At 40.5% G+C, this 260,871-nt stretch overlaps 3 protein-coding genes across 18 annotated transcripts; 1 reads left to right on the top strand and 2 right to left on the bottom strand.

Annotated features, from left to right (window-relative positions):
* Positions 1-22,182: 22,182 nt before the first annotated feature.
* UCHL1 (ubiquitin C-terminal hydrolase L1) lies at positions 22,183-27,163 on the bottom strand. Its single transcript, XM_063401202.1, has 9 exons — positions 26,922-27,163; positions 26,807-26,818; positions 26,162-26,290; positions 25,172-25,322; positions 23,873-23,958; positions 23,745-23,792; positions 23,298-23,367; positions 22,910-22,968; positions 22,183-22,608 (listed from the first exon to the last, which is right to left on the bottom strand). The coding sequence occupies exons 1-9, from the start codon at positions 26,952-26,954 to the stop codon at positions 22,522-22,524; spliced, it is 675 nt and encodes a 224-aa protein (XP_063257272.1). The 5' UTR covers positions 26,955-27,163; the 3' UTR covers positions 22,183-22,521.
* Positions 27,164-40,167: 13,004 nt separating this feature from the next.
* On the top strand, positions 40,168-217,111 carry APBB2 (amyloid beta precursor protein binding family B member 2). 16 transcript variants are annotated; one of them, XM_063401831.1, is made up of 17 exons: positions 40,169-40,298; positions 107,676-107,768; positions 115,793-115,902; positions 125,546-125,614; positions 129,072-129,872; positions 152,824-153,029; positions 157,808-157,870; positions 158,303-158,388; positions 158,500-158,560; positions 172,564-172,710; positions 176,967-177,094; positions 208,259-208,373; positions 210,673-210,760; positions 211,636-211,719; positions 212,214-212,329; positions 213,072-213,251; positions 213,869-217,111. In XM_063401831.1, the coding sequence occupies exons 4-17, from the start codon at positions 125,596-125,598 to the stop codon at positions 214,034-214,036; spliced, it is 2,262 nt and encodes a 753-aa protein (XP_063257901.1). In that variant the 5' UTR covers positions 40,169-40,298; positions 107,676-107,768; positions 115,793-115,902; positions 125,546-125,595; the 3' UTR covers positions 214,037-217,111. The 16 variants fall into 16 exon arrangements, with proteins under 16 accessions (XP_063257894.1, XP_063257901.1, XP_063257898.1 ...); XM_063401828.1 differs by having other exon boundaries at positions 152,821-153,029; XM_063401823.1 differs by lacking the exon at positions 125,546-125,614 and adding an exon at positions 64,432-64,504 and having other exon boundaries at positions 40,213-40,298; positions 152,821-153,029.
* A 1,799-nt stretch (positions 217,112-218,910) lies between these two features.
* NSUN7 (NOP2/Sun RNA methyltransferase family member 7) lies at positions 218,911-239,840 on the bottom strand. The gene is given in 13 exon segments (XM_063401839.1): positions 218,911-222,379; positions 224,438-224,539; positions 224,541-224,556; positions 227,750-227,867; positions 228,380-228,481; positions 229,032-229,175; positions 229,785-229,995; positions 231,682-231,865; positions 233,109-233,261; positions 234,407-234,537; positions 235,874-235,932; positions 236,469-236,828; positions 239,702-239,840. Coding segments are annotated over 12 exon segments (1,998 nt in total). The 5' UTR covers positions 236,782-236,828; positions 239,702-239,840; the 3' UTR covers positions 218,911-221,914.
* Between the last annotated feature and the right edge of the window lie 21,031 nt (positions 239,841-260,871).

Here is a 260,871-nt window from a genome sequence, read left to right as displayed (position 1 = left end):
CTAAGGCTAAGCACAGAAGTTTCTAGAAACAGAAGGAATTTTTTTTCACCAGGTTTTTTAAAAGACAAAGCCTAAAAATCTCTCATGGCTGTTCAAACGATGGGCCAAAGTGACTTGCTTATATTTATGCAAGCATAGAAGGGTATCTGCGTGCTGGAAACGCAGGTTTGTGCACCTTAGCCCCTACTACCAAGGCTTTTTTGAAGGGGGTCATACCTGGCCACTTCTTCAGCTTGAGATAGGTGTCAACAAGTTTTGACAAGAAGCTATCTCTAGGATTTTCAACATGCCCTTAGTTTGGGCCTTATTTCCCCTCAGTTCAATGGCTGGGATTTTGAGTCTTGTTTATTTTGATAGTGAACAAAAATCACCAACTCTTAAAATATAAATATACCTACCACAAAAGTGCATATATTTAATTGTTTCCATTCTAGGAATTTGTCTTTATTGTTCGCTACCTTTTTTTTGGTCTTTGTTTATTGCTTCAAGTATGCTGGAGTAACAAAGGGCCTAAAAACAGGATATAAGGTTTATAGGGATTTTTCTGAGAACTGCAACTAGACAAAAACTAGATGAATAGGTAATCTAATCTCAAATATTTAAAGATAAATAATAAGTGTATTTTGAAATACTTATGCTAACAATCTATTTTCTGATTCTTGTGATATTTAAATAACATTGATGTTTATCAGACAACAATTAGATTAATTCTCCTGGGGCAGTGAGAGACTAACAATTTAAAATAATTATCCTACCTTTTTTTTTATTACTGTGCAATATCAAATGCATGATTTTCCTGTCTGGTGATCTCAACATCACCTCTTGGAGAACTAGAAGAGCTGGATTGGGCTGGGGTAAGCATCATAGGACAGAGAGCAGCATTCCAGACAAAGACCACCACCCCAGACCTTGTCTAGAAGTGAGGGGTGGACATTCCTTTCCCATTTATGCAGTCAATTTTCATGGATCATTAAAGAAAATGTGCTCTGATGCACATTTCTATTTATACGCTTACAGTCAAGCAGACACAAGTTTTTAAGTTTATTAAATCCTCACAGAGGCACATGGATATAGTTAGTGCAGTCTTTGAAGTGCTCTGTCATGTATTTGGGAGCGTAAAAGACACTCTGACTGGCAGTAGGAATATGGCCACTTCTTTTCTAATCCTAATCCTGAACCAGTTTCTCACGCGGTCAAGTACAAGGCAGCATCCCTACCTCCCTGTTCCCATGGAAACACACTTCTAGCACCAGCCCAGCTTGCTTTTTTTTTTTTTTTTTTTTTTTTTTAAATCACCATCTGCCTGGGGACTTGCAGGGCTTGCTCTAAGCCCTTTGAATACCACTCACAGGTTTTTCAATGATCCTCTTTTCCGTATTATAACCACCCTGGCAACTGCATAAGACAGAATATGAAAACTAGAATGTTAGAAACTCCAGCAAGGTTTTCCCAAGGTCACTCAGTTGCTCCTAACCAGAAACATTGCTCGAAACTTAGTGGTGGAATTTGTAGCAGCAAAAAAAAAAAAAAGAGTTTTTTTCTTGAAGTTCTTCTCAAAATTCTCTCATTTAAAAGCAAGTGCTTCAGTTTACCTGCTTCTTTTTCCTTTCCAGAAAAAAAAATTCAAGGCAGCACTTCAACAATCCTTATCAACACACTCATATCTGTATGTATTAGACAGGGCCCGCAGCCTGCGGGGTTGCAGGTATCAGTGTCAAACTGCATATCTTTGTCCAGGTTCAGTTGCCCTCCCCAAAAGCAGACTGTGCCTATGCATAAATAAAGTAACTGTAGAAAAATGCATAATATAGTGTAATAGGAGAAAGCAGAAACAAAGAAAGAGGGTCTTCCCTGATTTGCAGGAATCTTTTTGCTGCTGTGCACAAATGGAAAAATAGAGGCTTTGAGGAAAATACCATTTTAGGTATTCAGCTTATATTAATTGATTTGGTTTTCTACCTTGTTTAGTTTTCTCTGCTGGGAAGAGGAACTCTCCAGTTTCTTTTTGTCTTCAACTAGCATCTAAAATTAAGGCTCTTGAGTAGCAGGAGCAGAGGTTTAAAAAGGCTTGACTGCTGTTATGGCAGGCCTGATCTTATCCCATGGCTGCAATGAACAGCTTACTTCAAGGAAGCTGTGTCCTGAACAGCTTCTGCCACTATGATCTGTCTCCCTGAATGAACAAGCCTGGTGCTCAGGACCAAGTTCTCAGCAAAACTACTCCTAGATGGCATCTTTGTGTACTTGCTACTCTTTCTGGTTGTATTAGCTTGACAACAAACCTTTTTCTTCAAAGCCAATCTGTCACAAATGCTTCCAGCAACATGCGTAACCTCCATTTGAAAAACATTTCTTTTACCTAAAAGCATGGCACAGAGAACAAATGGGTAAAACACCCAAGGATCATATAATTCTATTATATTTTACCTTGCTCATTAATCTTTTCTTTGTGAGCTTTTACTAATGTGCCTTAAACCAGCAAGGCCCCTGGGCTGTTTAAGAAAGGAGGTTATCCTGCTGGCATCAGGGTTTTTCTGCCTCCTTCTCTCCTTCACAATCTGCCACTCTGAGCTGAAATTCTCTGAGCAGTACTTCTTTTTTCTCCAGACCATAATGGTGATGATACTTTGGGATGTTGCACAATCCTAGGCCAGATCTCAGAGAAATCTGAGCTGAACTATAAGCATGTTCTGGCTAAGTATCTTCCCTGTTGTTTGCTCAAGGACTTCTGTACATTTCTTTGGTTTGCTTGTCTTTTTCGTGCCCTTAAGAAGTCACTGAATATCATGCTAAGAACTTGAGGTTGTATGGTTTTTATTGTAAAAATTCTGCTTGGAATGCTTTCATTTTCTAAAGCATAAGCCAGGGGTAGGCAGACCCAGCACAGCTCTGTTTAACCTCCAGATCATTTCAGAGCTGGAGTGTCTGAACTGCACTCTGGGCCTCACACTGTGGCTGGGGGAGCTGGACAGCTCTAGCATAAAGATGTTGCTATTAATGCTTCTCAACAGGTATTAACTTTGACAGAGAGTATCTGGAGATTTTTTTTTTTACTGACTTTACTGCCTTTAGTGACAAAGGTTGTGCATTTTCACAGCCTGTCCTGTATGGAAGGGTGAGTTAAGAGGTGAGCTGAGTGAGCAGATGAGAAGAGCCCTTAAAGCAGCATCTATCAAAGCAGAGGAGGGTGGTGGAGAAGATGGCTATCAGGAGTTTAGGATTCTCTTCCTTGATAAAATTCAATTCAGAGACAGTTCTACTCTCAATGACATGCAAGCTGTCTTGGAGAGAAGGCTGGTAATAATATCCACTTGGAAGCAAGACATAGAAAATCCCTGCTTTTGAAAAATGGCTCTTTAAAATGAGCTTTCGTTATTTTTAATTCTCATGAAAAATCAATGAATCTGTGACCATGAGAACATGTTGATTTTTTCCAACCACTCAGACAAAATGTTGTGACTTTACTTTTTATTTAATCAGGGCATCTGCTGTGGTATATTTGCAGTGTTCAGCATTTGGCTGACAGCATCTGTTTGTTTATCCCAGCCATGCTGTCTTCTATCACAGTCACTTTCTCTCTGGTACCACTCACTCAGCAACATATTGTCAGGCTTGGCACTGATGTTCTGTGTCATTCTGGGAATTACAGGAGTAGATGGATCGTCTGAATTTGCTCTTTCCTGGGAGAAAAGCAGGATTATCCCTTCTCACACTGACCTGGAAGAAGGTGAAGCCCTTTTGTGAAGCAGTTTTTCTCTATTTTTGACTTCTGTATTGGTTTTTGAAAGCTAGTACAGCCAATTTTCAGTCTTTGCATTTAATTAATTTTTTAGATTTTAAAAGCTGTTGAAAATCCACGATTGAATATACCACATGTTGCTATTTAATGAGCTATAAGCCTAATGAATCAGAGTGCAGGTGATTCAAAATGAGAGCTCATAGGCATAAATGCATGTAAATATTCAATGTCATTTACAAGCTGTAATTTTGAGGGGGTTCACCATCCTCTCTCTTCCCTGCCTAGGAAATCCCTGATCAATATCTCTTTGTTTTAAATGCTGCTGTGCCTTTAGTTTGAGGTTTTCCTTCCTGGCCTTCCTTTCTGGCTTTGAGACTGGCTTCTGCCTCTCCTGGAGGCCTCCAGATCCCAGGCTGATAGTTCTGCTAATGGCACAAAGCCTGGCTTAGCTTCTCCTTTCATCCACAGCCATGGTCAATTCTCCTACTCACCCAAACAATCATTTCCTTCCTTCTTTTTATTGTTCTCATCAAGACCTGCCTTTCCTCTGGTATAGGAAATTCCTATATCCAGCCTCCTCTTTAACAAGCATCTTTTTTGCCCTCCATGAGCCTGCTTTCTTATGTCTCAGCTTGCCATAATCTTATGTCTTTCACCTCCAGTACATATCTCATGTACTTCTCACTTCCTCTAGTTCATGTGTAATATTGGATGGAAAATGCAACACATAAAAACCATGAAAAGCACTGGGAAAGAAAAGCAGAGAGAAGGCCTGTGAAAGGAGAAAGATCACAAATAAGTGAGAACAAGTTACACAAGGTTCAAAAGACATAAACTGGGTTGACAAGTGAGCAGTAATATAAAAAAGAAGTGGAGGAGTGGTGAAAGGGAAGTGAAGAAATCCAAAATAAATAGGTACCAAGGAAAAGGGAGGAATAAATCTGAGCACAGAACCAGTGGACTTGTCAGAGTATCCTTTCATTCTGCATTCATAGCTACCATGCATTGCAAAAATCCAATATTTTCTAGAACTTATCATAAAACACAGGCCAGATTACAAGAGCAAAATGTCCACATGCCCAGACCAGCAATTGAAAGGGTACTCTGAGGAATGTGTGGCTCTTCCACCCTGCTCTCTGCTCCCAGAGCTGCACAGCTCTACCCCCTTGACAGGTCAAGCCTGGAAAGGGATGTGGCAGGACAATGGGTCTTTCACAAGCTGTTATCAAGGATTTTTTTAGCCCATTAAAACAAAAGTGCATTGATGGGGAGCGGATGCTCATAGGTTTGTGTACCTGCCAATATGACATCCTGTTTCTTTAATGTAAAGACAACAAACAGCCTTCACTGCTCTGCTGAACTGGAAGTGGCACAGAACCTCAAAACAGGATTTCTCCTCCAGTATTCTTTCAATTTTGACTGCTTTTCAGCTACTTTCTTAAAATCTGCTTCATTCAAGATCAGAAGTGGAAGGGAGTGTGTCCTTCCAAACACAGTCTGGTCCAGAGCAGGACTCCCCACTTCCAGGATGTATCTGCATTAACCTTCCAGCTGATTTTGCACACTGCTGATTTGAATGCAGCATCTTCCCCTGCTGCCACACACCCATTATACATATTACCTACTCCCTTTTACCATCCAAAGTAAATTGGCAAGCACATGGAGCTACTCAAAATTTTCTCAATGAGAAACATGGTTAGAGGGGTTTTAGTATCCTCAGAGAGATGTTCCTCAACACATCTTTCTTAGTGCCACCACCAAGGAAAGGGGTCTTTTAAGTCAGCTAACATGCTCAGAGAGCACATGCCAGCTTAAAGTTCCATCAGTGCAACCGAGTCTGACTAGGCTCAGTCAGTCAAGGAAAGACAAGGAGCCAGAGCAGGTGGTTAGAATAGCTATTTGCTAGGTAGCTGCTTGTGAAAGTTTGAGAAATGTGGGAAAATCCACATCACATTCAGCCTTTAATTTTAGCAGTGACTTGCATCATCCAGAAAGCCTGGTGAATAATATCTTCCCTCTCCTTTTCTTAGTAAATATTTCTGTGGAGAAGATCAAAAGGGAAAACCTGTACCTGAAATTAACACCAGGCTTTATCCAAATTTGTTTGGAGTTTAGCTGGTTCACAGCAAATCGAAATATTCATTTACTCAAGATAAAGAAATAGGCAAAAAGAAGTGGAAAACGGAAAGGGAGGAGAGAAGCAGGGTCAGAATACAACAAAAGTAATAAAAGTCTTGCCTCCATGTAGGACAACAATATATCTTGTTTAGCAACAGTATGGTGTGGGAGAATGGATTGTAAGAGAATAGAGATGGTGCTGCAGGCAACCTCCCCCCGATGTGCTGCAGCTGTACCAATTACCAAATTACTCTGTGATCTCCTCTGTCATAACAATCCTTGCAGAACAAGGTACTCCTCAAAGCCTTTGAAGGTGCTTTTGTACCACAAGTACCATTTCTGGGATAGATGGCATCTGCTGTGCTATCACAGGCATGGATGGTCACATATTCATATGTACAGCCAAAAAGTATTATGAGTATGGCCCTTAAAATAGCACAATGTGGGGGTGTGGTGTTTGTTTAAAGTAATTTTCATCACTTTCTTCTTTCTTTTATTTATTTCTTCTTTCTTTCTTTTATTATTACTTCTGTAAGTATGTCTTTCTGTTCAGCCAGGAAAATGGCCTCAAGTTTTTCCCTAATTTGGAGGCCCCAATGCTTTTCTATGGGCCTCCACAAGAAGCCTAAAAGTCAGGAAAATCTCAAGTGATTACTCAAGGGAACAGAAGGTACTTTCTGATAATCCACATTACTGAAATGGTTGCTGATACCTGTTGACTCTTATTCTTAGGCACTTTTTGGCTTCTGGTGGGACTGTCTATCACAGGAGTTCCTGATCTAGCCAGAAGGAAGGACAGACAATCCATAGGTTGCAGAACTGTCATAGTTCTGGCTTCTCCAAGCTACATTTTTTTCATTAATCATTGCTTTTTAAAAGAGCCATATTTACTGAGCATTTTTTCTTCTTGAAATATAGTACTCGTATGTACCCTCTTTGCTCCATTCACTTCAGGGTTGGACTTGATGTTCCTTGTGGATCCCTTTCAACTCAGGATATTCTGTGATCTGTGACTGTGCTGATGAACCATGTCCAGGAAACTGGATAGGGATTTTGGGAAGACATTAAAGGAGTTAGATGCTCAAATCTCAAAAATTAATGGGGTCAAGCCCCTCATTACGATCTAATTAAAGAATTCCAGTCCTAAGACACTGGTGACCCCATGTTTGCAGAGCATGCTAGTAGGTGAGCAGAAGGTCACAATGAGGGTGTATCTCTAAGTGACTGGAGTGCTACTGCTAAGGAAACATTTTAGAAGTCATGGCTGAAAGTTCAGGTCAGCACAGGGAACATTAGAGTAATTAATCATTTGGCAGACTTCAGAATCAAGGTTTTCTAAGGGACAAGGGACCTCCAGTTAACTTTGGACAGTGTGCAGGGTGATGTTTCTCTGAGAATTAGTACTTTAATCAGGTTTCTGTGCTGAATTAAAATATGCCAAATTTGTGTCTATGAACTACTTCCAGACTTTTCAGTCAAGCTTCCTTGCAAATGTTTCTCTTTATAGACCACTTTGCAATCACAGCATAGCAAAGACTGTTGTGCAGGAAGAGATGATCAGCCTCTGGAGCCCTGTGTGAGACTGGCCAGCATCTTACATACCTCAGTGAAAATGGGAAATCGTGAGTCTGTCAGGAATAAAGACTCAAGCCTTGTTTACAATCAAGACCTACCTGTGGGATCTTTATCCCCTTGTGTAAGGGAAGCCATGCAAGTGGTTCTGCAGAATGGGAGATTTTCCAGCCATACAGAGGAACTGGGCTATCAGCTGTGGGAACTCTTGTAACATGAAACTAATTCTACTTTGAGGTGACCACTGTCAGCATAGCACTCAAGTTTTCATGATCTAAACCTAGAAGGAGGGAGACACATCTGCAAGGAAAACGGAGTCTCGTGTGTGGAGTGTATGACATCTCAGAGGAACAATGGTTCTTCAAGGCACGTAGTGTGTCAATCTGTGGGTATGTCCCAGCATCATCAGGTGGCTATAGTCTTCCCTTCCTACAGCAGTTAATTTCTCCAGTTTCTGAAATGCTGTGAAAAATTTTGAGTACAGAGGACTGAAATTGGCCTAATAGGAGAAGTCAGCTGGAAACCATCATAGGGTGCATAATCACATGCTGGAGGTGCTGTGCAGAAGAGTAAGAGCTGTACATATGCTCTGTTAAACCTGCCACTTCTCGGGGCTGCTGTGTTGCAAGGACTGGGATGGCTCTTATTTTCTGAGGACTTGAAAGTGCTGAGACCTCCAGGAGCAATGCAGGGGAGGGAATATGCTGTGAAGAAACTCTAGCCCTGGAGCAGGTGAGGGAGGGAGAGAATCTGTTTTTCTGTAGGTAGATATAGACCTCTGTTGTTTTTTTACTAATTCTGCTACACTCCCCTTGTGATCTTGGCAAGAGCACAGACTTTCTGGACACATTTGTATTTCTCAGTGCTTGTAACTGTGAGGCCCACAGAAGAGAGGTGTGAGGTTTCTGCACCCTATCCCAGAGAGGAGGCTGGACAGAGGGAAGATTGCATCCCAACTTCTGGGATCAATTTCTTATCTCCTTCTAAAACTTCTGGTCTTTCATGCATAAATTGAAACGACTTAATTGAAACACTCTGCATTTAAAACTTCTGATAATACAAAGAGCCATCCCCTGACTCATCTCTTCTTACAGAAACACTGTGCAGAAACACAGAAGTATGGGGGGAGATGTTTACATCAACAGATATCCTCAGTTTATAACACAGTGAATGATTATGAAACTTAGGACTGACTTTCCAAACCTGTTTTAGTGATTGTAACCCAGTTAACACATCCTTTACAGAAAACATGCACAAAAATAAGGAAATGAATGCTTAAACACATAATAAATCTCTTGCTCTCCACCAAATAAATACACTGTGCATATCGGATATAAACCATGGCCTATTTCTTCATTACTGTAATCATTAATCTGTCTTGGATACCGTATACATTCTACTATCTGTTTGTTTGATTTTGAAAAATACTACTGTAAAATTCCAAAAGATAAAGGTAGAGTTTTTATCATAGATATTTACAAGTTATTATTCTGGCTGATAAAAGCAGGAGAACTGTCAGAAAGGAAGTTATATAATGACAATTCACTCTGAAATTATGTATGCCACTGCAGTTGCATCTGAGATTGAAAATGCAACTTTATTTCACTTTTATAACATATATATGAGGATATTGAAAAAGGAACATAAATTTTTGGGGACTGTAATTGAAAGAGTTATGCAGAAATATTTCTTTCATTAGAGTTTAAAAATAAATGGTGTGAATGTGTAACTGCTTGTTACTTTTCTTTCAGTGATGCAGTGGTTGTTGGTGCTGTGGTAGCTCTGAAGTTGTAACACTTAGAAAGGCCACTTTGCTGTAACATGAGCTCCACATCCAGAGGAAAAAGCCAGGCTGCTGGACTGTCCCTGTGGATTTCATGAAGTGTTTTGGCTCTGACTTGAGGTAATTTGTTGATACTCCTGTAAATTTGATGAACAAATCTTTCTATAGAGGTTGTTCTCATTCAATGATATTTTTAGAAATGTTCTGTGGTTGCAAACAGAGTTGGTGTATTTGACCTGGTTTTAGTGACAATGATGTTTGCTACCTACCCATGAGCACTAAGGATGCTGACTGTGTCATTTGTTCAAGGCAGTGTTGAGACAGAAGAAGTTATGTGCAAAGAGAAGGATATTGGAGGGAATTGCATGTGACTTGTCACGTGTGAGCAGTTGTTTTTAGTTCTCTCCTGCTCATATTGATAATCATTTCCACATTAATTGCTTCAAATGTCTTACAATGCGTTTGAATTTATGTCCACTCTGGAAAAAATCAGAAGTTATGTTTCAACCAGGACCATCTGATTTACTCTGGATATTTAAAGTTTGTGAGTGCAAAAGCAATTGGAGAAATTCACAGAAGAAAAATCTGTCAAACACCACTATATGTTTAATCTCCTTTTACATTCTACCCCAAGTTCATGTTACTGACCATTCACAGGTCCTGAACAAGGATGCTTTTTGATCAGATCTGTAAAATGCTCTAATGCTCTTGAGGCTAGAAATCACACTCGTGATCTGAGATGCATCTCCATGTTACTGATGGTTTTGAGGGGGTTTTTTTCACCCTCAGTGTGCTTTTTGAGATGGCATAATGCTGATAGCATCAGAAAAATTTTGTGCGGGGAAAACAAGGCATTCGGTAGGTTACAACGCCATCTATGGAAAGAACACAGCATCAGCTTACAAACTGAGGTCTTGCTTCCTTTAAAAAACCTTATTTTGTGCCTTCAGTAACCAGGTCCCTGTTTTAACCATCAGGTGGGACTAAACATTAAATCCAACAGGAAACTCTGAGCACTTCACTCAGTCTTTAGGCACTACTAAAATCCTCAGAAAACTTGTTCAGCTTTCCTGCCTAGTTCCTGCCCTTAGGCCATATTTCTACCCGAGTTGTCACAGTTTTGCATTTATTTTTTTCCAGAGGGTCTCCATCTCCTGGTAACACAGAATTGCTTGGTGATCTGAGTTAAGGTCAGGGCACTCTTAAACTCAGCCTTCTTGCCAAGTGAGCAGGCTAGTAAAGTGCTTAGGTGAGGCTTTGCACAGAACAGAATTGACAGAAGTCTTGTAATTCTCAGAGTGCACATCTGTTAGCACCTAATGGGAAAGGCTCTGATGGACTGTCAAGGATCTGTCTCCAGCCTCCTGTTTTTTCTGCATCTGATGCTTCTGCATTTTCCTGTATCTGATGTATTTTAGGAGCTGTATACCACCAGCAGACTATTACCTTCCACAACAAATTGTACAAGTCTCTGAAATACATTTTGCATAAAGAAAGTTGATATACATTAAGGCAACGAGAGATGATGCCCTCTTGATAAGAAGTTAGAAACTGGTGTGAAAGAGTCAGAGTCAAATTGTTATTCCAGTGACTATTCATTGCTTTCAAATGGGGGACCACTGCAAGAGGAGAGAACCATTCACCATAATGTGCCAGATAGCTTAGTAGCTAAACCTAGTTGAACATAGAGTGATTCAGTGTGGTTTTTGGCAGCAGAGCAGAAGAAAACACCTAGCCAGAGAAGTGACATAACCCAGGACAACCTGTCATGTCTGGTTCTCTCATTTAAAAAGGAACCTAACAGTAGGAGACTATTCACTCTAAGAGTATTAAGCAGGGATAAATATCTCCTTCTTGCCATCACAATGTGTTTAATTCTTTTAGGAGAAAAACTGTGTCTAGACTTGGTATTCCCATCACCTGGTTTAAGCAATGCCCTCCTCTGTAGGTTTACAGCTCTGTGCTCCCCAGCCATAAGCCCCTTGTGCTTCCCATAGGTTTTATAAAGGATCATGCTGCCTAACTGAAGGCTGAGATTTCCTTGAGTGACAGAATGTGTGGGAGCAGGGCTTTGCTTGTGCAGTTTGCTCAAGAAGAGTGGTGGCAGAGCAGGCTGTTGAATGTAAGACTGGTGACCTGGTCTGACCACCCTACCCTTCGGCTTTTTTCCAGCACTCATCCACAGTACTGTGGCTTGTCAGTGAGCATCCTCATTGCTTTGGACAATAAAGGCTTTCTTGCCTCTTGTAGGTCTGTAGATTTTCGTTAGGTGAGTAAAGAAAACTCAGAATCTAAGCAGTATGATGTGCCATCCCTGGGCACTTTGCCACCAGCTTCAGCTGGCTTAGGACTTGGGTTTATGACCCTGAAGGAACTGGATAAATTGTTCTTAAGCTAAATGAAAGGAATGATTAACTCCAGTTTCTTGTTACTGTCTTCTTGCCCAAACTTGCTTCATTCAAACCCTGAATCTGGAGGACATAAAACTGGAAAAAAGAGCTTCCCTGTGCAATTTAATTTCTTGTGCCTATTTACATCAATGTGGTTCCATTTTCAACACTGGCAAAAATCTACTTGCAAAACAACTCTGAGAAAATGAAAACAAAAAACCACAAACCAAAAATTAACAGACATTTTCAAAAGAAAGTTTTAAGTCTTTCACTACTGAAAGCTACTCTTTACCTTTATTTGGTATTCATGGAAAAGACTGTTTTATGTTTTCAAAAGCTGTAGACATAAGTTTGAGGAAAATACTTTGAATGGGCAGGGAGAATCAAAATTTGTCTTCCAGCAGGACTTATGCTAATTACCTTAGACCCAGGGGGATAAAAAACCCTGTTAAACCCAAAATCTGACTAGCTGAGATAAGAGTCTATATGCTGTCATTCCAGAAACACAGACCTGTAGCTCTTTCAACACTGACATATTTTCCTTTGATTATCATCTCAGTGAATACTTTCTTTTTCTAAATGTCCATCAGGCTGTAGAAAGTAGTTGATACTCAACAAGAATATCAACATGACAATATCATTGAGACAAGAGTTCTGTGGAGTCTCTTGAGCAGAGGTATTTTTTGCACAATCGAGAGAAACTGTCACTCTTTGAGATACGGTGGGAATAGAGAGGGTATTTTAGTACAGAGACCTTTCTGGGAAACATCCCCTCACCAGTGTGTGCCAGTTAAACTCCAGTGTAGTTAATGTTTTGTGGTTCCTTTGAAGAAATGCAGACCTGGACTGCTTCTGTGCATCTGTTGTGTCTCACCCTGAAGGCTTCCCAGACTAGCACACTTAGAGATGTACTAAAACAAACACATCTGGGCCTCAAGATGGAAGTGAAACTCGTTACCAATTCAAGTTCAAAATCTGTATCTTAGAATATAGTACATTTCTACATTAAAAGACCACTCCAGACCCTAAGCATTTTTTCAGATTATCTACAGTTCTAAATTAACTATGAAATGAGAGGCCTGGCCTTCTGTATGTGGGCTGCAGTTTTATGCCTGAATATCATGAGCATGCACAGGCTCTAGTTTGGGAAGCCTTATTCTAGTATTCCATTCTAATACTTTCTATGTCCTTTCTTTTTTTAACACAGAAAGGTTGACTATAATTCCCTACAAGAAATGGCATGAGTTTCGGGGCAATTTTCCTACACTATAGGTAATTTTTTTTTTTTCACACCCTACAAAGTATATGCGTATCAGTATTTGCAGAAGTTTTTTCTAGCTAGTTATCTCATATATGCTGGACAGAGCTTTAAGGGTACCACCGTGTACCCTTTTGTTTTGTTATAGATCTCACTGTCCATGCTTTATCTTCAAGCAAAATGTATATGGATTTATTTTGCCCCAGATAAGAATAAATATAAATAAATAAACAAGTGTTGAAAAACCTTTCTAGTGCTTGCATCTGTGATTCCCTCCCAAAACAAAAGTCATTCTGAAAGCTTTACTGAAAGCTTGCTTTGAAAGTGAGTATTTTTGCAGACTGCTGACTGCAGTACTACATTTGCTAAAGAGATGCAGTCACACAATGGTTTGCTTCTGTATTATCTAGGTCATGGGCCAGAATTCTCCTGGGTGCTAACACTTTCCATTAAGCTGAATCTGTTGGTGCACAGTGCAGCTATTTTAGTTTTTAAAGCTGGTCCTAAATGGGAATGCTGAGTGGCCTGCCTCGTTTAACTGGTTTTGGTTCCATGTAGAGTCAAGGGGTGAAGTCCTTCCCCTGAGGCCTGGCCACTTATTCTGCCATGGCCAAGCACTAACCAAGCATTGAAGTTCCCTAATTTATGCTCCCCACCCCACACATTCACCACTGTTGTTTGTACGGTGATCCCTGAAGGGGTTGCAATCATCCATAAAGAAAAGTAGTTCAACAAAAACCAGCTGAAGCTGGTCTCTTTGCACAAGTTTTAGGTAGCAAGAGCCTAATTTAAATCCTAGAAATGCAAACCCTAGAATTTAAAACCTATTGTATTCCGGAAGTCAGTGTACAATAAACTTCCCCTAAATTCAATGTAGTAGTTGTTCTTATTTTTGTTCCTAATCCTCTTCCTCTTACATGTGAATATGCTTGTGAGCAGTAGCTCTATCTCAAGTATTTTAAAGCATTACCATACAGCATGTATTAGCTGCATTTAGGTTTTATGATTTCTTATTTAGCCTTAAAGTTTCAAATAATTCTCTATATTATTATGGTCCATGATATTTTTATGATATATACCATGATGATCCATGTTGGATTATGCATTTTTTACACAATGTGCATTAAATCTCTTATGTGCATAAGAGAAAATAATGAAGCTGTGTCCAGTCAGTGGTTTGTTTAGGACAGCACAAGAAAATCTAAACGGTGTGATGGATTCTGGCCCTCATTGCTGCTAGATCTGCTCTTTTCTCTGGAGAGAGCCTTTTCTTTCACCAGTTGGTCCATATTGTATGTGAGGTTATTGCACAGATATAATAAGTATACCTTGACCTGACTGCTGAAATACTGGAATGACAAATATTGAGATCTTGCCATAGACATGAAAAATATTGTGGGACTGGATAAAGCATATGCAAGTTGTTATTCTTTTATTTCTTAAGAAGCTTTATAGAGCTTATTTCTTAAGAAGCTTTCCAGCAGCATTCTTATGAAGAAAACAAAACAAAACCCAAAGAGAAGGAAGTTGCTCTGTTGGTGGTCACTGCTGGTGAAAAGTCCAAAAACCTTCTGTCTGAGAATGAAGGCAGAGACAGCCACACAGGTCTGCTAATACTGTTCTTCTAATACACACAAATATTATCTATTATACTACAGTGTGCAAATATGCTAAAAATGCATACATTATTTATACAAACTCGTTACTGCTGTGGTAAAAATTATTTGGGAAAGAAGTTGAACTTGTGAATGCTTACACTTCAGACTATAACTGCATTGTTGAGATTCACATTTTCTGCCTTGTTATAATTTATAAACATTGGATTTAGTCAGAGTAAGTCTTGTTACAGTTTAACTGTAATTTCCTGTGCTAAATGGAGTCAGATGAGTGAGGAAATGAAATCTTGGAAAAGTTTAATCATTCCAAGGAAAGTTGTCCCACTCGATGTAGTAGAATTAGTGTAATTTTGTAACAAGGATGGGCAGTTTGTTAATTCCCTGTCCAGTCCAGAGTGAAAAATACCAAGTGAAGGGCTTCTGCTTGAAAGCCAATGGAGTTTTGCCCTCCTCATGCGATGAGTTCAGGCTCTGAGTCTAAACAGATGTGGAAACATCATCAAGTGCCAGACTAAGGAAATCACTTCAGCCTATACATAAATTCAGTCATGTGCTAGAGCCTAACTAAAGGCTTGATTTCAGTTGAGGTTATAGACTAGCCATGAGCTGAGGCACTCTGTAAAATCAGACCTCAAGTGCTACACAGTACTTGGAAATAAATTCACCTCTTGCCGCGTAGGAGCTGAATTTAGTGAATGTATTTGAGCAGGGAACTTTTCCATGCCTCATCAAATCTAATGAACCAAATGACATTCTCTGACATGCATGTATCAAATGAGTAAAGAACAAAGCCAATGTTGCTGTGGAGCTAATGTTTCAAATTTTTGAGCAGCAGTATTTCTTTTCCTTTGATTGCACTCACAGGAACTTAAGGGCAGTTGTGGATTTTGTTTTGAAAAGCTTCAGCTAAGGGTAAAAAAACCCCACTTACAAATTGTTTGAGACTGGCAGGAGAAATATTTCAAGCTTTGAAAATCAAAGAGATTTTAAGCTAATTTCTTCCTACTGTTTTTTTAGTCTGTCAGTGAGTGTATGGTTCTCGGCCTGCAATATAGCAAGCATATTCCCTGCAGGAAAGACAGGCAGCAGTCCCAGGCTCTCCTGGGACCATCCCCTACTGAAAGCCTCAGGAGTAACACTCATGAGCTACACACATCCACACTACAGCTGAGGATTAAAGTCTGTCACCTGACTGACATGGATCCCTGCAGCAGCTGTGGCAGACAGACCACAGAAATGAAACAACTTTTGTAAAACATGTTGAACAAGATCCCTGGCTGCTTAACCAGCAGTTTCTCATTGCCCTGAAACATTGTGTTTTCACAAAGAGCAACAATTTTCCTAAATCCTCACAGCCCAGTCAAGGGCCATGAGCATGCATCAGACTGATTCAAACCAAACAGGATTTTACCATCTTTGGTAAAAGATTTGAATGTTTTACAGGAAAGTTTGTTGTCACTGCTGCTGGTACTGATAATTTCTAAAACGCAGCAGGGATTACTCTATGACTTTTTCTCAGACGGTCATGAAAATTGAAATCGTATTTAGGGAAGACCACATTCATAACAGCACTGGTCTGCCTCAAAAACCTGTAACAGATGCTTTCTGAAGTTGGAAAAAATCAGCCAGTCAGCCCCTTTTCTCATGTTGTTCAGTAAGAGTTGATCCTGAGAAATGTGTTGTTCATTGACATGACTTGACCTTCAGTGCCATTGCTCAGTGAAAGAAGGAATGGTTGGTAAAGTCATACAAAGTATCAAGCTAGCCAAGTAATTATATCCTTTTCTGAACCATCTTGGTCACTTCTTCAAACCATCAGGAATATGGCCACAGCCTTGCCACCTGACTCTTCAGTATGTCAGAAAGCCTGAATACTGCAACTACTCGTATAATCACCTGCAATTTAGATTTATGCGTAATCATCAACTCCCCATTGCTGCTAAACATTTGTGTGGAATGGGAAGGGAAAAAAGAAGGAGAAAGTAGTATTTCTTGAATGTTGAGTTGCAATGCAAGTCTACTGGAAAAATATCTTCAGGCATTATAAGGGGACCACGGGGACTATAAATCAATACAGACCTCTTTTGCAGACAGACATGAGTTCACCTGATTGTTCTCCAAGTCAGTCAAGCTGAGGTTAGTCTAACACTCAGCTTTAGCTAATAGGTCTAGCTAAGAGGGAGGGTGTATTAATTCAGGCCCAAAGCCAAAGCAGAGTAAATATAAGAATTCTCTCTGAAAAAAAAAAAAAAGAAAAAAAAAAGTTTAGGGAATCTATGTCTCCATTCCTTACTTGCAAAGTGGGGATAGTTAAGCTGCACTTCTCCCAATCTCAACACACTAAGAGTAGAAGCTCTTCTGCTAAAATGTTAACATGCATACATATGAAGATTTTAAAAGAAAATGCAACTCAGTCTGGCAACAGTGCTGTAAGTAATAATACCTCTTAGTATGATATTGAGTGTTCCTAAGCAATGGAATTGACTGTCATGTTTTTTATGGTACGCTGCTGGAAATGCTAAACTAGCTGAAATACCTTTGCCTAGCCTGGTTTCCTCCAACATCATGCAGATATCACTTTTTGTATCTTGCTGCAGGCCTTGCAATATCATCTAAACACGTCTGAAGTTCATCTAAGCAAAAAGTACAGAAGTTTCAAATCAGTTCTACGTAGCTCATTATTTGTTCACTCAGCTTCATCTAGCACTACATTTTTGATGCACAATTATTTGAGGCATTGGGAAACTTCACTGAAAAGTCTTAGGGTACTGCTGGAAAAATGACAATTGAAAAATGTCCAGGAATTCTCTCATTTTTCCATTTTCCCCATCACTCACTGCTCCTTTTCCCCCTAGGGTACCCCTAGGGATGTTACACGCATCCTCGTGAAGGACTCCTCATACCTCAATTCACTGACTGTGGAAGTGCTCCCTCCAGTCCTTCTCTGGCCACTGTGTTCCCCAGCTCTCTGTGAATTGACAGCCCTCCCACCAGTAACAAAACCTGCACCTCCCCCTAGATGCATTCGCTGCTGTTCCTGCAGCCATTCTTGTCCTGCAAACCCAGACTGAGAAGAAAACCAGCAGTCAGCAGCCTCAGCCTCCAGCTGCTCCAGCAGGGAACAACTCCCCCACGCAAAGCACAGCGAGGAGTCTCAGGATTAGCTCCCTGTCAGGGTGCACAGCACTCAGTTCCTGAGGCTGGAGCAACACTGAGCACTGCTCTCATTTTTCACACTGTAATAGGTAACCTCAGGCAGCTTAACAGAAGCTGGTTGTTAAATTCCAGTCCCTAACACACATGCAAGGATGGAGATGCTCCCATTTCTCTGAAAACTTGTTCCAATATATTACTTTCCCATGGAGAACTACTCTTCTCGTTTCCAAATGTCCTGAATTGAACCTTCCAAGATGCAATTTGGGTTCCTGCCCTTTGATAGACCATCTCCTACTACCAGGAAAAAATACGGCTTTCTCATCTTTGCAATTGCCCTTGATGTAGTTGTAAGCTACAATTAGACCTTGCCTTAGTCTCCTTCATGCCAGACTATACACACCCAGCTCCACCAGTCTCTCCTCACAGGCACATGCTCCCTGCCTCTGGAGCCTGCTGCTGTACCCTCTCCAGATTCCTCCACGTCCTTTTTGGACTGGATGGGGGACCCAGAACTGAACCACTGTTCCAGGTGCAACCTGACCAATGCCAGGGAGTAATGGATAATAACTTCCCTCCACCTCCTGGTCTTGTTCCTCTCAATATAATTCCCACCACAGTATGTGATTTGCCTTGCAGGAAGAGCACTCAACACACGGGTTTATATTCAACTTGGCACCTGCCAGAACCCCCAGGATGCAGCAGGGCTGAAACTCAGCCCATCACCTCCCAGCCAAGGGGTGGCTCCAGCCAGGTGCCAAGCTCTGCACCTCACCATGTTGAACTCTATGAGGTTTCTTCTAACCCATCCTCTCATCTTTGAGGTCCCTTGGCTTCAAAGCATTTGGAATGTCAACCAGTCCCTGTAACCTAATATCATCCTGTACAATATGTAAAAAAGTACAAAATGCAAGCGATATTTTTGGTCACAAGGGAACTTTAATGTTGTTACATTGCTTCTGGCTGCATTTTTCTCAATTTGTGTTTGTTCTCATTTAGTCCACAGTTGCACTGAGCTGAAGTCTTGTCATCAGCCTCTTCTTTGCTGCTGGCAGCATCAGGAGAGGGATCCTGTGACTACAAGGTTTATTGCCAGTCTCGTTTGCTCCCAATGCCCACCACGGGCCCTGCTGTCTTTGCATTAATGGCAGAGGATATGAGTGTGCCTAGTTCTTTTTTCAGCTCCTTCTCCATCTTAAATATCTAAGATTGATAAACTGGTCTGTGTGTCAGAAGCTGGATGCCATTGGAGTTAGTCCCAGACTTTCCTTACCTTCCCAAAAAAGAATTCTATTTAGTATGGAAATAGTAGTTTATATATTATGAATATATACTGCATAGCAGTATATACTGGACAAAAGTTGTGCATCAGCTGCAAGTAAACTGGAGATCTAAGCCAGACTATTCACATGTGTGAGAGGCTTTGCATGTTGCATTATGTCTAACTTTTGATTAAGACAAAGATGGGCTATTTGGTTCTGAAGTCAGAAGTGTGCTTAGGCATGTGAATGATCCCACTGAGAGCAATAGGACTAGCTGTGGGCTTAAAAATTAAGATAGCATCTGTATCCATTCTGTCATTGGTCCCAAATCAGACTTGTTGCTCTAAGTTTCCCAATGCTGCCATCTACAGAGTAAGCTGACCACAGCTTTTAACAGGCAGGCAAGAAAATGGTTACAAAAATGATCGATCACTCAGAGTCAACCCTGGCAGAGCTCTAAATTAGCAATGTGCAGGTCTAAACAGATAAGCCTAAAATCCTACCTGAGACTCTATTTCTCAAATATTTCCAAGGATAATTCTATATATTAATTGTTGAATGTCCACCTCTCAAAGACAGCACAAAAATGGCAGGAACCTGTTAATTCAAATTAATTTGCTCAATAGACTCCTCTATCTGGAAGAGCAGCAGTCACTGGTTTCTTCAGAGTGGACATAAACAGGCTTTGCAAGCTCCTGCCTTTCTCAACATTTTTCACAGGGAAAATTCAGGAGTAAATTTAGGAAAAATATGAAGGGCTTTAGACGAGAAGTAGGGAGGGATAGAAAGGATCAAAAGAGATAATTTACTTAAGAAGAACCCACAGGAAATCAAGGAAAAACAATAGTTCCAAATGGAACTACAGATGTAAGAACAAAGAGGAGAAAAAAGGAGGGACAAGAAATGACCCTCACTTCAGATAGATGTGCCCAAGAAAAAATACTGAATTATAAGAGCATATTCTCATGAAAAGTGTTTTGATATATAGCACTATAAAAAACAACTCTTGTCCCAAACATTTCTGCCAAAATGTGAAATAACAGGCAAAGATTAAAATTTAAAAATTGCCAAGTAGGTAAATAAGCTAGAAAACATGCAAAAGAAAAAGAATTTATTTTGAGATTATACATGCCTGATATGGCTTTAAAACATCTTTGTGGTTTTCTTTTTATGGCTTATTCAATAGAATTTTAGCTTGTCAAATACACACTTCTATGCATTGTGACTTTTTTCTGAATGCAGTAACACATTTGGAACAGCTGCACTGCAATATTGCAACATCTTCCATCTATTCAGCTTACAGATCACCAGGCACAGTGTGAGATCTCTATCCCAGCTCCCAAGATCTTTGCCATCCCCAATAAGTCATCTTCTTTCCAAAACCCCAGGTGTTTTCAAGTAAAGCCTGTTTGCTAAGCCCTTGTCATTGTTTCTGCAGGGGACAACAGCCTTGCTTGTGATGTTATGTATAAGTAGATAGATAACATTAATTCTTCACTTTTTCTCTTTATTTCCATCCTTTGAAACTATACCTGGGACCAGAATGTGAGAAAATAAGCAAAGTCTGGCACAAACAACCCCTTCCTTGTTTTTTCATGAAGCCTAAATTACCAAGATGTTGCCTTTTGGTAGATTCTTAACTCAGAAGCTTAAGCAGAATCAAAAAAAAATTGTGAAATAACTTCAGTAGCACTGTTTGTACCACTAATTAAAACAAAAAGTAAAATATAATATTGGACTGCTGCAATCACTATAAAATATGCAGTATAAAGCATACAGTATCTCAAAGGTATTTTCAGGTTTCTTCAGCATTGACTCTACACAGGCACAGTCACAGCACGTGCCCTCAGTAATTGCCCTAAGGCAAGGAGAGGGTCCTCTGCAGCACTAAAGCTCACTGCCCCAGGTAAGGCAAACAGCTCACTTGGTACTTGGTGCTCCTCCTCCTGTAGCTGGTTTTTACTGCTCCTTGCACTCTGCTGTGCTCATGCCCGTTGCATTTCCTCTCCTGACAGTAGTGTTGCTAGGCAGCCTGAGCCCCAGGCATGGCTCCAAGCCTGCACTGGAGCAGCAGGCTGCAGCAGAGATGCCCCAGGAGGCCTCTCCCCCCACGCTATGACAACTTTCACTAACAGGCAGGAGATGATGCTGGTGGAGAGGACATGACACATAACAGACCTTCTCTTAGCAATAGTTTTCATCTCCCTGCTAACAAAAAATGAAGGCACTGATGCTTAGAATTGGAGTGCCCTGAGGTTTAGCAAATCCTTAGACTTCAAATTAAAATGTGTTGCAACCCTTTGCCAGCTTCAGCCATCAGGTAATTACAAGACCAGTAACAAGGCCCAATACAAAACAACTTCAGCCCACACAGAGCTTTAATAAAGCTTGAATTTACCCTTCAAAAAAGCCCTGAAGCCAGAACAGCTTGCAGCACACCCAGAGCACCAGTGACCATCTAGGACTGTTACCCAGCACTGCATAAAATGGTTGCCAGGGACAGACTAGGACTGCATTAAAGATCCAAGTTCAAGGGTGTTTAAACCCTGCCTACAGCTACCTCGAGTATCAGCAGGGAGCTGCAATAGCAGCAAACAGGAACTAGACTCAGGTAAAAATAGTTTCCACAGATCATGGTTCATGCCAAAGAACATGTATTACAGATTAAATCTCTTTCCCTTGAATCCAAAATGTCATCCTGCTATTAGAAATTCATGTAGTGTGGGTTTCTCCTTTTTAGGTCATTTTGGATGGGACAGATAAGAACAGCCTCTTTAATGGTCTTCTTAACAGGACCCCAAATTAGTAAGCACACACAGCCTAGGATTATGTTCTGCCTCAGCCAGCAGGGTTGATTTAGCTACAGGTAGGAAAACATCTGCTCTAATACTGTCTCCTATAAGGAAACATAACATCAACTCAGTGGGTATTCTGTGGCTTGTAGCACTACTACAGACTACATTAGAGTGACATTTGAATGTTAATTTATCATACCTTACCCCTCCAAAATAAATGGGTTCGGGGTAGAAGACGGCAGCTTATGAGTTTCAGACTGGACATTAGGAAAAGCCTTACTAGAAGGGTAGTGGGGCCTGCAGCAGAGCAACATGTTACACAGACTGGTGTCTCTCCATCCTTGAAAGCCTTCAAGTCACTAAAAAGAGCAACTGCCCTGCTGCCCTGAGGTTAACCTTTTGCTCAGAGGAGAGCTTTGAAGGTCATTTGAAAAGAAGGCTTAGAGAGGATGCCGCACAACTCCTTTTGGAGAAAATTAGTCATCACTTTAGTCCATTTAGTCTTCCAGCAGAACATTTTATTCTCATTAAGGACAAGGAAATATCAACCAACAACTCAAGAAACATAACACAGGTCAAACAAGCCCTGTTAAGCATTTTCTACTTAACATGTGAAAAACGAGTCTAAAGATATCTGATGTGTCCAAACTGTTCACATTAAAACTTGAGCTCATCCTTCAGCATAAGCTCAGCTGATGTTGCTTCTGTGTATAGCAAAAGGTGGAAATAATTTAAGTTACCAGAACAGCTGTGTTAACAAGTACTGAAGCACTGGGATTTAAACTGCATTTACTGGTGTGCTATTAAACTGCTTTCCTTGCATCTCTTCAGTGTCTTAGGCAGACTTGCAGAAAGCCACAGCAGAAAAACGAACTTCTCCTTTTTCACGTTCTGTAAATTGTCTGCAGATCTTAGCAGAATCCTTGGGGATGAAAAAATACAGCTGCTTAGACTAACCACATACACTTCTGTAGAGAAGAAGTCTTTGCAGTTCCTCTCTGAGTCCCACCAACTAAGTTACATAATCTTATAGCACCAGCTAATAAATACACAGAACAAGTACCTAACTCTTAGGGACAATACCTTTAGTAGTCACAAACTTAGCAGATCTCAGCACAGACTTGTACAGCAAGTAGGTACAACCACTATACACCCCATGCAGACTTCTCACCTTTTTATAAGCTTTGTTTTCAGGGGAACAAACAGCAAGGGAGAAGACTTACCTTCAACAGTAAGTCATCCGAGCTTGTGCCATGGTTTACAGGAAATGGCATACGGCCATCTGTGAAAGAAATTCTTCTGAATTAGCAGAACTGAGCATAGTGGACCCAAACAAGTACACATATGATGATACTTGGGAAGTCAGAACAAATTGTCAATAGTCTGAGTAAGAGGGAAACGGTGTTAGCTACATCAGTGACAACATGCTTTAGGCCTTTAATGTACCCCATCGTCAGTTAAAATCTTCAGATGAAGACACAAATTGTGTTTTGGCTCTGAGAGCCTGAGAAAACAGTTTAATTAGCACAAAGTATCTTGCTTGAGCCCCAACACACATGCTGTGTATTGTGAAGTAGGCCAAGTCCAACTACAGAGTTCGTGGGACCTTACCCAGTTCATACAGGTGTCCATCCACGTTGACAAACAGGATGAAATGGAAGTTCACACTGTTGTCCTCAACCTTAGGAGACACCATCAGATATATTTGTTAGACTGAAGCTAGTACTGCAAACCCAATTTTGTGACTACAGAACAGAGGAAAGAGATTTCCTCTTGCTGAAAGCAAGAGAAAGATTGCTTTCAACAAGAAAGCAAATGACCGGAAAGTTCAATTGAAGAGGTCTGTGGCAAGACTCTCACGAGGTCAAGCACCAGAAATCCTAATGTAAAATGATATTTTACAACTGGGTCTTGATCCAAATTTTCAATTCATGTTTGAGGAAGAAATCCTGAACCTTCCCCATGAACTGTAACAGCTATCTGACAGATAAAAAATAGGTGTTGCTCTACCACCTTCATTAAACACTTTTCCCAAGATTTTACACATTTGCATCTTACCCGACATTGTCCTTCTTGAGCAACAGAATTGTGGACTTCTTGTATAGCCTTAAGAGAAAGCAGGCACAGGTTACTACATCTTTAAGTGCTGATAACTGTCATATACTTTATTATATAAGTTCATATACCTTATTATTTGCCAAATGCTTAGCTCTTTCTTCAGGAGACAAATCAGCTGTTTCATCAAGAAACTTCTTCAGGGCAGACCCCTCCTCTGCACAAGATGATCAAACATTTTATTCAGTATAGGTAAAGCATCAGTCACAGTTTAGATGCAGCCCACAGTAATCAATGCTTTTTGCACCAACTACAAGTCATTGCATTCAGCCTGTATCTATCTCCAACATAAGCACATAATAACTACCACTTAACATAAGCTATGTATCCACAAGATGTTACTACATCAAACTACATCTACACAAACAATCAGAGTTGTTTGAGGGAAGAGTGCTTCAGTGTACTCTGGATGTTTGTTTTGAAAATCATTCTCAAATGGGATTTAGCTTTTCTGATTTCCCCACTGCACATTTGGCAGAAATTCAACAAAGGTACCAGCTGTAAGGACACAACTCATAGAATATGGGTAGATGAAATTGTCTCACTGCCTTCAATTGAAGGCAGCACTTGCTTATGACAGGCTTGCTTTGGTTTTCCAGAACATAAACTAGTAGTGCAGTACTAAGATTCACTGAGGTCTAGCACATAAAAGATGTGCTGCATCATTGCTTCACTCTTTGAGTACGTTATTTTCGTGAATCCTTTTTAAGAAGAACAAAGCAAAAAAAACTATGCTTAAATGCTCACTGACTTCCATATTTTCCTTTGTATAAAAAGGAATCACACACCACAGAAAGGGTCCAAGTTGTCTTAGAATAATGGTAGTTGTATTTTGCAGATCTAGTCGCTGAACAACAAAAGAATCTTTTTCTATAGTAAAGAAACCATCAAAACTATTACCTTGGTAGGAAAAGTCTCCTTACAAACCCTTATCTATACAACTTCTCCAGCAAAAAGAAAACTTGTTTTAGACTGATTTACAGGCTACTCTGAGCACATCGATTTACATTAGACATATGTAGATTGAAGAATTCCATCTCATCTACTGATATTAAGCTTAACATCAATTACTTCTGAACAGAATACTTCCTAATTACAAACAGACTTTGGTCAGTCCTGCTAAGTGCCCTTTTCCTCTTGCATTGCTTACTAGGACAATATCTCTGCAGCTAGCAGACAGGAGTCAAAGCACATTCCCTTCTGTGTTTCAGGCAGCCCACATGCCCCTCTCCAAGAGCTGAAACAGGGTCTTAAGTACAGCCTTAACTTGGCTTGCATGAAAGCCCCACCTGTCTCCCAATAGCCCATACCCATTCAATCTGCTGTCAAAAAAAATGGAAATTCAAGCACTTCAGAACATTAATACTCACCAAGTTTCAATTTGTCTTTGTTATTAGCAACTGCATGTATCAGACCAATTGTCCCACAGGAGTTACTGACAGTCTGCTTCAGGAAATACACTTTGGAACTGATCTCCTGGTCCTTTATTTTCTCAGTCTGTTGCTTCCTGAAGTTCTCATGCTGTAAACACATAACTGTTTTAGGCATTTCATCACAGACCTATCTTTGTATTGTGCAAACACTGGACAAGTTAGTTGCTGTGCAGGGGAATAAGTATCAAGACTAAACGAAGATTTACTCAGAAAGTCATCTTTGTGGCACCAGTAAAGCACATGTCTGAACTGGATTCAGGCCAACACTTAATGGACTACCAGTATGATTCAGTCATATCCAAAGGCACTGTTCTTAGGTTCTCCATCTGTGCCATACACTGGAAATAGCTTGGGGTGGGAAATAATGGATAGGCTCTTTTATATCCTCTCCCAACAAGACTACTCAGCATGTGTCAACAATAGGCCTTCGGACCTTTAGAACTATTTGCCTTCATGAGCCCCTCCCCATCACAGCAATGTATAAACAACTGTAAAATTGCTATTGGAGGGTTATAATCCTTAATTTTAAGAACTTGTTAGTTAAACTTGATTTCAAAGCCCGTCTCCTTGTTGACTTCCTTAGCATCAAGTGGACTGAATATATTAATATATATTAAAGATATAATGTAGGCCTCTCCAGATCCAATGATTCAGCATGGTAATGGAATTGCGGTTCCTCACACTAAAGATTGCTCATGTTTTTTCCCCCTCACTCTGATATACAAAGCCAAGTCTCACAGGAACACTGGGATGGAACGAGAGCCCATGTTTGGTTGCTCAGTTCAGTTTAGGCTATTTGGAGGCTAGGACCAAGCAAACACAGTGCCAGTGCCAAGCCCCATCCACGCCCAACCATCTGAAGCTTGGGTGGATGACAGCCACCCTCCAGACAGCGGCCAGCGCTCCCCTGGGGGAGCGGACACCCACCTGCTCGGTGAGCGGGAACAGCAGGAGCAGCGCGCAGGCCGGGGTCGGCACGGCGCGCAGCGCTTCATCCTCGAAGCCCAGCACGTCCACGAAGCGCCAGCCAGGACCCACCCCGAGGCGGGACAGCACCTGCACGGGGCACAGAGAGCGGGTGGCCCGGCCGCGACACGCCCGTCCCCGCGGGGCGCTGCCGCCCCAGCCGCGCCGCGCCCGGTGACACAGCACAACGCGCGGCCCGGCCGCGCCATCTGCCGGCCACGCCCGCCCCGCGGCCCCGGCCCAACGCCGCTCCGCAGGTGCGGCCGCGCCCCGGCGGGGCCGGATGCCGAGGGATGGAGGGAGGCACCGCTCCGGGCCCCGGCCGAGCGGGACGCGAGGGATGGAGGGAGGGAGGCACCGCTACGCGCCCCGCCGGCGGGACGGGATGCGAAGGACGGAGGCATGGAGGGAGGCACCGCTGCGTGCCCCGGCGGGACGGGTCGCCGGGGAACGGAGGGAGGCGCCGCTCCGCAGGTGCGGCCGCGCCCCGCGCAGCGGTACCGCCACCGCGGCCGGCGCTCCCCGGCAGGGCTGGATGCCGAGGGATGGAGGGGGAAGGGGCGGCGCCCTCCCGCCCGCGGCGGTGCTCCGGCGGCGGCAACTCACTTTGTTCAGCATCTGGAAGACAATGCGGGGAGGGGAACGCGTGAGTGCCGGTGAGAGACGGCGTCCCACCGCCCGCCCCGCAGCCCCAGCCCTGTCCCTGCCGCCCCTCGAGCACCTCGGGGTTGATCTCCATCGGCTGCCAGGCCATGGCTGCAGGGCGGCGGGAGCCGGGAAGAAGGCAGGCTGTGCCCCACGCACGACAATGTCCCCCGCGGCACCTCCGCTGGCGACGCTGAGGCGCGGAGCCGCCCACCCGGCTCTTATATAGGGGCGGGCTGGCCCACTCCGCGCGGCGGCGGGGGGAGAGGGAGGAGCAGGGCCCGGCCGAAGCGCGGGGGGGCGCGGGCGGAAGGGCCGCGGTGCGGGGCCGCTGCCGGGGGTGCCCGGGGGTCGGGTCGCGCCGCCTCCGCGGGAGCGGGGTGCGGCCGGGGCCAGGGGGACCCCGGGCCCCTGAGGTTGGCGTGGAGAAAGTGATGGAAGCGGGCCGGCAGCGTGCCAAGCGGCTGGCATCACCCAGGGCAACAGGTTCCTTCTCCACCATCAGCCCAGCCCCTGAGCTCCGTGCATGCCGAAAGCCCATGTCTACATTTATGTGCCCGACCGCTCCTAAGCATCAGACCCTGTTCTCTGTGTGTTGCGTAAAGTATACAATGGTTTTGATACTCAACAAAATCATTAAACACTTATTTTTAAATTTCCAGTACGATAAATCCGACATGAAAATCTCCTGTGTGCTGATTGCATCTCTGCATTTGGACCAACCCCTGAACCAGTCCAGTGAAGCTGGTTAAAAAATAGCGGGCTTTTTATCTTTTATTCATGACCTGACAGTTTCTGCGCACAATGTCTTTGGACTAGAACGTCTGAACAAGGAAACAAAACCAACCTGCTCAAAATACTAGAAATCACGTGGACTCCCAACAGCTTTTCAGATTTTACTGGTAAACAGCCTGATGGGAGCCTTGTGCACAAGCGAGATGCTTCACAGTTGTCTTTCAAACAATGCAAATACTGAACAAAAGAGTCAGCTGAATGTCTGCAGTCTGTTTGGTTTGATGACTTTCTTCCTTTGGTTTTTCACTGTGTTTTGGGATGATTTGGGCCCCAGCACAGCAAAATTTCTAAGTCTCTGCCTGATTTCAAGCACATTTAAATTAACTTTAGATCTATTGCACCGTAATTTAGTGGGGAATCATTCACATCAGGTGGTTGCACACATGCGTTTTTGAACTGAGACCTGTTCATCAACATTACTCGGTTTACAATGAGTTCCTTGGGAAAAAAGCCTAGAGTGAATCTTTGAAATATGGCCATAAAAAGTTCAAGATGCAGTCTCACACTAGTTCTAACTAAAACAAGACTTAGTGAAGAAAAAACAGGATAGCAAGGCAGGCTTTGTATTTTGTGGCCAAAGCTGGGATGTTTCCAGACAGGATAAAGCCTTGAGCAACCTTGTCTGATCTTTTAGCTGATCATGCCTTCAGAAGGAGGCTGGTCTAGAGATACCTTGAGAACCCTTCCTGAAGTAACCCATGATCTTGTGCTTTAGTCTACCACAGTAAAGGGAAGAGCAGTACACACTGTTCAAAACCAAACATTTCTGGGGAGGACGGGGAAAATTTCACAGTAAATGACAGTATCATTTATTTCTGCTTTTCCCCCCCTTTACTGTAGCTGAAAACAGTCTTTGATGCCTATAAGCAAGCTAAATTGGCCCAAAATATTAATTCTATGTATGGTATCTTTGAATATCTTTCCTTTTATGATGACCATTTAATGCACTGTAAGATGCAAGGATATCAAAGCAACTTGAATGAACAAGTCCAGTGCTAATAATCCCTGACAGATATGTAGGAGAGTCTGCATGCAGCTCTTCCGAGAGGATAGCAAAACGCTCATCTTGCAGCCTACTAAAGAGAAGGCTAAAAACGGCAAGAAAATCTTATTTCTGAATTGTGCAGCAGAAAATGGTGGTTATAACTCCAGCCTGCCTCAGCAATGGCAGTGCTTCGATCCCTAGGTTAGTCATCCCTGGGGTGGCTCCTGTGTCTAGGCTGTTGAGAGAGACTGCAAACAGTTGAGCAAGCATCATTTCAGGCTCTACATGCCATGTACAGCATGCAGGAAGTGATAGCAGAACTGTTTCTATGGAAGAATCTGTCAAATCTATCAATACACTACTTTTAAAATAAACAATAAATATAGCAATATCAAACTTCTAAAACTGCTACTGATGCATAAAGATGCCTGTCTCCAGCAAGTCACATAAGAAGTGCTATGCCATATGCAGTCCCCATCCACCTCATTGCAAAGATGAAGTCTCTGGACAATCTTTCTTCAGAGCAGAAGACAGATGTGCATAATTTAATCCAATTCATTGCCATTACTGCAATAAAATAAATATTCACCTGGAAAAGTGACTGGACATACTTGTGAACTTTATGCACTGTCCAAATGTAATAATAGTACTTGTGGTATTCAACACTGTTCACAGTGTTAAGGTTTTGCTCAGATGTCTAATCTAGAAAGTGTGGACAGATGAATCTTTGCTACATATATGATCTTTTGGCAGATTGTTTTCTCTTAGATATAGAACTTGGTGTCAGTATTTACCTTTTCACTATATTTTTTCAATATATTTCACTATATTTTCACTATAGTTGAAGGTTTATATAAGAAGTAGACTTATAATTAAGGCCAGCTGATGAATTCAGAGAATCTCCAAACAAAAGTACCTATAACAAGTAGGGAAGTGAAGGAGGCAAAGCTGGCCTTAGACAATGAAGAGCTGCCAAAATGGAAGCTGAGGCTGTACACTGTTCTTTGGAAAATAATTATCCTATTGTCTTGCCAAAATCCAAGCCGGGAGGCAGCCCAAGTCCAAATCTTCTGCAGTATCCTCACCTGCCTAGTGAACATCTCAGACCTGTGCTTTTCTTCATTTTCTTATAATGACTCACTTCCCAAAAGAAAGTTTCCAGATCCATTCCTGGAAACCTTAATTCCCTACTCCCTACCTTCAAAACAAACAATTATTGTCCACAGCTGGCTGCCAAGGGCAGCAGGATGCAGGTACATGGTTGTGCAGGTGCTGGAGCCCCAGAACTTACTACATGTCGCCATTCTCCTGGTAACTGTACATTTGCATTTACCCTACAGTGAGTAGGAGGTGTTTGAGATAACTGGGCTGACTTACTGTAAGTACCTCTGCTGGCTTGGGGTAAATCCTGCCTGAGGATCCTGCAGTCAGCCCAGTGTTCCCATAGCAGTGTGCTTGAGTGGGATTGATTTACACACAAATGCAGCATCCTTGCATGTGGACAGAGCAATGTTGATGCAGTGCCATGCTCCCTTTGGCATGCCTCCTGCTGTGACAGTGTCCCTGATGCTGGAAACTTTGTGGGTCTCAACCTTTGCTCTAATGACAGCTCTGAAGCTGTAGCCCAGAGAGAGGTGTGGAGAGAACAAATTTGTCCCTGGAATGGCCAAAATGCAGCATTATGACAGGTGCTGTACAGAAAACTAATTTCATACCAGCCAGAACCTGTACACTGTGTCCCAAGGTATCAAATGTAAAATATATCTGCCACTGCAGGGACAGTGGGTGTCAGGGGTCTGTGTATAACATCCCCCCTTCTCTTCTGGTAAACTGTCTGTAGCACAGCAGCAATTCCTGCATGAGAGTGCCCCAGCCTTTAATTAGCAGATCAGAGAGATCAATAGGCCAAGCAATTGAGTGCTTTTATAGAGGGCCTGGGTCCATGGAAGATTTGAGCAGGAAGGCAGACATCTGTTTGTTTCTGAATTTCATCCAGGTTAATTGAAATACTTATGTGATGAGTCTTGGTGACTGCAGCCCAGCATGTGGGGAAGTCCAGTCACTACTCAGCATCTGGCTGTCAACTGCTGCTCTCCAGGTCCATGGGCCAGGAGCTCTGGGCTGAAACATCTCAACTGTCAGGAAGGAGACTTGAAATTGGGCAGAGTTGGGAATGGGGAAAAAAAGCCCCAAATCTTTCTTTACTTAATGTAAAAGTTGGAAAAGTTATGTTCTTGTATTCCCTTGTCCACTAGAAGCATATATTTTGGCTAGGAGATGGAATAATTAAGGGTTTCTGAGGTGGAGACATACTTAAGGATGTGAACTCTGGGTCTGACCTGCAATGAAGACCAGCTGGAGAGGGGTGACAGAAGCAATGCAGATAAAAGTCAGGCTGATGAAAGGGGCTGCTCTGCCAAGGACTGCCTTTGTGTGTATTGACTGCTAGCAGTGACTCTGCAATTCCTCTGAACTACAGCCAAGTCCACCAGCAGGTAAAGAACGTGTTCTGCAGAATGCAAGAGCTCTTCTGGAAGTCTGTAGGTGGAAGTGTTAAACTGCTGAAATGTAGCTTTGAAGGCTTGCCTTGAGAGTCTCAGTTCTAAAGAGCGCAGCTATGGTTTCCTTAATTTCAGATCTGTCTGGCAGGATGCTGACGATTCCTCACTTCATTCCTCTGTAAAATGGTGTCCAAACAGTGATGGTGTCTGTCAGAAGCACAGCAATGGCATGCTTTGTTTCACAGTTGAAATAGGACAAACAGAAAGTGACTTCTTCCTCTTTTCACAAAGAAAGATAGGAGGGACATTATTGTTGACAAGGGCCTCTCAGTTTCCAATGAAATTATATACTACCTGGTTATGAAAGATAGGAAAGCTCGCAAGGCATGTCTCAATGGGTAAGAAAGACAGTATACTGGCACCTGGGCAAATGGAGACCTTAAGTGGAACTTAAAGTAGTTAACACTTGAAATCAGTGAACAACAAAGCCACTTCATGAAAATAAATAAATAAATAAAACAAAAATCCCCAAACCCCCAGAGTTTTTTTAGCTAACTTAGTAATAACATCCTGAAAGATGGTTGATTTTTTCACATAACTGACATGGTCCTGCATTCTTGTTGTATCTTATGAATAGTCTTCTGGTCAACTGTCTCCACCTGATCTTTATATATATGCTCACCATCACTAACAGAAGTTCTGAAATAAGTTGTTCTCAGATTAACATGTTCTCTAAAATCTTCACTTGCATAACAAAAATGTCCCGGGTAGTACAAGCTACCCTGAACTCCTACACATCAACAAGGACAGATGTAGCACAATATTTACACTAACTTGTGCCAAAGGATTTGCTTCCTAATCTACACGTGCACATTCTTGAGAGGTGTGGGAAAATCATTTTTAATTAGAGAAATGCTCTGATCTGAAGCTTTAGCTGCAGACAGTCTATGAGATGTTTAAGTGTGATTCTTCTGTTTGAGCTACTTCACCTGGGGAGTGATGTTGGCACAGAGCTGCTACCAGTCCAGTGAGTGACACCAAGAGCTTGGGGTCCCAGGATTGCCCTGAGTCTGCCCTGAGTCTGCCTAGCTAGTCCTGTCCTGAAGTGGGCTGCATAGGAAAGATATTTTCTGCATCTGAGACACTGTTAAACTACCTCTTCCTAATCACTCCTAAGGCATACCTCAGTTTGTAGCCTCTATATATGCTTGGTGTGCAGGCCTGGCAGGGTAGTGACCCAGAAGTGACTCAGAGCGGCACAGCTTTGAATCTTTCACACTATGACCTGGTAGATAAAAAGCCTCACAGACCTAGATCTGAGTTGCTCTTGATTCTCCACCCTGTAACAGCATATAGATGCATTAAATGCATCCCTTAGTCATGCTAGCAGATTGTCTTTTAGGCAACAAGATCTTCAAAGTCTTTGCTGTACCAATTCCTGTGTTAATTACAAATAACATTAGTTATTCACTTGTACTTACAAGTCAAGGCTTTGATTACAAAATGTGTAAGAATTAGACTTAACCTTACATTAATAGCCACTTTACAGAAGTACATCTGGTAGAACATAACCTTTTGGTTAAGCTGTAATGCTGACACAAAGTGTTTTACACATGGTGACCACCCAGTGTCTTGCTAATGCAAAACAGTTGTCCTGTACGTGCTGCTCTCAGCAGCGCAGGGGCCCAGCTGCTCTGACACTTGTGGGGATGCCACTGGTGCAGGGTTATTAGTCTTGGCTCAACTGCAAGCAATTAACATTGAAAACACAGTGAAACAAATCCAGTTGGGAAACATCAGCCCTTCCAAGCCGCCTTTGACCCAGCCACTCTTAGAAGCTAACACTGTAGTGCCTCCTGTGCATCTTCAGATGCTGCTCTCAGAGCACCAGCCCTGCAAGAAAGGGAGGATTTTTCCCTTTCTGCTTCAGGAATTTTTTCACACTACACAAGGAGTATTTCCAAATGTCCACCTTTAGAAAAGTGTTTAGACAGTGTTTGTCACTGATAGAGAAACCTCTTTTCTGAAGATCAGCAAAACAAGTGCTGTTTTGAGTTGTTTACCCAAGGCACATGTTGGTATGAAGAACACCATCATTTGGACCTTGAGCCATACTGTTTTAGTGGAGGAGTTTAGCTTATGAATATGCATGCTGAAACAAATCCCTGTCTCGGTGGAGAAAAATATTTAGATTGGGAGGGACACCACACTATGGATCAGAAAAACAATGGGACTCTATCACATTCTACAGCTGCAAATATAAACACAAAACATGCTGCTCTTTCCTGTGTATGTTTATACACGTAAGGCAAAATTCCCATTGAGTGCATTTGCAGCCTGGGCTTTTCTAGCTGTGTTTAGGACATTAGGCACTGGACTTTTGTCTCTCTTGTTTCAGAGACAAAGCACTGGCCTTCTGCTGTTAGCAAACCTAGCATTTCCAACTTTATCTTAGCTTTCTGTACCTCTTAATGTGTATTAGTGGATGTATGTATATATATGCATAACATAGAATCATAGAATTCTAGAATGGTTAGGGTTGGTAGAGACCTTAAAGATCATCTAGTAAGGATGATAGAATCATAGAATATCCTGAGTTGGAAGAAACCTACAAGGATCATCAAAGTTCAGCTCCTGGCTCTGCACAGGGAAACCCCAACAATCACATCATGTGTCTGAGAACATTTTCCAAATGCTTCTTGAACTCTGTCAAGCTTGCTGGTGTTGTCACTTCTCTGGGGAGCCTGTTACAGTGCCCAATCACCCTCTGGGTGAAAAACTTTTTCCTAATATCTAGCTTAAACCTCCCCTGACACAGCTTCATGCTGTTTCCTCAAGTTCTGGCACCATAGAGAAGAGATCAGTATCTGCCCCTCTATCTGCCCCTCCTCTTCCCCTCATGCGGAAATTGTAGAATGCAGTGAGGTCTGCCCTCAGTCTCTTCCAGGCTGAACAGACCAAGTGCTCTCAGGCACTCTTGCATGGCTCCCCCTCAAGACCCATCACCTATCCTCATAGCCCTCCTTTGGATACTCTCTAATAGCTTTATATCCTTCTTGTATTGTGGTGACCAAAACAGCTCACAATATTTAAAGTGAGGCTGCCCCAGCTCAGAGCAGGGTGGAACAATCCTTGCCTGGCTGGCCGTGCTGTGCCTGATACCCCCAGGACACACTTGGCCCTCCTGGCTGCCAGGGCACTGCTGACTCATGTTCACCTTTCCACTGACCACGACAGAGAGGTCTCTTCCCAAGGTGCTACTTGCCAGCACCTCGTTCCCCAGTTTGTATGTAGAACCCAGGCACAGAATCCATCACTTCCCCTTGTGAAAATTCATACAGTTGGTGATTGCCCAGCCCTCTAATTTGTCAAGATCTCTCTGCAGGACCGCTCTACCTTCCAGGGAATCAACAGCTCCCCACAATTTATTACTGTTGGTAAATTCACTTTACTTTCAGGTCCTGAGTCCAATTCAATTATAAGGATGTTAAAGAGCTCTGACCCTAAATTAGAGCCCTGTGAAACCCCACTAGTGACAGGTCCCCAGTCTGATGTCACCCCATTCACTATAACCCTTTGTGCCTGACTTGTGAACCAGTTGCTCACTCATCCCATGATGTGTCTATCCAGCTGTGTACTGAACATTTTGTCCAGAATGATACTTGAGAGACAGTATGGAAAGCTTTACTGAAATCCAAAAAAATTACATCAACTGGCTTCCCTTGATTACCTAGGTGAATTAACTTGTTAAAAAAGTAAATTAAGTTACTGAAACAGGATTGTCCCTCATGAAGCCATGCTGGCTGTGATCAATGACCATGTTGCCCTTCAAGTGTTTTTTAATAACTCCCAGAATAATTTTCTCCATAATTTTACCAGACACTAAAGTAAGAATGACAGGTCTGTAGTTCCTAGGGTCATCCTTCTTGCCCTTCTTGAAAATTGGAAAAACATTTGCCAGCTTCCAGTCAACTGTGATCTCTCCAGCTTCCCAAGACTATTCAAAAATCTTTGAGAGAGGTCTCAAACCCCCTGCCATGGGCAGCAATGCCTTCAATTATACCAGGTAGGTTTCTCAAAGCCCCATATATAGCATGAGTGGGTCAGCCATTCTGGCCTGAAACACGGCTTTCCTGACCACCTCACAGGAAGCTGTACTGATACATCATCCTTGGCTGCCTGTTGGGCAGAACCTGCAGCAAAGTTATTCCAGGGAAAGCTCTAAGGTACCAGAGCATCAGGTTTGAAGCCCAGCAGCCACTGGCAATGGAGAAGTGTTCTCCTAAAACTCCCAAGCTGTGCTTTATTTTGTACTGTTTGAACAACAAAATATTCAGAGTCTCAAATGCAACCTACATTGCAAAATCTCTGTTGTATTCCTGTTTCCCAGTTGTAGGAAAATATTGGTGATCGTATGTTTCAGCATCCATCAGCGCTATAGTTCCCATTTTAAGCAGCCAAGGCAAGAAAATCTAGCTAGATGTCAGCTTCAAAAGTGTGAGCTATTCTCTTTATTTGACTACCTATAATTACAGGCCTTGCTCTGTGGCAGCTTTTGAGTATTTTTGTCCACCAGAGCCACATAAAAGAGTAAGCGGAGTTTGCAGAAAAGTCAGCTCTGAAAGCAGCTCCTGGCTTCTAGCAGTGCCTAAGCAGCTATTGTAGCATTTAGAAACTCTGCTTTAATGGCAGCTTTTTTGTTACAAACAGCAGCTTTCCCCCATCTGGCCCTTCCAGCTAGAAGGAAGTCCCAAATGGACTGTTTACCTGCAGTGATCAGTTGGTGTGTTCTCCTGTTTCAAATATGGTTGTTTGTGAGTGAACAGTCACCCTCCTTGCACTGCTCAGAATCTGCCTGTAATAAAAAATAGAGCTGTGTCTGTTTGGATGAGTGGGTGGGCTGGGTAAATTCACCACATAACAAAGAAGCTTATGTGCCTGGGTAGCAGGCAGGTCAGGCCATCTTTCCTTCATCCTCCCTGTAGGAAATCCCAATATATCGCTGTGTAACAGGCAGAGAGAGATCAGAAAATTATATCTAGACAGATGTCCAAAAACTCATTTATAATTAGTTTACAACCATTCCTGGATGCAAGGCTTTGCATTCCTGAAGACCTAGAGAGAAATTTCAAAATGATCATTCTGCCTTGCTTGGCATGCCAAAATATCAGAGAACTGCTGACCTACAAATTGCTCCACTTGCACTTGTTCCCATACAGCCTTCATTGAGGCAGGGGTAATGTGCCTGAGATAGGAATACAGCGAATGGGACAGGGCTCCATGAGTATAGCAGGAGGCCTTGATTTAGTTCCTGGATTGATTTAACTGCTGGAATAATCTTATCTGAGACTGATGCCTTGTGGCCTTTGCTTCTCTATAAATAACACAGGGAAGTTTGTTCATGGCAGAATTAATCTTTCACTATAAGCTAGCCCAGGAAGGACTAAGGGACAGGAATTCAAAATAATGGGAGTGATATGTGCTTCGCACAGGTCCTGAGAAGCAATGTGTCTGGGGCACTGAACCCTCCAAGTATGTTCAAGCCTGTAATGAAAAATTACATGCTACAAGTCTAATTCTTAAATCTTCCAGCTGCAGGTGCACTGTGTGTAGTGGTTTTTGTTTCTTCTGGAAAATGTTTTGATTTTGTATTTAAAATGGAGTCTTAATGCAGATGCGTGAAAATGTTAGAGGAAGTGTTCCGAGCATTACGCTATAACTGAATTTCCTTAATTAAGTTTCTGTGTTCAGGATCAATACAGTCAGCCAAAGATGGTTATGTTTTTTATGCTGTGGAAGCGCAGTAGCACCACTAGATGGTAGCCTTGCTTATTTAATACTCACCACTTTCCTACTACCCGCTGCAGTGAGAGAGACGAGTTCCTCGAGATGGGATCATTGCGTACTGCAGCTATCCCTCTACACAGACTAACCCATGAGTAAAAAACTACTACACAGAAGAAAGCAGAGCAGAAACCATGAACTCCTTCTCAGAGCACACTCGGGGCGCAGTCAGTCCTGATGCAAGGCCTGCAAACCCATGGGGCAGTGGGGATGCTCAGTTGGAGAGGTTTACTCACCAATGGAGATTCCTGTGGACTGTCATTCCTTGTTGAAAAGTTAGAGATTTTGACTAAAATAAAATTGCAATCAACAGTTCACACACAGGAACAGCAAGATAATAATGAAAATCTGCTGGTATGAGCTGATAATATAGAAAGGCCTTTTTTCCCCACTGTTGTTTATAAACAATATTCCACAAGATGTTTGTGTCTTAAGTAAAAGAGTAGGTCCCCAACAGTTGAACTTTGATTATCCTTGTAGGTCATTTCCAAATAATGATATTCTATAATTATATTAAATATTTGATGAGACTTGCTAAGCCTAAGCAAGCAATGAATCCACATAGAGATGTTTCCAAGAAGTGAGTGTACTGGGCAGCTGTCCATTTAGGATGTATATGAAATTCCTTATTTTGTTTCCCCAACACTTCATTTTTATGGCACTGCTTACTACACTGCAATCCAAAGTGCATTATATAGACTATGTAACTAAATATTAATCATAACTCTAACCACATAGAGAAAACCACAATGCAGTGTTACTACACTTATTTTTATTACAGGAACATGAATTTTTGAGTATCTTGTCTGAGCATTTCTGTCAGGAAAATTTATTAATAGGCTATTCACTAATAATCTTGGTAACCTGCTAGTTGTCTGGCATCTCTTCAGTAGATATAGTGCATATTCCAGGGAGAGTTCTTCTCCAGTATGCTGTCAAAGCATAAAAGCTTTCCCTCCTGCTGGATGATGTGCTTTGTTGAAGAGAGAAGCAACCTGATTTGCAAATGCTAGAATTTGATTAATCATCTTTGGATGTCTCAGGAGGTATTGGTCCTTCTGAAACTGATCACGATAACACAATTTTATTACAGATCATTATAACTATTTGGGGCTTTTTTGGGCCATCATCATAGTATAGAATCTAAAAATATAAATTAAAATGTGAGTTTTAGCTTAGAAAAGTGTTAGGACATTACATCATGTCAAATTTTAAGACAAATGGAAAAACTGGGTACCACTACAAAAAGAACAATACATTTACAACTAAGATATTAAGAGTAATTTCCAGATGCTTTGCCCTGAATTACTTTGCCTAATTGTTGTATGTCTTCACCTAAATGTTTTTTTCTAGTTCATCAGTGTAGTACTTACAATTACAAATATTTTTTTCTGTTCTTTAGGCTGGTGTATGCCAATATGATCTTCTAAAAGCATAAGCATTTCTAATTAAAGATGTAATATTGCTATTAATCTTAACAATCCTTTAAATTGTTCTCAGTTCGTGAGTGTTCTGTTATTACCAGGAACATAATTGTAAAGGCAGGGAACACGACACAGAAGAAGGCTATGGAATGCATAGGAAAAATCATCTCTTGCAGATGAACAGATTTGCTGTTATAAAAGGTGTGACATTTTACAGTGGACTTGGGCACTTCAATAGGACTACTAAATGTGTTTATATTTACAAGAACATGTAAGAAAACGTATGAGATGCCAATTTCATTATTGTAATAGACTCCTTTTATCTCCTTATATGTCTTAGGTCACTCCAATACAACTCTATTTTACTGCTGATTGTTTTGCATCTGGTGTTCCAGGAACCTCCTAAAATTGTTAGAAGGTGTAGAAATAAAAGATCTATTACATGCTGTCCACTGAACTACCATCCTATGTTGAAATTTTTGCTTTTGTTTCTTCCCCTGCAATCTCAAAAGCCTAGCTTGACAGAACAGACAATGTTCCACATATTTGGAAGGCATTAAAGAGAAATACCTTCCTACAGGTATTTCTATTTCTACAGGTGTGTTCTATTAAGCCTCATTTCCAGCTGTCTGGGACACTGCTGTGATTCTCTCTACTCATGCATCTCAAGGTGTGTCTAGGGATTTACTCTGAACTGTAACCCTGTAGTAGTGCACGCAGGTTAGAGCAGTGAAGTTGCCAGGCCTGGGCCTTAACTAATTTCTTTTTCTCACATGAGAAGACCTCGTACTTTCCACTCACACTGGTTACCCGAGTTTTGAGACCCACCAGAACACAGCTGCTTGGAGCACTATGCCGATGTCAAGTGCATTCCATTAATCCATGACCAGCGGGGTTTGCTAATGTTCGTCAGCCATGTGGCTGTTTAACCCACTGCTGTGTTGCTACTTGGTGCCCATATCCAGTGTGAAAAATAACCCATTCTTGGAATCATAGAAACATACAATTGTTAGGGTTGGAGAAGATACTTAAGATCTTGAAGTCCAATCGTTACCTGACACTGCCAAGTCCATCACTACATCACATCTCCAAGTACTACCTCTACTCATCCTTTTAAGTACCCCCAGAGATGATGATTCCATCATTTCCCTGGGCAGCCTGTTGCAATGCTTAACAGCCCATTCAGTGAAGAAATTTTCCTTAATATCCCGCATAAACCTCTCATGGTGCCACTTAGGGCTGTTTCTTCTTGTCCCATTGCATTTTACCCGGGAGAAGTGACCAACCCTGAGCTGTCTACAACCTCCTTTCAGGTAATTATAGAGAGTGATAAAATCTTCTAGTGCTTCCCAGCCTACTTGGCTGTGTACCTGTCTGCCTCTCACTATTGCCAGAGGAGCACTGGGGTACACCAGGTGGCATTTTAGGAGAGTCATTACCACTGCCTCACCTTGGTACGGGCATTACTACACTTGCCAAGCACGAGCCAGACCCTTCTTTTTTCCCTAAGGGGAAAAAAAGAGGGTTTTTTTCAGGGGGTAGCCCTCACACACACAGGCTCTCCTCCTTCACAGAGGTACCTCTGCTCTGATGTGAGCTGTAGACTGAAGCCCCCGGTGCGGCCCCGCCGAGGGCCCGCGGGCCCGGCTCAGGGGAGGCAGCGGGGCTGCCGGGGCGCACCCGACATGGCGCCGCCGCCCCTCGCCCCGCCCGGCCGGCACCCTGCGGGCCGCGGCTCTGGGCGGCGGCCGGGGCGGAGGGAGAGGAGGGGCGGTGGCGGCCGGCGGCCGGAATCGTTTCCTGGGTAAGCGCAGCGGGCTGGGAAGCGTTTCCGGAAGGCTGGCCGCATCCCGCAGCGGCTTCAGGCGCCTCCGGGCCGGGCGGCGGAGCGGCGCGGCGGGCAGGTGCGTTCCGCGGCGGGCGGCGGGGAGGGCACGGCTGGGCAGCGCAGCGCGTCCCGTCCCGCGGCAGAGCCCCGGTGCGCGGCCGCCCGCGGTGCCGCCGCTCCGCCCGGCCCGCTGCCGGTGCGACCGGGCAGGAGGTCGGGGGGGGGTCCTGCCGCCCTTGCCCGGGGCGATTCCGGCGCATCCCGGTCTCGGGGGTGGGGGACCGAGACCGTCCTGCGGTCCTCTGCCGTCCCCCGGTGTGCAGGAGCTCTGCCGCTGCTACTGCAGAGCGCCGGCCGAGCCTGCGGCGAGCGTGGGCTCTGCTCCCGCGGGCGGCGAGTAGCAGCGGCAGCCAGTCTTGTTCTGCTGCTGGTGGTGCAGTAAAAAAGCCTGCAAAATAGTAAAAGTGCCTGTAGCTTTTTTTTTTTTTTTTTTTTTTAATTGGTAGAGTGAGTGGGTTGAGCTCTGTGATTAAACTCGAGGGTTGCGCGCAGGGCTGCAAATGGGAGTGTGCAGAAAGTAGAGAATACAGTCCTCGGAACAAAACGTGGACCCTATGAATCCGTCTTGGAAGTTGTCAGGAATTTGCTTGGGTCCCAAGGCAGCAACGGAGCTACTTTCCGATGCTGCTAGAGAGACAGATAAAATGGAAAGTGTAACGGTTTGTATTTGTACTTCATTGCTTTGCCTGCTTGTTTGCAATGCTTTATAATTCTTGTCTGGGCTCCTCCTTGCTAGGGAGGCTAAGTGTATTTCTGGGCTTTAAACACAAAATAACAAAACCAAGAAAAAACAAACTCTGCAGTGGTAGTGCGCTGGTAGGCTTTGTGTGTTGTGGATGCTCCTGGTAGCTGTACCTCGTAGATGGTATCTGCAGTCAGTTGTTCAGGGTAGCAGTATTTGCTGCAAGTTCCCGTGCTTCACGAAGATCTGCTGTGTTGCCCCAGAAGCTGAGGCACCGTTGCTGCTGAGCTGCTGCAGCTTTGCTGTGTCCTCTGGCTCGGAGATGTGCTCCTCCAGTTTGTTCTAGATCCCACATGTTGTCATCCTGTTATCTCATGCTCTAGTATTTTCTGAATGCCTGAATGAGTTGTCTGTCTTATGTTTAAAACTATTTTCTGCTGGCATAATTGCATTTAGTTAAAATAAGAGTGCAGATGTCCTAGCACTTAAAGGAAGAGACATCCTCTTACGATGACCTTGGGACAAAATCTTGGCTGATTAATTTCCTTGTCTGGAACAGTCATGCGGATTGTGGGTATTTTTGTTCTTCCTTTTCAGCGGTGAGTGTGTGATGGAATACTTTTTGGCTTGTATTTTTTGGGTTTTTTTGTCATCTAAGGGAAATCAAGGTCTGGAGAAGACTGTTAGGAACGAAGAGTGATTTTATCCTGTGTTATGATGAAAACATAACTGTTGTAACAAGGAGGAAGATTCTTGTCTCTGAAGCAGCACAAGTGAATGTGCCTTTCCCAGCAAGAGTCATCTACATAGTAGATTACAATTGTGGGAATCATTTGCTAGGAGAGGAAATGCATGACTTGGAAACCTGAATTATTCTTTTTGTTTTTCCCTTCTGCAGCTAAGTTGGAAACCAGTGACAAAACTGGTCATTTTTGGTGTGGCGTTGAGTAGACTCTGCTGTGCCATTGATCAGGAGGGACGGTGACTTCCTTAGGAAATGCCTGAGGAGCCTGGAAAGGGCTGCTGCAGGGTTTGAGCTGAAGAGAGTCGTGACTTCAGGAGCTTGTTAAGGGGGAGTTTGAGTACTTGAGACTGCCTGCTGTAAGGATTTTTTAGTAGAGGTTGTGAAAAACAGAAGTGAATCTTGTAAGTTGTAGGTAATGGTGAGCAATTGACTGATTGCCTCTCTGTCAGATAGCAAGCTTTGACACAGGATGTGTAGTCATACTTGAACAAATCATCCACACTGAAAACAAACTATACTGTACATCCCTTTCTGGTCCTACCTTTGTACCTTTGTACCCTGCTGTGAGCAAGGAGCTCCATTGCTGGCAGCAGTAGAGCCAGGGATGTGCTGGGTGCCCTGGCTGGTCGCTGACCAGGTTGCTGCTGCTTTGCTGTTGGGAAGAAAGTAAAGGTGATGGTGGAGTGTGTTAAGCCAGGACACAGGCAGGAGGGCTGGTGGAATGAGTGCAAGCTCCAGTCTGAAGTACAGCTGGGTTATAAACACTAGAGAGGGAGAGAAGAGCTGTTTAAGCTAAACATCGATGTTGGCGTGAGAACAAATGGATGTAAACTGGCATGAATAAACTTAAGCTGAAATTTACACAGTTTCTTCCCTAAGAAGAAACTGGGTTCAGGTTCTAGAACAACCTTAAAATGGGATAAATGGGAGCAAGGCCCTTAACTGGCTCTTGAGGATATGTTGAGGAAGTCTGTATTGTATACTTGGCTGTGGCAGTAGGAGAGAAGGCTTGATGACTCAGGAAAAACTTTTCTGTATGTCTGAGTCAACTTAATATAGATTTTATGTGTTAGTGTTTCTTATTTTTAAAATCTGATATCACAAAACTGGTATGAAACTGTCTGCTTTATAGCTTGTATTGCTACATGGTTGTAATGTGCTTAGTGGCCACTTTCTGAAATGTTTAGCATGTTAGGATTTTTCCCTCCTCTAAAATGATGTGTTGTCTAACAACTGGATCTAATTGCGTGGAAAATCTTTTTCCCTAAAGTCCAAGCAAAAGGAAAGTATATGTTTGTAGGTGTGAGCTGCTTGAGCTTATAAACTTTCACGTTAAAAAATGAGTTGCAGCAATTTTCTTCCCCACCCCCATATATAAGTAATTCATAAATCCTCTCAAAAAGGAGTTCTAGGGGGGCTGTACAGTAGACCCAAATAGTGTAAACTGAGACCAGGTATGCTGTGACTGGAAGACTGGAATTAAATGAAGTAAAAACAAATTCGAAAACAAATCTAGTTGAGCTAGTTGTGTGTGGGATTTGTCTCATTTGTTGTCCTGCAGAGTAGCTGACTGATCTGGCATGGTGGTTACACTAATTGAACTTGTATGAAGTCTGTAGTTGGTTTGAAAAATACTCTGTGTGCAACATGGAATACAACCAGCTGCAGATGCTATATAATGGGTACTGTGACTGTCAGCAGTACCTGGCTGTTTCTCATGATGACCAGCATCCCAGCACCTCTGTGCCTGTTTCCTTGTCTCATTATGCTTTGCACAGAGGACTAATCTATGCTGTCCCCAGAGATTCAAGGAGAAGAGAGTGTTTTTGGCATGCTATGTGTAGTGTCCTGCTTTAGTTGCCTAATTCTTTTTACCCTTCAGCTCACTTTCTTTGTAATCTGTTGTCTTCTGCAACCTTTTTTTTGTCCTCCTGTCACCATGTAAGCAGATGTCAAAGGAAAAATAAGAACAGGGTGCCCTTATTCAAAACATCCTCTATAGATACTCTCTGAACCTCTGGCTGTTCTTAGCTTGGTGTTACCAGAGTTGGGTGCAAGCTTTCCATTCAAAACATTTGGTGGCTTTTGGTTCCAAATGCCTGTCTGGTCTGTCTGCAGCCTCCTGGGACCTTGTTGCAGCCTCTATGGCCTTTAGCCAGGAGTGCTGCTTGTCTGTGTGTCTGCTCCTGGCTGTGAAAAGAATTCCTTCTTTCTGCTTGGCTTCCCCTGGATCCCTGCTGAGATTATTGTCTCTTTTACCACTTTCTGTTCACCTGCAAGGGATGTTTCAGGTGGGAGGCTGTAGAGCTCTGGAAGAAGAATTTGAGGGAAGTATTGTTTGTGGAGAGTGCCCTGGGACTGATAATGACCATTGGTTTATCTGTGCCTCATCTGGGAGGTCCTGGTTGCTGAAGTCTGTTGCCAAGGGTGTAAGAGCAGACCCTGCAGCAAGGCGACGGGAAGTGAATGTAGGAGTCTGCCCTGACAAAGACAGCAGACACTTGGCCTCCATCACTCTCAGGACAGTGAGTTAACCTTGTTAAAGAAAGTGGGTTTCTTTATGCTGTAAAAAGATGAAATTCAATTTAGCTGGAGATCTAAAGTCAGCCTCAAAGTTCCATCTCCCTATGTTAAAAAAATTTCTTTCTTTTACTGAAATGTGCTGAGTTTCAGTCTTCCCTGAAAATGTGATATTTGGGTAAGTATTTAGATTGTGACTTTTACTGCTGAAAAGACCCTGGATCTGAGTGTAACACTGATTAGTGCATTTTTAAAGTGGTCTGCATACCAATTAGAATGATTAACTAGATGCAAATATGTGCCTTTATCAGTAGTCTTTGCTGCATTTGATACTGAACACTGATCTCAGATGAATGAAGTCAGATGCAGTTCAGTCTAAGAATTAATGAATGTAAACTACTAATTTGAGTAGTAGTGCATTAAAAGTAATATGTGACAGAGGGAGGTTTGCTAGAAAATAAAATATTCAAATTTTTCTTATGATTTCAGTCCCAGATAGCCAGTGTCTGTAATTCTAGTTTGTTTTACCTTACGAATAGTGCTATGGTTGTAAAGTACTTAAAGCAAACTCTTGGCAGACTTATATTTGACAGTTTAATATGTCTGATTTCACAATTTAGAAACCTCTACTAAAATCTCAATGGTGTCCCCCTTCAGCTATGCCAAAAGAGAGTTATAACTCAGTGATTTATTACTGTTTGGCTGTTCTTATTTTTTGTAGAAGACTTAAGGGGAATCTTTTTTCTTTTGTCTTCCTTGCTGGATTACATTGCACCACAGATAATATACCCTGTCGAAGTATCAGCTATGTCTGCCTTTGGGAAAACCCTCCTGGAAGCACCAGTCATGCTTCACCATGATATATTTTTAAACAAACTTGCAGTGTGTTTAGTTGTTATGTTGGAGGTTTGTTTTTGTTTGCCTTTAGTGCAGTTTAATTTTCAGAGGCACCAAAAGGAACATTTCTAAAGTACTTTTGCAGATTTCAAGTGTAGATGATGTGTTTAAAAATACCACTTGGATTTAATGTTGGTGTTAAAGTATGTTTCATGCAGTACTCTCTTAGTCACAACTGATTATTTCCTTATATCTGTTAGCTGGAAATGAAGAGAGGTTTCCCATGTAATTACTGCGTGTAAAGGACAAATTCCAAAGAGAAGGAAATTAACAGACGTTAATGTTCCTTACCTTTATGAATTAACTTATTTTAACGGAAGAAACTACCATAAGCTTTATATACTTTGTTGTCATCTGTTGTAGAAACATATATTGTCTGCAAACAGTTATTAAATGGGAGTCATTAGTGTGACTAACACTGGCACAAATTAGTGAAGACTTTATTGGAAACCTTTTAAGTATAATTTCTCAGATGACTTGAAGGGAGATGCTGCAGGGTTCTTACAGGCCACCTGCAGAATTCAGCAAATGAGGAGCTGGACATTAAGCCATCCTATGTATTTAATACAGAATTTCATTTACCCAAACTACTGCTTCCACTTCATTGCCCTTGTGTTTACACTCGCCTTATTAATTCTGTTTGCAAAGAGGTTTAATGTTAGGAAGAGACATTTCTTAGCAAGGTGTTGAATTGTGTAGCTATGGAGGAAACTGTGCAGAGAACCACAATGAAACGTGAAAGGCAACTGCAAGGAAGAGAAATAAGGAGGGAGGATGCTCTCCCATGGAGAACTTGGCACTTGACAGATCAAATTGGGATTTAAATGTGGCATAATGGAAAGAAAGTTTAAGTTGTTTAAGTGAGTTGGAGATACATACAAATAGGTCACAGTCTATGAACTTACAGCAAGATTCATCTGGAAGTAAATGCAGTGGATAGCCTGGGTGTTTGGGATTCATGTGGCATTAAGAAAACCTTCTGCACTATGTGATGATCTTGTCTTGTTGGCACCCTACATGCCTCCTATGTAAGCAGGAGAGGCAGGATCTCCATGGTTTTTTGTTGCTGATTTTTTTTTTCCCTGATACCCATCTGGGTAGGTCAGGCACCCTGGGAGAGTGGCAGGTTGGGAAATAATTCATATTTTTTGAGTCCTGTGGGAGCCTGCTCGCCTTTTTCTTCTTTTGTCTTCTTCTTTCCTTCCCTTTCTCTTTTTCCCACCATAATTCAAGAAAACAGTTGAAACAACATGAGAGCCATCAGTAAAGGGAGTGGTTTAACACAACTATATATGAAAAGAAACATGTACTCAGACAAACAGGATTTAAAAAAAAATATTTTGAGAAGTTTGACATTCATTCCCTTAAAAAGTTGTCAAATTTAGGAAAAATGTTTGGTGATATTTATGTATTTGAAAAAAGAAACATTAGAAAAACCCCATATTTGTAATTATTTGATGTTTGCTTCTCAGAAGCATTTGAGATCAGACTTACTGTTAGATAACTTTGTAGGCTGGTAAGATGACTAACAAAGGATATTGAAGTGACACAAAATAACATTGACTTTAAGCATGTGTTATTATTTAAGCATGTGCAAGAGCTGCTAACAAACAATGCTTAATTATGTATGTGTGTTTTAATTTTATTTTTATAATCTTTGCATGCTGTTATGTCAGCACTGACGTGTGTAAACTTTTTCAGTGAAATATCCTGTATATTTCCTTTTGCAAATATGGATTTAAACATGGGTAAAAATGATGATTCTCTATCTGCCAAAATATACAAAGCTTTCTGGTAGAGGCATATGAGCATTTAGGGACTAGTAATTCTTTTTTGAAAACTTATATAGATATGTTCTAATGTGATAAAGATGGTGTTGTTGTCGGGGAAATAGCTTAAGAGTTCCCTAGGAAGTTTGTCTTTGCAGCATGTCAATATTGTGATGCCCTTTGCACTGAAGTGTAACTCCTGATGGCAGATCACAGAAAATTCAGGAATTCTCAGTGAGGGGTCTGTGTGGAGAAGGGGATCAGGAGGGGTGATAGGGACACTCTGGGGGATGTCAATAAGGCTTGATGCCAAGGAAGTCCTGAAGTCATGGGATCCTCAGAGCATTGTTAAAGGTTTGCTCCTCAGGCAGGAGTCACGTTTCTGTTCTTTTCTCTCTTGCTTTGGACTGAAACTCAGCCAGCATATGTTGCATGTTGGTTCCAAAATAGTCTCCATGCTCTGGTTGTGGCCAGCCAGTGTGTAGGAACACATGCAATGACATGATATGGTTTTACCTGCTTGTTTTTAGGCAGAAAAAAGGGGGATCCCTCAGTACTTCCCTGGTCCAACCAGCAAGTCAGAAAGTGATATTTGTTCTCCCACCTTTCCAATGGGTGTGCACAGGTTACAGGGAAGGGAACAGCTGACAGGCAGGATATGGCAAGGTACATCCCTAAATTTGCTGTTTCCCTGGTAGCGGAGGCTCTGGTGACCCTTGCAGCCTCAGAGATGCAGCAGCTGAGATCTGTCACTGTCCTTGCCCTGCAGCAGCCCGAGGCTTCACTGAGCAGCCTACCCTGGCAGTCTGTGGAGAGGCCCAGGAGCTGGTGGCTGGCTGCCTGCCATCCTGCAGCACAGCGCCTGCCTCTGCTGCTGCCAAACCAGCAGGTAGGAGTGCTGGTTGGGCGGAAAACATTTTGTGGGATTTATCCAAAATAAATAGCTAACTTTGCATGGGCGAGGCTGAAATTCTTCAGCTGCACCTCCTGGTAGAACAGAAGAGAAACCCTTCTTTTCATCACAACGCTTTTCTAAGCATATGCAAGGTAAAGCTATTATTTTCCTAAATTTACAGTTTGGGTCCTCCTTCCTTGAGTTGTGATGGATGTCTAGATCTATACTGCTTTGAAAACCTGTTTGATGACACGTAACCCAAACTTCTCTGAACCTCCCCCGAAAGGCTCACAATGGAGGCTTTTAGCTGATTTTTTTGCTTCTTCTCTGTGCTTCTACATAGTCCTTGAAGTGCAAATATAGAGATGGAGAAAATAGCACTTGATCTGGTATCCCAGCTTGCACTAGGGCTTAAATTAAGAAACATGAGCTTCTGCTATAAATCAGAAATTTGAGTTTATAACCCGTTAATTTTTGGCCTGATAAATCCTATTACTCGGCAAAAGCTGTTAAGGTTCATGACTGTAAGTCCCAAGGTTGTTTTAAATCTGTGGGTTAAATAACACATATGCAAAGGTTTAAAATAAGACTGTCAGCCCACACAACATGCTGGCTGTAAAACCAAGACTGGACAGTGTGGGGCTCATTCAGGACATCCTGATCTGACTTCAGACCTATCTAGTGTTGAGGTTTAGCTTCTGCTGCCTTATACTGCCTTGGCTGTGGTACAGGGATGGAAAATTCACAGGCTGCTGGTGTTTGTACTAGTGTCATTAGTTCTCCCAGAGTAATGGGGTGGATACTTTTTACACAGTGTCTTCAGGCTGTCCTAGAGAGCTCTTGCTTGGCACATGGTAATGAGCATGTCCTGAGTTTTCCCTGCTGCTGAGTGCAAATACTTGATAACTTCCTCAGGCAGCCAGTGTTAAGGCAGGGAACTGGGCTTTCCCCACTGGGGTTGTTCTTTGAATTGAAGTTGCAAGCAAATATTTTAAGCATGGGTAGATGCAATGTGCTGTTATGGCAGGATGTGAATCCTCCTTGCACAAGATGAGCTTGAAAGGAGGTGTTGAAATTCTACATCCATGATGGCAGGATGTGAATCCTCCTTGCACAAGATGATCTTGAAAGGAAGTGTTGAAATTCTAGATCCATGATGGTGGAGGATGAAGCTGAATTTGAACAGATTTTAAAAACTGACAGAGGAGATGCTCTAAGGAGAGTGACACACATACTCTGCAATTCCAAAATGAAGATACTGGTGCTCCCAAAGGCTGGCTCAGGAAAGGCACCTGCCAGAGAACTCAGGTGGAGGCAGGAGCTAGTACATAAATAGATCAAGAGGAATTTTAATTACACAGAGGAGCTAGATGATGAGATTTGCTGCAAAATGCAACATCAAGATAAGCCTAAGTCACTTGCACAGAGTTAGATACTAACCTGGATATAAAACTCTTCTATGGAACAATGGGGAGGCATAGTCTGTGCTAAGTACAAGTAAATCCATTTTAGAATGCTGTCTAGGTTGGTTTCTTTCTTTCCTCTCTTTGTTTTAAGGACAGATCAAGGTTCATCCTGTAAGGTTCTAAGTACCCAAATTTGAAAATAATTGTGCTTTGTCTTACAGAAACTAAACTTTCCACATGGGAGTTTCATGCATAAGCTATGTTCCTTTGCATTTGCGTGGATATTCCTAATGTAATAGTGTCCATAACTTTTATTATCTCTAATTCAGAGGCATAAGCTACCTCAAATTGTTTCACAGCGCAACAGGGAGTTTTAATTGGCCATGAGACACCCTGTGCAAAGCTTGTCAAGTGGCCACAGCAGGTTGGTAAAAATGGATGATTAAAAACTAGTGTTTTCCAAAGGCTTGTAAGTTGAGAGGGACGGGCTCATTGATTAGCTGTGTGTCTACCTCTCTCAGAAGCTGTGGGTGAAAGAACTTTTTCTTTCAAATAGAGCAATGCACACATGAATGCTTGCCTCTTGTGGAGGCTAATACTTTCTTACCTCAAATGGTATCTGCACAGCATACAGGAAATGGTTGTAAAATTATTAGTACTTTTGAAATGAGTGTTGTCAAGGTTTTTAGCCATAACTAGAAAGCAACACAATATCTTAAACTTGATAAAATGTTTCAGTTTGAAGCAATAGGCTTTGGTGTGTGAGAGCACATCACAATTTTACAAGGTGAGTAATGCAGCTGAAGTAGATTGGTTTTACTGAGGGTCTGCCGAGGATTGACAGAGGCAAGCACTGTATGAAATGACATTGTGGATTGGATACCCTCTGACAGGAAGCAGGTATTTAGGGGAAAAAAAAGCTCTACTGGGAAGTGTAACTCTAGTGCTGTTTCCTTAAGGGTAACCAGGGATGACTTCAGAAACTTCAGATGACTTCAGAACAGCAGCTTATTGTCAGAACCAAGATCATGAAATTTGCCTCCTGCTTCCAAAGAGAAGTAGTGCTAGGAGGCTTATGTGCTCATTTCCTTCCTTTACTCCATGCTTTTTCATGGTATAACAATATCTGTGCTTAAAACAACCTTTTTGTTAAAACATTTACCTTTGAAGATAAAAACAAAGTATTTATAATGTTAGCGTGGCATTGGCAGCTTTTAATTAGATGCTCTGAGTACAAAGTTAAGAAATAGCATGCTGACAGGAATTTTACATCTGCTGATTTTCTGTTGTCAAATACATTTCACCACATTAATACAACTTTGGATAATTACACTCTTGACCCAGTTACTCTTTTTATGCTTTTCTTTCCACATCAAGTCAGGCAAGCGTTAACATTTAATGTTATATTAGAAATGAGAAGTTTTGTCTTCAGTAATGAATCGCAGTGGAAGGCGAGGAGGGAGAACAGCAAGTTTTAAGATTTTTTTTCCTTCATTCTAAATGAAATTGTTAGGTAGATGCTGTGTTTAGGTCCTACCACACTGATGGGGTTTCCCCCCAAATACTGGTTGTGATAGATGAGTTTCTTAAACTGTATTAATTTTTCGAACTGAAAACTTTGTATGTACCTTGCATGTCAGCAGCGATTGTGTTGCCAAAGGAGGTTTGTTGATGCCACCACTCAGGCAAGTGGCATGTTTTGGACTTTCCTCCTGTGACATGGTAATTGACTGCTGGCCCATATTGTAAGGGTAGAAGAAGGTATTTTAAAAAAAAGGTATTTTTTAAAAGAAGCAGTAATTACCATAATGATTTCCTGAGTAGGGCCATTGGTAATATAAAAGAAACTAGTAAATTCTTTTTTTTTTTTTTTTCTAAAGACTAGGAGCTAGAAGTGATGATAGTATACCAGACATTTTAGGATGCTTTTATCACAGATGATCTGTTTTCCTGAATATTCACAGGTAATCATTATCACTTAGGTCCTTCTGTCTTTGTCTAGAGGAAACAAATCTTACTTTTAGCCTCCATCCTGGTTTTGTGTGCATCATTAATTGCTTTTCTCTTTCATTAAGCTGAAGCCAACCATCAGATGTGGGATCATATTATTATCATTAGTAAGGAACTCTGATGCTTTAATTACATGTGTGCCACACTTTTTAGTGCTATAAAAGCAAGGTTACACACTGCCTGTGCATCCAGGCAATCATGGTGAGAATAGTACTGGGATTTTTTCTGTGAATTTTTGAGTGACTGTTATTAAGACTGTCATGTGTATGTAACCTTGCAGCATATAGAGTGTAAATTGCTGCTCCAACTAAACTTAGAAGATGTAAGCAGTAGAGCTTTACCCCAATTAATTAATTCTTACACTCTCAGGTGTCAAAATTGGTTGAAATTTGGTGGCTTAGTTTCACATCAGTGACCCCTTTGTACAGACATATACTTGTTATGTCAGTGCAGCAGTGTGGGATTTCTGAGGACGAGCACTACAGAGCTAGCTGAGCTGAAAGGTCTCACGTGTCTCTTCCCCAGCATGGAGTGACTTAACACCTCTCAAGGCCTGGGACACAATTGTGCTTGTCTGCAATTAGTTGCTTGACTAATTCCCAGTGCTGGTGGTTGCTGGTGGTTACAGAGATAGCATTGCTGTTCCTCTATACTAGGTATTTTGTAAAGGACAGAAATTAATAGGTATATTTTGTTGTGGAAAATGTGGATTTCCTTGAGGTAACCTTTCATATTGGGAGGGAAAACTTTGAATTTCTCCTTCTCAGCAGACTGCTGCTTCTTGGAGTAACAGAAGTGTGAAAAAGGCTTGTTGTGTGTGTGGCTCTATGCAGATATTTACTATATACAATAATGCTAGGTAGAAAAGTTATGCTGTGTTGACATTTGAATAATATAGTAAATGTAATTTTTAGCATTAAGTTTTAGTAATAAAAGAATTGTGTGTAAGATATTTTCTTTAGCTCAAGAAGGAAAAAAAAAAAAGGGAGAGGCCCAGAGGTGTTTCTCAACAGAGATAACAGTTACAACAAGAAGAAGAGAACCCCCCCTTAGGACTTTCAGAAGACAAGAGGCATATCTCCCTGCATCCACAGAAGCCACCTGGTCAAACCAGACTGAATCCACAAGGGCCACCTGATCGAGCCAGACACCTGGACGCCAAAGATTAGAAGAGGGACTCTGGGCAAACGGGTCTGTCTTAAGATAAAGATTGCACAATCGTGAAATTTTGGTCTTCAAAAAGGGGACATTCCTCCCAAAGAGGGCCCTTCTCCTTCACGGCCTTTGTCTGAGAGGGAGGGGGGACGGTAGACCCGGGCTACCTTCTTTGCTCTTATTTGTCTCATTATTTGTCCTGTCTCTGAAAACTTTTTTTTTAAACTTTTATTATTGTATTAATTTTAGTAACCAATTTTTATTCTTTATTAAATTTTCATAAATTTCAAAAAGTGAGTTATTGGCATTTATCACAATTTGGTAGCAGAGGATGGTTAAAATACCCCACTGTGGGTGCTGTGGGAGGATTAGAGACCAGGGAGACGCGTCCCGCCTGCATTAGGCGGCCTCGGCTCTGGTCCTCGCAGAGTACCCCAGAAAGGGGTAAGATCCAAGGACAAAGGGAGACAATAAGGCAAAGAGAAGGGAAAGAATTCCCTAAAAACCACGGTAACCAGCTCCTAACATCAAAGTGTACACGAAGAATAAAGACCCAAGAACAACGGAGTGGTAAGAATTGCTGGGATTGGGGGGGGCAGCGTTTGGCGCGGAACGGGGGCTGAAAGTGTGTGCCTGAGAGGCGGGCTGGGGTAACACCCGGACCTTCCAAGCGAGAGCGGAGTCCCCTACGCTGCGGTTCCGTTGTCCCGCGAGGGAGGCGGCCAGCACCGGGACGAAAGTGAATGGTAAAAAGGAGTGAGAGAAACCCCCCAGGGAAAAGGTAAAGTGTGTGAAAAAGGGGACCCTAAAAAAAAAAAAAAAAACTTTTGCTGGGATTGAGGAATTATTCCAAGAGCACCCAGGGTTGATAACCAGCTGGATTGGAGGAAGCAATTCTGAGACATCCAGGGTTATGTTAAATTCTGCAGAATCTAGGAAATAAACCCAAGAGCACCTGGGGTTGGGAAGGGAGAACCCCCCAACACTGCCAGATTGAGGGTTTTGTGAAGGGCATTGTCTGCCCGGGTTGATAACCAGCTGGATTGGAGGAAGCAATTCTGAGACATCCAGGGTTATCTATGAAATAAACCCAAGAGCACCTGGGGTTGGGAAGGGAGAACCCCCAACACTGCCAGATTGAGGGTTTATGAAGGGCATTTTCTGGCCAGGTACTCTCAAAGAGTGTAAAAGTGTGTGGAAAGTAAAAGGTACCTTGTTGTTGTGATTGTTTTGTTGTGTGTGAGATTAAGTGGAAAATGGAGTGAATGTGGACGAATGAAAGTATAGAAAGTGTAGATTTTTATTTTATTTTAAGCTTTATTATAGTTCCTCAGAGAAGGTAAATTGTATTAAGAAATAGTGTGGGAGAAAGGAGAAAAGTAGTTTTTGTGTGGGGGTAAAAGGGAAGGTGAACAGAGACAGGGATGGGTAGAATAGAGAAAATTTTGAAAGAAAAGGGATAGAAGTCCAGTGGGGAGAAATCATCGACAGAGATACCACCCTAGGATCGTCCCCTGGGAGTTGCACTGCCGGCTCCGGTGTTGGTGCCTGTCTCAGTCCCAGTGCTTGCCCCAGGTTCTGGCTTGTCGCTGGTTTCTGCCCCAGTTTCTGTCCCAGGCACAAGTCCGCTGTTCGCAGCGGCAGCCCAGCCGGTTTCTCCCCTCCCCCCCCATCGCTGTTCGCAGCGGCGGCTCAGTCGGTACCCGGCCCCCACCCCGGTCCCTCTCGCTATTTTCCGCAATGGCTTTTTCAACCTCATTCCCGGTATTTGTTTGTTAGTTTGTTTTAGCAGCGCTGAGCGTTGCCGCCACTGCCTTACTTTTTGTTGGAATCGGCGAGTACAGTAGCCATGAGCCACGTGGGGGGGTGACCGCGTGGTGGCTTAGCCGACCCTGGAAAAGCCCCCCAGCAGCAGCAGCAGCGGCAGGGCGGCCGGTTTCCCTCCCCTCCCCAGCCGCGGTGGTGAGTCCCCCTCCGCTTGCAGAGCGGGGGGGGGGGGGGCGGCTGGTTCCTTCACCCTTCCTCCCAGCGGCGGCGGCGGGTTCCCCCTCACCCTCCTCCCGTTCGCGGCGGCGGCGGGGCAGCGGGCTCCCCCTCCCTCTTCCCCCCTTCCCGGCGGCGGTTCCTCCGCTGTCGGCGTGTGGCGGGTTGGTCCGGTCCCTAGCTGCCTCAGTAGCGACTCCAGCTCCGGTGGTGCTGGGCGACTGCCGGAGGCGGCCGGAGCCGCCAGCATAGGCCATGCAGAAACGCAGCCGCATGGAGGAGACCGGAAATTGCTTCCCCTTCGGGAATTCCGGTGGCAGACCCCACCCATGCCCCGTCCTTGGAGGACCAAAAAGTCAGTGATCAGTCCTCCAAAGCTTCCCACTTCCTGTTGGGAAAGCCGTTCCCTTGGAAACCGCAGTCAATGCAGATCTTCTCAGGAAGAAAGGGAGTGGGCAGAGAGGGACGGTGGGCCGAGCGCCTCTCCTGCCGGGAGTAGGAGGACGAGCGAGGCTCTCGTCCCCAGTGGCGGCGGCGGAGAGGGGCGGCCGCCGCATTCCTGCACAGCCGTGCCATGGCAGAGGGGCTGCCCGGTGGAGGCGGCGGCGCCGAGCCGCGCGTGGGACGCGCAGCTCCCTGCCCGCCCCTCCTCCAGCTCGTTTATCAGCGCCCACTGCAGCTGCCCTTTTCCTTATGACCGAGTGACTCGGGTCATAGAAGTTTTAAAGATTTTTTCAGTGTTTCTCATGAGCTAGCCTTCAGTTTCTCTCAAATCGGTAGCCTGTAAACTCAGACAGTGTGCACACGTGTTCTGGGATGTTTTAGGAAGGACTTGTGGTTTTTTTGAGAGGAAAGGAGACAGTGTCTGAAGCTGTGCTTTTTAAATGACTGCTGCTTGATGTGCTAACATTTTTCAAGCGTTTTTCACTTGGTGAGAGAGAGCTTGGCCATGTGAAGTCAGTGTTTAGTGCTTTTTAAGTGTCTCTTCTACAGTTGATGAATGGATGTGGAAGGAGGAGGAGTGAAGAAAGGGAAGTATTAGTGTTCACTGGATTATTTGCTTAGTCTATGTTATAAAATGAGATGTGTAGAAAATATTTTGGAAGATGCAGACAGGAGGAAGAGTTAGAATTTGTGGAAGGTGCAATAGCAAGAAGAATTTGTTTGGTAGATATCTCAGGAAGGCATAGTGTAAGTAAAGATGCAGTGGAGTGGTGGGAGCAAGAAAAGAGTTTTGCCTGTCATCAGGGATGCGGTGATATAGAGAGATACCAGAATTTAGATAAGAGATGTTTTGTTAGTCCCAGGAACAAGGAGTAATTTATTGGGACGAGACTTCCAAATAAAATTAGGAATAGGAGTTATACCAGAAAATGGGAAGATGACAGCTAAAATATTGAAATTAGAACAGGAGGATGAAAAGAAAATTAAGAAGGAGGTATGGGCTGCTGAAGGAAATAGGGGAGGATTGAATATTGATCCTATAAAAGTTACAATTGAAAGAAAAGATTGTCCCATACGGGTGCGTCAGTATCCTATCTCATTAGAAGGACGGGAAGATTTGAAGCCGGTAATAGAAGGACTGATAAGGGATGGTACGCTAGAACCCTGTATGACTCCTCATAATACCCCCATTCTTCCAGTAAAAAAAGTCTGATGGAAGTTACAGGCTGGTACAACATTTAAGGGAGGTAAACTAATTGTGTGCACGCCTCATGCAGTTCGAAATATGTTAAACCAAAAGGCTGAAAAATGGTTGACAGACTCTCGGATGCTAAAATATGAGGCGATCTTGATAGACAGTGATGATTTGACATTAGAAGTAAATAAAAGCCTGAACCCAGCTCAATTTTTATATGGGGAACCAACAGATAACTTAATACATGATTGTCTAGAAATTATCCAATACCAGACAAAGATTCGAGAAGACCTTGAGGACCAGGCCCTTCTAGAAGGAGAAATAATTTATGTGGATGGATCCTCCAGATGCCTACAAGGGAAAAGAATGTCAGGATATGCAGTAATTGATGGGAAGAACATGCAAACTATTGAAAAAGGGAAATTACCTTCAAACTGGTCAGCTCAAACCTGTGAATTATATGCTCTAAGAAGGGCACTGGAACACTTAGCACGTAAAAGGGGTACAATTTACACTGACAGCATGTATTGCTTTAGAGTGGTACATACCTTTGGAAAAATTTGGGAAGAAAGAGGTTTGCTGAATTCAAGAGGAAAAGGATTAGTACATGAGGGGCTCATTTTAGAAGTCCTAGAAGCATTAAAATTACCTGAAGAGATAGCTGTAGTACATATTAGAGGTCACCAAAAGGGAGTAACTCCAGAAGTAAGGGGAAATAATTTGGCAGATCAGGAAGCAAAGGATGCAGCAGAGAATGGAGTGGAAAAAGTAATGTTGGTATTAACTACCAATGAAGAGATGTTGGAAATTCCAAAATTTAGTGAAACAGAGGAAAAAGAATTGAAAGAGATAGGAGGTGAACCAGATGAATCAAAGAAATGGAAACTTCTTGATAGAAGGCAATTACTTAATAAAGTACTTACTAGAAAAATATTAGAAGACATGCATCAGAAAACTCACTGAGGTACCCAAGCTTTGTGTGATTATTTCTTAAGAAACTATGGGTGCATTGGGATTTATGGGGTAGCAAAAAGGGTAACTGAAAGATGTATAACTTGTCAAAAGATAAAATAAAAAGATAATGAAGAGAACTACACTGGAAGGTAAGGAATTAGCCCTTAGACCATTTCAAAGTATCCAAGTAGATTTTACAGAACTTCCTCAGGTTCAACGATGGAAATATATATTAGTAATAACAGACCATTTAATTCATTGGGTGGAGGCAGTTCCCACTGCCAAGGCTACTGCTAATGTGGTAAGTAAAACCCTTTTGGAAAAAATTATTAGTCCAAGATATAGAATAGTTAATAAGAAAGACTTGGGCAGAGGAACACATTTTATGCCAAAAGTGTTACAACAATTAATTCAAAGCTTTGGGGACCCCAGGCCCAGCAGCTCTGGCTCTGTAAGAAAACCCTAGCAGAAGCGAATGAATGTCTTTGTCCCCAAGAGGGAAATCCCAGAAGCCCCAGGGTGTCCTTGGGGAAGTGTTCCTGAGTTCTGCTTCTGTTTATTATTAATGCTAAGGTTGGTGTTGTTTGTTAACCTGTGTATACACACCAGAAAGGAACTATTATTATAGTCCCATATCTTTACCTGAGAGCTCCCTAATTTTCAAAATTACAATAATTCAGAGGGAGAGAGTTTGAATTCTTCATTCCAAGGGTGGCTCCAGCTTTCCCTGGCAGACACCTGTCTTTCAGACAAAGACAGGACCATTTTTTTGTTATCATTTAGAATTTAGTTATAATATAAAATTTAGGTGTAATACTTATAACAACATTTTAGCATTGTGCAGCTTGTATTCCAAGATTTTGTTAAAACCTATGATCAATTTAATATGCTGCCATTTCTGTCGGCTATATGGTGCACACACAGATAGATTATGTTGAGCCAAAATATAATTCAAAGGAATTATAAATTGCACCATATCAAAATTGTTGTGATTAATATCTCTAACTCCAAAATGAGAAAGTCCTTTTCAGGACCGAGGCTGCGATCCGGACCAGGGAACGAGGGTGGATCCACGCCAGCAGAATCAAAGGACCTGTAGGAAAGCCTAAGGAGTGGACAATATCATCGGAACCGGGTGATACGAAATTAACCCTAAAACGGGAATGAGAGGTGATGAACTGGGGAGATCCGCATGATCCAAGAAACATACACAGGATCACACCAGACTGGGAAGCTAGACCGAGTTTGCACCAGTGGTTTCAAATACCACCTGGGAAAACTTTGAGACACCTCCGGTACCCTCCCTGGGGAGGAATACTTCCACCACAGGCAGGAGGATCGGGATTGTTTCGGACAGAAAACCCCTGTGTTTTTGCCTTAGCCTGTGATTTATATAAAGAGGAGGGGGAATTACAACCTCATACATTGCCAAGCCAAATACCCTGTTTGATTCACCCAAATACTAGACATGCTGGTTGGTGTAAATGTAAGTGTTTGAGCTGTGGGAAAAATTGGTACTGTAGTTCACACAAACGACGCTCTCGTTGCATGAAGCGTAGAGTGTCACCTGAGCCCCCTATCCAAGAAGAATTTGAAACAACTAAAATAATAACTTTGTTGTGTGGATGGGAATTATTAGTGCCTGTTGAACGAGAGGTGGCTGAGGAAAAGTAGGAGACCACGGTTAAGGAGTGTCAAGAACGATTTGCCTGGAAATTAGCTAAGAGAAAGTGACAACAGAGGAGAGGGCAAGACCAGATTGGCCTCTATAATCGCCACCGAGAAGATCACATACACCTGCTGTGGGCTGCAACCCCATAGGCATGGGAGGTGGGACTATAAGCCATACTGGACCTCTCCTAGTTCTGTCACTCATTTTCTGGCTCTTCCCTTTTGGGATGCCGACCAGGCCATGCTACAGGTGTTACCAAAAACTGTATATGGAAAAGACACCGAGGCTCCTTCTTTATTTCTCACACTCATATCAACAGTCACTGTTATAACCCTTCCAGATTAAGAAACTGCATGTACAATTGGAAAAGTATTGGATTGCAGAGAATTTAAGGGGAAGTGAATGTGCAAAAGGGGACAAATGGATGTGTTTCACCCACATTACTGGGAGTAAAGCAAAGGTTTTGGTAAAGGAGGAATTGATAAGCAAAAAAGCTAGGCCTGCACCACCACCAAAGCCTGTACCAATCTCACTGGATGGTTTGTATAAGAAATTGGAACAACAACTAGAGAAAGAAATATGCAGAAAAGCAGTAAATACTGCTCGAGCCAAAATTATTATAAAAAGTAAGAGGGGGGATTGTGAAAAAGGCTTGTTGTGTGTGTGGCTCTATGCAGATATTTACTATATACAATAATGCTAGGTAGAAAAGTTATGCTGTGTTGACATTTGAATAATATAGTAAATGTAATTTTTAGCATTAAGTTTTAGTAATAAAAGAATTGTGTGTAAGATATTTTCTTTAGCTCAAGAAGGAAAAAAAAAAAAGGGAGAGGCCCAGAGGTGTTTCTCAACAGAGATAACAGTTACAACAAGAAGAAGAGAACCCCCCCTTAGGACTTTCAGAAGACAAGAGGCATATCTCCCTGCATCCACAGAAGCCACCTGGTCAAACCAGACTGAATCCACAAGGGCCACCTGATCGAGCCAGACACCTGGACGCCAAAGATTAGAAGAGGGACTCTGGGCAAACGGGTCTGTCTTAAGATAAAGATTGCACAATCGTGAAATTTTGGTCTTCAAAAAGGGGACATTCCTCCCAAAGAGGGCCCTTCTCCTTCACGGCCTTTGTCTGAGAGGGAGGGGGGACGGTAGACCCGGGCTACCTTCTTTGCTCTTATTTGTCTCATTATTTGTCCTGTCTCTGAAAACTTTTTTTTTAAACTTTTATTATTGTATTAATTTTAGTAACCAATTTTTATTCTTTATTAAATTTTCATAAATTTCAAAAAGTGAGTTATTGGCATTTATCACAGAAGGAAACAGAAACAGAAAGCTTGGAAACAGAAGCTGTGGGAAAAGCTGTTATTTTCTTGGGTGACTAACCATATTTTTTATTCTCCATATAGAATCATAGAATGGCTTGGGTTGGAAGGGTCCTTAAAACTCTTGTTCCAACCTGCCCCCCTGATGGGGGCAGGGTCTCCTTTCACTAGAGCAGGTTGCTCAAAGCCCCATCCAACCTGGCCTTGAACACCGCCCCTGGGATGGGGAATTCACAGCTTCTCTGGGCAATCTGTTCCAGTTCCTCACCACCCTCACAGCAGAGCATTTCTTTCTAACATCTTCTGTAAACCTATTCTCTTTTGATTTCCCTTTGTCCTGTCACTATATCCTCTTTCTCCATCTTTCTTGTAGACTCTCTGAAAGAGAACTTCATGGTTTTTTGGGCTGCCTTTTTTTTTAAATGTCTACTCTGAGCAATGAAGTATTGTGTTTTCATTCTTTACATATTTCTTGATTTGCTTCTAACAGAATGTAAACACATGTAAAAGTTATTTATTTTCTAAAGTGGTAACAGCCCTGGTGTGCTTGAAGCACAGTGTGTGTTTAGAGAAGAAACAGTCAGGCTACTAAGTTTTAAAACATATTAAAGGAAAGAATAGTTAAAGCCATGTATGGAAAATGGGACAAAATGAAGCTATAAGTTCATATAAATAAGTTAATCTGTTGATGGACTATGTCAGAGTAAATGACCCTTTGTTTTGTTTTTCCTACCTTAAGATGTGAGTCAGGATAAATATTTTTATTTCATCTGGTCTTTAATAAAACATTTGTTATGGCAGTCATTAGACTTACGAATCAGTTAAGGGTTGTACTAAAGGGGAAACAATAGAAGAACAAAGGAGATGCCTAGATTGGGGAAGACTAGGGGTGGGATGTTGCCAAAAAAATTTGTCACCCAGAAGTTAGGAGTGCTCAAAAGGTGCATTAATCTTGCTGGTATTAAACGAGATGTTGTAGATGTATCTAACCTTTATACAGAAAAAGTAGAACTGTTATACAGTATACAGTAGAGTTCTTGTCTAGGAATTAATGAATAATTTCGATAATGAGAAGTGAGATAATTTGAAATCCAACTTGATGTAAGAAGGCTCCTTGTTCTGAACGCAAGCAATGGCTTTACCCCACATAGTACTCAGCATTTTGGGGGGGGCACCCTTTGGGATTTCTTGTCCCTTGCTTTATCTGGTCTTTCCCTGTCTCCTTTCCAGCTCTGCCTCAGTTTACTTGTTTTTGATCTGACCTCTTCTTTCTGAAGTTGTGCAGTACTCTTTGTGCTCAGAGCTCTGGAAAAGCTAATTGAAACAAGATTTTGCTAATTGTCTTTGGAAATGGCACAAAGAGTGGTGGTATGCTAATTCTAAGTAATCCACTGGAATTGACATGAGTAAGATAAGATGGAGAAGTGTTAGCTTTGAGTCACTCATGGTCAGGAGTTAAATATGACACTGTGCATTCTTAATTCTGTAAAAGAATTTGTTTTCAAAATTCTTAAAAAACCTTTGGATCTGAATAGCTTGGGATACTGCTATTAAGTTATGATAGGGATTTTGATGTTCTGGGTAAACATTTTTACCTGCCAGGATAATATTTGCTCTTTTCTCTTAGCAATATGTGGCTTTGCTTTTGCATTTTAGGCTAATGTCTTCAGTACTTTGATTTTGGCCTACTGGTGCTAGTAGAATAGATGTGCTGAAGTACTTCACTCTGATATAAGTGGGCCCTGAATCATGTTTGAAGGCCATGTCACTTTGTTCATATAAAATCATACCTTTCTCTCCCCAAGCTGGACATTGGATCTTGACATTGGGTCATTTGCACAATGAAGAGCGCAGAGACAGCTTCGCTCTTCCTTGAAGTATCTGGCTCTGAACGCTTTGGCTTTAGGCTGACAGTGTCCAAGTATCAGCCAAGTTGGAGCATGTTTTTGGTGTTCTTTCCTGGCAGACAATGACACCTTTGTAGTGTCAGGATTGTTTTTCAGAGATATGCTTTTAGTCCTAGTGGCTCAGCTGGTACTTTAAAAAATTTGATATATATCCAAAATCCATGAGAAATTACTTATCTGATGAGGGGGGGCTGGAGTCTGAATCAGATTGGTGAAACTTTGAGATCAAGATAGGCTTTAATTGAAAATATTCTCTTAATTCTTGATATAAAGCATATTTTTGCTCTAGAGGAGCTGCAAAACACAAGGTAAAATTGCCCTAAGCTAAAGATTTGTTGACTTTGTTTTTTTTCTTTTCTCCCCTTCTAAAACAATCTGCAGTATGTTGTGAAGCAGAGTAGCTGTGTTTGGACTGAACAGTGTTTAGCATTGCTTAACTGACTGCAGTGGGTTTGATACAGCGCAGCGTTCAAAAAAAGCATGGCTTTGTGTGGAAGGCAGGAGCACAGCAACACACAATTACAATTAATGGTTTTGTACATGATGCAAATGTACATGATGGAGTAGGGTCAGGGAAGCTGTGGCACAGAGCAGAGGAGCTGTAAGCATATGTGCTGTTTGATATTTCAGTCTGCTGTGGTGGGTTGGACCATAACCATCTCTCCCTGTTTCCCTTTTTGTGTTTTGCGCCCTGCCAAGGCAGATGTAAACCTGCAGTGTTATTTGAGGTTTCTCTGTACAGACGTACCTTTTAACTGCAATTAGGGCAGAGCACCTCCCTCCCCAGCGGGTAACCTGTAGTAGCATTGATCACGTCCCTGTGTGACCAGAAATGGAGAGAAAGATTAACAAACACTTTCCTGCTTTAAAACTTTCCTCTAGGTTGAAATGGATAGGAAGGTTCAGTGTGGCTGATTAGTTCTAATTTCCGCCCCCTGCCCCAAGCAAATAATTAAAGGTTGCTGCTAAATTTGCCTAATTCTCTAATAAATCTCCCTGGTCATATTAAAATTGCCTAACTCAAGTAGTGTTTTTAGTGTTGGTAGAGGAAAGCATTATATTAAGAAAAACATTTTATTGTGGAACAATTTTAAAATTATATAAAAACATAGTATTTAGCGACCAATAAAATTATTTGTGTTGCAAGACATCAGAACAAGGAGTGATGAATGTTGTGTATCTGCCATGAAGGTGCCTGCCTTCAGTTCCTGCATAACTGCTTTGTGTTTAATCATGAAAGGATCTGTCTACATTGGCAGTGCTGGGGAATTTAACACATGCTCTGATGTCTAGTTTAGGTAAGGATTCCTACATATTTCAAATACTTGGTAACTGTGCTTCTGTGTTTTTGGGGAAAAAGTGGAGCGAGGTGGCTTGAGTAATGTTGCTCAGTTGGTAGTAAAATAGTTACACATCTATCTTTTCTTACTGAGTCAGATTTGAGATATAGTTGCCCTTCAGGCCTTGCTTTCCATAGTCCCTGGGGAAATTTCTCCACCTGTGTTCTTAGCACTGGTGTTCAAAGTGCCAGCTGCAATCTAGTGTTTGGTCATGTAAAAGATAACTAGCATGGTAGATACATCTACAGGGATCCTGTGACATCCAGGAATTGGCAGGAGGGAAATTCCTCTGGCTGATTGTTTACTTGCAGGTCAACTCTTCTTTTATGATGGATGGTTAAGTCAAGAAAAGACTTTGAGTGAGTGCCAGGCTGTTTCTCCTTGAAAGACTAGTCAACAGATTGTTTAAGAACTTATAAACAGCAAGAATTAGCAGCCTGGCAGCCTAAGCTGTTACAGGCTTTGAATAGCATGTGCTTGGGAATATTTTTTCTTTGCCTTGTCAGGACAGCTACATTTTACAATGGTCATTATGCTCTTGGCAGGGTTTGCAAACACATCCAGTTGTGTTTGGCTCGACTCCTGTTGCTGTGGTGTTTTGTTTTTCCAGAGTGCCTTTAGCTGCAATTCAACACCTTTTATCAATCTGGCCTTGCCACAGCATGGAAACAAGAAAGGTTTCATAGAAAGTCACTGTCTAGACCCTGACTGATATTACTCACGTGTTTCATCATCCTTTTCTTCCAGCATGGATCTTTTTGGCCACGGAGGCAGGGAAAGCCCACCAGCTCAATGGCAACATGAGAGGCAGCATTATGGAGAAGTTTTCCCTGTTGCTGAGAGGTGGTTTTAAGTTAGAATCAGGAGACTTTCTTAAAAATTTAGGGTTTTGTGTGTTTTTGAGTAAAAAGAGGACTTCTTTCTGAAGTTACCTAATGCTCTGAAATATGTGCAGTTAGAAGTTCAGCCAAAGTTGTGATACATCAGTACATTTCAATGAAAACCACCAAGTGTTCATGGCTAAGGATACCTTTCATGAACTTCCTGTTCATCTCATTAAAACCATTAATATTGAGCTACTCTGTTCCAACTCCTTTTTCATTGTAAAAGTTTTTGGTTTTTTAAAATTTTTTTGGCTTGAAAACTGCACTCTTCATTTTAAATGAACTTAAAAGTTCACTTAAGGGAGGTTGAAACAAAAGGCTAAAAATTTCATTTGTTTTCTTTTTCTCTGTTCTATTTCTTTCCAGACTGCTTGCACTTCTGAAGATTTGAGGCAGAGAAGCTGGGGGAGGTTATAAAGTGAAGGTTTGGGGATTATATGTAAGTACAGCCATCGCATCTGCTGGGACAGAAGAAGGGTGCCACTGTTAGCTCTTTCAAAAGCTTGCTGGTGAATCCAAAAGAGGTCTCTTGAAAATCTTCAGAGACCCATTCAGACTAAATGTAGTGTGTGGTTTTAGATTCATGCTCTTTTTCATGAGCTTCAAGCCCACATCACCAAGGACAGATGAAAAGAATATGTGGAGAAGTCAAAGGAAGAAGAACAGGCATCTCACTGCAGCCAGTTGCACTCCAGCTTGGTGCTCTCTCTTACTATTACAAAAACTGTGTGTGGCATCTTTGGTTGTAAAAGCTGCTTGTGGAGGAGGGTTGTGTTCTGCATGGCATTTCTAGCTGAGGACATGCAGGTTGAATGATTAAAAGAACAATTTGGGAAAGATGTTGCTTATGTGACTTCTGTGTGGTTTTGGGGTAGTTGCAGTTGATGTATCTCTGGTTTGAGGATGGTAACAGCCTTCTTAACTCCAGTAGAAACTGTGTAACTTAGTGTACTTCAGAGTTTTACAGTTAAGATAAAAGATATACACTGTGGTTAATGAAGGAATAGTGATGATAGGAAAAAAGTACTATCAGACACTGTTTTAGCAGCTGTGGTTTCTATGATAAACAAAACATAAAACAAAGTGCAGTTTGGGAATTAAGCCAGTTTTGAATATAAATTTATATTTAAATTCTGAGAGGAAGCTTTTGTCTGTCTCCCTGAAGCTGTGTGAAATCCTTTGAGGGAGAAGGGAGGGCAGTGCTTAGAAAGCCATTTCTGATATTAAATGGCTTCTGAAAACCTGGCTCATCAAACCCTGAATTTGGGGTTTGGGAGTTAGTGTTAACAGGGTAGGAAAAACTGTACTGAGGAGCAGCTGATTCCAGAGTGCCAGAGGCCAGCTGACCTGGAGTACCCTTTGTGCCAGGGCATCACTCCTTATCCCATTCCCCTGCTGAAGGAGGGGCTGGTGGGATGCTGGGGCTGACTGCTCCCTACAGCCACTGGCACTGCTGCAGCCCCTCTGTGGAGTTCCCTGGCCAGTGAGCTGTGAAGCTGAACAAATTCCAAGCCTTTAATCAATTAGGCACAAGGTGAAAAGAGCAAGGAAGAAAACCAAAAAGCGATAGCTGGGTGTGAAATATCACCAGGGCTTCATTAAGGGACACAGTTGACAGCTACTCAGCATCTTCATCCCTGTGTGTGCAAGGTGAGCCAAGGCTTCCATCACAAGTGCTGCAAAGGCTAACTAGGTTGTATCTCTATAGCTAAACATCCTTTGCATGTTTGAGGGTGTCGTCTGCTTCTAAAATAATGGTTTCTGTATCCCTGCTCTATCTGGTGTGGATATTTACCTCCCCCTTGCCCACAAGAGCCTCTAGTCTAAACATTTAGTCTAAATCTGATTTATTCAGGTCCTCTAACTTTGTACTTAAGTGGTATGAGCAATTTTATACAGTGTTTTGAGAAGTGAACTCCTGTCACAGTTTGTACTCAGCAAACTTTTTTTTTTTTTTTTTGGAAGAAGATAAATGTGAAGAGCATGAATTAGAGTTCAGAAATTCTCCTCTTGCTGTTCTCAGTGTGAGAGGAGAACCCAAAATCTGGAGGGAAAAGCTGTTGTTATGGCAGCAGAAATAATTTTTAATTGAGACTTGCTATTCAGATGTCGCTTTCATGTTTCCTATTTCAATCTTGAAAGAGGTCTGTGTGTTAAATGATGAAATAAATGACTTTTTAATAAGCCTATAACTAGTATCTCCCAAAACTCTGTAATTTAGGCACTTATGTGAATAATAGCACATGATATATAATAGTATGTTGCCTTCAATTTTCCAAACTCTATTAGAAAGGGCAATGATGCACAAATGTATAACTTCATTAGGTCTTTATATTTAGTAGTTTGCAGCCCACTTTATGCAGATATCTTTATTTATACTGCAGTGCAATTGAATCACTGGCATAATCTTCTGAGCAGTTAGGCTGCCCAGTTATGATTGCAGTGAGTCTGCAGAGATTAATGAATTCAACAACTTCTCTAGCTTTTAATTTTCTTTCTATTGAACAAAGTGTGCAGAAAGGAACAGTTGGGAAAAGTAATCTGGTTTTAAACTTACTGGGTTAGCACATGGCTTCTGTCTGAATGGAAGCATTGGCTCTTAGCATCTGCAGAAGAGAGCTGCCTCATGGCTGGAGCTTTCCCCTGAGATGCTGGGCTCTGACATCTTCATGTGAGGGTGTTAGTGATTCCACTTCGCTCCTTTAACTGCCAAGGGGTTGCTGTGTGAGGGGGACTCTCATTCCAGTGTAATGGGGAGAGCAAACTTCCACACTGTTTCTGGAGAGGACCAACAAAGCTGCTCAGTGAAGCATATTTGGGCTGGGGTCCTTGAGCACCTTGAGTCCTTGCAGTGGGTGGGATTTCAGGAGAGTCAAAATGTTCTCGTTTTAGAGTGCTTTTCTCTAAAAAAATTTTTCCTCACCTATTTTTTTCCTTTTGCCTTCCCTCCTTCTAGTGTGCTGCCCACAGTGAAATGTTGTATACAGTGATGTACAATTTGCCACAGAAGTCACCTATATTTTCCCTCTGGTGTCTTGCTTGTGTTTGCATCACTTTCCTTTTGCATAAACATCCTTTCTTTATAGCTGAAGCATAGATTTTATGCTCAGACTGTACACGACACTTCCTTATCTTTCTTTTGCAAGTGCTTGTTCTTTGTTTCAGACTCTGTAAAGGTCCAGACACCAAAATGATGTCCTGAAAATACCAAAACGCCTCTGGCTATTCTGGAAGAATTGAAATTGAATTCCTATTTTCATCAGGACACCATTAATCATAGACTTATGGGATGAGCAACTCCAGTGTATGTTTGAGTACAGATGGCTGTTGGGAACTGGTCTCTTGATACATGCTCTGCTCCCTTCAAGTCTTTATTTTGCTTTGATCTTAAGTGGTCACCTTCAATATGAAGGTGAAGCTCATAGATCTGGACAAGCCATCTTTTTCTACAAGCTGTTACCTGAAGTGAAGTAATTGGTCTCCCAAAGAGTAAAATCTAGCAGAGCCCAAAGGTGGATGTAGAGCAGAGCAGAGCAGCAAGCAGTGAAATGTGCTTTTTATGACTGGAGTTGATGAGTTTGAATGGTGGAAGATTTTCAGTTGCATCTCCTTCAATGATGGCAGTCATATCTTCCAACCACGCAGACTTGTTAAGTGTTGACATTTCACTCATCTGTGGGAACAGGTAGGAAAAAAGGAAGGAAATTACAAGCTACATGTCTGTTAGTATTTTACAGTGATTATGTGTGTATGCAGCTCCATCCTTGGCATGGCATTCCTGTAGCTCCATTACTGAATATTCCATCCCTCACTGGGATTTATCAAAACACAGTTTGGTGAATAGTCGGGCAGTAACTGCTGAACTTTCACCCAAGTATGGAGAGGCTTTCCTCATGTATGAGGACTTAATCTCATGATACTGATACCAGGAGAGTGAGAGAATCTGGCCCTCATCTTCTGTTTCAGTAGAGCTAATGTCTGAGCCTTCAGTAGGGAGCGAAAGTGAATGGTCTTGTGCAGACTAGAATGAGTTACTTTTCCTGGCACCATATCTTGGGACTTTTAAAAGGAGACCCTGAGAAGATAGGATTTGGATGAGGTAGAAGAGGTTACCCTCTGCAGGAGCTAGCATCCTGGAAAAGCAGTGACTTGGACAACACTACAGGTTGCCTTCCTAGAATAGAAAGGAAGATGATGTAACAAGTCTTGATGGTCACCAAGGACCACTTAATTAATTCTGAACATCAAAAAATACAATCACAGTTTTTTGGCTTAGGGAGTGGCAGAAAAAGGCATAAAACTAATTTTTTCAGCTGGAAAATTATTCATCTGGGCTTGTTTTGAGGGCAGCAAGATAATTTAATCTTAGGGACACTGATTTATCTGAGCTTCAAGCTAGGACATTTTTTCTCTGAGAAAATAGATCTTTCCTCATGCTAAATATATGCTTCCTGAAGTGAATGGGTTGAAAAGTCTTCAGCAGCACAGGCAGTACTGAGAAGATCATTAAGAGATGCGTACGTTCCCAGATGCTGAGTATGCAATTTCTGAAACAATTTAAACTTTGCACAATTTATGGAGGGTGTTCTGCTGTGTGTATTATGTGTGGAACAACTAGAGGAGGAGGGGAGCTCTTTGGCTGGGATAGATGTCTGAGAAATCTCCAGGTGGAAAGTGCACCAGTGTCATTTTAGTCAATATTCTAGAGCTATGGAAGAGGTAGGTCTAAGATCAGAAAGCGTTCAAAGGAGAGCTATTTCTCCTTCTTGAGAGAGTAGCCAGCTCTGCAGAAATTAAGCATTTCTCTGAGTTACCCTTCTATACTGTTCTGTGGAGCTGTCCTTCCTGCTTGCATGAGCATCAGTGTGCAGGGCCTCATGAATTTCTGTATAGCTGTCTTTGTGTATCTTGTATCTTTTTGTCTCTTGGCACTGTTTGGTTGGTGCTCCCTTGTTTTCCCAAACAGGTTGGCTTTGTATGGGTGGTAGCTAGGAAAGCCAGTGAGGACATTACAGGGCAGGTAGAATTATGGAGTCATTGGATGTTTTGGATTGGATTGGAAGGGATCTTTAAAGATCATCCGGTCCAAAAACCCCACTGCTGTGGGCAGGAACATCTTATTTTTTGCTAGACCAGGTTGCTCAAAGCCCTATCCAGTCAGACCTTGAACATTTATTTACAGGGATGGAGTATCTACAACTTCTCTGGGCAATATGTTCCAGTGCCTCATCACCGTCATCACAAAAATATTTTGCTTATGTCCAGTCTAAATCTACCCTTTCTCACTTCAAAATCTGTTCCACTTTCAGCAGGTGCTAGTGCTCCTGTGTAGGGCTCCCTTTGTCTGATACCAGAGCCAGACCTGCTGTAGAATAAGCTCTGTCCGTGCCAGACAGATAAAGTGGTGCTGTTTGAGACTGGGGGAGATTGTCAGGGTGGAGCAGACCCTGTGTCCCTCTGTCTCCTGATCCTGATACCCACATAAAATGTTCCATGCTTGACTTCCATGACTTCCTGCCAGAATTAGTTTTTGTATTTATATACACTCACACTCTTTTGTGTATGCAAGCAGAAACTGCCAGGCTTCCTTTTCCAAATGGTTTTCTGTCTTATCATACTTGGGTGTATTTCAGCAGATTTGGATTGTTCAGGAAGACAGTGTATTTTGAGGGTTTTTCCACTCAGAGCCAGGCTTGTTACATTTTTATCAAAGAGGTGACCTCGTCTGTCTTAGCAGCACCTTTTGAAGTGACTAGCTGTCGTGGTTGGGGGGGAGGTGAAATTTTCCAGGGAGATGTGGGCAGTCCAATCAGTGATTAGCTTTTCTGCTAACACCTAGATTGGTCACTCGGAAGTTTAGACACGCCTCTGAGGACACAAAGAGTTAAAAGCAGGAGTCTGAGGGGCTCGGCCTCTTTCTGGATCCTAGTTCCAGCAGAGGGACGTGTCAGGCCTCCTTCCCCTGCCCGGGCCACGAGGCTGGGTGAGGGAGGGGAAACACGTGGTCGGCTCAGGTAAGCCGGAGCCCCCGGGGGGGGAGAAGAGAGAAGACAGGACTAGAACTGAGCTGCCCCATCCAGGATGGAGGGGTAGAAAACTGTAGAAGTGCCTTCTGTGTGTGCTCACCCTCCTCCTCCCCCCCAAACTCCAGGAGAAGTTGCCCAGCCATGTGGGGGTTTGCCGAGCCTGGGAGTGCCTCAGCCTGCACCCTGCCGAGAAGAAACTGTTAACCCTTGCTTGGCAGAAAGAAACTTTTCTTAGACATTGATTCTCATGACTGGTAGTTTTCGGAGAGAGGGAAGCGGCCTGGGACCGAAATGATAAAGCATGATTAGAAGGAACTCGATGGAAAAATGAGAAGAGTAGCCTTAGAGCTAGACTTTTCTTGCATAATGTCAGCCATAGACTGAACTTGAGTCTCTTTTGAACATAAACTGTATTTTTTGGGTAGATGCAGCTGCCCCTTGCTTTTGCTACAGTGACTGGCACTTGAAGAGTGGAGCGAGCAGAGAAAAGAGGGGGAGAGTGAGGTGGTGCCCTCTGCCCTCAGGGCAGACCTGCTCCTGGAACCCCGGCTCCTGGGTGAAAAAGAGAGCTCAGCATGCAGCATCCTTAAAAAGCCCTGTATGTAGTTGTGGCCTATGAGACAGCGGTGAGAGCGCTGGACATAGGAAAAAGAGAGTGTCACCTTAGCAGACTTCTCCAGGCGGTGCTATGGGTGACATAGAAACACATAAGGGGTGGACCCGTGTTTTCTGAGAAACAGTCTGTAGTGCGAGAGAGACTCCTCTCTCCCTTGCTAAATTGAAGATTAGTTTGTTTTTGAGTAGTGATTGTTTAATCTAAAACCCAAGAGTTGATCTTTGAAGAGTGATGGGTGGGGAGGTAGAAACTGGGAGAAGAAATGTTCTAAGAAGTTTTTATTTCTGTCTCTGTGTGTGTTTAAGAGTATTTCTGTCCCTGTTCTTATGTAATTAATAAAGTTTTAGTGGGTTTTTTTGTTTTCAAGATTTAAGCCTGCTCTGCTCTGTTCCTGATCACATCCCACAAGAGTTGTTAGAGAAAAAACATATATTCATGGGTGCACTAACATCTAGCCAGTGCTAACCCCTGACACTAGCACAGCATGTTATAATAAAGGAATCTGCACTAGTATCCTCTAGAAGACATTAATTAGGCTAACGTTACTCTTAATCTCAGTTCTGTTTACTCAAAGCTATGGAATTTGAGTTTCTGCTTTTTAAACCATGGCTATATCTTGAACCTTTTGCTGAGCCTGTTTCAAGTCCCTTTCTAGATGTCATAATTAATGGTTTAGTTAAAAATCCTGTGAGGTTTTATAGCTAGCTTAAAAGCTTGCACTTAATGCACATTTGTTAATACTCAGATCAATTGGTGTTTTATTTCTTGTCCATCCATGTCACTTACTTCTCTCTGCAGACTCTTCGTGGTCCTGTCAGATACTGCTTTACATCAGACACTCATTTTCTGAGATTCCTACCTTTTATCTGTCTCTGCTGCAGCCTTCCTTTCAGATCATTGCATTGTGAGATACTTGAAAAGAGAAGGATGTGGGGGATACGATGCCACTCTTTGCTCTTGTGCACACTGAACCCTTCTACTGTCCCTTGCAATTGGTCTCCCAGCCAGGGCTTGGTATGTGTGCATCTCACCACGTGCCCATCATCTGGTTACCTTGGCAAACCCCTGCTGCCTGGGGAGGTGCATGTGGCAGTCCTTGCTTCCTCTTCGGTTGGGTGGGCAGTGGAAAACACACTTCATTTAAAATACATCACGAGCTGCTGACTGACAGCCTGCTCTCAGACACTAGCGTGCATGTTGTGGTTGGAGTTCAGGTTTCTGTGGCAGCTACTAGCAGTATCCACAGAGCAGTCCAGTGTGGGTTCTTTTTGCATTGAATTAATTTTGTAAAACACATACACATTGATACTACTGTGTGTAGGGCACTAGTTCAAAGACTGGAGGGCAGTTCTGGTGGATAAGGTAGTCTTGCCTTGGTAACTACAGCTATTTAAAATTAGGAAAAAAAAAGTTATTTTGGCTGAAAGTACTTGAAGTGTTTTCTTCTTTGGCCGGTAAATGTCAGTTGCTTTAGAGGCATTAAAAACTTGGATCTTGTCCAGCTGTTCTTGTTCTTTTCCCCCTCCTTATTTATCTTTATGCCAAGAAACATATCATCTCTAATGACTCAAGCATGAGAACTCTATTTTCTGTTATTTTTTTAGTCCACATTTTATGTACACATGTACATCTTGTTAACTTTTAAATAGCAACTGTTTGGATTTAAAGCTAAATAGTAATGATGAAACTCTGTGCTTGATTTCATGGTATGAAAACTTACAGTAGTTCAAATTTGTGGAGAGAGGGTCCCACATGCAGTGAAATGAATGGGCACCTGGCAGATTTTCTTGGTGCTCTGAGCTGTGTGAGGAGGGGGCTCAGCCCACATTTCCAGCTGACTTCCACTACCTCCCATCCAAAATTGATTGCCATGACTTAACTATATTTCCATGACTGGAAAAGCGTAAGATTTGAAATACAGCTTTCCAAGTATTTCTGTGTAGTAGTCAAAACTTTTCAGGAGCATTGAAGTGATAGTTCAGTATTAATTTTTAATAGCCCACAATGTCGTATTTTAACTCAAAATGCATAGTCCCTATCCTGAGGAACTAAGGCTGGATCACTTTATTAAATAAAACATCACACCAGAGTCCATGTTTGTGGTGAGCTTGATGGTGGTTCAATATGATTACAGCACTCATTCATGTGTTGCTTTGATTTGGCTGCACATGAACTTTAATTTTCAGAGATTCTTATCTGTTCTCTATTCAAATGTTAAAAGAAATGTTGAGGTAGCTTCCAGCAATAAAACTTAACTGGCCAGCTTTCCTGTGAAACTTCCAGAACTTCCGGCTTCTGTTCTGGCTTAAAATTTATGATGTTAAAAAAAAATTACCCTTTCGTCTGTCATTTGCACAGCTGATTTTAGCCGGAATGTGAAAGCAAGGAAACTTTGTAACAGTAACAAATTACCACTTAAAAAATCATCATGATAACTTTGATTTTTAATGAAAATGGTCAGAGCTTCAAATTTCTGGGTTTGTTTTTATAAAAAAGGTGCCTTTATGTCTGCCTATACTTCACATATTAAGATCTTGATGCATGCATATATAGATGTATATATATAGATAGATATAGAAAGGAAAACATGAGTGTAGGAAAAAACAAGCAGCTGAATAAAGACAAGTTTTCTGTAAAAATTACATAACTTGAGGAACAATTGGAAGATTGGACCAGAAAATAGAGTGTATGTTAGTTTGAGGTAGTGTGTGAATGCTGTCTTGGTGTTCCTCAAGCAAACGTAACTGTGGAGATCAAACTGTGTTTTCAAATTGTGTTTGAGCATTAGTCAATAATTCTGTACACTTAACTCATATATATAATATTTTTCCAGCTCTTAATTGGTTTCTGCCTATAGTGTGCTGATGGTACCCATTATCATGTAATCATTTAGGTTGGAATGGACCCCAAGATCATCCAGCCCAGCTGTTAACTTAGCATTGTCAAGTGTGCCACCAACCCCTGTTTCTAAGAACCACATCTGCATGTCTTTTAAATGCCTTCAGGGATGGTGGGTCCATCACTTCCCTGGGCAACCTGTTCTAATGCTCAACAGCCCTTTCAGTGACGAAATCTTTCCAAATATTCAATATAAATCTGCCTTGCACAACTTGAGGCTGTTGCCTTGTGTCAAATGACTTGTTGCCTGGGAGAAGAGCCTGACCCTCACCTGGCTGCAACCTCCTTTCAACTTGGCTCTCTTGTGAAAAAGCCCCTGTGAGCCTCCCTTTTTCCAGATGAAACAACCACAGCTCCCTCAACCGCTCCATGTAAGGCATGTGCTTCAGACTCTTTGCTGGCTTTTCTGCTCTTGACTGGACACACTTCAGCATCTTGTAAAGTTTTTCCTATAATGAAGGGCCCAAAACTGAACAGTTCTGGAATTGCGGCCTCACCAGTGCTGAGGACAGGACAATGACTGCCCTGTTTCTAATGTTTCTGGTGTGTTTCTAGCCACACTGTTTCTGACACAAGCCAGGATGCCATTGGCCTTCTTGGCCCCCTGGTCACAGCTGGCTCATGTTCAGCTGGCTGTTGACCAGCACCCCTGGGCATCTTCCACTGGGCCACGTTCCAGCCACTCTGCCCCAGCCTCTCGTGCTGCAGGGGGTTGTTGTGACCCAAGTGCTGGATGCAGCATTGGCCTTGTTGAACCTTGTCCAGCTGGCCTTGGGCCATTGATCCAGCCTGTCCAGTTCCTTCTATGAAAGCCTTTGTGTCCTCCAGTAAATCAGTACGCCCACCCAACTTGTGTTGTATGCAGACTGCAAATGCACTTCCTCTGCTTGTCCAGGTCATTGACAAAGCTGTGGGTGCCACCGCTTGTGGCACCGACTGGCTGTCAGCTGGATGTAACCCATCACCATTCTCTGGGGCTGGCCATCCAGCCAGTTTTCTACCTGGAGAACAGTGCACCCATCCAGGCAATGATCAGCCAGTCTCTCTAGGACAATGCTGTGGGAAATGGTATCAAAGGTTTTACTAAAATCCAGGCAGATAACATGCACTTCCAGCATCTCTCAGCTTACAATCTTACAGTAGGATGTTTCTGCCAAACTGTAGTCAACATGCAGCAAAAGCCTGGGAAAGTAAGGAAATGAAGCACAAGTTTTAACAACAGTGAAGGAATAAGTAAAGGGTTAAAACAGTGAAATGGTTGTTAGTATTTGATGTGTAAATGAGTACAATTCCTCAACTAGGTTTTATTTGTTGCATTTAAAGCTTGGAAGCAAGCTGACTTTAGATGGTGGTGTTTATGGCAAGATAGAAATGCAGTAATGCAGGCAAATTTGCTGTCTTGTTCAGCCAAGCGTTGTTGGAATTTTTCTTGTCGTGAATGGTATCATGTCCCCCACCTTCCACACTTGGTTGTTGTAGAAGGATTATCTGCATTGCACATAAGTGCTGTGGCTATGGAGAAGATGTGAGCTGGTTTCGTGCCATCTGGCTCAGGACCAGAAGCAATGTGCCTGAGCTTGGGCAGCAGCATGCAGCCTTGGCACTTTGGGCTGGTGCCATCTCAGGGATGCATCTCTGTGCTTTAGAGTCAGCATTGCTGATGTTCCTGGTGTACTCCTGTACACTTGGATTACTCTTGGTTTTACATCTACAAGACTGCAGTTAAGAGAAAAGGCTTTATAGATTAAAGAAAAATAGTCATCATTTGCAAAACCAGTCACCTGTCCAGGCATTCTGTCCTTTGCATCTTTACTTTGTAATGTGAATAAAGTTATATCTAAACAACAGCATTTGGACTCTACTATAATTTCTTTTTATAGCCCTATATCTGAAGGTCTTTAAGCCTTACTGTTTTATAAATTGGCTTTGGGTTTCTGTGGGGAAAATAATGCTGATATATTCATCAAATTTAAGGGATTAAGATGAGGAGGAAGTTAAATGCCGGGAATAATGTGTTGAATTGCAGGAACACAAACAGGGTTTTATGAAAGATGTTAGGAAACAATCTGTTCTCTGTTACAGTTTTAGAGATCTTCAGTTAAAAAGGGGACCTTTGTGTTTTTACACACCCTGAGGAATGCACTCTGGTAGGTGGGGTACATCTGAATGCTTTTAACAGCCTAATCGGTGCATAAACAAAACCACCCCATAGGCTGCTTTCTTAGTGGAAGGACTGTGCTTGTGTGGTATGCATTTCTGGCTAGATTCAGGTAGGGGTTTTTGGAGGCCTTTTGCATTTTTTGTGGTAACCCTCTGAACAAAGTATTTGGAGAACACACACACCCCTATGGTGTTCCTAGGTTGTCTTGTTTGTCAATGATCTTTTTGAAATCTGTGTTCAGAAAAAAAGTGCTTGACTACCTTTTCAAAGTGCACCTTTGACTTATTTCTATGCTCTGCATATTTAATATAAAGAAAATTCTACTGCAATATGCCCTTAAAGTGCTGTTTGGCAGCATAAACTGGTAGTTTGGTGATGATACCTTTCTAATGAAACTTCAAGTGTTAGACTGCAGGGTTAGTGGCATGGGTTGCTGTTTAATAAGACTTTTATATTAGAAGCAACTGGATATGTTTGTGATTTCTGCAGAAAGTAAGAAGTCTGTTCTCTGGGGAGAATTTTCTTGATTAACTGTCAGACTCTTAACTTTCCAAAAGCCAGCTCTTATCTGATGACAGAAAATAATACCTGACTGTTGAGGTTTGTGCTGAGAAAAAGGAAGGAAAGATCCCTGTTTCCCTTTGTGCCTTGGTGTGGCCAGGCACCTCAGGCTTGTGCAGTGTGCTTGAGCATCTCCTCAGCTCTGTGTGCTTCCCTGCCCTTGCTGCAATTCCCAACTAATCCTTTCCTAGCAATGGGTGTATGTTTCTTTCTAACTAGCTTACAGTCCTGCAGGCACACTGGCAGAATTATTAAATAAAGTGGAATAGTTATGCGTTAAAGATACCTCAGACTATGGAAGAATCTAAATTTCTGTAATGCTAATATATAACTGTAGTAGCTTTATGATGCCTACCATGGAGTTTTAATTTTTTAGTTGCTTTTTTCTTAGAAGACAGCAGAAATAGAGAGGGACTATTTCTGCCATCTGATTCCCCTTTCCTTGGGAAAGGGAATATGAACAGTTACATATGACTTTAAAATCCAAACACTTTCTGGAGGACAATGCAGCAAAATGTTCTTGCGTTATTCCGTATGAATACCTGTGTTCACGTTGGGTTTTGTTTTTTGTTGTCGGTGTATTTGGGGGTATTGAGGGGGTTTTAGTCTAGCCCGGGTTTTCTGTGGTTGTTTTAATTTCACTTTACTTTCTTCTGTCTTTCAATTTTGCTTATGTACTTACAGAGGCCAAACATTTGATATCTGGGTCAGCCAAACTGTGTAGATGTGCTCCCCTTTCATTGTAGCTGGATACTAGAGATATTTTTCCAGGAAAGTTTTGTGCCCTTTATTATGCAGAGCCACAGGAACTGCACAGGGGTTTTTTAATGTGTTTCTGCATCCTAAGAACTGGTTATCAGTGCTATTTGAACTCCATGTTAAAAGGAATATTGAGAGGCTCTCAGATCAAGTTGTGGGATTACTTGGTTGAACAGAAGGAACATGAGCTTGATCAAAACAAATTAAAAAGCTAGATAAAATATGCTGCAAACGGAAGAAAAGAGAGTTGTTTTAAATAACTTAGTCCTTTTAGAAACTTTTAGAATAAAAGCCATCCAAAATCCTGCCTACTTATCCCCTTTCTGAGCATTTTGCTCTGCACTGGCTGCATTTCCTTCAGTAGCAGCCCCTGTGGATTACAGTGCTACTTGCCAGCATGGCAGAACCTCAAGGTGGCCAAGATGACAGCTGGGCCACTCAGTCCATTTTTTCTGTTTGTAGTTGGGGTTTTTTTTGTGGTGTGGTTTTGTGGTTTTTTTGAGGTGTTTTTTGTTTGGTTGGTTTTTTGGGTTTTTTAATGCATATTACAGTGTTTTCTCTTTTGGTGATCTCTTTGTTTCGTGCTTCCTATCTGTGGAGAAGCAGTATCATAGATTTGTGTAGTTTTTTTCCTCCATCACCTCTGGTGTTCAAAAGCAAGTGCCCTTGTATAGGAGTACCACTGCAGCATTGTGAGTAGCAGGAGGCTGGCTTGTAATTGAATGAACCAAAAGGGACTGGGTCTTTTCCTCCCCTCTGTTTGGAACATGTGTGTATGACGGTGAACTGCCAAAGACACTTTACTGACATGCATGTCTTTAATTAGTGAAGGAAGCTGTGATGGTGAAGTCTGGAGCAAGGGCTGAAAGCAGGGAGATTCCATCTGGACTGTTGTGTTGCTGTGGTGCTGACCTATCGGGATTTCTCCCGATAACTCCGAGGGTCCAGCCAGCGGAGAAATGGCTTAATAAAATAGCGAGACGGCTTCCCAGGATATGCTTTGTAAAATAAAAGTTTTAATAACAGCAAAATAATAAACGTTACAAAATGAAAAGAGATAAGCCGAGCACAATGTACCAAGCACAGCTACACAGGCTAAGGCACTCCCAAAAAGCCTCGTGTACCCTTATGCAGGCCCTTTAGTACTCGATGGTCTAGGTGGGCTTTTTTGGCTCTTGGCCCAATGAGATGGACACTAGACTTTGAGGTGCACTTCTACAGTCCTATCACTGTGTCTGTCCTGGTACTGAGCCAATTACAGCGAGCAGGCTATAGAAAATTCTAGCTTCACTTCCTTATATGGAAACACCTGCTCGGGTACAGAAATGCACGACTACATCTCACCCTGTAAAATCATATTAAAAAAAAGAAAAAAAAGAGAAATAGTTACTTTGAAAAATTCTCACTTTTGTTCATAATTGTGATTGTGTCAATAACTTATTGTTATTTAACAATTTGGTTTATAGTTAAGCTATAGTTTTATGGATTACAAAATTTTAAATTTGGTACTTTCTTTTTATTAGCTAATCTTTTAAATTTAATATTTAGTCTCAAATTACATATGAATCTTATTTTACTTTTTGTTTGGGGAGATTTTTTCAAGTGAACTATATTTTCTTTTTCTTCTACATAAAAATTTGATAATAACTTTTAACATACAACAACGAACAATTTTGACATGACAATAATAACTTCAGAAATTTTAACAGTGCAACTTTTATAAAACTTAAGTCTCTGCTTCAAACGTATTTCAGTGTCTATAGTGCTGGGCTGTGTCAAAATGCAGAAGTCCTCTTGAAGCTACCATCCGGGGTCATCTAGTGTCTTTGGTGTGTTCTTCTTCAGGTGTGCTCTGCTGCTCTTTTCTTCTTTTGTAGTTGTGACTCAACTTCTTTTGCAGGAACTTTTTTAGAGTCTGTACCTGTGGAGACAAACAAAACCTCTCTCCCTGCCATAAAGGACAGGCTCTAAAATTTGTCTTGTTTTCAGAATTTTTATGAATATGAGAGATTAAAAAACATATATATAACTTTGTTCAACCTTTCTATAATAGAAAGCACTACGCCCTTTCCCATTTTTATCTTTTAAAGAGCATTTTTAGCTGTTTGTGTGTTTTTTAACAATAGATTGGCTTTTGAATGAATTAGTTATAATATGTGGTAGATTTGATATGTTGAAAAACTTCTGTAATTTTAAGAACTGTACATTTAGGAATGAGAAATGTTTACAAGAGATGTTTTAATTGTCTTTTTTGGTCTTTTTCTCCTTTATGTGTTGAGGTAGAACATACTTTAAAAAGTGTGTGGTTAGACAAGTGAATTTGTTTGAATTGTTTAAATGGTTGATATTGCATGATACTTGTTTTTAATTTTGAGGGTTAACTTTTGCTGCTATTGATGGTGTAGTTAGTGTTTGGTAGTTTGGGCATGGTTGCACAATTGTCTTAATTTGACTTTGAGATATATGCGACACTTTTTACAAGAGCTGATGTATTTTGATGTATGGTTAAAAGTTTGCTGTTACCTTGCTATTTGCTATAAAACTTAGGAGTTTAGTGTTTGCTTTAATACAGTTGCTGTTGAGAAAAAAGGAAAAAGATTAGTATTTTAATGTGAATTTTACAATTGATTAGAACTTTTTCTTGAGAGGTCTTCGCTCCCTCTACCAAACTTGCAACATAAAAATTTGTAAACATAAAATATGAACTTTGAAAAACATGTAGACAGTTGTTCTTTTTTGGTTTTGAGATATAGTTTTTAGACTTTCTTAAAATCTTATTTTTATTTTTTGGTGTTAGGATTTCACTACATGGTTATGAGATTTCAGATTTTCTTGGCTTATTTATAAAACGAATTGTTTTTAGAGGAGTATGAATTTTGAAAGGTTTTTAATTTAATTATAGAGATGAATTTAATAATTTTTTTTTTTTGTAATATTTATACGGGCTATTTTTTAAAAACTTTTGAATTTTGAATTAACTATTTTAATTAAAGATATGAGCAAGCAAAATATTTTTGCAGAATCTTTTCCTGTAAAGGAAAAATTATTTAGGAATTCGCTTTTATAATTAGTTTGGAATATAAATTTTTTGGGCAAGTTATTACAATCTTCTTGCTTAATTGACAAAACAGAAAAGAAAAACTTTTTGTATTGGAATTACTTGGTAGTCTTTTTCAGATCTTAATGAAAAAATTAACTTATAAAGTTCTGGGTTTCTTGTTAAAACTGCAAAATAAAAGAATAGGTCAGGGTTTTAAGGTATTTTGAGCCTGCTGCTTTGGTGGATTCTTGTGGTGGTTTTCATGACAGTCTTCTTTTGGACGAAGTCTACTTTGTATCTTGGCTGCTGGAATTGAACTGTTAGCTGTCTCTGTTCTGTTTTCTTGGAGGGTTTTAGACGATGATAAACTTTCACTGCTTCAGTCTTGCTCTGTCCTTGTTTTTGTTTTGTTTTGGTCTCCTGTCGCCAGAGCCGGGCAGGCTCTGGGGTGCTGGTTTCTTTCCTTATCTTGTGCCAGGGGTCTATGCTGGCTGATGAATCCTCTGAATCATCAGAGAAACTGCAGGACGTGTGGGAAACCTTCTGATTTTTCATCGGAGTTTGTTTACATTTCTCCGGCATGGGCGCCGCCATCTTGGGGAGGGCAAGTTCCGGGATGTCACATCCGGTTCCCACGCTCGTCACAGCCAGGGCGTGTCTGTCCAGGCTGTGGGTGGCAACCCGGGGCGGTGCCTGAGGCTTGGCACTGCCCATGGAGGGGGAGCCTCCCGTGCTGGAGTGGGAGGAGCTGAGCGACACATCAGATGGGGCGTGCCGCAGTGTCGGGCTGTACTGAGCCTGCCCACGTGGAGCTACAGTTTCTGCCTCAGAGATGGGGAGAATTCCACGTTTTTCATTGTTCTGTGAGCCCGCGCTTTCAGGGCTTTGTTCAAAACTCGCGCGCTCAAAATTAACGGACCGGGATCGCCTGAATCTCGTACTGGGTGACTGAGGGGGTGGGGAGGGCGGTTGGAATGGAACTCTTGCCTGCTTGGCCAAGGCTGGCACAGGTCCCACTCCGGGGGTCTGAGGACGGCTCGGGGGAGGGCTTTGAGCCGCCCCGTGCCTTCTCCTCGGGAGTAAATCAAACCGGTTTTTTCTGGGACTTGGGGCATCAGAACTTGGATTTTTATCTTCATGTCTAAGGTGAGCAGGAGCCTTTTTGCATTTTACTTTCTGGGCTCCTTTTTTATGGTTGCTTTTAGAGGCTTTTCCCAAGGTTTCTCTTTCTGCAGTTTCAAGTGTTTTTTCACTGCTGAGCCTTTTGCCTTCTTCTGTTACAAAGTCTAACACAGTTTTAAAGATGGGTCTTAATTTTAACACAGATTTTTTCTTTGAATTATACAACTTCAATCCTATTTTGTCCCAAAATTCCACTGTTACTGTTTCAGCTGTATTAGTGTCCGGATACTTCTTATAGACCCATTTCACAAGTTTTTTAAGTTCTTTCCTCTCAAACTTATAGTCTTGAATAGTCAGTTTATAATTAAAATAACAAAAGGTGTCTCGCTGTTCTACGGATTGCCGGGTCCCCATTGTCACTCACCAGAATGGCTCTTGTGATCTCCCGGCAGCTCTTGGTTGTCTCCGACTCTCTCAGGTCACTCGGTGATTAGCTGTTCTGCCTTCAGCTCTGCTAGACTGCAGCTTCTCTCTTTGAAGAGTAATCCACCTTGTACCAGAATCGGTGTCCGGCAAAGACTCCCTCTCACCGGTATAGGGGTTCAGTCAAAAGGCTCCCTCTCAGCCTTTTTGACCCAAAAATGTGGTTTTATTTTCACGACCAAAAAAACCACCACGAGCTCGCTTTTAAAAAAACGAAACCAAGAGCAAAATGGCCTAGCTGAACGTGAGGGCTTGTCAGCAAACTTCGATTCAGTTACCCTAATGTAGGGTCCGTGTTCGAAGGCGCCATTTATCGGGATTTCTCCCGATAACTCCGAGGGTCCAGCCAGCGGAGAAATGGCTTAATAAAATAGCGAGACGGCTTCCCAGGATATGCTTTGTAAAATAAAAGTTTTAATAACAGCAAAATAATAAACGTTACAAAATGAAAAGAGATAAGCCGAGCACAGTGTACCAAGCACAGCTACACAGGCTAAGGCACTCCCAAAAAGCCTCGTGTACCCTTATGCAGGCCCTTTAGTACTCGATGGTCTAGGTGGGCTTTTTTGGCTCTTGGCCCAATGAGATGGACACTAGACTTTGAGGTGCACTTCTACAGTCCTATCACTGTGTCTGTCCTGGTACTGAGCCAATTACAGCGAGCAGGCTATAGAAAATTCTAGCTTCACTTCCTTATATGGAAACACCTGCTCGGGTACAGAAATGCACGACTACACTGACCTTTCTCCTGCTGTGATGTTGGGAGGCCAGCAGGCATCTACAGCTGGGTTAAGCTTGCTCTCCTTGGACAGAGAGGGTGTTAGCATGGTTGGACCTGCCCAGTGCACCATAGCTCAACAGTGTGCTTTTCGGGTAGGGTCACACAGAGGGTGATTCGCCTTACCTGTTAGTGGGAAGGATGCTAGTGCTCTGGAGGATTCCTGCCATTGTTGTGATGGAAATTGGTCTGTGTTTCCACAAAACAAAGCATTGATGTTTAAAAGAAAAACCAAAGGTGTGAGGTCCCACTGTGCCATCCAGAGTACTGTTGATTCCAGTCCTTGGGACTGTTCTTGCTCTGGAGTATCAGCATCCAGAAGCAACTGCTTCCTTCACTATGTGGTGGCTGCTGTGGCTTGTGTGTTTTGGATCAAAATAAAAGTAGGCATATGGGTGTGTATATATATCTGTATCTTCCTTTAAAAAATTAAAAGGCTTCTGGGTGCCTCTTTCAGTTCTTATCTACATGCTACTCCTGCTGTTTCTGAGCTCCAGCAGGGACAGTCTGGGTCTAGTCATCAAACGTGGGATGAATAAAGATGGTCCTGTCATGGTGTGTTTTGTGAGGATGCAGTAGCAAAGGTCAGGGAGTCAGGCTGGGAATCACTTGGTAAATACCAAAAGGAATTAGCTGGCTACAGTGAGTACCTCCCTAGACCTTAGTCAGCGTGCAGCATGGTGAGTACACAGGAGGTGCATTTTTAACCAAGTGTAACCAAGCAGAGGAGTAGTTGAATGCAGGGGGATACTTCAGAGCGTCTTCTTTGGAGAGAATGTGCTAAAGTGTGCCACCTAAACGGTGAGTTGTGGTTCTTTAAAACACAACATTGAGTCACCAGTGTGCCCTGGCAGCCAGGAGGGTCAGCTGTGTCCTGGGGTGCATCAGGCACAGCATTGCCAGAGGGGATTGTCCACTCTGCTCTGCATTGGTGCAGTCTCACCTTGAGTGCTGTGTTGATTGTCACAGTGTAAGAAGGATATAAAGCTGTTAGAGAGAGTCCAAAGAAAGGCCGTAAAGATGGTGAAGTGTCTAAAGGGGAAGCCATGTGAGGACCAACTGAGGTCACTTGGTTTCTTCATGGGGGAAATTGAGGTCTACACCTTCCTCATGTGGAGAACAGAAAAACAGGTGCTGAACCCTTTTCTCTGGTGATCAGCAATAGGGCCTGAGGGAATGGCATCAAGCTGCACCAGGGGATGTTTAGATGGGATATTAGGGGGTTCTTCACCTGGAGGGTGGTCAAGCATTGGAACAGGCTCTCCAGAGAAGTGGTCACACCACAGAGTCTGTCAGAGTTCAAGAAATGTTTGGACAATGCTCTCAGACACATGGTGTGATTGTTGAGGTTGTCCTGCACAGGTCCAGGAGTTGGACTTTGATGATCCTTGTGGATTTCTTCCAACTCAGGATATTCTATGATTTTATGACTTATATGACTTAACATGTGCAAGCACAGAGTGAGGAAACATTTGAGACCTTCGCAATGTGCTTTGCAGAACACAGTAGGAGATACTTCAGCGTAGCTCATGCTAAGAAGTTTCTAAGGAGAGATTTGCTGTGAAGAGTGTTTTTTAGGAGGCTTGGTGTGGAGGTGCAGAGATGAACATGCTTCAGTTTTTGTTGGCAAGGAGCCTGGCTCTGCCTGACACATCTCTTGGTAGGCACTTGTGACTTTCCCTTTTAAACTGGTTAGTTGCATTACATAGGACCATGAGGAAGACAAAGTACTCTGTTTTCCTTCAGTGATGTTGACATTAACTGGATTTATTAGATCAAGGGAGGGATATAAGCTGCAGGAAGAAATTGTATTCCCATTCTACCATATCTAACAAGCTCTTGTTTTTCAAATTTATTACCATGTGTAATGGTATGCTTTATTAGTCTGGAGTAATTTTAGTGAAACAGTGCTCATTCACTGGCTTCTGCATCCCATGCAATTCGGTGCTTTGAAAGTGCTTTCTGTTCCACAGAACTTCTGTTCTCTTTAATTTTTTTGACTATGGCCTACTGGTCCCTGCTCTTGCCATGAAGTTAAAACAGGATGCCTTTGTTTGTGCTCCGGCACTACCGTTCTGGGGGCGGGAGGAGCTGGCCAGGGGGATCAAGTGCTGGTGCTTACAGGCCCCTGAGGGAGCCAGGCAGAATAGTGCCCATTCATGGGCTCTGGTAGTAAAGTGTACCTTCCCCAGTGTTTCCCTGCTGTTTTATTTTGCCTCTGCGACCCAGGCTGCAGAGAGTGCCTGGCTCTCAGTGCTTTAGGATATTTTGGGTAGTTGAAGTGCCTCTGCCATCTTCTCTGCGCTTTCCAGACAGCAATGAGGGCATGGAGGTCCTGTGCTGTGGGGCTGCTGCTGTCCCATCACAAGCACTGCTGAATGCAGACTGACCCTGTGCTGATGAAGCAGTGTTGGCAGGTGTCTTTTGCTTTGTGCTAAACAGGTTTGGCAAGAGGTGGCTTTTGAGACTGAGTAGTCCTCATTGGTGACTCCAGGTGGGTGCAGCGTGATTGCCTTGGCTGTCATCTGCTGCTGCCTGGTCATCTGTCTGGCTCCTGGGCAGTGGGAAGGGAAGGTGGTACTGGAGGGCTCCTGCTGTGCTGCGTTCGGTGATTGCTCTCCTCTAGGCAGTTTTGGGCTGTCTCATGACTAAACCCTCAGTGTTCTTGCCAGAATGCTGTAGTTCTCAAAGTCCTGTCTCAAAGTCGTGCAGTTTCACTTGGGAATTGTGGATGTATGATAAAACTCACAGGAGATGGGGACAGGATATCCTCTTTCCTTGATAAAAATAGCCTTTGTCTAGGGAGGAATCACAATTCCCAAAAACTTGAGTCAATGCACTGAGCAAAAATGGGCTTGCTGGGGAACACTTGCTGCAGACTTGCTCATGAGCTTCTAGAAGGTAGGAGTATGGTACCGTCTCTGACAGACAAAATGCTTGGAAGAGAATGGCCAGATATAGAATGTGGGAGAGGAATATTCCACAAAAATCACTTGTCATTGCCAGTGGATTAATTTCTCTGAGGGTTTTGAAAATTAGTCTTGGATATTTGGAGCTAAAGGCTCACTGACTAGTGTCTGGGGCTGGCATCCTTTTCAGAAATCAGGACTAACAAAGGGAAGGAAGTGAATACCTGAGAATGCGTACAATCCTGATGTTACAATGGACATACCTTGTATTTTGGGAGAGAGATAGATTTTTTTTTTTCCTGCTTTGCAGTTCCCCCTCAAAAGAAATAAGTAACACTCATTTTGAGTTCTGATTATTTACAAAGCAGAGCAATTACGTTGTTCTTCCTGATGTTTTATTATCCCAAAATATAAGTAGGAGAACTTGATGGGAAAACCCATAACCAGGCGGTGTGGGTGAGGGAGCTGGTGCTATTCATGCTGGCCATGTAGCCTTTACAGCAAGCACAATTTGCTGTAGTCTGTTTTGGAGATGTGGGATGACTGTGGGCTGCAGTACATTGTCTGACCCACTTTTCAAATTAAATTGGTGTGGTTTAATAATGAACATGCTTCCTCCTGTGTTTACAGTACAGTACCCCTGCAGCAGTTCTGGTTCTCATAATGTATGTGATCCCTGATTCCTTATGTGACCAAGGGAGAACAAACTTACCCGTTCCCTCTTCAGTGGTTGCATTTTGACAGATAAAATGATGTAACAGCAGAAATCCAAACAAATTTTTGTCTGGTGGGTATTGCATACCAGACTGGTTTTGATACTAGGTTATTTTAAAAAGGATATCTTAAATGAATGATTTGTTTGTTGCTATGTTAGAGAAAAACTCCATCTCAAGTTAATTACTAAAGACTGGGCTGGATTTGAGTCTGTAAGAGGTTTTCTTTTTGCTTTTTCCTTCTTGAAAAAGGGTTGTAGTACTGCTAGTTTGGACTATGGGGAATGAAAAAATTCAAAATACGAACTGCAGTCCTCTTACTTACTGGTTACCATAGAAATCTAAATAAAGAATGCTCTGCAAATAGTATAAATAGCTACTCTGGTAGCTCTTACTTTCTTAAAAAGACATGCCATTGTTCAGATTTCTGTAGTGACTGATCAGTAAGGGCCACTCCACACATTCTGAACAAGACTGCTGTATAAGTGCTGTATTTACACTGTTTGCTAAGTATTATTCTCAGTATCAGAAAACTCTTCTATTACTGATTTTTCATATCAGTTTGTTGTTGGGACTGGCTGTGGTAAACGGGACTAGAAAACAATGCTCTGCATTCATAGTGAGAGCTGCAAAACGCTTAAGATTTTATGAATTATGAATGAGTTACCTACAGAATTGTTCCTATTATTCCAGCAAAAAAAAGTGACCCAGTGACATGCAGAGCAGCTACCTTAAAGCTACAGGTAGAAACTCAGGAGGCAACAAGATGTCTCATTCTCTCTCCTGGTCTGTCTTTCTCACTCAACTTGTTGCATAGCCCAAGGGTGGGGAATGGAGGGGAGATGGCTTTTGGGTGTCTTTGGCTTCTGCAATTGGCATGGTCTGACTCACAACAAGTCAGTTTGTGGCCTTATATCCTTTAAGGAGCTGGTATTTGTTGCAGGGTAAAACTATTTCAGGTTTCCTTCACTGTCCTTAGGAACAGACATTACGCATTTCTTATCTGGTGGGACCTGATGGTATTTTCAGGACTTTTCATTGTTTTCAAATAAATAATAAGACATTATTATTTTTGAAGAAGGCACTCTGTTGGTCAGTTTTCTTCTGTGTTCACTCATCCTATATAATGTAAATCACTTTACTAATCCATCGTGGAGTTTTTAAATTATTTTTTAAATTTACTTTTTTTCCTGGGGCTGCTTAGTTGGTAGTAGTAGCCTCCTTGTGGAAAGATGTAAAAATTTTAAATGAGTTTCCATCTGGTGTTGGTTTTGGGAATAGGAATAAAAGTGCTATGCATTTTTACAAAGTAGGGGATTTTTTTTCTTCTGATAAGTAAAAACAGACTTGAAAAAGCAAAATGGAAATTTACAGATTTCCAGAGCTAGGTCACCGAGTTATGGCCTTATATCAGTACACAGCTGAGTGAAACCAAAATCTATACGATGTGATGCATGTGCAAACTGGAGGGTTTGTGGGCAAATCAGAGCTGGTAGGGCTTCCCAACAGCTCTCTCAGCAATGTAGCTGTACACCTGAGATGCTGTGCTCTTGGAAATTTCTAAATTAGATCTACTAGTCTTCTGTAATTAATCCAACTACAGTTCCCATGCCTACATCACATTCTGGACTGGATAATTCTGTGCACTACTTCTTTGGGTATTGGAATTACAATCGGTACTTAAAATCCTGATGCAGGTTTGGGGAAAACTAGGCAGCAGTTCTGGATGGGGAAGTTAGTGTTGCTTTCTTGAATTTTTCTTTTTTTTTCCGCTTTCTCACCACTCCTGCTTCTCACCTGGCCCCAGCAGCTGTGGCTGGATGAGGTGGTTGGCATTTCTGCCTGGGGGTGTGCTGAGGCTTTTGCAGAACTTGGTTTTGCAGCATTTGTCCAGAACATGTGGATACTGTTTTAATGAGTGGGATGAGGCTCCATGAGAGCATGGTTTGGAGGGTCTGCTCTTCTTTCTCAGTGACTGTCATTGTTCAGTGTCATCGGTGCTGTCCTTCAGCTCCGTGCTCAGCATGCTGCAGAAATGACCATGGAAGGTGCTTCACCTTTGTGCCACTGATCTGAGCAATGTGCCTAGCTTGAGGTGCCTCCATAGGGAAATCACATCGCTTCCTATGGAGGGCTGGTGCCTGAATGTACCTCTGAAAGTGAGGAGGAGTAATACAGGCATCATTCACCATGGCTGAGACCATTTCCTTTTGAGGTCAAAAGTAGCTGGGGGACATATTTATTATTTAATAGGCATTTTTGGATGTTTCAAGTCTTTTTTTTTCTTGATGTCCTGCCAAAAAAGAAATTGTTATTTCAGTAGCAATTTTACAAAACCTTTGTGATAAGAAGCTGACCTGAACTCAAAGCGATTTTTTTGATGTATCTGCAATTTTGCTCTTTTTGTGTGTGTGTGTGTGTGTGTGTGTGTGTGTGTCCCACTTTCTAAAAGCCCTGTTCAGCAATTCTAGTGACTATTGGCTGTGTTTTTAGATACTTGCAGAAGCAGAAGATGATGGAATTTTAGCTAAGCAATTCTTTCCTTAGTTTTGTGCTAATATGGTATTGCATTTCTTTTCCTGTACTAACTCATCAAAATTGAAGGGAGTTCTCACTAAGGCATAACATCATAAAGAAAAGTTGAATTTACATACAGCACTAGAATTGTGTTGTACCTAAGATACCCAAGTAATTATAATTTAGTGCACAAATATGTAGCTTGAAATACACTTAATTGCATTTGAAACAATTTCAGCTTCAAACTAACAGTATGCTTTTTGATTTCTGGTTTATATATGGTGTTTGACAACTTGTAGCTATTATCTCTGCTGTGTTCCCCTTTTCAAATGAACAGAGATTCACAGAACAGCACAGAATTGCTAGATTGAAGGTTGGAAAATAAGGTGAAAATCTGAGAAGTCCCCAGCTTCTGGCTTCAATGAGGGCAGGGAAGGTCAGTGTGATAGTCAGCAGTACTCACAAGCCATATCCAAGTACACAGGACATGCCTTAGCATGTGTGGAATTGGGACGTGGAGTTATGCTGCTTCAGAGAAACAATACTGCTTTCTTTCTGTATTTGTTTATTTTTTAATTGCCACAACTTGGAGTGTAAAGTGAAATCACTCAGCTTTGCAGCCTTGCAGCTGGATGTAATCCATTCAGTTTGGAGCACTGCTGAAAAAGAACTTCTGCTGTTTGGGTACACTGGGAGAAGAGTTCTTAAAAGCTGAAGAGCATCCTTTTAGCCAAATGGATTTGAGTAAAATGAAAATTACAGCTGAGCCAGTGAGTTATTGCTAGAAGAGGTGATCCTTATTCTTTTAGTTTGTTTTGTGGGATTTTTTTCTCCCGCATGTTTTGTGATGTAGCCCTGCCCTCTTATTTCAGACAGTGGCTGTGGCTTGATTTTATATATCACCAAGTGTAAGTTAAATATGCTGCCTGGATTCATCTGGCACCCTGTGCAGGCTCCTTGGAAGGGTGACAGACCTGGCACAGAAGATCAGGAGGTGTGAGAGAAAAAGTTCCTCTGAGCTTCCTGTGGTCTGGGAGGCTCAGGGTGGCCGAGTGGGAACCCTGCTGAACAGAAGAAGTCTGGAAATCTAAACTAAATTATTTCTAATGAAAGGGGAGAAGGACTTGTTTGTTGCAGAGGAGCAAAACTTGTGTAGTTCTGTTGTTTCACAGGGCACAGTGATGTTGGATTTTTGGGTGCATTGGGTTGCATTTTTTCAGAAACATCAAGAGTTTCTTTCTAAAGGGAGGAGATCTATCTTGCTAGCTGGAATTACCCAAATTGAAGATAGCCATGAAATGCAGTAGCAGGCATTCATCTCCATTCAGCTTCATAGAAGGTAAAAATGCAACTTTCTGCTCTTGAATCCTTAGGATCTTGCTGTGTGTATCACCACTGCTGTTGTTTCTGATCTGTGCCTCAGTCAGATATCGCTTGTTTTATGCCTGTGTTGTGAGTGTGAATTCCCAGAGGGGTTAGTCCTCTGGGTGTCCTTTCAGGTGTGATAAAGAGGCAGCTGATCCCTGCTGCATGCTCTCAAGAGACAGTGCTATGAGAAATTGCTTCTTGCCTCTACAGAACCTCCAGCAGCAAAGTGGTTACTGAGCCTGTTTTACTCACCCTGTGTTCCTCTGACAAAGTGAATATACACTAATTATCCTGTTGTGATTACGTGGTGAAATTTCCGTGTTTATTATGTGCCACTGTCAGCTTAAGGACCTTTGACACTAGTTTAAGCCTGGAATTTTGTAGGCATCAGACACTGTCAGAAAAGAAAATGCTGCAAAGCATGAATGGACCTTGAGGAATAAATGTTCCTAAATACTTGCCCAGCACAAGAATTGGCAGTATAAAGCTTCTGTGCTGTGGAAGACTGCTGCAGCTGGTGTGGGGGTTAAGTCAGTCATCACACTGACGGCTGGGAAGTGGGATATGCAGCAGCAGCAGCATCTCTAGAGAGAACAGCATGTGCATGTCTTTCGCTTTCTCCATGAAAGATTTATCCTTTCACAGCACTTTGTATCAGTGTTAGATGCTTTTGAAAAGTCTGTACAAGTAGGTAGTTGTTTAACTATCAACAAGCCCGTTGATTGTTATTTAGTAATTGTAGGTGTTGTCATGTAAGGATTGGGTTGTACCTGTACGACACAGAGCAACTTCTCCTGCAGCTGCTAAGGGGAAAGTGTGATTTATGACACCTTAACAATTGATCAGTGTTGAGCTGCTTTTACTGTTTCTTCATCTAAACCAAGAAGTTGACTTAGATTGCTGCATGTTTACTCACAAGTCAACCAGTGTAGCAATATGAGTGGAGATTAAACCTGCCCTGTTCGAGACATCTTGCTGAGGGAAGTTGCTCCTTTGGATTGCAGTGTTGAGCACTAGAGAGCTGGTGCTGTAGTCACTTGAAAGTCTACCTCTGACCCTTGCATGGTCCAGTCACTGACTCAGGTCATTATCTTGTATTTTGTAAATTGTTCAGCCTCAAATTTATTGTTGTTCACAGATGCGTTCCACCAAACAGAGCAACTAAAGAGATTGCTTTAGAAGAAATGCACTGAGGTCAGGACCATTTATAGACCTTTGGGTTTCCTGTGAGTTAAGATTTATCCTAATATTAGCTTTGGGCTTCACTTAAATGGAGGTATTTATTACTTGCTTATTCTTATCCCTTGGAATGTTGAAGTTATACAATAGATTTGTCCTGTTATTAGCTAGCATAAATTGCTGCTTGTTTATCACTTAAAACAAGCAATCTTTATATAGGTGCTTTTTGTTTGCTTTGTTGTAAAGGGCCTGAAATGTAGGAAACCATAAGAGCACAAAATAACAGTGTAGCAAAGTTTTACTGGTAATAGTATGTACCTGCATATTTTGTCTGTGGTTCTGGATATGTTTTGCAGACTTTCAGCAAGCCCCTACTGTCTTGGAAATTAGGAGTTAAGAATATTAGAAGGTGCTAAATTGCAGCAGTAAGTGACAGTAGATTCTTCACTCAATTTACCTGCCTAGTGTGGGGAAGTTTGGCTGAATTCCTGAAGATCTGTTTTGTCTTGCAGGGGCTGTGGCATAAGAATGGTTAGTGTTAAGTCTCCTCTGACTGTTGAGATAGTTTTATTTGTGAGTAATAGGTCACTTTGGTTTTCTTTGTGTCTTGTCACATCTTCTTTACTGGTTTGTCACTTCTTTGGATCGTGCTATAGTTCTCTGATTTGGATGTCATGGAGAGAACTCCTCCAGCTCTGTGTTTTGTGCACAGGTTATGCCTCAATTGAGGGTCTCTAAGCTTCAAAACAAGTTATTAATACACTTGTAGAGGGTGTTACCGAGTCTGTCTTACAGGCTGGTCTAAGACACCTCTCAAGAAGCCCATACTACATGTGCTGGTTGTGATTTTAAGTCAGTTTGTAAACCACCCTACTATGAGCTCAAGCAATTTGTGTAAGGCCCCAGTCACTGTAACAATCACTGTAAAATAAAATCATCAATTTCAGTGCTGTTTCTCTATGTTTAGCCTCAGCTATGATTTTTCACTAGCTTAGTATTTAAAGAAATCTTGTAAATGACACTGGTTGAACTGACAGGTAAAAAATAAATACAGGTGCTCATATTACATAAGTTGTATCCTAATTAATACAGCTGTATGGTTGGAAGTATTTGCTTTTACTGTACTTGAGTGTGGGTGATTCAGCCTAAGGAGGTCTGAGGTTTGTTGTCATTTCTAATGTTGTCTCTTATTTGCAAATAAAGGCAACGTAATCCTTGCTAAAAGCCCATCTCTGAACAAGAGATAGAGGGTTGAGAAGCAGGTTTTAAGTGCAAAAAAAAGATCCGATCTTTTAGCACTATCAGGCGAAATAAAATCACTTGTTCAAAACCTTTAAAGTATCTGTCTTTTTCCAACTGTAGTAACTGTTCTTATGTTTCATTTCCTCCAGTAATCACCATCACTTTTTTCTTTTTACATAAAACTTGATTACCACCTTTACTGTGGACAGGGCCCTATTGTATCTATATACTGGTGAATAAGATACTCTGTGTCCTGCAGAATGTCTGCAGTGAAATGATGTGTGTGTGAGAGAGATTTCTTTAGATACAGTTTCTAGATGTTATTCACTCAGTAACATTTAGAATAATATTTGGAGTAATAGACAAATTGGAAGACAGGTATTTTAAACAGTTTTTTTAAAGGGAGTTCATTTGTTCTAAACATGTAAAGGTAGTACAGTGTTTTAAATGTTTATTTTGTATCTTTGTCAGGCAAAGACAACTTTTGCCTAAATTGGCTTAAATTATACCATTGGCCTTGTTTTGTGCATCAGAAAATTGATGTTAATTGTAAAGCAACAGTCGTGCTTTTAGAATGAAAAATGGTAAGCAGAATTTTTAGTCACTATTTAAAAGCAACCCTCTCCTCAGCTGGAGAAAATAAATGCAGCATATGTTTGGAAAGAGCAGACTGCTATGCTGTGTATTTGTATTTACAGGCAAATGCCCTTTGTTTAAGAACAAAGTTTTAAAATAGTTGGCTAGACTATCTGCAGTGCAGTATCTAAGTTTGGCTGCTCCCTTGTTGGATGGCACTGGAGTTCAGAAAGGGCAGGAGAGGGCAGATGTGCTTGCTGCCACAGCCTGGGCTGCTGGGGAGGCCTGGCAGCACCTTGGGCCTCTGTGGGCCTGTATTGGGCATGCATGGCAAGATTTTGGTAGTGGAGGGCTACAGGGGTGGCATCTGTGGAAGCTGCCAGGAGCTTCCACTGTGTCTGACAGAGCCAGTGCCAGCCAGCTCCAAGAGGGACCCGCCACAGGCCAAGGCTGAGTCCATCAGTGGTGGGAGGAGGTGTTCCAGGTGCTGGAGCAGAGATTCCTCTCCAGCCCATGCTGAGACAGCCCATGGAGGTCCACAATGGAGCAGAGCTCCACCTCAGCCATGGAAGACCCCATGCTGGAGCATGTAGATGCCTGAAGGAGTCTGTGACCTCATGGGAGGCCCGTGTTGGAGCATGTTCCTGGCAGGACCTGCGGTCCTGTGGAAAGAGGAGCCCACTCTTGCTGACAGGACTTGCGATGTTGTGAAGGACCCATGCTTCAATGCCTGAGGGACTGTGCCCTGTGGACAGGGACCCATGCAGTTGATGAAGAACTGCAGCCCTTTGAAGGACACAGGCTGGAAAAGTTTGCGGGGTGCTGTCTCCTGTGGGTGGGACCCTGTGCTGGGGCAAGGGAAGAGTCTGAGGAGTCCTTCTCTGAGGAAGAAGGAGCAACAGAGACAAAATGTGGTGAATTCACAACAGCCCACATTCCCAGTCCCTTGGTACCACTGTGGGAAGGAGGTAGAGAAAATGAGAGTAAAGTTAAGCCTGGAAAGAAGGGAAGGATTGAGGGAAAGTGTTTGATGATTTGGTTTTATTTTCATTATTTTTTTCCCTATTCTGATTTGATTTGCAGTAAATTACATTAATTTCCCCAAGCAGAGGTTGTTTTGTCCATGGTGGTTAATTGGTGAGGGATGTCTCCCTGTCCATATCTTGATCCAGGAGCTTTCTCTCCCCTGTTCTCCTGAGGAGGTCAGTGATAGAATAGCTTTGGTGTGCACCTCATGTCCAGCCAATGTCAGTCCCCCCATAGAGACCTGGAACAAAATATGCTAATTTGAGGGAAGAGAGGATTACCATTTTCTTTTAAAGTTATCCCTTCAGAAGTATTTTTGATCTTTTTAATGTCATCATTGATCTGTCTCAAAATTAGTGAAGAGAGGAGATGATTTGGGGTGAAGTTTTATTACCTGATAGCCTCTCCATTTTTGAGTAGCGTAAGTAATTGCAAATAAGACATCAGAACATATGCTGAAATGAGGCCAATGGCAGAATTCAAATTATTTAAAAGTGTTCTTTACCAAGGGGGAAGTGGGCATGACCCTGGCAAGGAGATGCTGTCTCCGGTCTGGGAGGGTCACTGTTCGTTCCATCTGAATAGAGTAAACATGCCAGATGATTTGGGTAGCATTTATTTCCTCTCTTGGGGTCTGTTTCATTTAAGCCATCATAACAGAAATCTTTACTTAGCTTATCTGAAGCACAGTCTTATTCCTGGAGAATTACAGAATTGGCTCAGTTACTACAGCGCTGTAGTCAGATACCCTGGTCTGCCATAACTTAGCTACTACATTCTCTCAAGTTTGGAGGCTGTGTTTTTGCTGACTGTTCCAGCCACATCAGAATTGTGTTAAATTTAAGCATAATTCTTCATGAGCCTGTAAGATGACCAACAAAGAAGGATGTAGTAATCTAATGGTCTTCTGCCAGTCAACAACCTCTGCAGTGTGTGTTTTGCATTCTGATATCCCTAATTAGGACTTTATCTTCTAGAGTAGTATTTCATTGAGTATGGTGAGCTTTTAAAAGTATTCTCTGCTACTTTAATACAGCAATCTTGGAAAAAGATGAGCAGTAAAAGTCTGTGTTATAGGAATACTTGCTGAATAGCAGTAACTTTTTTTAAAAAATCCTCTTTGTTAAGGTTTAAACATACAGCAGCATGCCTGTGCTATAGTAATTATGGATTATTTTTTTTTGTAAGTAGAAATAGGTGTGACTATTTATTTCTTTTGGGAGACTATCTTTTAAGATAGTTCACAATCTGCTTTTTGAAGGTACAGGCAGAAACAGGATAAGTTGGAAAGATGATTTGTAATAAATATGCCAGGAGATCAGATGGCAGGTGACAACTGGCGTGGATACACTGAGAATGTTAAGGCATCCTCTCAAGTCAGGTTTTTAAACAGATATTTGTCTTGGCATATTATATGGAAAATTATTTTAATAAATTATTTATTTGTACATTGATTTCTCTAAAGATTTTATGAATACCTGCCTAAATGGGTATGTAATTGAAAAGGAATGCAAAAAACCTACTGGTCTTAATTATGAATACAGGGTACAGAATCCTAGCTGACTGATTTAATTTGGAACAGTTTTTGCCTGCTAATTACAGCCATGAACAAGGTTTTCCCTGCAGTTACACCAAAGCATGCTTCATTGATTTAAGGTTATGCCTACATTATTGTGACTGAAAGTACCTTTGTGGCAGAACACATACCTGGTTTCTGTTACATTTTTTTAACTTCAGCTGCCTTTGAACTATAATATTGGTGCTTTCTCAGGCTTTATCTTGTTCCTACTCTAATACTATTGCAACTGTTGCATAAACTGTTCAGTTTGCAGGAGCACAGTCATCTCTGTCAGGTAAATGCTTCTCTGACCAGATATCCAGTGTATGGGGACTTGTGTGATGTTTCTCCACGTGAAACGTGGTGGCTGCTTGTTGTACTCTGTCTCCTGCATCTGCTGAAGCTCCAGGACTTTTGCCTAGCCCAGCCTGGCTGATGTTTCTGACATAAGGTGTTTCTTTTAAAATGCTTGCTACTATGGGCAGCAAATGTCAAAAACTTCCAGGTCCTTGGAGGGAGCTTTTGTATGACTGATGTTGGGATCACCCTTCCCTTTCTTTTCCAGGTTGCAAGGAGCAGGTCTGTCCCTGTGACAGATCTTCATCCTCCTTCAGAGAATGAGGATGATCTATTTGACTATGCCAAAATTAAACCAGGATTTGTGGATTTCTGTAAGCTTCTGATGTTACCCCAATTAAATTTTTTTTTCACTTCTCTATTTTTAAACAATACTGAAAAAAACAGAGTGGGCAGGGAAGAGTTGAGCACACTGGTTACATGTGTCATCCAAACCATTAGTGCTGGCAGTGCTCCTGGCCTGTCACATGTGCCAGATGTGACATCTTTCAACAAAATGTAAAGGCGTGGTGAAAGATTATGGGCATGGTTTCACATCACATTGGACTGCTCCAAAATTAATGTCTTAAAAGCTGTTAACAGCAACTGTTAAAGGGTGTCAATCCATCTTCTTCAAGCTATTACAACATGCCATCTCCTCATCTCTGACATTCTTCTGGCCCCTTGTCCAATCTGATTAATTTGAGGACCCAGCTGGAAACTAATCCCTCAAAGAAGATGCATCTTTATGACTGTGTCTCTGATGAGGAGGTGGAACCAGTCTAAAGGCCAAGTGCTGCTGGAAAGGACAGTTGGCTTAAATCAGTGTAGATGTAAAACTGTACAGTTACCCTCACTCTGCTGGCTGTGGGACAGCAACTCTGACTTCTTCTTTCTGCAGCTGAGTGTACATGAAATGATTCCTTGTGAGCACTGCCTGTTTGTACATGGACTTTAGCTTGTTTAGTCCAGGACTATGTTCTTATTTAAATTCTGCCTGCATGAAATTAGAGTGTTCCAGCTCTTGTTTTTGCATATTTCAGATTTATACGGAGCTTAATTAAAATACTAAATTTCACTGCTGCTTTTAACTATGGGGGTAAGTTAATTTTAAATTGAATTCGCTGGTCTTGCAGGCATGTGAAGTGTGTGCCTGTGTCCATTCACATGCATACTTATACATATGTACATACATACACACTCTGACAGAAGTCTTGAAGCTGCTAGTTCTCTCTCAGTAGCTCTGAGAATAACCAGCCTCCCAGGTGGGTAAGCTGGAAACAATGGGAGTTATTTGTTCTGGGCATTTGTGACTTCAACAGAGATTCACATACTGCTTTCTAGCCACTTCTAGCACCATTTAGGTTTTGAAGGGTCCGATGGAAAATTTTAATGTTTTTGACTTTCAGGTGGTCCCATTTCAAATGTGTTCAGCCGTGGTGTGTGACTGGTCAGTGATTTTGTTTCCTAGAGCTGTAATTCTACTCTTGAACACTAACAAGTTCCACTTGGAGGTGACCTGTGAGGAAAATTACTTTTAAGCTACAAAGAGTTTTGAATTTTCTTTTTCATTTCTGGCAACAGATCACAATCTAGGTTCAGTTGCTAAATTTCCTTTGATTTACTGGAGGCCTCCTCAAGACCTTTATCAGCATTTGAGTTCAATTTGTTGTACCATATGCTTTACTTCTTGTTGTGGAGCACCTTCTTTTTGATTTCATAATACATTACATCTCTTGTCACAGTTAAGCCAGAGAAGATCGTTACATAGCCCCAGAACTCTCCTGTCCAAGCCAGCTTCTAGTCTTCATCAGTACTCATTTTGGAAGCTATCCAGTCCTGCTGTCTCTCTTCAAGAGGTTACATTTTTTTGCTGTACTGATTAACTTAACTGTTTTGAGTAAATTTGACCACCTATGGCTACTGCTGACTCTTCATTCCTGCAGTACCTCCAAGCAAAATGCTAAACATAGCTGGCATTCTTGAAATCCAGGATGCTAGGACAAAGCACTGCAGTGCACATACAGGGCAGCCTTTGAGGAAAATAACCTGCTTCTTATTCTGTCTTAAAATCAATTTAGGCACACAGTTTAAAGAGATGAGATTCCTCTCACTCTGGTTATGTATGATGCCCCTTGGTTTCTTGCTGACATAGATGGTTCTGCATAAATTGGAAAAAATTTAACGTAATTCTCTGGAATTGAGACCTGAAATAAAACAAAGGGATGATAGGAGGTTTTAATGCATAGCCAGAAATGATAGGGATCTAAGTGAGCTAGAGCAAGGCAATATTATTAGTTAAGAATTATTAGGGAATTTTATTGCTTCCTTTTGGGCCATCTGGTAACAGCTGCTTAAATCAGGTCTTCTCTGAGATGGCATTCCTGTCTTTCAATGAAAGTGGTTTAGCAGTGTACAGGCTATCTTACTGAAGACTCTGCAATGTTGCAGTGAAATCTTAATTTCTGTGGTTCAACTTTTTAGTATTGACATGATGCATAAATATAACCATTTGGCTGCTTAATTAAGTATGTGATGTTCTGTAGGAAAATTTCCTTTCAATTCAAGAGGAAATTAATTTAAAACCGTTTTGATTTAATACAGACATAGATGCTTCTCATGCGTTTTGTAAATGAGCCTATTTAAAAAAATAAACACAAACACAACACCTGTCAATAAAAATCTAGATCTTGAAATCTTAGGAATGGAGACTTTGGAAAGGACATAAATTAACACATTTTGGGCAAAGCAATATAGATAATAATTGTTAAATTATTTCAGTAGTGTAGTATGCTATGCAGTATTACTGTTGCTCTTCTGTTAAATAAACCCCTTTTAAAGTGGTTGTCTTTTTGAAAAGCTACCTAAACAATATTGGATTCTTATTTTTTTATTTTATGAGTAAATGCCACATCAGACTTTGTGAGCATGCATTGTAGTTCTTGGAGGTGCCATCATACATGAGCAGAAGTTGTTACTGAGAAATGGCTTTTTGTTGTTTTTTTTTAAAGTAGAATTGCTGATTGCAGACTTAGGCCATGTGGTTGTTTGGATCTGATGATTTCTCTGCAATTGTTGTAATAGATTTTTCAAATTAATTAAGAGTATGCTTGCATGTTGCATGGTATAATATGGCTAAGCTTAGAGGACTAAACTCTTGAAGCCAAAGGATGGTAAAGGAAAAACTTTGTATAACTTTGGGTAAAGGTGTAGTTAACGCTGCTCTGCAGTTTGAGTCGTACTAAGAAGAATGGGAACTCAACGGTCCATGCAGGAAGCAAATGTATGATACAGGACCTGCTTCTCTGGCGTGTAAATACCAAATTTCTTGTCATGTGACAGCCATTCTTTGAGCTTTTCCTTTAGGTAGTGGTTCTCTGGACCTTTCTGTAGCTGATGAGTTTGTATCTTCTGTCTTCTCAATTTATCTTCCCTGGAAAAAGTATATTTTCTTGTTGTCTAGAATAGTTCATCATTATTAGGAGAAACTGCAGCATCTCTTCTGTCAGAGGACTCAAGCTGGTTAATAGTAAATATATTAGATAAGAGATTTTAGCCTCATAGCAGATTTTAAGGTAGTAGGAAAAATGTGAGCATGTTTTTTGATTGGAAAATTAATCTCATTCTTTTCATCAGGTGGTTGCACCATTAATAGAGCTCCCTATCAGAGCTAGTGAATTGCGAAAATACTACATAGCACTAGAGGTGTAGTGTTAAGTAAAAAAAAACCTGGTAAAATATTTTTACTTCCTTAAGAGATCAACCCTAGATAGTGAGTCAGCTCACCAGCAATGATGATTAATAAAGGAAAAAGCTAACCTAAAAGCTAAAAGATTTTTTCTGTTAACCACCAGTTCTTCTGAGCAAGAAATAATTCCAAGTATTATCTGACCCTGTTTCGTTAAAAAAACGAACAAACCAAACAAAAAGCCAACCCAAAGGCCTGCAAACCCCAACAGTTGTTATATTTGAGGAGGTAGAACAGATTTGATAGCTACTTCAAATGGTGGTTCTGCCTTAATTCTGTTAAGCATAAATGCAATGGTCTATTCTAAACCTTTCATAGGCTTACATAAGGTCTTCTAGTGTGGGGCAAAAAAGTGCTGTGATTTTTATTTTTAAATTTTGTCCCATGGCAAACCAGAGTGACAGGGAGGGCTTGTAAGGTAGATGGGATGATCCCTTTTTACAACTGAGCACACATAGGCAAAAAGGTTTGGAATATGTTGCCCTGGTGTGCAGAATCAGTATGATTTCTGTTAGTACATGTTGTTGAAGTTAGACATTCTTTATGGTCCTTTAGCTAGCTTGGAAGCCAAAATTAGGAGGTCTTGTAACAGCATCATTAAAATTGATTATGACTGAAACTGGAGAGATACGTGAGCCTTTATTCTGTCTTTTTTTTGTTTGTTTTTAGTGCAGTCATTTTAGGCATGCAGTCTGAGAGTCTGCCTGGGCATTAATGAATGCAGTGTGGTCTCTTGCTAGGTCAGCTTTCCTATACAGATTTTCGTTGATATATGAAAATAATGTAGAAGAAATAGTGTGCAACAACAAAGATGTGAGACAGAGATGTGCCCTTCCAATGGCACATTAAATCTGCAGTGTGAGTGGATGCCCAGGATAAAGCAAAAGCTGTGTGAAGGCCAGGCATGCTGGCAGAGTGGCTGACTGAGCAGGATGCTGGAAGGCAGAGTGTGCCAGGGAAGCCAAGCTGGCATTGCCAAGTGCCTTGTGTCATGATACCCATTATCTCTGTGCCTTGCCTTGGTGAGGTGGGTCTCAGGGATGCTTTAAGAGGGAGCACTTTCTTGTGTGCAGCATAAGCTGTGCAAAGTACTGAAGAATATCAAGAAGGGTTGTGGAGAATTATCCAGTGATAATAGTATACAGAATAGGAACATAACTTAAGTGAGTTACTGGGAGAATTTGTGCCTAAAGCATAAGTGATAATGCCTTTTTTAAAAGGAGGTGACTTGCAAACTCAGATTTTCTTTCAGCTTTGCATGCGCATTTAATAGCCTATCTTCATTCAGGCAGAGTTATAAGCGAAGGCTGAGTGTGGCTCCATTTTAATTTATCCTAGTTTAGCTAATGCTTTGAGAAATTGTCTTAGTGGTGAGAAAGTACATCTCTTGGGAAGTGTCAACAAAGGACTGCCTTTTTGGGAAACTGTTTTTGGTTTGTGGAGCTCTTGAGCTGAGCAGATAATATAATATTTTAACGTGATCTTGTGAGAAGGTGTATTGCATTTCTGTGTCCCTATTTCTTCTGTAACTACTTGTCCTGGTTTGCTGGGTTTGACTTGTTAATGTATATGCAGAACCTAAGGTGGAGAGAGAATTACTAAAGAGCATGCTTGAGCCCTGGAGGGGGAAGGATGACTTAAGCTAAAATGCTGCCTCCATATCCCATGGGTATGCTGTGTGGTGGAGTGACTGGATCTCCTGCATTATTCATTGCCTCTGGCTTCTCCTGTGACGTGGGTGTTTATCACATGAATAGTTGTGCTGTGGGTTGCTGCAGAAGAGGTGTGTGTGTGACCTGAATACTCATCACCCACAGGTCTGTAAGTGACAGATAAAACCTGGTCTCAAGTACCTTGTGTCTGCTAAGAAGTCTCATCATTTGGAGATGTTTCTCTCCCTAAACAGCTTATGAAAGAGCATCTTTAGTTGCTTGTAACCATCATGGTTGGTCTCTGTCACATATTAGCTTTCAGTTCCTTCTTTAAAATATGTTGCCTGTGTGAAAGTTATTCCTAAAATATATTGCAAAATTGTTCAGCTAGCCGTGCTGCACCCCCTTGTGCTAAGAATAAGATTTTTTGAGAAAAATTCCAGACTGCTTTGTTTTCAAATATTGATTCAAGTTTTTGTTTTCACTTTTAAGGTTTTTAAAATTCTTTTAAACTCAGCTGCTTAAGTGTTTTCAAAGCATACTTGTTTTGCTGCTGAAGTGCTATCATCAAACTGTGTGTTGGGCTTTTGCAAGCTCTCAAATTTGGGTCAGGACAGATGAGGAAACAGAAAATATGGCTTGATTGCCATCCACTGGGGGAAAAACATGCTGCAGAGGTACTTGACTGAAGAGTTACTGTTGAGTGATAACGTACCCGTGTTGATTGTGCTGTGCTTTTGGCAGAATATCCCAGGGGCTGTCAGCCTCAGCCCTGATGTTTGCTCAGACATTTTGTACTAGCAGGAATTGTCTGGTTCTTGTTGTGAGTCATGACTGCAGTGATACTGAAAGAAGGAGAGGAGAGGACTTAGGGACAGAATGGGGATTACAAGGCTTTGTTGTGCTGCTGGGACGATGCTCAGCACACTGCAAACCTGGTTCAGGCAGGGCCCTGAGATGCAGGAGCTGGGTTCTGGGATGTTTCTAAGCTGTCCCTGCTCCAGTGGCTTTTGCACATTGGATGTACGTGTGCTGAGACCTCACACCAGAGCAGCACGTCTCTCTGGAACAGCTCCTTGCCCTGGCTGTCTGGGTCACCCTTAGGAAGCTGAATTACTCACTGGTGAAAATTCCAATTCTCTCACGCTGTAAGTGCAGGGTATTTCCATGAGAGTTTTTAATGGTGAGGTTTATGTGTAACTGTAGCGGCAGAACACGATTCAGAGTGAGCTTTTTGGAGTGCACAATATGACAGGACCATGTGAGCTGAAGCCAGTGCTGTGCACTGGGAGATGTCAATCACTCCAAGGCTGAAGATTAATTCTGCTTCAGTGTCACCCAGTGCTTTGCTTTCTTCTGGTCTGGTTTCTGTGCAGCGCAGTTCAGCGAAGAGTAAGCCTTGAGAAAAGCAGTAAGTCATGCAGCCAGAGGACTGAAGTAATAGCCTGGTGTTTGGAAGCACTGGCAATGTGAAGGTCTGCATAAGTGTTTTGAGGGCAATGGTGATGAGGATTTGCCGAAATAAAAATGTAGTTTTGGACCAGAGTGGCATAAATGTTTTAATTCCCCCCACATGTGTTGCCTTCTGATCAATACTTTAAAAGGAAGAACAACAACCACATTTCAATATCTGCTTTGGATATTTTTAAATAAAAGAATTACTAAAATGAAAGGAGACCTTAGTATCCTTCATAAATATTGAGAGTTTCCTTCCTCACAGTGACTCCTGGTCAGTCTTTGTAGGGAGCAGGGAGCAAAAGACAAGTAGCCATGACCCAGGAGGACCGGAGGCCTCCACCTGCCCTTTCCAGGAGGGTATCCAGAATATGCTTTTTAACCTGGAAGAGGAAGAGAGGGACCCCTCCTGCCAATAGTGGAACACCAAATCTCTTCAGTTTTTTTGGACTTGTCAGGGTTCATAAATAAAACAGTGCCATGTGCATTTCAGTGTTTTATCCACTTATTGTGAAAGGAACGCTTCTTCCTGACCTTCAAAAGTCTGGGAAGGTAAAACCATCTAAGTGATGCAGTTTTCCTTTTGGCCTTCTAGGGCAGTAAGTGAATTAATGTGTTTGATGCTTCTTTCTATGGATTCAGCAAAAACTACTGCAGAAGAAGGTAGGATGCAGAGAAAGGTAGATGCTAAGTGTGTCAGGGAATTCTTGGGTTGTGACAGCAGCCTTGTCCTCCAGCCCATCTTCAATGAGTTTTTTAGCCATCATTATGTTATGTGAGTCCCCCAGGGTTGTCAGGCTGTTTTGTTGAGATTTGTTTGTTTATTTTTACACTATTTCCAGACTAAGACCCCTAGAAGCCTTTTAAAAAATGAAGCTCATCTTCTCTCCTTTTGGAAACAAACCCCAGCAGCCCAGGTTCTTGGGGTAGTTGTATGAGGCTGTCTGATGGACTGAAGCTTGACACTGTTAATGTACTTTCTAGAAGGAAAGAGAAAAATATATCCCTAAAATAGATGGCCATGCTGTACTTATTAATTATTGATGTTACATTGGATGACTTCTTTCTTCTATAAAGAAATTGGAAGAAGAGGTGAATTTTAATGGAGGGGTATGTAGGATCCTGGAATTCCTGTTTAAAAGACAGTTTAATGCAGAGCTCCCAGGCTGATAATGTGAATGTGGCATGTCTGCATGTCTGTGTGTGCCCAGAGGAACCTGCTGTGAAAATTGTCACCAGTTTTGTTCTGATACCAGTTCACTCAGCTCAGTATGATGAATACTGCACATATGTAATATCCTCAGTCTCACACATGAGTTCGTAACTGTGCTTCCAGTCTAAAAGTGCGGGAATTGTGAAGTCTGTAGTTATTTTTCCCAGAGCAAGTGGATTCCTACTGACTTTGATGTTACTGCTTTTACACCCTTTCACCCCACCCCAGGTTTGCAGTCCCATAGCAACATATAGCCATTACTGTAATGGATACAGGAGGAGTCCTCCAGAGTGATAGAACTCTTAGAATTTGTATTCCCTGATGCAAATAGATGGATTTATTTTCATATAGAATGAGCTTTCAATGTGAAGAAGTGGAAGACTATCTGCTGCTCTCCCTGGACAGATAGGCCACCCCCAGGTCCAGTCTGGCTCCTCTTTTCTGCTGCTCATCTGAGAAGGAGTTGGCCATTGGGCAAGGGGGAAGAGTTGATGAATATTTTTGATTTTTTGTGTCAGTTTTTAGATGTAAGTGGATTTAAATCAGAGTTCCTCATTCAACTTCAACATAAACATCTGAAAATCTTGCTGGTAGAGGTTATTTTATTATTTAAGGACAAAAAGAAAAATACTATGCTATTGCTGAGTGACCCACCATTTATCTAGTGTGTGTGCTTCAGGAGAGAGTTACTGAAGTATAGACCTGATTTTGGTACTGAATGATTACAGCTGAAATTTGGTGATCAGAAACCTGCCTCTTTAGTATTAAACTGAACTTTCAAGTTCCTCACCAATAACAAGCAATTGGAAAGGAGGGCTGTAAAACCAGTGAACCTTCTTAGCTGTTAGCAGGAGGCCACCAGGCACAAGCACAGAGTGCAGTGGAGAAAAAGGAAAAAACTTCAGTGATTCCTAGGTTGCTAAATCCCTGCTAAACCTCAAGAAAGTAGATTTGGCCTGAGTTTAAATGTGACAAATCTTTGGGGAGTCTATCAGATAGATGTCTGTCTCTGTTTTGAGACATGTACAAAAGTAGGTTTTGCTCTAGCTTCTCAAGAAAAGCAATAACTCCCAAATTTTTTCCATGCTGACTGGTTTTCTGTTTGGTTTTATTGTTTCTAGCTGAAATTCTATAATGTGCTCAAGATCAGGTTTCACTCTGGCTTCTGTGACATCACCTCTTTCTTAGGCTAGGTGAAGACAGGATTGCAGGTCTGTGTCCTATGTAAATCCAAGTACCCACTTCAGGTATATGTAGCTATCACCCCATTTTTGCAAAACAAGAAAATAAGGACAATTTAATTTTTTTAACTTGCACCTATTATTACCTCAACCAGCCAGTTGTTTATTTCATTAATGGTAATGGTATGCTACTATTTTATCATCTGTGGGCCTTAAACATTTGCTAATTACTTCTCTATTAAGGGTATCAGTGCCTGCATGTTATCTGCCTTTCAATTTTGTGCTTTTAATGAAGTCCTAAATGAGTTATTCCTGCTTGCATAGGTCTGGGAGGCTGAGCTGGCTCCACTGTTGGCCATCCGAACCTTTCTTGAAATATGAAGATTTATAAACAGGATGAAAAAAGATTCCTGTCTTCATTTTCAAGTCTGCCAATTTTCAAGGCAGGCAATGTGGTAAAAATGTGGGTGGAGAAGTGGACATTTTCAGCAGGATTCAGAGGAAGGGAAAAACACTCAGGGTTCTGGATTCTCAACTGGGAAATAGAGAATGTTGGGTGTGTGGCAGCACAGTTTCAGGAATTTATGCCATCAGTGTTAAGATCCGGTTTGTTCAGAGTCAGATGTCTGTTGATGAAACTTTGTTTTGCAATTTTCTATCTGCTGTTTTGAAGAAGAGGTTGGTCATTGCTACCTTTGAGACCCATATTTTGTATTTCAGGCTTTCGTCTGATCTCAGAACTGGCACCTGACCTTATCTTAGTTTGTGTCAAAAAACTGTCTCCTTTCAGGAGTAAAAAGATTTTGAGTTTGAGATTATTTTATTATCTTTGAGCTTAGTGAACTGACTACTGTTTCAGTTGCAGTTACTCTAGGCTTGGTTTAGAACCAGTTTGATATATAGGATGAAAATGTTAATTATAAAAATGGCAGTGCCACGGCAGATATGCATCTTTTTGATTATGTTGGGCAGAAATCCTTTAAAATTGTTTGGAAGAGCTGGCATGTATGCTCAGCCTCTGAAGAAGTTTGGGGTCTCAGCACTTGATCCAGAAAGTTTTGTTTATATAAATCCATGTATCTCAGCAGGGACTTGCTGGTTTCTTGGCTTTTCTGGTAGGAAGGTGTTAACAACACATGTGTTTTCTTTCTCTCCCTCTTTTTTTTTTCCTCTCCCTTGACTACTGAAATCTGATCATCTGATACAGAAGTTCACAAATGTGCTAAATTGAATTAGAATATTAGTTTAATGGGCATTGGTATGTTTTCTTCCTGAAGAACTTTTTTTTAAGGTGCAACTTCATTATTGAAGATAAAGTAAGTTTTTCTTGATTATTTTAAAAAATATTTATATTTTAAAATTACTTTTTATCTAGCTTTAAAAAGTTCTATTTCCAAGTTTCAAAGGGCAAATATATATTTTTAGCAAGAATGTAGTCAGCTCTCTTAAATGATCTGTTTTGTCTCAGTACTTTCTAGGATTTATAGTTCTTGGGTTTCTGTTAGAACAAAGAAAAATATAAACCTCACTTTAGAATAGAATATAATTTGGCTTGATTTATCCTGGCTTTTGCTTTAATAAAGAAAAAAGTATTATATAACCTCTCCAGCAGATGAGGTTTGTATCTTTGGTCTTGCATATTTATTTTCTCCACGTGGGGGAACAAACAGAAGTTGAATACCACCTATTGAATCCTAGAACATAGTTGGACTGACAGATATGTTGCTGCTGCTAGAGCATCTTTTGATGGGAGGATAACCTAACTGTGTAAAGTTTTATATATATTTTGGTATATTTGTATATATATATTTGGTATATTTATGGCATTTGGTACTGAAAAATACATATATGTTTTTCAGTACCAAATGCAACAGCATTAACGTAACCACTTGCCAGAGGTGAAATCACTGTGATGCAGTGTACAGACACTGCAAAAATAAATTATATACTTGATGTCTACAACACAAGCGTAATTGAAACATGGTTTTTTAATGAACTTACTGTTTACTGTGCACTTCTTGCTGCTTTTTCATAACTTGGGCTCGTGTCTGTCATCTGGATTAATTTTCTTCATGATATCCAGTGTTTGTGCATGGGGGAAACTGCAGCTCTGTGTTGCAGTGTGGAGAGAGAGAGAATTTAAAGCCTAGTTTGCAATGTGTCTCTTACGTACCAGCAGATCGTGACACCTGCTTGCTTTGGGCAGCTCCCTGCACTGTGATACATGGATCCTCTGTCCTTCTGTCAGTTCTGCGTGCACATTGTTGAGTGCAGATAGTTTTAAGGATTTAAACTGAGGGTGGCTGCTTGGGTTACACAGCCATTTGTCAGTGCTCCTGATTCCCAGGCTCCTGCTGCCTTGTGGCTCCCACTGACAAGAGGGCAGCTGTGCAGCTTTCTTCTGGTATCCTGCACCTTTGCGAGTTCAGTAGTTCTCATTAATCCCTCTTGACTCTCCATAGATTAAAATACATGATTTGGGTTTTTTTGCAGCTTTCCTGATTTCTGCAGCGGCCTGAGGGGGTGCTGGTGCTCCAGAACGCGGTGCTCTTGTACTGTGCTCTTTCCACCACCAAGCTGGGAAGAGTAAGTAATCTGCTCCGTATCTGGGGATCCTCTAGGGTGGGGGCACTTCTTCTGAACCTTTCACGTCCCACATCATAAGCACTAGCACAGAGACTGGAGGTACTTGTATTTCTTTGCAGTATTTGCCTTGTTTATCATGATATTGATGAACAGGGGTGGTCCAGTTCTTCTAGTACTCCAGCAAGAGTTCTTGGTTTGTCCATTTTTCAGTTTAGCTGTACTGGAACTTGCTCTGCCACCTCATGTGGGGAGAAAGCTGTATTCAGCAGGGGTGTTTCACAGTAGTGCTGTTCCTGTGTGGTGTTGCTTTTGCTACTGGTAACAGAAGATGTAGTACTGGGTAGCGTAGAACATGATTCATCCTTTTGAACTACCTTAGGATATGATATTTTCAAAAATAAATAAATTTCTTGCTGTATTGATAGCAGTTGCCCTTGCAAACAAAGGACATGGTTCTTGCCTTCTGTTGTGGAGAAGAGAGACCTAAAAAAACCCCAATTGAATCATAGCTGGTTGATTGTCTTGAGGTGGTATTTCATTGTCCCCATATTCGTCTTATTTGTCAAAAAATGGAAAAAGACACCATGAGTTAGAAATTACCAGTTTTTTAGAAATTATTAAATAAATTGCTTTTTTAATGGAATTTTACAATATTAAATGTGATTATTCAGGGCTGAGTTAGTACTAGGAAGCATGAGCAAAAATATGGAATTATTCTGTTTAAATGTTTAATTATTAATTATTTTTCCTTAAGAATAAGTTCTCCCATCAGGAAGGGCAGAACTTTTATGTGATAACTGCAGATAATGAACCATATGTTGACATGTGAAGCAGTTAATGCATTTTTCTTTTTGGATACTGAGAATCCTTTTCACTGCATTGTCCCCTGGTAAACAAGGCACGTTGCATCTCAGCTGAGGAAAAGTCTGTGCTGTTTTTTGGCAGTTGTCAATACAATATGGATTGTGGAGGAAGAAGGCACACAGGAATATTCTAAACGACTGTCATCATTAGCTTTGCAGAAAGTATCAAAAGCCCTAACAAGAGTCTGTCTCACTACTAGTCTTCTTTATGCAAGAGATTTGGGTACTGACATTAGTATAAAACTGGATTCAGATGCAGGGTGGGTCATGTCTCTTGTCATTTAACATCCAAAAAGGCTGTCCATATCTCAGTATGCTACACATGGTATACATACTTTTTCACTTAAGTAAAGCTACAATTCCTGCTTAATAGGGTTTGTCTCTCTCTTGTCTTTTGAGGGCTTTCTAGTATCCATGGCAGTTAGAAACAGCTTTGGCTTGAAATCTCAGTCTTCAAACAGTAGATTGGTTCTGCTGTGCTTGCTGCTTTCTTGAAAGGGTAGAACACAGGGAGTTGAGTTTAGATCATTAAGATGTGAATGGACAAAATGGATAAACTGGGAAATTTTGTCTTGAGTAATAATACAAAGTCATTCTCTTACTTTTCAGTATTTAATGAAGGATGCCAGCAAGATCTAGAAGGTGGTAGGTTTGGGTTTTGTATTTCTGTCTGGACAGTTGACTAACTTTTAGGGTTTGGCAGATACATCAGTTTGGAGAGAGAAGTTGTAGCTCTTCACACTAGTTAATTGAGAGCTGGCAAATGCAGAATTTACAACATTTTTCTGGAGAATCTGGTTCTGCTTTTACTCAGCTTCCAATTTTTGCATCTGTTCTTGGACAGGTGGCAGCAGCGCTGTGTTAATTCTTACAAGATACAAGGAAGATGAAAGTGGAGAGTAGTGGTGAAATGCTGCAACAGAAAACCTAGCTGTGCTTGGAAAGCTTCCCACAGGAAGCAGAAGCACAGTGGCATCTCTAACTTCAGAAGGAATAATACCTTCTCATTTAGAAATACTGTTTTTACCAGACAGTCAGCTTTGAAAAATAGTTTTCATGGATCTTGGTGTAAATGAGGTTCAGAATATATGTCTGAAGTGTTGCCCTCTTGGTTCAGGCTTTACAGGGAGATCTGTGTTTCCCAGTGACGACTGCTTTGATCTGTAATGCCTGTGCAGTCCCACAGCTCCTTAGCTTGCCAGGTTTCCTTCTGGCACACAGCCCAACCTGCTGCAGCCCCAGAGGCTCAGAGCACCGCAGTTCTTCCTTTTTAATGTGCAACATTACTTCTAGCTTAACAAGTCCTTACCAATGACCAAGTGAAATTGAGATCATTGGCTGATACCAGTTCAGATAGCTGCACTGAGTGAATGAGGTTGGCTGTATTTTTTTGGAACTTGTAAATGCTATAGACAGTGCTTTCCTTTGTGTTAAAATATATATGGGCTTATGGAGTTATGCAGAGAATGTCCTGATGTTTTCTGTTGCTGTTTGGTGAACAAAATCTGCATTAAGATAATACAGAATAAATGTAAAAAGCATGTGTGCTTTACTGAGAAAGTATGTGTCATCTGTGCAGGGGGCTATGGTAAGGGGACCATGAATGTTTTAAATTCAGCTTGATCTGTGTGATCTGGCTGCAGAAGTACTGAAAGGATAAATTTCAGAAAAACATGCTTTTGATGAGTTAGAGTCTGCATCATAAAGCCTTAAACAGTAGGAAGTTTGTTCAAGTGATTAACAGTGATGATATCCTCCAGAGCAGAACAGAGTGGGAGGTAATAGCATCCATCCCCACATGGTGTATGGGAACCTCAACTAAGCAGGTGGGTGGCACAGTATCTGGAAAGGATGACCAAGAAAAAGAAATCCCTCATGAAGGACTTCTCAACTATGGAGAAGGGGGAAGGCATCCAAATGAAAACCTGTGAGGGGAGAAGTTAGAAGCACAAAGGCAGCCAGGAAGTATACAGGACAGAGAAATGCAAGCAAGAATGTCTGCATGCAACAAGAATTTGAGCACTGAGAATACATTGGAAGGAGAAATGATGGAGTTGCCAAACTTCTTGGGCAGGACAGGACTTTGCAGACATCTGAGCATGTCAGGTCCAAAACCATAGAAAATGCAGCAGGGCTGGAGTGCAGGCAGGACATCCTCTTGTCTGTGGGATTATGCTTGGCTTTCCGGTTCCTGGAAGACTTTAATCCTGCGCCAGCAGGCAGAGATGATGGGGAATTGAATTGTTTGGACAGCAGGGTGGCGCTCTGCCTCTCAGCAAAGGCAGGTGGAGGGACAGCATAGCCTGCATTGCCAGACAAAACTGGAAGGATGGATAAGGTCTCTTAGGTAACAGAAGACTTGGGAAAAAACCTTCCTGAATTGAAAATACCTTCTTTTAAAAAACTGTTGGTAGTTATTAGATGAAACTAATGGTTAGGAATTATTGATGACCTCCAAGAAGGTCAAACATGTAATGATACAAAGAGATGTGGCTAGTAGACAACACTGTGCTCTCTCCAAGAGACAGTTTGACTTGAGAGATCCATGTCCGATAGCTGTTCCTAGTACAGAAAATGAAAGTGCTGTCTCTGTAGATGTCTCCAGAAATCAGCAGCACAACTTCCTAATGACCTGGCTGGCACTTTGCTTGCTTGTTTGAATTGTGTTTTGCTACTGTTGTCCAACAAATTCCGCTGCCAGTCACTACTTTGAATGCAGCAAAAGTGAAAACCAATAAAATTTGCATTATATATGCAAATATGTACACAAATTTTGTGTTTACATTCAATTGTGATTTCTTAAAATTAGCCATCCACCAGTCTTACAGACTAATTTTTGAATTTTTTTCCCCTTAAATTAGCCTCTTTCAGTGTCTGAACTCTTTGCTGTAATTGGATCCATTTTGTATAGGACCTGTGGTCTGTGTGTGCCTTTAAAACAATGCACAACATTTCTCTTACCCAGTCCTTAGCAGACCTCTTTCCTGGTGTTCAAAGCAAGACTTGGAAGGTAGGATTGTGTTGTGTGTCAGAATATCACACCGAGAGTGCTGGAGTGTGATTTCTTGAGTAGCTGTCCCCTGAGAAACATCATGCAATAACCTTTTCTTTCCCCACACTGTGTGCAGCTGTTCCTTGGAAGTGTTGAGTGATGTAGTCAGTCACACTTGGATGACTTCTGTAGCTAATTTGCAGTTATCTTCTTTTTTCATATCCTTTTTCTTGGGTATGTGAGGGTAGGTTGTACAACAATCTGTTGTATGAGATTATAGCAGCCAATATGAACGTACCTATATTTATGTTTGAATGCAAATGCATTTGTAGCAAATGTTGCTTGGAGAGAAGCAGGGAAGGTCAAGGAGTCAGCTGACCTCACAAGCAACAGCATGCGTGAAAAAATAAATTTGGGTGGAACACAAAGCATAACTTTAATGGCCATTAATAGTATGGAGGCTGAACTGTGAAGTGTTTGTTCTGAAACAAAAGGGAATTAGTTCAAGCAAACTGGATTCTACATACCAGCTGAATAGACAGAACTGGTTTGACTCACTCATTGGAAAAAAACAAGTCACAAAGACTACCAGAGTTTAGTTTGTCTTTTGGGGTTTTTTTCATAGTATCAAAACACAAATACAAGTAAAATGAAACTTTTATGTAGCAATCATATAAAGCCTGAGAAATGTGGAAGAGTTGAAAGAAAAGCTCTGTAAAGAAAATGGCTTAGGAAGATGACAGTCTCAGTTAAAAGTCATGGCATCTTTCCAAGATGATCTTTGTCCTCATTATGTGTGATGATGAGTAGCTGGTAGCTCTGTCACCACAGCTCCTGAAAGGGACTTGGCCTGAGGTGCTTTCAGGTGCTCCCTGGGTGGCAGGTATGCAGTGCTGGTGCTCAGGGCTTGTTTCCATGGTTCTCTGCAACTGCTGCAATAGGGGAATGGCCACCTGAAAGGGATCAGGGAGGATTATCAGGAAGGGGCAAAACCAAAATCTTCAGGCAGAGCTATATCAAATTATTTCTTGAAGAGAAGCCATAAGGCTGTATGTCCATTTGGGTATATGTAGTTTTAAATTTACTATAAAGATGGAAAAATCACTATAAAACATTTTAAAGCAATTTTGCAGTATAATAATAAGCAGAAAACCACAGAAAGCTGTTGAGAAACACATTTGTTACAAAACAAATGTGAGCCAACGGGTTAAAAACTAATATGAAACGGGTTAGAAACTAATATGAAACTTGATCTGACTTATCAGGTACATTCAGGTTTAACTCAAATTTATGTGGAGTTGTGGATATCTAAGTTGTGTTCACTTAAAAATAAAAACAAATCCACACCTGTGAATGTGTGATATGTGGATTTCCCAAAAGCAACATTTGAGAACTCTTCCCATCCATTTTGTTTCAGTCTCATAGATGTATATGGAAAATAAGGGCTTGTTTTCAGATGCTTAACTATGGGTTTGGGTACTTTGGATTTGAATTTCCTGAAGAGCAGAAATCCCCCCGAGATTCCCCTTTTTTGAGTGGATGTGTTTAAAGAAAGGGGAAGTTTTTTTGACTAGTCTGGTCACAATTCAAAGATGATTCTTAAGGAAAAACAAAACAAACCAAAAAAAAAAACCACAACTAACAACAACACAGAAAAACCCCCAAACCACACCCAAGCAGCATCTTTATTTCACTTGATCTGGGTATGTCCATGCTGGTACATACAACCCAATATCACTACTACTTTACAGAGCAGTTTAACTTCACTTACTGTGTGACACTTGCTTCTTCATTGGCTTTTGATAGTTGGCTTTAATCCTCCTTGTAAATCTTTGAAGTTCACATTTTATACAGTAACTGATGAAACCTTTGCTATAATGAGAATCTATCTTTATGTTGTCTTTTCCACTGAGATTTATGGAGTTTTAAAATGTAATATTTTTAAATGGTCATATCTTTGGGCCCTGACCTCTACAAAGAGTGGTTTGCTCCCAGAGTGGGCACATTACCTTAGGAGAAGCATACTGTACATAAGTTCAGCTGTTTGAGAGCATAACTGTAAGGTTTGGGAGCCTTATTTTTATTTGTTGGGATTTTTTCTTATGGTGTGGTGCAGAAGGCCCCCTTTAATACTGTAGTGCTAGGTAGAGAAGGAATAGCCTGTGTCAACTGTAGACATTTGATATAATTTGGTGAGATTTGGTTAAGTGTATACCTTTTAGAAGGACAAAAATGCGTTTATGAAAAATGAATAATCTTGCAGCTCCATACATATTGATCAAACTGTTTCACAAGCTGTGGAAAAGAATTGTAAATACTGTCTTCTGGTTACAGTCTATTTTCCACCTCAGTAATTTTTTTTTCCTAATCCTTGAACAGCTAAAGACTGTTGTGTTGTATTTTGTTACAAATTATGAATTTGGTCCATTTGGGGTAAGGAGAGACTTTTTTTTTTCAACTAATAAATATGTATTATTTGTTTTATTCCTATAGAACAAGAAAGGGGAAGCAGCCATCTGCAGATTTTTTCCTTGCACAACTTTACAATGTGTTGAGCTAGTAGGCCACCAAAAAAACTTGAAAAGGTCTGTTTGACCTCTGGCAAGGACTTGTCCCATATCATCCTGCAAAAGAAATGCAGGGGTTTTTGAATGAAGGTTAATTTTACTGCATTCTACTCACTTTTCTTCTTAACAGACAGAATTCTTTTAGTGGTGAGAGACTACTGTCTCATTGATTCACTGAACTTCCCCATTGAGGGGAGTTGAACAGGACGCGCTTTGTCAGCACTGATTTGGAAAACAATGGAGATCTTTACCTGTTGTTTGGACTGTCAGATATGCAGCCTTGTAGGTGTCTGCTTCAGAAGTAATCAACAAGGGTTGTGTAGCAATGTTACGAAATTGTATGTAAAGTCATTTTAAGCTCAGGCTGCCATGGTCCCATTCTTTCCACTTGCTCTCACTAGCTACCAATACTTGTGCAAGCACCATGAGCCTTTTCAGGAGCCTGATCTCACTGGAGATTTTTCTGTGTATGCAGTTTTCAGCTGTGTTGGCTCCCAGACCAGCTCACCAGAGACTTGCGTGCATACCAGTATATATAAAAAGTTTATCCAATTCAGGAATAAGCTAGCATTGTGTTCAGTAAGGCAACTGGCCTGCTTGAAGGTTTGGGGAGATCTCCCAGTTTCAGTGCAGTGCTATTTTGTCTATGTCCTGATATTTCTCTTTAGTTCCTGGATAGAACAAGCTTGTGCTTGTAGCTGCAACCTGAGATATTAAAAATCCATAATGAATAAGGAAAAACACTCCTCAGAATTTTTGCTGCTTTTCCTGGTGTTTCCAGCACAGGAAGAAATTAAATAAGAGGGAATGTATCTTAACAAATGATGTGGTTAACATTCAGTATATATTGATAGACATCTGGTAACATGTAGGCTATTCAGGTAAATTAAGAAAAAGGTAAAGCTGAAAAGCAACTGAAAGTCATATTTTGGTACAAAATGCTACGCTAAAGAAAAAACCAGTGGGACTTGGCTTCAGACGAAAACATTTTATAGCAGTAATTTGACAGCTTCAGTAGCATTTCAGTTAAGACTTTGGATTTGTTATTCCAAACTGACCATAAGATGTTCCATGCAATTTTTTGTTTGCTTAGGGTTTTGTTAGTGTAAGAAAATTGATACATCGGTTAATAGCCTGCATTCCTGTAAAAACACTGCTGGATAGAACAGAACAAAGCAATCAGTGTTATGTAGCACAGATAAGTTTTGCTTTTATATTAAACAGTTCATAAATGATTGCTTAATGATGGCTTCACTAAATTTAAGACATTGTTTTTAAATCTCACCTAGTGGCTATCTCTATTAAAAGCCAATAGCAAGCTCTTTCTTGCAGTGTTTGCTTTTCTCTGTCATGGGCCAAAAGAAGCTGCTGTATGACCTGAGATTTCTTTGTGTCTCAAAATATATGTGAGCTTATTAATGAAGGCCAACCACCAATAATAAATTTGTGCTGCATGTAGAGCACAACAGTTCGTCTCCTCTGACATCATGACTGAATAATTTATAGATGTAGTTATCCTGGAATTTGTAGGGGTTATTAGCATTTTAATGAAAAAGATACAGCTGTTGTACTAAATCTTCCCTTTCTTTTCTTCTCCCTCAGTTAAGGGTTTCGGTCTGTGCTTTGGAGGCAGCTGCCAGCGTGTGGTGATGTGCTGACTGGCACTATGGGCAGGCGGTACCCAGGGGCTCACTATCGGCCAAGCAGCTCATGTACGTATGCTATCCGTCTCATTTATTGGCTGCTTTATTGCTTTTGAGGGCTGCTAAGCCGATAAATTTTGAAATAGTATTTGTAAAGAATGCTGACATGTTCTAATCGATGCCAGCCCTTCTGTGTGTGTACCCAAATGGTAAGTATATTGATTTATGTTTAAACTGCAAAGGTGCTTTCTAGAACTTTAAAAAGTGGCTTGCCATGTGACTTCACCAGATCTACTGCAGTGTGCTGTGGTTTGTGCTGTGATTTGTGTTCAAGGTCTCCAACTTCATTTTTTACAGAGTTGTAAGGTTAGCTGCTATTCCTCGTCTTGTCCATCCCAAGCTTTTAATACCAGAAACCTTCAAATAACAAGCTACTTGAGCTCAACCTAAAATGTCACTGTGCACTATAGCTTCAATTGCTTACAGCTGCAGCTAACATCTCCAGTTCAGATTATTTATATCCTTGAGTTCAATATTATTCACATTGTTTCTTTCCTCTGAATTGTATCCTGTTAGATTGTATTACAGCATCTCTTACTGAAGTTTGTCTTCTGACAAAGTGTAGATAGGAGCTCCTAGTATTTATCACCTCACTCCTTCCATCAGCCACCACACTGCAGTGGTTCCCCAGTGCAGACCATGGGAAGGGAGCTGATGAGATCTCCCTGGAGAGCTGTGGGGTAGCACCCCACCTCCAAAAGTCTGCTGCTGGTCCTTGTGCATTTTCTGTTGATTTCTCAGGCTACTGAGGTGAAGTTATGGTAGGTTAAGTTTTGTATTCACTTTTCCTGCTGCTGTGGCAAAAGAACACGATCCCACAAGGCTTTTCTTGGCATCAAAGCCAGCTTGATAAGCTCTCACTTCTGTAATGTTCTTTCTGTTCCTTAGAAGACTTCTTTAAAACCCCCGGCTCCTTCAGGCATCTGGCTGCACACATACTTGCACTGGCTGATTCCAGTGGTGAACTGCAGTGAGAACTGACAGCTGTGGCAGGATAGGGACTCCTGTGGTGGCTTTGCCATTGGACATGAGGAACTGCAGGGTGAGATCCTGCCTTTAGAACCTGACTTTTGGGGTTTTGCCTAACCACAGGGCTAAGCCCTAGGAAACAGTAAAGCATGGTTACTTTCTGCTGCAGACTAGTCATAGATATTGTAAAGATGTGCATTAAAATGACGCCTTAGAGCCAGTTTAGATACTGGGTCCAAAGACTTGTTTGAGGGGTCTTGTCTGTACCACAATGGAGGAAATAAATGGCTTTTATAGTTTTGACAGATCTTTGGTGGTCAAGTGCTGGAGTACTGAGTTGGACTGATCTGTTTGAATCCCTTGACATTAATTCTAGGCACTAGCTTTCAAACACGGCCTCTCGGTGTACTGCCAGACATGATATTCACATCCCATGCCTAGGCTTGAAGCTCAGACATTTAAGATGTTCTATTGTAGAAGTATCTAATCAAACCCATTACTGCTTAGACAGAACAAGTAATAGGCGTTAGGTTCTTACCAAAAGAGCCTGAAATGCTTTCCTGTTTTCTAGTTGAACAGTTTTAAGCATGAAGAAGTAGAATTGTTTACTTGGGGAAAGGTTGGGCCTCCCATCATCTGCCAGGGCCAAAACATGCATCAGAATCAATTGGCACCAGAAATTCTTCAGTTTGAAGACAGAGGTATCAAAACACCTACTTCATGACTACTTTGTGCTTTTGTTAAGCTAAGTTTTCCCTTACCTTGACCTGTCAGAGTTTCTAAGCCAGGAAACTTTCTTTGTTTTTTGGTTTTGTTACTGTGTGATTTCTGCGGCTTCCTGGTGCTTAACATAACATTTTTTGGACATCCAGCAATAATGGTATTGAAATTGCCCAGTATTTGGGAAATGTGATCATAATGAAATCTGTGATAACAGATTAGATCTTGATGGAAGTGCTGGTAAAACACACGATTTTGCTTTTGTGTTGTTTGCATAAATAAGAAGTAATTGCACCATCTAAGTTATTGCATTTCATGTTTACAGTTGTTGCAATCTTAATGTACATTAAGGACTTGGTGCAGCCTTAAGCTTTAGTGCCTGACTTTATCTTCTGTCTGTACATATACCTAAATAAATCTGTGAAGGGAAGAGTTTGTTCTGTGTGGAGTATAGCAGCTGTATTGCCTCTAAAGTAACATTTCATCCATTTAAGGCATTGACTGTTTTGTTGAATGATTTCATAAACTTATTGGATAGAATAGTGTGTAGTCTTATGAGAACAACAAAAGGTTTTACAGTTGTGGAAACACATAACAGTTTAAGTAGTAAATGGCTTATTTGAAGCCCAATGCTAGGACATATGTTTCCTATACAGGCGCTGAAGGTATAAAAACCAGCAAGGTGTTTAAATTGTAAAATGGAGAGCTGTGAATTTAACAGGTGCCTGCTGGTTTAGAAAGCATTTAAAAAAAAAAATAAAGCGTAATTAGAGAGCAGTGATCTCCCTTGATTATTGTCAGCAAGCAAAACAGGCGTATCCCTGGCACTGTCTAATGCTGCTTGTGCTGATTTTTGAACACTCCCTCATGTGCTATTTTGCTGGTTTTCTTTCTTTTCTGTATTTTCCTTGTGAAAACATACAGACTAAGGGTGGATGTACAGTCTCCACCTACTGAGAAGCTAGGTTTTGCAGACAGACTTCTTTCATTAATTTCTCCTCAGCTTTTGTATTTATATTTTTCTAATACTTCTCACAAACTCCACTTTCCTGCATTGACTGCAGCAGCTCTCGTGAAAATATGGTTCTGTTTGTGATGTTTGGGTAGCCTCAAATTTTATTTCAAACTAATTTTTTTTCTGTGCACAGAGTTCTGTTTGTCTGGAAAAAACCTTTTAAAAGGGCTTGTCTATGCATATCCTCTCCACAGTGTAACAACTCATTTATTTTAGTTAGTTGTAGTCTTTTGCATGGCATTGGAATCTGATCAAGTGTGTTGAGGAAAATGGGTTTGATTCCAGTGCCTTCCTGCTGGCATTCAGTGCTCACGAAGGGCTTAAACAGCAGCATCAGCAGCAACAATAATAATAGTAATAATAATGAAAATGAAGTGTAGAGTTTTGTGAGACTGCTTTAAATAAAAAAGCCCACTTTCTCAGAGGACATTAGAAGTGAGAAAGTACAGAAATATGTGGGTGGTAGCTTTCAGCACTTGCTGACCTTTGGAGTGTGCAGGGTGGAGGCTCAGTCCTGCAGTGGCACATCAGCTTTCACTGGGAGGAAGGGACCTGCTTGCACCTGGAATTCCAAGACCAGCCCTTGCTGCCCACAGACAGTGGTGCCACATGTCCCACTCTCAAGTCATCCCCTTGATTTGTGGCAGGTACAGGTGGATTTCTTGATTTTTGACCTATTAGTGACTCAGACTAAGGTCCATATGGAATGATTTTTTAATGTGATTTTGCAATATGATTAGTAGAGCTGACTCAGGTTTTATTTCAGAAATTTCTGCTGCAGGGTGACTTTTTTGTTCCAAGCAAACCTTTTTTGGGAAATGCCATTTTTCTGAAGTATTCATAAATCAAGGATGACAGTGAAAGGAAGTATTCCTCGTGAGATGGCACTCCCCTGGACTCCCTGGGTGGGAGAGGTTCTTCATCATCATCTGCTTCATGATAAAGCTGCTCTTATAAAGAATTCAAAGTGCTTCAGGGCAGAGAGAGTAGGGTTGATTTTATAAGCTTGGGGTTTGATTTCCCTTGAGAAACACTCAAACTTCTGCTCTGCCCCTGTCTATTCAGATTCCCAAGGAATGCCCAACTGTGCCTTCCTTTGCGCCGAGCTTACAAGGGAGCTGTTGTTTCATGAAACTGCTGGAAAATCTTGATTTCACTGCAGTGAGATAAAGAAATAAATGTGAGAATGGTGACATTATAAATAGCAGCAAAACCCTGAATGAACACCTAACTTCCAGTCTTGCAACCAAATTCTGATAATTACATTGCTATCATTAGCGCAAGACGAGTTGGTAGAAAAATGTATCATGATGTGGCTCTGTGGGCTTGGAGCTGCTCCTAGAATAACAGATTACTGACCCAAAGAGGCATCTAACCCCAGGGAGGAGGAGTGTATGCAATGTGCAGCTCTTGGTAGAAGCGTCAGTAAAATTCTACATCTGCAAAATCCTGCCCTGTATCGCCTGACCTCTTCTTTCCAGACAAAGACATCTGGGTGTAAATGAGATTCAAGCTTTAGCACTGCTCAGATTGTGCTTGGGCAGGTGACACTTTTCTGTAAAGTTTCTTTAAGAGCTCCACGTAATAGCTGAAGAAAAGGCAGGAATACAGGTGACTGATGGAGTGGAAATTGCAGGAGTACCCAATGGCACATGTTGCTCTCTTTGTTACAGTCCCTCTGGTTCCTGCCTTTCCTAGGAAGCTGTGTGGAGACTGGCACAGGAACTTCCTCTTCCTCTTGAGTGATCCTGGTGAAGCTCCAAAGCACGTGCTCATGTTGGCAGATAGGATCTGACTCAGAGTCTGCAGATGGAAAGCTTTCTTGAGGGACTCTCTAGTACTCTGACTGCCTATCGTCACTTATACATTTATTTCGTAGCATAATTAAATAGAAGCCCTATCTCAGGACCCTGACAGGTCAATTTGTTCTTCACAGGGGAGTCAGAGACAGAAGGAAAGGGTTTCCTTGTAATTCCACTTGGGGTTGCATATGGTCATGGAGAGCCACCAAGCAAGCAGATTTGCATCATGTGTTCGTCCCCTTTCACAGAAACCCTAGTTCCTTTGGTATTTGATACTTTGTGGAGATCTATGAGTTTGTAGATAAAAAAGAACAGAGAATTTTGGCTAACATGTCAAGAACTCAAGATTCTGTGTTGTAGTTCAGGCCAATAATACTAGTAGTTTGTTCTTTTCCACTTGTTCAATGTCTTCTACAGCCAAGTTTGTTGAAACTGAATCTGCTTTCAGCCACACTTTAGTGTAATTAATATAAATGCCAGTAAGTGCAATTGCTTTTCTCTTACATTCTCCTTCCACTTTATTATGGATTGATCTGTTTAGTTTATGGGGACTGTAAAGCAAATATGATAGTTTGATTTCATTTACGAGCACGTGATTTGTTTTATATATGGGCAGAGCCTTCTCAGGGAGCTCTACTGCCTGCATCAGGCTAGGATTCAAATCCTTGCTATATTCTAGTGCCATAATGACACTGGGAGAGTTACTGTAGGGTATGGCTCTTTTAGTCATTCCTTGTCATTCTGTCAGCTTAAGCAGTACTGCAACCCTTGGTTTATAAACTGTTGTATGTTTCAAAACGTTTCTGATTTGTCCCACTGAAGTTCGGTTAAGGACAACACAAAGATTCGCAGGGAATTTTCAGCCTTGCTGAAATGTAATGAGCCTTATTTTAATTCAGCCTTTGATGAAAAACCAGACAGGAAATGTAGACTGGAAATGTTTGATGTACCCTGAGCTCTGTTCCTTTACTGGGGGCAAAGAATATGGGGGTAGGAGTCCAAGTGTGAGTCCATATGAGTCCAATTTTCAGACAGTTTAGCAAATGTAGTTAAAAGTGCAGATATATACAAACCGTACCTAGGTGAGATACGGAATGTTTTTAATGCACATGGAACACAAATAACCTTTTCAACATGGAAAATCTTAATTTGCTTTTCTTGAGAGCCCTGATAGTCTCATTGTGCAAAAGCTGGCACTCTACTGCTCTCTTCTGTGTCTGAGACTTGGACTTTTTATTTTTGCACACTGTCTCAGCTTACTATTAGGAATTTGAAATTGTTTGTAAACACTTAGGAATTAATGAAATTAGATGTTTTCTTTGTATTGATACTTTTGATAGACTCATACTTTTATTCTTTATTTCCATATGGAGTTGGAGAGAGTTGACTGAAGGAGTATCTTCCGTTTTTTTTTAATTTTCAAATTTTCATCTCTGGAGCCTAATTTGATACTAAGTACAACTTTACAGTAAAGAGAAAACAATATTTGCTGGAGAATGATCTTTCAAATGCTTTTTAAGGTCTCAGCTTGAGGCAGTAAAAATAGGTGGCTCAAAACTATTGCTACCAGTCAGGGTAATCTGAGGATAAAAACATTTCTGTATAACCTTGTTTGATAAAAGTTTAATGTATAACTAGCCATAAATTTGTAATATGTACTTCAGAGGGCAGATGAAGTTGTAGCTGGTGAAATCATGATGCCAGGCCATCAGAAGTTTAAAATAAATTAGTTTAGAAAGAGAAACTGAAATGTCCTTATTTATGTGCATGCAGTTAGTTCTTAGAGCAGCAGATTGTGCTCAGGAGTATGCAGCTTTGTTTCTAGGCTTTGCAGGAATAGGGAGTATTTGTGAGCTGCAAATTGCAGGGCCACAGAGGAGGTGTGTAGGAGGTGCTTATTGATAATAGTCTGTTTAATTTTTTTTTTTTCCCAGCACAGCATCTGTGCTGGAACCTTAACCATCCCACCTGACAGGGTCTCAGTTAGCATATACTTCTCTTACTAGTGCTGTGACCTGTGCTTAATGTCTGTCCTGCTTTTGGTGCCCGTGTCACCTGATCGAAGAGCTTGGAATCGTTCCATTGCTGTTTCAGAGAGCTGGAAAGCTGGTCCTGGACCTTGTGGGTTTCCTTAAGCCTGTTAAGGAATCAATCATCTTCTGAGTGGCTCTGTTTTGAAATCAGTCTGAATCAGTTGAAGTAATTTTATGTGCCAAATCTGTGGTTCTTGATTCCTTTCTAAAGCTTCTTCAAGCTTCTTCAGGGTAGGCTGCCTGTCCTACAAAACATTTTGGTTACATTTTTTCACTGAGACAGCTTATCCTAACTTTCTGTTTCATATGACATTTTGCTTTTGTTTTGGTATTTCTGATCAGCTTTGATTACACATTGGTAAGAGTTATTTTTTGATAGCACTTGGTATTGAAGCTGCAGAACACAGAAGTCCTTGCTTTATTGGTCATCTCAATTGCAGAAATTCAGGTTACAGTTTCTCAGTTTGTGTTTCTGTTTAAGGGAGAATGACGTTTATGCTTGTGCCCTGTATTAGCACTTACATTAAAAGTAGGGATATTTGTAAATTGGCACATAAGTCCAAGGCACGATCTTTATTGTAGAGATTGAGTAATTTATGTGACAATTAAAAAAGCTTATGTTAGAATGTTAGCTTATTAAAAAAGCTAACGTTAGAATGTTAGAGCTCAGCAGTTTAAACAATGGGATTAGAAAAAATTACAGCCTTTACTTAGCAAATGTTGCTGTGAATGTATAGATCCAATGACAGAAGGTCTTGTTATCTGTGCACACAAGTAGCCAGCAGATAAAACACACTCCATCTTCTTGCTGTGACAACACTGCTTTTGCCTACCAGACTGTTCCATTCTGCACATGGGGGAAAATCTAATTAAAGGGAGAAAATTGAATTTGGAAAAGACTTAGCATGCCATCTTGGTTTTTTTCCCACTAAATGCAGGATTAGTTGTTATGGCATGTCATGGCTGAACGTTATATAAATGAAAGAATTGCTCTTTATTTCTTAAAGTAGTTACTTGATTTAACAGTACTGTAGTAGCACAAGATGACCCACATTCTCTGCAATATAACGTTTCGGTCAAGTGGTCAAATATACACTGCTTATTTAGATGTATCTATCTTAATTTAAAAAAAACAGGAACAGTGGATTTAGCGGGTTTATTTTTGTCATTAATATTTTTATTTTTTATTATTTTTCTTTTTCCTTTATATCTGTTAGAATCTTATTCTAAGAAGCATCTTGTCTCGGAATTTTTTCTGGATGAGAAGTTTGGCTTTGTGGGAAGGAGAAAGGAGAAAAATGGTAAATGAGAAGGCATATTCCACTTGAACGCTACAACTCATTGAGGATCTGAAGGTTTTTTCCTCAATTACACCACATAAAGACAGATCAGCTTTATGGATTCCCATTAATATGAGCCCCACTAGAACAGAAACAGCACTGCTGCTAGGCTGTTGCAGTTGGTTGGCAGCATGATTAGCTCTAAAAGGAGAAATGTCATTATTGTGGCAGCAGGGACTGGCAGAGTGCCTCTTGGGGGTGGAGGAGCCAGGACAGAAAGCTGGTTACCAGATGGTGATTTCAGTAGGACTAGGTGAAGCAGAAAATAGCTGGAAATGGAAGAAGCTGCATTTAGCAATCAGGTTAAAGTGCTGATTTTATTCTGATATGAGAACATATCCTAGATGGAGTAGAGAGGGCAGCAGTGATTGCTTGCTTGGGCAGAAGTGTTGTATTTGGTGATCTGGAGAGGTCCTTCCCATCCTCAGCAACTCAGAGATTCACGTGGAGTCGTCTGCAGATAGATTTGAGACCAGCATGTGTAAGGTGCTTGCAGCCTTGCTCCTTTGCTGCTCTTGCATTCCCCAAACTGCTCTGCCCACCATCATAGTTGGCTTTCTTGGCTTTGCTGAGCTTTCTCCTTCAAGCTTCCAAGCTCAGTCCAGCTAAGATGTCATTGCCAGAGGGAGCAGCAAGAAGAAAATCATTGGCTGTAGTCTCTGATCTACCACAGCACTCATTTGAGTATTTTCTTTCATTTTCCATTCTGTAAGTTTTAGGTGTTGCCTGGAATTTGTGTACCTATCTAGGTAAGAAGAATCAGATGAAAGAAAGCTTCTAATCTCGATTCTGATTTTAGCTAATAATGTAAATTTGGAGTTGATTAAGATGCTTTTGGCTGACATCTGTTCAACTATTACCATTTAGATGGTCATTGTTTTAGAGTGAATGTTTTAACATTGGAATTCACCCTTTGAAGTGAAGAGAGTTAACTGGTGTTGAGCTGCAATCATTGTATAATGAAGGTGTTCTCTATAGCTGCTTAGACCTTAACTAAAGCCCAAGTGGGCAAGACCTGTGGCTGTAGCCCTGTGGCATGAAGTTGTCATTAAAAGTTTTGTGCTCAAGAGATATCCTTGCAGAAGGGAAATTTGCTTTATGGAAAGATTTGTATTATTTTCTTCCTGTGTTTCCTCAGTGCAGTGACAAAAACACATCAGTTGTCATAAGTACCCTGTCTCTCACTGTGTGTGTCACTCATATCCAAACCAGAGACTTTAGGGCAAAATTGTTTATTTATGAGAAGATGGCCAGGAAAGGGTCCCATACTGGAATTTACTGCCTAGCTTTCTTTTTATGATTCCCTCCTGTGAGATCAACCCTGTGCTTTTTAGTTTCATATGCTAGATCTGGTTCTGCAAATTTTTTTATGAACCTGCCTTACTGCTGTGTCTTCTTTTACCAGTGCTGCTGTGGTTTCCTGAGTAAGGTGTAATCTTCTAATTGGGAAAAATCTCGTATTTTCCAATGCATTTAAGTTTTTGCTACAGTATGTTGACTAAAACTGGAGAATATTTTTGAATTTGTGCTCCTAGTAAAGTTGTACATTACCAAAATATAATAGTTACTTTTAATTACATGTTTGTGTTGCTGCAAACTACCCTCTCCCATACTTTAATGAGTGTCAAATATCATTAAAAACTCAAAAGATCCTCACTGTTATGCTGTGAGCTTTATTTAGAATGCTTAACATCTCTCAGGAGCTTCTGAAATGTGGTATTTTTCTTTTGTGTTTTCCTTTGGTTTTAATTCTTAAATGATCCCTCTTTTCAGATTTCAAATTATAATCTATTTCCTGATGCATTGCTGACGCCCCGCGAGCCATGTCAGAAGTACTTCCAGGTCAGATGCCCTTTAAAAGATTCTGCTATGCAAATATGTGAAATTTTCCACTTATTTTTCTTCTTCTTCTTTCCAGGCACATATTTCACTTTCATTTTGCCTTACACAGACTATTTTTTAGTGTATTTCCCTGTTTTTACTCACTTAAAACTTAGCAGTGTTCCCTCACCTAAACTGAGATATATGTATCAACTCAGTGATTGCTGGTCTGGTTGTCTGTTTGCTTTTCAGCAGAAGGTAGAGAAATTGAGAATGTGGTGCCCTGTGCCAGTGGCATGGTCCTTGCTGGTGGCCAGGCAGCACAAGGAGCTCTCTGAGAGGGGGATGGAGTCTGCCCATGGCAGCCCTGGATGCAGGAATCTAGGGTTCCTCATTTAATTGAAGTTTTTAATTAGGAAGTTGGGATGTGGTTCCTCTGGGAAAAGTGATGTGTTTCAACCATCCCTGTGTCCTGTATAAAGCAGAAGAGACAGGCTATTGCTCTTCTTTCTTACACTGTTCTACTATGCAATCTTTCTTCCGTGCTCTTAGGCATCTCCTGGCATTCCGATTTTTGTGGTGCTTGAGCTACTCCTAGTCTCGTAGCAACTTCTACCCTTGAGATGGAAGATCTGCCCATCTCTATTTCTTCTTCTCTTTTTGCCTTCTTTTCTCTTTTGTTTTTCTCACACCTGTGTCTGCTTCCAAGAGCAGAGGGAAGCCGGTCGAGTACATTCCCGGGCATGGCTGGGAGCTCAGGGTGACTGCCCGCGAGCAGGCTCGTGGCCCTGAGAGAACAGCCTGCCTCACTCTGGGCACTCCTTGTGCTGCTGTTTGCCTGGTCACTGATCCCTTGATCGTGGTGGTTTGATCAATGGATCACCTGAGATGGGGTCGGGAGGGGAGGTGGTGAAAGGTTTGTGTTGACATCTTTCTGTTCACAGTCATACACCAGCCCAGGTTAACACCCAAGACACAAACTTTATGTGGGTCACACAGACTCCTTGGCTCAGCTGTTGAACAATGTGCCAAAGTTCATCAAATCAATGGAGAACCTTTATCAAGCAGATTAGTAAAATGGAATACATTTTGTTGCAATGTTTCCAAGGGCTTATTCTTAACAATATTTCTGAGCAATGGAACAATAACAGCAGGGGACATGCTAAAGATAAGCTGCCAGGCAAATACTTAAGCTTTATCTAGGAAGATTATTTTTTAAGAAATTTGTTCAGTGACAAAAACAGTGGCAAACATTGCATGAAGTAGCTCATTTGTAAAAAAGGAGAAGAATAAATTTCAGTCTTGTTCCATCTTGTGGTAATTGTATGTACTGGTAAAAAAAATAAATGCATGTTTTAATTTGCTGAAGCATGAAGATAAATCCCTAGATGCCATGCAGTTGCACAAATTCTAAAGGTCAGGCAGTGGGGAGGAGGAAATTATGCTGCCCTATTACTTTACTTTTTTATATGTCTTTCATGTTGTCAGATTTTGAGAGATTCAGAAAAGCATACAAAGCAGCCAGTTGATATGTAGAAGCTGTTTCATGTAAAACGTTTTGGTAACATCTGATCGGATGTGACATTGCTTTACATTAGTCCTGGCTGGTTTTGAACAAGATCCAGAAAGCTCTGTGTGTGTATACAATGTGTTTATCTGGGAAGTAATTTATAAAGTTCCTTTAAATTTTGTAATAGTTGTGTTTTAAAGTTTCTTGTGGCTAAAGTTTGTTTCAGGATGTTTGTTAGCTGTTACCTAAGACGATGGCTTTTTGCACAGCATGTGCGTGGGGTGATCAGTCTTCTAAAAAATTTGCAGTTGGTTTAGACTGACTGAGCAGGGCTTGAGAAATCAGCAAACATGGAAAATTGTAAAATTTAGTTTAAAATTGATTTTTAACAAGTTTTAGAAATTGTTCTTTAACAGCTGGATGGGTGATTCAGGGAACAAAGGGTATTATTACTCGATCTGCTTGGTTTCAAATGAACCAGTGATGTTTGCAAGTGAGCAGCTTTGACAGCACATCAAAGAGGAAGGAACACTAGCAACTGTGCCTGCATTTAGGTAACAATGTGAAGTGCTCATTTTCACTCCGTTTATGTATTATATATTCTTTTAAAACTCGTATATTTAATCTCCTGTAAATCTGTACAGCAGTCAGTTCTGTGATATATCAAATATACAAAGATGCAGCACAGCTCAGTTGGAATGATCTGTCATCGGCTAGCTCGAATTACAGCTTTTCATTCCTGAGTAAGCCCCAGATACCTTTTTATGTGCAGTATAAGCAGTCAGTGATAACTGAGAATTAGGAACAACAGAAAGGGTGTTTCATGTTGTGGCAGATTTATTGTGAAGTGATTTATTAATTGGCCTCTAATTTTGCACCTCAAGTGCTCCATGAGGTGTTCATGGAGCACTTGAACAGATTAGTGAAAGCCATAAATAGACAGTACAGGAACAAATTACAGGGGTTTTTTAATGAGTTTTTAAAAATATCTATATTTTGGTAATTTTGATAGTCTAAGAATCTGTCCCCTCGATAAACTTAATATTTTTTCAAAATATGAGCTGTACCCTTGGCTAAGAAAAATCATAAACTCGTTTACAAGCAGACAAAAGATATTATTTAACAGTGTAGTATGTGTTCTCTGCCCTAGGATGTGTGTTTTGTCCTTAAGCTTGAACTTTGTGAGCTATAGAAATAGTAAACCATCTCTGGAGCCAGCCCTTGTTTTGAAGTTGATTGAATTCCAGGAGGGTATTTTGTCAAAGGATTTTCTTTTTCCCTGGCCCTGGAAATAAAACACATCTTTGTGAAATAATCTTCTACCTGTATTCCTTGATTCTCTATTTCCCTTCTCTAAAAAAAATAAGAAAAGGAAGGCGGCAGGGGAGAGAGGGAAAGAAAGAAAGAGAGAGAGAAAGAGACAAATAGCAGAGAAAATGCAGGTGTTAGGAGTCAACAACTGACCATCCAATCAGGCTTAGCAGTAACAGCACTACCAAAAGATGACAAAGAAGCAGCATTTGTCTGCAGTCTGCATAGAAATATTTCAAATTTCTCCTTCCTAGTGATGAACACATGAGGACTTATTTCCCTCCTCATCCAAGACAGAGGTGAAATACTGAAACAGTTGTGGTAAGACAATGAGAATCCCAGGCATTTGCAAAGGGCACCCCTGCTGTCGTAGAACCTGCCTGCAACAGAATCAGAAATGAAAAATCTGCCCTAAAATTGTCTCGTATAGGGTCAAGCTTTCTGCTTTTTCTCATCTTTGTGATCCTGATGATTTTTCTGCCTCTGTTCTTCCTTATTTAATCAGATAAGCTTTTGTCTCTTCTCTTACCCACTTAGGTTGTGGTAGTTTTCCTCCCATAAAACAATTACGTAAAGTGCTACGTGCCTTTACCAGCAGCCCTAGCAGAAGAGTGTGTGTAATGAACGTGTTTGACGAGGGTTTCTTTTGCCTTTCAGTCGATTCCGGCGTGGACGCGCTGGCAGTGTTTATGGCAAGCGGCAGCACGACGGATGTTGTGAACCGCAACAGCCCCGCCACGCCGCCCAACACCCTGAACCTGCGCTCCTCTCACAACGAGCTCCTGAACGCGGAGATCAGGCACTCGGAGGGCAAGAACAGCACCCCTCCGAAATGCAGGAAGAAGTATGCGCTGACCAACATTCAGACGGCCATGGGCCTTTCCGATCCGGCAGCTCAGCCCCTCCTGGGGAACGGCTCTGCCAACATAAAGCTGGTGAAGAATGGGGAAAACCAGCTCAGGAAAGCTGCCGAGCAGGGACAGCAGGATCCCAACAAAAACCTCGGTACCACTGCAGGTGTGACTGTGACTTCTGAGAAGTTTGAAAGCAATGAGCCGATCCCGCAGGATTCCTCCGGCTGTGAAATATTACCCTCGCAGCCGAGGAGGACCAAGAGCTTCCTGAATTACTATGCCGACCTGGAGACATCGGCTCGAGATCTAGAGCAGGGGTTCGTTGCGATGGACGATAAGTCCGCACAAAGCAACAGCCAGGCTTCTACTGTTATCGTCAATGGGAAGGTCCTGGCCCGGAAACAGAACAAGGTGCCAAGCCCAGAGGATGGCCAGGTCGCCACGGTGTCATCAAGCCCCGAGACAAAGAAAGATCACCCAAAAACTGGGGCCAAAACAGACTGTGCCCTCCACAGGATTCAGAACCTGGCCCCAAGTGATGAGGACTCCAGCTGGACTACCCTGTCCCAGGACAGCGCCTCGCCAAGCTCGCCTGATGAAACAGGTACACAGGCAAAGGCTGCTCACAGCCACTGTTTTAGAAAGGGACTGCTTAGCTTTTCTCAGCTGATGCCAGGAGGCAGAGAGGTGTTCAGCAGTTTGAGTGGGGAAGTGGATTGTGTCAAAATACAGGCCCTGGCCTTGCACACAGCTGCTTGGCTGAGAGGGAATCCTTGGAAGCCTCCTGGTCAGTTGTAGCAGCTTTAAGAAAGGCACCAGCAGATGCCCTATACAGGGTCCTAGAAATATGCTAACTGCACCTCTTGCTAGTTTATAAATAATTGCTCTTCAGTAATCAGTGGGTACATGTTGTGAGAAGAACATGATTGTTGGGAGATGCTGAACTATTGATAGCTACCTACACACAACAGAAAAGCTTTTCTGAATGATGATTTTTGGGCTCAGTGAAGATTTTTACTTTTTTAATCCACAACTTTAAGTGTGCCCACTACCTCCCAGTCATTTGATGATGCTCCCTCTCTGTGTGCCAGCCTGGGTAAAGAGAAGCCTTCCCAGCTGAGGAGTTGTGCAGTGAGCCCTGGTGGTGTCCATCCTGGAGCTCTGTGATTTTGGGCATGGACAGGGTTTTTCACTGCCACTGCATCTGGTGTAGGAAGAGAGCATCATGTGGGGTCTTCACAGCTCCGTGCTCTCCAACCCTTGCATTTATGCTCCAATAGTAAATATTAGGGCCCATAGAAAGAAAGATATTTATCTAGGGGGGAAAAATGCAGAAGAGATTTAGTCATATAACTTACGGGAAGTGAAAAAAATCCCCCAGTATTGAGAACAGTTAATCTATAAAAGAATGTAGTCCAGCAGATACCTGGGGAATTAATAATGTTCAGTCCAGAGATTGTATTTAGCACTTCTGCTTATGCAGAAATATTACAGAAATATGGTTTTCCTGAGAAGACACTGTTGAAAATAACAATATGTTTCTTTCAGGACTTCTGAATTGTTTTGTCTTCCTCCTCCCACTCTTAACAATATTTCATTATTCAAATCCTGGAAAACTAAATGTTGTTTCGTGAGGTATTTTTGTTGTTTTGTTTTCATATGTTTTCTTTTGGAGTTGTGTAATTCAAAAACACTGAAAATTTTATTCTTAATTGATTGCACTGGGAATGAATCATTGTTTAGATAAAATCCTCCTGAAGTCTCCTTAGGGCAGGATACTTGTAGGCGTGGTCTAATGAAAAGGTGTTTTCAAGAGCCTTGACCTTCTCTCTCAGTGAAGAGGTCAAAAATAAATACAACTCTATTTAAAGATACAAAGCAACTGACTTATTTAAACAAATGTTAGTTAGTGTTGATAAACAGATATGATGGAATCCATTAATAACGGGCACTGAACACCACAAGCACAGTACAGTATAAGAAATGTGTTTTGAGGAAATTCTTCTTTCTTTAGGGAAATTAGCTGTATGTGCATCTTGACAAGCACTACACTGACCTCAACTTTCAGATAATTTTATTAGTGCTTGCAGGTATCTAACCTTATTCCTGAGATTCAGTACTTCAAAAGAAAAGAGTCTGCGGTGATTTTAGAAGCAGAAAAATCCTACAGTCAGCAAAGCAGTGGGATGTCACTGAGATCTTAGCACATGCCAAGCCCTAATGGATTTTCAGGCAGCCTTCCTAGAGAAAGGCAGCAACTTGCCACCAGAGCTGACTGACACCCAGCACTGCAGGCAGTCCCCCCCAGACTCCTGCCTCTGTCGGCCTCAGGCACTGCATCTCCCCTGGGACCTGCTGTGTCCATCCAGCTGGATCCTCTGTCTTTTGGAGAGTCTTAGGAGCAACCAAACAGCAGCTCCAGGTGGTTTTAATACTGCCAGTGACAGAACTGGGTTCACATCATGGGGAATGCTCCCTCCATCTCTCTCAAGAAACATAGTCTAGCTTTCAAAGGAAACACATCTTGTGCTATTACACCATGTACCCATTCCTTCTCTCTCTCTGTGTGTATCCATCAATTTCACCTAGATGATTTTGTATTGTATTCATTGTGTGAATCTGTGTGGTGCAACCAGCAGCAAAGCACGTGCCCCAGAGCTCAAGCCTAGGAGACAATGAGGGTGATGTTTTCTGTTTGTGGCTTGCTTTTCTGTTTGATTTTTTTTGTTTGTTTGTTTTTGTTAAGAAGCTCCCTAGAAGGCAGGCACATTTCTTAATCTTTGTATCACTTGAAAAACAATTTCAGTGGAAAGTTATTCTGCCATAGTAAAGTGCAGCACTCTGTGTAATAATATCTAATGAATTAGAAATGGGAGTTCTTCAGGAAATAAAAAGAATTCTGTTTGCCTCCAAACCAAAAAGAAAACTGGAATTTACTTTTGCTTTCTAATTTAAATCAACCCCCTTCCAGGAATAGCCAGGAATAGCCCCATAATTAGGAAAGTCCCTGAGATGTGGGACACGTCGTGCTAGAGAGCTGCAGGTGTTTCTTGCTCTGTGCCAGCTGCCCTTTTGCTCTCTTCAGGGTTGTGGGAGGATGTGCAGGGGCAGCAGCCTCCTCTGGCTCCCTGGTCCCTCAGCCTTTGGGCCACATGATGCCTCATTTCTCCCTAGCTGAAATCAAAGGGGTATTAAAACCACAAGTGTCCCCTTCTTCAGGAGTGCTGCTGCTGTGTGCAGCTGCAACATACCAAATGCTGCTGGTCTCCAGGCAGACTGGGGAGGGCAGTCGAATAGCTGGTTACAAATAAACGAGTTCAATCCCATGCAGAAATGGCAGCTATGAGATGGGCCCTTGGGGATCAGGAGTGCTGCTCTTGTAAAGGGAGCCCAGTGTTCTGAAAAAGCAGCATGTCTGGGGAGAATAGCCCTCTTAATACAATAAAAATTACAGTAAATCATGAACTGTTCAGAAAGACTTATAGCAGCGGTCAATTCTGCCTCTGATTTTAACCAGCATCTTTGACCAAATTAAAATGGATGTCCTCTTAAAAGCATGATTCTTCCTTTGCAGTACCTATCTGATACAGACAATAAGTCTGTTTCTTGCTCAGAACGTGTTTTCTGTGTTCTGTGTTCCTGAGTGGGGGAAAATTATTTATGTACTAGAAATATATTCAATTACATTGTGGATTAACGCAAATCCTAAATAACTAGACAGAGAACCACCTATACAGTTGTAGGGTTCTAAGTAAACACCCAATTTTTGGATATTTGAGAATAAGAGTCTCTGGTTAACACCTGCTGTGCACCCTAAAGGCTGGTAACTTTTAATATTGGGCTGTTATATTTTTGTAATCCTGCATGTTACTGATAACCATGTCTCAAGAACAGTGCATGTTTTATAGTCTCAGGCTTGACCATTTGCAGACTGCTTATGAAATAAGAAAGGTTCTATGTTCCCGGTGTGTGTGTAGGTAACATTCTGCATGTGAAGTTACGAACTGCATGTTTGTCTCTCATTTAGCCATCCCTATAAGAAGATTTTAGGGCCAGTTTAAAAGAAATAAAACTTCAAGGGCAGCCATGGTTACACAATGTTCACAGTCTACTGGTAGAAGGCTATAAAATAAATTGAAGTTGAAAGATGATCCTCTCAGGTACACATTGCCTATCAGGTGCACAGGGAGGCTGCTTGCTGTGTTTAGGCAGTCAGGTTGGGTTTATTCCATGATTCTCAGTGGAGCTGCCTAAGTCCCTGTCTTGGATGCTTGAGTGCTCTGACTTGAAATCTAAGGATTCTACAATTAAGAGTGGCAATCAGCACCCAGATTCCACAAGTAGCAGGAATAATCAGCACCCTTTTGAATTGAAATAGAGAACAAAAAATGGGTATGTAAAAGTGATTTAACATACTTAAATGCTTTGTATAGCAGTGATTAACATCCTCCTCCAAACTCTGCACTTACCAAAATTTGGGACTATAGAACAGGTTTTCCAGAATGTGTTGTATGGTCGCAGTTACAGTTTCATAGGTAACTGTTTGCCAAAAAGATAACGATTTTCAGTTCCTCAGAGCCATTGAATTTCCTCCCTAGAGTGAGCTTGGTTCAGCTGCCCACCTGGTGTCCCTTGAGATGTCTGGTGGTATCCAAGATAGGCAGCAGAGAAGAGGCAGGAGCTAGGATTTGCATTTGGAGCAACAATCACAGGCTGAGCAGGATGCACATTAGGGAGTAACCCTCACAGAAGAACTTACCAGCTGAATAGAGTCTCAAACACCTGCCCTGTAATGCAGAAATGAAATTTGTTCGTTTACTGTGTCTTTGTTTTAAAAATAGCTCCTTGTTTCATCTCTGCTCTGTTGTTCCCAAAGGGTCTAGGATGGTTTGTCATACAGCTCTCTCCTGGAGTGGTGTCTCTCCCTGGGTGCCCTGGGGCTGGGTGAGATTGGGTTTGAAGACAGTTCCCTTGTGGTGGCTGTGCTTTGGCTACTAAAGCATTGCTGTGGCTGGCTCAGTCCTTTGGCTACCAAGAGCGTCACTTGTGGCCCAGTCCTAGCTGGCACAGCTTCATTGGTTTTCACCTTACTCCAGCTGAACTTCTGGCCACTTGATGGGAGTCTAACAAACTGGGTTGTTTTGCCCTTGGTATTTCATTTCTTGCTTGGTGTTTGTCTTTTTAGGGACACTTCCCATGCTACCATAGTGTCGTGGTTGGGGGGGGGAGGTGAATTTTTCCAGGGAGATGTGGGCAGTCCAATTAGTGATTAGCTTTTCTGCTAGCACCTGGGTTGGTCACTCAGAGGTTTGGACACGCCTCTGAGGACACAAAGAGTTAAAAGCAGGAGTCTGGGGGGCTCGGCCTCTTTTTTCAGATCCCGGTTCTAGCAGAGAGACGTGTGAGGCTTCTTTCCCCACCCATCCACGAGGCTGGGTGGGGGAGGGGAAACACGTGGTCGGCTCAGGTAAGCCAGAGCCCCCGGGGGTGGGGAGAAGAGAAGGGACAAGACTACCACTGAGCTGCTCCGTCCAAGATAGAAGGGTGGAAAACTGTGGAAGTGCCTTCTGTGTGTGCTCACTCTCCTCCTCCCCCCCAAACTCCAGGAGAAGTTGCCCAGCCACGTGGGGGTTTGCGGAGCTTGGGAGTGCCTCAGCCTGCACCCTGCCGAGAAGAAACTGTTAACCCTTGCTTGGCAGAAAGAAACTTTTCTTAGACATTGATTCTCATGACTGGTGGTTTTCGGAGAGAGGGAAGCGGCCTGGGACCGAGATGATAAAGCATGATTGGAAAGAATTCGATGGAAGAATGAGAGGAGTAGCCTTGGAGCTGGACTTTTCTTGCATAATGTCAGCCATAGACTGAACTTGAGTCTCTTTTGAACATAAACTGCATTTTTGGGTGGATGCAGCTGCCCCTTGCTTTTGCTACAGTGACTGGCACTTGAAGAGTTGGAGCGAGCAGAGAAGAGAGGGGGAGGGTGAGGTGGTGCCCTCTGCCCTCAGGGCAGACCTGCTCCTAGAACTCCGGCCCCTGGGTGAAAAGGGGAGAGCTCGGCATGCAGCATCCTTAAAAAGCCCTGTATGTAGTTGTGGCCTATGAGACAGCGGTGAGAGCGCTGGACATAGGAAAAAGAGAGTGTCACCTTAGCAGACTTCTCCGGGCGGTGCTATGGGTAACATAGAAACACATAAGGGGTGGACCCGTGTTTTCTGAAGAACAGTCTGTGGTGCGAGAGAGACTCCTCTCTCCCTTGCTGAATTGAAGATTAGTTTGTTTTTGAGTGGTGATTGTTTAATCTAAAACCCAAGAGTTGGTCTGTGAAAAGTGATGGGTGGGGAGGTAGAAACTGGGAGAAGAAATGTTCTAAGAAGTTTTTATTTCTGTCTCTGTGTGTGTTTAAGAGTATCTTTGTCTCTGTTCTTATGTAATGAATAAAGTTTTGGTGAGTTTTTTTTGTTTTCAAGATTTAAGCCTGCTCTGCTCTGTTCCTGATCACATCCCACAAGAGTTGTTAGAGAAAAAACATATATTCATAAGTGCACTAACATCTAGCCAGTGCTAACCCATGACACATAGTAAAGCACGTAATTCTTAATTCAGAAAGTATCATAGTGCTGCTTTGTGTAAGAGCAGTGCTATGATTTTGAGCATGTTTTAAATGAATATTTTTCTATTCAGTAAAATGGGCAGTTATGAGATAAACAGATTTATCCAGGCCTGCACCTGGAATGTGGAATACCTGCATGGGAAAGTAAAAGGTGGCAATGGGGAGTAGGGGTGGTGCCAAGATAACACAGGGAAGTAAATGCCAGTGTCCTACTACTGCCTGAGTGGTTCACAAGATACCCAGAGCACTGCATGTTTCCCATAACTCCACAATGCACTTTACATGAACGTGTAATGTTAAGAGATATTGGGACGTGCTTTCTGTGTGCTGTAGCAAAGTGGAAAATTCTTCTGAGCATCTATAGGGCAGAGTCAAGTTTCAGAAGTGGTAAATAACTTAATCATGTCAGGTATTTAACTTGACAAACAGTTATTGGAAGCTTTCCAAGCTTCTGTAGTTTAGGGATAGAAGTGTGTAGTTCTGGATGCTGCATGTCCTTTCTAAAGTTGAATGCATCTTGCTGGAAAAGCTCTTCTGTGCCTAGGCTTGTCAGACACAGGTGCAAGCAAAGAAGAAGGGAAAACAAATCACAGAAGAGGAAACAGAGAAGGTAATGGGGAAAAGTCAGGATCTTTATTTCAGAGGGATGAGAATGCAGGAAGTTTCACAGAAGAAAAGCTACAATAAGTTGATACCAGACTAACCACCTCTCCTTAACAAAAAAATATTTTCCAGTTCATAAAGCTATGCAAGTAATAAAAAATTATGGCCAAAATCGATCCAGTAAACCTCTGCCTCAGCACTTCTGAATGCTGCATAGAAGTCGGGCCAAACTTCAATCCACCTGATTGATGCTTTGAAATGGGTATAGATAGCTCTGGGGAAGGGAAGGAAGAAACAGTATTACCTTTGGGAGGACGCTATATATGCAGGCCTCTGTTTGTTAAGGCAAGTTCAGAACAGGGTTATATTCTTCTAGGTGGGGTCTGTGTGCTCTGAAGCTCTTTGCAACCTGTTTGGATGCTTGTTTGTTATCTTCTAGGCTCCTGTATATCAGCTGCAGGAGATGTGGTAGAGGAGTGGTACTGCCACTCAGCAGAATGAGTCTCTAGTCTTTGCAGTGGCCCTTGAGCTTTTGGAGCACCTTGCAGTTGCTGGGGCAGCAGGGATTCACCAGGGGTGGAAGCTGGGGAGGGCCAGCACAGTTGGGGCGTTTCCAGCTCAGAAGACATTCCTGCCTCTTTGCTCTCTGCTGAGTGGAAATGCAAAGCCTGGGCCACTGCAGTTGCTCCTGTGAGCACCTGCTGTGATCCCAGTGTCAGGGCCAGCAGTGGTGAGCTGTTCTCCCTGCTGCTCTCAGAGGACAAAGCTGATGGGGGAGCAGGTGGGTTATGAAGTGGGGAGGATGGGCTGGAAGATGGGAACATGACCTGGAGGAGGGACCCAGTAGAGGGGGAAGAAAAAGGAGAGTAAATTGTATGCGGCTGTGGAGATGAGTAAGAACTTGACTCCAACTGAGGGAGGGCTGGAAGCACGTAGGGATGTTTGTAGGCAGTAGGTTAGGCAAGCAAGACTAGCACAAAGGTGATGACAGCAAATCAGATGGACTGTTTGACAGCAGAAGTGAGTATTGGGGATTTTGCTTGTGCTGGGATGTTATTTCACAGAAGTTCTGAAAACGTAACACAAAAATGGGGAGCTCTGAGTTACCTAGTACTGAAGTACTGCTAAGAGAAAGTCAGATCCTAGTTCAGGGCCCTGTGGAAGGAAATGTCTGTGCAGTGAGGGACACAGACTTAAACCCTCCTCAAGTTCCTGTTATGTTTACACGTGGAGGTATTTCTTTACATCTCCCCAAGCTAGTGGCTCCTTTAGATTCCAGTCTCTCACTGCACTGGCGCCTCCTGTGCTGAGTTCTCACAGAAGTCAAGCATTAGCTGATTGAATTCAGCTTTAATTAACAACATGAGATTGTTGTTAATGAGGCTGAAGTGAGGTTGTGAGTCCATTGAGTCACAGTGGTGATGTTCCAAGTTATGGTATTGGACATACAGAAATTTCTGGATATACAGAAACCTGTACCATGTACCAGCAAGAGATGGACTAGGTGGTGCTGCAGGCAGCCCTGGGTTTGTCGCTGTTGCATCAGGAGAAGGTGGGTGGGTTCAGAGCAGTGCTGAGCATCTCCATGGGCCAGAAGAGGTGTTTGTGATGTGCCTTGGCACACTGCAGAGACCTTGCTCTGAACCCAGTCCTCGCTTGAGAGTGGATGTCTGGTCCCTGCCTTAAGGGACATGAAGCCTTTTTAAGCACTCCCATGAAAGCACATATATTTGCTGTTAAGACTCAATTGCTTCATTCTGAGAGCCCCTGGGTACTCAGGATTAGGCTGTAAATGTCCAATATCTGGATGCCACAAAGCTCAAGATAATGACATTAAGTGGGTTCCTTGTAGTGTCTGGATCTGGTTTGGTAAAGCCCAGCAGTGTGTGTCCTTTGCCTTGCACAGTAGATTTGTCCATGATACTTCGGGGATGAGAAATTGTTGGGGAGAGAGGGAGAGGACAACTCCAAATAGAAAGCATATAGTTTTGCTTCCTGCTTATAGTGTCTCTGGGGCATTTTAATCCATTTTTATATAGTGGTGTGTTACAGGGATTGTTTTTTAACTGCTATTCATTATGTTGATTATTTTATATGACATAATTTGATACATTGGACTGACTGATTTATTACATAGTAAGACTACTTCAAGGCTTTTGCTTGAAAATCGTTTTCAGAACTCTTCATGAAACTGTTTGTTAATAAAACTATTTCATCCTAAACAACAACTAAATGCATTTTCCTGTTTTTTAATTGCTTTTGAACTGAGATTTTGCAGAACTCAATTTAAATTTTAAACACTGCATCAGTTAACTCAGACATCATTGCAGGGCATTGAGAGAGGAGTAGCACTGTCATTATCTACAAGTCAGAGCTTTCACTTTGTAGAGCACATATTTTGTTTGTATGTAACTGATAAAATACTCTAAATCAAAGGATACGGCTTTTACTTCTTGGAAGTGGATTTTGGGTACTTCTCTGAACCTGGGAAATTTTGAGTAAGGAATAAAGGACCTCATCCCTCCTGCCCTACTCAACAAGAAAGCCAAAAAGCACAACTCAGATTGGCCAAAATAATTTTTATATTAGAATACATTCCCGTTCAGACCTTAATTTAATTTTACTTGTACTCTGTAAGAAAGAGACAGTCAAGTTATCCTGGTCATTTTGGCTGACATGATTCTTGGCTTTGCTTAAATTATTGATTATAGCAAGGGGAGGGACTTTGCAATGAGAACAGCTCTCTCACTAATAGAACAGTGCTCTCACTAATAGAAGCCTTTCACTAAATCAATTTTTACCATTCCTGCAATGCACCTTCAGGAAGTCGGAGGTTTACAGCCTGAAGAAGAATCTTGTCTTCGAAGACTGGATCTCTGCTTTACATTTTTTTTAAACTTTTCATGTTTATATAGGCAGCTGAAGAGAAAAAATCAACATAAATATATTTCCAGGGGCTGATCTGCAGGATATGGGGCTGTTCTGGTTCAAAGTTGAACTGATTAAATCTTGATTTGATTGTCATCTAAAAGATTGTGGGCTGAAAGTACTGTTTCAAAAGCTTGTCTCCTAAGCAGAGTCAGTCAGAAAATACATCAGTGTCTCGCAAGCTGGAATGAATTCAGTGGAGGATGCAGTATATGCACACACTGCTGAAATCCATGTAAAGTCAGCTCTCTTATTTTTTCTTGGCTTATTAGAAAATGCAGTCATTTATACTGTCAACATGTGATGTTTCCTTTGTTCCATTTACCGGCAGCTGGACGGGGATGGCTTCTCTTCCCTCCCATCCAAAGTACCGTTCCTCATTCCACTAATTAAGCAGGTACTGTTTAAACACAGCAGTTTATTTGCTCATTTTTGAGTTGGAGGTGGTACACAGAAGGAGAATATGAAGCTGTTGGGACATGTATGTAGCAAACTTAAAGGATGCTGGTAGCAGATCAATACATATTGAGCTATACTGGAGCATCTAGTAACTGTAAGTAACACTTCTATTTTACTTTTTCATAGGTTGACATTGTCGCTTAGGCCTGGATACTGAATGCAATTATTTTATCTGTTAATAAAAATTCTGCTCAGTGGAAGATCAGCTGGTATCTGACAGGTTACGTTGCAGCAGTATCTTCCTGAATGCTCATTATTTCAGTAGTGAATTTACAAGTGATGTTTTGTACTTGTGATCCATAGAGCTTGAAGATCTTTACATAGATTTAAAATACATTAAAAACCAGAGTTCTGAGTTCTCCTTTACATGTGACAAATTCGTTCTCTGCATTTTTCTTGTGGCAAAAGGGAAGAAAAAAAAATATATTTTAACAGTGTAATAGTGGTACCCCTAGTCATTCCCTAAAGTTCAAAGTAAAAAGAACTTGTGCCATACTGAGTGTGGGAGTGTGGGTTTGGGGGTTAGAAAGATGAGGCAGTTTATAGCCAGTATTGAATTGGGACCTGTCAAAGAATGTTGACTAATATCTTGGGATATTGGGATATTTTGTTTTGTCCTTCTTGCCAGCTCTAAATAAATCAATTTGTTGAGGTAGAAAAAGGATGTCTTATTGGAAAGCTGACTCACACAAAACCCTCACACAACTTTTTCTCTTCATTATGGGGGAGCTGTAATTAAATAGCACAACTGTATTTGCTCTTTACAGAAACAAACTAATAATAAGAACCAGTTTGATTTGGCTTTTGTAAAATTATAAATTTAGTTACCTTTTTTCTTTTGTGGGTAAGCTAGCATTGTTTGTCACACTCCAGCTGTAGCAGAATTTCAAGATACCATTTGGTGTTAAACTCAAATTACCTTCTTTTTCTTTTGAGCTTAACTAAAACAAAATAAGGAGTCTCCCCTTTTTGCCCATGGAGGCTCTCAGCAGATCAACTAAGGAGCTTTGTAGTCTCCTGGCTACATTAATTTCCTTTGGTTAACTGTGCTGAAACGTAACTAATGCTTTTTTAAACAAAGATATCTGAAAAGTAGGAAGATGACGTCAGAACAGGGCAAAGCTTCCACTGGCATGGAAGAGGAAGTTTATTTCATTTTTCTTACAGGATTGTTTTTTCCCACTAAAGTGGGTGTGTTATGCTTTGTAAAATTATATTGCCTATGTGTATTCAGGGTAAGTATAGGAAATAAGACTCTTACACACCATCAAAATTAATGTATGATCATTAACAGAAGGTTTATGTTCTGTATTTCTCTTGATTTCATGTCACAGGTGAATTCTCTCTTTCAGAACTATACTCCAGATAAAGTACTCTGTACTTTGAATATACCGAGCTCCTATTACCTAAGATTTTCTAATCTTACAATGACTTCACAGGGAAAATGCAGCATCTTAAAGGGAGCTGCCTTAGGAATAGGGCAACAGTGGAAGTTTCCCCATTTTATGTTCCTCTTCTATGGGCTTCTGTCCACATCCACTTTAAGTTTCAAGAAGCTGGTCCAGAAAATAGTAGGGCACGGTCCAGTGTACTGAACACTTCCTGGAGGAAATCATCTTTTCTTGGTGGATAGGTGTGTCTGACTTGAGGGAGAGTGTTGTTAATCTGGGACAAGCTTCAGCTGTTCCAAAATAAAACCAATTGAGTAGTGACTCTGCTTAGTTGTGCTTCTCCAAGAATGATGCAGAAGGGTAGATTTTCTCTCTGCCAGAAATAAGTGGAGATGTTATCTATGTGTTCAGCTGATGTTTGAGGTTCACTACTTCCAAATTTTGTTAACATCAGTGCAATAACTTTAGTAGACAGGGCAAATGGACAGATCAAGCACTGGAAGTAGAAGGGAGAGGAGGGAGTTTTCACATGTTGCTCCCTTATTAGTAATACATTTAATTTTACATCCTCATTTTCATTGCACAGGAGTACTTATAGATATGATGCATTTATAAAGGCTAAAATAGATCTGAATCACTTCTTCAATATGTGCAAGTAAAGCAATTAAAAACAAAAGAAAAACAAACATAAGTTCTTCTTGGAACCTTGTCTCCAAAAGGGAGTTTAAAAATGTTTATTCAAAAGCAAGAATAAATTTCAGATCATTGTTTATCTTTTTATGGTTAAGCTTTCAGTTTAATTTTTTTTCAGCTTTTGCCTTTTTTTGAGAGGGAAACATGGGAGATTCTGTGGGTTGCAATGAGAGGTATTTTGAATATTTGTTGATTTGGGTTTTTTTTTAAGTGAACAAACTGCAATTTTCCCATCGATTCCAGGAGTTAGGGAGTTAAAAAGTTCCAGATATCACAAGACACAAAATCCTAAAAAATTCTGTCAAAAATGCTGAAAACAAGTGTGAGTTCACAAGAGTAGCATTTAATTTCTTCAGTGTTTTAAAAGTAAACTTTTTGAAAGGAATGAACCCTGCAGCTTGAATTTTGTAGTAATGAACAAATCAACTACATCATTTGGTAAAATGCTAAACGTCTTTTGGTGGGATGTGGTTTTGTGACTGGCTGTAGGAGTAAGGTGGTGGTCGAAGTTTAAAAGAGAGAGAAAACTGATTTCTCCCTCTGGTAACATTACTGTAAAAGGGTCAGTATAAAGGCCACCAGATCAGGTTGTTTTGACTTTTGGTTTATTGTTTTACAGCTGCTATGTCAGGATTGTGTATTTTCCTGGCCACAGTTTTGTCTGAGCTAATTCTATTTTCAGGTGGCAGTATTCACTGAGAATGTTTTATCAGTGAATTTCTGACTAGTATCTTGCTTACAGTATGTTGCTGTCACCTCTCCTTTCTACTTCTGAAATTTTCTGGAATGCAAATAATATCAGGATAGCAAGACTGTAAACACTTACTGACATAAGAGCTTTTTTGAACTGTAGTAATTGTCGTGTGTAAAAGCATGTAGTGCAAGCAGTGCTAATTACCTCTTCACAGCAGTTGTCTCTGCACTCATCACTTCCTCAGTAGTTCACCTGTTCCCCTTTCCTTATTCATGCAGATGTTTAAGACCAACTGTTCTATTTGTCTATAAAAAAATTCTATTTGTTAAATGCACATTTTGCATTGATGCATAATTTGGTATAAAAGCAGTAAAATATTCCTTTTGGATACATTTTAATATAAATTGGGACAAGTGTGAAAATATAATAATATTCAATCCCAGAGCTCCTGCATTTCTATTGTCATATAAGATTATTCTGTATCTCAGGGTAGGAAAAGGTACAAAGGTGTTTGTATTTAAGGTACCTTTGTATTTAAGAGAATAAATTTATTGTGTATTTTCCTTCTAGGAATATATATCTGTATTTATATATAAATCCCTTAGAGGAAGCTTGGGTATATTGGTTTGAGTTCTCATATCAGATGAGGCTTTTTAATCTGATCCAGTATAACTGCTGTGGTAACTTCTATCAAAGGCTTTCAATAATGTTGTTAGTTCCACCATTTCCAATGTAAACTAATATAGTAAATGGAAGGCAGAGCTTTTACAAGAGTTACAGTGGTTACAGTTCCATGTTGTACATAATGAAATGGCCCTATGTAGCAGACCCTAGGCTCATGCATTCTTTATGGGTCTCTTCTCCAACAGGGGTCAGGAGCAGAAACTTATGGCTTCACTAAAACAAAAACTAGCATAAAGAGCTAGCATAATAGCATATAGCTTTTATATCTTTTTCACTTTCAGTAACTGATAGTTTTAGAACTTTCAGACTTGGTATGTCATTCATGTTATCTTCTTTAATTGCCTTTGATAGACTTTTCTAACATGAATTTGTTTAATCTTTTTTTTCTCATTTGTATTTCTAGCATCCACAACATCCTGTGACCACGAGCTCCATAATCCAATTATGTATTATATGAAAAAGTATTTCCTTTTGTTATAAAATTGCTCTCCAATAATTTCATTAGATGCCTCTTGCTTTTCTGTTTCAGGAAGCAGTAAAAGTGAATGATGATTTCCTTTCCATCCTTGCCTTCTTCCCACCATTCATGATTTTACAGATTTCTCTGACATCCTCTCCTCCTCCCTATTATTTATTCTCCAAGCTGGAGAGCCCTATTTTACACAATGTCTCTTCCTGCAGGGAGATTTTTATCTGTCTGTCTTTTCTAATTCTGCTACATCCATTTTTATAGCAGGGCACATGAAGTGCATGCACTAGTCCTGTGACAGTTCAATCCTACATTAAAACTGTAGGCATAAAGACTTTTATCTTGATTTTGGCTCCTAAAATGTAACTTCTTCAACTGCCAGTGAGTATTAAGATCCTACCTTCAAAAATCTTTGTAACCTTGATCCTTCCAGAATGGCAAAAGTTAATTCATTGCCTGCCCTTGTATGTGAGAATTTGAAGTAGCAGAAGAGTAACAGTAAAGGAACTTGTAAGACATGGATAAAAAAAGAGGGCATGGGTATCTCTGTTGAAGAAAACAGAAAGGTGAAGGTTGTGCATTGAAAAACAGCTCTTGAAAATGTGTGTCCTAATCCTGTAGGATCTATCTGCAGTCTTTTGTTTTTGCTCAGCAACAAAAGTGAATAGAAATCCAGAAAGGGCACTCTTCTCATCCTGTATAACTGGTCTTCCAGCTTTCCAAGACCACCTGCAATCCTCTGACATGTCCACAAATTGTAAGGTTTCCACCAAAGATTAATTACTGTTCTCAGCTGGGTGAAAGGACCAGTCTGTTGCATGTGCATCTCGTTTTACTGTTTGTAAATGTGATGACAATCAGCTGTTTGTGGTGACAAACATCTTAGAGATTTCTTAACACCAGATGATCTTTCCCACAGTGCTTATAGAGTTCATTGCCTTGTGGTTTATCATATACTGGAGATTTTGTCTATTGTTTTTCTCTGCTTTGGCATATTTTTATTCTTATCAAGCAGGTGTTTGTGTTTAGGGGTATTCTGTCTCAGGGTTCACAATAAAGAAAACTACTCAAGTTGTGCTCTGGGCATAAGCATCTTTAAGGGAAATTTATCCTCACTTTCAAAGCATCCATTTTGCTAATGGGTTTTGAATTGAAGGTGGTACTAATTGCAAGTGAAATTGTCTTGTGGTTCTGTGGAATTTTAAAAATAATCCCTTCATTTTTCTCTTTCACATGCTGTCTGGCATAGGACTCTAGTTGTTGTGTGTTAGCTTTGTTCCTGGCTACTGTTTGCTAATTTAGATTTCCCAGGGTGATATAGGCCACAGTTATTTTTTCTGATTTTTATTCTAATTCTTGCTAGTGCATGTATCAGAGATATCACTTGTATCTCCTTAAATGCAGATTTTAAAGTCTAGCTTCAATTACATATATGAATCCACTCTGTGAAAAATACAGAATTTTAGTACTGGAGTGCCACGAAGTAGATACAAGAATGAAAATACTGGTATTTCTAATGCTAGATGGAAGCTTTCAAAAATGATTAACATCTATGAGATTTCTTAATACCAGAAGGTATTTGAACAGCATGATTAAAGATTTAATAGCAAATTGATATATCAATGTAGTGATGTGAAATACTTGAATAAACTGCAGGGCTGAGAGACCCCTGTGTGCAGTCAGCACGCTTCCCTCTCCCACAGTGGGAGAAACACAGCCAGCTCCTCTGGAGCTTCCATCTGCTGTCAGCAGCCCCCGTTGATAAAGCCTTCCTCTTGTGGATGCTGTACCTTGCACTTCATGTATGGCTCTATGCAGTGTGCAGCAAAAGGCGTAGTTCAACTGAAGCAAAATTGCTTTTGAAAAGGTTAAAGTTGTTTGGTTGTTGGCTTTTTATTAAAAAAAAGTCTCAAAGTTTGAAGGCTGGGAGGTGAAGCTTGAGTTCACTATCTTACAAGCCCTCAGCATGGGCTGGAGCTGCCCGAGGTGCCCAAGCTTCCCCCTTAGTGACTCTCAGTGCAGGCAGGCCACGGGGCCAGTGTGCTGCTTCCTAGGCTTGTGCAAAACTTCATGCTTATGCATCTCTAAGTGGATTTTCATCATCATAAATTGTCCCATCCCTTCATTATTGTAGCAATGTGAACTGTGCAGATGGGGGAATATTAGGTCTTTAGCTTCTATGTTGGAAAAAACCAGGAGCCTTCAAAAAACTATTGAGGCTACAACAGAATTAGAATAGAGAGGATAGAAAGCTATTGCTGAATTCAAACAAATGGGATTAAAAGTGTGGAGTCCAAGCTTGTTGCCATCCTTTAGAATCAGGGATCAGTAGCAAGTGTATTGGCGGGATTAAGATCTGTTCCTCTCTCTTTCATGGCTTGTACCAAGGTAAAAGCACTAGCTACTAGCAGAAAATATAAGGGAGATGGGAAGCACTTGTGTCTACAGCCAGTCCCAGTAAAATGGAGAGTAGGATGGGAGATATTGATATCTATTTGAAGCTTGCAAAACAAGAGTGTTAATTGTAAGCAAAGCACTATGGAGCAGGAGTTCCTTTGTGGAGAGTTGAAGCTGTTGGGGTGACCCTACTGCCATATGCCAGACATTGGTACAGCATCCCCTCCTGCTCTGCAGGCATCATGTATCTTGAAGTTAGAAGGACATCTGTGTTTAACTTGAGTACTTTTTGTGTCAGTATTATAGACTGAATCTTTCTGGTTTGTGTGAAAATTCCAGATTATGTTTGTTCATTGCCCAAAATTAATGGTTTCTTCTATGGATGGTTTGATACTAGCATACCAATTCACTTTGAGGAGACAGGAAAATCGGACTCTCTATTTTAAGAGAGAAATACATCAATCCAGAGCTGCTACCAACATAATTTTGCCAGTTTTTCTACCAAATACTTGGCTGCTGTTGTTGTGACAGATAAATTTTGTGAAGGGAAGGAAGGTTGGACTCCTTGCTTTCCCTTGGTGTGCTGTGCAGCGTGCCTGCTGGTGTTACAGTGCATGCACAGGCTTCACTTCAGTCTAGCAGTCCCTTGGGTGGGGTGGTCATTTAATGCTTCCTCTTTAAAGACCAAACAACACCCTGCTTCTAAAACAAGATGAAGTAGTTAAATAGGTTATGAACCCAGAACACGAGACCATATGGTGCAATTCTGCTCTCCGTGGGGAATGGCATAGGAAGAAGAGATACTATGCAAAAAATAAAATCAGAAAAGCAGATGCAGACTGCTGTTGGACTGCTTTAGCCCTGAAAGCTAACTTACAATACCGTTTTTAGTAATTTCCTAATGTTGATAATAAAACTGTTCTTGATTAAATATTTGCTACTCAGAGTCCTTTGGGGTGAGGAGGTCGTTTGGATCACAATCACCCAATGAGTGATCACAGCGGATTTAGACCAAATTAGAGGTACACAGTCAGCTGTGGTTTGGACTACTCTTTAGGTAAAAGCTTTTGCCATCTAGTGGAAGGAATAGAGAACTAATATTTCAAATAAGCTAGAAACCCACTTACACTGGTTGTATTCTTTACTGTGAAGGTAAGAGCACTGGAACAGGCTGCCCAAAGAGGCTGTGGAGTCTGCTTCTCTGGAGATATTCAAAACCCACCTGGATGCAATCCAGCGTAACCTTCTGTAGGTGTACCTGGGGGATTGAACGAGATGATCTCCAGAAGTCCCTTCCAACCCCAACCATTATGTAATTCTGTGATATGCAAAATGTATTTATAGCCAGTAGATCACTTGCTAGAACAGTAGCAAATTATTCTGACTGCTTTGAAAATTAGATGGTAGAAATCTTTTAAGTTATTGGTGTACTTCATTCAGATACTATCTCATTTAAGCACCAAGTTGGTGGAAAGGGCGTTTATTTATATGTTGCCCTCACTTGTTTGGGACTCCTTTTCATTCCACCCCAGACAGTACCTGCTTATTTTTTCCTGGATCTTAGGCTGGCCAATATGCTTTGAATTCTGTGGTGCCTTGTTTCCTCCCACCAGTGGGATGGGGAAGAGAACTGGAAGAGCAGAAGTGAGAAGTCATGACTCATGATAAAGAAAGCTTAATAAATGAAGAAAGAAATAATCATATATTTATCATATCAGTATCATATCATATATTTATCATATATCAGTACTTTTTCCTACTGCTGCTGTTGTTATCAGCTCCTCAAAACACAAAGAGTGGTGAGAAACACAAGCTGTGGTGCTGGCTTCTCACAGCTTCACCTCTGACCCTCAGACTGTATTACCCCCTAGCAGACAACTTGGAGAGCCCAAAAATTCTCCCATTTAAGCAGGACAGCTAGTATCATCCATCACTCTCATCCATGTCATCAACAGTTCTTCAGAGGCCTTCTGCTGAAGTCACTTGCCCTTGTTTTCTTTGGTAATTGTGCTAGTACTGTGGTCCTTTTATCAGCAGCCTGGGCTTTGGTCATTGAAAGGGAAAATAAGCCAAGACAGAAAACAAGTGGGTTTAGTTGTGGGTTTTGGATTTTTTTCCTGAATGTTGACAAATCTGCTTTCCTCTCCTTTCCATTAGAGTAGTCATCTCTGCTTGAATACCTCTTATGCTTGTAGTCACCCATTTATACAGCCAAAGATCACATCTCATGAAAAAGAAATATAGTAAAGACTATTCATCCCAAGCTTCCTTAGGATTTTTATGAAGTCAGCCTTTTCTGATCATGGCTGATTTTACAGTTGGCCAAAACAGAAAATAATTTTGGCACAGATAGATGGTTATGTGTATGCCTGTCAATCCCACCTTTCAGCATGTTTTCCTGGAAAGTGTTAGAGACTCTTCCTCTCCCCAAGTGCATGTGACAGGTGGCTGGTTCAGCAGTTCGGCAAGGAGGATGGCAGGGTTGTCATGACAACAGTTACCTGCTGCGAGCAGAGATGGTGACAAATGACCACTTCTGGCTGGTTATCACTGCTTGTTGAGTAACATTCCCCAAGTTAGACAGATGTGTCTGATGTGTGATCACTTGACCTGTTGCCTTGTATTTTTGCTGCCTTTGTTTCTGAGACAGCATCCATGCTCCTTGCGTGATGCTTAGGCGAGGCTGCCTGCTGGCCATCATTGTGTGAATCATGCGAGTAGGTGAAGCTGTTGATTTTGCTGTACTGCATAAGAAGTGAGAAGTTACATTTGGAGACTTCTTTTCGATAAAACCAAACAATTTAAACTTGCACATTGAGCCCACTGCAGGAAATGGATGGGATAAAAATATACATGACCTATGTTCTTTCTGTTATGCTATTGAATGGAGAGTGCTCCTTGAATTTTTGCTTGCCCTCAGTAGTTAATACAAAATCTTCTTCTCCCTTCAGTGCCTGACTTGATTTTTAGCATAGGGGGTGGGGGGAATATGCTTCCCTTAGGATGAAATCCTGGATCTGCTGAAGTCATTGGCACCTCTTCAAAAAGACTAACTTTCTGTGGCCTTCTTTTCCTTTAGTTTTGCTTTCATTTAGATGCAGAAGACAGGAGTAAAATATTTTCATTTCAAGATTTTGGAACTTCAGGAAAAAAACCAATATTTTTCCCCTTTTCCTTTTATTAAAACCTTTTTATCCTGCCTTCCCAGATACTTTTTGTGCTTCTCCTTGTTGCCCAGAAGAATAGCATCTGTAATACACATGTGATATGGTGGACAGCTCTTCATTATGCTTCAGCCCAGAAGAAGACAGACATCAGATACGAAGCTAGTGATTTCCCATTGGTGCCCAAACACTAGGACAACATGTGGAATACTGTGGCTGTCCCATTCCCTGCAATTTTTGACATAGGAAGCTTTGTGCAGATCTCTTATTACAGATGAAGTGCTTTTCAGTTTGAATTCTTCATTTATATTGTGCATCCACTGCTGGAATGGGAGGGCCAGAGATTCAGAAGTGACTTTAGAGATTTATTATTGGCCAGATTATTTTTTTCCATCTGGAAAACACTGAAAGTGTTCCTGTTTGTACCATCATGCTTCCAGCCTGGACAATGAACACTGCTTTTCAGTTAATTTTTTAATTGTGGAAGTATGAATTTGAGACAGTGTTAGGCAATCGCAGTCTGGATCAAATCCGGTGTTTGGATGGTGTCCCTTTTTGTCAGAGGATTTTAATAGGAGAAAATTTGTTACAAAACCATCGTAAGAATTGAGATAACTGAGCTAGAAGTACAAAACAAAAAAGAGGTATCTCATCTTTATCTCTGTACAGTCTGGGTATTTTATTACTTAACCTATTTAGATAGTGTAGATCAAGTGTTTGCAAGTATTGTTGAGCCTTGCAGACAAGCAGTCTCACTTGGGCATTCTGCTCCCACGCAGTGAAATAAGCCCTCTTTAAGCCAGAAAGACTGACTGAAAGTTTAGTGCTTCCCCTAACTCCAGCAGAACTGCATTTGCATTAGCCAGAGGCTGTGCACTCACATCTGCTGCTACTGCTTCCAAGGAGGCAAAATGAGATCCCTCTGCTGAAATGAATCCCTGGAAAAGCAAAGCATGTGTCCTTTGAATGATGCAATGATACCTCTCAGATTTGCCTGAATATATTTTTTTGTCTTACTGTGACTACCTTGCTGCCATCTCCCAATTTTCAAAAAATGTGGTTTTGGCATGTGAAATAACAATAAATGTCCTGTGGCATAGGAGCTGTTACTGTACTGCACCTCCCAGGAACAAATCTTCCAGCACTCTGATAACTCTGTACAGCATTTTTACAGTCTTTGATTTGAACTCATGAGTGCTATCAAACTCAGGCTCTTTGAGGCTGCATTTCCTCTTACTCAAGAGCATTCTTTTTATCCATAAATTAGTGCCCTAGCCATGCTGATTGGTGGGATTTGTTTTCACCTGTAGAGATGCATGTGCAAAATACAGATCTGTTTTTCCAAGTACAGCTCCCAGTTCAATACAAAATTTATTGCATTAGACATGTTACCTTACTTAAGAGAATTTTCTTCAGGAAGGAAGTTTGCTTGGCCTCATGCAAAAGGACCTAAGCAGAGAGACACAAACCCTCTGTCCCTACACCTTGCTTATCCTCACCACCAAGTTCCCTTGGAGGCGGAGATAACACCTAGCTGCTGTGCAACAAAAATTACAAGTTTTGAAATGTCACGCCATTGAATGGGGTCATTCAAATTCATAGGAAAATTATTCTACTGCCTATAATTCCACATTCAGAATAAAGCCACTGCTGTCCTGATATCCTGTAGCAGGTCTCTGATGCCTCAAGTGCATTCATCTGTCTTGTTAGATGCTGTTGATGTGGATGTTGATGCTTATTTTGTTGTCTTTCTTGTGCTGGTATCCCTTGTGACGCCGCTTTGCCTTTGACTTGCACACGGAGTGCTTTCATCTGTTAGAGCAGTCAGTGCACCAGGGAGGCTTCCCATTTCGTGCTAGCAGGAGGCCACAGCCTGTGAAAAGGTTGTCCCAGCAGTCTGTCATTCTGCAGCATGGGCTGAGACACACAGGTTTCTTTTTTTTTGAAGCAGGTTTGCACAGCAAACATGAGGCCTGGTGTTTCAGGATGAGCACCTGCCCTCTGGTGCTGTCCTGTTCAGCCACGCTTATCAGATGGTCTGTGGCCAGTCCCTTTGGTGAGGAGCACACACACAGGCATAGATCAGTCATCTGGTGTAGGAAATGCTGCTCTTTCACAGTACTGACCTGTGTTAATTGAAAAAGAATCTAATTCCTGTGTTATTTCTCAAAATATGAAAACATATTTCAGTGTATTTATTTTTGCTAGTGGATACATTTTCAAAATAAAATAGTATTACTCAGCTAGGTGGTATTTTCTTATCCCAGTTATTATATTGTTTATTCACATATGAGATAATTTCTTCTCTTGTAACTAATTGTTGCAGAAGTGTTCTTTGTTTAAGTCTGGGTTAAAAATTTTATTTCTGCTGTGAGTTTGTCTGCTTTTACTTCAAAATAATTCCTGTTTAGGTCCTTCTGCTACTACATGTCATTGCAACAATAAATAGTAGCATGTTGGTTCCTCTGTGTCTTGGGTTGATTAGTTTGAAATTAGTAATTAAATGCAACCATAGCTTAAGGCTTTCCTGACTGTATATTTGAGTAGCTGTGTATACATCCATATGTATGTATAGCAAGGAAAGAAGCTGTGCCTAAATTTTTAACTTAAACTGGACTTGCAGATGTTGCGAACATACTTCATTGTGATGTTCAGATATTTGATCACATTACTTCTTGCATTATGTGGCCCAAATTGTGGAAGGTGTTTTGCGTTTATTTGACTTTTATGTGGTTGAGAAGAATGCAGTTGATTTATTCAGCTGGAAAACAAAAGTGGGCAAGGTTGAAGATGAATTTGCTTTAAAACATGTAAGACCTTGGAGTCAGGAACTATGTTCTTGAATGCCACAGAGGCCACAACAGGAGACATTTAAAAGCAAATGTTCAGAATACTTGTGAACCTCTGGAACTGATTATGGTAATGTTGCTGATTTAAGATTTGGACCGTAGGTGAGGCTTTTGAGACTTTTTATTAACTTTGAGTGTAATGATAGCATCTAGCATTTCATCTGCAGAACTTGCTTAGGTTAGTCCTCAAGTGGTAAATCGATAATTTAAGAACTTTTTAAGTGGCTATGGGGAAGAAATAGTCTGGCTTGTACCTTGGAGTGTAAGAGTTATTTCAAGTTATCATGACATTTTTGTGTCTGTTGTGTGTATGTGCATAAATTTGGCTACCGGAAATGAGAGAGACTCAGAAAAAAGCACCCATAAGAAAGTTCCTAGAAGGCAGCTTGAAGGATAGACTAACAAGGAACTTTTAATTCCAAAAAGGGATCAAGAGCAGCAGTATAACAGGAGGTTATTCATCTGTCATGTTACATTGAGCCTCAATAATTTGGCATGTTTTTCTGGTGTTCATTTGCACAGGAACTGTAGAACAGCAATACCAGGAGTGCAGACCCATGCAAGAACTTTGTGTCTTTGTGTGATTGTTATTTTTTTTTTCTTGTTCTCAGCAGATATATGGAGTGATCATTCATTTCAGACAGACCCAGACTTACCACCTGGTTGGAAAAAAGTAAATGACATTGCTGGGATCTACTACTGGCACATACCAACAGGAACAACTCAATGGCAGCGTCCTGTGTCCATCCCAACAGATCTCCAGGGCTCACGAGAAGGATCGCTTGGTTCCATTACTCCATCTCCTACTCCAGAAACTGAGGTAACCTGCTGGGTCTTCTTGTGGACTACATACTGTAAGGAAAATTGAAATCACTTTTTCAACTTGCAGGTTTAGCTGTTAGCTAAACTGGCTGATAATTTCCCAAAGTGTAGCTACTTGTTGATAATACCTCGTAAGTATCGATTTTCTATGTTCATTTTATAATGATGGTGCCTGATGAAACACCCTAAACTTTGGATGTGCAGGATGAAATCAGACATGTCTCTGATAAATTAGACAGGCAGTGCCTGATGAGTGTGAAGCTTTGGCAGTTCTGTGGCATAGGGTGAAGCGTTGCTGCATTATATGGATACAGGATACGTACAGGTTTTGCACATGATAGAAGACTTTTGGCTGGACTCTTTGTTTGCATCTTCTTTTTGGCTCATTTGATAGGAGTATCACAAAAGACATATGAGTCTTCATTTGAGACACTAGTTCCTTTACAGGGTAGTTTCTACTGAATAAACATGAAGTGTTCTCAAGTGTAAGTCTCTGTACATCCTGCCAGTACCAAATGTCTATCAGTGTTGAAGTCAGGCTTTAATGAGAAACAGAAAGAGATAAACTCTGTCTTCCACATGTGCTGAAAGAGCAGTATGTGGTACCACCTTTTAAAATAATGCTTTCAGGCACAAATCAAAGGTTTGTTTTGTGTCCTGTAAGTAGAAAAATAAAATCAATTCTCATAAAGAAGAGTATGCTTCAGAAAATACAATCACTTTGTTTTAGTGTTCTGGGAAATCTTCTATGGAAATAAATTCTAATATAAAATAAGATTGGTTTAAAATTATTTTTATACTGAATTTTAAGAAAAATGTCCACAGATCTGTCAAGGGAAGTCTTTGTACTGGCTCTGAGTTTTGGATCAGGCAGTTCTTAGGGGTTTGGTTTTTCAGTTTTTAATTCGTTTAGAGAGACCATATTTTCTGTTCTTGATTTTGTTTATATATGCAACAAACTAACTTAAATGAAAGGTAAGAGGAGTTAAGGACATTAAAGTATGTATTACCATCTTGACCCTGAAACTTTTATCCTGTGTAGGCTTAAATATGTACAGTCTTGTTCATTGTTTTAGAAAGGTTGTTCCCACATGTTCAGAAGTGCTACTCATAACGTTTGCAAACTTGACCACAATGTTTCAGTTATGGTTTACATCAGTCAAGCTCTCATACTGTGCACCAGGCATGCTGGAAATAATTTCTGAGAGGATTCATGGAGAAAGAACTGTAATCATTACCATTCTGGTAGAAAACAAGAAAAAAATCAGAAATGCTGACTGTAAAGTGCTGCACAAGCATCTAGTATAAATTCCTGTAATGTACATGTGAAGGATATAACTTTACCATTGTCATTTTTCTTACTCTAGAATATAGAGAATGGGACCTTAATTAGCAAATTATAGATGGTTTTCACACAACCCAGAAATCAGTATGGTTGGTAAACTGCAGAGGAAAAATGGCGTATTTTCATTTGAAATATTTTTCTACTTATGTTTAAAGTGTCTTTACAATTAAAAATTCAGACCTGCTGGTAATGTATTACATGAATTTTTAACCTTTGATGATTCTGTTTGCTTTAAAAGAAATATAATTTTTGATTATGAATAATAGTCATTAATTCTCAGCAGCATCATGAGACTACAAATGTATGAATTATAATAACATAGATTTTAATACAGTATATATGTATGAAGTAAGACATACACATATGTGAGTACATAGTAGGCTCACCTAAGTTTTGATATGGCAATTCTAATTCAGCAAGGAGTTTGTTCCAGCAAAGATTTGTGTATAGGCAGTTCTATGGCAGCTCCAAGATCATATACTGTGCTGTAAAAGGTGATACAGAAAATAAGCACATCCCCAAAATTTCTATTAGTATGATATCATGTAGTTATTTTAATTGTAGATATAGGCAAAAGCATTTGCTTTTTGTTTCTGCATTCGTTGATAAGCATCTTAGTGTTATTGAGGCAGTACTGGCTTTTTAACTCAGTGGTCATTAAGATAGCATTCCAATGCAGTACCACCAGACTTACAGTACTGGAGTTCAACACAAGAGCATGAATTTGGCTCGGGATTTTGTCCACTTCCAAATACTGAAACAGCTTCAGAGGCTCCAGGCATAGCTGGAGTTATAGTGAGAACTGTTAGAAAAAGTCTTGCATTTCTTGAAACCACAGATGCCAGGCTTTATTAAAAGGAAGTGGAGGAAGAATCCTTATAGAACCCCAGTGCAGAGTAGTCAGAGAGAAGTCCTACTGTGTGTTTAAGAGGTAATGGTAAGGAAATAATTTGACAGTGTCAGCAGTCGTGAATTTTTGGGTTTTAGTCTCCCTGCAGTTGGTACTTGCCACCACTGTATCATCTCCGAGTCACTGGCAGGCAATATTTGTTTCAGTTCCTGTTCACTGCACTGCTGCATACCCAAGTGCTCCTCCCTGGGAAAGGGTGATACACGTGTCTGTGATAAGGTCAGTCTAACACTTCACAGAAGATTGGGAATTCAATCTAGACCTCATTGCTGCTTTGAGAGGGCTGGTTTAGCTCATTCCCCCATGCTGGATTTGTATTGCTTCACTCTGAAAAGATTGGGAGATATATAGGTCTTAGGCAGATGAAAGAGTATAGTCTGGGAGTGTGGACTGGCATGGGTGGGTAGCATTTCATATCTGAACCAATTGGCTTCCATGAGTCTGTGAAAATACTGTATCTAAGTCACATTTCTCTGTAAAGCATCATGTGCCAGTCATGAAATGAGTTTATTTAGGCTCTTTCAGGTTATGAGTTTGTCAAACAAACATTTACAAACACCATTTCCCTCCCCACCCCCCCAAGTAACAAACGCCTTTTTATCCTTTGTCTTGTTTCCTCCTTTTTTTCCCTTTATTTTATTTTATTGTGTCCCTGTCTCTTAAATAATGTAAAATGCAGAAGCTTTGCTTCATTTGGTAGAATGTGGCTCACAGCTGAGGGCAGTCAACAAAGAGCAGATCAGGTCAGCCATTTTTATGTTGTAGCTTACTCTGGATATTTAGCATAAAGAGAAACAGTTATTACTGTTGAACAGAGAATTAAAAAAGGATGGGGAGGAATGATGCTATCGTGCATAGAAATGGCAAAATGTTTTAAAAAGGAAAATAATGTGAAAATGTCTTACTTTTACACAAAGCGCAAGACAATTTTTTTCACAAGAGAATCAGTAAATTTCAATATAAAGCAACTATGGGCTAAGCATTATGCGAAAATCCTGCCGATTTAACAAAAATGCTAATAAATGCTAAATATGAATAACCTGTAACATTCCTTCCCTTCCTCCCCCTCAAAAGCATGAAAATGTACTTTGGTTTTGCACAGCTGTTTAGATTTGACTTAGTTTTAGATCCCTCTTTTCTCTTGTGTGTTGTCAAATCACTTCCTTTTTGAATCCTTGTCTTTTGTAACATTCTCTTCCAAATTTTAGAAATTTTGCTGTCTCTTTCCCGTTTCCTGTGCAGAGAAAAGGCTGTAGTGCTTAAGTTTCAGTAAGAGCTTCTTTGAGATCATAGCAGAATTTGGTGATGGTAGTTGCGTGTTCTTATAGCCCAACTCATCCCAGGTCTTGAACACCTCGAGAAGTTCTTCTGTAGGTAACACAACCACTAGCAGTTAGTAATTAAAGGAAAGAGGCTTGGGAGGAAAAGGTAACAACTCAATTAGTTCAAAGGCACATTAGGAAAGGGTTATGACTGGGAGTTGTTTCTCACAAAATGATTCCTCCAGTGGGGATATATGGAGAATGTTTCTGGGGTGAGAAGTCCACCCTGCAGATTAATGCATTGAGCCATGTTAGTGGGTACCACTTCACCTCGGGGCTGAGCTGGACAGCCCAGCAGAGCTGATCTGAAAAGGGGAATAATGTCAGGATTTTTTGATTTGGTGAAGCTAGTAGTCAAATCTCCTGGCTTTTACTGAGGACTGTGAGAATTCTCTCCTGGTGAGACAGAGGAGAGAGGCACTCCAGCATCAGCTATTCCTCTCAAGCTTTACAGAAAATCCTGAACTTAGTTGCTTAGTGCTAAACATGCTTGATTGTACCACTGAACACCTCTGAAAATTTTTGAGAAACTTGAATGGAAAATGAGAGGGTGGGTGCTTTGTTTGTTTTGGGGTTGTTTTTTTAAAAAGCTGCTGGACTTTTCAAAACTACTTTTTCAGCAAGAAATCTCTGCACTCCATGCTAATCCTCCTTCCTTGCCTTGCCCTTTTCTTGTGATTTCTTTCTAGAAATATTTAATTTTTACCTTGAATGTATCTTATCCTTGTATATATTTTTTATGTTTCAGTATTTTTAGTTCCAGTACTATTAGAGTTTCTTAACAAAGTGCCAATCAAATGGAAATCTTAATGTTTCCCCTTAATTGCTGTTGATCAAAGGCTGTAGCAGCTGTGGCCAACATTCATATTCAGATTCATTTTGCTTGCTTTTAAGATCATAGTTAAAGAGTAATTTCATTGTCTGTTCCTAATTTATATTAACTATCCTTGTTTCAATCATTTGTTTTGGTAAGTAACTGTTAGAGGCATGTCTCCTTTCCCCTTTCCTCCAAATGCTATGGTAGAGTGGAGTAAGTAGTTAAAGTTTGAGGTAATCTGTTCCCTAACCCATCCTGTAAATATCAATGCTAACAACAGTGTCTTGTGTTTTTTTTTTCTTTTTCTTTTTCTTTCTTTCTTTCTTTCTTTCTTTTTTTTTTATCAATGTGCTTCTTCCTGTGTGAATAATTATGTGTCTAGAAACAGCCATGGAGTGATTTTGCTGTACTGAATGGGGGAAAGATTAATAGTGACATTTGGAAGGCAAGTATATTGTCAGATTTTAGAACCTTTACTACTATTACCCTTGTTTTTTGCATGGCAGTGGCTGTTTTCCCCTTTTATTTTTCCATCAATGTCATTCATAACCTAGGCCAAAGTGAATGGGGGTACTGCTAGGGATGTCTAGCTCACAAACATGCTGCCTTTTCTGATCTTTCCACTTGGAATGGATTCAATCTAAACTAGCAGGGCAACTGCCATGATGTAACAAATAAGATGCCTGCACTGAATGAAATGCAGCTTGAGAAATATATATGTGTATATATATATGCATGCCTCTTTTCAACTTCAGCCAGAAATACTATCGCTTCTTTGCAGGGAGGATTTAATTTCCTTTTGAGATAACATGATGGTGTGCTTAATACTATTACAGTAGTGTTAAAACTATGCTAATTGCACTGCTTCTATCTCTAGGACCTGCATGCAGCCACTGTGAACCCAGACCCAAGTCTGAAAGAGTTTGAAGGAGCAACATTACGTTATGCCTCTTTGAAGCTCAGGTACAATGACTTCAGACATCTCAGTGAAATGACCAACTCTGTTCTGTGTTGTGCTGTAATTTTCATATGATTTTAAGACTGATTTTATCTTTTTTTTTCCCTATGTCACAGAAATGGTCCACAATCTGATGATGACGATTCTTGTAGCATCAACAGTGATCCAGAGGCCAAGGTCTGTATGAAGAGACACAATGATGTAGCAATTAAAAATCTAGCACTTGTAAGCATAAACTTACAAGGTGCAGAATGTCTCCTCATTCATTTATTCAACCATTTTGAAATTCAGTGTACCCCTCCTCTTTGCACAATATAGATTGTCTATGCAAGACAAATTCCATCAAAGGAATTTGCAAATCTAAAGTTTCATTCAGTTGTGTCAGGAAAGTGTGACTTATTTTAAAATCACATAAGACAGGAAATTGGATTTTAGAGCTCAAGATTCTACTGCCCAGCTGCAGTAACTGTCCTCTTGCAAATAAGTGAGTGTCTGTGTGAGAGAGGGGCCTATTTTTTATTATCCCTGAATAGCTTCTGGGGCATTCAGTGACAGAATTTGCTCTTTATTTTCAAGTTTGTCCCTTTTTAAAGTACTCTTCCTCTTTTATATGTCTGCGTCAACTTATACCTACTAACAAGGAAGTTACCTTTTAGAACAAGAAACGTCATGTTTTGGAAGAGGAACTGCAACGTACTTTGAGAATACAGTTCATAGAGAAAAATTAGATTGTTATGTGATGAAGCACCATAATAAAATCAAAGCTTTTACTATTGTAATCTAAGGGTTTTGAGGAGAAAGGAGCAGCAGAAAGTTTTGAGTGCTTGCTTATCTGTCTCCAGATTTGTTGTGTTGATAGTTTTGCCTTGTTATTGTTAAGGGTGTATATAAATCTCTATAATTAAATATCCAAGTAATTTAAATAAGTATTTTGGCTGTGCCATGCAGCTGCAGCAACTGATAGGATCAGAAGCTACTTACTTGCAGGAACAAATATGTATGTAAGAGAGTTGATCATTTTAATAGCGTTAATGATATATTTTAAGAGAGAAAACAGACTGATCAGACGTTTATTTTCTTTGTCATGTTGATTATTTGGCTTGTGATATTTAAATCAGATGTAAATAATTGTACTTTGCTTGGCCTGCTGGTAGTTTAAAAGCAAGGGTTTCAGCTGTGCTCATTACAATGACAAGCACTAAATTCTGAGCACAGTAAAAGGAGTTGGAGGAGTGAGGAGCATTAGGTTCCAGTCCTGAGAATGATAAGAGTTGTTCCTTTCATGATGAGCCTTGTGGTATTTGATTTGCAGCAGCAGAGGCTGAGGGCAGAGCTGTCCAGTGCATCTGCCTCTGCCCCAAGGACAGGGCAAGTATGGCCATATGTCACAGGAGTGGGAAGTGTCCAGAAACAGCAGGGAAAATCTTCACCTCTGGAAAATGCTCTGGGAGCTTTATTTCTCACATGGATGGGAAGGGTATGGGGTAGGTGGGTTCCTTGCTAGTCCATTTTACCCCAAATATTGAGAGCCTGAAAGAAGTCTAATAGGATTTGAAATTGATGACTTGGAAAAATCAGGTATTTTTAGCCCTTTAGGCTCTCCCCTGCCATATCATGTGCCTTAACTATCTTTGAAGCTTGCTTTTGTGTGGCAACAAGCACAGATAAATACTTTTTCTTCATTTCATCACAAGAGAAGGAAGGTTTTTTTAACTCATTAAACTTTCTGTTGGAAGAATTTGTTAAAATGAACTTTGTTAGAGGTATGTTATAGATCTTAAAGCTATTTATGACACTGGCCAGTACATTTGTGGAAAAAACAGCTTCTCTATGGGACGTTTAATGCTGAATTTCACAAAGGGAACTGTGCCACCTTGTGGAAAATCGTAGTAGTTGTCTTCCCCCAGTGTCAACTTCTGCAAAGATTGAAGCACTGCAAAAATGCCTGTTTTGGGAAAAGCATGTAATATAATTCATGTAATTGTTGTAAGAAAAGTGACTTATGCAGCAACACACCCAACCATTCATAATTGTCAGTCAAGAACAAATGTTTCTCTATGTATAATGTGCTTAAGATGCAGTGCATAGTTTCATATCCATGGTGTCTCGGTCAGGTTGTCTGCAGAAGGTCATAAAGGAGAAGTGGAAAGAGGAGAATTATTACCTCCAGCTTCTTGATTCCAGTAATTTATTTTGGTAGAAATTTCTTGAAGAGATGGCTCATTGTGCTTGATGAGGATCTTAATTCTGCATGTGAAACATGCACAGCTAGAAATGAGTTTTGAATTGGTGCTTCCCAGGAGACAGATCGTAACCTTCCTGCTTAATTTATAGAGCAATGTGAGCCTTCCTAATTGAGTTTCAAGGAAGGCAAAAGATGCTTTTACCAATCCCAGACTGTAAATTCTTCTGGGTTGTCTTTTTTTTCATTGTTATAAAATATGATGTCTCTATGTAAAAACGTAGGAAGGTGCTAAATCTTTTCTTATGTGCGTGTATAGAAACAGATCCTCCTGGAAATCCTGTCTCTGCACCTAGGAATAGATGAAAAAGGGAAAGCCCACGTGACTGATTTTCTCTAAAACCTTTTCCAGATTGGTCTGTTTGGCCTGACGTGTAGCCATGCCTTTATTCTCTCCTTTTGTCTTCAAGCACGGATTGTCAAATTCCCTATCTACATTAGTCTGCTCAGCAAAGCTTCATTTTTGAGCCTCACCATTTTAGAATAGCTTTAGCTATATACTGTTTTAGCTATATACTTTAGCTGTATACATATTTACTACATACATGTAAGAATGGAAAGAATGTATTTAAACCTGTGGAAGTCCTAGCCATTTATTCCAAAAGACTGTTTTCTACTTTAGAAATCAATAAATGCTCTCGATCTCAAAGGAAGAGAATGAGACTATTTCTAAGAGAGAGGGCATCAGGAGATATTGATAACAGGTATTTAAATTTAGTGATTCATCTGTAGGTGAATGAAAAGACACTTGGAGACATGGAAAGTGAGTTGGTGCTGAATTTCTATGGATTACCTGGGCTTTAGGGTTTAACCAGATGGCATTTGGTAAGCTGACTTGTGGCTGTAGTGAAAGTGGCCTGTAAGTCAAAACAATCTATCTAAACACCCTCAAAATAATTTTACAAAATACTATGTGTTCCCCAAAGATTTAATATCCATATCTTGGCTGCTTTTCTTGCTATGGAAGCAGGTGTATGTGTTTTGGAGGCATTGTATATTTGCTTCTTTCTAGTCTTTTCCAGAAGCAAATATGGGACTGCCTAGACACAGGATCATGTGTAAATAATCAGTGTGTATCCTTGGGGGTGGACATGAATCTGATTTCTGATCCAAGTGAAGACTTAACCTGAGAGGAGCTTTTGCCATATCTAGCAATCCCAAGATTTATTCTTTTCATACAGTCAGAGTAGCTTCTAAAATTCTTGGTGTAAGCTGGGAGTATTCAGCATTTTCCAGTGGTACACCTCAGGCTGCATTACAATCTTTTCATGAGCTCACAAAATGCTGCAGAAAGCCTCAATTCAATTAATTTCAATTAATTAAATTTGAGGAGTTTATTCCCTTTAAGTTTCTTTGCAAAAGTAGATTAAATCTAAAGGAGAAATAGGGTATCTTTAACAGTTTTTCTTCTAAAGTGGTATTTTGGCTTGGTTTTGGACTAGGAATTTATTTCTTCAAAGCAATCTTTTGTTTTCATTCCCTAGGAAATAGCACTAGAAGAAATCTTGTACCCATTCCTTTACTCTTAAAAGGGAACCACAATATATAAACCCATGTATTAATTTCAAGTTTATTCTAAGTGTTTTTGTGGGGTTTTTTCTGCCTTGACTAGTCTTACTGACAGACTGATTCAATTGTAATTCACCATTGCACCTTTGCAGCTCCTGGGTAGCAATGGTGAGTGATGGGGGTGGCTGTTTCTAAACTAGTTTATTATTTCTGAATTTGGCTGTTTCCCATTAGCAGCATTAAGGCACCCTTCTATCTGTAGGTAAATGATGCAGCTGCTTGAAAATGTTCTGCTTCAAAAGCAGTTTTAGAAATAGCCAACTAAAGCACTAAAATACATATCCTTAATGATTTATTTTTTTAAATAGTCTTTTTCATGTAGTGCATTACATCTTTCAGAGAATGTGTTTGCTTATTTATCTCTGTGCATGATAGTTATTACTATTGACATCTGTTGTGTCATTAGGTAAAAACTGCTAATTTTGTGATGTGATGTATATCATAATACAGATTTCCTTCTAGAGGATATTTGCTTCCACCTTGTTCCTAAATGGAGTCTTGTTTAATCAAATAGCAAGATGAGTTCAGGGCACAGGAAGATGTAGCATTTTCCCAGATCACATGGATTTACTTTATAAGGGCATACAGAGTTACAGTGTGGGGTTTTGCTATATTACATGTAAAATATAAATATCTGGGATAATGTAGCTTAATTTCTGAAGCCATTCAAGATGTTATAATGAGATCCTCCAAAATATTACATGTCTTTCACTCCTAGGAATCCCATATATCTCTGGGATCTAATTAGCTGTGAACCTAACACGCATTACCAGGACATGAGTGCCTAAACAGTAGGAGGCATGTAGAGGAGAGATTTTGCTTGTAGTCTTCCTTAGAAAAACACATCACAAAGCCATTCCTCACGTGAAAGAGAATGGAAGCTGCTTGAATATTTACCCTTAGTTTCCAGGTTTGTAATGCAAGAATTAGGTCTTGAGTTATGGGGCATTCTCAGGATTTGCTTTGTTAAGATACTGTACAAAAGGTTTGCACTAGCTGTGAGATTTCTGCAGGACTGGGAAAAGAGAAGATAAATCATAGGAACACCTTTGTTTCAAATCACAACAAAATATCTTCATGGCCACTAAAGTTCCAGTATTGACAGTGGCTGTGTCTGCCACAGGTGTGTTGAGCAGGAATTATTGTCGGGGTAGTAAGAACATAGGTGCCAAATGCCTTACAGGAAGATGCTTGAGCTGTGTGGGTCATGCTTTGCCCTTGGAACAATTACTACCTTTGCCATGAGTGGCCAGGTTGTGTGGGCACTTTAGGTGCATGCCAGTGACCACTGTCCTTGTGGGAGGCAGCTTCCCTGGTTACCAGTCAGGTGAGGTGACACTGGAGGCAGCCTTGCCTCTGGAATTGCAACTGTGGGACACCCAGTGTGCTGCTAGGACCTCTCAGGCATGGGATACTAGGAAGTACTGGCTATGTTTGAGAAAATATGAATAAACCTAATTTTTAATTTAGGTTTTTTTTAATGATGTTGTTTCTTCTATGGTGGCAGTTTCTATTGCTTCACTAGGTCAAAGTGCCAATGTCATCTTCAGTACTTTTCTCATGGAGGTGCACAGTCCAGTTTTTCTTGGCTGGAGTCTGTGTACAACATCTTGCTATGTACAATCATATAACAAACTGTGGTGGTTCAGTAGAACACAGAAAACCCCAGCCTGCTGATCTAAGCAATTTTTTTTTTTTAAGAATTTTCACTTTCTGATATTTTAGTGTTGCTTTTTTTAGTAGTTTTTAATCACAATTTATTCATCGTTTTATAGTGCAACACAGTAAACTTTTCATGGGCCAGCAGTAGTTTGTGTGTGATTGTTGAAGGAGCTGTCAGGAATGGGCAGAAACTGGGAGAAGCAGCAGCTCATCATGCTCATGTGCCACAGGCAAAAGGGTTCTGTGGCCGTTCTGCAGACCAATGGCTTCTGGCAGCAAGCAGCTCCCAGTTCAGCACAGCCTGGGCTGAGCCTGCTGACAGAGCTCGCTGTCAGCTCACCAGCAGCTCTGCTAGTACAGTGCAGAGGTAATCATGGCTGGCCACCCTTCATACACCCCGCTTGAGACCAACTATTTCACCTCTAAAACAAACTGTGTGGCCTCTGTCAGCTTCAGCTGTAGAATGGCCTGTTGATTGTGAATTGCCTCTTGAGTGTCTGTTCATCGTATTGCTACAAAATGAACTGACAGGTATTTTTGTATTTCTCTTCAATTATTTATATCACCTTGCCAGTTCAGGGTGTTAGCGTAGGAAAACATATAACCACACAGAGGCGATCATATGCGGTTCTTTATTCCAGCGCGCGGGACACCGGGGTGATAATACACCCAAATCTGATGTCCAAAGCATACAGAGTCGATTCGTGATTTTTATAGTTTAAATTATACACATGTTAACTAACCCCCACCCCTAGATACTGATTATCCTATTCCTTAGTTACTATCTTAAATCATACCTACGCTTCTACCCTGATCCACACTTGATTTGGTTAAAACAATAGCATGGAGCTGTTTACAGAAACTGACGCTTGTTCCCAGCTAGCTGCGTAAGTTCCAGTTGTACGTTCTCTACTTTCCTCCCCCTATACATTACTCAATCTAGAAATTATATTTTTTAACCCTCCACCAACAAGGGCAGCTCAGGGAAATAGCTTGTTCTAGTTTGAAATGTTACAGTGTTTACCATTCCATGGCATAGATTAGATTTTTAATGGAAAAAAGTGCTGTTCATATTTATGTGTATATAAAAATATGTATATTTATTTATGTTACATATTGCACATACACGTTTTGAAACCAGCATGATACAAACTTGGTGAGTTATTTGTCTGTTGTAGACTAGCTGAAAGGTACATCTATGGAGGAAGTTAATTTAAAAATCAATTAAAGTGGAACATTGAGTTGAATGACAGAGCGGTATTTAGATAGCTCTAGCCAGCATATATATTTATTTTTAGTTCTATTTGTAAATTTCACGTTAAAAATGAGAAGTTTTCCTTGTCAAAATTTTCTGCATTTCATCCAAGAGAAAAAAGATCATATTTATCTCTCAAGAGATGTAAAAGCGTGAGGTATGCCATCCATCATATTGCCATGTTTCACAGTTATGCATTATTCCATGTTTGGAGATGATGACTCCATGGTGCTTCAAGGAGACAGCATGACAGTAAATGGGTCCTCAAATGTGGGAGGTCCAGCAGGGCTCAAGATTTCTGGACTCTGGATTCATGCTTTTTTGAGTCTTTTTTGAAAAGTAGGAACTGATCAATAGTGATTTAACTTCATTGACATTGGATCCTGTTGTAAATGTAATTTCTGCAGAAATCAAATTACTTCTAATAATGTTGCTTCTAAAGAGACATGAAATTCTGACTTTAGTGAAGCTGGAAGGTTTTTCTCCATTGATTCATAAGGTCAAGAGTTCACCTAAAGGTTAGAAGCTCTTCAGGAGTTTTTGTTTCTTTGTGAGTTTTGATGGGATTTTTAAAATCTGGATGTTCCCTTTGAATTGATGCACCACAGCACTAAATAAAGCGCTGCTGGTGGCATTAGAAGCACTTAGATCTGTCAGCCTGAAGAAAAGCCTACATTAAGAAAGCACAGCATTTAAGGTTAAAGTTAATAAGTGCAGAGCATTAGTTTTAAAGAAATAAATGCACACGTTCTTTATGCTCTGTAAACTCCTGCAGGGCTTGTCTCTACTGACAAAGCATTGGTGTGTTTGTTGGGGTCATGTTTGTGTGTCGCAGAATAGTGAAATCTGCTTGAGTTATCCTAACAGCTCAGTTGCTCTGCAAGGTAGACAGACCCGAATTTTAACATCCTTTATTAGTTTCTAGCGAAAAATGACTGCATTTTCTTAAATGAGGAAGCACAGGTTTTATTTCACCATATTAAAATGACCCAACCTTAGCTCAAAGCAAAGTGCACAAACCCATCCCTTTGGGATCTGAAGTCAAGCTATCTGTAAAACATCTGAAGTGAAAACTTGTTCATGCTGAGAAGACTGGAGAAAAGAATAGGGTGATTATAATTTCTTCTTCAGAAGGGAGTGTTAACAGAGAGAGTGGTGTCCATTTGATTTTTTGCTCAAATGACTGGATTTTAAAAAGTCTTGAACCAGCACAATGTTCCTGCAACATTTTCTTGCCTTGATAGAGCAGATTTGACCTCTGGCTGTAAGCCAGGGAGGACCACTGAGACAGAAGTATTAAGCTCAAACAAGAGAGGGATTTTTGTCATCCTACACATTGAAGTCTGCAGGTCTGGAAAAATGAGACTGTAGTGGCTTGGAGAATGAGTGAGGGACTGTGAGAGCAGCAAATTTGACACTGACCTCCTCTAAAGAAGTAATTTATTTTATATTAAAATAATATAAAGAAGTAATATTATTTTATAATATTTGTAAAGTCCCCATATTTAATTCTAGGGGATTTTAGTTTAATAGTCATCTGCCTGAAATAGCATATATGAGTGATTTCTGAATTCTGTTGTGACCTGAATATTTCTGTGCTTATTTTTGTATTTCATGTGCGTTTTCAGTAATTTAAATAATACAAGATGAACTGCTACAGGAAGCTGGAAATGTTGAAAAGTCTTATTACAATGTTTTTGATTAAGCATTTTGAATTTTTTGTAGATAAGAATTTATGTGACATCTGTGAGCATTTCTTTGAGAAAGTAGATGCACTGCAGTCTCTTCATGTCAATTAAATGCGAGTGCTTGTTCATTAATTGCATTAGTTCTTTTTATTCTCTTGTTACTCTATCTTTGATCTTCTCCAGTATTTTTATCTGAAATCAATGTAATCTGTCTTGCTATGTAGCAGGCATACTTCTTCCTCAGAATAGAAAGATAATATGTTATGATATTTGATCTTCTAAAGCATAAAATAATATGATAGGTTTTTAATTTTCAACCTATCAAAGAAAATGCAAGTGAAATTTCGAGGGTTATGTTGGCTGCATAATAAATGGTTAATTGTGTGACCTACATGCTGTGTCTCAGGCACAAACCTGCTCAGTGGTCTGTGATAAAACGCCTTATTAAAAATTGTAGTGATTTACGTATGTCTGCAGGCAGATATAACCTTTAAAAAGGAAAAATATAAAAGGAAACAAAGGGAAACTGCTCAAAACTAAGTGCTGTGGGCTTGGAAGTAGAGAAGAAATAAGTAGCACAGATTTAAAGCATCAAAGCAAACATATTCTTAATACAGATGTGTTCATAGTGGCTGCCAACAGCTGTGTTATATGAAAAGCAATCTGTCTGTAGTCTTGTATGTACATTGGTTTGTTGTTCTGTATCATGACAGGTAGAAGAATTATAGAAGAAAGGCCTCATAAAATGAGGCCTGCTCTATTAAATTAATAGCTAGCCTACATCTCTTCTAAGTGCAGTTAAGCAATTTGCAAGTTCCCATGCGAAAGCACTCATGGTATGAAAACTCGTTAGCATTACAACCTATTCTGGGGTTAAAAAACAAATGCACCTGCAATCACGAGGGATTTGTCCCATGAGAATCAGTAAAGAAAATATGTAAACAATACAAGAATAGAGAGATTTGACAGACAAGTAGTATACCTTTTACTAACCAATAGAGTAATTGGCAAGAAAGCCATTAACCAATTAAAGTTGCAGAGGTCTGTAAAAACTGTATAAAATGGTTTTTCCCTGCATGAAGATAATGGAGTCTCAGCTGACTTGTTACAGTTCTCAAACTGATGTTCTAATTCATTTTCACCTGACAGTGGGGTCTTTTCTATCCATGACTTTATGATCCCTCCAGTTTCCAATACTACTCTGCCATCAGTCATGTGCACTTGATCTCTTGTCCTCTTTTCAGTAGGGGATTTTATTTGCTTTGTTTTTCTCGATTATTTTATTTTTATTTTCCTTAATGCCACATGCTTAGCACTGCATGAGGTAACAGATAGGGTGTGCTTATGGTTAGAACTTTGTCACAGTTCTGCGTCCCTGCCAAAGCTCCTTCCAGAGTTCCTCTTGGAAAAGCTGCTGCGGAGCAGAACCCTGTCCTGTGGTGAAGCGTTTGCAATGCCAAAGAGCAGAAGTGTGATCTGTGCTTTGTTCATTTCTTCAGTCCTAAAGTTCCCCAGCTTTAGGCAATGTTTTGGATCAGAACTGCACTGCAAGAGAGCTTTACAGCTCTATACAGAGTTCAGATGACAGTATTTATGAGTTTGGTTCTTAGGTTACAGATCATTAGCCCTGAAACATTAATTGGATTTGCAACTATTTAAATGTAAGTTCCCCTGAACTGTACCACCAAGCAGCAATACCTGTGTTTGCATTTTTGTTCACCTGTCTTTTCATGGGCTAGTGTGTGATAAGGTGGATTTTTTTTGCACAATGCCCTGTGTAGCCAGGCAGGAAATATGAAGTCTCTAGTCAAGATAAAAATACAAGATTATTGACTTATCATGGTTTAAGGGATATTTTTTCATTCACTTGTCTTAGCTATGCAATGTTTGTGGTAGTATCTTTGATCTTCCCAGTCCCAAATAGCGATGTTTGCACAGTAAGTATCTTTCATCCTGCTGTATTTATCAACTTATTTTGTTTTCCTTCAAACCTGTTTTTCTTTGCCAGCTCTTGAAAAGAAAGTCTAGGGGCAAGCAGACAGCCTGACCAGGCACAGAAAACCTTCTCTTAGAGAGAGAAATTATATAGACTACTGTGAGATGCAAGTTGGCATTGCCTCTAATTATCTCTAAGCCTCGAGGAGAGATGTTTAACAAACTGGTATTGCCAGAAATAATGGTTTTACTGAGCTCATAGACTTCTAATGAAGAAAAGCTACACCCTGTTTTTTACCTTGGCTTGGTTTGCCTCTAGATGTGTAGTCCAGAAGACAATGGAGTGCATTATCAAAGCTCATTGAGGTCAAAGGAAGAACTTTGTCTCTTGGCTTGTCAGTCTCATTGGTGGGAGGCAGGGAACCATGATGCTGTGTGAATGTGTTACAGTACTAAGCAGCTCTGCTGTCACACCTAACTCAGCCAGCCATGGTCTAAAAATTAGGTCATATCTGACTAGAGACTCTAGATGGTTTGTTTCTGCTGGGTTTTGTGGTCTTTTGTTTTAAAGAGAAGAGAACCTCTAAGTCAAATAAGGAAAGAGGAAAAAAAAGCAACCAACAATAAAACACAAAGTGGATTTCTTACAATGCAGCTGCTGGCAATACACAGAGAAGACAGACATGCAGGCATGCAAGCTCAGACTTCCACCTCTCTCCCACTCCACAGCTGTGTGTTTATATACTTCTGTTATGCTTATGCTGAGTGGACCCTGGTACATGTCACATGTTACTGAGTCCTCCTATTTTCTACTTCTGAAAATCTACGTGAAGGTCAACTATATCTGCTGAGCCACATCAGCACATATATTCACTTAACCACAAAATGCAATGTTTTTGGTCTTTAGGTGTATTTTGAGCAGAAGAAAGTTACTTTTATATATACTGAAGTACATACATTGTCTTGTGAGTAGAATGTTGAGTCTTTTTAGGGTTTATTGAGAGGTTTTTGTTTGCAGTGATTTTTTGGGAAATTAGTTTGTTTTCTGAAACTGTTCTGAAGCATTTTGTTTGGATTATGGTAAGGGCTTCTTGTGAAATACACAAAAACTTGTCAGGTGCCAGAAGCCAAGGGCTTTTTCATGTCTACCTCACTTGGAAGCACCAAGAGGGAATAGAAGCAGGGAAGGAAGCCAGGTCTTTTACATGGAGGGCAGTATGTTGGGTAGGCAAGTGTTGCATTCAGCTCACTTTACTGGTTTGACAGTGGGCTGCATAAATACAGTGGATTCTCTGCCACCAGAGAATTTCAAACATAGAATAAAAAAAGGCCAGGAAAAAAGATAGCAAAACAGTTCACCATCTTTACTAATAAGAGTTTTACCTGCTGTCAAGTTGAACAAAGATAGTCTTTCACCATTTTATGCCCTTCTTAAGATACACTCTGTTCAGTGCAAGGACTGTATAGGTTGGATGGCCCTCTGAGCAATCTGGTCTGGTGAAAGGTGTCCCTGCCCACAGCAGGGGGATTGGAGCTAGACAATCTTTAAGGTCCCTTCTAACCCAAAGCATTCTGTGATTCCTTATTTATCCTCGTGTTCAGAAAGCAGCTAACAAATTGCAGATGTGGTTGAGATGTGAAGAGCAACAAGAAAACAGTATGCTTATTGTATATATGTAGTTCTTCACCTCTCTTATGATTTAGAAAATGTTTCTCTCTGCTAGTATTCTGCTATTCAATTTAATATTTAAATACTTGTATCATCTGGTACAGTAAAAATCAGTATTTTTAAAGCTTGCAAAGATAAATATTTAATACTCCAGTGGGTATTGCAGCACTTTTAGCAAGATTCATGAGCATCTAATGTGCCTGAAACAATTCTGCAATCTTAAGATTAGACCACCTTAATAACTGCTAAAAAATATTTTTTTAGTATCTTGTGTAGCCCTGAAGTGAAGAGCACCCCTGAGTATTGACCCCTCCTTAGTCTCCTCTTTCATCTTTTCCTTCATGGCCCTTTAGAATGGAAAGTCAGCACTTTTGTGGGTTTCCAGCAGAGCTGGGTCAGGAAGCAGCAGTGTGGGAGAATTTTCATGTTGATTCCCTTGTTTGCAAAGAAAAAAAAAAAAAAAAAAAAAAAAAAAGCTGGAGGCATGAAAGCCTTTAATTTTTTTTTACTTACACTCACTAAAAGGTTTTATGCAATTGCAGAGTGTGTTTGCTGTCTGGTACCTGAGAGGAGATACATCCTTAGTGACTCATTGGAGTGGGTACCAGAGGCACAGGAAGCAGGCTCTTGGGCTGGTTTTCCTGCTTGGTGGAGTGAGCCTGGATGAATGCATTGTGCAAACTCAAAGAAGGCTGAAGGAGGAGAGAAATTTTATAGGGAGGGAGAAACTCATTATCTTTTTATCCACTGGTGAATTTTATTCCTCCCTTAGTCTGCCAAAGTTGACATATTATGCATATTTAAAATACCTTGGTGTTTTGGGGTGGGTTTTTGTTGAGGGCAGTTGTTCCCAAACGGCACAGCAGTGATGGTGTGTGAGCTTGATCAACTCACTGACTTCACAGCAGATTTTAGAAGGTGACATGTGAATATTTGGCTTTTGAGCTCTGAAGCTGATTTATTTACTGCATCTTCAGAGCAAGGATTGGTAACTGCAGCATGGGCCTGCTGTTGCAGCTCCTGGGCTGTGTGGCAGTGTGCTCCTGGAGGCACTACCTTCTTTCCAGCAGCTCCCAGGATCATTGTCTGCTTTCCAAGGACCCACAGGATGCTGCTGACAGCAAGGAAAGTGTGTGCCACAAGGCAGCAACACAGTGAGTGTTGGTCTGCTATTGCTGAGCCTTTAGGGACCAGCTAAAGCTTTTGGTGTGTCTGGTCAGGAGGTACAACAGTAAACCTGAAACACCTGTAATATTCTCTGGAAGAAGTCTTGGTCTCGTAGACAAACTCCTATTGACTAAGTGTGAGGTCTGTATTTCTCTCATCATAATGCCTGAGAACAAATGAGCAGGTTTTGGTGGTTTTTCAGAATTAATACGTTTCATTCTCTACCTTTGTAGATGTAGGGTAGAGGTGATGCCATTCAATTTCTTCCATTTTGTTTTGTTTGCAAAAAGTACCATATATGCAGAATAATGTTGCCTTGGCTTGTTCTGCTCAGTGCTCTGGTTGGCTAAACATCTTTCTGCTAAAAATGCATAATTAGAGTGTTTTATTTTAAAGGTAATTTTGAATTTTTCTAGAAAAAACCCACTTTCCTTTTATGATAGCTTATCTTCTTCTTAGCTCTGAATTTGTTACTGTGTGCTACCTTAGGTAAGCTTACTATTGAAGTGATTGCTGTCATCCACAAAAAAGAGTAATTTTCTGGTTAAAAGCCAGACAGTGGATACCTCACAAGAGACATAATCCAGTACTGTTTTCTTTCTTTTCAATTAGAGCTCTAGATTCTAGCTAAAATTTCAATGCTACAATTCTACAAAATTTCAATCTGTAGTTGTTCTTCTTCCTTTATTGTTTTTGAATTTGTGTGTATCCTAATATTTACTGCTCCCTTGTTTCCTCCTTTATGTTAACAAAATTATTTTATTGGAAGGCATTAGTGTTACCTCCACAGATACTTTTCATAGCAAGTCATACATTCTTCTATGTTCCTTTGAAGGTTTTCACCTTGCCATTCACAAATTGTATTTTCATTTACTTAATCTTTGAGTGTAAGCCCATCTACAAGGCCTTAATTTTTTCCCATTCTTAAAGGAGACCTTTAACCTTAAATGCCTAGTTGCTGTTGCATGACAGATGTTTTTTCTGTATTTTTAGTGCTTTGCTGTGCGATCTCTGGGCTGGGTAGAAATGGCAGAAGAAGATCTGGCTCCTGGGAAGAGCAGTGTTGCTGTGAACAATTGCATCAGACAACTCTCTTACTGTAAAAATGACATCAGAGACACTGTTGGCATTTGGGGAGAGGTAAGAACAGAGTGAACTTCTCCTCTTGGAACATCCCTCTTGCCTCATAAAACATCTCAAAGGAACAATTCTGTAGATAACTATGTCCACATTCTGTGTTTGGGATTTCACTACCTGAGCTTGGCACTGCCTAATATACAAAAGGGTTCAGGGAAAATGTTGTTTTGTTAGTTCCAAACTGCTCAGGAGAGCAGGTGCCACAAAGAGGTCACTTTTATTTGTGCTAGTACATACCTGTGCAATGGCATTGTTGGAGACACACAGGCCAAAATGTTGAAATTCAATGTAAGTGTTCCTCCTGACCAGAGGTCTGAAAGTGAAGCTTTGTAGCAATATTTTCAAAGGTTTCACAAGGACAAAGGGCTTTGAGAAAACCCACACTGGCAGGGTTGTGGTTCTGAAATGTATGAGAAGATTGGAACTGATGGACAGATGGTTTATCTTACGATGATTATTTTATCGGTGTTTCAGAAGGAAATTAATTATATGTCATCAGACTGTCTGTTGGCTCCTCTCCAACAACCCTTGAATCTCTGCGCCAGTGTCATCCAGTTTTGAAGGATGCCAGATTGCCACACACTGAGGGGAAAAGAGAGAGCCCAGATTTCCCATGTTTTGGTTTGCTGAGGGGTCAGTGTGCCTCCGTTGACTGAACCACAGTTGGTCTGTGCATCTTTCTGAGTTGGCAGCAAAGAGAGGATAACACTGTGGGACCTTGGGGAAAACTGAAGGGAGCTTTAGCGTTTGTGATGTGGAAAATAGGTGTGCTGGGGACAGATGAAGAAGTGGAAGATGTTGAGGGATCAGTAAGTAAAAGAAGTGAAAAGGTGGGACATGCAGAGGGCACAGGAGACAAAGCCACAGTAAAACATCTTTGTTATTTGATTTTTATGGAACAGCTTAAACTTCTGCCAAACCTTATTTTCTACCTCTCTCCTGACATATTTCCAGAAGGGTTACACTAATGTGGAGTGGCCACACAAGATCAGAACACTAAAGCCACAAAAGAGTGAATGTTGTAACTTTTCCTTGTGTGATCTAAGAGAAATGGCACTGCCAAACAAAAAAGCAATCAAAAGAAAGACTTGTCTAAATTTCAGTAAAATTTTCAGGAAAAATAGCATTCGGTCTCCCAAGTTATTGTTGCAGTCTATGGCTCGAGTCCACTGTCCTGACTATGGCCACAGCAATGCCAAGATGCTACATGCGAACAACTGGGAGAAAGTGCCCTTAAAAATTAAAATTATGTTTAAAGGAACACATTTATAGCATTCTATTTGGAATAATTTCAGAAGGATTTTTATATGTAAGAAATATATATTTTACATAAATGAACAAAATAATATTGTTTTCCTGTCTTTCTTACACCTGGAAACAGTCTAATTTTAGATAATATATTTAGACAAGCAATTAGAGACGTGTCAGTCATGGACTTTGGACTTACTGTTGACCCTAGGAGAGAAAAAACCCCAATATCTTCATATGTGTGTAATCTCATCCATTTTTCAGCACTTTGATCAACTTGAAATATATTGTTTTCTTTGAACTCTCATGATTTAAGAGTTAATGTTCACATTTTTTTGTATTTCTCTCTGTCAGTCCCCTTGTTCTTTGTTGGAAACCCTTCCAGGTTTTCAAGCCAAGCTGGTGAAACATTTTGGTCCTCTTGATTGGATGTTTAAATTAAGAGTGCTGTTCATTTTAAAAAAAATCAGGCTGAGAAAACAATAGAGACACTGTGCTTGAATAGGTGGCTCCTGAATTAAATCGTCTTCCTGATTTTAAAAGAGTTCATTACATGCAACCACATTTTCCTGCCTGCAATGTAAGGCTTCAAGATGGATTAGAAGAGGCATGTGTTAGAGAGGAACGTGAAAAATTATACTCCATCAGTGATGTATCAGATGGAGCAATTATAGCAGGAATCTATTACGAAGCTAAATGAGTGCACGTAAGAATTTTTAAATTGCCTAAAGATTTACTTGAGCCAGAATGTAATGAAAGTGAAACTGGGGTTAGGACTAGCCTCAAGTTTTCATGATTAAAAAAACTGCAAATCAAACCACAAAACTTCCCACACCCTGGGTAAAATCTTGACCATGCAGAAGCTTTGTTAGTGGCTTTAATGTGGGATTTCATGCCCTTTGCTCCAAAAGAAATTACCTATAAATTTTGAACTTCTACTGTTCTGTAAAATCTAAAAAGAAGAACGCTAGTCATCTGTTTGTGTTGCTCTTTTGCCATGAATTACTTTTCTGTACATTACAATATCACTTACGTGAAAAAGATAGCTTTTTTGCCATTGACCTATATACTGCAGCCTTTAACACTTCCAGAAAAACTGCTGGGATTAAGCCTCTCTTTTCTTTATTCACTTTCCCTCCATGGCTCTTCCTCATCTCAAACCATCAGATCTCTGCAGCTCTTCAGCAGTCTGAGACATTAAAGCCTATGTTCAAGCTCCTAGCCTGTCTAAATTCTTTTTGACCTATGCAGTGCTTTCATCTCTAAAATAGCTTTTGTATAACAAGGCAACAAAATGTAGCAAAAATTATTGCTTCTAGCTGCAGACAAGTGATTCCCCTGAGCATTGCAAGGATAATTTCCTGTGACTTATGTTGCTTATCTGCCCATTCTCCAATTTTTTTCCAGCTAATTTGGATTCTGTTTCATTACTGTAATCCCAGTGTATTTTGCATGAATAACATATTTTTCCTTCTTGTAATAATTTCCTTCTGGAACAAATATATAAGTGTAAAATGGGTCTAAAAAGCAATCTTTGTGACACTTGGTAGCATTCTTCACACAATTTGTTCAATGCTTCTGACCTCCAAGTAAATTTCTCCTTTTTTTTCTTTGTGATGTTTCTCTTTCTGTCTGCCACTAACATCTCAGTGCTGCCAGTTTGCCCCATTTTTTTGCATGACTATCACAGCTACGTCTGTTCCTGCTTCTCTGGGAGCAGCCTCTATATCCAGCCTTGCATGCCAGCCACAGATGAGCTTTCTCCATCAGGCAGAATATGCTTGTGTTGGATTTGCTCATACAGGTGTCACCAATCTCTGCCACATCCCTCTCAGTGCTTGCACTGCCAGCTCTGTGTCACAGCTTCCCTGGGAATCCCTGTTAGGAGATCTGGGGTTGGCAGAGGAGATGGGCAGTGCCTGCCCCTCGCTGCCTTGCCTACAAACAGTGGCAGAAAGCCCTCACAGAGTGGCATAAATGTATTTCTTATACAGACACAAAATTAGATATCATAAAGACTTGAGCCACTGTAACCAAGCGGGAAGAGGGTTTCTGTGTCACTGAGGTGAAGAAAAAGGTCAGTTTTGAAACATTAGTCAGTAGGGATTCAGACCCTTTCCATTCTTTCTGTTCATGTATAGATTCTGGCACAACAGGGAGGAAATTAATTAACTCTATATTTAGGTGATAGCTTCCACCTTCTGATCAGCAGGAGCTTGTCTTACTGCTCAGCAATAGGTCCAGGATCATTTCTGAAGGATCTCGTGGTCTGAAGAATATATGTACAGCCTCCAAGAAGAGGGATATTACATGTCATAGAAGAGGCAGCAGGCCTATTACAAATGCTGTCAAGAGAAGGAAGATAAGCATTTGTGAATTAGCATCAAAAGGAAAATCATCTTTAAATTTGTTTCCTGTAAGAGAAAAAAGCATTATCCTTGTTCTTACATGCCAGAAGAATTGGGGAGAAGTCCTGGCTCCAAGATTCTGTAGTCACTAGGAGAATTCACATTCAGGTCTTAATCCTAGGTTTTCCCCTTTAATCTTTCTTCAAAGAGTAAATCCTTTGACAGTACAAATTGCTATCTGTTCCCATAATCCATTGGTTAAAGTTTATGAAAACAAAACACTTTCAAGGAAGGAACTCTGCCTAAAAAGAACAGGTTTTGATAAAAGGTTTTGCTATGAGAACAGACCATGACTTCTCCAATATTTGGAAGAATTTACTGAAAAACAGATAAACACATAACTTGTTGAATAACTCAGTAGTTTGGGTCTGAATGAGTTGTATTTAAAAGACATCAAAGGTTTTTGTGTTTGGGATTGTTTAAACATATAGCAGCAAGATAGCATCTTACATCTTTTTCACACCAGAAGTGTATGATTTTTTTTTCATTTGCTCTTGGAACAACCCAAAACTTTGAGTAATGATGAAGCTAGTCTGAACAGCACAGACATTACACCTTGAGGGGGTGATGCACTCTGTAATTGTACTTTGTCTGGAACTGCAGGGCAAGGACATGTACCTCATACTGGAAAATGACATGCTGAACCTGATTGATCCCATGGACCGCACAGTTCTGCATTCGCAGCCCATTGTGAGCATCAGAGTCTGGGGCGTGGGGCGTGACAACGGTCGGTGAGTGTTCACTCTTGACTGTCTTGACTTGGTGCTCTTTCACTCTGCTAATACATAGCACACATTATTCTGTCCCAGGGCCTATGAGGAGGTGGGTAAATTCTTCTTTTTGTTGCTGGTGTTAGTTTTTAAACTCTCTGCTTTTCGTAGTGTATTGCTTATATGCTGTTTTGTTAAATCTGCATTGAACAAGCCTTTCAGATTAACTCAGGTGCATAAAACTGCACATGTAACATTGATTTGTTTCAGATATATGTAGTACTTTTTGGTATAAAAGCATGTTTTCAAATATGTCTGATAATATGTTTCTCCTGACTATGTGAAAGCATGTGTTCCTGCTGGTTCAAGTTAAATGTACTACCAATGCTCTGACTGTATGTGTGTGTTTCTACTTTCTTGAGATATTTAATGTGATTGAGAAAAAGTTGGATGGGAAAAGTAATGAGTTTAAGTCATTACTATTACTTCTAGTTCTTGTTGTAAAAAAATCTCTAAGGGTGTTGCAGAAAACTGAGGTTTGTCCCTGAAATGTGCTGCCTGCAAGCTGAAGTTGTTCCTTATGGTAGGGAGCATCCAGGAGTGTGTGCTAAAGGTCTTCCTGCCTTTAGTCTTTCCTTATGTTTCCTTCCTGACTGATCTTTTGGTTGCATTCTTGTTTGTCATGTAACATTGCTGTGGAAACAGGGTTGTGAAAGTGACTTATCTGGAGCAGGACAGTGAGCTGTCTCCCAGTTTGATTGAGCATTTTGATGTAGTGAAAACGTTGCCATTCACATCAAGGAAGTGCAGGATCTTAGGACAGTACCTGGGATAGTGAGGATTTAGTAACACTAGCAAGCTTCTGCTTTTTGTGTCCATGATTGATAAAGTCGGATAAGTCCTGCATGACCAGTAGTGGCTGTGATGGAGTACCCACATCACTGGACAAGGAAAGGGTTGCTGATGTCATTTATGTGGGCTTCTGAAAGGCCTTTGACACAATCTCCCACTGCATTCTTCTTTCTAAATTGGAGAGATATGGATTTGATGAGTGGACTGTTAGACTGATATGAACGTGGTTGGATGGTTGCATACAGAGGATAATGATCAATGGCTCAGAGTCCCAATGGACATCAGTAACAAGTGGTGCCTCTCAGGGATCTGTGTTGGGGCCAGTGTCACTTAACAGCTTCATTTAGGACATAGATGAAGGGACCAAATACACCCTCAGCAGATTTGCTGATGACACCTAGCTGAGCGGTGCAGTTGATACTCCTGAAGGGTGAGATGCCATCCAAAAGGACCTGGACAAACTCAAGCAGTGGGGACATGGAAATCTCACGAGGTTTAACAAAACCAAGCACAGGGTGCTGCACCTGAGCTGGGACAACCCCCTGTATCAGCACAGACTGGAGATGAACAGATCCAGAGCAGCCCTGCCGAGAAGGACTCAGGAGTGCTGGTGGGTGAGAGGCTGGACATGTCCCAGCCATGGCACTCACAGCCCAGAGAGCCAAACGTGTCCTGGGCTGCATCCAGAGCCCCGTGGGCAGCAGGGCCAGGGAGGGGATTCTGCCCCTCTGCTCTGCTCTGCTGAGACCCCACCTGCAGGGCTGCATCAGCTCTGGTGGCCCAGCACAGGAAGGATCTGTTGGAGCGAGTCCAGAGGAGGCCACAAAGATGATCAGAAGGATGGAGCACCTCTCCTGTAAGGGCAGACTGAGAGAGCTGGGCTTGTTCAGCCTGAAAAAGAGAAGGCTTCAGGGTGACCTAATTGTGACTTTTCAGTACCTGAAGGGAACTTACAGGAAAGATGAGGTGAGACAATTTACAAGAGCATGTAGTGACAGGTCAAAGGAGAATGGTTTCAAACTGAAAAAGAGCAGGTTTAGAGTAAATCTCAGGAAGAAATTCTTTACTGTGAGGCTGGTGAGGCACTGGAACAGGTTGCCCAGAGAAGCTGTGGATACCCCATCCCTGGAAGGGTTCAAGGCCGGGTTGGATGGAGCTCTGAGCAACCTAGTGGAAGGGACCCCTGCCTAAGTCAGGGGAGTTGAAACCAGATGATCTTTGAGGTCTCTTCTAACCCAAGCCATTCTGTGATTGTCAAGATACTTGCAGTAGTAAAGGTCTGGGTTTTTTGTCTCTAACTTTGGATAGGAAATGTAATTTCAAAAATAAAAAATCTTTCCCAGTAAAAGATTTTCTGAGACTTGTTTTACGTGCCTCAAAGTTTCTGATTACCAATGGCTAAATTTCTAAAAGGAAAGGTGATTAATTTTTTAGGTGACTAAAGGTTTCTAATTTTTTACTCTTATAAATGACTGATAGTCGGCTGGGCATGGGTTAACTGTTTTTAACTTCTATAGGTACAGATTTTTAAGACATCTAAAAGGGGCTAATCCAGTTTGAAATGCTGGGAAGTAAAAAGGTTTTAACTCCCAATGAATAAAGCATTAGAGTTCTTTGTTTGCATTAGAAAATGGGTGCATTACACATTTCCCTTCAAGTCAGTTTTTGTAGTACCCTGCTTCGGTCAGAAAATAAATAGAGCGTTTTAAGGAGCACCTAAATGTGACGCAGCTTTACAGAGTAAAGGATGCCAGCTTTGATTTTCTTTTTTTTTTTTTTTTAAGCATTTACAGTTCTTTTCCCAAATACTTACCTTGCTATGTGAAATAAAGTCATTCCATAATGTTCTTTGTAAAGTAAGATAATGAATCGTATTTCTTCAGGCTGGGTACCCACTTTTTCTAAAGACAGAACTGGTCATAGATGTTTTCATTAAACATTTAAGAGAAATGTACCTTTTGCAATCATGTGGCACCAACAACGTTGTATGCTTTTGGTGAAATGTGTCTGGGGGTGGGAGGCACTAGCAAACTCTCCTAGATGAACATAAACCCTACCAATAGGGCAGGAGTTGTTGGGAAAGGTTGTGTGTGCACAGGTCATTCTGTCTGCTCTGACCCGCTGTGGTAGCCACAACATTTACCAAAAGCTACATGCAAGACAGGAAATCTCTGTTCCCACTCCTGTCCTTTTTCATGCCATGTCTGGGGGCCAAAGGTGAATTGCAGTTCTGCTAAGACTTCTGCAGAAACTTACATCTCTATTAAGAAAAAATGTTTAGATATGGATTATGTGGGAGAAGTACAGGTCCATTTTTAAAAATACAAGCAACAAGAGCCCCTCAAAGCCAGTTCTTCCTTTTGGTCATAAAAAGTGTACACTTTCTCAACTGTTTTCCTGAAAGGAATTTTTATACATGACGCTGACAATACAGACAAACTGGCAGAGGAAATAAACTAATTTTTTTCTCACGTTTCTACTGTCAGTAGTGGGAGTAGGCCTTTCTGTGTTCAAAGAGAACATTTTGTGTTTCTAGAGAGCATGATATTTCTTGACCAGTTGCTGTAAGGAACAGCAAGAAATAGTTTATTAAATTTTAATATATATTATGTTCAGGTATTAAACACAAAGTCAAAACCAGCTTTAATATTTCATTTGCTGGCACATGAATGTTCTTTGCCACTTCTATTGGAATTTGGGTTTTTTTCATCGTAAGAAATTTTATTTCAGAACTTTCCTATTCATAGCTATTTTTAAGAATTTTGATAGGTGCTTTTACAGAAATTTTGTGTCCAGAATAACTTTCAGCTCTGGACCCCACTCCTTTTGAAATTTGATTTGTTTAATTTACACATTTTAAAAAATAAGATTGTAGGAAAAACATGTGATGTTAAATAGCAGAAGATCAAAACGACAAGCAGAAAGAACAAACTTCTGAGTGCATAATCAGATGTACAATATGTTTTGGGCATAGAGATGTTTAGTGTAGGAAACATGCTTTGAGTGGTAGCATAAAAGATGTAGCATTCGCTGAAAGAGCACTAACACACAACAAAAAAGCATTTGGAGACAAAACAAAAGGAGAGCACAACTCTTGCCCAGTAGTTTCTTGCCCAGTAGTTTTGAAATGGGGTGGAAAAGAATTCCACAACTAATAATGGTTGTTAGAATGGTATGTATTTTAATTGAAGTTGAGATGTGTGGGAAATAACTTTAGTAAAGACATTCACAAATACCAGAGAGTTTGCCCCCCATTATTCTCTGAGGTCTTACATATGCATGGCATTGCACAATCTGCCTTATATATATTTATTCTCTGTATTTGCCCATCCTCACCTCGTATGGTAATTAACTCCATGCTCTTCTGGCCATGCTTAGTTTGTTATGGTGGTCTCTGAGGGTCTCCAAAGGATGAAGGATGAAGGAAATGGAGTCTTCTTCAGTCAACTCTTCACTTTTATTTTTCTTGCATATGCTTTGGTTTTTTTGTCACTTTTTTAAGGTAAGGAATTAGTCTCTGCTGGCTAAGAGTCTGTATTTTTTTCTTTATCTGTATTCTTAGCTTTGTTGTTTTGCTGTGTTCAGGTAAGTCTTTCTTCTTATCTGAGGGGCCCCAGATGCTTTTACTGCTTTGAAATATGTAAAGGGTAACAAACACAGCGCTTGATATTCACTAAATGGCTTTTAAAATGTAGTTGAAAATACGTTCTAAAGCACTATTTAAAATACATTCTAAAATGCAGTATATGTTCTTAAGTGTGCTATAAAGACCAGCTGGAATTTTCAAACTTCTGTCTTATCCCCCCCTTTTCTATAGATCTAGTAAATTCCTTTACTACTACTGGGACTTCTTTTTAGTCCTAACCAACTATCTTGATAATTATTTTTTAACATTATCCTATGTGTTTTAGATAATGAGGTTAAAATTGCTACTTGCTTTAACATCTTCTAGTTCTATATGAGTATTACAATAGACATTATTAAATTTATACTAATTAATATCAGTAAAATAATGATGGGGTGACATAGGGTGTTTAAGACTTTAGTTGCTGTTGGTGACTATCTAAAGAGTGTATCCCACCAACTGTGGCTTGCGTCCTGCTTTATTTTTTGTAGGACTTCATTTTTTTTGTATCATGTTGGAGAGTTACTAAGTTTTTTTGTCTGTTCTTTTGAATTTCTTTTACAATTTTCATCAAATTTTCATGTTTCATTAATTGCTTTATAAGGGTTAGGGTCATTCTAATAAGTGTGGGTAACAATTGGTGATAGGAACAAACAAAAATCCTAGAAACCCTGACATAGTCAGAATATGACCTGACACTGTTGGTCAGAGTGTTGGAAGCAGTACAAATAAATCCTCCTGGAGTAACAGACATGGTTCTGTGGAACAGAGGTGATCCTGTAGAAGGGTCCAGTGGTGGCGAGATGGGTCCAGTCTTCCTCGGAATCCGGTGGGAACAGGCTGCCCTGGTGTTTCTGAGTCTCAGATTTGTATCCAGGTAGGAATGGTTGGCTCCTCCCACTGGGTGGAGCATCTCACAATGGGATGATGTAATTGTATCAGTCATGTGGTGAGCCTTAATGGCCCATTAACAGAAGATATCCCCTGGAGGGAGGATGGGTTGTGGAAGAGATGAAGAGCACTGCCCCACCTGGTTTTAACAGCTGGCCCATTGACAGAAGACACCTGCCCCTTACCCCTGGAGTTATGAGGAATGGGTTATACAAAAGGAAAAAAAACCCTCCCTAACCAGTTTCAACAGACAGCAAATAGAATACACATTTTGGTTACATACTGCAACCCAAGACACTCACCTCAGTAGCAACAGGTGATTTTACCAGGATGAATGCAAGGACTGTGTGCTAGTGTATAGATGAAAACAGCTGCAGTGAAGTTTCCAGCTCAACAATATGGTTTTCTCAGCTTGTGTTCTCTGCACAAGATAATGAATAATAAATTGTCTCTTCTGAATTAGCAACATGGTCAAGAAAAGCAGAAAATAAATTAAAACTGAAATGGTGTTTGCACCTGCTCTTTTGAAAAAATAACACCTCTCAAAGAATGTGTAATTTCAGCTGAGCTCTTCAATCTCTGAAACACCGTTAATCAATATTGCCTATTCCCTTCGTTCTCTGTAACCTTGGAATAAGGACAAAACATACTGTAAGGAATCACATAAATAGGGCATAGGTGAAGGATTACACTGGAGGAAAAGGATTTTACTGGCTTTTCTGACCTTCCTTCTTAGCTGAGTTTTTACAGTTATCTTTTGCTTTTTCTTATTCCCTAAGCCAGCTGCATTTGAAAATCCCTTTCTGTATGTTTTAGTAGCATTTTCCCTTCTCACTAAGAAATAGTTTAGTTATTTAAGGTAAACTTCCCATTTATATCCATAAGTTCTGGCATTATTGTTTGAAGGTTCAATGTGTTCTAGGAGAGAGTAATGAAACAATACAGCTGCAAAAGGGGGAATCCAGTCAAGCTTACAGGATTAATGGGATTTAAAGCAAATATGGTCAAGTGGGTGCAGAAAGCTGCATGTGTGCATTCATACTTTGATTCATTAAACTGGTTTATTTTAGCTTCAGGATTTAACATGAAAGACACAGTATACTGAAGATGCATTGAAATAGGCTGGTATTAACTTGAAATACTATCTAATTTAAAACACCTGTGGTTTTGCACCAATGGTTTTCTGTTGCTGGTGGCTTCAACTGGGGCAGCATCCTCTATCCTTTCTGAGTAATCTCACTAATGAGGTGAAAAATGAATGCATAGAAACACAGAATGTTGGAAAAGATCTCTGAGGTCAATGAGTCCAACCTTGGAGCAATCACCATCCTGTCATCTGGACTGTGGCACCAAGTGCCACATCTAGTCTTTCTTGAACACCTCCAGGGATTGTGACCCTACCACCTCCCTGGGCAGTCTATTCCAAAGTCTAGTCACTGTTTCTGGGAAAAAGTTCCTCCTGATCTCCAACCTAACCTTTTTAAATAGCACTTGAAAATATTTAACTGTAAAACTTTCAGTTAAAATAAATTATATATCTAGATGTGGACTACAAATAACCACTGTGACGTGGTCAGGCTGTCTCAATGAGATGCTATATTGACTGAGTCCCTGGCTTAAAGCCTTTATATGGATTTGTGCTAGAAAATCTGCACACATTCCGTGTTATTTCAGCTATTAAGCTCAAACAATTTAGGATACAGCTCGAGGAATCCATGAATTTAAGTGGCTTTCACAGGTGTCCCTCGAGAATAGCTGAGCTGCCTGTGAAAGTGTCTGTGGCTTGGGAGAGCTACTGACTGCCAGTTTGTGGTGGAAATCTTATGAGTTCTTCTACTATTCTTTTTGCTGCATGTTGATCAAGCAGATGCTGTGTCCAGACTGATTTCTGTAACTGCTGCTTCAACTCCATGGCAAAACAGTGATGCAAGTGATGCAAAAAGCACCTGCTGTCCACTCTGTAGCTGTCAACAGAAAACATGTTTCTTACTCCCAGACTCTACAATCCTCCTAGATTTTACCACCCAGAAGCTTTGATCTTACCTCACAGTCAAAGATGGTTTAAACTTATCTTGTTTACTTCGTGGTCATCAAGTTTACCAAGTGGTCATCACTTGGGTGCATCCACCTTCTGTTGACTCCTCTCCAAGGAGGCTGTGCAAACAAAAATTAGTCTCTTCCTTTCCAAACCAGTTGTAGTCAATGGAAGGTGCCTGCCTTTCACTCACCCTCTTTATCTTCAGCAGTGCTGAAGGTGCTTTTAATTACACATCTGTCAGAGGCTATATCAGCATAGGGACTGTGTATAGAGGAAGCCACCTATGGAATAAGTGGTTGTCAAATAATTAAATAACACTTTTCTTAAAAACAAAACAAAAAATACCTCAATTGCAAGTTTTTTGTATTCTTTCGTTCTCATCTCAAGACCTATTCTATTCTAAGATCTCTGTAGCAGATGAGAGAAAACCAGATTAGTCCACTAGTGATTTCACCTTGTTAGTCTAATGTGTATTGAAGCTGTTCAGTTAGTATTCAGGTGGATATATAAAAAAACCTTCTGAGGAGAAAAGCCACAGAAGGCATAGGCCCTTGAAGAAAAGAGTAATGTTTTACAAAAAATTGTGCCAAGCAAACTTACTAACACCTTGCTGGCTAAAAGTTCATAAAGCTCTCTGCTTAAGCTCTTTGATTGTAGTATGTTTGTATGAGCAGTCAAAGACTTTTCTGTTATGTAGTGGTTCACTTGAAAATGTCAACCTTTTGCAAGACATGTAATTACTGATTGTTTTCTATTGTAAGCAAAACTTTGACTTCGTAAAAATTGTTACTAGGCAATAATTTCATGAAAAATAATGGTGAGTAAAAAATATTTTGTGCAGCAGAAAGTATTTAATTCAATTATTTCACTGTTAGGCTAGTTAATAAAATATGGGACTGCCACAACTTTCTAATGTAGCAAATTTAAAAGCAAAAGTACAGACAGAAAGTGACCTGTGTAGCTCTTCTTCCTGTGCAAACATCTTATGCCAGTATTGTACTAGTGGGTTAGAGAGAGATAGTAGGAGGTTTCTATATACACCTCTACTGTGTAAATATTTATATCCACGTACATAAAAACACTTCTGATGTTTGCATGAGTGTTTTCTTGATATTAAGAGGGTTTGTGACATGTCTACATATTTGTAGACCACTGAATGTCTTCTGGCATTTGCTATATGCAATAGTAAAACAACTACAGACTTTGACCTGTGTCTCTCTCTATGCACAGTCACAAACTCGATTACCTGCACTTATATAATGATTTGAAATATGACTCTAAAATATAAGAGGATTCTCTTGCTAGCAATTTAATACTTCAATTATTTGTCACATCTATCTCTGGATGGATTTTCACATTTGCTGCTAGATGATTGCAATTCAAATATTTATATGCAGTACGTTTTTATGTAAATCATAGTATATACTATCTTATCCATTCCATGTATTTAGAAAGCATTTTCACTTCAGGATTTTGATTCTGAGAATAGTATGTTGGCTTCTTTCCTAATGCTGACTCCACTATGGAAAAGGGCCTTTGTTTGTCAGGGGTTTTCAGCAGAATTTGGCCTCTGGCAAGGGAGGTAGATTGCCAGCTGAAACCTCTTTGATATGTGCAGATTGATAGTAGAAATTTAAAAACTAATTTGAGCAAATGAAAAGATTTTTGTCAACAGATAATTCAAGTGTCCTAAACGTTTAGGGATTTATTTACTGACTGACTTGGGTTGTATTTAGAAATTGTTACATTAACATCTGTATTTTTTAAAGAAACTTGTGCTTTGTGACATTGAAAAAATAGCGTGCATTGTACCTCTTCTGATGACAGTCATCTTCACTCAAATGCTATTCATCTTAATTCCATAAAAATTATTTCAGTTTCTAATCTGAATTATTGCATTAAACATAGAATTTAATTATCTCTAAAATTTCAATATTTCATTGCTGGAAGTTTCTCTCTCCCCACCTTGATTAATTTCAAAGCTGCCTGGATGTACACTTGTGCCCCCTGAGTTAGACCAAATTCCCCTTATAATTGATGGGAAGTTTTTATTAGCTTCACTATGAGCTGAGTGAGTCTATAACTTACAGAGGTGGACCTCCAAGACCTGAATACTGCTCAGCAGAATCAATGCAGAACCTCTGGGGGTATCAGGATGGTGTAAATGTTATATCTTTAGCGGGACTAAGGTTCTCATACGAGTGCAAAATAGCAGGAGGAAAAGTAAGGAGCCTACTATGATTTTTCAAAGAGTATGAAAGAGTTACAGGTCTGCAAGGTCTCTGTCTTCAATATTTGACATAGTATTCTCCTCATCCTATGTTTAATATCAGTGAAGTGAGTCTTTCCACTTCAGACAAGACCCTGTGAAAATTAGCTTGCCTGTGTTCTGGGATACCTCATACTGACACAGCAGTGTTGGTAATGATGCTGTATTTGCCAACAATATGCAGAAAGAGGTGCTGTAGATTACTTACAGAATTATTTTTTAGTAGCTCAGATGGGAAGGGCCCTCCTGGGTCCTTATGCAGACAATCTCAGAGCAGTGAAGGTCCTTCCTTTGGCAGGTTACCATGAGTGTAGTTCAGTTTGCTAAGGGTGTATTGAACTGCATCTGCTTTGCAGTTGTGTTTCATCAGTCTTTCTTCATAGATTAAGAAGTTTATTTTCTGCCTGTTCATTTTTGCAGTGTCTGAAGAACCTAAAGAAACTTATGTATGTATATCCAACAATGTAGATAGGTGTTTAAGATTGATAGTACCCACACTCACAAGAAAATAAATTGCTAAGAAACATTCAATTTTTTTTCCTTTCTCTTTGGAGGACACTTGTGTGTATTTATTTAAGGAAATAGCTTTTCATCTCTGCTTTTACTCAACCACCATCAGGAACATAATGAGATGAATTAGACAAAGCAAACTGAGCAATTGTTGTTGCCCTCTCTTCATTTGTGAGGTACACATATGGCTTCAAGGGCCATAATGTAAAAAAGACAAACAAAGCTCTTCTGGAGTGCCAACTCAGGCATTCACAAACGCCATATTCATTTTGTCACTTTGGAGCCTTTAGGATTCAAGGTAGTATTTCAAATTTTGTTCATCCGTCCATGGATTTTGGAAACTCATTTTGTGATGTATATGAAATTCACATATACCTACCTGAATCCAGGATTTAAACTTTCTGAAATGCATCCTCTCTTGCCTCTCACCTTCTGTCCTCTTTTCGAAAATAATAGGAAATTTCAGATACATTAAAAGATAGCACTGCTGTTACTGCATGATAATTTGTGATGGAAGTAAGTGATCGTGATGAGGGGAGGTTTGAAGCTTCTAGGTTGTTAAAAACTAAAGAATATTGTAGTGCTCTCAGGTTTGCAAAAAGGACTAATTTTTTGTTTCCTGGAAGCCTCAAAATGTTTTGTGTCAGGGTTAGGATGGATGCTTCAGAAGAACAAAAAACAGGGCTAGTTTGGGAAGCATTTGTTCTCTTCTCACTCTAGTCTCTTCACTGCAGTAGAATGAGCTGGGATGCAAACCTGCTCCAGCTTTTTCCTCAAGTGTAGGACTGCAAGGGTACAGTTGTGAGCAGGAGTGTGAGGGCAGATACTAGGACTGGCTAAAATACACTCTTGGCCTCACAGTATGAATATGTTGTTCTAATAAAATTTTCCTTTTGCTTAAACTGAAACAAACTGCAACTTGAATTCAAGTTCCATACTCACAAACTCATTTTCTTTTTCCCTCAAAATGTTGTGTATGTGAAACCCTTGGATCCAGTCCTTGCCACATGCTCAGGGTGAGTATGAGGATCTCAGATGCTGACAGTGGTTTTGTTCCTTCAGCCCATCTGTAGCTCTGCCAGTCACATGGACAGTGTGTGATGGGATACTTGGTATTTCACTCTGAGATGCAGATACTGGCCATGCAATGGGAATATTTGATCAGTTTAGGGAGAACATCATCCCACCTTAGAGGATAAACTAATTTCATTTACTCAGGTGCCCTGCTGTTCACTGGCAGTTTAACCAGAGAATTGGGCACGTCACTGCTACCAAGTGCATGGAGATCTGCCCAGATTCTTTCCTGAATACCCATTCCCTCATTATGAGCTTGGCTGAACCTCATCCCCAGTGAGGAACACAGCAGCTTGGGAAATAGACCCCAGCTGTGGATCCATAAGAGGGCAGCACATGATAGCTGGGAGAGCCTAGAACACAGGTGTTATTTATACACCAGGCATGCCCTAAAACACCCCTTCTACCCTGATTTGGCGCTTTTGGCAGTGTAGGAGTTGGATCTGTCAGCTCTTCATGAGCTGAGAGTTCCCCTGGGCTGTTTTCACCTTGCCAAGTCTGGCTGCTTGTGATGTTTTTGTCAGTGTATATTTGACCCATTATTTGCTGTAAACTTATTTCTTTTGCAGCCTGCAGGTAAATTGCAGTACAAAGATCCTTCCTGCCAAGAGATCTGGCTGCAAGTCCACAGTTCCTGGCTAGCAGTGGGAAATGGGACTCAGTGTGGTGTTTGCCCTGGAATTTTTTAACTGTGTTTTTGGTAGCAGTTGTTGCTAAGGACAGCTTGTCAGCCAAACTTGGTATCCAGTGGGGCATTCTGTGACTTCCAGGACTGGCCTCAAAACTCATTGATGATTATTCTTTACAATTCAGTTCATGAAAGAAGACTTCTGTGTGAGTTTCACCTTTCGTTTTCAGAATAAAGGTACTTGGCCAAGTGAACTGGATGCAATCAGAAACCAGACACCACCACCTTTACTCTGAAGCTTGTACCTAAAATTTTTAATTCATGTTTGAATTCACTTTTTTGGTGTGACTGAGAATTGGTAAAGTTAAGTTTTGCCACAGCAACACAGCTGTAGTTATTAAGCAAATTGTTTGTGCACAAATGGGAAGAGATTTAGCTCAGATTGTTTTTCATTTTCAGAAACTGCCTGCTGGTCAAGCCCTGGGAGGTTTTCCTAGATCTGGTTGCAGAGGTAAATCTGTTGCTCTTTCCAGGCCTGGCAACTAGAAGTAACAAACTTGGAGGAACAGAGGGTGTAGGGCAAGGGAAGATGAAATGCTGAAACCAGGGCAAGTTATTCTTTGAACCACGTTTGTATCTGGCAGTATCATTACTGACAGGTGCACAGGCAGTAAGTGTGGCATCTAACAGAATATTAAAACCAATACAGGGTTAGAATTTAACCCCAGTTCACGTTTTGAAAAGCCAACTAATCAATAACTTGAAAACTGAGATTTAGTGTTAATTATACTTTTTTTACAGGTTTATAAAGTTTTACTGAATCTTTTCCTTTCTTCGTACTGAGGGAGGATCAGAGAAGAGCAGTTCTCTCCCACAAACTGATCCAGCATATTAAAATGGCAAAATCTGGCTTCTCTCCTTAGAAGCCTTTTAAGTAAAAGTCTGTCATTGTTCTCATGAGTGTTGTTGTTTGGCCAGCTGGAAGGCTACCATACCCTCTTGTATTGTACTTATTAAGACTAAAAGAGGACAACAGCAATGAAGAGGGTTGTTGTAATAGTTAATAGTTATCAAATTAATTGTGTCCTCATTTTCAAATGTAAAGAAGTTATATTGAATGCGTATTGGAACCCAAATTTAAATGTAATGCATTTATATTTTACCACATCAACCAGTTTCAGGTGACACTTTGTTTGTCCATAAAATGTCCCTTTCTTTCCCCACAAGTGAATTCCACACTTGTGTCAAGACTTTTGGGAAGTTATTTGGACAATGCAAGAATTATTACATGGCTTTGAATTCTTCTTAGCACTGAGCATTCAGCATATCCGAGGAGGGGCTGGAGCTGTTTTATCGTAGGCAGCATCAACAGATTTGTTTATTAAATTCTTTCCTGTTACTCCTTGGAAATCAGTGGAAAGCTTTTGGGATGGCACAGGTTGTTGCTTGAGCATAACTGGTCCTGCCAAACCTTGTAGATGATAAGCTGGAGGAAAGGAAGGAAGGAAGGAAGGAAGGAAGGAAGGAAGGAAGGAAGGAAGGAAGGAAGGAATCCCACTAGACTCTCAGGGTATATTTAGGTGGTGAAAAAAACATCCTGCTCTTTATGCATCTGTGTGGCTGAAAGAAGTGACTGCCAGAAAATTGTCCTTAACTGCTTTTCACCCTCTCAGCTCTGCTGGTGGAAATAACCATGGTCATGTTCCTTGCTCTAATTTCACTCAGGTTGGGCTCAGGTAATTTAAAGAGACTTGTTATTGGACATTTTCATGTTGGCTCATTTTCCATGGAGACAACAGGTGTGATCCCATAGACAGCTCTGCTGGCACATTTAAAAGAGAAGTTCCCTGGGATGGAGAAGAGTGACTTGCAGGGTGACCAAAGTCCACGCAAACTTGGGGTTGTTCCTTGGTCAGTTTGCCTCCCCCCAGTCTTCCCCCTGCACTGAGGAGTGATGTGCAATATTGCAGATAACTGTGAAAGCTGAATAACCTGGAATGGGGCTTAAGCCCTGATACGTTTTCAGTGCAGCCTCTGCCAGAAGCAGCTCTTTGTTGCTGATTGAGCACATTTGCTGGGGAGTTTTGATAAAAACTAGAGCTCCAGGAACCTTTAGTGCAAGCAACACCTCTAAATTGGATTTACAATTACTGCATGTGCCGGTTCTGGAAAATCAAATTATCTGGTGTGTTTGTTTTTACAGCTCAAGGATAAATCTCACTTCCAGCATAAGCAGATGTAATTTTGTTGAAGTAAATGCAGTTGTTACTTGTGTCTGAATTTTTGGATATAGCTGTAAATCTTTGTTGCCTTTTTAAGGAGACTGTCTTTCTCCGTTGCGCTCAGTACAGAGATACGTTGTGAATGCTTTGCAGAGAGGTTTTGGAAAATTGAGAGGGGCGGACTCCCTGTGCACTTCAGCTTTCTCCAAAAGATTACTTCTGTCACAAAAGATTAATCTCTGAAGTTTACTGGCTAGAAACACAATGCGTAGCCGTGGAGATTGGTTACCGGGGGAGGAGAGCCGCCTCTCCTGCGGGTCGGGGAGCGGGCAGTGCTGGAAGGGACGGCAGGGAGGGACAGACACCCCCCTGACCCAGCCAGAGCGGCCGTCCAGGGAGCAGCACCCACTCGCTCACAGCTGGAGCCGCCAAACACAGGCATGCACAGTCCGTGGGGAGAGTGGGAGCTGACATGATGTGCCTCAATTCCATGCAAAATGAATGAGCTGCTGTTCTCAGGGGTGTTTGGCCCCCGTCGTTGAAGTACGAGTACGCGGCTGCATCAAGTGCACTTGCATCATCTGATGCCTACATGCACATAACAGAGACGGGGACCAGTCACAGCATTGACTTGGGTGTTCTGTGTGACGTGCTTGGCATTTAATTCCTGTTTGCTGCAACAAAAAGGTAAGAAACTTAAAAAGTGACAAGAAAAAAACCTAAGCCCTTCCCCCTTCCACCCCCCCAGAAAACAGTTTTGCATTAGTGTAGCCTTTGTCTCGAGCTGTATTTTCAAAGCTATGGTCTATTAGTCTAAAGCTACTGTGTGGATGCCTGCAAGGCACATTACAGCTCCTAGTGTGACAAAGGCAAGTCAGATTTCTTTTCTCCAAGAGCTGACACTTAACAACCTTCAGGAGAGCGCGGTAGCAGAAATGCGTGACAGTGTGCTGAGCGGTAAGTATTGATGCTGTTCTCCCTCTCCTTTATCCCTTCAGATGTTGCTCATTTGAGCAGTAAGCTAACTAATGGATCCTGAGGATTAATAGGTTTGGGGGACTGTGTTCAGCTCAGAATTACATATTCCTAAACTGGCTGTGGTTACTGACTGCCGACTGACCAGCCTGATTCTGTAGAGGCTGATCATAATTTGTTTTTCCTGATAATGCCATGTAAATGTATGAAAAGATGCTGTAGTTAAGAACAGCAGAAACCTCATCTGCTAAAGCAGAGAAAGCTCTGTGTGTTTTCACTCTAAACATATACCACCTGTATAATTATCTGATTCCTAGCTAACTTCTAGCTAGACAGTCTTTTCTCAACCCATAATTGACAATGAAGATTGAACAATCTGTGTAAATCTTCAAAAGATGTGAACATGTTTAATAGCAAAAGTATTGCACTACATGTGGGTATACAGGCATGTTAAATATATTTAGTTGAATTGAAATGGTTAGCAGCTCTTTTGACAGAAGAGGAAACTTCATGATTTAATGTAATTTATTGCCTTAAGGTCTCTGTGCTTACTTAATCCTATCTGAATTTATAAAGAAATTGCAGCAGGAGAAATTTCATTGATTTGTTAATTGATATATAGCTTTGAATCCTTATTATGCTGGGTGCATGGGGAAGGAAGAGAGACAAGCACATTTATCTTTTTATTTAAGCTCAGCAGCTTCACTCTTCAGTTAGGTTTCTTGCATGTTATGGAACCTCATTGCTGTCCCTGTTCTGTGCAGTAATTTTTGCTTTCTTAAAGGATAATAGCTGAGTCTATGAGGGGAGTATGTGATCTGTTTCATCTTTTAAAACTATGGCTTTAATTATGTTCGTGTAGCTGTTGCTTTGTGATAATTGTAACAACTTGTGAGTGAGGAAAAGAAATTATTTAGCCCTGGAGCATTTCTTATTAAAAGGTGGCCTATTTATTTTCATAAGTATTTAAAAGAGAGAAAGGGAAAGATAGTGGGATTTTCTTATGTGATACCTGTTATAATTTTTAATATAATTTTTTGGTAAGTTTTAATTTTTTTTAAGTACAGGTTAGTTTTCCCTTTTACAACAAGTGGGTGCATATACATAAACCCTGTCTATGAAGAAATTTTAAACAAAGATCAGTTGCAATACAGACGGAGAGCAATCCATTTGAATTGGTATTTTAGATAATCAAGGTGTGTATTGAAGGTCTGTGGTATTTCTTGTATTGTTGCTGTCTGCTGGGAATTCAGCAAGGCTTTCTGAGTCATCATTCACAATTTCCTGTATTTCATGACATGAAGTAAAACTTTTACAGTGGACAAAGTTCTGATACAGTTGATATTAAAGTGCTAGTATTGATTCAACTGCACTGTAAAGCTTCAATTTGTTTTAGAGTGCAGACTTTGCTTCCACACAGTTTAAGACAGCTGAGATGACCTTATTCTCTAGATGAAGATAATATAGGTCAAACCCTGAAATTTAACAGTTCTAAGTCAGGGATATCAAGTCAGTAAAAAGTGTTCTGTTTCATTGTGCCACATCCAGTCTTTTCTTAAACACTTCCAGGGATGGAGCCTCCACCACCTCCCTGGGCAGCACATTCCAATGCCCATCACCCTTTCTGTAAAGAATTTCTTCCCAAATGTCCAATCTAACCATCCCCTGGTGCAGCTCAAGACTGTGTCCTCCTGTCCTACTGCTGAGTGCCTGGGAATACCCAACCAGTCCATCTGAAATGGTGCTCTGGTGATTTGGGGAAAGGTGGCCTGCTCTCAACATTCTTTTTGTGCTTCCAGAATTGTGTTTGTCTTCCCTAAGGAGCCAACATGTTCTCATGAGAGGGAAATGATCTGCAGTGTATTATGAAAGATGTCTGTGGTGTGTATCGGGAGAGGAGGCAGCTGGGGTGGCCGTGTGCTTCAGGGGGCTCTAAATGCATCCACTCTTTGATCTCAGGTTTGCAGTCACTGAGTGTGTGCACATGAGGGAAGCCTCAAAGGAATGGCAAAATGACCTGAGGCTGTTTGTTTATGGAGAGGACTTAGGAATAGCAAGGAACCAGCTTGGCTGTCAGATACCAATGTGATGTCAGATACCAAACTATGAAACTTTCATCGTCTGGGTGCTGGATGTCACATGGATACCTGACAAAATACCAGAAGCCCCAGGAAGTGGGGCTTACTGATTCAGCAAGTCTTTACTCTAAAAAAACCTCTTCGGTTTTAGGAGTACAATTTAGTCTTTACAAAATGTGGATTTGTAAGGGTGCCTCATATTTTCCTTTTATTTTAAAAATAGAATCTGATTAGTTTATAGTAGTCTTCATAATATATAATTAGCAACAGAATGCTAGATCAAGCCATCAATTTTTAAGCAGAGCTCTTCTTTGCTACCAGTGGAGAATTGCTTAAAAATTGATGGCACAATCTGGCCTACAATGAACAGGGGATTCATGCAGAAAGCATTAGTTGTAATTCTACTCAGTCTCCATCCTGGTGGTAGCAGGGTCCCAGAAACTCAAGACCAGTCTGCTGGAATAGTCTGCAGTTTCAATACTTGTTCGGAGACAAAAGGCTTAAGGATTGCTTAAAAAAACAAACAAACCAAAAAAGACCCCAACAAAACAAAACACAGAAAACAAAACCGAAACAAAAACCACAAACAACCACACCCAAACAAAAACACCTGTTAAAAAGCTACCAAACCCTTAGAAAAACTATAAACCACAGCTATTTTCCTTCCATTAATAGAAACTATTTCTCTAATCGCATACAAAAGTGAAAGAATCATTCTCTAAGCACCAGGAGACTTTAAAATGCACAGAAATGAAGGCTGTTTCCTTTATTTTTTCATGTTGTGTTGTTGAGGTGTAACTACACTATTTTACATAGGGATTTTGTTGCATTGAGTGCTACTAGACTTTGTAATTACATATTAGAGAACCAGAATAGGGGTTCTTCTGTGCCTCAGAGGATATGCTCAGGCAAATATTTGTAACTAAATAAAGATGAAAGGCTTGTTCAATGGATTGTAATTTTTAATCCAGTTAAATATGTTTTACTGCATTAAAACTATGATAATTGACAGCAAAGACATTTCAGCTGGTTGTCTTAGGTTATCTTAGGAAGAGGGATGATCAGGGTTCTGCTGGTGGCTATTGTCCCATGTGAAAATGTTGAAGGGCCATGGAAGTTTAAGGGCAGACCTTGGTAGTGCCTTATGGTGTAGTTAACACATGGCAGCCTTTTTTTTTTCCTGATCTGCTTAAAAAAGACAACTGAGGAAGTTGCAGTGTGCCAGACTCCAGGGGAAGCTACAGGAATGAAGAGGTGTGAAGTGTTAACTGTGTCTTCACGAAGTTCGCTGAATGCATCAGTCACAAAAATGGTTGGGCTGTAAACCTCTGCCAGGTGCAGGGGATAAAACTCCAAACACTTTCCCAGGCTTAGGTGCAGTGCCACTCTAAAACAGCATCCAAGCATGGGAACATCACCTTGATCCGCCTATCTGGAGGTGACAAAAACAAAACCTGTAAGGTTTCTTGGTGTGATTTGCTCTCCATCACACTGTAGCCTTACAGTGGCTCTTATTGAAAACACAACAGTAGCAGCTGGGGAGTATTTGGAGTCCAGGACAGCTCCTGCTATCCCAGCCACAGGGATGGGTGTGTGGGGCACCTGAGCTGCTGAGGCTCTTGAGCATGTTGTTTCATCCCTGTCAGCTTCCTTCTTCCCGCTTGAGACAGTCCCATAGGTTGGTCACCTGCATAAACACAGCATCACCATGTCCATCAGTACAGCACATCTCAGATCTGTGCTTGGAGGTGTTTCTGTTACAGAGTCAGGGGAAAAAAGTTGCCCTGGAATGGACTGCAACAGGTCAGCTCAACCAGCCTCCTGCCCAAACCTGGGCAGGGTTCAGGGTTACCTCAGAGCCACTTCAGGCTGATATTTATAAGGCTCCAAGAATAGATTGCACAGCCTCTTAGAGTATATATCTGAGTTTACCCGCTCTCCTGGCAAAGAAACTTGGGTTTGCTCTATTTTTTAAACCCTCCCATGAGCCAAGTGGGAGACATTAATTAGATCCTCTCCCACCACCTCATCCCCAGACTAAACAAGCCCACCTCATCTCCAAGCTAAACAAGCATGGCCTCTACAGCCTTGGTTGCCCACAGCTGGGCTCACTCCAGTTTGTCACTCTCCATGGGCTCGTGAGCCCAAACTTGCACACAGAAGTGCAGATACAGCCTCATGAGCACCATGTCAAAGGGTGTTTATTCACCTCTCAGTGAAATCTCCATCACCCTCCTGCTTGTGGGGTGGGCATTGCACATCAATGGTCAGCCCCCGGGATGCAGTTTGCATCAGACACTGATGTACAAAACCTGAAAGAAGGAATGATCTTGTACTCAAGCAGTGCCCCATCAGTTCCAGCACTCTCCAACTCTCTTGCCTCCACTGCATCCCTAGGCTTGGGGATTCTCTGGAGGAAAGCAGGGATCAGGGAGGCAGCTGCCCTTCCAGTACTGCAGTGCTGTGTCCCTAAAGGCACTAACCAGAAAACAACCTGGAATAAATGAGCCTGGCAGAAGTGATGGGGAGGAAGAGAGTGTTACCACCTTCCCTGGAAGGCGGTGTTCTCTCAGGGTGTGCTCCAGGAGCGGGGTCCTTTCTCACACCTCTGCAGGCTGGAAGGTCATGGGCTGTTTTTCTTGGTCTTGGTCTTTGCCTCTCAGAAATGAATCTCAAATCCTGTGTAGCAGCCTGACACAATTTTATGAGCATTGTCTTCCCAGGTTATTGGCAGGCTCTGGCTTGACCTGTTTAAACTCAGTCAGCTTGGAAAGGGATATGTAGGGCTCCACACCGAAGCACTTGTACAGCTGCTCTTGCAGCATTTCTGGCACTTAGAGCAATCAACAAAATCTGCCACTTGAACTGAAACTTTCTATATCTAGTTTTTACCCTTGGGGCAATTTTTTTAAAAAATTGTTTATTTAAGTTTAAAGGTAAATTATTCAACCATATTTGAGCTACTAGAATGTAAAGAGAATGCAGGCAAGTAGTCTTTTGTATGCAAATAATGACTTACAAATTACTTACAAAACGCTCTATGGGAAGTTGTTGGGTTAATTGGAAAGCTGTAATTAACTGGTTAGAAGCAGGAGGTAGCTATCGCAGTGCAGGCCTATCCAGAAAACAGACTGGGGAGACAGGTCTGGGTGCAACAGAGCATGCAGGGCAGAAGACTGCCCCTTAGTTTATTTTGCCATTATATACCTGTGGCAAGGTGACCATGGATTGGAGAATGGTATCCCCACCTCTCCACCAACATTGGTCAAGGAGGCTGTCATTTAACCTCCCTTTCTCTTGGAGAAGGAATTCATAACATTGCCAATATTTACAAAACATGGTCCTGTGTTTACAATTCACGAGCGTGAGAAACTGCACATTTCTCCTTTAATATGAACGCTCAGCAAACCAGGAAAATCTATGGCAACAGGTAGCCTCCCCTGATTCCATGGGAGTCTGAATCAGCAGGGAGACTGCCATGGCAGTCAGAGCCCCACTCATTTCTTCATGCTTGAGGAAGTCCAGCAGCTCAACTGCTTGTTTTTCTCTCACCTTCCTGAATTTCCTCCAGTGCTTTTTCCTCTGGGCTGCCAGCTGCAGTGGTGATTGTTCTGTACAGTTGTATCTTGCATAACAATTGGGGAATTAACAAATCTCCCTTTCAGAGTTAGCTCCAGCAGGTCATGTTTTGTGTCTCCAAGACATTTCTTTTCCTGTCCTCTCCCCAGTATGTTGTGTCTAAGTCAGAGGACAGTTTCTCCAATATAATGCTATTTCTGAGAGATGGAAATCTGTTTGTCCACTTCATACAAAGCCAGTGATTAATTGACAAAGAAAATCTATGTTTTACTTCTCACACTACTCAGAAACACTATATTTTCTCAGAAAGTGAAAGTGATAATACTTTTTCAATTCTGATTTTCATATTGGCACTGACATATAGTATCAAGGTGTTTAGGTTTGAGAGTCTTCCAATATCTGCAATGTTGAGATGTAATTTTAACCCTTCATTTTATAGAATGTTAGCAATAGTTGAAGTGCTTGCTGATTCTGCAAAGCCCTGTAGAGAGCCCATGTAGCTAAAGCAAAGGAATGAGTGGGGTTTTGGCTGGGGAGATCCACACAGGTCACCTCTGGATATTGAAAAGGGGAACCCTCACCATTCAGTGTCTGACAGGAGTGGCAGAGCACCATGTGTTCCTTCTTTACAATGAAGCTAAGTTTCATGCTTCTGTTGTAAAATTTCTGGGAAAGTCCGTTACATTTGTGAGTATAGATCATTTTTCCAACTTGGCTGCTTTCATGGAACCATAGAAGAGCCCAGATTGGAAGGAGTATGAAAAAAACATCTGATCTAGCCATTTATGGGAAAGAAGAGCCCAAATGAAATAGTCTAGCACCCTGTCCAGTGTAACCTCCTGTGATGGGAGCTCTGACATGTCCATGGAGAGGTTGTTGCAGTGAACTTGTGTTCGTCACAAGGAGCCACATCGAGATGATTACAAGGGGTAGCAGATGCAAGCTGCAGCAGGAGAGGTTTCATATCAACATGAGAAAAATTAAATATCTAGTTAAATGCATACACATTCATTTTGGGTGGATGCATTAGGGAACCATATGCATGTTTAGCTAAAACCTGCCTTTGAAAACTTGCATTTATTCCAGATCTACACACTAAGCCATTTCTAAGCAACAGATCAATCACTGTAAGCTTGCTGACATGAGATGTCTAATGGGAATTGGATCCCTTCCCTTCAGTGTGCTCTGTCTTTAATCCTAGCCTTATTACTTGAGATGTGATGATTTTTCTACTCCACAATTTTTTTTCCTAGAGTCAGTTACAAGCTGAAATGATGAAGGGTTCTGCATTTTTGCACACAGTGCATGAACCATGCTCAGATGCTCACTAGAGATAAGCCCTTCTTAAAAAAGGGAAGTTGTGAGGTGCATGAAAAAGGCAGGAGAGGGAGAGCAGCACTGAGTAGCTGTCTTCTGAGAATGGCCATTATCCCTTGCATATGCCTTGCATTAGGGACATTATGCCTTGCACAGAGTGGTGCCCAGTGTTTAAAGAGAGGTGCAAAGAAGCAGGCAGCAACCCACATCCTTCCCCAGCCCAGCTAAGCCTTTGTGGTAACATCCCAGGAAATGCATTCTCCACAGGACAAGCTCCAGAGGCACACGTGTCCCTGCCAGCTCACCCTGCTGGGATTCCTGGAGAGCAGCAGGCTGTGGTGGGTGCCAGCACCTGTGGGGAGCCCCTCCAGGGCTGCAGGGCAAGAGGCAGGCGGGCAGAGCCGGTCTGCAGCAGGGGCAGAAGGGCAGGCACCAGCCAGGGAAGCTTGTGCCTCTCCTGTCTGCCTTCGCCTGGGGGAAAGGGATGTTGGCTAAGTCATAACAAGAGTCAGTGGTTGCTGAAGTGTTTTAGAAATGAAGGTGTGTGGTGATTTTACACATCCTGGCTTCAGCTCAGTGCTCATGGAAGGTTGTCACTTCTTCAGCTTGCAACTTTCAGAGGACCCTAGGTGACCTTGGGGGTTTTGGAAAAGGCATTTTAAAAACTGATGACAATCTTTCTACTCTTTGAGTTTAAACAATGTAAGATATGCACAACCTGAAGAATTATTCTGTTTTCTTTTGTCAGTGTCTGCTGTAGAAAGTGTTATTTTGGAAGAAGGAAGGTTCATGCACTTTCTGTGTCTATTTATACTTTCTGCATACAACTTCCCAGACTTGTGTGTAGTATTTTAAGGTTTATTACCTCCCACTGTTGATATGTCTGCACTGCCTCACCGAATTCAGCTGATGCCTGTTGGCTTCATTGCATGTTTCCAAAAATACAGACTTCAGAGCAACAAGATTCAATGAAAAAAGGTGTCGAGAGGAAATAGTGGTCGTATGCTTAGATAATGCTGTGCTACAAACAAACAGTGTATGTTAAATGTACAGCACTTTTCAGCTATCCTGTCTTATCATATGCTGGAGCTCTGTCTGCTTGAGTGCTTTCTAACTTGCTCTTTCTGTTTTTTCATGCTTCCCTGGATTCAGAGAGAGGTAAATTATTTTCATTTTTCCATTTTTGTGTTTATCCTTCCGGCATGCACTGAAAAATGTTGTATTGGTTTGCTTGTAACAGAAGCTTCACTTCAGTAAAATTTATATCTGTCACCTTTTCAATTTGCTGTTAACAGAATTGTCCAATTGATACTAGCTGTTGGTTTTTGGGTTTTTTTTTCCCTCAGCACCCAAACCCTCTAATAATAGAACAGTTTAAAATCATGCAATGCAGTGGGTTTTAGTATTTGCTTCTGGTCTTGGGATTTAAATTCAGATGATGATGTTGTCTGGAATCTGAAATGCAAGACACTAGAGTTAAAATCCTAGCTTTTATTTTAAAAATTGAAAAACATGACACCGAGAGCAGGAGATTTCAGAGCTGAGTTTAGCGAGATTTGAAAAAGTAAACATGTATTTTCTATTTTTGGTATTTGTTTCGAGTCCGTCTGGGTTGCTTGCTTGTCTTTTAAGTTTGAAGAAAAGTTGTCCCCGGTATGTTTGATTCGTTTGGGTGTACAAAGGGATCGTTTGAAATTCTCTACAATGCTTCCTGTTTCATGGGAGCACAAACAGTAAGGCATTGTAATCAGGTGCTTTGCAGCACAAGGGCTGCAGCCACTCCAAAGGCTCTTAGCAATAGAATTGCATCCCTCAGATGAGATTTGGGGGTTGTTTACTCTTCTAAATTGCAAAAACTTGAAAGTGGGACTGGGTGGAAGGAATGTGGTTTAGAGATGCAGACTATTCCTCATGTTTGCTTTGTGGAATATAATGAGAACGCTTTCCAGGCCTGACTTTTTTTTTAATCAATTCTTGAGGCAGTGTTGGCCTAGGGAAATATTTGAATTTTCTTGATTATGGTTTTGCAGTCTAATGTAGGTTTCATGCATGTGGAGAGTGATGATCCTTCCAGCCTAGCCCTGGCAAAAGTGTGCTTCAGGCAGATTCATGGGTAGTGTCTGTGCACAACTGCTGTGTTCTCTGTCTGAATAATAAAGAACAAAGGACTAGGAAGCCTTGCTTATAAAACAAACACACTGGAGAGATTAACTATTCTGGTGTAGTCTGCTGTCTTCAGTTAAATCTGTTAGAGAGCTTTGAGCATCTCAATTTGATGTATTTCTTTATTAAATCTTTAAATATTCATTTTAAACAAAAGCCCATGTTTTCCAATTAGATCTTGAAGACAGAAGCATTGTCAAAAATATCTAAATACTAATTTGTCAAAGTCAAATTTACAGGATCTGCTGCAAAGAGGTTGTTCAGAGGTTCACAGGCATAATAACACATTCATTTACATAAAGGAAATTCAGGATTCATCACAGTGGCCATCCTGAGGAGTTAAACCACCCCTTCACCATGGTTCAGGGGAGAAGCAGCAACTATTATGGCCTTGACAAACTACCTAATTTGTGTGCCTTTTCTTTAAAAACTACTGCACAGGGTAGGAAGGCAGAACCCTGCCCATACACATTTCAAAAATATTGTGAAGTAGTTAAGGAAAAAACCAACAAATCACCCTGAAAATTTTTTGTTAACCAAGTCAGTGGCTAGTGATTTTTCATACAATCTGTCCCAGAAGTTCTGTCTTTTGTTAAACCCATCTATAAAGCAAACAGAGATCTAGCTACTGATTGATTTTCAGTTTGCCATGCCTGTCTAGCATGTCTTGGGCTGCCAGTCCGACAGGAGCTCCGCTCCCAGGTGGTGACCATGGCATGTGTGACAGGCTGTCCCCCTTGCCACGGTGCTGGTGCTTTGGCCAAGTGATTGTGAGGTGAGGCTGGGAATGAGGACCAGCACGGGACATACATTTAAGCTGTGCAGTCTGTACTGTGGTCACTGTGCTAACAGAGCTCGTGGATCTGGAGAATTGCTCTTGGACATGATGCAGATCTGTGGCCCTTTGCAGGAGTAGAATAAAGCCCTTGGTAGTAGAGGGGTAAATGGGTTGTGACATCTCAGAGGCACCTTTCCTGCTAGTGAGGCAGTGGGGGTGAGGCTGACAGGACTTCTGTGCAGAGCAGGTGGTGGAGGCTTGGAAAGCCCAGCTGGGGACTCTGGCTTTTGCAGCTGCCTGAGCACAGGCTGCAGGAAGGAAATTGCAGTGAAAGTCACACAAATGCTTTCGGGCTTGGAAGTGCTGGGCTCTGAAGTGCTGAGCTGGGTATCAGACGTATCAGCTCTGAGAGGGTTTTAGCAAATTTTGGAAGCACACAGAACTGTGGCAATGATAAGACATCAAAGAAAAACCGGCAGCTGTGAGCTTTAGGGCTGCCAGATTAAAGTCTCTGAGTATCACACAAAGTAGCCATAGCTCCTCCTTCAGAGTGAGCAAGTGACATTATCAAGGAATGAAGCAAGCAGCCTTTCAGCAGGGGATAATTTGCTCTACAAACTTTATGCTTGAATGAGAAAAACAAGCTACACTCTGTCAATGCCAGACCATTTGAGGAGAATTTATTAAAATGCATAACTGATGTTTTGCTGCAAGGAAATCAGTTTTCAAATTGTGCAAAAACTGAAACAAGAAAAGTCTCCCAAAAATCTCTTCTTGGGGAGGGCATTTTAACTATTTGGATCCAAAATTCATCACCAGAGTAATGTCATGGTGGCCAAGTGTGCCATTTTGGGTTGTAGCTGGAGAGCAGCTAAAGAGGTAGAGGAGCTCTGTGAGGTGAAGTGCTTGGAGTGAAGAAAAATGGAAGGCTTTCATGTGTGTTTAGTATTCCCAGCAACTGTCAGAAACACGGGAAATTCTTTCTCTGCCACATCATGTCCAGCTCTCATCACTGAAGAGAGAAGGGTAGATGTGGTTACTGTGTAAGAGAAATGGGAAGGAGAGGACTCTTGGAAATAGTTATTTTATTTCCTCCTCCTCCTCCAGGATTTGATTCCAAACTGTTGGGTGTATATTCACCTGGAGAAGGAGCTGTTAGTTTCATTTGGAACAGGTGGAACAGAAGCAGTGGTTTCACTTGGTGTCTATCTGGTATCTGGTAGCTGAAAGGTCCTCAGTAAATCTCTTAATAACAGATTTTGCAGCATTTTTGAAGGCTGCTTGTTTCATTAGTTATCATTTTCTTACCTTTGGATTTTTCTCCATAACTTTGCAAGTTCCTTGGTGTGACCATAATAAAAAGACAAGTGAACTGAACAGTCACAAACTCAGCTATAAGCCATTATATTATTTCAGCTATAAGCCACTGTCCTTTCTCCTATGTGAATAAGAAGACTGGATAAAAAGCCTGAAATGTTAATCCAGAGGATTTGTAATTTCTAACATAAATATTACTGTAGGGTTTCTTACACCTCATCTTTTCTGCCATTTATGACTGGAACATTTGTGTGTCATGGAAAAATCCCACCTGAGGATGGTCTTGATGGCATTATATTTACCTGCTTTCATCATGTGCCTCCTTCTCCCTTCTCTTGCTTTTTTCCATCTCTGCTCCCATGGATATTCAAGTCTTGTCAGTGAGTGGCAACCTCCTGCCAGGTGTCTCTGACCCTGCTCTCCTGTAGTGCTGGCTGCCCTCCCCTTTTTGTTTCCTTCTTTCTTAAGTCTCTGGTGAGCTGTTTGCAGGAGAGCAAAGCGAAGCCTGAAAGTTACAGACTCGGGAGATGGTTTCCCCACAGCCTGGAGTATCTGTTCTGTAACCCTGCAGCTGCAGGAGTCTGCACCAGTACAGAGAAATCATCTTCTGTAGGCTATTCTGGATGAATTCCAATCAATTTTAAGACAAACCCAGAGAATATAATTTTCTGGTTCAAGGATTCTAGTTACAATTTGTAATACATAAATCTGGAAAGAAATGTACATTTTCCTGGATGTGTATCATTTTAATATAGGTGTTTTAAATAGCAGTAATTTAATTTTATTGAGAAGAATAGAAAATTTTATTTCATACTTTAAGGTTAGGATGTATGGGGTTTTTAACCAAAAACAAAAAAAGGATTCATGCAATTCTACATTCTTCCACAGTCTTTTGAAGAAATAAGTTTAATGTGAGAAGGTAATGGAGGATGTGCTACTCTTTTAGGCTGTACTTAATTGGGATGCCTCCTAGGACTTTAGCATAATAGTGGCAAATGGTTATAACTGCTACTCAAACAGGACAGCATTAGCATAAACTGCTTTTAATGTGATTACATTCATCTAAGGTTGAGCAGCTAAGTGATGCTTAGCCAGGTGTTAAATAGGTATGATTATCTAAGGTTTAGTCAACTGTAGACATTTGCCAATTAAAGAGAGTAAAAGAGCAAATAAAAATTAAATTCCCTTCTATTTAGCACTTTACATTGTCTTTTCAACTCTCAAAATTGCTTTTTAAAATGTCTTTCTTTAGTTCTGTATTCTTTCAAAGTAAATTACTACTAAATGTTAAACTGTTTGGCAGAACCAGTTTTACCCACTCTTGAACAAAATTATTCTTATCTATTTTTCTGTTTTTCTAGCTTTTGTCCAGAATACTGATTTATGTCCAGTCCCTATAACTGGAAAGTTATTAATTGATGATGTACATCTACAAATTATTTTAAAAAAATTAAAATTACCGTCTATGCGGTCCTTCTTCTCTGTAATCCTGCACTTGTGTAATAAAATTTCAAGACTATACAGCTTTTTTTACAACACCATTCTCCCACTAAACACCTTGCTGCTCTCCCCATCGACATGGAATGAAATTTTACTAGGAGCTGTCATTCAGATCCCACTGATTTCATGTGCACACACATCCTATAGAGGCAGACACTCATCCATCTGGTTGTTAACCCTGTGCTAGCTCTCTATCCAGCTGTGGGCTTTGAAATGGCTTTTTAATGTCTTTTTCACTTGTTTTCCCAGCAGAATGTAAAGATAGGGGAGTGGTAAGAGGAGGCATTTGCCCTTTTCCATAAATTTCTATTGCAAACACGCTGCTCAGCACTTCTTCATTATCCCAGGGGTCTGTTGCACATAAATCTCACTTAAATGTTAATCAGCTTCAAGTGAGCTGCAGTCAAATGAAGGTTTATAGTTAAAGCAACCCAGAAAAGATCTCAAGTAGAAGAAGAATCAGAGACTGATCTTCTGGCTTACTTGGGATTCAAGACTTTGGACAAAAAAGAAGCTGATCCATTGTGGTCCTGTGTAGAGAAACACAAAACTTAGGAAAAGTTTTATTGTTGCAGTAGGAAGCAGATACTCTGAAACCCTCAGAAAGCCATACCTTTCTTCTCCAAGAGAAGCCGTGGAGCTCTGAATGCCTAGAAATGCCTGAAGCAATGCTGCAAGGCTCCTGCTGGCAGTGGAGGAGCCAGCTGCCACCAGCTGGCACCCCAGCTCCAGGCCTTGGCTGCTGGGCTGCCGTGTAGGGCCACCCGTGCAAGCACAGAGGCATCTAGGTGACTTCCATGAGTTAATGGCATCAGTGGTACTGTCTGTGCACTGCCACAAGGGGGAGGGATGGTTTGTGTGCCAATTTTGATTGATGATTTGAAAACAAATGGTGATGGCAGGGTTGAGTGTGACGTGGTACCACAGGTTTACACAAATTCACATTTCATACTTTGTCTCAGTAGATGCAGGCCCTGATCATGTAAAGCTTTATTTATATTCACAGTCCATGAATGTAATTAGCTGATTTGCTTTGTTTAAGCTGTTCAGGTACTTAAAGTGAAACAGTAGTGCATGAGTCTGCAACATCCCCACGAGGGTTTTATTAACTCTCAGTAGCTGACACTGATGTACTGGCTGGTATGTCCTTTTCTTCTGTAATTGTGTTATACAGCCTTGTTTATGACTGCATCCCATTACAAGCAGAAATATTGACAGGAGCTGCAGGACAGGTGCTGGAGAGGCTGGACACAAGCCTTGCATGCAGCTCTGCAGTACTGAGGCAGCACTTGTGGAACAGAGGAATGGGCCTGGCAAGCTCCTTCCCAGCACCCACCAACAACCCTGTGGGGTTTTTCATACGGCACCTCATTTCATGTTTTTTACCCATAGCTGCTAATTTTTCATAGGCTACAGGTGATCCATACCCTCTTCTCTTGGAGTCCAGCTAGGAGTCTTCAGCTTGCTTTTGATGCACCACACAAGGAGGAAACCATTCTAAAGCAAGACTTGGCACATGTCCAGATGAGCCAGAAGCATCAGTCTTTTTCCAGGAGCAAGATTCCAGCTGAAACTCAGCATCTTGCAGTGCAGAAAAAGGGAAGAACGTGCCAAAAGGCTCTTGTGGCCAAGGGACCTGGGGACAGGCTGGAGCTAGGAAACCTGGAGGCATCTTGTGTAATAGACAGCACCTTCCTGGATTGTTGCGTTGTGCTTTTTCCTGCAGGTCACCATCAGTTGGGTAAATCACTGTCCCAAAGGACACCTGTGTCTTACATGCTGGCAGGGCAGTGCTGCAGCCAGGGAGAGCCAGTGCAGCCCATGGGCTGCATTCCCCATGCAGGAAGGGCTCAGGTGGCAGCCTCCTGTCCCTGCTGTGCCCCAATGTGTGCCACTGCAGGCTGGGATGCAGCAAGATGGAGAGGGGCCTTCAGCTTCCCTGTGTTTCTGCATGGTTCTGTCGTGTAGAATTGCTTTCAGATCTCATGGTAGGATAGTTTTATGTGGCTTGGGTTTTATAAAATATTATTCATCAGGCTTCAGGTTGCAAAGCACTTGGACAGAGCAAGCACCTGTTACTGGGCAGCTCTTGTATTGCAAGGGCTCATGAAGAGCAAAACCTGCTGTTCAATTAGATACAGGTACAGCACTTACCTGCAGGGCAGTGTCCATGTCTTGTACAGAGCAGGAGGGCCAGCAATCCATTTGCCACAGTCTCTGGATAGCTTCAGTGTAAAATTCTTCAAGTCACTGGGTATTTAAAATTAATTTAAAAATTTGCCATCCATGCTACATTAAACACTGCTCAGAATATTTACAGACTTTTATATACAGAAATACTTTATTTTATACTAGGCCTGTGGCTTTAGGAATATCCCTCCTATCTCTTCACCACTGAGAGCTTTGCTGGTAATCATTTTTGTATAAAGAAGAAAGGCACTGAAAAGAGACTTCAGGCATAAGAGGCTGGAGCAAAGTCCCAGACAAATCTGAAGGTAGCAAGAGGGTCACAAAGTAGGAATGAGCTGTGGCTGTGTGGAAGACATGAAAAAGCAGAGGTGCAAGTGAACAAAGAGTCTGGTACAGCAAGGATGGCAGCTGGGCAAAGTCAGGCTTCTTCCTGGCTCAGTACAGATCGCTGACTGTTTCAGAAGAGCTCCTGCTCTTAGGCAGCCTGAGAACAAATAAACCTAGTTGTGGCACTTTCTTCATCCATGCTAGAAAGCTATACTGTGCTGTGGTGACTAGCCAGTACAGTGCAAAAATCTCTTTTGTAGGGCAGCTTTATTTAACTTTTGAAAAAATAAGGTCAGAAATTTAGGGCAATTAGTGTGAGCAAAGCTCAGCAGGTTCACATCTCCCTTATGCAACCAGATCTCTAATTACTATCTGCATATTTTAAACACTTTATACAGTCCTTTGAAATAGGAGGTTTTTTTCTGACTACAGTGCTGTATGCTGTTTCTTGGGGTTTTTTAGCAGTTAAGAGCTGCATATGTTTTCTGTCTGAATATGTAACTCTTTCTCCACTTCATCTTCAGTCACATATTTGAGTAAATTTTGCTGTTTATTTACAATTGCATTTGGATTATGGGTTGTAACTTGAGTAAGTTGCATGGTTAGGAAACTGTAATGAGCTTCTGAATTCTATAGATGAAACACCAAAGATTAGATATATGTTTCATGGGTAAGAAGTTTATTACATTTGTAGACTTGCTTTGTCAAAGGCATGTATTTTATACCTTGAGAGCTGAGGCATACACCTGTTAAACCAAAGTAGGACTTGCAGTTTTGGAAAAACTACTGATTTCAATGTCATCAAATTTGTTTTGCATGTTTCTAATATGTCCTTTTATCTTGTTTACACAGAGATTTTGCTTATGTGGCAAGAGACAAAGACACAAGAATTCTGAAATGTCATGTGTTTCGATGTGACACACCTGCAAAAGCCATTGCCACGAGTTTACACGAAATCTGCTCAAAGGCAAGTGGATTTAAAATCAGCTGCATTTGTCTGTTCAGAAGTCCCTGAGCCTTATACATGTAATCAGTTGTATGCAGTGTTAGTTCAGTTTGTATAACTGGCAACACGAAACAGTGCAGAGAGTTTGTAAGGGAAAGGATGCAAATGGATGGGAATTATGGGATAGTGGGCACTTAGATTTGACGAGGATATGTGCTTTAATTTGACAAGTGTGTATAGGGGCTAAAGGCTTTCCTTAATAATAAAGAAGCTGCAGTTTCAAAACGGCAAAAGAATACAGAGGTTCAATTAATAATAAACAATTGTGGTAAACTCCATAAATAAATCAGACCTTGCTTGAATGGTGTTATTCATCAGTATTATCCTGCAGGACATAAAGAAAAATAATTGCTAACTGTATTTTAAAAAGTCATGGGGGAGAAGGGTTTTAAGGTACTCTAGTTATGTATACTGAAGGGTCTTAGTTCCTGCTCTGATAGTGTTATCCATAATACTGGGGAGGACTGTTCTTTTCAGTCATTCTGCCTTAGAGGTTTGACACCATTCCCTGGTTATTAATTTTGGTTTTCTTGGATGATCAGTCCATGAGTGTCCTCTGTACAGTCATTTCATGCAGCAGTAACACAGCACATCCTTGAAAGTGGGCAGTCTGAAACTCTTTATGAAGAGAAAGTTGAAATAATCTACTTGAAACTCTGATTCTTTTATTGAGCTGTGGTGGACTTGAGAGTGCATCTCACTTTTTAGAAATATTACACTGCTCATTTTGGTTTCCCTTAAAACATTTTAGTTTGCATCACATAAAAGGCTGGCTTTGGGGGTGAATAACCTTATCAGTTATCCCTGTGTAACTTGTCTCTCTCCATGAGTCACAGCTCTTCTAGAAATGCTAGCTAGGAAACCTTCAGGTTTTAAAATTCTGCTGTATGACTGTCATTTGCTTTTTACATTTTGTCTTCATGTTAGTGATTGGAATCAGTGACACCAAACCCTCCTCTGTAGTCAGTGGTATAGTCTAAAAATTTTTCATTTTTGCAACAAGGGAGTGCCAGTGGCAGTATTCAGGGAGCTTAGCCAAGGAGCTGCAGGCTGTGCTTGGTGAATTTTAACACCAGCACTGCAGCAGTGGCTGACTGGGAGGCCTGCTAGGTTCTTCCTAGTTCTTCTCCAACTCTTCAATTCACACAGGTATTCCAGCAAGTCTAAAAGGGAAAAATGTGCTACACAGGCCCTGCTACTACTGATTTCATCCAGTAAGGTCAAAGTCAAGTAAATGCCATGGTAGCTTTACACAGGAATATCAGAAAGGGAGCAGAGCTGTCACATAAGTAACTATGACATGAAACTTCTGAGATTAATTTTGGATAAGAGAACAATTAGGCATTTAGCTAGCCATAGCTAACAGCAACATAGTTAATTCAGCAATAGGTGTGATCCTGATTCAGGGAAGCTTGTGCTGACATGCTGTACCTCTTTACTGAGTCAGGGCTTCTTCCTAAGCTAGTGTGTATAATTTTTCATCAGAGGGGGCAAGAATATTCCCTTGTGACCCTGCAACTGAAAATACTTTCAGAGTATAAAAACTAGAAAGAAAAGGAGGGAGGCAGAGGAGAAAAGTTTGCTAGAAGCATTTTTCAGACCGAGTGTCATCTGCTGTAGGACCAGGTATCTTCATAGTTTAATTACAATGAACAGTCGTAACATAAAGAAGCAGATAACTATGGTTCAAATATGAGCTTTGGAAAACCTCTGTTAGCTTCTCTGGATCCTTTCTTATTCATATATTTGTAGGGAATAGCTATCCAAAATGTTTGTTTAGAAGTGGGGCTTTATTCTTCTTTTGCTAGTACTACACATTTTGAAGGAACCACATGTTGTATTTTGCATGGGATTTTTAATTACAGAATTAACATTAAAATGGAGGAAAAAATTTGCACAGCAGATCATTCAGAGAGGAACATGCACAATGAACATCCTTCTGTGTGTGTTAAATATTTATGTTTCTTGCTATATTACTCCTCACTATAATTTTGCTATTGATAAAAATGACTAGATTTTTTTCCTCCTCAACCTCTCTTTCATCTAGCCTTGGACACTACTTAAGTTCTTTATGTGGTCAAGGAATGGTGAATAAAGTGGAGTAAAATTAAAGTTGTTATTTAAAAAGAATAACCTGCTTAGTCATGTACCTTCTGACTTACTTCAGATTTCAGAAATAGGGTTGTAATAAGACTAGATTTGTAGTTGCTGCTGTACTATGTGGGTTTTTTTAATGGTGAATTATCACTGTCTTTTTCAGATTATGGCTGAACGGAAGAATGCTAAAGCTGTGGCTTGCAGCTCATTGCAAGACAGGACAAATGTCACCCTTGACGTTCCTCTGCAAGGTACTGTGAGTTACAGCTAGTATCCTCAGGATGGTCCTGTTCTAGATAAGTTTTGTTTCTGATGCAGTTTTTGACAAAAATGGAGCATGCTGGGTAGAGAAGTCAGGAATATTTCTGCTTTTTAGTTAAAGTATCTGACTGATTGTAATCTGTTCCTGTATTACTGTAGGTATTTTTCTTGGTTATGTTGACAGTTATGGAGTCCTGCTCAGTTATGTCAACTTGTGCATTTTCTCTTTTATTTTGAAATGCAAGTGTTGCAGACACAGTCTTACTTATTTGTGGCTACTCAGGATATTGTCTTTTTTAAATCAAAATACCTCCTGACTTAAGACTGCACAGTAAGCCAAATCTTCCTTAAAACCAGAATATACTCCAGTTATTCAGCTGGATTCAGAAGAGCCATAAGAGTACTCCTCCTAGGTGTCAGCATCTACTTTAGCAACTTCTGAGGCAAGGGTGCAAGTGGGTTTTCATCCAGCTTTTGCACACTTTACTGCTTGGTAGAAGAAAGTTGCCTTTGCATGACTGTGTTTAACATATTAGCAAGGATGGCATTAAAAGTAGATCACAGATTTTACATAGTTATTGCAGTGAAACTTAGGTCTATACATCTCAGACACCCATTCATCTGTATTTTCTGTGTTTTAAGATGCCAGCAATATATTATGATTTTATTCTTAGCATAGACCAAAATTTCCTTTAGAAATTATTGAGGCTTGTTCTTGTTAGAAGGAATAAAAATTTCTTTAAATTGATACAATACCTTCAGAGTACAATGAATGGGTAAACAGTTTTATGTTATTGATGAAATAGAAGTGCTTTTTGCTGCTGTGAATGCTGATTAATAGAAATTGACTTTTGTTCCCATGCAGTAGATTTCCCAACACCAAAGACAGAACTGGTCCAGAAGTTTCACGTCCAGTACCTGGGCATGCTACCTGTAGCTAAACCTGTGGGTATGTAACACTAAGTGAATTCCAAAGTACCTTGCCTAAACTCTAATGGCTCATCTACTGCCAGTGCATGATTTTTGAAGGGTAGCAACTCTTCTGTTTCAGTCACATGACTCAGGCCTGAAGACATCTAATACTCAGGGCATCATATGAACATGTGTTTTGCAAACAGGGTATTCTGGGAGCTGCCAAGAAAGTAGAATTGCTTTCTACAGCTTTCTCTGAATATGAGCTCTGCTACTTACGAGAAGGGCCCTAAAGAACTGAAATAGTACAAAAGCTAAACAAGATGCAGTCTTGTTTTTTTATAAGCCAGAGACACCTGTTTTGTTTTTCCAGATGGAGAAATACAACTTCACAATACTTTCTTCCATGATCAAATTAATTTTAATAAGGAATCCCAAACACTCTGTTTTCTATACTACTATGTGAAGATAAAAAAATTCTGTTATTTTTACATATGTTACTTTTCACTGTTGGATTTTATTCTCTTTTAGGAATGGATACTCTGAACAGTGCCATTGAAAGTCTAATGGCTTCCTCTAGCAAAGATGACTGGTTGCCAGTTACCATGAACGTTGCTGATGCTACTGTCACAGTCATCAATGAAAGAGTAAGGCAGACTGTGTTGTTTAAAACACAGTTAAAATAACATGAGTGTTGAAAACCAGGAACACAGAAATGCAGGGTTAATTTAAACTTAAATTCATTTGCTTATTTTGCATTTTATTTCTTTCCAGAATCTGCAGAGGCTCTTACTGCTCATATCAGCTTCAATTTTCTTTATCATTCTAAGCATGTTCTCAGAAATAAATTATTAAAAGTATTCATTAGCTATTTGAATTCAGTGTTTTCTTTTCTAGGAATTTTGAGCCTAAAATGTTTTAGGTTAAGCCCAAAGTGGTAACAGTCCTAAATTCCAAACTGCATTTGCCTTACTCTTGGTATGGAAGCCAAGAGTAATATAAAAATCTGTGTTACAGAAGAAAATGTAGAGCATTTTCCGTAGTGTTTAATACAGTGAGACTTACTAATGCAATATTTTATATATGTCTTTTGATGAGGTACCAAACCAACATCTCTGTGTTTTGGAGTCAACATAGCCATGTTGTTTTGTTTCTTCACAAAACTAGCAGCTTCTAAACTGTACAGCATTTTAAAATTTTGTGGTAATGCTCAAAGCCTCGGTTTTCTGGTGACAGCCTAGAAGGGGAGATCCAGCCCAAGCCTGAGCATGCTTGGTTTATGCAGATAAATAAGAAGGAATTACAATGCTGTACCAGGATGTCTTCCCATTTAATTGAAAGTTCCACAGGGTTTCCAGTAGTAATGATCAATCTTTGGCTCGTGACCAGAATGAAGAGGAAGTCATGGTGGAGTGTCGTGTGCGGTTCCTGTCCTTCATGGGAGTTGGCAAAGACATCCACACGTTCGCCTTCATCATGGACACAGGAAACCAGCATTTTGAGTGCCATGTGTTCTGGTGTGAACCAAATGCAGGCAATGTATCAGAAGCTGTTCAGGCTGCTTGTATGGTAAGTGACCTTCTTCAAAGGCATCTAATAGCACTTTAGATTTTCACTGCCTCCATAAATTATCTTTTTTTCAAATTTGCAATTGTATTAATTTCAAGACAGAGAAAAGAAAGACAAAAATAGGAATTCATATTATGATATATTTAATCAATTAAAATCCAAGCATTTTAATGTCTGAAGTGCCAGATTGGTGAGCAATGCCCCTTTAATTATTTTCTCTCCTAACTTCTGCAACATCTATGTAAATTAGATTTCTTTTCTTTCACTACACAAGTTACCTAATGCCAGAAAAAAACCATTTTGTTTGGAGTTGTGTTATGAAATCCAGTGGTAATATAGTGAAAATAATCCTTTGTCAAGAGTAACTGAACCCAGAAAACTTATTTTTCAGTTTTCAAATGGGTATTTATATGATTTAGTATCTGTTGTGTGCCAATGGACAGTTTCTGCCCAAGCAGTGGCAGACCAATTTCCCATTAACTTCAGCTGAGCTTTTAGTTACAGCCAAAACAGAGGTTTGACTATATTCCATGAGAAAATACTAAAAGTGTACTTTAAATGGTCTGTGAAGTTATTTGATCCAGTACTGATTGCAGAATGGCTGTGCTTTGTTGCAGTTACGGTATCAGAAGTGCTTAGTAGCCAGACCTCCTTCACAGAAAGTTCGGCCACCCCCGCCTCCTGCAGACTCGGTGACCAGGAGAGTTACAACGAACGTAAAGAGAGGAGTCTTGTCCCTCATTGACACTTTGAAACAGAAGCGTCCCATCACTGAGATGCCCTAGCTGTGTACGAGAGCAGATTCTCCTGCATTTGACTGAAGATAACAGCGGCTACACGAAGGAAATGAACGGACGATGTCTGACCTTCCATTTCAGTTGCTGATGCTTTCTCCTCAGAGAATTTACCCCTATCGAAACAATGTTAGACAAGCATGTTCTCTTGTTCTTGCCACCATCATGTGATATGAAAAGAAGCATGAATATTTTTTTTGCTGTCACTGAGTTACATCATGGGCGATGGAAGGTCTGTTTGATTGTAAATACATGAACAGTACTTAAACTCACGCAAAAAAGAGAATATGGCCACGTCCCTCCTGGTGAACTCATGCTAAAGTCCTTGGAGTGAATGATGCCTGAGTTAAAAGTTTCACCTTCTTGAGCTGGATTTGTCACAAACGAATCTTAAATCCTACAGCACTTTGCTCTCTTCAACACTGGAATAGGTATCAAGTATTAGCTACAACTGAATTACTGTAGATTTAATGCCAAGTTTTATTTTGTACAGAACTACACCTGTTTTAAATTGTTTGGCAGCATTGGTCTAGCAACTGCTTTGACATCTCCCTGACATGTTTTTAAATAATAGTGTCATTTTGTCATCTTCTGGTTACACATTATGGTTTTACAGAAGAATTGTGTTTAAAACCAAACAAATGATGAAAAATCTGGAAGTGTTTTCAGTAACTGAGTTGCAGGGTGATCCACTGAAGCTTTTCAGCTTTAAACATACAAATTCAACTGCTGGCTGTTAAATTTATTCTCCTACATATATAATTAATTCATAAAATTACTGTTTGTTCCATGGAGGGCTCAAACCAATCACGAATAAGAAAGAAGTAGTTAGTGATTTTATTGTCTTACAACTGTTATAGAGACTAAACTATTCCACACCTTTTCTATACAAGCGTTAGATGAAATGTTCGATTCAGTGTCTGGTTGTATAATTCCCCCTTCTCCTCAGAGTTTGTTGCTGAATATTTAGCATGCCAGAAGAAGAACAATTATATTTCCTGTTATTTACAAAATTTTGTGGAATTTATTTTACTCCTATTGCTCTTGTAACAAAATAAGAAAAGAGTTGTTTTTTAACAGGATAGTGTTTCAGATACTACAATTGGATTCCAGTGCTGTTGCTCCAAAGACTTCATCTAACTGATTTGCTTTACACACCTGCAGACCCTCACAAATCAGCCCAGCACTGCCCTCAAAATTGTACCTCAGGGTAATTTTGAAATGCAGTCATGCATCTTCAGTCTTTCCCTTTGTCATCTTCTGTCTAAACCTGCAGATTGGTACAGATTTTGGAAATGGAACATTAAGTATGTTTAACTAGTGTTAAAAATGTTTTGCCTCCATTTATAGCTAGGTTCCAAACTGTAACTGTCTCCCAAGTCTGCAATCTTGTCATACTCCAATGATAAAGGAGCACTGGCGAAGTTCTTGTTACAATAACTCTTTTTTTATTTTACTAAGCAAGAGACTGTTATAAACAACGATTTTCTTTTTTATTTCTTGTTTGAAGAAATTAATGACCACACCTGGCAAAGTAACTGAGGAACACAACAGGAAAGGAATGATGATTCCTGAAATTTCTGCGTTGAAAAATGCAGGAAAATCATTACCAAACTCAGTGATGTATGAGCAAGTGTCAGGTGAAGGCTGGCTATGCAACTATTGTAGTTAAATTTTGCTTTCTACAATACCCTCTGAAGAGCTGATCCTCTGTGGATCTCAGATCTCTTCATGACCACAGTTCTGCACCTCAGGCACTAAAGGAACTGTTTCCCCTCTCAAGGCTCACGCTGTTGCCACCTCCTTTGCACCACCTCTATTGCCTGTACAGCTGGTGAAGCTGCTTGTGCTGAGTACGCAGGGAGAGCTGGAGGGGAGGGGTGCAAACAAACCCAGCCTCTCCAGCAGTACTGGGGTTAACTGAGCACAGAGCCAGATCACAAAGCGTGGGGATGGCAGCTTGCATACAGCTTCTGTAGTTTCCAGTACTGATCCCAGTCACATCTGTTAGGAGCAGTGTAAAACTCACCTCCTGTCAGAGCATCACAGAAGTGTTTGGTTTGGAAGAGACTTCAAAGGTTGTCTAGTTCCAAATCCCTATCAGGGAGGCACTTTTCACCAGAAGAAGTTGCCCATCCAACCTATCTTGAACATTTCCAGGGATGACTGCTCTCAAACTCCAGTGGCTAGCACCATACCTTTAGGTAGGATTGTGAAGTTAAGAGATAGAAGTTTCCTTGTTCATCATTGTTCTAGTGATTCACATTTTATTTCATTTTAAATTAAATATTTTGATGGCATCTGTTTAAAGTTCCTGCTGACAACATCATGATTTGGGATTGGCAACTGTTGTACAGCAGTGAATTAATTTTAAACAGTATAATTAAATTCTTTCGTTGCATCTACACAGTGCTGATTCTCCCCAAGAGAGATCCAGGCTCTCTTTAACTAAAGCAACACTTAGCAAACAGCAGTGTAAAGCTTCTACATCCTTGTTGTCAAGGCTAAGAACATTGGTTAGCTTTCATTAGCAATGTGTGCAACTGCAGGCAGGGCTGAGAAGACAGAAGGGTATTTGAAAAGCTGTACATCACTCACCAGTGTGTTTTAAGAGGTTTATGTCTGCTAACATAATGCTGTTGATTTTGCAAATATTTAATGTGTGCTTAATGATCTGACTATATGTGGCCTTTTTGCTTCAGTAGAGCTCTTTATTCTCCAAAAGATTCAATATACACCCAGGTGTTTGCAGAATCAGAGCCTAATATTGCAATGCCTATTATCCTTTGTTTCACAATATATTCTGGCACTCTTTTTTACCATGGCCAAAAAAGTATGTATGGGATGTATGTTTGAGCAACTGCAACTGTTCTAGTTGATGTTATAGCAACCCTTCAGTTATCTATGCATTTTTTTATAATACCTAGTAATTCTGTAGGCTGGCAGCCATGTTCACTATGCCTTGTATGTCTGATGCCATATTCTAACTTAACCTGTTAAATATAGCTTAAATATTTTTATTTTATTTATTCTATTTTTACTGAAATATCCTCATTATTATGTTGACGTATTGTCTTTACTGGATGTTCTCTTGTAATATTCTCTACTCTGTATACTATAGGTTGCCTAAAAAAGGGCAGGCTTTGTAATTATTTGTAGTCACATTTTTATTGAAGTCTGTAGAAGAATCATGTAAAGCAAAGCTAATTTCTTAATTTTTTTCAATGCAAGTAGTAAGTTAGAGGTATCACGTGTCAGTCATGTCATTAACACACTCCCTTGCAGAAGCAAGGAGATTTATATTCACAGTCAATGACTAACAGATAAAAGCCTTTCTTTTGAAATCTGTAGTGCTGGCTGTAGGTTTTATTTAAGCCACTTACTGCTTCGTTTACAGGGGAGAAAGGAGGTGTGGGAAATACAAGGCCATGGAGACCACCTACAGGGTGGTTAACTGGGAATAACAAAAATAGCCTAGCATAGAATCCACTCACAGTAAAACAAGGCTGAGTGATATACTTCCTCTGCAGAGTCACCTGTACCTAACAGAAATATTATGCCCTTTAGTGGCAGAGGAACAAAAATTGTGGCGTATATAACAGCTTACACCAGTTCTCTGTCTCTCCTAAGAGTTCTACATTTCTTAATTTTATGAAGCGTTTAATGGATCATATATCATGGAATCTAAAAGTGTTAGTGCATCACCCATGGGAAAGAGAACATTCTCATTTCAAGAGCCAGTATGGGTTGAGCATTTCAGCATTACCCCCGAATGCAGTACTCCTTTCTTGGGCACGTTAATTAACACATTGCCATGACATGTGCTGTCCCCTTGGCCGATGCAGGTTTGATTTAACAGCAGTAGGAAAGAAGGAACCACACCCCTGTTTATTAGCAGAGCCCAGTCTTACATAAAAGTACCTGACTGACAACAAAAAAGACAATTTTCCCTGCTGTTGACCGCTTCTCCACATTTAAATGTAATCTGTTTTGAGAATAAATTTAGCTGCATAAAGTGATTGTCTCAACTGTTACTGCTCCGTGAAAGTGTGAAATTATTTTGTTCAAAATGGTGGCTGAGGGAAGGAATAAACACACTGGTGGTTTAGAGGCAAGAGCAGTACAATGAAGAGTTGTATCTATAAAGCTGAATCAAGAGTTTCTAGCTCAAATTTACACATAGACAACCGGATTACAGAAAAATAGTTACATAAGATACAGTTTTACTGTAAAAAGTCAGTGAGTTATAGGCATTTACCTACAAGCCATCTGAAGTCAGTCCCAGGTGTTGCCACCATGTGATGTTCCATGCTTACAAAGCTGCTGACCTGTAGCTGAAATAGTCACTTTCTGATCTTCTTGATAAGACCTCGAGATTCTAATTGGTTTAACCTCTATGATGTCAAAAATGCAAATTCCTGAAAGCAAGATGAGGCCAAGTGTGGGACATCGTGACACATATTATGTAAGTAGCCCAGAAATTCTATTAGACACATGTATGTTGTTTTACAGGTAATTTTAACTTTAATAATGAATGATACAGATCTTGATTAAAAAAAAAAGGTTCTTTAACTGCAGAATCTCTTTATTTTAAGCACTTAACAACCATATTGGGGGGAAAAAAATCTCCATTATGTCCATTCCTTCTATCCACCATGTAAAATATCTCCTCTTACTAGATGGTTTTGAAATAAAATAAGAATTTCTTCTTTTCCAGTTCTACAAATGGCATATGTATGGGTCTAAATCTATTCTTACACAAATAGGAGTAGAGTTCACCATGTCACTGGAATGGGTAAGGAGCATGGATTGCTCACAGGAATATGCAGAAGGTGAGGGATGTTTTTGTGTAGGACAGGTGGCTCAAATTAAAATGCTAAAAGAAATTTTCACTGATGCAGTGAAGCAAGGATATTTATCAGATGAACAAGAGCCATCTGTCTACACTGCCGGTGTAATATCATTCACATCCTTTCTTAAAAAGGTACTGCTGATCCAGTGACACTGACTGGTATGAGTGAAAACAAAACAGAGATAACATTTCCTCTGCATGGGTCCAAATCCAGACCCCTATGTCAAACTGGTTCAGTTCCACACTATACTGGTGATGCTCCTGCCAACACTCTTGCCAAGTATCTGAAATGGTTGCCTAGAGGAAAATTTCTGGGCCACACTATCTTTGCCTTTCTGTATTGCTGTGCTGTCTCTATTTCATTTTTACAAGTTCTAAATACAAATCAGATTTATTGTTAAAATTATCTCTGTGCCTCCCTTTGTCCTCTACTCAGATTACAAGACAAATAGGGATATTTTAGTTATTTTATCTTTGCTAGCAAAAGGGAGCATCCTAGAATCCCATGGCTGTTCCAAAGACAGGCAGCTACTTTGTCCAGTCATTATTCAGCTGACTAGCAGTAACATTTATAAGAATGTTACTTTGACAGTAGCAGCTCTTTTCAACCAAGAACTGTTCATGTTAAGAAATTGATAAAAAGCAGTTAGGAACCATGACATAGTCTGATGTGACATTATGATGAAAATTTAATGGTTTTATCATGAGAATATTTGATCTGTTTTTCACTGTTAGTATTTCAATGCACACTTAAGTAGAAACCAAGAGAGCACATACTAGAAAGCTTATGCATGCACTTTAATGTACTTGGCCAGTTTCCTGTACAGAAGTTCACATCTAGTTTTAGAAATAAAAAGTGAGCTAACAGGCTTACTGTGCAAGGCTTATTTTCTATGCATCAGTCTTAAGTGGAAACTCACAAAAATGGCATCTTGCACTTCTAAAGAAAAGCCACTTTAAAAATTTCATTCTCACTTTGAAGACATCAAATTGAAACTGATTACTTGTACAGGTTTAGGTCACAGTGGGGGGCTGGGTGTATGATTTGACACTCTAAAGTGTATAGCAAGAGGCAATACTTTTTTGACTTCACTTCCCCAACAGTCTATCAGCCTTAGGCAGCTGAGCTCAATTCACTTTAAAGTGTGATTAGTGGATTAAAAGTTACTATCTAACATGGATATTTCTACATAAATAGCCCATAATATATCTTTCCCAAAGCTAGATTATCCTTGCATAAAGATATACTGTAATATAATAGTATTGATTAATATACAGGAATCTTTACCTTCTTTACAAAGGGAGGGCAGAGTCTGCAGGGTCATACAGCCAAGGTGACCAGTTTTGACCAGGTAGATGGAAATATCCAACCACTTGGACCCTGTGCTCCAATCTGGCCATGAAGGTAATGTACATTTGATACCCTGGGTTTATGTCATGGGTTAGCACTGGCCAGATGTTAGTGCACCCATGAATATATGTTTTTTCTCTAACAACTCCTGTGGGATGTGATCAGGAACAGAGCAGAGCAGGCTTAAATCTTGAAAACAAAAAAAAACCCACCAAAACTTTATAAATTACATAAGAACAGGGACAGAGATACTCTTAAACACACACAGAGACAGAAATAAAAACTTCTTAGAACATTTCTTCTCCCAGTTTCTACCTCCCCACCCATCACTCTTCACAGACCAACCCTTGGGTTTTAGATCAATCACCACTCAAAAACAAACTAATCTTCAATTCAGCAAGGAAGAGAGGAGTCTCTCTCGCACCACAGACTGTTCCTCAGAAAACACGGGTCCACCCCTTATGTGTTCCCATGTCACCCGTGGCACCGCCCAGAGAGATCTGCCAGGGTGACACTCTCTTTTTCCTATGTCCAGCGCTCTCACCGCTGTCCACAGGCTGAAAACTGCATACAGGGCTCTTTTAAGGATACTTGCATGCCAAGCTCTCCCCTTTTTACCCAGGGGCCAGGGTTCCAGGAGCAGGTCTGCCCTGAGGGCAGAGGGTGCCACCTCACCCTCTCCCTCTCTTCTCTGCTCGCTACTCACTTCAAGTGCCAGTCACTGTAGCAAAAGCAAGGGCAGCTGTATCCACCCAAAAATGCAGTTTATGTTCAAAAGAGACTCAAGTTCAGTCCATGGCTGACATTATGCAAAAGAAGTCCGGCTCAAAAGGCTACTCCTCTCATTCTTCCATCGAGTTCCTTCCAATCATGCTTTATCATCTCGGTCCCAGGCCGCTTCCCTCTCCGAAAACCACCAGTCATGAGAATCAATGTCTAAGAAAAGTTTCTTTCTACCAAGCAAGGGTTAACAGTTTCTTCTCAGCAGGGTGCTGCAGGCGGAGGCACTCCCAGGCTCCGCAAACCCCCACGTGGCTGGGCACCTTCTCCCGGAGTTTGGGGGGGAGGAGGGGGGTGAGCACACACAGAAGGCACTTCCACAGTTTTCCACCCCTCCATCCTGGACGGGGCAGCTCAGTTCCAGTCCTGTCCCTTCTCTTCTCCCCGCCGGGGCTCTGGCTTACCTGAGCCGACCACGTGTTTTCCCCTCCCCCACCCAGCCTCGTGGCCGGGCAGGGGAAGGAGGCTGGAGACGTCTCTCTGCTGAAACCGGGATCTGAAAAAAGGCCGAACCCCCCAGACTCCTGCTTTTAACTCTTTGTGTCCTCAGAGGCGTGTCCAAACCTCCGAGTGACCAATCCAGGTGCTAGCAGAAAAGCTGATCACTGATTGGACTGCCCACATCCCCCTGGAAAAATTCACCTCCCCCCCCCCCCCCACCACGACAGTTTATTTCATTACAACCTTTCATATGGAGTTATCAGTGGAGGGAAAGTGATTGTTGGGGGCTTCAGTACAACCCTGCTCTGTTCTGCACGTGCATTTTGAGCAGGTGTCTGTCTCTCATACACCTTGCCCAGAGGTGACAGATGAGATGTGGGCTTCAGCACTTTCAGTGGGGCTGTGTGTGATTCACAGATTTCTTCAGCTCAACACAGCTGTCTGTTCAGGGCACGTTCTTTTGCTCTGTGTTCCTGGCTGCTTTCTTTTGGTGCCCAGTCTTCTGTGCTGTGTTACTGGCTGCTTTCTTTTGGTGCCCAGTCTTCTGTGCTGTGTTACTGGCTGCTTTTTTCTGGTTCACATTCTTTTGTGCTGTGTTAGTGGCTGCTTTTTTTTTGTGCCCAGTCTTCTGTGCTGTGTTAGTGGCTGCTTTTTTTTGGTGCACATGGTTTTCTTGTATCTTACTGGCTGCTTTAGACACGGGAGCTTCAGCCTTAACATTAGCTCCAGTTTGGTGGCGAAGGAGCTTTGCAGCTTTTGGCTTACTATCACTAGCAGTAACCTTATGTTTACATCGTTTTACTTTCTGCTTTTTCACCTCTTCTTTTGGTTTTTCTTCAAAAATGCCTTCTAGTAGTCTTTTTGCTGCAGCAGAGGCCAAAATGTCTTTAGCGTTTTTAGACGTATCTTTCTGAAAATGTCACAGGAAACAACAATCAATCTAAGCCACAATACAGAGCTTCTCAGAACTTACTCCTTGAGAAAAAGACAGCAGAATCTAGCAGAAGGACTTTAGTCACATGTGATAAATGCTAACCAAACTAATTATGCACAAAATTAAGAACTTGACTTGTGGGAAGAGGTACTGGGAGCATTTGCTCTTCAGAGGCGTTCTTCTCTACTGACCCAGTGAGGACAGACTCAATTCTGGGCTCTGTAATGTGTGTCTGACTTGTGTTTAAACCCAGCTAGTCGCCAAGCCCCACGCAGCCACTCACTCCCCCACCAGCAGCATCACGGAAGGAACTGGAAGAGTAAAACTAGGGAACTCCAGGGTTAAGACAAACACTGTGGTTCCCTGGGAAGACAAGTGCCATAACTGCAAATGTCCTCCCATCCTCCTCCTTTTCCTTACTTTATACAGTGAGCCTGATGTTCCATGGTCTGGAATATTCCCTTGGTCAGCTGGGGTCACCTGTCCTGGCTGTGTCACCTCCCAGCCTCCCACACACCCCAGTCCCCTCACCAGTGTGGCCATAGCAGAAAAGCAGAAAAGGCCTTGGCTCTGTGTAAGCCCTGCTCAGCAATAACAAAAACATCTCTATGCTGTCAAACCTGTGTTAGGCACAAATCCAAAACACAGGTCCACACCAGGGACTGTGGGGAAAATTAACTCCATTCCAGCCCAAGCCAACATATACCCACACTGACCTGCTCTGTAATGTGTCTGTAAGAACATACACAGCCATTACATGTGTGTGTGTCAGAAACAGTTACTAAAATACAGAAATATCAGTAACATTAAACATGAATAATTTTCACAGTAATGCTTGCTCACAATACATAAGTAAGGAACTCTCAAACTAGGAACCAGGTCAATGTCCAAGTATATAAAGAGAAATGATGGGGGAGAAACTATTGACAACTAGCTAAGATGATAGTTTCTGTAAAGAAGGAATTTCAGTTAAAATTATAAGTACACGTTTTCTAGTTTGTGGAAAATGTTCATTTCCTGAATCAACTAAAAATTGTCCATTGGAGCTATTGCTTCTTTCTTTGTAGTAGAATTTGACCCAAAATAATTACTTGAATTAACTACCTGCAACAAAAGTGTTTGTTTCTCTGGAGAGAGACAATATGGTAGAGATGCACATAGCACGATTAACTAAAACTCAGACCAACTTTAAAATACTTAATATTGTAAAGAAAGAAGTCAATAATAGGTAACTTGAAAGGCTTTTCATATGTAATTCTCTTACTCTTACTAAAATCTAACTTCCCCCAAGAGGCAAGCTTCTTTCAAGCACTGTAATTGCAGTATGGCAGAAAATGGTACAAATAACCAAGTAAGAGCTCCAATCTTTAATTTGCAATGAAATTCTGATTAGTTCTTTCCCACAGCCCTTCCACTTTTGGTGAAAAAAAAATGTATTTTTCTAAGAGACAAGAGGAAAATGTTGATGCTCAGAGATGCAAACTAGCCCTTTAAGGCCTTTCCTCAGGAATAATGCTAAGACTTTTCTGTTTACTAAGCAAAAGCCCCCTGCCTTTCAAGCCAGATTTGCATATGCCTTATTTTGGGAAGGAAACATATTCATACCTATTTTGTTCAAATTATTATAATAGTGTCACCATAGGGATTAAGATTTCGGCTGCTTGGATACAGGAAAATCTTGGTGACCCATATAATAAACACATTTACAAGACACCATTTATCATGATCAAGCTGTGTATTTCATTCCAAAGTGTGATAACAGCAATATATTTCCTCCAGATGTTGCTGGCACTAACTTGGATCAAGGGCCTGCTCTGATCATGAACAGCTCCAGAAGAACAGGCACATCTTTTAAAGCTGTGCTCTGCATAAAACTCCGGAAGTGGCACATTTCAACTCACCTTTTGGTCTTAAGACAACTAAAGAGCAGCCAGGAAGTTTATTTCAAATGTTCCATTTTGTTTATTCTTCTGTGGAAAACTGCAGTGTTCATCTTCTGTGAAGTGATTTTAAATAGTTATTTTCATAGCTTACCTCTCTCTCTAGAACAGCTAGGAAACAACCACTGGAAATTTCTGATGGCTCCATTTTGAAAAACGTTTCAGTGGAAGACTCTGAATTGGAGCAAGTAGAAAAAAACAGAAGGAACAAGCCTGTAAAAAAGAAATGGAAGGCCAGAAAATAATATTTAAGAATATAAAAGGAAATAAACAAGGATACATTAAGAGTAATTTTTAAATTATGTCTTTCAATAACATAGCTTTATTGTAATTTTAAAAAACTGTAATTCAAGAGAGGCACGAGAATTCATCTTTTTAGAATTAATTGAATTTTTTGCATCTTTTTCAGTAATTCTGGTTTTTTACCAGTTATTAAGTATATTAATCACCAGATAATAAATATATAATCAGGGAATGAAAAACTATGTTCTTTCTCAGGTGTGCAATTATTGATTTATCAAGTTCTCCCTGAAGTTGGGGAATGGTCTGAAAACACTAAGCAACTTGCAGAAACAGTAGAGGTGTTGACTTTGAGTTATACATGCTCATAATAGGTATCTATCTAAGCTAAAAATCATAGGTTAGGAAAATCTGCTATTTGTTGAGTGCTTTTCCTCCAATTTTACAGTTTTGCAGTCCATCAGCAGGGAGGGAAGAACTAGCCTCTTCTTGTATTCTCCTTGTTTTCCAGAAATGCCTGGTTTTTATAAAGCAGTCTCAAGGACTAATAAGGCTGGCAAACTAGTACTAGTCTGTCTCAGTAGAGAAAAACACTATCAAAATGTCCTTTTGTAATTATAACCCCCTCCTCCTCACTGAGGACTGTAAGATAGAGTCCTACTCCTTAATACTCCACCAACCCTCTTGTGACAGAGCTTTATTCAAAGATGGTTCCAGAGAAATGTATTCAATATTTGAAAGTAATATCCTGATTTGGCTGGCTAGTTCACTTTTAATGGGAAGTCTGCAAAACTGTTAGTTTCCAAGTTTTCACCATGATCTGGATTTTTTTCTATGTTCCTTGGAACTTGATAAAGCAAGGTACAAGGGTCACATCCTCCTTGCATTACTAACTAAAACTCTTACGTCTTATGACACAGATTTTTGATTTTAGATCATCTTATTAAATGGAAAAAAAAACCCAGTGGCAATCTTTCATTGATGTACACAAGTTCACCAGGAATCCCCTTGAACAACCCTGAAAAATGATGGAGAATTAATTCAAATTTGATAGGCCAAAGCAAAATGCACAAGTGGTTTAGACTCCTGTCTATAGACACCTGTTTGCCATGTGTACCCTTACTTTAGGTAAAGCTGTTGCTGTGAATTCTCATATCCTGAAGGTTAAGTTCAGCTTAACCAGTGTGAACGTGTTTGAAATCACCCCTAAAACTGCACAGCCAGCAGTGACCCCAAACTCCAACAGAGCCTTGTTTTGTTTGGCACCACTTCAGTACTGCAGAGTAATTCCAAAAGATAAAATGCACATAAGCAAAATTGTTGTAAGAGTTTCCTGAAAGTCCTTAATTTTCTTGGAAAAGGGAATTAATATTCAGTAGATCTTTGATGATCATACAAGATGTTTTATTATGACTTGTGTCTTAAAGATATTACTGTGAACATGGGGGCTAGTAACTCTGCAACAACCTTTCATTCTACACTGCACTGTTTTAGTCAAATAAGTTCTCTAATTAATTCTAAAAAAAGTGTAAAAGAATTTAGTAGTAGTAGATGCATCTTAAATGGCTTGAGCTTTCCTCTTAAGCATAATTACTCTGTGTATTTTATTTATGGTGTTCTATTACTGCTCTATTCATGCTGGTTACCAGCAGTTTTATTGTAGCAAGGACTGTGATGAAACATCCAAGACAGACACTGCATGACAGTGAAGGAGAAACCGAATCTGAAATTTTCATTTATGAAGCTCAATCAATCTTCAGTCAGAAGCTTGCTCAGGTCTGAAAAAATTCTAATGGAATTTTATTGTCCTTTTCTTAGCATCCAAGATTACTTTTTTTAAGGTGTATGATTTGGTGGTTTGACAACATTCATGACGCTTCTGCAAAACAGTGAACAGACTTGGGGTTGGCTTTGTGGGGAGGGGAGGTGTTTTACACAAGGAGGATTTCTAAAATAATAATTAAAGCTCCAGGAACATTTTTAAATAAAAATTCTTTTTTATGTTATGAATTTACATATTATTTATGTTCAATAATTTAGAAACTATTATATTCCAAGTAAGTTCTAAGTTCTCCCCATACAGCTGCACAGAGTCAAGATAGACTCCAGAAAATTTCAAATTCGAAAGGAAAACACAAGCAAGAGGCCATAAATGCTTTTGGTCTAGCACACTATCATTGGCAAGACATACTCTGATTTCATCCCCCTTACTGTAAAAATAAATCAGGCAGGCAGCTATTTTCACTGAATTTCAAGAAAGATGCACTTTGTTGCACTGTGTCTTATGAATAACATACAACTTTTAAACCTTCTTTGGACTGGCCACAGTAAATATCGACCATTTTAATCATGCAAAATTTAGCTACATTGATTATCTTGAGCCACAGTACCTTTCCCTTGGATAGCCAGACTATTAACATCATCTAAGGTAATATAAAATCTAAAAATTTAGTATTACTCTTCTGTGCTTTTTACAACACAAACTCTTTTAAATCCACATCCTGTAATCCACTATTGTATCTATGTGCAAGTGAGTGGCGACTGTTTGCATTTATGTGACTGAAAGGAAAATCCAGAAAGCACCCATCAGCCTTTTAACAATTCCTCTAGCTAACAGGGGTGACGGCCAACAGGTTATAACTACATATGAAGCATATGTACTTTTTTCATATATATTTGTATTTGCCATCATTGTACAGTATGATCTCTTACTGTAACCAGTCCTTCTCAGAAGTCATTCACCTGAATACAACAATGAGCAATCCTACAGCAAAGGGTTCTTATTCTTATGTATTATTCTTACAATTCAAGATTTAATTTGTTTTTCCTTTGAAATTGATCATTCTACATCAGAAGCAGAGAGCATGCTAGCAAGTTAGTTTCATTCTCTGAATCTTAATACAATAATGGCAATAGCTCTATCTGAAGAATGTTCTTTCCAACAAGTGATTCTTTCTTCCCATCTTAATTTCAAATGAACAAAAATATTAGATGAAAAAGTCAATAGAAGACTGCTAAGTATTCTCATAAATGGAAAAAATGGCATGACAGGTGGAAAAAGCTATTTTAATTTCATGCAAGATACATATCAGTCTAGGATAAGAATTATGCTACAATTTAAAGTCATACTTTAATTTTTCCACAGATACAACTACTCATTCTGTACCTATATGGTCGTGCTTTTTTTCCCTCCACTCCAGATTCCAGTGCTTTTTTCACTACAAGTTCATTTTCTTCTGGGTAAATTGAACAAGTGCAGTAAACAATAGCTTGTACTTTCTTAACTACAAGACAAAACACAATTTTTTTACTCTTCAGATTCTTCATATAGACAGTGGTTTGGTAAGGATTAAAAGCATCATAAAAAATTATGTCACTTTTACCTCCTGATTTCTAGTGGTTTTAAATAATTAAAATATTTTCAAATACTTGCAGATTTCAGCACAAAGTCAAAGCTATCTCCAGTCTTTTCACACCATTACCAAAAGAGAGAGGAAGAAAGTGGCAGCATGTAGATGGAGGGAGACTACACTTGAAGAATTTGCAAAGTAGAGCATAACTAGGCCATAAGCCAGTTCTCTACACAATACTGAAGAGTATTGTATTAATGTGTGGTGGACACCAGGACACAGAAACACCTTTAGACTGGAGGAAATCATTACTCAGGGAGTTTGCTTACATGCTTATTGTTAATTAATAGAGTCAACGGTGTATTTTTAGCTATATTGAAACTGGTGATAATACAATGGAATTGATAGAAAAGTCTTCCCAGAAATTGGGAAAGTAGCACACTTACATTTCAGTGCATGAATCAACTCATTAAGCTGCCTCTCAGCAAGAATACTGAGTTTATCCTCAGACACAAATCCCTGGAAAAGGTCTTGTAACAATCCTGCATCTAAAAGCAGAGAGTACTAAATTTAGTCTTGCAATTTGTATTAGTGTCTGAAAATTCAGTTGTTTCCAGAAGCAGACCTGGTTGTTACTGGTGCAGTGGGAAGATATGTTTTACAAATTAGAACTCCAAGGAGTGCCTGATTTATTTACCTTACTTCTTTACCTGTAATTACTGGTGCCTCTTACTTGCTTCTAGTTAATGAAAATTGTACAGTGAAAGGATTTATACAATCAGTTAATAAAGGAATGTAATCAAATAGAAAATTATATACATGTTGATATCTTGAAATAAATTTTCTGCCTGTAGTCTTTTTACTTAAAAAAAGCTATACACACTCTGCTCCCCAGCATCACCCTCAAACTTTCATACTATCAACCTGAAGCAGTCACAGAATGCCATAAGTTAATTTATATGTTTTATAGTAATTAAAATAAGGAAGCTTTCTTTAATAAAATTGCACAATTTACTGAAGCACCTACACTATCTAGACCACAATACTTGGATCTATTTCTACCAGAAAGCATGAGCTAGATATTGTATCAAAAGTTACCTCTGTCTTCACTTAAAATAAGCTCCATGGGGTTGCCAGCACCCAGTCCAGAGCATTGTGCTAGCAGCAAAATAACTGTTGCCTTTTCAACTCTTGGGTCTGTTGGTTCAAGCTCAGTAAAGTCTTCATGTAACAACTGAATATCTGAAAAACAGGAAAAACTCAACACTTACAGACTGCAAGCAAGCCTGCCTACAGGTGATACAGGTGAAGAGACTGTGGTATTACACAGAATTCGACAGAGCTAGAATAGAGCCTGCTAGATTCAGATCCTCCAAAACATGGCCTGTGGATTTCAAACAGATTGAAGGGCTGCATCTTCCACTGAAAAGACAGTTAATGGGGTTGTAGTCTTGCTGCATTCTGTCCTGATTGTATCCTCCAGGTAAACTGAACAAGTACTTGTGTTTTGAATTAACACTCTCAAACAGCTGGAAATCAGACTGAAAGCAACAGCCAAAACACCAAAAGTTCCCCACTACCAGCTACACCAACTGCTACATAGTAGCTACTTCTATGGAAAAAAACCACCAATATTTCAGGAGCTTGCATCTATGATATGGTTACATGGCAATTAACTTGACTGTAGCTGAAGAGCTATCAGATGTCCTTGTGACAAAAAAGCTGTTACTGCGATCCCCAAGCCTCTAAAGGAAGGGATCTCTGAGTTCTGACAGAATTCGTCCATATTTACAGCTATCACAAACATCTGTATTACAACACTTTTTGAATATCAACTGTTTTATCACCTACTTTCACATCCCATATGACTGAACTTGTTCCTCAGTTCTTCTTCTTTTGCTGAAGATTTCACACCACAAACAAAAATTGTGGGCAGGCTGGGATTTGTCAGCACTGACAAATGGGCAACGGTCAGATGGGAACCTATGTGAGCCACTACGATGTCACCACCTTCACTCAACAGTGCCTGTGCAGAGTGCACAGCAAGGCTGCGAGACTTATCCTACAAAACAATGACACAAAAATTTAGTAAGACCAACTGTTTGGGTTTCTATAAATGCCAACCTTCTTTTCCAAATTAGAAAAGTATTTCATTGTTTTCATAGCAAATGGGAGAGAAGGAAGGAAAAAAAATTAATCAGGGATATCTGCTAATACAGAATTAAATAAATTACATAACCAAGCAGTCACTCAATAAATTTAAATAACTTAATTCTAAATAATACATTTAAAAGTATAATATCTATAGGTGGAAATTAAGTACATATCATCGCTGTAAGGAGGAACTCCTGGCAACAGCTTGTTCCAGAAAAGACAAACATAGGCCACAATTGAGGAGAATTCATCCTCTGAGACAGCTTAACAGAGAAATGCAAAGCTATTCACACAGCTCTTGGTGATAATTACAGGAGTAATGTTGCCCTTGTAGATCAAAGATCAAGATTTTGCTGAAATTTGAACAACAGAGAGGCAGATTGGAATACAGAAAACACAGGGACAGTTCCAAAAGAGTAAATGCTCTTGTACCACTGGTGGTTAAGAGAAAACTTTATCATATTACTTAAAAAGGCAATGAGTGAAGATACTGACCACAGATACTAGGTCTGGCACCAAATCTGACAAACTGGTGATAAATGGAAAGGGAAAAAGATAGTGCTAAGCCTTTAAGTTCACATCATTGTCTAGGCACACACAGCATTCAGGCACCACCCCACCCCACCACAGAGATGGATTTTTGATGGTTTTATTTACTCATTTTGAATACTTTTAAATAGTGACACTCAGAATTTGTCTCTCTCTCTATAGGCCTGTCAGCTATAGTTCTTTTCTCTAAGTATTCTATTTTAAATCTATAAACTGAAATGGAATATTGAATACTGAGTCACTTTTTAAGCCAAGCAATAAATTTTGACACTAAAGTTTTCAGCCATCTAGTGAAAATACTGGTTGAAATGTTTCTGCCAGGTACTCAAGAATCATCAGAGAGTTCAGATAATTTATGGTTGTGTTGTTGCATGGTTACTGCAAACTACTACTCTAGAACAGAAACCTCCCACCAAACTTCAGTTTAGGCAGTGTAATGATGGCAAGTCAGGAAAAAGACCAGTGGGGGTTATGGAGATCAAGGAACTTTGTATTTTGCATAAAATACAAAGCAGTGTGATCATTCCATCACAAACATGCACTTGAAGAGGAAGAAATATTACAATAGCATACCACTAACAGGGGGAAAGCATATGGAGTTATACTGAAACTTTCCTCACATTTTCAGAAGTGAGACTGCCTCTTTTGACCATTTTTTATATTTAGTTCAACAGTTCTAAGATTAAATTTTAAACATTCTACTAACTTAATTGTAGCTATCAATTATAAGCATTGACATTCATATGCTTATAATTGCTTAATATAATTAATTATAATTAATATAATTAATATTATAATTATAATATAATTAATATAATTAATATTATAATTATAATATAATTAATTATAATTATAATTGCTTCATATGCTTAAACTTAGTAAGTGGATCAGTTTGCAATCTAATTATTACAAATGTCCAAAATCTTATGAGAGTTTGTTGCTGCCTGATTTAATAGAATAGTCACACAATGCACAGCCTCCTTCTAATGCAAGACAATTATTTCAATTTGCAGATCATCTGACTCAAGGCTGAACATCAACTCACCTGCAGTAAGAGTTTGCAATCTGCAAAACGATCTAAATTAAGCAGTTCTTCTTTAAGAGAGGAAGGAAAAACCAATACATCGTGGCAATGTTGGTCCACAGCATACGTATAATGGTCAAAGTCTGACACGGATTCAACCTTTGTGAATCCCTTCATCTCCAAATCTCTGATAACATCTTCAAGGCTGTTAACATACAACTCTGACCATTAAATATACAAGAGTTACTTAAGCAACATAGTTTACAACAAGTTTACATTGATTGCAAGGCTTTTTTACTTCTGTTATTGTGTGTGTGTATACATGTGTGTACATATACAGGTATAAAATGCATACTGAAGGAGGGAAACTCACTCTACTTTAGGCATGTAAGTTCTGGTTTGAAACAATTAAGTTAATAAGTCTGATACAATTAATTTAAGAAGAGGTATGTGTCTCCAGAAGATGATTCAAAGCATCAAAACAGAAATGTCCATGTGCTCAGCAGACACTGTAGTAAATTTACTGCTGGAATGCTTTAGTTCTTTCAATCTAACCCAACTCACCAATAATTTTAATGGCTCATACTGAAAGAATCCTTGTGTAAATGTAATGAAGGCATAACTGCTGAGGTTAGCAATTCAAATGTCATAAAGATTTAAAGGTATATATAGCAAGAGATGTTTGTTGAAATGCTATTTCAGACAGTGCCATAAGTTTATACAGTACATTAAACATGGGATGAATGGAGCAGCTTTTATTTATTTCCTATTTAAGGGTTCTAAAGTCACACCCAAAGTAAGGTTACATTGTCTTGAAGAGCCTATAACCTAAGCACTGAACAATGGTCCAAGACAAGGTAGTATAACAAAATTCTTGAAAGAGTTATAAAATGGATTACCTGTCTAATAAAACAGATAACAGAATAATCTGGTATGGTTCCTGTATCAGTTAGTACAGAACTGGGAGCATCAGTGTTACAGATATAGTAGCCTACAGAATATAAGGATTTTAAAAAGTGTATTTTAATTTCAAGTTTACACTATCCTTACAGAATAATCAGCAGGTTTTAGTAGTGTGTCTTAACACCTTTTGCCAAGATTATGGTTTACACTAATACACTTGTTTTTAAAGAGATTTTCTCTTATTTTTTGTCACCAAGCTAATTCACCTATATTCTTTTCTAACTTCATTTCCTCATTTATTTGGTGAAACACCCACACAAGCAACAGAATATTAAGAAGAACTGTTCCAAAACAGTGTATAAATACTACCTCCACAATATATAAAAACTACAAAAAATATAACACAATGGCACTGGACTAAGCAGAGTTTCCTGTAAGAATTTTTAATTACTGGTAAAAATACAACCTGGCCATTCTAAAACAAGCAAACTATATCACTTCATATGCAAAAACATCAATATCAGATGATACTTTAAAGACTTTACCTGATTTTAAGTGTGTTTATCCAAAAACAGATAGGTAAAGCAGAAGCCCTTTTTTCCTGCTTCGACACGGTTTCTGGTACAAAGTACTCAATGGAAAGAGCATCATATTTGATGCGACATCGTGCCAGTGCAGCTGCCAGTTTGGTCTTGTAACTATAAAAACAGTCACAGGTTTAATAAGTTTTATAAATGTTTTCATCATCTATTAGCATGCAACATTTCTGTTACAATACCATTCTGCTCAGAAACCAGATCCAAAATGGACACCTTCTTCTGCAAGCTGCAACAGAAAATACACTTACAGAACATTTTCTACCCCAGACAACAGCAGATGTAAGGTGGTAGTCAATAGCTAAAATTATTTCATTTAAATCAGGCAGGACTGTAATTATAACAGGTGACTCTCAAATACATCCATTTTCTCACACAGCTCAAAAAGAATTGCAGTATATTTTTGGAACTACAATGTGTGGAATGCAACCATCAGATTCATTTGCATGTTTGAAAACATAAATACATATATGTGCAGAATGGGCATTTGATGAAAGCTGGCCCCTAAACATGTACAGAAATAATACAAGTATGATGGCAACCAGGAGTCACTTTTATTATTATTACACAAAAGTGTCTGAGAAAGTATTTCCAGTCTTCCCACAAGCTTCATGCACATTTCTGATACATGATAATTCAAAACAAAATTGCTGGTAAACTACTTCAGGTATCTTCTTACTGTCCTCCAGAAATGCCTTGCACATAAGAGATTAATGAACTTTTTGGGACTTTCTAAATCCAGCAGCAGCACAATTTTGTCTAATAAATGTTTTTTGAGTTAATCAACTGACTGATGAAAGAGATGATAAATATTAAAATGGTTATGTATTTTGGGTTTTGTTCTAATTATTTAAAATAATAAATATTTAACAAAGTTTCATAGTAGAAGTACTGCTAAATAGACAAATGTTATTCCATTCCATAACCTCTTGACTCTATTACACTTGCATTTATGAATATTTATAAAATATTTAATTTCCTTCCTAGAATTGTATGAAAGTTTCAACAATGCCAAAATAAGATGCCTGCAAAATAATCCACAATTTAAGGATGGTTTCTCATCTGTATTTTTCACAACTGTATAAATATGAATGTATGTCCTCAAACTAGACTCTCATTAAAGCAAAAAGCCCACAAAATTTTAAGATGAAAGACACTTTTAATAATTATCTTTGAAAGGTACTGATTATACAAATCTTCATTTTTGCTAACCTATATCAACAAAAAATAGCTCTTTGCAGATATACCTGTATAAATAATGCCCTATCTCCTGAACTTCTGCTACAAGTTCCTCTTCAGCAAAAATCTTTGGTTTTTGAAACTTGCGGTCTTGTAGGTCACAAAGCATCACAACAAGCAAGCTGGTTAACTCATCTGGCTGCAAGAGAAAAGCAACTGGATAGAGAAAGTGACCCAAAGCATGCCTTATTTCTGCAAAAAGATCCATATCAAACAGCAGTGTCCCATGTAAAAGGCATTAAAACCCGTAAATGCTTACTTGCTAGAATATGAAATTACTTCTGGAGAGTTAACAAAACACTTTTTTTAAAAAGATGTTTTTAAAACACAAATACCTAACTAACAAGTTATTTAGATTATCAAAACTAAAAACATTCTCCATGCAAACAGATAAAATACTGTATCTTAACTTCTAATGTTACCAGAATTGAAACTTTGAAATTATTTTCTCTTCATAAAGTAGTTATTAAATTGCTAAGCTAACAAAAACTTCTTGTCTATCAATTCCTCTCCTGTGGGATTCCTCCATACAGGATCCGATACGCTCAGTTATAACAACCCTTCTGCTTTTGGGATAGATATAAAATCTCCTTTCTCTGTCTAAATGTTAAACCAGGGAGCCTCTCCTACTTAAGGACAATAATTACTGCACTTCAGTTACTATTGTCTGCCTGTTTACCTGAAATTCTGACAGTTATTATGCTTTCAAAAATTCTCACAAATATGACCAAAATTAGTTAGAAAACTCAAATTATTAGGGAAATACCACCAAACACAAAATGTTAGCATGAAAGTCTTACTTTCTTACAAATCAAGGCCAAGATAAATGTGTTAAATCATCTGCCTGTTCATGTCAACCTTCATAAACAGTATCAGCTCAAGTTATCTTGCAATTTTAAAAGGCATCAAAGAAAAACTGGAAGGAACGGCAGAATATTCTGCCAGCTCTTGAATTTCTTACCATGTCAAAGCAGGAAAACCTGTTGAAAGAGTAAACTGGACCAGTTTTAACCAGTAGAATATTTGTACACAGTACCATTTGCCCAGGAAATGAACCATGGGGTCAATGCATTTTTTGTCTGATGGGATTCACTCTGTGTTTTCCAACTCCCAAGGATAGGAAGGAAACTTTTTTTTCCCTGCTCACAAGGGGAGAGAGCTGAGAAAGAAAGCCCATGGACATGGACAATATCACTGAGCAAGTACTGTGCTGCAGTGAAGTTCATGGCTCACTCTCCCACCTTTTTTGGTTGAAGGTTTTGACTCCCAGCAATCAGTTGCAAGAGAATCTCACAACAGCCTTTGAAGATGGATGCTTTAGACAACTATGTAAAAAGGTCAGCAATATTTCAGTCTAAGGCTGTCATGCAGTTCAAAACAACAAAGGTTGTTTTGAAGAATGTTGTAGAATCCTCAGAAAAGGATAATTACATCAAGACAGAACATAAAAACACCTCACAAAAATGTTCACTTACTATTGAGTAACATGGGTAAGCCTTACTATCTAACAGTACTTCTTCAAGAAGTTCTTGATCTGTAAAAAGGAGAAAATGTTGTCAAGTTATGCCACTCTCAATAGAAGTAAACCATGTAAGTCACTAAACTGTAATTTTAAAGATCATGAAAACTGAGGGCAAATTCAAACACCAACAGTAGCAGCCCTATGTAATTCATTTACATGAAAAAGAATAGGCTTTAAATGTTTGATTTCACAAATGCTAATAACAGTTATATTTAAATATTTGAGGGATATGGATAGTCTAGTAAATGTATATATTCATCCCTATTTAGGATCTGAAAAGAACCACCGAGATGAACTCAGTTGGTCAAAGCAGGGTGCTAGTAACACCAAGGTTGTGGATTCAATCCCCTTATGGGCCATTCTTGATGATCCTTGTAGGTGCCCTCCAATTCAGAATATTCTGTCAATCAGTGACTCTGTAATAACCTGAAGTTTAACAAAAATTTCCCCAGATGACTGCTGTCAGGCAGACACTGAACATTTGTTTTTCCATGTTTTCTCTGCTGCATCATTTCTGTTGGCAATTCTTGAGTAAGTTTTGTACTTACATTTCAGAGCATTGAAAGCCAGCTCATAAGATACACGCCTGGAATGCTCATCTTTAAAAGCCATCATGGGAGATTCTGGGTTATCACCATACTGCACCAGGTTTCTATTCTTACTCTTTTCATTACGAATGCCTTGAAAAATCTTAGCTGCATTTATGTATATGGAGTCGGGATAGCCATTCTTCTGAATCTGAGTCACTGTTCTTTTTTCAACAGATCCCTTTCCATCTGAAATTTTCGTTTTACTCAGAACTGAAGTACCATTTATAACATCTTCATGTGAAGACACCAAATTACTTTCAGAATCTGGCATTTTTCCAGTTACTGACTGTGTAAATGAAAGTCACAATCCTGCTGCCTCTGCAAAAAACAAAGTTTGTACTGAATCATGACATTCTCTTTCACTAGAATACACTTTTCCCTTCCTTTTACAGTTTTCAGTAGAATTTATTTTCTTTTTCAGGCTCTAATCTTGCAAATACATATATATGCGTATCATCTATATTTCTATGCATCTATCATCTTACATAACACAGAGAAGTATTTATAAGAGTTTTCTTACATTATTTGTTTTCCCCAATGCACATGGAAAGACTAGTTATGTGTTTGAAAAGGCCAAGCTTTACAATCACTGGTCCTTTAAGGACTATACACACAGGTCTGATTCTCAGTGTCTAATAAGAACCATTATTACTGCATAGTATATCTTACTAGGAACTCTCCTTTAATAAAAAAGACACCAAAATTTCAAAGCAGACATCATGTCTTCCAAAGAAGACCCATCTTGAAAAGAGCTGCAGTGTATTCCAAATGTTTGTCCACTAGACTGCATATCTGTTCTTAAAAGTGGAAAACAGAGATCCCCTAAATGCTAATGTATTTAATGTATTACCTAAACAGCACAATTTTAAATGCACGGAATACATTCTGAGAGTCTCCTGAGGTATTATCCAACTCCGTAAGCCCATGTACATTTCTTCAATTTTCCACACGTCTTATATTAACAGTAAAATAAAAATTACCTTTCTCAGTGGTGGAATAGGGCTTTGAGAAAATGAGAAAGTCTTAGCTGAATGCAAAAATATGCTAAAGTTCCACATAAAACCTACCTAAAGTACTGGATTTACCCTACTTACTCTGGTTGTTATAACATGCATTTATGATAATGCCTGCAGATGTAGAAGTTCCGAAGTGGGTTAAGCCAGAACAAATTTAAACACAGAATAAAGATTTTTTTAAAAAATCAAACTAGTCTTCCTGTCTAGGGAAGAATAATACAACAGAACTACGAGGAATTTAGCAGCCATAGCTCAAAAAGCTAGGCCTGGATCCACTGCTGCCAAAGAGTGCTGGATATTTTACGATTAATTGCACAAAATATCAGAACTGGGGGAGAGAGAGTAGTGCCAGTTTAAAAATCAAGAAAAAAAGGTGCTATTCTGATCAGATAGAAGGGATCTTCTTTTTTGCTACATAATTTAGTTCATTGCAATGCAATACATACCTCTTCTCCCCAGTTCAGACATACTTGCTCAGCATCCTTTCCTCCTCTCTCCTTTCCTGCCCCATCACAAAAAGCCATAGTGGCAATGGAGGCCACATCTCATTCTCCTTCCCCAGGATTTGCTCTCCAGAACAGAGAACTGCTCCCCCTACAGAAGCAACTTTTACTGTTACTTGATAAAGGCCTCAGACCTCAGATAAACAGTTTCTTCAAGCAGGAGTTTTGCTCCAACATCCCTGTTAGATGCAGCAGTGATGGATCCATGGAGCAAACATAAACCTATTTCATGAAGCCACATTGAAACAGAACAAGTGCTTTTTTTTTCAAAAGAAAGCCCTATTCTTCAGTAGAATAAAGCACCAGATCAGCTAAACCAAATTGAAACTCTTATGCTTAAAAAGAAAAAAAACCCATAAATGCTTTCATGATCTTTCACACTATTTTCACCAGCAAACATATATCTCACAGAAACAGGGGAACCATCTCAGAAACCTGAAACTCAAATATCCTCTCCAGGTGAATGCAAATATTCCATTTTAGAATATGAAGCAAGTGAACTATGTCTGTTGTGTAAGGACTTTGAAGATTTGTAGAGTTCCCCATTACTCTTTGTGACTTCTTTGCCAAATCTGTTTTTGCTGAGCCACAACATTCGCTGCTATTAGGATGATTTGACAAATATACTTTCCCAAAAGACAAATGTCATCCTAATAAAGATGAGATGCCAGGGTTCTGCCCTGTGCAGACATGCTGCATGTTTGCAACAACGTAAATCACAGCCTGCATTACTGAACGCTGTGCCAAGCAGAGGACACCAAGCTGGAATAATACAAAGCTCAGCTGGGAAGAGGAGCTTCCCAGACAAGAAAGAAAAGATCCTGCCTTTGCTTGTGGATCTCATGCAGATTGCTCAGTTGATAGGGAAAGAAAACACTCGAGGTCTCCTAAAACAGAATGGCTTGAAGCATATCTCCACCTTTGACATAACAAACTCAAGCAGACAAAATCATGATATTTATTCACTGCACATCATAATAAGTGATTCACACACACCCCCCCATAAAAATCACTAATTCCTTTGTTTATATACCAGTAAGTGTATTTTCCCCATTTCGTCAGTTATCACCTTTTTCAGTAGCCTCTACAAATAAGGAAAGATAAACAGAAAACAGCCCCACTACACTTGTGTTGTTGTATCAGGTGCAGCAGGCAGCCTGACCACCGCTTCCCATTCACATTAACAGGGACCCCATGAGAAGTGGCTATGTGGCACGGACGTGGCTCCTCACACGCCAACAAACAGTAAATCCTCGACAGCCGTAGATATTAGCAGATAGTTAGGTAGTTTTCATCTCGCTAACTCTGTGGGTGCACAGCATCTGCTTCCTAACACCACTGTGACTGTCACTGAGCTTCAAAGGCTCTGCTGTCCCCAGCTCCAGCCAAGCCGGGAGCAGCGCAGCCTAGTGAGAGCAAAACAAGTCAGCCACCAGACCGCTCCCCGACTGCGCTTTATTTACGAGAGACGGCTGAACTCGACTCACAGGGCAGAGACACACGAGGGGAAAAAGAAAAAAAGAAACCAGCTGCTTCTTTGTAAAAACAGGCAAAGCTTTCGTCCATTGTAACACTGCCCCGAAAGGACCTGAACCACAGCCAGCACCCCAAGGCCGCGCGGTCGCGGGCGCCGCCGCCGCCCTTCCCCTGGGCCGGGCCGCGCCGCTCGTACCTGGCCGGGCTCCTGCGGCTCCCACGGGGCGCTCCGGGCGGGGCTGCGGGCACCACCCCCGGGCCCGTGCCGGGCAGGGGTGGCCCCATGCCGGGCAGGGCAGCTGGGCCCCGGCACGGCCCGTCGGCCGCACCCGGCCGACCCCGCCGCGGCCCACACGCACCTGCGGCAGCGCTGCGGGGGCCGAGGCGGCGCGGCCGCACGGGCCCGCCGGCCCTGCCCCGCCGGGCTCCATCCGCACGGCCCGGCCGGGACCCCGGCGGGAGGAGCGGAGCCACGGGCACGGCACAAGCGGGGCCGTGGCGGGGAAGCGCTTCCAGAGGCTTCCCTGAACGGACCCCCGGGAACATCCCCTCTGGGAGCGAGAGCTGCTCCCAGGCTCCCTGTGTAACTTTGGCTTGTTGGGTTGTTTTTTGTTTTGGTTTGGTTTAGAGTTTGGTTGGGGTTTTTTGGTTTTGGTTTTTTTGTTGTTGTTGTTTTGTTCTGTTGTTTTTTGGTTTTGTTCTAAAAAACCCCTTTTGTTCAAAAAAAGAAAAAAATCCAAACAGCATTGATTGTCGCAAACTCCCTGAGCACGTTTACAGCCAAGTGTCAGCGACACTCGCATTCCCAGCAGCGTCAAACGCCACCAGCGACAGAACTGGAAATCCCCCAAGTGCAGGAATAGCCCCAGATAAGGTGTTGCGGTTTCACTTGCACTTGAAATTAGCAGCGTGATCTTGTAATGTTTTAGCTGTCTTGGCCACTGCTTACATTCAGAGTTTGAAAACATAATTGGAACGTGCTCTTAAGTTGTTTCTAGATTTTTTTTAAAGGGGGGAAAGGGGGGAAAATATTGAAAATATTTCAATAATCAATAAATCAGCCATAACCTTTGTCAAAAACTAGAAATCTGCTTTTCCCCTGTAGAGTTTGTTCCTGTTACATCAATGCGTTCAATTAGCTTTCAATTCTCCTGAATAAGGGAAAACTGTGATTCTGTTAAAATCTGTGATGACTTTTGGAGTGTCATTGCTCCAACAAGATCCTGCCTGGCACCTCACTTAAGCATGTGTCACAGGAACGAGTGCCCTTACACAGACAAGATAAAAGTACAGACTCCTATGCAGCAGGGCTGCACAAAAGCTGAGTAACCAAGGCTTTGGGATAGGTTGGCTGCACATTTAGTAAACCTCAGTACAAACCTTAGTATTTTACAAATTGTGAGGTTGCAGATGTTTTGGGAGCAAGCTGCATTGAAGCAAACAAGCCAGGTTATTCCTGCCAAAAACTTGGGTGTTAGCCAGATCCCTTTCTGGTATCAATCTTAGCAGATATCTAAGCAAACCAAGATGTGACTCTATGCAATCACATGCATCAGGACTAGAAAATTTGCAGAGTTAGAAACAGTGGTTAATTTGTTAAAGCTACAAAGACACCCCTCTGGTCTGGATCTGCTACATGCTCCAGCATGACTGGTGCAACTCTGACAGCAGCAATTAGTTACACAGCGAGCCAAATAGGCTGGGTAAACTTTGCATGTAGCAGTTCAAACAGATCTTGAATCCTTCCTGATAAAGGGGTAAAATACATCTTTAATAGGTTGTGTGGATCAATAGGCCACTATGCTAGCTACAGTATAGATGGAAAGAATTTTTTCGTGCTGGTTTTTCCAATTTTTGTCCAAATAGATATGGCAGCTCTTCTTAAAAGACACAATTGGAAATTGCTGCCCAAAGTCAATTTCATTTATGTGTAGTAACAGTTCACCTTCACTTTGAAGTAGTTTATTTTGCCAAAAGTTCTGTAAGAATTTTCAGTACCTGGAGCTATTTGTCTTTTGAAAGAAATAAATATATATTAGCACTACTATCTCATTTCCATTTTGTCTGTGACATTTTGAGCTACTGTCCCCTCATAGGAACCCCCTGTAAAACTCTTTCATATTTTACATTAGACTTTTTAGTCTACATGCTTTTAACTTATTGATGGATGGAGTAAAAAGGAAACAGTGTTCTGCTGCATCTGGGGCCTTTCTTCCCAGAGCTTAGCATGCTCTGGAGCTGAGCAATCTCACTAGGGTTAATTTGATACAAGCTGAAGTGGCTCACTGGCTTGCAGGCTCAGCACTCTAGTTAGTGCATGAATGAATTGCTGACAAAGTTAGAGTAGAACATTAAGAACGAGCATAAAAGATTAAATCTCACTTCCTTCCAGCACAACTTGTAATACTTAATAGTGGATTTGTTAGGCTTAACAATGTCGAATTTGGTAAATTGTTTCATTGAAGGTGAGCTATAGAAAACTATTAGGCTGTTATAGGTAAGATAGTGCTTTAAACTATATCTAGTACTACTCAAGGACTGGATATGGTAAAACTTGAACTTGGTGGCTTGAAGATGACACAGTGCATTGAATTGTTACTTCTGTGGGAGTGAGATCTTGCTCCTAAGTCACAACATTCATCTGAAGTCTGCCTGCCTATATTTGAAACCAGAGATTTTTTTTTCTATGTATGTAATTTATCTGATTTTTATCCGACCACTCATTCTGTATCATTCTTTGTGACCTCATTTCTAATGCCTTCCCTCATCCTTACCACTCTGAGTACTTTTATGTATTGGCAAACTATCACATCTCATTGCTTCTCTCCCTTTCCAGATTGTTGCTGAACAAAAAATAGTCATTATATAAACTGCTAAAGAACCCCACTGATTACTTCCCTTCACACCTTCTCTTACAGTCTTTTTGCCAGTTATTCATCCATACAAGGCCATTCTTTCGTACCCTTCTTAGTTTGAAATTACAATACCAGTATAATAAATTATGCAGAGGGAGAAAGATCAAAATCTGCCAAACTGCTCATGCCCACAAACGTCTACCTGCTTATATTGTCCATGTTGCTTTCTGAAACTCTCAATTTCTCAAAAAAAAAATCAAGAAACATCAAATATTTGATTTTTCTAGTGAAGTGGCAGGTGCTGACATGGTGTAAGCAAAACCTAAGAGATCATGGGAGTTTCAATTCATCTGAGTCTTTTACATTGTAGAAGTTTTGATTACTCATTGAATCCACAGGAACTTGGGTTTACTGGCCTGTGAAGTTCTTCATGACTAAAGACTAGTGAATAATTTACTTAAAGCAAGTAAGATGTCATTAACATTCTATACCAGGATGCCCTGTGTAACCAGCATGGCCGTGCTTAGCACCACACTGTTATTGGTGGCTGTGGAGCCTGGCCCTGTGTGGTGCTGCTCTCTTTTGAGAGAAAAGAAGCAGCTGCTTTCTTTTTTTCCTTTTTGATCATTACTTCTAGCATTAAGATTTAAGAGTGATTTTCTGTTCACAAATACTTTTCATAGACAGACAGGCATAAATTGCTGTTGGCATACATGGACAATTATCAAAATAATACTGTTTAGCAAAGCTAGACTTTGACATATTCATACAAAAACCCACCCCTTCAGATATTCTTAATATAAATGTGTGTATATATAGATGTATATTTATAATTTATATAAGAATATATATTATAAATCTATATTAATATTATATGGTGATATTAAAATATATTTATAGTTTATCTCTGTATATAAATATAGATATATATTTAAAATATTATTCCTGAAAGTTAAGAACAGGAGAGCAATTACCAGTACAAATATTCCCTTGTATAATCTAATTACTGCTCAAATATAAGGACTTAATATATAAGTCACCTCAGTTGCTAATGCTTATACTTTACCAAGAAAAATAAAGCTACTGCATACATTCCATAGAACAATTTGTGCAAGACAATGTTCACTTATGCAAATACTAATAAAATTGCAAAGATGTCTGCCAGAAAGATAAAAGAGATAAAATGCAGAGAAGTAAAGCACAGTCAGATAATTTGACACCAAAAAGCAGCAGCTATGTGGTTTGGCATGATATAAGAAAAGATGTTCTTTCACCTTTCAGGGACAACACATTCTAGTTTTTACTGACATAAACAGCTCCTTTAATTTTCATCTTGTACATAGCTAAGCACACCTATACAGAATGAAGAGCCCTGAAGCTGTACATGCATAATGAATCAAGCCTCAAAAAATTTGTTCACATCCCTACAGTTGCAAAATTAAATTATAACCTGCCTCATTAGTACATATTTTGTGGTACATGTCTAAAGTGGTGCTCAACACTTTGGTTGTCTGTTTTCTTCCTTTCTTCTGTAACTTAGTTTCAGAGACAATCTGAATGTCTAGGACAACTTGAGCAGATGTGAAGAAGTGAGACCCTCTGTTCTTTTCCAGCATCCCTGCACAGGTAACACTAGATACCAAGACAGATTCAGGCTCCTGGGACCCATTCAGCCTTTTCTCTCACAACTTCCATCTACTGAGCTAATTTTAAACACTCCTACTGAATATAGTGATACAAGATCAGGCTTTACCTCTGCCCAGGTAATATCCACCTATTGGTTTTGAGATTCTTAGTTCATTGTACTCACTGTTCCAAATTAATTTCATTCCATTCACAAGGATATAGTAAGTATCCAGTTCTGTGGGAGGACTGGTGTTGTGGAGTTGCACATGTTCCCTTCCCCACTCTGATGTTTCACACTGTTGTTGATACCCCTCTTACTATGATGGCAGTTTCAGTTACAGGGACCACAAATCTGTGCCTGCCAGTTCTCCCTAAAATCCAAATTCACTGCTGCCCATGTCTCTGCCCTGATCTTGTCTCTGCTCTGTAAATCACGTGCCAAGGCCAAGGTAAACTCTAAACAATGCATTAAGGTATCTGTGCTCTAAACCAAGTGAAGACACATGCTGCTCATGCCCACAAAGCACCCACTTCACTGTGTTTAATTTTGTTCTTAGCATAATCAGTGATAAGCCCAAGAATCTCCTTGAGCTTGATGAATTTTTTCTCCTTTTTCTGGAGGGGAATTCCAGTTTCCAAATTCCTTCCATCTGCAAATGAGTCTCCAGCCCTTTTTACAAAACTGAGAGTATCTGTCTGCCAGATCAAACAGCTCTTACAGCTCTGGCTGTTTATACTCTGGGTACCTTGTAAGAACAGGGATGATTTAGCAGAAGAGCCTCACATTCCAGTAGTCTTGCCCATGACTCACTATCATCTAACAGCACACTTTTCAGCCCAGACTATTTTCATGTGTCTCTTAAAAGTTTGTAGTATGTGTTAGGCAGTGTTATAAATAAAAACTGCAAAGCTTAAAAAGAGAGAGATCAATACTTTAGGCACATGTTGTTATTACTGTTGTTGTTATTGTTATTATTTCAGTCCAGATTTTACAGGATCAGGCAGAAAATGACCATCTTTGTGAGGGTTTTCCTACTGTCTCTCCATGTTGGAACCTAAGTGACATAGTAACCAAGAGTTAAATCTCAATTGAATGTCAACATGCTGACTTTGTAACTTAAGATACACACGTGTGTTACAGACACCTTTCTGATTAAGAGCATTCATCACAGTACCTGTATGCAATTTTCTCTGCTGATGAAGCTGATTTCTTTTTCAGAATTCTTCAGCACTGCTCTGCAGATAAGAATATTGCAGAGAAATCTGTGAGTCTAACTCTCCTTGGAATGCTGCCAACCATTTTAAGTCTCAAAATTAACTCAGCCCTATTCACAAGATCAATCAATTCTCTCTCAAATGTATTTTATGTGAAGCAGACTTGTGAAAAGTGTTTCTTAAGCAGTGCAATTTCAATGCAGCTATAGTGGCAGTGCATATGCATCATCAGATCATTACCTGGGAATGAGATTGCTTGATCCATTATGCAGCCACAGTCATAAGAAATACACTGTGCTCCTGTTTATTGCTTTTTGCCATTTGCAACTCATTTGACAAGTTTGTTTGTGTGAAATTGTCCATTTTTCCTTTTTGAGCACTTTGTCACAATTTTCCAGCAATAATGACATAATAGTCTGCTAATAACATGAATTGACAAGTTTTTTAGTGTGACCATTGTGTTCTCACCGTACCTAGCAGAACTGATAATGATAAAGGCACGTTCTTAGTCCTGGCAAGTCACAGTTGCATTTTTATATTCTTGAACAAACAGAAATGAGACAGAAATGAGTCTTCCCAAACCAAGATTAAAATAATTTAATTCACTGAACAAGGAGAGGCAACATAAGAGTATTCATCAAAGCCAGGAGGATAAAGAAGAGAAACAGTGGTTTTGAATCATCTTTCTGCTCTGGTATTATGCTGAAGTTCAGTGTTGCTCAGTACATTACTTGAAACTAGAAGCAGGTTGTCACTGTTTGCCTTCTGACACATCTTAGATTAGTGGCTTTTTTTAGACATTTTGTCTGTAAAACAGGTAACCTGCATACCCCAATGGCTTTTAAAGCTGTCTTTATGTTGTTTAATAGAACACTGCTAGGGCTTGGAGCCTGTCCTCACAGTGCCCATCCTTTCCTCTTTTTGTGTTCCTCACTTTAAGCCTGGTTTCTTTCAGGGAGTGAAAAACAGATGTGACCTGTTATAAAGTCTGGCACTTCCCTAGCCTGTATCCTGCAGTGTTTAAGTACTCTAAGAAATGGGGCAGACTTTAGAAAACACAGCCTTCCAACTGATTTCATGCATCTAATAATAGCCTCTCAGGCGAGGAATTGTGCATATGCCTCATGCAAGTGATCACAGTGCCAAAGGAGACAGAGACATACAAGCTACAAGCTAAGAAAAACAGTTTTACAGGCTGCTGATAGGTTCTGTTCTTTCCAGGCAGGACAAAGACATCAATTCAATATTGGAATGGCCAACATGGAGATAAGAAGACAATTTTCCTCCCCATGGTTTTAGCATAAAGGGATTTATGCAGCTCTTACTGTTCTCATTGAGGTCTGGCCTGAGTCTTTCTTGTCTGTGATTTTATGGCTTGTTTGCTTTTTTGCATTACTCAGTGGATGTTGGCGATAAGGTTGCACTTTCTGAGTGGTTAAATTTGTTAATATTAATAGCTAGAGATACTAAAAGCTGTTGTGCACTGCTGTGATCATGTTAGCTTTCCAAGCAAAACTTTCCTGAACGGAAATAGCAGTGTACTTTTCTCTCCTAGATCAAAACAGCCATCAGGCTTCCATTTAAAATTTCACTCATTCTGCATCTGTATTCCAGTCTGGTTCAAGCCAAAGAACACTGTGTACATTAGCATTTCACAACTTGGTGATTGTTCTCAAACATTATGAGTTTCCGTAGAGACTGTTGGAATCAGATCTATTGTTTTTCATAGGAGAAAAACCAGTTCTATTCAAACTACCTCAAGGAATAACAGGGAAATACTAAAAAAGATGAGAATATAAAAAATTGAGAGTATATTCCCATTTATTATAATATCTTCTTTCTAAATCTTTACATATGTTAAATTCTTTGTGAAGCATTCATTCAGTTATACTAGCAAAGGATATCATGACATTAACTTGCAAAATGACATGGAAGGAGCTCCTCTGATCTTTCACTTGTTAAAACCTTCAGTGATATTAATCATCATAGAAGGACTGCAGGGCCCTGAGTTTTCATCTTTTTGTATAGGTGAATGAAGCACTGATTGGTTGATATCAGTGTATTTATTGGCAATTTGAAGGTTTTGTTCTTCCTGACAGGGCTTTTGAATTTCCTTTGATCTGTAGAAGTATCACTGAGAGGAAAATATAGGGATGTGAGTCTAAGAAACTTTTTCCTTTCTGAAACAGGAGCTCCAATAGGTTTATAAGCAAATTACAGAAAGAGTCATCAAATATTTAATCGTTCTTTTCTAATTTATTAAATCCCTGTTTTGTTCATCCAAATCAACTCCACTTGCATTCAGCAGTGTATTATTGGTCATAGGAAGCCCTGAACTGTCAAAACACTACATTAGCTCACCTAGTTTGAATTAAAAATATCTTTGTTACATGGAATTGCGTATTTTCTTAATTTATGTATTCAGATGATTGGCAGTTAGAAAAACTGACAAAGATTTCTAGAACAAATGAAGAGTATTTTACTTCTGCCTGAGGATATTCACCCAACAGATTCATACTATTTAATTAGTGCAATTTTTTACTTGAGATGTACCAGTGAGAAAGCAAAACCTTTCAGTGATGTTCCAATAACGAATCTTAACACTGTCTTCTAAGCAGGCATTGGGTTACTCCTAAGAAATCCTCCAGATTTAATCTCTCAAGTTTGTGTTGCAAGTTCACATCATGATGTCAAATGATCCCTTCAGAACTTACAGCAAAAAATCTCATTCTCTTTTTACAGATTTCAGTTCTGGCACTTGACTGCTTTGGCTCAGCTGTAACCCCCTGATGAAGTGACAGCTCCCAGAATGTATGGAAAGGATATCTGTGGGGTAGGGGGCTATTCTTCTCATCTGAAAGGTTTCTAGTAGTGATTTGTGTTATAATTTCAGCCAAGAGAAGAGTTAATAATGGTTTAAACCTGACCTGACTCTGGTGCTGAATTTCCTATGGTTCTGCTACTTCCTGATACTGTTCAGGCTCTATCGGTTTATCTTGCAGAACACAGGCCACAGTTGTACCCTGATATCTACACAGAAGGAAATTGAAGCATACTGCCATCTATTTTTTTGCATGAGAAGAATTCCAGAGGAAATGCAATATTCCTAAACTGAACTTTGCCACAATATTTTTTAAATTGAACATTACAATAAAAATCTGTAACATTACACTGGATTTACCATACAAAACATGTATATAAATTCAATAGAAGACATTGTCAATTTAGCAGTGTTTCATCAGACATCTTAGTTATCTGATTGCATTAATGCTACAAATCCAGATTCTCCTTGTTCTGGTGTTATATCTCTCCCCATTGGAATCCAAGCCCTGGAGTCAAATAAGAAAATATCCCCTACACTTTGAACGTGCTGGATCAAAGGAATGAATGACATCTCTGATCTCAGAGAACAGAAAAGCACACACTTTGGTAAGATCTTGCTCACTGTTAAGAAACCATGACTGGAGACACAGCACATAGTTTAAAGAGTTAGAGACAACCCATAAAGTCCAGAGCTCAAACTTCTTGTGTAATTGAGTTAATGTGATTTCTGGTGCTAATGCTCATTCAGTCCCACACTGAAAATTGCAGATCCAACTTTTTTGTGTTTGGAACATAATGTTTAAATATCATAAAAGTAATTAAGCTTTTCTCTAGCTAACCTTAACTTAATCAGAGCCTTTCTGAGTCCCTCTTAACAATCTGGGGTTTTCTGCCACATTCCTATGCATTGACATCACTTCAACTGTTAAGAAAAAATATCACCTTCGATCAAATAAAACAGCATCATTAGCTGCTTCAGCAAACTCCTCAGGCATTAAGGAGATGTTGTGGAGCCAAGTGCTGTTAATCGGTTCCTTCAGACTGCTGGGGGCAGGTGGCCATCTGCAGCCTAGCGCATCGCGAAATGCCTGCGGTACATCAGCGCTGGAGCGCTGGGGCCCGGCGGAGCTCTCAGGAGCTGTGCCCCGGGCAGGGAGCGGCACCTGCGGGAGAATCCTCCCGTGCCGCCGTGCCCGCTCGGCATTGCCCCCTCCGGGCCCGGCGGAGCTCTCAGGAGCTGTGCCCCGGGCAGGGAGCGCTCTCTGCGGGAGAATCCTCCCGTGCCGCCGTGCCCGCTCGGCATTGCCCCCTCCGGGCCCGGCGGAGCTCTCAGGAGCTGTGCCCCGGGCAGGGAGCGCTCTCTGCGGGAGAATCCTCCCGTGCCGCCGCGCCCGCTCGGCATTGCCCCCTCCGGGCCCGGCCCCGCATTCCCCCGGCGTTCCGCTGGGTTCCGCCCCGTTCCGAGCAGCCCGAGCGTGGGCAGCGCCTCAGGCGTTCCGAGCCTCCCCGCAGGGCTGCTGGGCGGGGTTTGCCGCGCTCTGGCCATGTAGAAAAGCCTGGTGAGCAGGGAAAGCACGATGGCACTGGGAATCCCTGCGAGTAAACGCCGTGTGACAGTATAAAGGTGCTTTCGTGTGTGATGTTTGTGGATTCACATAGGACACCGCAGGTCCTCACTGTGTTTTCAATTGCTAAGCTGGGCTGAGAATCCACTGATGAATCAGGGACGTCCTCACATAACCGCTTGTTGGCTCTACGTGTTGTTGGCTGACTTTTGGACAAAGTTCATTATTTCTTAACCAACACCCAGAACAAATGAGCAGCAGCCTCATTTTCCTTGCCTGTGCTTCTCCATTTATCTCACCCCTCTGTATAACCAAATACTGGTAGAGACATACGACATTTGTCTGTCACAAAAGTAAACCTAAGCCTAAAACATTTGTTTATTTGACAAATGGGTTAGAGCTAATCCCTTTTCACCTCAATTCTTATCCTAGGATTTCTTATCACCTGTCAGATACCACTGGTGTAATGGCACCTGAGCAGTCTGTGGCCGTATCAGTGCAAAGTCTGGTGCCTTAGCTGAAGCTGTTGTGCAAGGCAGTTCAGGTGAAGCTGGGGGTGTTGCATAGGTGATAGAAAATGCCCACATATTTTCTCAGCAGAACTGAGAGGGACACACATTCAGAGGGGAGCATACAGAGGGGAGCCATATGCATTGTCAATCTCTGGTATTTTTTTCAGTGATTATTTTGTGTATGATTTCTATTATGCCCTTTGCTGGGGACTTCTAATGGAAATGTACTTAAAGCTTGGTCTTATTTAGAGTCATTCCATTTGACTATTCCTCAGCTTGCTGTGTATGAAACATTTGAACATCAAATTTAGAAAATGCACCCTCTCCTTGCAGTTTTACAGGTGCATTTTCTGTTTAAATCTCATTAATACATGAAAACATTGAAGTGCTGAATGGTTAAGAAATATTACAAAACCAGCAGAAAAGAATATATAGTTGGCATTACGTATCTTTTCTTCTGTGCCTCTGGTAAGATGAATATGCCCAGCTATTACAGCAGTTGAGGAGCCATCTTAATTAGAATTTAAATTAGATTTTGTAGACCTGTGAACAAGGAGGCAAAAACAGGGCAAAGATGCTGCCAGCTGCAAAGAAACTCATCATGCACCAGCAGTGTCCTGGTAAAGATGATAATGTTCTCTAGCACGATGGCACTGAAGAATCAAAATGCAAGCTCTATTGCAGAAGGAGTGCTTATGTGAGGACTTCATGCCAGCAGGCATGAAGAGGGTTTCTACATATTTGAACCTCTCAGGAAGACACATAAGACAGGAAAACTCGAGCTATCAGCAGTGTTCTAGATTTCCTGCATCAGTAGCTTTATATGTTGTTTTCTAAATGAACAACTAATTTGAGGAAAATTTTGTAATATCCTATGTCAAAGCTAAGGCAAGTTTTTAGACACTTTTTTCCTCTGGGCAAATAATACATGCCAGTCTTCAGGACTGGCAGGTCAGCACATCCACCACCTTTCCATTGAAATGAATTTAAATGTTAAAATGAAAACTTTATGGATCTAATATTTCTCAGACAGAGCAGATGTCATGGTGCTATTTGATAGGTAAACTTCTCAGATCCATTTTTTTCCTAGATGCAGGTGAACTGAAACAGCTAGATTCAAAGTGCTGACTGGGTAAAAGCATCAGCATTTGGGGTGCCACAGAACATAACATTTATTGCAAGGTCAAATGTAATATGGATTCTGACTTTTGAGCTGTTTTTTCAATTAGCCACCAGAGTGTTGTGAAACTCCGTGTCTGGACTGGTACTGACTAATGTGTGTATCACTGTAATTATCAGTGCATTTGGCCATGTTTTTTTATTCCTATAGAACCATCACAGAGTATCTAACATGCATGCAAGCCAGAAGGCAACGTTTTTTCTTCCATAAGGACTAGTGCTATATAACTGCACTATTTTATGGCTGCAGATATTTTCAGGCTTTTCTCTTTATTAAATTTTCATTCAGCTCGGGAAAATGACTGGTCCTGGCAACTGCTCCCAGCACAGAGAGCGAGGAGCTGCTCTCCTTTTTTTCGTGCAACTCTGCTGCTTTTCCAGCAGAAGGAGCTGCAGGAACAAGGAGCCAATTCCTCTCGGACTAAGGAAAAATACCTGGGATCATTTGTCAGCAGAGTTCCCCTTTGTCTACACTACTGTATAACAGGTCAAATACAACATATTTTTGAGAGACTCATTTATTATCAACCGGTTTATTCTTCGTTTTGCAAGGAGTAAAAGGTCTGTCAAATAATTAAGACAATGCTTTCCAAGACCCAGTGTTGAGTACTCATTTATAGCAAATCTTTTGAGTTTCAGCTGTCAGTCATTAGCAACTGAGTACATGACAGTTGTGTAAATCCAGTTAAAAGAGACATAAATATGATTAAAAGGGTCAGTATAGGTTTAGCTTTTTATTACTTAGTACAGTATTTTTAAACAAACAGAATAGTGCAACTAAGCAAAGGAAACTGAAATGGCAGCCTAAATAAATTCACTGTGCATGATAATAGATATTTAACTATGGATATAAGGAAGTTTGCCTGTCTATTCAGCATGTAATTTTCCCTGTACCTTTCTTGTGTATTGGCCTGTTTCATCGCTAAAATGTATTCATTCTGCTGACATATCTTCATCTGTATCCTTGTTCTTTTTTCATGGAAGTGTTTTTTCTTATTGTTCATTTGTCCTACCTTAGGACTCTTTCATGACCAGATCCTGTAACATGTTCTCTGCATGGGTTTGATTTCATTCCCCCACTTGTGCCAACAAACACTTTTGTAATTGGCAAAACTATACAATGACAGCAAGTATACAACTTACATGCTCAAAGTTAAGCAAGTGCAAAGCTCTCTGTAGGATTTTGGCCTTATTCATACCAGGTTTATCTAATACCTTCTATCTGGTTAGGTTTTGCTGGCTGGTTTGGTCATTATCTTTGCTCCTCATGTCTCTTTCTCAAACTGTGCAGTGTCACAGTGATCTTTTTTCCCTCTCTCATTAGGTATTTGTTACACCAAGACATATTACCTCTCATTTACCAAGCTGGGCTCTGTAACAAACTAGAAAATAACTGGCCAGCTCCTAAAAGCATTTGACATTAGTGCACAAGGAATTTATATAAAGTTATCTGGCACCCCAATACCTGAATACTTACACCATGGTTTTTGCCTTGCTGCCTTTTATACATGCTCAATGTGCATCTCTAGTGGAGTTTTGCTTTCTGGCACACTACAACTTCCTTAATTAGGTGTGCATTTAAACTGTGAAACAGAAGCAGCCTCCAGGCCAGGTAGAAAATATCCAGATCTAAACTTTATTGAAGTTTGGGTTTAGATATAAATCCAGAACTTCACTGGCTCTGAAGCAGTCTTTATGGGCAGTTTTCTCAATGCTTCCCCAGAGTTCCAGAGCCATGCTCATGAGCGTTGACATGACAGTTTGCAGAATATATAACCTTCCAGTCATATTCATATGCTCTTCTGCCTGCTGGTTATATCAGGCTGACAACTCCTAAATCCAGATAAAATAGTAGCAGAATCTGACTGAGGTGATGTTTGTCTTATCGGTCTGTTTCATCACATGGTCAAAGGATGCATTGGCAACCACTTCACTAAGGATAAATTTATGTTGGTCCTGCCATACACAGGGTTGTTACAGTCAGGAATTTCTTCAGTCAGATTGAGACAGACAAATCCCCTTTCCAAAGAATGGGTGAGGCAAAGCCAGAGCTTGTTCTGGAAGCTTTCCAAGCCAGACTAGGCGATAATGTCAGATCCTCTCCTTCCTTTAATCAAAAGAGTGAACTTTCAGCATGTGTCTCTGTGAACATATTTATTTGTTTAGTTACTTGATGAGGAGGAAACAGGACATGGTCACAAGGGATAACCACAGAGCAGCCAGGCTGGGAGTGGTCCTCACAGAGCTGTGCAAGTCTTGAACTAAAAAGGAAGAAAACATAAGACTGGGCTGCCTCTGCCACAAAAGGCAGAATCACCACAGTTTTGAGGGAGGAGATAATGAAAGGAGGCTGCAGCTGCACATATGCCACTCTAGAGGGGTTCTAGGAATTTCCCCACGTCTGCCTGCCCAAGATGAGTGCAAAATATTGTGAAACTGTTGTGGATGTTTGGGTTTAAGTAAGAAACCGAAGATCCAGTGGGTTTGGCATCTTTTCTTCCTGACTTCTAATACCTTTCAGTCAAGAATCTTAGGCTGGAAGCAGGTGGATCTTGAGGTGTAAATCTGGTGTTGTTGCATCCTGATAACTGCATGCACACACATACAATCTGGGCATTGAAATGCTGCCTTTGAAAATATGGAAGGGAAAAAGTGGACCTACATTTGGTAGTCTTGTGAAGGAATTGCAATGCTTCCGAAGATTGCCTTAGGTCTGCACTTTTTTTAAAGTCAAGGCAACTACATTTTTTCCAGTTTCTATGTCTGAGTTGATATGCCTAAGGAAATGCAGGGACTCTGTCTGTCCTATCCTAAGTCTAGCTGAGACTCAGGGATGGATGCCCACAATTATCTTCCTCACACTCATTTTTTGGAGGCCTTTTCTTTGTTTACTGTCTCCTGAAACAAAATTGTCCTGCCACCCTCTTCAGACTACAAAGAAAGTGATTTTCATTCCCCTTTCATCACTTGTATTTTTTCAACTATCACCTTATCTCCAGCCTGAAAGGTGGGATCAGCTGTGTCTTCACTTGAGTATAGCTCCAGGCTTCCACTTAAAACATTACAGAGATGATACTTTTAAGTCCGTTAAGAGCAGTGATCCTGCTCCAGTGATCCTTTAAAATATGTAGATATAAAAAGTCCAGGATCAGTAACCCTTCACCTCTGTAAAATAATTACTTATTAGATTTTTATCAAAAATAAGGATGCTTTATTTGCTCTCTGCATATGTATAGGGCTTACACAATTTTTTTCATCACCAGTATTCTAATTATATAAAACAGATGTGAGTGTAAACAAAAAGTGTCTTTTCTCATTGCTTAGAAAAATTTAAGTAGATCTAAGTAAGTATAATATGGTGTTTGATTTTGAAAGGTAATAGATTTATCATCAAATGTCAGATAAACTCAGAGTTTGGCTTGATTCTAGGTCAATGTCACACATTAAAGGCAATAAAACATACGTTCATGGATTATCATTTTAAATTACCATCGTTGATGAATAACAGGTATAAGGAAATAATCCTTGTATCTTTTTATGTTAGATATAGTTAACTGAAGAAATGTTGCATCAAATGTGTATCTGTTGTTAGGTTCCCCAAGCTTGTAACAAACTAGGCAGAGAAAACAAACCTGACTGTTTAGTTTTAATACAGAGCAAAAGAATATAGAAAGTATTCTTCTTTGATACAGATTCTTGTAGTGAATGAGGATCACCATCAGAGTGGGGTCTTACTCTGGCATTTCTTACCAGAATAAGCAAGATTTGTATATTTTAGTGGAGTGTCTCTATATAATAGTCTACACAAAGGTAGAGTCCCCAGTCCTTCTGCCCCACTCCCCCCTGCCCATGAAAAGGATAAATTACTGCTGTGTATTTACTAAAGTTTTTCTTTATCTTCATTTACTATGTGCCCTTTAGCTCCCAGGTAGGTAATTAATAACATATTTGGTCTTGTGGTTATTCATATTTGTAACTTTACTCTTGGGGAATCTTAACCAGTTCAAACTGTATTTGACCTCATTTTTCAAGTTTTTCTTAAGAGCAAAGTTATTAATCTCCAGTTTTCTCAAACTGAGTCACGCATTAATGTTCTCAAAGTAACCACCACCAAAAGTCCCTGCTAGCCCTTCTCTTTTTTTAAATGTTATTTGGGTAGATACCCTACTAACTAACCAAGAAAGGTAGTTTCATGCTGTGGCCTCATGGCTTTTTTTGCACTTACACTTTTGCTCTGATGTCATGAGCAGTACAATGCTGGTGTAATCAAGAGTATAGTCATGTCCTTGAAAGCTATTAAAATCACTTATGCACTCCGTAAATCATGACAGACATACATGCATGTACATATGCACACACTCAAGAGGGTAAGGACTTTGGCTAGTTTGGTAGGGGTCACTGCAATGATGGTTGTTATTAAGTAAAATCTTAAAATAACAGTAATAATCACTACTGGACTTTCAGCTACATTTCTTTGTCCCTCATTTTTATTGACATACCTCCTCTTTTTTTTTTCCTTTTTTTTTTTTTTTTTTTTTTTTTTTTTTTTTTTTTTTTTTCTGTTTCTGCCACTCCTTTCTAAAGCAAAGAGAAGGCAGAGCATTAATTGTTTGAGTGGAACATGGGGATAACAATTACAATGATTCCCAGGATGCATTTAGTGATCCTGAAAGCTGAGCATCAAAGCATTTCCCTTTGTTTCACATTCTCACAAAGCAAATATATAGAGGTACTTGATGAATATATTTTCCCCTCCCCTTTTTCTGCTGCAAAGACTTTTCTGGGTTCCTGCTATTGTCCCCGTTCCCCATTTTTGTCCCCATGCCTGGTGCATGTCTGTGCCACGTCTGTGCCACTGATTGCCTTTGTTGGCAGGTCACATGTGCTGCATGTTGCCACGCAACTCCTCCCCTTCCAAAAACCCTTTAACTCCACTTTCTCCTCTGATAGCACGGCAACGTGCCAGCAGCTCCTTATTTTTCATGCTTAAACCACCTAGGTTGTGTAAGAGGCACAATATTGGTTGCCACTGCTTTGCAGAGTTCTTTGTGGTGGCTTTTAATGTAGGAGAGCACAGTCTGCATGTGGCAGAAAAGGCAGGAATGAGAGCTGTTTACCAAAGTAATCACTACTAATCTGACCAGCTGCACCAGGTCAGTGAGTAAACAGTCCATTTCTCCCTGTGCCTGTCACAGCAAAAATATACTGTGTGTATATTTTTGTGTGCTGCTGATGTCCATTAGCATTGCTAATTTCACCCAAATTCATGTAGTTTGGGGTTTTACCATGCATTCATTTTGGAGGTCCCCACTAGTGGTGGTATTACAGGGAGAGATATCTATAGATGTAAATCCTACCCCAAATTCCTCAGAGGCAGAGGGTGCCCAGCTTCGAAATCTCCTTTCCAGCTCAAGAGAAGGTGGTTAGAAATTACTCAGAATTTGTGAAACTGTACACCAATTACGACCCCTATCTGCTGAAGAGCAGAGGATTCAGCAAAGTGGTGACAGTGGCCAGAGCCACTCAGTGGGAAAAGGTTTACAAGGAAAAAAAAAAAGGAAAAAGAGAATGATCCCTATTTATCTCCTCCAGAACTGACCACGCAGCTATATATCCTCTTTAGGGGTCATGCACAATCAGGATGGCAGGAGCAAGCTCAGCAGTTTCAGAGTTGAAAGCCTCTTGGACAAGCAGAGTCTTTGCTGGTAGAAGACGTAATGTTTGTGCTTCCTTAGCCTGCTTCAGTGAATCCATTCTTCACTGCTTGTAATCTTCAGGTATTATAGATCTTGCTGTTCTGTTCTACAGACCTTTATTCTATGAAAAATAAATGAAAGTTTCAGTTTGTGACCTTTTTCTGCCTCTATGCATGCTGAATTTGAAATTACCCCTACAGCAGACCCAAGAACATGCATGTTAGCTCATCCCAATTAGATAATAAATATATCTGCTAGTTCCTGCGCATGCAGTGGAATATTAGAAAACTGAAGTGTTTTCCTGTGTTTACCCATGGCTGTTTATATGTATGCTTCCCCTACAAGTCACTACAGTCTTGCTTTGAAGTCTTGGACTAAAACTAGTACTGCACTGATTTCCAAAGCCTTTGTGTACATAAAATGTTGCTAATGATGCCAAATACCACTAGTAAATGCTGGATTTCACAATGTGGGAGAGATGGGCTGGATCAGGTTTCCACGTTTCCATTCAAATGCATCATTCTGATATCTCCTTAGGAAGCAGGAGAAGCTTTTATTTTTTGCGGGGGGGGGAGAAAGGCAAACCTTTTCCATGAACTTATACAAGTCAGAGACCAAATGTCTGCACTTCTCTTTGCTCTTAGGAATCTGCAGGTTCTGGTGCTTGTGAAACTGAAGACCTGCATTATGTACCTCTCATCACATTTTTCAACAGATTTCTCTTAATATATGAGCTTCCTTAAATATCCTAATATATCAGACAAAAGAACCATTCTTCAATAATGTCAGAGAAGGAGATGGGGATTAGTATTATTCCACCAGTCTAGTATATGCCTGGATAAGAATTTTATTTCCAGTAAAATTTTGAAATTCGTTTGCAAGGCAGAATTAACTTAAACAGAGAAAGTTGAACCATACATTTTTCTGCATACTAACTCAACCCTGTGTAGCTCCAGTGCAACAGAAATTTTGAATTGTACCTATTTTTAATTTCACCTCTTCTTTCTTCATAGATATGCTTAGGTACTCATTCCCATAACTGTAGAATCCCATCAGTTATGCCTGCAAACCTGAAATTTTCTATGAGGGCTGGAAATGAGCACCAGAAATTTAAAAAGCAGGACAAAATGCTTATGTTTGCAGTACCACTGAAAGAAAAACCTGTGGAACTGCAGGTTTACAATGGTACCTGGACAGCTGTGAGTCCCTAGTGTATTTTTTGTTGCAAACCTCTTGCTCCATGGAAGGTGGACAGACAGTGAGGGTTTATCTCTTACGAGGTGAACATTTGGCTACCTCTTCTGTAGGAATTTTTGACTACTTTATATCATCTCAGAAAATACAGAACAAAACAAATACAGAAATATGAGTCCAAAACAAGTCTTCCACACAACACCCAGAAATGCTCAATTGCTTGGTACTTTACAGCTCATGAAAATCTGTCCAATTCTTGAAAATTATTAGGCCAGTCTAAGTCAAAATTCAGAAATATGCAGTCAGATTTATACTATGACAAAATTTCACCACACTGCATCACATATCAGTTCAATAATCAAGGAAAGGCTGTTATGCTGCTATTGAATGTACTGTGATGCCAGATGAGGAAAACAGAAGTTCTTCCACACGTCACTCATTTAGCAAAGCTCCCACTAACTGCATGTGACCAGGAGAGATGCCTTGAGGTAAGGAAGGATTCTCATGTCTCTGTGCACTTGATTCTTGCCTCTCTATGTACATTTGGCATGTCTTCTACGTGTTCTATTTTCTAAAATGGCCTCACCTTCATGTGATCATCTCATGTGGCTTAGCAGGAGAAACCATGCAGCCTTTGTGATGGGCTGTAATATACAACAGGGGCAATGCTGAGGTTCTGGCTAATTGTGGAGGTTCTCCCAGAACTCAGCTTCATTTGTCTTCTGGATGGTGTCTCCTTCTCTGCCAAGACATCTCCCCTGGTAGGCAGCAGTGGCTGAACTGCCAAAGCTGAATGACAACTGCTACCTAAACCAACAATTAACAGGAAAAGCATCCTGTTCTGAGGAATCAGATTCCAAATTTTAGAAAGAATTACCTGTGACACCTTCACACTAAGGCATATGCCAATTTTTGGGTAATGGACATGGTTTCCTGCCATTCAAGACTTCCAAAGCCCTCTATTTTATGGATAACCTAATTTACTAAATAGGGAGAAGGAAGGCACAGAATTTCTGAACCTGTGTTTTCTGACTGTAGTAGACTTGACATGTGCTCTTTTTCCATTAAATTACATTGCTTGCTTTATTTATCTTCTCAACTTCTGTATAGGATGTTGCAGGATTTGTTAAAAGGCCTTTGCTGCTCACTACAGCTGACTTTGAATAGCTCACTTGTCTGCACTCATGATCTATCTTTCAACAAGCAGCACAAAAGAAAAAATCCAAGTAATGCTGCTGGTTAGAAGTTTCCCCTGTTATTTATCAAAAATAAGCACATCGCTAGCTTAAAACCAGCTGAGAGTTTTGAGGAGAGTGGATAGCGGCTGCAAAGCCCTGGTTAAAAATAAAGAAAATAAAAAGGTTAATAAAAGGTGTAAATATAGTTTTTACAGATGTCAGAAGGAGTTTAAGAAAGGTGCACTAGGTCTTGTACACCTTGTGTTTTTCTTCCACTGAAGTTTCCCCACATACTTTACAAATGCTCGCTTAAGCTGATGAATTTAAGACTATTATTCAATACAATTATGTGTTTGCAAACACTGGAAGGGAATGTTTTTCTTCAATGAAAAGGGTTCTTTTACATAGCTGTGTTTCCAGTCTTTGATGTGGGTGAGGTAATCTGTACCTAGTTAGTGCTTTGGAATGTTTAAAAAAAAAGAAATAAAAATCTTCTAGATTTTCTATATATTAGATCCCTTTTATTCCCTTGCAAGATGCCAAGAACCTAAACAAAAGCCTATCTATGCAGAGAGCTATCAGGCCAGAGAGGGTCTCACTGAGCTTTTGTTCACCTTTTTGGTTTGTCTAAAGCCTTTCATGCGAGTCGTATTTCTGAATTCTGTTGTTCATGTTTTATGGGAATGACTAGCTGGTTGTACTGGCTTTGCGAAATGCTTGCAGATAAAAAAACAGGTGATCGTTTTAAAGGCTTTTGTAAAGGAGCTACTTTGAGATCTAGCCCAAGTTGACAGCAATCCTTTGCATTTGGGGCTTGAGACTCAGTGTGTCCTGTGCTGTTCCTGCAGTGTTTGGGAAGGCACAAAGGCTGGAGTTCCCTCTGTTCTGCCCTTGCTCCCAGGAATTAGCACTTAGCAGCAGTAACTAACCACAGAGATCTTGCAGAGAAGCCAAACCCTATAAGCACAATTTGTGTTTCCAGCACAACCCCTGTTATGGCAAAGGAGAGCAGCCCTCTTGGTTTCAACTGCCATGTCACCCAAATGAGTTATGTCTCTATTATATGATACAACTCATTAAGAGGAAGATAAGGTTATTCCCCTGTAACCTGAAGTCTGTGAGTTGTATTGTTTCTGTACAGCTCTATTAAGTCCAGCTTTATAAACTTGTCTTAAATAGCCATGCATGCAGATAGGATTTTGAACAATTTTCTATTGAATACAAAGGGTTCAAATTTGAGGGGTGTTCTCCGGCCTTGGCAATACACTATCAGAGTTCATATTCCTCTAAAGAGCTCATATTCAAAGGCAGCTGCTTCTTCTGAGCAGCTGTGCATTGCCATCAAAGTAATACACCAGTGCTGATATTCACTCTCAAAATCATGGACAGGAAAAGAGAGCCTTTAGCTCTGCATCTACCAGTTCTTCCCAGACAGCTTTGTCAAGCTCAGAGAAGGAAAACAGGAGGTCTGTCCTCCCTTTTCATACAGCCACATGATGAACTTCATTGGATAACACCATGGG

Source organism: Prinia subflava, chromosome 7 (assembly GCF_021018805.1).
Source record: "Prinia subflava isolate CZ2003 ecotype Zambia chromosome 7, Cam_Psub_1.2, whole genome shotgun sequence".
NCBI lineage: Eukaryota > Metazoa > Chordata > Aves > Passeriformes > Cisticolidae > Prinia > Prinia subflava.
The sequence above is the reverse complement of the archived record's forward strand: the minus strand, read 5'-3'. Positions and strand labels throughout refer to the sequence as shown.

Coding starts and splice junctions, on each gene's coding strand:
- UCHL1 (XM_063401202.1), bottom strand. CDS start 26,954: ATGGCCTGGCAGCCGATGGAGATCAACCCCGAG. Junction 23,959..25,171: donor CAAAGACAAATTGAAACTTG/GTGAGTATTAAT, acceptor CATCTTGTGCAG/AGGAGGGGTCTGCCCTGAAG. Junction 23,793..23,872: donor AGCATTTGGCAAATAATAAG/GTATATGAACTT, acceptor CTTTCTCTTAAG/GCTATACAAGAAGTCCACAA.
- APBB2 (XM_063401824.1), top strand. CDS start 115,857: ATGGGCAGGCGGTACCCAGGGGCTCACTATCGGCCAAGCAGCTCAT. Junction 211,720..212,213: donor ACCTGTAGCTAAACCTGTGG/GTATGTAACACT, acceptor ATTCTCTTTTAG/GAATGGATACTCTGAACAGT. Junction 213,252..213,868: donor CTGTTCAGGCTGCTTGTATG/GTAAGTGACCTT, acceptor GCTTTGTTGCAG/TTACGGTATCAGAAGTGCTT.